This window comes from Elgaria multicarinata, chromosome 2 (assembly GCF_023053635.1).
Source record: "Elgaria multicarinata webbii isolate HBS135686 ecotype San Diego chromosome 2, rElgMul1.1.pri, whole genome shotgun sequence".
Classification (NCBI taxonomy): domain Eukaryota; kingdom Metazoa; phylum Chordata; class Lepidosauria; order Squamata; family Anguidae; genus Elgaria; species Elgaria multicarinata.
Genome location: NC_086172.1, coordinates 61396030 through 61655415, shown reverse-complemented (window position 1 = coordinate 61655415; position 259386 = coordinate 61396030). Strand labels below are relative to the sequence as shown.

Here is a 259386-nt window from a genome sequence, read left to right as displayed (position 1 = left end):
TATGCTGGGAGTTGTAGGCATAAGCCCTGGTTTTTATTATATTTAAAAAAACCAAATTCTGTGTTTTTAGGTTTTTCTGTTACATTGTACAGCCAGACCTATCAACGTGCCAAATTTCAAGTTTCTAACTCATCTAGAAGTGGGTAAGCATTGCCAGACATACACCGCACACACATACTTTCCACTTTATAGGTAGAGATATTCAGATTTATATACCGTTTTCCACAAAACTATCAAAACAACATAAAATACAATGGCATAAAAACAGCAATAAATATAACAATTAAAACAACACACTATAATGGGCAATAAAAATGTGTGCTACAAACCTCAGCTGTGATATAGCAGGATTCTAAAAATTCACCAACAGTTGGAGCGCTTCAATGCGATGAAATTTTATTGCTGCGTTTTCACCATTAAGAAAAAAGCTGTGAGAAATATAAAGCATGGGAGAGGCTCTGGAGATTGATAACAATGTGCAAAGGACCTACAAACTTCTGAGAGTGACCATTCCTGAGCACATGGATGAAAGCCTCACCTCTGGAAGATGTGGCGTCCTCAGTGATGCTCCCTTTAATGATTATAGAGATCAGGCAGGGACATAAGTGAGGTGGTATATGCCTCCACTACATTGAATTGGCAGGTTACAACTGAAAGATCATGTCTCTTTAATGGTTTCACAGCAGTGGATGAAGATACATGTACACATCTCACCCCGCTCTTCCCAGGGTCTCTTGTCCCACTTGCTGGGGTCTTGCTTTGCCTCAGACAAGCAGGATGCAAGAATGGATAGTGGGACCACTGGAGGAGAGGGGCTTTAGAAGCTAGGCCTGGATCCTCTTTGATTGCTGCAGAGTATTAAAGAACAAACCTTTCAGGCTATGAATCAGCATCCCAAAGGGCAACTGAGGAGCTGTTTTGAAGAGCCACCCATTCAGTTCAACTTCATTTATCTTAACAGCCACTGGGAAATCAGTAATTTGGATAAATGTGAGCTCCGTTAGCTGTGTAGGGAACTGGATTAATATTATACTGCTGTCTCAATTAAATACCAAGCATGGCATAATTGAAAAGACTTGACATGTCAGGCCTCAGCAAAATGGGCTGTTATTGAAAAATATCTGTGAGATGAAACATTTCACAGTGCACACACAGGACTTCAGCTAATCATTCGGAGCTCTTCATGATCATCCAGAACGAGCTTGCCTCAAAACAAGCTAACTTGGACTTGATTCGACTTGGCTTCAAATTAAGCTCATTTAAACTTTGCTCCATTCCATGCAAATGCTCCATTGTGTAACATCAGGAGTCCTGCCAACCCCAGCATCCTCATTGCATGAAGTTCTCATGGTGCCCTAGTAGGGACACCACTTGAATACAACCCATGGCTAAGTAACAACTCGGCTTTGGGAATGTCATAGCCTAGGAGGATTACCAGGCCCCATGAGAACTACGCACATCTCTCATGGATCCCTATAAGCAGGACATTGGCATTAGCATGCAGGGCAGGCAGTGTACCACCAGCAAGGACCTATGGAAAATTTAGTCGCCGTGGAATCTAATTATGGTTATGGGCATCAGGATCCCTATCCTATGGATCCTTGCACCTGTGATGCTGCTGTGGCAGAGCAGATGTCTAATGGAGGCCTCACAGAAAAGTCTCCCTGCCATAGTTGCAGCCAATTGGTAATGTACATTGATGGTGCTATATAAATAAATAAAGAAGAAGAAGAAGAAGAAGAAGAAGAAGAAGAAGAAGAAGAAGAAGAAGAAGAAGAAGAAGAAGAAGTTTGGATGGGAAGTGGGCAGCTGCATTGGGGAGTGCTGGTCTGAGTCTATTATGAGCTGGGTCCAGTCTTCAGGAGGTGTTTGATTTTGGCTCATAAGTGGTCTTAGGTTTCTGAATTGGAGAATTTTGTTTCCACCCATTGGTGAAGTCCTCAACTCCCATGGAACTGCATAACCATGCTAACAGACATAGGAAGGGAAAACTGTTTTGAAAACCCTTGAGAGGAAAGAATATGCAAACTTTCATGCACACACAGCTGTTTTGGTAGGAAATGGGGGAAAGGCCATTACAGGAGAAGGGTGCAGCTCATGGTAGAGCACATGCGTTGCATACAGAATATCCCAGGTTCAATCCCTGGCATCTTCAAGTAGGACTGGAAAATACCCCAGAGAACTGCTCGCAATCAGTGTACACAATTCTGCACTAGATGGACCAATGGCTTGTCTTAGTGTAAGTCAGCTTGCTGTGCACCTACATTCAATTACAAAGTAGTCCAGTTCACCACAGACTATTCCATTCCTGAAGCTTAGTTGTTAGTTAACCATGGTTCTATCCAAGTGGCATTCTTTTGCTGCCAGAAGGCTCTTCTATCAGTGGAAAGAAGTGACTTCCAGCAATTCACCCTCCTCTCTGTTGCTCCCCTGTCCTCCCCATCTGCTTGTGAAAGTTGGCGCAACACTTCAAAACCATATGGGAGACAGTGCAAGGGGCGTTAGGGGAAATCATCGAAAATCCCCTTCCCATTTGCTGTTGGAAGCCTCCACTGGATCAATGGGCCTTCCATCAGTGGAGGAGCACTAGTTGGATACAAGCCAATATTTATTTCTAAACCTTTAAGCTCTCTGATCTAATGCTTTCTCCCACTGGACTTAAGTTTTAATGGTGCATCATGACCTACCTGATGTAATGAAATGATTTCGACTTTGAAAACAGAACTAGGATATCTTCCACATACGTCCTTAAATATGTGACTTCCTATCGATTCATCGTATTATTCTAGATTCTGTATTTCTTGATTCATCAAGCTGCTTGTTCTTTCCTTCCTTCCTCTTGGCATCACACTTGTTAAAATCTGGAAAAAAAATAACAGCAGAAGTGCCACAAACACTGAGGGTGTGACTTGTTCAGGCAACACTCACCCACAGCACCTAATTTGAAATGGATTAGCTTACACTTAATTTTCATTTCATTTAATGTGAAAATATCATGTGATGTGTACTTGTGAGGAGTGTTGTTATTTTTTTATATAAATGAACAAGCTTTTAAAAATATAAACTGGCAAAAAAAATGTCTAAAAGTAGATAGGCTGAGCTAAAATAAAGACTTAGAAAATGTTTTTTTTTCTGAATACATAGCAGAAGTTATGCAATTTTTATTTTATTTTTTAATGAACCATATTGCTCTACCTTTTTGTGCTCAGCTCTTGTCTTCCTTTCACTGCTACCTTGTTGTACATATCTTGAGATAATGTGAATTTGATTCATACCTTAACCCAGCCTTCCTGAACCAGATGTTTTGGATTACAACTCCCAGCATTGGTAATGCTGGCTGGGACTGATGTGATTTATTTATTTACAATATTTATATAACAGTCCCCATTCAAAATTTTGTAGTGGTGTACAAGATAAAATAAAATAAAAACAGAATGACTTTAAAATAGATTTTAAAAGAAGCAAAATATACAGTGAACCATGGCTGGTCATTAAGGAAAGGCTTCCTGGAATAATGCCATTTTCAGAAGGTGACGAAAGGAATACAAAGTTGGCGCCTGCCTGGCCTCCAGAGGCAGGGAATTCCATAGGAGGGGGCTACCACGCTGAAGGTTCTTCTCCTGGTGGACTCCAATCGGAGGATAAGTCTACGTGGAACCACCAGGAGCATACCCTCTGATGACTTCAGGTATCCTGGTCTCAAGATGAATCCAAAACATCTGGAGGGGACCAGTTTGGGGAAGTCTACATTATCCTGTAGCATGTGGTGATACAGTTGCCTCCCCCAAGTTATTGCACTTAAATTAACCTGGATAGAGGAAGAATCACATTGTACCACTTATTCTGTGTAATATTTACTTTAAAATCAATCAATCACTGTCCATTTTATAGGCTTTTTAACCTTAAAGTTACAACAAAACTAGTAACCTCAACATAATGATTTTCTTTCACATCACATTAATTTGTAACTAGTACAAGTGTTATGGGTTTCCAATCAGAGTTCTGTGAGAAGTGCTATCAATGTGGGCTCCCCTGAGGGAATAGCTCTTGGACTTGACAGAAGGGTGTTGAAATAGCCAGCAATATTCAGGTAGTGTATCTCCATGGGAGCTAAGATAGTCCAAGAAGGATAGATAATGGTCGAAAGAGATGAATCCTCCTTATTATCCTGCCCCAGCCAGAGGGAGGAGGCAAGCTAGGTCTGTGTGTGAAGGAAACAGGACTGATTGCAGTGAGGAAGAGGAGAAAGGGGAATAATAACTGAGTTTGTGTTCTGTAATCTTAGGGGGCTGTCTCCCAATAGGTCTAATGTGGGAGTTCTTAAGTTTTGTCTCCACCCATGCCCAGCCTCTACACTGCAAATACACACACATATTCCAGAATGCCAAAAGCCTCCAGTGACTTCCTTCAAGAGGGAACCAAACCGGGATACTTGCTGCACCCCTGAAATCTCATAAAAATGGGGTGAACATAACATAAATCGACTGAGATTCTAGTTTGTTAGTAGGTACCAAAGGTCAAAATACCAAAGGTCAGAAACGCCAGAATCCTTTTTAAAGGGTTTCATAAAGTGGAAACAATGGGAAGGAAAGGGGAATATTTTTCCCTTGTTTATTTCTACTCAATTTATCTGTTAGAGCCAACTAACTAATCAGAGTATTGGTAGCATTTCCAAATGACTGCTTTCCCTAGCACTTTAGTAAGTCACAGCTACACAAATCAACATAACTGACAACTGCCAAAAATAAAATGGTTGTGTTATTCCAAACAGGTAGTACAGTGACAGCAGTACCTAACCAACCATCTTCATTCCAACCACTTTCTACAATAGGGGTGGACAACTTGTGGTCCTCCAGACATTTTGGCCTACAACTCCCATCAACCTTCACATTGTCTATGCTGGCTAGGGCTGATGAGAGTTGTAGGCCCAAACAGCTGGAGGGCCACAAGTTGCCCATCCATGTTCTACAGGGAAGCATTTCTTCTTTGAGGTACTTCCTGTGTTAGCACTTCATTCGCTGGATGAACTGCCACTTGGAGCTGTCCTGATTTAATCTAAATGTCAAGATGGTCTCGTGTGTTTCTTTACAGATCTTGCCACTAGATGGCATTATCCATTAACTGTAAAGATTAAAGATCTTTTTACCATGATCACAAACCTGACAGAAGTGTAAGTGAAATGCTGGGGGTTATAATAAAAATATCACAGTGTTCTTCATGGTATCCTGATTCAAGGTTCTCTGTATAGATATAAGATAGCAAACGAACTCACGTGAACCACTTCAATCCCTGTCAAGAGCTTGAAATTCTGCCCACCCCTCCAAAATACCTTTTCCAATGAAATAATCTGTTGGCCGCCTAAAAAAATGTGTTCAGTAGTGTTGCCCCTGCCCTCTGGAATACTTTGCCTCTGGAATTAAGGCATGGGCCAACAATTATTTATTTATTCAATTTATATCCCACCCATATACCAAATACTCTAAGCGGCATATAAAATTAAAATCAATTTAAATAAGATAAAACAATCAATAAAATAACACAGCATAAAACAATATTTAACAGTCAGCAATAAGATTATGAGCTTTAGGCACATGCTGAAGACATTTCTTTTCACCCAAATTAATCCAGTTGAATTTTTGTGTATCAAGTACCTTGCTGGTTACTCTGTTAGATATGCATGTTAAAATGGACATTCTACTAGTTTTATATTGCATTTTGTTGTTTGTAATTGTGTTTTTGTATTGTACACCACTTTGGTAAATTCCTTTGTTACGCAACTGGCAGATATGTCAGCATCTCTGCTAATCATGACTGCTGCATCTTCACAGGCGCGCTTGGAGGGAACATGGGAGAGGGCCTTCTTGGTGGCTGCTCCAGTGCTCTGGAACTCTCTTCCCGGGGAAGCTAGGCTGGCTCCCTCCTTGATTGGCTTTCGGAAGCAGGCTAAAACTTTTTTGTTCCAGCAGGCCTTTGGAGAATAATCTGGCCCTCCATCTATGTTAATGTCTTATCATTTTGTTGTGTATTTTAAACTATGTTTCCCCTGCCCCCAATGTATGTTTTAAACTTTGTAAGGCCGCCTTGAGGCCCAGCATTGTGCAAAAGGCGGGATACTAATAATAATAATAATAATAATAATAATAATAATAATAAATAACTGCTGGGGCCTGTCTATACACGGGGAAAGCCCCCTGGCGGCTGTGCATCTGCGCTGCGTCCGTTATATGATGCAGCTGCAGATTTGCAGCCACTGCGGGGCTTTCCTGTGAAGCTACACATTGAAAAAGCCAAGGGACTTACACATTGAATGTGAAAGCTACACAATGAAATAGTCACGGACTTTTTCAGTCGGAATGAGGTCAGTACAGCTCTTCTGCTGTCTGACCTTGCTCCAGGGCCGATAAGGGGGTAGGATGGGAGGTGGTCCTAGTGGAAGGTGATCAGCGATTGGTCACTTTCCACCATGAAGAAGGCGGTGGGTGGCTCTGATACCCACATGACTGCTGGAAACCCCACGCTTCATCTTTGGTGTCAGGATTACCCAATGCCACCCCAGGTAAGAAAAAATGCAGGGTTTGTGGGGAGGAGGCACCAACTCAGCACTGTCAGTAGGGCTGTTCAGCACTCACAAGTCTAGAACATTATTATTATGCGCACTATTTGTTTTAACTTACTAAAGATTGCAAGGACAAAATGGCAAATGCCTTTTCCAGTGAAATCAGTGGCTCTTCCATTAAGGTCCAAATTACATGACAAGTAATTGGTGTCATTGCCTTAACAATGCCAGCTTCATAAACAAATCAATAATTCCTGGGCTAATGCCATTTTCAGTCAATGCCACTCTTTTTCCCCACAAGGTGAACCAATACAGACTTGATTATACTTTGCTGAAGTCTAAACTGTCCTCAGGTAGCATGAAAATGTCTTGAACATGTAATATTATGTTCCTTGGCTTTTTCACCATAGCAACAATATTTACATAGTTTCTTCTCCATCAAGAGATTCTTTTGTGCCTCTTTTAATTGCTTTATCTTTCTCCATGACAAGCTTGAGCTAGTATCACTGAAAAGTTTCCAGTAATTCTATCCATTTAAAAAAAAATATTCACAATTCTTTTTTAGATTTGTCCTCTTTAAAGCAAACTAAAAGAGCCAAACTAGAGAAGACATGACATTAAGTATGTGTTTGGCTCTGGCAGCACAGAGATCAATCTGGCTGGGTATCACAGCTTGGGCAGAGAGGAGATTTAGGACACAATCCTATGCATATTGGAAAAGGGGCAATTAAAATGATCAAGGGACTGGAGTTGGGATTGTTTACCTTGCAAAAAAGGGGAATCTTGATAGAGATGTACAAAATTATGCTTGGTGTGGAGAATGTGGACAGGGAGACATTTTTTCCTTCTCTCATACTACCTGGGGTCATCCCATGAAGCTGATTGGTGGGAGATTCAGGACAAATAAAAGGAAGCACTTCACATAGTGCATAGTAAAACTATGGAATTCACTACCACAAGATGTGGTGATGGCCATAAATTTGGATGGCTTTAAAAGGGGTTGGATAAATTCCAGGAGGAGAAGGCTATCAATGGCTACTCCTGATGGGTATGTGCAATCTCCAGTATCAGAGGCAGTAAGCCCATATGCACCAGTTGCTGGGGAACATGGGTGGGAGGGTGCTTTTGCACCATGTCCTGCTTTGTTGGTTCCTGGTCACAGCTGGTTAGCCACTGCGTGAACAGAGTGCTGGACTAGATGGACCCTTATGTTCTTATGAGACATTTAAAAAAAACCTACTGGGGCATGCTGGGAGTTGTAGGACTATTTTCTGTTTAAACTTGCATAGGATTGTGCCCTTAACTATTTCTCCCTGCCACAGCCCCAATTTGGATTCCCTCCCACCTTCAGGTAGCTATTGGCCTAGGAGCAGAGCTGCCACTGGGAAGTATATTTTATTATTTCTGAAAATATTAATTACTAGCAAAGATGCCTTATTTGAAGACTAATTCAAATTGATACACAATGCCTTGTAGGGTTCATTGGACAATAGTGTAACTAAACCTACTTTTCCATTATGTGAAAATCTCTCACTGCTGGTTGTTCATGCATCATAAGTAGAATGGATAGAAATATTTAGAGTTCCATCACACCAATTTCCCCCCCTGCTTTGAGTCCATGGTTTCCCCCTCCATTTCCTTAGCAAGTCTAGCACTGGGCACTTCCACGTCTGGGCGTTGTTGTGCTATTTCGGCTCATGTCTCGCTACTGTGCTGCTGCAATCTCCCGCCCCACCCCCTATGTTTTCATTTCCCCTGCAGAGATAGATAGATAGATCTCCTGTGCAAATACAATAGTATGGCAGCCTGAAAGTGTGCAATTATGGTAAAACAACACACTATGCTTTCCTCTAAGATCATATTAAACAACATAAGTGAAGAGAAAGTATTACAATTAGTTTTTGGAAAAGTTTGTGGTCAATGTTGGCATGGCAACAGGAAGCCAACATTGGTCTGGTCAGGAAAGCTAGACATGCCTTCTCAGGAGTAAGAACCATAGAACAGTTATATTCCCAAAATACGGCGGTAGTGGTGGTAAATGACGGACTTACTGAAAAGATACGACTAGCCAGAGGAACAAGACAAGGATGTCCGCTCTCGCCGGTCCTTTTTGTAATGGTTATGGAAGTTTTGGCGAAGGCACTAAGGGAGGATAAAGAATTAGAAGGAATTGGAGAGGTAAGGGAGATAAAGCTAAACATGTTTGCGGATGATACTTTATTGACCATTAAGAATCCATTAAGAAAATTAGAAAGAATTAAATATCAGTTGAGGGAATTTGAGGAAATTACAGGGTTAAAAATAAATTGGTCTAAATCAGAGATGATGTTGTTTAACTATACTAAGAAGGAAGAAAAGGATTGGGAATTTAAGGGGATGGAATTGAAAGTTAAGAATGAGATTAAATACTTGGGAATTAAAATTACAAAAAATCTAGAGAATTTAGAAAGGGAAAATTTAACGAGGTTAAAGAAGGAGGTATTAGAGAAATTGGAGAAATATAAGAGATTAAATTTATCTTGGTTTGGGAGAATAGCTTTGATAAAAATGAAGATATTAGCTAAAATTAATTTCGTATTTAGGATGCTACCTATAAAAATATCAGAAACCGAGATAAAAAGTTGGCAAAATATTATTAATAAATATTGTAATGGAGAAAAGAGAGCAAGAGTGAATAAAAATAATTGGTACCTAAGCCAAAAAAAGGGGGGAATGGGTCTCCCAAACATAAAATTATACTACGTAGCAAATAGATTAAGACATGTTGTAGAAGCAATTATGGGAGTAGGAGATTTATACTGGATGGAAGAAAAAATCATAAGTAAGGTAGAGATGAATCTGGAGAATGTTTTTTTTAAAGATGGAGGAAGAAAATGGGTTGGAAGTATAGATAATCCACTCCTGAGGACTCAATGGGAAATTTGGAGCAAATTTAAAGGGAAGCTGCTTCCGAGCAACTCTCCCTTAGCACCGATAATAATGTTAAAGAATTTCCCAGAGGATCTAAAGGGTAGATTATGTAAAATATTAAAAGAGAAAAATAAAATAAAATTAAAGGATTGGGTAAGAGATATTAAAACAAGAGAAGATATGGAAAATTTGTTAAAGGAGAAGAAGCTATCTTGGCTAGAATATGGTCAATTAGAACAATGGAATAAAAAGTGGATTAAAGATAATAGAATGTGCAGAAAGATGACGAGGTTTGAAGAATTAGTAGTAAGTAAGGAGAAAGGAAAAGGAGGTAGTATAGTTTCAAAAGGATTAATGAGTGAAATATATAAAATATTGTTAGAGAAGGAGTTTAGAGAGAATACAGAGAAAGTGATTTGGGAATCAGATTTGAAGATACAAATAGGGCGACAGAGCTGGGAGGGACTATGGAAACAAAGAGTGTTGAGAAGTTTATCAGTAAGAATAAAGGAGAATTATTTTAAAATTTTATGGAGGTGGTACCTAACCCCGGTTAGATTGAACAAGATAAGTGATCAACATTCAGCAAATTGTTGGAGAGGATGTGGGGAAAAAGGAACGTATTTACATATGTGGTGGCAATGCAAATATGTACAAAGATTATGGAAGATGGTGTTCTCAGAAATTGAAGAAATAGTGGGAATGAAAATAGAACAAACACCAAAAATAGCATTGCTGTCACTATTTGAAGATATAAAGTGTGGAAAAGGAACTATAGAGCTGATATCGAGTTTGTTGGTTGCAGCACGATTGATGATAGCTAGGAACTGGAAGATCCAAGGGGAATATTCTATTGAGGAGTGGTATAAAGTAGTATGGGATATAGCCATTAATGATAAACTGACATGTAATATTAAGTGGAGAAAAGGCGTAACTAAAATAAATGAGTTCGAAGGAATGTGGAAACAGTTCCTAGTGTTCGTGTTTACTAAGGGAAATGGGAAACCACCATCAGAAGAAACGATTAGATTTTGGACTCAAGAATGATCCCGAGGTGGGGGGTGCACTTTTATGTTAAGAATGAAAATGTTGTAGTGTGATAAGGCATATGTAATAGTTTTTGATATTTGTACTCAACAATTATTCAATATGTATGAAGCAGATATTTGATGTATTTCTTTTTCTTATTGTGTTTGTTTCAATTATATTTTGGAAATGTTCATTTATGTTTATATAGTGTTGAAAATGAATAAAAATTATTAAAAAAAAAAAAAAAAAAGGAGTAAGAACCATAGAGTTGAATGAGTCTGAGTCCTGGGCATGGGCGCCGGGGGGCCTTGCTTGCCTTCTCCATGGGGTGTTCAGGCGCCCTTTCTCTCCCCACTTCACGGTTGAGCAGTTCAGCTGGGAACCACCTTCTTTTGTCAGCGAGACTGCCCTTCAACACACATGCCCCCAACAAAAAATGGAATGGTCTGATGTAGTGCAAGGACAGCAATACACGGGACAGCGGACCAGCTTTATTGCACACAAAGGAAAAAAATAGACCTTCCCCACTCCAAAATAAGACAGAAAAGGGAGGGGAAGAGGAGAGATGAGTGCATGACAGGGACAACATCATGTGAGTACTGTGCTGCAAAAACACATACCAGGCAGGGTGAGAGTGTGATTTAAATCACTGGTGTGATGGAGCTCTTAATCTGTTTTGTAAAATTAAACCAATGTTTTGGGTAGTGTTTTTAATCCAAGTGTAGACAAGGGACCTCATCTTAAGGAAGGACAACTGCTAATAGATTAGCAGTCAAGACCCCTCAATCAAATTCCTCTGGAATTGGAATGTATAATTCCATTGTTCCCCGGTTCTGTATGAAAGCTACATGGCTTGTTGATATGCATGCCATTTAGTTTTGCATAGTGCAGCTCTTCTGAAATACTGGGTCTCTGATTGGCTACTGTAAACAGACATCCTGATAGGACGATGGGAGGACATGAACAGCAGTTTAAGTTAATGAAAAGCTACCACTCCAAGGACAGACAATACATAGACACAATTAAAGTTTAAAGCAGGGAAGGCTTTATTAAAACTAATCTTCGTGTGAACCTCCAGAGATGAAAATTGACATTCATAGTCACATTTTGCCTAAGGAGTGGCCTGATCTAAAACAGGTAACAGCAGCATGGGATATTTGGTACAAAGACAGTAGAAAGCAATATAGTTCCTGAATTCTATTTAGTGTTCCCAGTTGAGCTTTATCTTTGAAGTTTCCGGACTTAGGTAATTCTCTACTGATTCCCCCCACCAACAGGTCTCCCACTGAATAAAAGCCAAAAGATTAATTTCATTTCAAAATGCTTCTGGCGCCTTAAAGTTGTGTGTGTGCCAGAGGGCAATTTGAACTACGCTGTTAATTTGAATTTTTAAACAAGGGTGTTCTGATAGTTGCTTAGTGAAGCAGGTAATTTGGATGTACTTTTTCTATTTTCCTTACTTACTTCCATAAAAAGGTCCTCTCTGTTGTCTTTTAAAGTTTATAATTGCGGGGGGGGGGGCGGGGGGAGAGAAGTTTTCAGTTTCATAACTGACAGGATGAAAATTAACTGAGGGTAGGGTTATGTGGTGTTAAAGACACTTCCCTCTCATTGTAACTTTGAAAGTATCTTTTCACTGCTCACTTAACATGAATAAAATGGTCTTTATCAGCTTTATTCTGCATCAGTTGAAGGCAATGATCACATTAAGTTATAGGTGTGCAGTGCCGTCCTAAGCATATTTATTCAGTGCCACCATTTACTGGGACATACTAAGGAATAAGTGTATTAGCATTGTGTAGCAGAGAAATAATTGAAATAGATGTAGCAGGTCAATTTGTCTGAATGATTCTAATACTTCAATAATACTGATTTTGTTTAAATTTAATAATTTTAATATGTTGTTTTAATCCTTTTATCGTTTTATTCCTATGTTCACCCTCCGGAATCTATTTTAGATATGGAGCATTATATAGATATTGTAAATAAATAATATCAGGAGAAACAAATGAGCATTTGTGAGTGCTATTTACAGGGGTTATGATGCAAGCATGCCTGGGATGCATAAATAAAATTGCAGGGAATGACATTTCCCTTAAATATATATAATACACACACACACACACACACACACACACACACACACACAGAGAGAGAGAGAGAGAGAGCCTTTTTTCCTCCAAGGAATTCAAGGCAGTGTACATAATCCTCCACCTCCTCTCCATTTCATCCTCACAACAACCCTGTGAGGTAGGTTGGGCTGAGAGTCTGCAACTGTGTGTCATGTATAGCCCCACTGCTCCTGTATTGGGAGTAGGTGAGGCAGGTAATCAATCAGAAACAGATTCAGACTCAGAAGACTCCGAACCAGACACCAGGCAGTTAGAGCCAGTGGGGGAGAAGGTTCACACGGGTGAGACTCCAGCTGAGAATCTGCCCCCTCCAGAGTCTATCTCTTCAAGACCAAATTCTATGCTTTCAGAAGACAGGGAGTCAACTTCCGGGGGTGAGCATTCAAAGACGTTACTTGATGCTAGGAATTGCCAGAAACTAAAATGTTCAGCGAGGTTAGCCGCAAAGAGACAGGCAGACAGATTGCATGAGAAATTGTCCACGCTTCAACCACCTTGAAGTTATGAACTTTTGAAAAGCCTTTTCTTTGAATGGACAATTGTCTTGCTTAGTTTGCATAGTTGTTGCCTAAGGGGGAGTTTCATAGAAGGCACCTAGTTTGTGTTACAGAAGTGTTTATTGCTTGCAATATAAGCTTTGTAAATTGCCCAGCACTTTGTCTCATTCGTCTCCCAGAGAAAGCTGGAGCAGCTATAGTACACGACACTGTGTGACTCTCAGCCCAAAATCACTCAGTGAGCTTCCATGGCCGAGTGGGGACAAGAACCCAGATCTCCTGACTTCCAATCCAACACTCTAACCACTACTCCACACTTAGTTGGGAATCTACCATATTTTATTAGTCCTTCTCATAAAATCTCACCATATGGTAGATTTGAAGGGGGAAATGATAATTTCATTAGAACAAATTACATTTCTGCTTCAAAATAATTGATATATAAACCTAGCCCTATGCTGAAATTTTAAACCAATTTGCATTATTGTAACATATTGTAGCACTATGTTCTGATTTTTTTTTTTTAACTTTATTTGGATTTTTGGCCAGCTCAGTGTCATGTCTAGCCCTGCTCCCCCTGGGTTGGAAGAAGGTGTTTCAGGTGATCAATCAGAATCAGACTCTGAAGTAGAGGAGTTGGCACCAGAAACAGGCCAGCCTGTACCAGTGGGGGAGAAAGCTCTCATGGGCTCTTCACCAGCTGGGAGTGAAGCTTCTCCAGAGCTTATCTCCTCAAGGACAAACAATACACAGTCAGTGGGAAACCAATATTCTTCCGAAGGGGAGAGCACAGAGAGAAAAAGTCAGCCCAGCTGGCATCCCATCAGAAGCTGCATCACAACTAGTCTCTCTGAAGTTAACGCATCTTGGGAAAGGGGTTTCCATTCTTCTTGAAAGGACAATTGTCTCGCTTAGTTTGCATAGTTTTGCCTAGGGGAAAGTTCCAAGAGATTAGATTCTCTTCAGGTGGGAAGAGATGTTTATTGCTTAAATAAAGCTTTGTGGATTACTTAGCAGGCCTCCTTATTGTCTCCCAAGAAGGCGGGAGGTTTTGAGAACATGACAGCTTGTCCTTTTATAAACAAGCCAGGAATGCCCCATTGCTGGGTTCATCATGACATGTGAACCTGGAATTCTGGGTTACTGAGGGATAAATAACCCAGAGTTTTAACCCAACAACAAACCATGGTTTGTCCATGGGTTGTTTGCAAAAATGGAAATGAAGTGGAAGTAGTGAGCAGGCAAGAAGCAGCATGCTCACTTGCTCTCAACAACACATGGATTGTCATTACATATAAACTGAGTCTATGGGAACTAATGTTATTATAAATATATCTATATATACAATTCAGAGTATTTTTTCAGTCTATCATGAGAAACTCAAGAATCTTTGAAATTGTAGAAAGCTGATCTTATTCCTTTGGTGATTCCCTGTGCCTTCCCCTTGCCGTCCCACTTAATGAACCTCTCAGGGAGAATCAATGCACACATCAGAGCCTTTCTCTCCTCTTTAAATATTAATAGAAGAAGGTGACCTTCAGCCCTGCTACTGAATCATAGAGGCTGAAACAGAGAATCAATACATGGCTATATTAATGATTAACTAATTACAGCTCAGCAGAAATATTTGTTTATTTTAATTTAACAACAATTTTTTAACACTTACTTCTGGTTGCACAGTAAAGGCTTGGAAATCTATGCACACCTATTTGGGAGTACATCCTATTTGGCATAGGATTGCTTAGTAAAAGTCTGTTCTAGTGGAAACTTCAATATATCATGGGAGGTGATAGACCTTACCCTAAAGAAGCCAAAAAACAAAAGAAATCATCTATTTAGGCTATGAGGCTAGACCTCATGTCTAGTTTGGCTCTTAGAGAGGTCAGCTATACATGATTTCAATAAGTGGGTAAGAACATAAGAATAGTCCTGCAGGATGCAGTCTAGCTGATCTGTTCTGATGTTCAACTGGTCCAGCACTCTTGTTTCGAACAGGCATGGCCAGCTACATATTGGATCTCATAAGCAGAACACAAAGGGAATAGATTTAAATGTGGAGTTGCTCTGGATTACTTATTTGGCTATGGACTCCAAATTTTTAAAGGGATTTTCAGTTTTCCCTGACTACAAGTGTAGTCCTAATCAAACTAGTTCTTCACATCATTACCTTAATTCCTGTTTCCATGGCTATTTAATTAACCATTATATGTTTTTCTCTAATCATAGAGATATGGCTATGGAGGATGGATCCAGCTGGAGCAACACTGTAAGGTAAGCTGTATTTCTGACCTATATGATCCACAAATAATTATTGAGATGTATTTTTGAATTAGGTAAAAGAACATACGAAGAACCTTGGTGGATCAGACCAAAGTTCATCTAGTTCAGCAAATGTGAAGTATTTTAGAGCTGAAGGGAAGTTAATTCTTTTGCTACACCTATCTTTTCAAATATACTGTAAATTTGAAAGAAGCATACCTCATGCATGCACACATACACACGTGCACGTATGTGTATGTATGTGTGCATTTTCTTTGTTTTGATCCTAGATTCTGCGTTGTTAGATTTCTATTGTGTATTTTTATTGGATTTTATGGATTTGATATTTTAACTGTTTTAAATTGTTCAGCTATACATTGGCCAGAGAGCCTAGGTTACTGGGAGATTAAGAAATATAATTAATACAATAAAGCAATTATATTGATTGATTTCAGGGCCAGCCTAAGGGGTGGACAAGGTGGGCTTTCATCCGGGTCTTGATTGGAAGGGGCCTTCTTCAGCCTGAACTCTGGCTGGCTACTCGCTTGCCTTCTTATGTTCTTAAGAGAGAAACCTCCCAAATGGGTGGGAGAGAGTTAATAATTATGAGTTGAGGAGATGGATGAACAGAGATAATTTTGCAAAAGATAAAATTGGGGAAATTGAACCCAATTATGGCAAGAACCCTCTGGAGTCCAGTCCTCCCAACCCTGCCCTTTCAGTCAAGCACACATGATACATCAAGCTATTTCTCTGACAAACGCAGTGGAGGGGAACACCTTGTGGCACCTTAAAACTTACACCATAATCCTACATGGGCCTACTCAGCAGTAAATCTAACCAAGTTCAGTTGGACTTAATCCCAGGTCAATGTGCATAGGAATGACAGGAGGAATAGATTGGAGACATAAGAGTTGCAAGATGCTGCAGGGATGTTTTATCATGTTTGACAGCTACAAAATGTGAAATAATAAGATCAGTGGCTACGGGCATGGACGCATAACAAATAATGCCATGATCACCACCATCTGTACATAGTTACAGATGCTCATTTTATATTTATTTTAAAAAATATATTATCATGGTTACCAAACAATTGTTGCTGTTTTTACTCTAATATATTGGGAATGTAGCAGCAGTTACAAAGGTTGGAATAGTGGGAAGGGTGGTGGTGGTGAAATATAGCGCCCGTTTCGCTGCTAGCTTTTGCAATCCTGCACCAGCCACACAACTTGGCAACACTGCAAAACTGACCAGGCAGTGGTGGAGGGGGGGTGTGCACTGAAGACATTCCTTGCCTTGGACATTGTTCTAGGGCTGGCCCTGAATGATATAGAACATATTAATCAATCTATAAATAGATAGATAGAACCCATAGAATATATCTATAAATAAATAACTAGATAGAATCTATGAAATGTATAGATAGAAGATGTCTATCATCTATCTATCTATCTATCTATCTATCTATCTATCTGTATATATAATAACACAAACACTTTAAATAATTTCAAATTCAAGTGATGTCATGGGCAATATTTTTCAGAACTTGCACAACGACAGAAAATTAATACATATGTGTTTTGAGGGGTGTGAAGTAATTTAAAAGGTTACTGTGCCTTATTGATTGACTTCATAGAAGTAATCATAGCAGCAGTGGTTGCGAGTTCTGAAACCTGCTCAACTTTCTGTCCATGCAAACATTTTCCTGTATGTCAGCCAGCTGAATTGATCCTTTACAAAATATGAACTGTCAGTCAAAGTTCCAATCTCAGTCTACCGCTTGCTCATCTTTACCCTTAAGTGAAATGAATCTACAGCCTTTCCACATGAGGCATTTATTGTGTACTCGTGATTCTTCTCTTATGGTAGTTTGTAGGTGCTCTACATGACACTGTCATCCTCCAAGGGCTCTCCTGTTCTTTGCTACCATTTTAGCATGTTTTTTTTTCCTACTGAGGAAAGCCTGATATTTCCATGAATGGTGGCATGAAACCCTTGTGTATTTGCCCAATCCTGCTATACCACAGTGACATTTAGTGGTTGTGTAGAGGAAGGCAGAGAAAGAATAGCCCCGGGGTGGGGGAAGAGCTGGTCTTAATCACACAAAGAATCGGAAGCAGAGTGTAGAAAAGCCTATAGTCTCAGACAACCTCACAGCCTAATTAGTTGATTTCTGTTTCCCAGTAGTATGTAATTACCAAATGGCAAATCCTAGAGCATTTAAACTGAAGCCTGTAGAGAGAAATGCTGATTAAATAACTTGCACAAGGGGAAAAGCACACAGCTCATAGCTAAAAATTAATGAAGAGGGGAGCAATTAACTAAATAACTCATGGAGGGAGTATGTCATGTAGAGGAGCAGTCTTCTGGTGCCCATTTTAGTTTCCCATAGACATTAATCTCTACAAAAAAAATAAGAACCAATGTATATATTTGAGCAAATACAATATCCCACACTCTGAAAAGCTCCAAGAATCTTGTTGTCCTGGCTTTTGTCCCTTGCATTGTTATCTGGACCTTTTTCTACATAGGTCTCCATAACAACCGCTGTCTGAAGCTCATTTGCCCTTAAAAGCAGCTTTAACAAGCTCAAGAATTACATCTTAAATTTGCTGTCTTCTCAGCAGAATAATAAATGTTAAAATATGACCCAAAACTGACCTAGAGTCATCCTTATTTGAGGAGGGGTAGGGATGCAATTGTCCCATAACACATGGCATTTTAACTAAGCCTTTGATGGCTAATATTCATCAAGCCTATACATAGTTTTAACTGTTTAAATTGGTTTTACTGTTTTTAAATTTTGTACTGATTTTAGCTTATTAATGGTTTAATTTGTTTTTAGTTGTGTTTATTTGTTGTTTTATATTGATTGTATGATTTTATCTGTACGCCACCCTGAGATCCTTGTGATATTGGGCGGGATACAAATGTAATAATAATAATAACAACAACAATAATAATAATAATAAAGCCTTTGAACAACAACCAAAATTTCAAGTGAAAATATAGTTAATTTGTACCATATATATTAAGAACAGTGAGTTAGATTTGTTGATTTCCAGAATAAATACATTTGTTAAATGTAACATAGATTACTAAACTGTATATTATTTTTGGCTTGGTAAAGTCATCACAAGATGCTTATTTAATTTAATAATTATTAATTATTTGAATCCACTGTTATGAGTGGAGAAATACAGCTTAGTACATCAGTGAAAGTTTGTTTTCCCTAAAGTAGTAAATATCAGGTCTTACCCTACAATATTCAAATGGAAACAAGAAAAGGAAAGAAGCACCTTTCTGTGATTTTACTACCTCAAAGCTTATTAGCTTGAAATATATGCTGCTAAAAACAAGGCTTATTATGAAGTTCAGTTACACATCTTCTGACTCTGAAACTTCCTTTTCTTATTTTCTTCTAGGATTTATTAAAGTGAATAACATCCATAAATGTTGGAACATGCTGCAATAGAGGCCACTGTTTGTGTTATAAAGTAAATTGATTTAGCCTCCAGAAGGGAAGCCGGAAATTAACTTTATGAAGAGTTCAGAATGGCAGTCATAGCTTGTGATGGAAAACTAATTTTCTCCCGGACCATGTGTTTAGCAATTACTGCAAAGCCTATGAGAATCAGCTCCAAATTAACTTTTAAGTACAGAGCTGGCAAATAAGCATTTTTTTAAAATGTCTCTGGATCATGTTTAGGGTGACCATATGGAAAAGAGGACAGGGATCCTATAACTTTAACAATTGTATATAAAAGGGAATTTCAGAAGGTGGCATTTGTATATATGGAGAACCTGGTAAAATTCCCTCTTCATCACAACAGTTAAAGCTGCAGGAGCTATACTAGAGTGACCAGATACAAGAGAGGGCAGTGCTCCTGCAGCTCTAACTGTTGTGATGAACATACAAATGACACCTGCTGAAATACCCTTTTCTATGCAATTGTTAAAGATACAGGAGCTGTGTCCTCCTTTCCATATGGTCATCCTATGTTCATTCATATGGATAATATAATGCTGATTCCAAATGAGGCTTTTACAGTGATTTCTCCGTGCCTCATTCACAGAAGTTTAGGGGGTGGGGCATGTCCAGATTTCTTATCACTTCTTCCTTCTTTTCCCTTAAAACAGAAAATCCATTAAGGAGAAAAAGATGGAACAGGTGCACATTACCTCCTGATTGCTACCACTAGGTGCCCTCCTTAAGGAAGCACCCAATATGAATATGAAATTTCAGCCCAAGCCTTTTACAATGAGCAAAGGCCTGTCTCAGCCTATCTAATGGATCTAAGCAGTTTTCCTTGTGTTCTGCCCTGGACCTGTCATGGTGTGCATGTCATTAATGCAGATGGAGAGGAGAAGCCGCTGTTCTTTAATTAGGACATTGCTCATTGCTCATAGCATAGCCCCTTAGGCCATTAGAAAGGGTATTATTTATCTTGCTACAGTCTGCAATTATTTATGAGGGTTTAAGGAGATCCCGTAGAGAAATTACAGTCATTTTAGTACTACTTTCAGTACTGCAATGATTCCATATAACAATCTGCCAGAAAAAGAACCACGTGACCTACCATGCATACCAAAATATTCCCGCTGAACATAACAAAATGAATCCCCACCATCTATTTTTATTCAAAAACATGCTCAATTCCGTCAGGTCTTTTCCATCTCCTCTAAACTGTTTGATGCCTAGTATGTAATAGCCAACGGAGGACTCATATTCATACTCTGCAGGAATATATGGCTACATTCTTCCCTCCTGGCACTTTGGACAATCAATTCCCAAAAGGTATTTGCCAGAGGAATCAGATGGTAGCATTGTAATTATAGCTTGTGATATTTGGAACGATTTTCTTGAATTGTGACATAGCTGCCAAGCCATTCTGAGAGCCTGCCAAAATATTGTCTAGGGTATGGGGGTGGGGAAGACTGAGGTTTCTAATGTTTATCACTTATGAATAATGCATGAGGCTAATAACACAACTCAAGGTTAAATATGACCTTAGTATGATTTTATTAAGAATATGTAAGTAATCCCATGGATCAAAACAAAAAGTGCAAACAATCATTTAGTCCAAACCCCTTTTCCTGGCACAGAAGCCCATGTAGCTCAAGCATCATTGACAAGTAATTATTGACTTTGTTTCAAGAAATATACAACCCCAAGCCTGCATAGAAGCCACATTTTCAGACTTGCAAATCATGCCTCCTAGTTCCAAATGTAAAGGCTGTAGCCACAAGGTGTGTGTGTGTGCAGGTCTAGACTCCTTATAGATATACACCAGACCCCACTCCCTTAATTAAAATAATTTATATTAACAAGCAACTTTAAATATAAGGGAGGAAGTGAGGGAGGAAGCAGCAGCCAGGCACCTCTCCACCGTGCCTGGGTTCAGCTCCAGCTGAGAGCCCCCTTCCTCCTGCTACCAATTATCTCTGCAGAGGCCACCAGTGAGGGAGGAAGCACCAGCCAGGCACCTCTCCACTGTGCCTGGGTCCAGCTCCAGCTGAGAGCCCCCTCCCTCCTGCTGTCAACTGTAACTGCTGAACTTTGCAACTAAGATTGTAGTGCCTGAATTTGCTTTCCTTTCCCCCCCCCTCCTCCTCCTCCTCCTCCTCCTCCTCCCTCCCAATCCCTTTTCCTTTTGTGTCATGTCTTTTAGATTGTAAGCCTGTGGGCAGGGACTGTCAAGAAATACTTTTGTAAGCCACCATGAGAGCCTATTTTGGCTGAATGGCGGCATAAAAATCCTTAAATAAATAAATAAATAAATAAATCAGATATTGGGGTTTTCTCCAGTTCCTCTTACCATGGACCCTGCAGTGCATCAATAGGCACTGCATCATAACACTCTAGCTCTGGTTATTCATGCTCCAGTAATCTTCTGTTTAAATTACTATACTGAATCATACATAGGGCTGCCCTTGAAGATGGCTTAGAAACAACAGATGATGTAGAATGCAGCAAGCAGAATTTTAACTGGAACAGCATGGTGGGAACATATCTCACTGGTTTTAAATGAACTTCATTGGTTTCCAGTCTGTTTCTGAGCTCAGTTCAAGGTGGTGATCATCTATAAAGCCCTTAATGGCTTAGGATCCAGGTATCTAAAGAAACACCTGCTTATTACAAACCAACCTTCGTAGAAACAAGCCATCTGCTGAGGCCCTCAGGAGCACCAGGAGGGTGCTCCCATCCGCTGAAGCGAGAGAGGTTGCAATGAAAGAGAGGACATTCTCAGTGAAACTCCCTCCCCAAGGAAATTCACCTCACCTGGCACCAACTTTGTTATAATTTCAGTGGGAAAGAAAGCAGCAGCCAGGCGCTTCTCCATCGTGCCTGGATCCATCTCCAGCTGACAGCCCCCCTTCTTCTTGTTACCAACTGTCACTGGTGAGGCCATCAGTGGGAAAGGAATCAGCAGCTGAGTGCCTCCACATTATGCCTGGATCCAGCTCCAGCTGAGAGCCCCCTCCCTCCAGCTCTCCTAGCTGAGAGCCCCCTCCCTCCTCTCCATCATGCTTTGATATGTATGAGGCTATTAGAGGGAGAGGAAGCGGCTGCTGGACTTGGCAATTAAGAATTTAGTGCCTTCTTCCCCTCCCCTCCATCCCAATCCCCTTTCCTTTTGTGTCATGTCTTTTAGATTGTAAACCTGTGGGCAAGGACTATCTTCAGAAAGATTTTTGTAAGCCGCCTTGAGAGCCTTTTTTGGCTAAAGGGCAGAATAAAAGTGCTATAATAAATAAAATAAATAAATTTTGGTACATTTTTATTCTCCCAGACCTTTTAGCTACATGTGTTCCTACCTGAAGTATTTTAATGCTTGTTTGCTTATTTATTTAAAATATTTATGCATCACCTTTCCTCACACTTTAATGGAGCTTACAAAAAATAGTAAAATACAACACAATAACATTAGCAATGCAACATCAAAGCCAGAAATAAAGCCTCTGCAATCAAACACATAATTTTTATTGTTTTGACTATTGTAAAGTGCCCTTATATTTGGAAGAAGGGGAGTATACAAATCATATAAAGGAATAAATAAATACAAGCGATTGACCAGCTCAGGTGTGAGTGGCCAACAGTGAAGAAATACATTCCACATATATTCAGAGATGTGTTCTCTTCATTATTCCTGCACATGCTCAATAATGCAGGCTGACATGGAAAAGCAAGAATCAGTGCTGAAGCCTAGAAAGCCCTTGCTCTGATTAATCATATTTGGGAGAAGCTGCCTCTGTATTCAGGGTTTAATTTGAGCCAAGGCAAGACCCATCCATTTTTAATGACAGGGCTCAGAGCCAATACATATGAAATGAGATCGTAATGAATTTGCACATTGTTAGATAGTATTTCCAGTACAACTCTTTCCTGCAGTGCAATGGTGACATCAGAAGACCCATGTCACATGGGAGGAGACTGTAGACACTGGAACATCACTACCACAGGAATGAGACATAGGGTGGGCTCCTGTTGTATAGCTCCAGGCTTCTGACATTACCAGAATGTCATGGGGAGAAGCTGTAGTGCGAGAGCTCCCAGTTTTCTGAGGTAATGTCAGCCAAAAGCCCATTACAATGGTACTATATTAAAAAAATAATACAAATATAGTGAATTTATAATATTTGTTTGAATAAAAAGGCAACATTTGTATTAATAAATGTTCATCATTTTGCAGGGGGAAGCCAAAATGATGAAAGATGGAAACATTTTCAGAGTTATCCAGGAGAACTGTTGGGATCCAGAGGTTCGGATTAAAGAGATGGATCAATCAGGTACCATCAATGTGGAGATATTGTATATGATTCAGATATTCAGAATGACAACAGCAGTTTCTAAGGAAGACTTTAGCAAAATATTCATCATTAATTTTCAGAATTCATTCATATCAGTTAGGAAGCTGGCTTATACAGGGTAAGACCATTGGTCTATCTAGCCTAGCATTGTCAACACTGACTGGCAGCAATGGCTCTCCAGGGTTTTAGACAGGATTCCTTCCTAGCTCTCTATGGAGATGTTGGGGATTGAATCTGAGACATAATGCATGCAAAGCAGGTTCTTTACCACTGAGCCAAAGGGCTCATCTACACCAAGCAGGATATTCCACTATGAAAGCGGTATGAAAGTGGTATATAAAAGGCAGGAGCCACACTACTGCTTTATAGTGTTAATGAAGTGCACTGACAACTGTTGGGGCCCATGACACATCTACACCAAGCAGGATATAACACTATGAAAGTATATGGTATGTGTCTTATCAGCCCCAACAGTTGTCAGTGCACTTCAATACCACTATAAAGCAGTAGTGTGGCTCTTGCCTTTTATATACTGCTTTCATACCACTTTCATAGTGGAATATCTGCTTGGTGTAGATGAGCCCCCAAAGTCTGTTAAAATTGAATGGTTGTGGGGGGTGTGTGGGAGATTTCAGAGCAGCTCCCCCAACCTAGTGCTCTCCAAATGTGCTGCTTGGGGATGATGGAGTTTGTAGTCCAACATATCTGGGGGGCACCAGCTGGGGAAGACGTTCTTGGGAAGCAACAAGGAGGCTGAGAAAACCATGGGTGTGTGCATGTTCATGGTACACACTGCAGGATGCACCAAGTTAATAAGAGCACAGGAATGCAGGACGCAACCTGAGTGTTGGAGTGCTACAGATTAATATGTTGTTTTCCATTTTGATTGTCTAATGGTCACTCAACATTCCATGGCTACTGAATATGCTCGGTCTATGCAAGCTGCTTGCGGGGGAAGGGTGGCCCCCTTAGGGTTTTGTTTTTCATTGTACTTCTCCAAACCTCGTGGTTTCCCTGAGAGCGTGTTGATACCTCCCTCTTCTTTCTCATTGCTCTCACTTTGACTCGATTCCTGTTGGCATTCACAACTTAAGCTCTCTATTAAAGGAAATAATAATAAAGAAAGAATTCAACACATACAGAACCTAGAGATAATGGGTTCCATCACATCTTTTTTTTATCCAGTTTTCATCCGCGGTTTCCCCCTCCATTTCCTTAGTGAGTGAACAGAGAGAGACTTACTTCTGAGTAAAGAAAACCAAGACCTCAGAAGAAAGCATAGGGTTGCTCAGCACTTCTTTCCAGTTTGCTCTTTTAGACTTTTAAAAAAAAGCTTCTGATTGACCACTCTATGAAAAGTCAGTTCTATATGTGTTTACTCAGAAGACAGCAATACACAGGAGGGAGAAGTGCATTTATTTCTCAGGGAAGGAAAATAATCCAGACTTTCCCTGCTCCAAAAAGAAACCAAACATGAAGGGGAAGAGGGGAAATGAGTGCAGGACATGGTCGACATCATGTGAGTACTGGGCTGCAAAACCACATACAAGGCATGGCGAGTGTGCGATAAATCACTGGTGTGATGGAGCTTGATATCCATTGTCTCCTATGGAACCTCAGTCAATTTAAAGTGACTCCCTGTACCTTGAGGCAATACAAGTTGGCTTTTGAAATGATTCAAGTTTGGGTAAATGTATGAACATTTTGTACAAAGGAGTTGTGTATTGATTCAGCTATACAATTGCATGAGCCAAAGCTTTCTCTGAACAAAGACATTACATCAGTCTGTGAGCCAGGCATGATGTATCTGTATTTGTTTAAAATCCATAGCCCTACATCTGCAAGAACCTCACGTATTGTATACCTACCACACAAATGTCAAATGTTACATCAGATCTTACCTATCATAATTCACAGAAACATCCTAGTATCAGCTGCATCATCTTAAAAAATTGTACTTATTCTGTCCCATAGGAGTCACTGCCCAGGTCCTTTCTACAGTTCCCGTCATGTTTAGCTATTGGGTAAGTCAGTGATGAAAACAATTATTTCCGTTTGTGTTGCAAAATTCAAAAGCAGTAAATGCAAAAATTAATCTTAATGAATGTGGAGAAAAGCTTGAAGCCAGATAGACACTGTTAGGACAGAGCAGGGCAATTCTAAACATATATCAGGTTTGATATCCATATGGATATCAAAACTGATTGATATATGGATATCAAAACTGATAATATATAATGTATTATCATTGATAATATATAATGTATTATCATTGATAATAATACTGAGAAGTGCCCTACAAATTGAGAGACAGTCAGCCACTGAGAGATGTAAAGAGAGAATGGTTAGTCATTCTTTATTCTTATTGACTCTTCATATTTCAGGTTAAGAAGCTCTCTCCATAATAAATAGAACAAATGTTATGGACAGAGCTTGTCCATATAGTTTGCCTGAACAAATTTCATCCAGGGCTGCATTCAAGCTGGAAAATGTGAATTTGTTGGAAAGGTCTTCTGAATGCAAGCAGTGAACAACAATAAGGATGCAACCCTGTACTCAAATTATGGTGGTTGGAGAGCTTTAAGATCTGGAGCTGCATCTAGTGGGAGATTACGTCCAGGGTTTCATCTGTTGACCTTGTGCATGTGAAAGCTGTGCTTTTCCACAGGTCTGGGGCTCAAATGGCCTTGAATTCTTCTCCCAAGGATACCTACATGTTTGTAATACATGTCTCTTTCCAAGTGAACTGCCTAGGCAGTGTACTATACCACTTCTACCATTAAACGTTCCTGTGTGTAAATGGTATAAGGAAGCTGAAGCCCTCCCCTATGTATAGGAATCTTTGTTCACTTCTCATTTCCTGGACTCTCACTGCCTGCACCACAGTGGTTGCTGCAGTGCAGGGCACCGTAGTGTCTTGCAATTGGCAGGTTGTCATTTGGGAAAGGGTGATGTTGTAGGGTGTTTTTCTGTCACCATGTATGGATTAGCTCCTGGATGAGGTAGACTGTCGTTACTACACTGTTCCATGATTGATGACAGTCAGCAGTGTTCCCATGGATGCTGGGGGAGTGGCTGACAGGTTGTTACATCTTCTCGGTTTTGTATTGCTGTCATTTTCTTCTCAACATTTCTGCTGTGTTTGCATAGGATCCTGACTATGCTACACAGTAGGGCAGGACCATATGCTAAAAAATAATCCCTTTCCCTGTTTCCTCCCCTGCCTCCACCTGTTGCAGAATAAATTGTTATGTAGAAATATATTGCCTGATGTTATTATTTTGCTTGGCATTCCCCTTCTGAAAACTGAAGTTAACAGGGGGGAGGGGGTAATGACCTTCTAGCAGCAGTAAGTAGTTTTCAGTCTTTGTAAGTTAATAATTAAAAAAAAAATACGTTACTTATTACATACCCATGATTATACTAAATGGCTTAAAAAAAAAACACCCAACCCTTGATATCCTCCACATTTTGCCCTATTGACATGATAGTCAACTGGACTGTCAATGATTTGTCACATTCAAAGGTATAAAATCTAGCAAAGACAAATGGAGATGCCAAAGGCCTTCAGTTAGAAATATATATTATGTTATATATTATCCTATTAGTTAGAGGACTCCTACGAGTGTGTGGAGCATCCAGGTGGGAGGATTTGAGGTCTGAAAAACATGCTGATTTATCCTGGCTCAAGGGCTATTTAGTTATTTTGTTAGCCAAAAGGAACTTAATGCATAGGTATTGTTTTCGGTACCTTTCCACTTAAAGGTTATTTATACAACCAACATTTATGTTCCTGCGACTTTAAAACATCTGAATTCATTCTTCCTCTAATATTTTTACCAGGCAAAACCACATGATACTCTAGACCTGTGCCAGTTATTAAACAATGACTTAGCCACTACAGTCAAGAAGTACCCAAAGAGATTCGTTGGCCTTGGTACACTCCCCATGCAAGCTCCAGACCTGGCGGTGAAGGAAATACATCGCTGTGTGAATGAGCTTGGATTTCCTGGTGTGCAGATAGGATCGCATATCAATGACTGGGACCTGAATGCCCCAGAACTCTTTCCAGTCTATGCTGTGAGTAGACATTGCCTTGTTTCTAATAAGGAGATGTGTAAGTCTCCATGGTGACAGTAGAATTGTAAACCATAGATATCTTTCACCAAGAAAAAGTCAAGAGAATAGGTCTGGGATCTTAAATGGAAGTAGAAGTAGTCTCTTACATATGCCATGGCTCAAGTCAGTTGGAGCTTGAAATGTGATAACGAGCACTGTGAACTGAATCTGATATGTGATAACGAGCACTGTGAACTGAATCTGGAATACAACAGAGATCCAGTGCAGATACTAGTGGACTTCTTAAGCTTCTTAATGATGAACAATAGGCACTCCAAAATAATCAATCAATCAATCATGATGATGATGCACTAGGTGTTCTTAATTCTAATCTAACACACTTCACTACAATCACATTCAGTGCCTTTGTAGCAGCGAACATGATTTTATGCACAATGCATGTTTTGTTTCAAGGAGTAGTCCTACTTAGAGTAGACCCATTGAAATGAATGGGACTTAAATTAGTCATGACCAACTTGTCTCATTCATTTTAATAGTTCTACTCGAAGTAAGACCAATGATGGATAACACCCAAGTTAAATAACTATGTTAATAGAGTTAATGAATAAATTAAGTAGTAATAATATTAAATAACTATGTTAATAGAGTTAATGAATAAATTAAGTAGTAATAATAATAATAACCCTTGCCTGTTAGATTCAAATGTGAAAGAAAAGACTCCATCGTTCTTGCCAATTAGAAAGCAAACTATCCATCTTCCATCCTTCTTACCAAGTAGAGTTCATAGAAAGCATTCTTGCCTATCATTGTGCAAAGTGGTGCAGCAGAAACCTCAATTTGTAAGAAACCAGTTTGAGCAGAAGAGCCTCTTAGCTTAGGCAACCCACACATCTTATAGGGGTGGGAAACCTCAGGCCCATGGGCCAAAAAGTCTGGGTTCCCCAGATAGCCTTGCCCCTTTCTCTGGCCACACTCCCTTCTCCCACCCCCAACTGCTGGACAGTTGGGGGTTTCATGGCTTTTCTGCAGTCCCCCACCCACCCCCATATTCTAAAAGGTTGAAATAGCTTAGTCACTGGCAATAAGAGCTTTAAGCTACAATATGCTGGTGTTTTTTAGCTCTCCTCCACACCATTGCGTTTGTCCACATCTACCACTGGAATGTGGCCCTGATATCTTCTCTAAAATTGAATACATCCCTCAGGGTGAGAGAGCTTCTCCACCCCTGTTTGCCCCTTGATCCCTGCAATAGCACCCTGGCTGAACCTGTTTTGCGTGGTCAGGCTGCTGCCTGTTCAGGATAGAACTTCATATCATCCGTTTCCCATCTACTGGCTCTGCCCAGCAGGGGATACAATGAATTACAGCTTCAGCCCATGAAGTGGCTATATCAGACTGTCAAGAAGGAGACAGCAAAAGAAACTACTATAGTATACACAAACATCTGAGAGGAACAATAATGGAGGGCTGGGTAGGAAATAGCATAGAATTATGAAAGTATTTCTGCTCAGACATATTTTTTTAATTTTTTTTTACAGATACTCAATGCCTTCTGAGTCTTAACTATATTGGAAAACTTGTGTTGCTTATGTAACTATTGCAGCATTTTAGAACTGCTTTGTTTGCATCTGTCTAGAGAAATTTAGTTCTCCCTAGGGAGCTGTAGTTCTGTTTATCCATGTACTGTTAATCAGCAGCTCAGCAACATTCTCTCTGAACAACAAACATAGTTCCAGGCAGAGATAAAATAGAGACACTAATATTAGGATCTTACTTCAACAACATAGCTATATTCCTATCTACTCAATGAATAAGACCTATAAGACCCCATTTCATGTAAAAGGCAGGGTGCATACCTACTAGTCACCCTGTGGACCCTCCAGGGCCATTTTGGAAGGACAGAAATGAAAATATAATTAGACTAATTAAAGTCCCATTCATTTCAATGGGTCTACTCTAAGTAGGACTAAGATGGGATACTACTCCTTGAAGAAGAACATGCATTCTGCATAAAGTCATATTTGCTGCTCCAAAGGCACTGAACAGGAATGTAGTGAAGCAGTACAAGTTATGTGTAAACAAGCAATATAATCAGGATTACTGTGTAATTGTGACTCTTACATGATTTACTCTTGTGTTATACAAACATTGATTACAATTCTATGTTTAAAACTGGCGACGTAATTGACTAAAATGTCATATATTTCAGATATATTTCAGAGAGCTCCGGCTATTGGGCGGTATAGAAACGTAATAAATAAATAAATAAATATATATATTTTGTCATCTATTTAACAATCACTTCTTAATTCTCCCTTGTTAATTTAAGGCTGCTGAACAATTAAACTGCTGTCTGTTCGTGCATCCCTGGGACATGCAGACAAATGGAAGGATGTCTAAGTATTGGCTTCCCTGGCTTGTAGGTCAGTTGTTAAAATGCTTAATCTCCATTTATTAATTCAGTCAGTAGCAGCAATGTGTTATGCAGAAGACATGACTAGAAATGTACAAGGAAGATTTATACAGTTCCTCTGACAATCTCTTAAAATCAACCACAGCCATGAAATTTACAGACACAAACTAGTTATTTGTATTTAACGTACAGGTAAAAGTATTCATTACTTGAATTTTAATTTCAAAAGCCCGCTGTTGATTGTTCTTATAATAGCCCTCTTAAAGTTGCTTTACCCATTACCTGGAAGCACTGAAATGGGGATATATAAATGGCTATATTTCTGGATGGCAGCAAAAAGTAACAATTCACGCACCTCAACCATGCACACACCCACACACTTTGAGATCTAGCAGTTGTATTTAGTTTGTACATTTATCCATGAGGAAGATAACAGAAGTCACAACAATGGATGCTACTTGGAAGCTGAAATAAAAGTGTGAAACTCACCTGTACTTCCCATTTTACGGCACTTTTGAGTAATGTCAAAAGAAGTTCAGATTGCCTCTGCATCTGTAATAAAAAACAGACCAGCCCAAGGTATTTTGCAGCTTGAAGTGGAGCAGCAAATGCCCTCCCCGCTTCTAGTGAATTATACCTAAAGCTTGCCAAGTTATTTTGGCACCTGAGGCAGAAAATCCTTTAAGTTCCTTTCCCAATTCCTGGGAGTGAAAATAGAATAATACATTTGAGAACCAACAATTTACTGCCCTTTCATGACACCTCAAACCAGCTGCCTGAAGCAGTCACCTCACTCTGCCTAATGGTAGGGCTGGCCTAATAAGCTATCTGCAGTTAGCAAGTGATGGACAATTGTTAGCTTTGTCAGATCTCAAGGTTCACTCTCAATGGACCACCAATAGATAGCACCGGACTGCCTCCTTCCTTATATTCCATAGAGGCCTTTTACATTTTGTATTTAAGTTCCATAGGACTAAATGTCTCTTATCACATATTCCTAATTTTCTATGAAGTCTATGCATCTCTTGAGCATCTCTACTTTTCCTCTTATGACTGCGTGTTTATATCAGATTGGTCATTCTTCTCACACAGAAATGAAATGTCTTTCTATAACATAAATAGCGATTACAAGAATATTCTGGAGGCTAAATTGTTCTGGAGGCTAAACTGACATATCTTTCTTCTTGGCCATGGGGATTATTTGCAACCTGTCAGTAAATTCTGATATGGCAATCAGTACTTCCTGTGCATGAAAGTAGTTGATTCAGGGTTTGATTTATAGCTTCAGCCAAGTGATTTGCTGAAAAAGGTCTGGGCAGAAAATAGAGGGGGTAGAAACCCTGAAAACATACTTGCTGAAATTATGTCAGTAGTTTGGTTCAGACAGGAATGAGCAATGAACTCTTAGACCATCTGCAGTAGCCATGGGAACCTGAGAACTTTCAGGGGGAGAGAAGTGACTGTAAACTGCCCAGATACCTTGTCCTTCTCAGCCTGTATGAGAGCGAAAGGGGGAGATCCTGGAAACCAAGAGTGCCTTTAGATGTTTTTTTTTATTATTACATGCTCATGACGGGCCACTCTCACAGATGTCTGTGGGTCATTTTGATGAGGCAGCAGTTCTCCTGCTCCTATCAGAAAATCAGATACTTCTCGGCTATAATGATAATTGGCGCTATTTCCTGCCATGTACAGGAGAGGTTGTGCTATAAAAGCACCCACTGAGTGGGCCACGTGGTTACTGCTTGCTTCTTCTTCCCTGTGTGATTCTGCCCTTCCCTACTGTGGAAGAGAAGCAGGAAGCAAAATGATAGTAAGGAAATGTGATTCTCCCCCCCACCCCACCTGCCCATCTGAAAACACTCCAAAGCAACTGGAAAGTGATATAAAGGGAATATTGGAACCTATATTTGAGTTAGGAAAGAACAGCACCTCTGAAGGGCCTAAAAACTGTGAATTTATTCACAGTGTAGAAAAGGCTTTGAGCAAGTCCCAGCAGCTGTAGGGAGATGTTGTTTTCTTCATGTGGCTGGAAGGAGGGGGCTAAGATGCTAACTAGCTAGGATGGTGGAAGACCTGTGAGTTAAATTATGGACTGCTATTGAATTCCTATAAAGGGGGTAGGGTTGTGCCTAAATTTCTCCAGTAACAATGCGTATCCCCAAACTGATTGAGCACCACTCAATTTAGGCAGACAAACCACCAACAGTACCTCCATCTTGTTCGGATTGAATCTCTTTATTGGCCTTCACCCAGTTCATTACTTAGGGTGACCATATGAAAAGGAGGACAGGGCTCCTGTATCTTTAACAGTTGTATGGAAAAGGAAATTTCAGCAGGTGTCATTTGTATATATGGGGACCTGGTGAAATTTCCTCTTCATCACAACAGTTAAAGCTGCAGGTGCCTTGCCCTCTTTTAAATCTGGTCACTCTAGTATAGCTCCTGCAGCGTTGACTGTTGTGATGAAGAAGGAATTTCACCAGGTTCTCCATATATACAAATGACATCTGCTGAAATTTTCTTTTCTATGCAACTGTTAAAGATACAGGAGCCCTGTCCTCCTTTTCATATGGTCACCCTAAATCATTACTCCTTCCAAGCATTGAGTCAAAGCATCAGTTGCCTGTCCTGGATTTGATGAAAGAGAATCCAGCAGTGACATGGACCCTGAGGCAGAAGAACCAGTGGTGCCAAGAGAGCAAACTGCAGGTCGGAGCACCTCTGAGCCCAGGCTGCCAGAGACCCACAACCCTGAGACTGTAAAGTCTAGCTCCAGCACCGGACTAGCACCCCCTTCTACAAAAGCCTCTGTTCCATGAAGCCAGTGCACCAATGCTAGCAGTGTGCCAGAGCTCTTGGAGAGATGAAGGAATGGCAGAGGTCTGTCCCTTTAAGGCTGCTATTTTGTAGGAAAGGGTGGAGTCTGGGACTGTAACATAAAAGGTTTCAGTTTGGTCTCAGACCTTGTAGGAGCAAGTTGTTCACGAGGAGTTCTCTTGGGTGCTGCAGCTTCTGGTTGGCCTTGTACTAAGCTCTGTGAGCTTTTGTGTAGTCCAAAACAGAGCATCTGAGGGATGTGTGTTTTGTAACTGTTCCTGTCTACCTTGGAAGAGAGTGTAGTAAAGTTTGAAAGGGTGCTCTTGAGAAAGAGTTTTTTATAACTCCAAACATGTTGGACTTGGAAAAAACATCACAATCTTTTAACTTGCAGTGCTTTTGTATTTAGGCACTTGGAGGATTCCTTTTTCTAGTCTGCACAGTGTTTTGGTGCGTCCCTCCTTGTTTGGTCTTCTTCGAGCTCTGCCTCTGAACTTGACTCAGAATCTGAAACCAAACCAGGAAGGCTGGGCCCATCCTGATAGGGGTTGAGCAGGAATCCCCCAGTAACGTCTTCTGAAATGGTCAAGCACTTGCTTGGTGCTTGACCATCCAAGCATCAAGTGGGAGTAGAACCATTGCAAAGCAGTGCCTCGAATTAACTATGAGCTGTGCTCATAGTTAATGCTTTCTGGAAAAATATGAAAAAGAGACCAAATAATGTCAAGCTTGAAACTCTGTTTCTCATTCATACAATTAATCAGATTTCACAATATTTGTGATGGAACCTGAGTGAGGGAAGTAGAAAAATATGCATACAAGTGCTGTAGAAATAATTCTTCCTTTTCTTGTTATTAGGCATGCCCTCAGAAACAACCATCGCTATTTGCTCCATGATTATGGGAGGGTTTTTTGAAATTTTCCCCAAGTTGAGAGTTTGCTTTGCCCATGGAGGTAAGTATCAAAGAACTGTATGGCCGGAAGAAACCTCAATGATTAAAATACTTTTTGCCCCAAGGTTACATGGAACCTCTAAGTTTAGATGTTATATGCTACTAAAAAACAGTTGCTGGGAAGCAGAGTGGGAGATGACCAGCTGGCTGGCTATTCTGGGAAACAGAATACTGGCCTTGATGGACTTTTGGTCAGATTGAGCCAGGGCTCCCTTAAGCAGGATATTCATATTCATTGTAAAATTTATAGACAGTTCCACATCAAGAAATAGTGGAGTGGTATACAACAAATTAAAACAGAAGTAAACAGAAGTAAAACCTCAGAAGTAAGCATACAGTTGCAGAGCACATCTTTCCAGTTTGCTATTTTAGACTTTAAAAAAAAGCTGAGTGACCACACTATTAAAAGTCAGTTCTATATGGTGGTTACTGTAACAATATAGAAACCCTGTTTTTAAAGGGAATAACATTAAAACTTTGTTCTTAAAATAAAAGCAATCATAAATAGGCTTTCTTGTTTTATTCCTTTTTAATAAAATATTCCTCATATTTGGTTATTATAACTGTACCTCTGATCTGTTTGTCTTATACTTCGTGACCAGATACCTTAGAGAAAAGGTGTATATTAAATAAAGGGGTGTAGGTTTATCATGGCAGCAGAGGTGAAGGGGGGATAGCCCAGTGGTGAGAGTTGATCCTCCACAGTTAGTAACTATAGGATTAGGAATGTTCTAATGAGAAAGGAGCATACCTCCACAAGGCACAAGTCCATCTTAGCTTAGACAGTCTAAATAGATTTTATTTTCCTAATGCATATTTTTAAATCTCCAGTTACACTAAGATAAGCAAGATGAAATAGTTTTATACATCTGTATATGAGAAGAAGAAAAATAGAAGGCCAAATGTTAGTGATTTAACTATCAAGAAGATTTTCCGTCACTATTTTTTCCTGTATTACTGTTTGCTGAGGGCAAATAGCAAAGTATCAGAAACAGATGCCAACTCAATGACATCCAGGAACATATGTATTTCTCTAAGACAGGGACGCACAACCTTTTCAGCTTTGAGGACCTTATCTAGTGTCTGCTAGGGACCACACATGCATCGGTAGGTGTAGTTTCTCCTCCACCAGTAGTGGGGTGGGGAACCTTTTCCCACTCATAAGTAAGCAGGACTGAAGCCCACAGCAGCACTTTCAAATAGCATCCCAAATACCAACACCAAACCTCTTAATGTCTACTCTGATGGAAGCATGATATGCCTCTGCATGTGTACTCAGAACTAAGCAGGACAAGTCTCTGCTCTTAGGAATGGACATGGGAAGGTGGGGTTCAGTGATAGAGTACATCCATTGCATGCAGAGGGCCCCAAGTTCAATCTCCAGTATTACAATGTCAATAATGCCTACATAACGTCAAAATATTGAAAGGTGTTTCCATGTTATTACATATATTCATTCAGGCTAAGGAATTTACAATGTATGTTTCTTTTTAGGTGGTTCTTTTCCTTACACACTGGGGCGTATTTCTCATGGATTCAATGTGCGACCGGACCTGTGTGCAGTTGATAATGACACTGATCCAAAGAAATACCTTGGTTCATTCTACACGGATTCACTTGTCCATGATGCACGTGCACTGAAGCTACTGACAGATATAGTAGGAAAGGTGAGCAAGTTAAGATATTGCATGATAAGTCCCTAGGCTGGAAGCACCCTCTCTCCCATCCTGGAGTTTTTGAGACTGAAGGCCAAACTAGACAAAATACCATTTGTGCAATTAGCAAGTGTGGATGATTTTTAAAAATGTAAATAGCAGCAACCGGGTCTCTAATATTTATTATTACATGTATATGCCAGGTTTTTGTTCCTCTTGCAAGGAACCTAGGGTGCCTTACATGGTTTTACTCCTCTGCATTTTATCCTCACAGCAATTCTGTGAGGTAGGTTAGGCTGACAAACAGTGACTGCCCCAAAGTCACCCTAGTGAGCTTCCTGACCTAGTGGGGATTAGAACTCGAACCTTCAGAGGCCAACACGTAGTACTATTTGCAAACATATTAATGCATGCTGACTTTAATCCTTGATTACATTAAAAGCAAGTTACTCCTTTCAACAAATGGAGAAAGAAAGAAAAATTTCTCCTCCCCCTCCCACATGCACAAGAGAACACACATTCAATGTTAAATTATGATAGCAGAACCTCCATTATCCAAATGCCTCACATCATGGAACAGGTGAGAAAGCTTTATGGTAATGTATGACAATCATGTAGAAATAATCAGATATGCAAAACCTGCATTCACCCTGTTAGACAACATTCACCCTGCCAGACAAGATCTTCATCCATACTTTACATGTCAGACAAGTTTGCTCTATTCACAAATGTTTGCCCTGTCAAACGCTGTAAAATGGGGAGAGGAGTCATGTGGCTGTTGTATAAATACTGCAGTCACATGTGTGGAGTCTCCACCACAGTTGTCCAGCATCTTTACACCAGATATTCCCCATCTTTTGTGGCATGCATGCATCTTCAATTCATTTTTTACTACTTCCTCCAAAAGGCACACGGCAGACTGAATTTGGACTATGCTTAAAAGATTGGAACATTTATTTCAGAAACCCCATGGTGACACCTACTGGAGATAATATTAATGAAGTACTATTTGACAGGGAGCAAAGGGGAAAATGTCCTAATAGTGCTCCCTTTACTTTGGACTTTTCTTCTGATTTCTAATGTAACAGGATTTGTGTGTGTGATTGTCTATATTTTAATGTGTACACAACTTCAGAAACAATTAAATGTGATATATCTAAAAGCAGCTGTTTATCATTTTAAACACATCCAAATGTCATTTTGTATCCTTTTCCCACTTAGTAAGAAATAAACCAATGTATATGACATTCCTGTCACGATTTTACTATTCCTTCCCTCCCCTTCCATGCAGGATGCAACTTTATGAATAATGTATATAGCCATCAGAAAAGGTAGGGTATTGCAGGCTGACTCCCCCAGCTATCTCTCCCCATTAACAAGGGGAGAACAGCCTGGCCATAGAGAAAGGGGGTGGGGAAAGGAATTACCTTCTTTAAGTACCAAATCCTCCCTTTTTTCTTCCTTCTTGGTGGATAATGTTCATTAATAGGATATCCTAAAATCACCTATCCATCTGTGGTAGAAATGTAAATGCGGTAAAGAAAACAAATGCTACTCTGTACAAATCTCAACTCCCTTTCTTTATGGGCCCAGTAATTTCCTGATACGTTTTAACTGTTATACCACAAGCCAGTAATTTGCACCTCTCTCTGCCCTCACCACAAAGAAAAAAGAAACAGTTTAACATATACATGTGAAAATATGTCACATTAGCTGTAGAAAACCATCTAATTATGGTGGTGACAAGGGGATCACATTGCACAAAGAACTTAGTTTATTTAATAAAAGATTATCAAATCTGAAGTTCCAAAAAAAGGGGGAATTATTATTATTATTTATTTATATAGCACCATCAATGTACATGGTGCTGTACAGCGTAAAACAGTAAATAGCAAGACCCTGCCGCATAGGCTTACATTGCCTACAAAGACTAAAATGTTTGCAGCAATTGGGCAGAGAAAGAAAAAGAGGTTATTACAGAGTTTGTTCCTGCTGATGCAAATTTTGAGGAGGTAATATGTAAAATTGCAGCCTTTGCTCATGACAAATATGTCATAAGATCAATTTCTTTGCTGTAAGTGAACAAAAACAGTGGCCCCAACAAGCAGGATGGTGATGGGACTGGCTGGATGAAACCATCTGCCAGATTAGCTAGAATAATGCCAATAATGTGTAATTCTCACCGTTGAGCTGGTATTGCCCCCAAATGATGGTGGCAGTGAAAGCCAAATATCCTGTTTGGATTGTGGACATATCAGCCCTGATCAGTATTGTGAATTGCATACTATAACCATTTATGTGCTTATCTGTTCCATTTCATGCTTTCCATAAAGACAATGAAGATAAATTGGAAAATGTGCATCCATTAAGTGCTAATAGTGACATTCACCTGCTTATTTCTGTTTTCAGGACAAGGTGATGTTGGGAACAGATTATCCATTTCCACTTGGGGAACATGAACCTGGGAAACTGATTGAATCCATGGAGGAATTTGATGATGAACTAAAGGTACAATTATTGCATTCTTTAATTGTTTCAGGGTTTTTTTATTTTAGAATTTGCTTTAAAAGCTACTGATGCCTGTAGAGTGATTTTTATCCTATTAGATTCTGATTCAAACCTGGGGGTTATCTAAATGGTATCTTTGCCCTGTGGTGGCTGCAAATCAGCGCTGTGTTGGTTATATTACAAAGAGACGAAGATGCACATTGGAAAAGTTGGGGACTTAACTTTTCCAGCCAGAGTGAGGTCACCATGGCTCTTCAGTGGTCTGTCCTTGCTCCAGCATTGGGACATTCCTGGGTGGAAAGCGACCTCCCATTGGTCATTGTAAGTTGGGCGAGGGGGTGGTCCCAGTGAGCCGAATGGCTGCTGGAAACCCCACACTGCTTCCTATGTCGGGATTACTTGACACCATCCCGCAGCTGCAAAAGAGCAGGTTTTTTTCTAAAGCGGAGGCAAATCAGCACCATCAAGGCAGCCCCCTGGTAAACTCTGCTTTATCACTGCACCCCAAATAACATACTTAAGCACCTATGTAGCCACCTCAGTGAAACTATAGGTTCGGCTATATTCTTACTTAAATTGACATATTCAGGCTGATAGCATGTAGTCAGATATATTTCATAGGGAATCACAAGATGAGGGAGTAATAAATAGAGTCTCAATATTAATTTTTGTGAACCGCCCAGAGAGCTTCGGCTATTGGGCGGTATAAAAATGTAATAAATAAATAAATAAATAAATAAATAAAATTCAAGCTCCTCCTGAAACCAATCTCTGTAACAGCTGTCTGGTCTTACATTGAGAAGTTCTGGACAGGATCTACACTATTGCTTTATAACAGTTTATACTGGTTTTGACAACTGTTTGGGCCCAGGACATATTATATATACTGTTTTCAAAGTGTTATATCCAGCTTGGTGTAGATCTGGCCCTGGTAGCAGGACAGATGTGTATCAATGTGAAGGGACAGAGCTTTGTGCGCAAAGAGGCAGTAAAGCTCAGAATATCAGGGCCAAAACTAATTGTGATGCAGGAAATCTATGAACAGGATCTTCCTCAGTTTTATTTTTGAGTTTAAAAGCAACCACGAGAGGAAGATTGGGGATGCTCCCTGGGGAAGAACACATTTAATGTATTCCCCTGCACTGCTTTCCCAGTTTAAATTCTCCTAGTCCAAAACTATTTGCTACACAGGGGAAAACATACAGGTACCATATAACTAGGTATCTAGATGTTTCTTCCTGCACAAGTAATTGAAGTTTGGTGAGGGATTTAGGGTGGGGAAATAGAAAGGGTTACACACCCTCTACCCAGTGACATTGCCCAATCCTTGAAGTGGCCAGGTGTGGCTGCTAATTAGTTTTAAAAAGCCGTTGGATTTATAGATAAACTAGGAGGAAAGATCATTATGCCTTTCTTGTAAGTTGCCATCAACAACCATGAATTATTTCCTGTTGACCAACTACCCAGTCCCAGGACAACCTGAAACATTGCTGAAAACTCTGAGAGGGGAAGGATCTCTTACTTTATGCCAGGCAAGAGAGGCTGATCTCTAAGTCTTCTGGCATAAGGAGAGGAGTATCCCCTTCACTTCTTGTGGGCATTTACAAAGCCCAGTGAGAAACAGAAGACTGTCCCCTCTCCTCCCCTGCATCCTCAGCATCTGTTGAGAGATTCAAGGGAAGGAGAAACCACCAATAATTATAGAATATGATTATATAATTTAGAAGGGACCTTGGAGATCATCTAGAGCACCCCCTTTTCACTGGAGGCTCTGCCATGCAAGATGAAGCTACAGCATCCCTGACAGATGGCCATCCATAATCACCGGCTAATAATGCCCTGGTTGTTTGTTCTATTTCACAATTAACTTGAATTCATCTTTAGGCATGACTCACTAGGCATTTTGTTTGGAAAGAATCCTGAAGCAGAAATATTAATTTCTTTCTCCAGCCATTGTATACATTCAACATTTGTTAAGACTCTCAAAAACATCATTATTTTTTATTACAGGATAAGCTCAAGTTTGACAATGCTCTTGCATTTTTGAATCTTAACAGAAGGCAGTTTGAATAACATTAGAACGACTAGAAATATTTATCAACACTGTTAGGTGATGTATAATCACACAGCTACATCATTATGTATGAATTCCCATATCAGTTCCAAATAAAATCTATGTATAAAATGTATTGGTTTTCATCAAAGTGAGTCCATCTTAATAAACTTATGTATTCAAGCTTTTATACTGGCTGCACAGAGATATTTCACCTCTTCCATGCTATAGATGGTCTGATTCCATATGCTTAATGCTAATAGAACAACTATGGCCCTTCTTCACACATAGTTGAAAGCTAATGTTAATTCTTGAAATACAGGATATGGTCTTTTCCATGGGATGCTTGTGCTGAGTCTCTGCCATGAGGTTCACACGGCAGAGACTCCATCCATGTTCATGCACACAAGGCAGGGCAGCTGAATACATTTCTCTAATCCAATTCTGAAGTAAGGGGAATCATGGAGCCTTCCTGAATTTTCAACATGTTACCACTTAATCAGTTAAGTTAAATATTATGCCCCTCCTCCACTTGTTTAAGCATTACAATGTGACACAAAGATCTGCATATATATATATATATATATATATATATATATATATATGCACATAACAAAGTAAATTTGCATAACAGTAACAACATTAATTTCATATTAGCACCTCTTTAACCCAGCAGCTATCACCCCCACCCCTCTCTCTCTCTCTGCCACACCAGAAGCCACTGGGATTAAATATTTCTGTCCTGGACGTTCTGTCCTTCTAGTTTTATTTTTCAGGGTTTCTCCCAGTGAAAGGCCTCTCCCATACAAGTTCCCCTAGCTCTGTCAGGACTCAGGAATCAAGACCTTTCGCATCCACTTTCTTTGATTATTTCATTTAAGAATCCTGTATCTTTCCATCTCTGCCACAAGTGGAAACCTTCTTCTTCAGAATCCCTGCTTTCCATTCCCTAAGCTCCAGTTAACAATTACTTCCTCAGATTGTTGCTTAGCAACTTGATAGGTGCAGAGATAATATCTTCTGAAAGGTGATAATGGCAACCTACTTTAGCACTGTTCATGTTTACTTGGAAGTAAGCCCTATTATGTTCAGTCAGACTTACTCCCAGGTAAGTGTGCATAGATTTCTGCCATAGAATGGTACCACATGTCTGCATAAAAGAGAATGGAGTACAGCAAGTGTCTACATTCAATTGAGTTCTATCATGGGGAGGGACTGAGGAAAGAGAGCTATGGAGGTGGCAATTAAATATATTTTTCTGGCCATCTAAAGTATGATTTGTATGGTTATTTTATTCTATCCTATGGTCTGTTTTCAACGTTATGTTATTATTTCAAGTGATTTAAGTTTATACTGGATTAGAAATTAACTTGAAATATTTGTATATCCAGTGTATGTTGTTCTGTCATCCGTCTACATCTTGATAATGTGTATACTCTATAGTATATATCTGAAACATATTTCTTTCACCAATGAGAGTTGAGTAAGCAACAGATCTTGATACTGGGAGTGTGGGGGGGGGGCGTTGTGGCTCAGTGGTGGAGCACATGCCTTGCATAAAGACGATCCCAAGTTCAATCCCCAGCATCTCCAGATAGGGCTGGAAAAAATCCTGCCTGAAACCCTCAATAACCGCTGCCAGTCATGGTTGACAATACTGGGCTAGATGGACCCATAGTCTGTGTCAAGAAATCCATTCCCCTTTTGAGATTGAGCTGCTTGTAGAAATTCCATTTCATAAAGATGGGACTGGACGCATCCATTAAGCCCCCTGCACATGTTCAGGCCCGAGCTGAACTCTTGCCAAAATTAGACTGGCTGATTTCAACTAGGCTAAAGTGAGAGTTTTTCACCTCACCTCCTTTCTGAAAGCCAAGATGCTATTCAGCCTCCCAGTGATTGGCTAAGGCGGCTTGTCTCTGAAAAAACTATTCAGCCAGCTAGCAATTGGCTCAGGGAGTTACCTCTGATGAAATTGTCCAGACTGCTAGGGATTGGTGATGGAGATTTGCTTTACATTTGTCGAGGCCTTGGGCGCAGAGTATAAAGCAAAGTTGGGCAGTGGGGGGCAGGTATTGTTGCCCTTTCACTTCATCTTGATCTTCATATTTTTCTGTGCCAACTTGCCTCTGGGCTTGTGGAGTCCTTGGAACCTGGATTGGGTCATGCCCCTTTGGAAGACCCTTACTTAGATATAGGATAGGGTTAGGTATTGCTTTAAGTTTGACTGCAACATTGTTCTGAAGGGTTTCTCTGGTTTCGATGATTTCTGTACACCTTTTTATCTTTTTCCCCTTTGCTATGTAAATAAACTTAATCTCTACCTTTAGAGCTGTGTGTGTTTTCTTCCAGATAAAACCGCAGTACTAATTCCAGAGCCTTTTTTTTTGGTCTTGCTACTGTTTAAAGTTTTAGGCCTAGAAGCTTCAAATAGAGGGTGCTGGCATGGCCTCTTATTTCTGAAGCTCTCTAGGAGGCTCAGGTTGTGGTGGATGCTAAGAAGTGATGGCAGTCTACCAGGTAATTGTTAGCCAACTGCCTACCCAGCAGGGAGATGGGACCCCACCTCACCCTCCTTCCACTGACTGACTTAGTGGGCCTGTTCAGACAGCACGCTAAGCCACGGTTAGGCCACTAACTCTTTTGCAGCAAATGATTAGTGAGCGTGTTTAAACTGTGGTTATGCAGCCATCATGGTTAGGAATGGTTCACATGACATGCTAAGCAATAATGTTTAGCTCAAAAATGCTTAACCACCATGGCTTAGCGTGTCATCTGAAAAGGGTCACTATAAGGCAGCTTCCTAAATCCTTAAAAGTTGTTTTAAACCACTGTTAATCAACTTAATCTCCCATATGAAATCTAATCATAGTACAAGGAGGTCGTAACTCCTCCTCAATCTGCAATATGGGAATCATAACATTGGTCTATATTATAGGATTGTCGTAAATCACTATGGGTGCTTCCATCTACAGAGGATTCCTAGCACTATAAATCAAAAGGCGCTGTGCATTTATTCAGTTTTTTGCTCCTCAAGTGATTTTTATTTTCTGCTAAGAAAAAAGGCAGAAGTGGTCACAAATCATTTAGACCCCCTGTAAAATTCCATGTTTGGAGCAGCAATTGCAAGATAAAAGCCTCATCTAAAAATAGCCTCTCGTGGTATCCTATTCAAACCTGCACTATTATAACGTTAGACTATTTTTAAAAGCTAAACACACACACACACACACACACACACACATATTTTCCATGCATGCTAAGACCTAAGAGGTTTGAAATCGTATTACAGTCTTTGCTCTCATTTTGAGGGGAAAGAAGATAGTATTTCCATTTTATGTCAATGGAAAAGCCCTGGATTATTTCATTATCTCCTATTGTAAACACTATGAGTAACTATCACCTTTACTCTCTAATAAGAAAAAAATGCCATCAAAAGTAACCAACAAGTCCAAGGAGCGGGGAGGGAGATTTTTTTGAATTTCCTAGACAAAGAAGTTTTTTATGGCTACAACTCCTCTGCATTCTCCTAACATTGTTTGCTTATTGATTTACTATCCACAGCGGCTAACAATAACAAAACAAAACAAATATAATTCTATTACACACCTGATTAGAATGTAATGTTTTGACCGGTGTCTCTCATTTTGAATGCAATCACCATTGAGATGCATATGATGGAGAGAGGCTACCCTAAGCCTATAAATCATCACTTTGGCAACACCTGAAAAAGATAATTTCAGAGTTTCATCCTTAGCGCTAGCATAGAAATTATATCAAACACATGCAGCTCAGCGTAAAACATATGATATGGTCTTTTTTTCTCCTGCCCCCAGTCTTTCCTTTCCTTCCTATAGATTCTTCCAACCAATCAGGCAAACTACTTCTATGCAGATTCATGTAGGTTGCTGATTGCAGGTTCCCTGGAGCTTTTTTTCCCTTTTTTCTCTCCCTCTCCCCACTCCCTCACAGCAGAAGTATCCCTAGAAAACAATAGAGAAATCCAGGATTTTAGTCTACCTGTGACTGAGCAGCAGTTTATCCACTTTTTGTTAGAAACAAAATGCATCACCAAAGAAAAAATGCTTTTTCTAAACCAGGTCTTTTTCATGTGAACATAAAGTGATTTTGGAGTGGGATTTTTAAACAGTTAAAACCCAAAACGTGTACATGTTAATCTATGTATAATAGGCTGCATGCAATTGGGCAATGAATTGGAAGTGTGAGAGCATGACTGAGAGAGTAACTTAAGTAGACTGGCTTTTGCTACAACCTAAGGATGTTTTGTATGGAGAATTTTTTGGCTGGAAATCCAAATTAGCCTGAGACTAACTCTGACATGCAATAGTAATCCTGAACTACATTGTAGGACTGCTGTAAACTACTCTTATTCAGTATGGGAATACGTGGCATTATTGGTATTTCCAGGGCATTTTTTTTAGATGTTGAAAAACTAATAACAAAACATTTCCTCCACAAAATATGTTAGATCTGGCCACAGTGATACGTGCCACAGTTACATCCCGATTGGATTATGTAATAAGATCTATGTGGAGCTGCCTTTAAAGAATGTTCAGAAACTTCAGCTGGTTCAAAGAGCTACTGCCAGAATGTTGACAGGGTTACAGGGAACATACAACTCCCTTGTTAAAACAGCTCCACTGGCTTCCAGTCTGTTTCTGGACACAATTCAAAGTGCTGGTTATGACCTATAAAGCCCTATACAGCTTGGGTCCAGGTTATCTGAAAGATCATGTTCTCCCTTATGAGCCTGCTCGTCCTCCAAAATCTTCAGGGGAAGCCCTTCTCTCAGTCTCACCACCATCACAGGCATGCCTCGTGGGAATGTGGCAGAGGGCCTTCTCGGTGGCTGCTCCAGTGCTCTGGAATTCTTTTACCAGGGAAAATAGACTGGCTCCCTCCTTGATGTGCTTTCGGAAGCAGGCAAAAATGTTTTTGTTCCAGCAAGCCTTTGGCGAATAATCTGGACCTCCGTCTATGCCTAGGACTCTTAAAATTGTTACGCATTTTAAATGTTTTAATATTAAAACTTATTTAATTATATTTTTAACTTTCGTAGATTACTATTTATATGTTTTAACTGTATATGTTTTAATTTTGTAAAGCCACCTTGAGGCTCAGCATTGGGCAAAAGGTGGGGTACAAATATAATAATAAGGCTGGTGTTAAAAAAAAAAAAAACCACCTACAAATACCTCTCTATTTCCTGTTGTCTGGTTCTTTTGGGTGGACCCATGGCTGCCCACTCATAACTATGCTAAAATTCTGGATTTCTCTATTGTCTTGTATGGACGACTGTTTCTTTTTCCCTGGGAGAATATGAAGAGGTGAGGAGAAACAGTTTAAGTTGTGTAGCTATACCTCAGCTTTCCCCAACCTGGAGCCTTCCAGATGTGTTGGACTACAACTCCAGCTTCCCCAACCAACCATGCTGGCTGGGGGGATACTGAGACTTGTAGTCCACATCTGGAAAGCACCAGGTTGGGGAGGGGTGCTATGCCCATTTACCTGGGAGTAAGACTTACTTCCGAGTAGATATGTATAGGATTGCACTGTAAAGGAACCAGAAAGTTTGGTCACCAGATAATAGGCAGTTGTGACTTTAAATTATTTGTTTCGCAACGGATGAGGCGGCCTAACGTAGACCTTTACCAGAGACACCATAGCGGGAATATCCTAGAATAGACACCCTGACTTCCTGTTTGATTAGGGATCTCCATTTTAGAGTCTTTGCAACTCTATGGTTTATTAAAGCCGGAGCGTAGCGGAAGCGACCGGCTTTGCCGCGTGGCTTTGAGTTCGCGCGAGACAAGCCGCGATGGAGGAGGAGCCGGGCGCGCCGGTGGCGGGCGCTGCTGCGGGGGGAGGAGGAGGAGGTGGTGGTGGTGGTGGTGGTGTCATGGCGGCGGCTGTGGCGGGTTCCGGACCTGGCGCGAGTTCAGCGTCGCGCGGAGCGGGCGGAGGCGGCCTGGGAAGTTCGCGCTGGTTCTTCAGCCGGGAGCAGCTGGAGAGCACGCCGTCGCGGCGCTGTGGCGTCGAGGCCGACAAGGAACTCTCGTACCGGCAGCAGGCGGCCAACCTCATCCAGGACATGGGCCAGCGCCTCAACGTGTATCCTTACTGGCATCAGCCGGGGTAGCGGGGAGGAGGAGAAGACGGGGAGGGATACCAGGCGGCGGGGAGAACTCGGCGCGACGCCCCCTTTGTGGCCTCGGTGGGCAGGGGAGGCTCATCCCGGCTTTTTCTGGAGGCATGCCCGTTCGGGAACCGCGGAGGCCTCTCCTGCTGTGGCTCCTCCCCTCGGCTGCTTCTCTGAGGTTGAGCCCGGGAAGGCGCCGCAGGCTCCCCCGGGGTTGGGGAGAAAGCAGGATTTAGTTTGGCGCCTGCGTTGCGGCCCTGCGTGGCTTATCGCTTCCCCGTAGGCGCACCGGCACCCGCACGCGGGAGTGTCCTGTGCTGCCCTTTCCTCGTGTGGGTTTGTGTGGGGGGTTTCGTGGGGCTAAAAGGCGGACTTCGCGGAGCCCTTGGCGCAGAGAAACTTAACTGGCGTCGCTGCAACCGTCCTGTTGTAACTAGTCACTAGTTTCATAATACTTTATGGAACGCAGGATTGGGTTTTTCTAATCCCAGCGTTACTCCATCAATGTTTTGTTTTGTTTATAGACTTGTGTTGTTTGTAATTGAGATAGGAAAGAAACCCCTATCATTTTGGAAGAGTGTCCAACAGAAGCTTGGGGTTTTGGTGCGCATAGAGCTTTGATGCTTCTTCAGCGTGTAGGTGGTGGGACTGGATGCAGTTGAGTAGGTAACGCAGGCTCGTGCCTTCCACATTCTGGCAAATACCATTTTTGGGTGAAATAAGTCTTACAACTCACATGGCTGCCTGGGGAGTGCTGGCTTATAGGACTTATTTCTGTCTAAACATCTTACAGGATAAAAAAAAATGGCCAGCTGATTCAGTATTTCAAAACAAAGACAATATTACAACTACATTGCGAGTTCTGTGCAACAGTTCCCGTATTTGAAATTGAGGAACAACTTTCATGTTTTATGTAGCTGTGTTGATATACAATGTGGAACAGTCCTTTAGAAATATTTTATTTTATTTTTTATTTATTGCATTTATATACCGCCCCATAGCTGAAGCTCTCTGGGCAGTTTACAAAAGTTAAAAACAGTAAACATTAAAGACAAATATACAAAGTTTAAAAACATAAAAAGCATAAAAAACAACAGCATCGTTATAAAAACAGGCCTGTCTTTTTAAAACTACAACAACAAATGCAAAGAACTTTTACATAACCAGTTTCAGGCCTACAGTTCCCAACATGCCCCAACCAGGCTAGCGCATGCTGGGAGTTGTAGGCCTTTTCCCCCCTGTCTAAACATGCATAGAATTGCAGTTTTAATGTGATTTTAATGTTCTATCATGTGGATACTTTTATTAGAATACGTGTAAAAATGTAAGGACAGTGGATCCGGAATCTGCCTTCTGCCAAAGGAAGGGCTCTGCTTGTGGAAGGTCCCTCTGCCCAGTTTGGGGGGATGACCCCACCCCCACAGCTCACCCCACTCAGCAATATCTCATGACTTATCTGTGTAGTATTTTCAGGGGCCTGGACTGGCTGTTGTGGAAAGGGGGCAGGGTAGTCTACTTCTGCCAGCACAGCTCGGATCCAATGGATCCAAACCATTGTCAGTAGTTCCCTTACATTATTTAAATTAAGCAAAAAAAAAAGCTGTATGTATTTCGGTGACATATTCTCTCACATACTCCTTAGAGATAATCACCTGAAAAATATTAATTGCAACATTGAAATGGTCATGCCTGCCTAATATTGTATCAATGGACAGCATCCATGCATTGTTACTTATGGAGTTGTGAAATGGAAACTTTTCCATGAAAAGTTTCCATAGAAAATGTTCTTTCCCATGCCACTGTCCTCATGTGAGCTAAAGCCTACTCATTCAACAGGACTTCCAGTTGTCTCCCTCCCCCTGCAGCCGCCTGTGCAGGCTCCAAATCCTCTTTGGAGGGTCCCCAACCACCTGGAGCATATTTGGGGGGTGTAGGTTGGAGGGGAAAATCATTCCACGAGGCTTCGCCGCTGGCAAAACCACATTACTAGATGCAACCAAATTAGTTTTTCAGCGTTCAATTGAGTGAGCATGTCTGATCTAACAATCTTTTAAAATTATATTTGGATCTCATAAACTGAAAGAGGTCCTGTCATCTGCATGTCTCATATTATTTCCTTTGTTATAATTTTATTTTTGATTTGACCAAAGCAACTTAAGACAAGTTTGAGAAGTACTGTTTAACTTGGGTTGTTAAACTTATGTAAAACTTCCTTGACTCCCTTTTCAGATCTCAACTTACAATTAATACTGCAATTGTTTACATGCACAGATTTTATATGCATCATTCGTTTACAAAATTTAATAGAAATGTAAGTATATTTAAGCTAGTTATTTTTGAATTGGCACTCTTGTGGTATACTATATTTTTTATCAGTTAGCTACAGCCTTGTAGCTTAAGCTGTTTATTATTTCAGCTCGTAAATAGCCACTTCCCTGTGATAAGAGATAATCTTCTCCAGGCACCCTCCCAAAGAAGCTTTACCAAAGTTAGTCTTTTTTTAGGCCACAGATTGCCCATTGACATAAAAGTATGTGCACTAGTAGCATTGTAAGTTACTTTGGAAAGGCAGTTTTAACTTATTGCTAAATTGCATGCCCTGTTTTGCTCTGGATGTTGTAAATGGAGAGCTGCGGACTGTTGATAATTGCCATATGCTTGGTGTGAGCAAACAACCCCCAAGATGTTAGTTGTAAATCATGATCTCCGGTAGATGAAGGAGTCATTCAGAGATTTTAGTTCAGATATGTTTATTATCTGCACTCTGGGCAAGTCTGGTGTCCTAGCTGTGGAATGGCAGAAATTCTGGTAATACAGAAAGAAGCTTCACATTTCTAGGAGCTAAAAGTGACTTAAATTCACTTTTGAACAAAGGTGTTTCAGTATAGAACTGCATATGGAGAACAATGTTTTGTTTATACTACATCTTGCGCTAATAATCCTGTGCTGATTTGATTAAAGTGAGCACAGGTGTTGTAGAACAGCGTGAGAGAGCTTTGAATCTCAAAGGAATGGATGACTATACTTAGAGAGGTCCTTACTCATCTTTATTAGTTAAGAGGGCTTTGATAGTTTTCTCTTGGGAAACCTCCAAGCACAGGCAGCCAATGCTTTGAGCCATTAATGGCCAATTGAATATCTCATAGCAGCATCTCCTAGAAGCTATGTGCTTATGAATACCAGGATGGAAGTTGTGCTTCAAATTGGAACCAGACAGACCTGGCCTATTGTGCCCTGACACACCACAATCTGGCAGGTCCCTCAAAACTTAACAAGAGCCAGTTACACCTTACCTTAATTGTATTTGTTTAAAAAATCCAACACAATCTAGGAAAAAACATATTGAAAGTTCCTTTAACACAAACCCAATGAGACTTCATCACAACTATGTTTTGCTGGATTATATCAGTTGGTAAACAATTGGTAATCTTAGTAATAAAAATAAATCTGCATTTTAATAGTTCTGTATGGCAGTCATACTTCCTGAAACTGGTTTATGTGAAATCAGAAGTATTGACTCTTGCACTTCCAAAGACCCTACGCTTAACAAATGGTGGTCTGTTTAATCATGCAGACCAGGTCATTGTGGTGGAAAGCTAGTTACGCACAGCCACACAGCTTTAGGAACCATGGAACTGTCTAGATACCATTCGAATAAAACCTTATGCAAAGTCTAGATGTAACACATCTTCATGGATTCAGGAAAGCTGTGGAATGTGTCTGATGGGACTCTTAATTATTTATTACATTTTTATACCGCTCAATAACTGAAGCTTTCTAGGGGGGGAGTTGTACAATTCAAGCACTACCAGTACAAACACCTATTCCAGGATGAAGATCATCTTATTTCTTATAATGGTGGCATTTGGGACTAGGTCTTCTGCTCATTTCAACTTATGGAGGAGGAAGGTTCTTACAAAGAACATTCTTACAAGCGCACCACAGGTTGCACATGTTTAAATACCTTCCTTAGCCTGAAAAGAAACTTGCAAGCAGTGGAGCTCATGAATAACTTGTGTCACTTGCTCCCAGCAGGGAGCACCTGATCAGTTTGTGCTTCTGTGCTTTAGACCAGCTAAGGTTACTGGTCTGTTTTCAGGGGAAGCCCCATATAAAGTACATTATAGTAGTTGAGAGGCATTACCATAAAATATTCATGATGGTGACAAAAGGCTCAAGGAAAGGGTAGAGCTGGTCTATCTACCTAAAACTGATAGACACACTCCTGGCCACACAGACATCTAAAAGCTGTATTGGATGTAAGAGGACTCCCAAATATGAACTGACTCTCAACTGTGAACCTACTCCTTAAAAAGAGTGTGACTTCATGAAGAGCTGGTGTTATCCTAAGCCGTGGTCAATAAAACTGCCTATTTTTCATACTTATGACTTTTCTGGGTTGAATTCGAGTTTATTCACCATGATCTAGGTTGTCACTGAGCCTAAGCAGCTAGCTATTCAAGGAGATCGCAGGCATACCTGTGCAAATGGGAGAGAGCTAGGTGTCATCAGTTTACTTGATGGTATCATGCCACAAATCTGAGGTTTATTTAATAGTTTCGTGGAGACATTAAAGATCATGGTAGATGAGAGAGAACTCCACAACATGGCTTATATGGACAGACCAGACTAAAATAGTCTCCTGCACCACCTTTTGGAACCCCCTTGTGAGGTAGGCATGGAATCGCTCCCACCCAGTGCTGCCCCATAACCTCCAAAAGTGATCCACATATATGGGCAATGACATTGAAAACCTTGAGAAAAATCAGCAGATTCATGCTCCCTCATTTCTTGGTATAGATCATCTGCAGTTCTATTGGCTGTCTTGAGTCAAATTACACCACTTCTTTAAAAGGAACTCACATAATCAAGAGAATGGGTTGAATCACTGACAACTTTCAAGTGACTAATATAGTCCTTTCCCAAACTCAAAGCACTTTCTGTAGCTGCCAGTTGCTAGCAGGCAGACAGAAACAATTGGATGCAAGATTCAAGGAGGCAGTAGTGCTGCAATCTTACAGATTGGTCAGCAATAATGTATTGGACAATAGACACTTTCAGTAAACCTTGTCTTTTCCTTGCTTCTGCAGAGGCTATTTAGCGGAATGTATAATTGCTCTAAAAATTTAAAGAAATTCATGCTTAAGTAACTTTCAACTTTTTCAAGGCTGTATTATCCTTGTTCTCATTGTTCACTAGAGGTAGATGCTTTGCAGGATTGTTTCTAATTGAAGGCATTTCTTCTCTAACAGATTATATCTCCTACTGCATTATTTTTGGCTGCAAAAGTGGAAGAACAGCCACGAAAACTCGAACATGTTATCAAAGTAGCACATGCTTGCCTTCATCATCAAGAGCCACTGCTGGACACAAAGAGTGATGTATGTTCACATAGGTCTAATCTTACTTTCAGTTTACACTAATGCCACATAAAAACGAGTTATTTAGCTATGGTGAGATCAGGAGTCTGTACAGCTGCCTCTCAATTACCCCTTACCACGCTTGGAAGATAATACCTGAACTTGGAGATTTGTATTTATTTGAACACTTTGGAGATTCAATATCCACAGTTAACATAGATCCAAATTCCGGTAAAGGATATGTTGTTCAAGCCTTCCGGTTTCATACGGTGAGGGGAGCAGAAGAAAGTGGGGGAGGAAATCTGTGAGCTCCAGAACCACTTCTAATCTCACTGTACCTTAAGAGATAAAGTTAGGAAGTAATGTCTGAACAACAACCCTAATAGTGATTTGTATGCTAGTGACAGCAGCTGGATTGAGAGACTAATGCAAATGTGTGCCCAGGACTAATCTTCCCATGAGGCAGACTGAATCCCTCACCTCAGACAGCAGAGTGAGAGGAGCAGCGAATTGAGCATTCCCTCCGCCTTGCTCCAGCAAGGCAGCACTATAATGGATCCTCCAGAGAGCCACATCAGCCACTCCCCATCTGTGGCATTTCCTGGACATCCATCCCATAATGCCTTGTTCTGAGGAAGGAACCCCTCAAAGCCAGGCATTTGGGTGGGCAGGCTTTTTGAAGAGCCACACCGGCCACTTTCTCCAGCCAGTGTGGCTTGCAGTGGGGGGATGATGTGGCAGCTAGTCTGTGCGCTCTCACCTCAGGCAATGAAAGAGCTTCCTGCAGCAATGGCTATAGATTTTAAGTAGAAGTTTCAAAATTCTAAAGTTTGAGTAAAAGGTGGATAGCTGAATAATATCTATCTTGTTTTCTGTCTTTGAGATTTCTATATTCCTTGGGTGGTTGTAATAAGTGTTGGTAGCCCATCAGTTAATCTGAAATAGCTTTTGGTATTATTCACTTGTTTCAGCTTTTTCTCTCTCCATTCTTAGGCATACCTTCAGCAGGCCCAAGAGCTGGTTATACTTGAAACAATAATGCTTCAAACTTTAGGTACGTATAGTAAATCTGCATGTGGTTGTATTTAAGCTTTTTCATAAGCAGTTCTAGTTCCAGTAATGGAAAACCAATGACATGATAAACAAATTTTGGGAGAATCTTGGGGTAGTATCTAGCATGTGTCCTACAAAGAGTAGACCCATTGAAATGAACGGGACCTAAGTTAGTCATGACATAAGTCTCATTCATTTCAATGGGTCTATTCTATGCAAAACTGTGGATACTATCTTTAGAAATGTAGACCACCTTAATTCTGACTACATTTACGATGTATTAATGCCTCTTTTTTATACTCGTTATTCTAGTATAATCACACTTAACTACAATAATTGTATATTTATTATAGAAACTAAGCATTATGATACCTTAGGTAAATTGGATGATACCTTAAACTTATTGAAGTAGCCTGTAATGAGATTACTAAACTAGACATCTGAAGAAAACACAAGAAACTAGGTGCTTGTAAAGTTATAGATATACATAGTATAGCTTGTGAAATAACACATTTCATTTTTCAGGCTTTGAGATTACCATTGAGCATCCACACACAGATGTTGTGAAATGTACGCAGTTAGTGAGAGGTCAGTAACAATTTAACTGATTCTTTCCCTACATCTTTGTAGGAAGGTGGTGGTATGACTTACTAAATCTATTTCTGGAATAATACTTCTACTGTGAGTAAATCACTAGTGTAATCTAGGTTTGGTTTTTACCTGATACTATAAAAGGTATACTTAAAACTGAAGAACTGCAGGTCATGTGTGTGTTTCTCAATTGAGAGTTGAAATTGACCATCTAGGTACTTTGTAGAGTGGCTGCATAACATCTCAACATAGAAATAGTTAGTGCTGATTTAGGTAAACTTGCTGTAAGATGGTGGTTGGAGAATAGGGTAGATGTGTATACTGTGCTCATGTCCTCCTTGTTTGTAGGCTTCTCATAGGCATCTGGTTGGCCACTGTGGGAGCAGAATGATGGACCAGATAGCCCTTTGGTCTGATCTGCCAGGGCTACTTTTATGTTATGTCCATATCAAATCAGTGGAATAAATAAGTTTACTTTGTGAAGCTCTTTTTTAAAAAAGTATTTCTGCCTAAGTGTATAGAGCTGGGGTTTGTGAACAATTTTCACAGTGTTAAATATTTGGGCTTTCCCCTTTCTATATCTCTAATTACCTTTCTCCTGGGTGTCTCTGCTATTTGGTTTGGTCTATCCTTAAACAATTTTGAGATTACTGAATAATTTCTGCTCTGTATATGGCTCAAGTGGTAGGTCATGTGCCAGACTCTTAGTGCGAACCAGGCTGAACTTCTCTGCGCTTAAGAGCCATCATACTTGCCTCCAAGTTAAGGTAATGAATTGAGAGCACTTCTAGGAAAAAAATTATATGGTGACATCCTATAGGTTCTTTTTGAAGTTACTCTGAATATTCTGAATTAGGAAAAAAATTAGCAAGACAGCATAATCTATAATGGCTTTTGCATCTTTGCATTTTCAAGCTTCCTGAACTGTCATAGTTTACCTGTTTGAATCTTAATTTTTTTTTGAGGAAAAAGCAATATTGATGTGAAATGCTACATCCTTTTAATGACAAGCATATTCATGTGTGCTTAAGTCATAGCAAGTCAGTGGATTGTAATCTTGCATAAATGCATGATGGATTTTGGCCTCTACTTGTAATTGTGGTACAGGAGGTGTTTCTAGCTGTAAATGTTTCTGAAGAAGAGCGAGCCTCTCAAGCAGCCACTGTATTTTGGTCTTCTTGACTTACAAGTACAGTCTTAGTGATGTGGACAAACAGCTAAATGTGTTCATAACTAGACTGCAAACTTAATTATCAGTATTCAGTAACATCATTCAATTTGGATGAAATTGATAGCATAAGTAAGTGGCAGGAAAGCAGTCCTATTATAGTGATTCTTCAAGTACCTGGATATGCTAATAAAGAACTGCTTCCCTTTTCTTTAACATGACTTGTCTCAGTCTTATAAAGAAGTCTACAAATGACTTCAAAAAGAAATTGCCCATAAGAAAGCTTTTACCTACTTTCACATATTTGGGTTTAAAAAAGCATTAAAATTCTCTCATCATAGTTCTTAAAAAAGCCCAGGTGAAGGAAACCGCTGTTCTGGGATTGCAGGATTATGTTTTATTTAAGGGGGAGGAGTTGGGCTTTTTATTTCTATTTTGACCCTTCTACAAAAAGAGGAAGGGGAGAACGTGATTAGAAGGCTTGTGTTGAACATGTTCAAATTGTCCAAAAACACAATTTTGGGCCAATTTTCATGCTACTATTTGGAAGTAAGTCTCCTTAATTCAATAGGATTTACTTCCAAGTAAGCGAATGTAGGATTGCCACTAAGGCTGTTCACAGCCTCACTGCTTCCCATTTCCTCTTAAGATACAAAAACCGGAAGCTGTGGATTCAAATGCAGTTGATGACACAGCTACTGTGTTCAGCATTAAATGCTCCCTAATGACAGTGTTTGAACAAGCAGAAGAAAGTAAATGTAAGAAATGAGCTCTTTGCTGAGGCAGTTTTGCTGATTCTACTTTGTTGTTATTGTAGTTATTTAGCCTTAATTACTAGGTGGCGATTAACTTTATAGGCTAGAAATGCAGCGTTGATTGTAGACTAAAACAAAAAGTCACTGGTTTGATGATTTTCATCATCTCTAATGTCTTTTAAGATTTTGAAAAGCTAGGTTGATATCAGAGAAATGCTATATATCTGGGGGTTTGGGGTCAGCGCCTGGTCATTTGGAGGCAATTTATATTTTTTCGTAGTTAATTTTTTTTGGTAAGTTTAGAAGACTTGGAAACATAGCACTTTTCTTTCAATTCTGGCTTGTAGCAAATGAGCTTTTTAAGATAATATGGGGGAAGAATAATCACACCCGTTGTGAACTCATTTCAGCTTCTATCAGTGATTTCAGGGGACTGTTGCATCTAAAAACTCTTGAGATTACTTTTTTGTGTTAAATGTATTTTGCTCTTATCTTATGCTTGTTATATTTATATATGGTATATACATAGCGATTTGTTTTCAAGCTCCTCTGTGGGTCATGGTTATTGGGCACTGCAGCAACAACTCCTGATCCATTTCCCGAGTCCTGTTCAATGTATTAGTTATTACCGTTAAAGCCCTAAAAAAGGCCTGAGAAATGTATTCCATTTTGGTGAAGCTCAGGGATTGCATTCCAGTGGTGGGTGGTCCCTCAGGAAAAAGTATAGTCTGTAGCTGAAAAATCCCCCCCCATTCCATTGTTACGAATTGATAGTAGCAAGCATGTCTATTCAGAAGTAAACATGAGCAGCATGTCTACTCATAAATAAGCAGGGCAAGGCTCTGAAGGAAGCAGGAGTAATTCACTCAGTAGCTTCGCCAGACCTCCTCTTTCTCCCAGGAAAAAGCATGCATGACTGTGTGTGTATTACCTCTGATCAATAGGTGATCTGATAAAGCGAATGTTTTTCAGTGCTAAGCAGGGGAAAGCTCTTACCTTTAATCAGTGGCTGATCAGAGCTTCTCCTTCTCTGACAGGGATTGGGACCAAGGGAAGTTTATGAAGATATTTTTTGGCAGACATTTTGCCTGTTTGATCACTATGAAAGTTTCTTTAGAAACAGAAAGGAGGGATATACAGAAAGGAGGGATATAATTCCTTCTAATATACACTTGTATTATTTATTTATACACAGAATAGATGAGAACCAAAAGGATTTGCAATCAAGAGCCCTGCGCAGAGCGTTATCAGCTGTTGCCCCATCCTACCTGCTTTGCCGCTCTGCTTTCACAAACCATCAATAAGATAATTAGCCTATTAGAAATTAATGTGGTGCAACATGGTCTAAGTTGCTGCTGTGCCATAAATTTCAGTATAGCTACCTAGCTAGAAATTAGCTGTGAGTCTTGTGAGGATTTTACCACCACTCTACTGAATCTGGGTTCGTCTATCTGATTTTTTATGGGGCTACTACAAGTCAACTTGGTTCCTTATTATGTCCTGTTTTTACTCATAACTAACTATTTCCAAAAGTTAGTCTTTTATACTAACTCTGCTTCTTTTTGCTCACCTTCTTCTTTCATACCATGAGAAATGGGTTATTCTTTGAACCATTAAGCACCATTTTAGTGGCAATCTTTTCAGCTAGGAATATGGAAATGCCTTTCTTCAATGGGGACATAAGCATCTGTATAGACTAATATGATTTCTGTGATAGTCCTATTTAGGATTCAGTTACAAGGTATTAGTGGACAGTTTGTTGGAATTGTTCCTTTATAGAGCTTGAGATTTATATCCCTTAACTATAGGAGCGATGGATAGATGGAGCTAGTCATTCTGTATTTTGGAATGGTGATATCCAACTAGTGTTCTTCTGCTGATGGATGCCATTCTGTCAGTGGAATGGATTCCTTTCCCTGCTGCAGCCTCCCCCAAATCTGCTTTATTTACAACAGTTGTATGCCATCCTGTAACAAAATTTGCTGGAAGTCTTACAATTAATATTAAAAAGATTTACATACAAAATAAAGCATAATCATCAAATCAAAAGCTCCCACCTTTCTTATTGGCAAGGCTGCACTTATCTATGGCTTACATAATACAAATAAGTTCATAGTTATTATTATTATTATTATTATTATTATTATTATTATTATTATTATTATATTTATTTGTATCCTGCCTTTTGCCCAATACTGGGCCTCAAGGTGGCCTTACAAAATTTAAGTTGACTTGATAGGCTCAGGCTATGCAGACGATTCCCTGTAATTGAATTGCCAGAAACAGATGTAATCACAATTTACCAGAATTTGTGGATTGAGGTACTGGATAGCTTCATCAGTAGCGTTAATTTGATTAAAGGAATTAATGGACACATGAAACTGTAATTTGGCTTGAAAAGTAACTGAGTTTCTTGGTGACAAGAGTAAATAGCTTGCACCCTTACCTGATGATCTTCACATAAACAGCATTTTAATCTGGGAAAGTAACTATTACTGGTGCTAACTTCCTTGTTTCTCTTTCTTACAGCAAGCAAGGATTTGGCACAGACATCCTATTTCATGGCTACCAACAGGTTGTTATCCTGAACCTCTTTGTTGCACTGTTGTAGCACACTATAGCTTCCTTTACTGCAGGGCCCCCTACCTGTGTCTAACCCTTGTTGCAACAGGCGACTGGGCTGTCTACTGTGGTGGTACCTTCCTGTTTGCAGTGCGGTGTATTGTACAAGGGCCTCATGGCACAAAGGGGTTAAATGCACAATGTGAAGTGTAGTGGTGCTTTCTGGTGACATTTTCTCGATTGTGAGTGCATAAGTCTAAAATTGGTAGCCTGAATAGCAGCTAAAGATTACAGAGAGATAAACTTAACCTAGAAATCCGAGCATCTTGGTAAGTACAAAGCTGTTTTTAGTTTATCCTTGTAGTTAATGGCAATTTTTTCTTAATTAAAATAAAATATTAGCATTGGTTTTTTAATGAATTAAAAACATTAGTTAAGAGATTATGTTAGAAAAAATCTACACAATATTTAATCTTGCAGAACCTGACTGGTTCTGTAATGTGTTTGTTCTTTTTTTAAAAAAAAATGGCCTGTGGGGTTTGTAGTTTTAAGAAAGATGAGCAATTGAAGAGAGACATAAGAATTTGGTAAATAAGTTGCAAATATGGGGGTGGTTACTGATGAGAAGTATAACAGAAAAATGTGGCCATAGTGACTGAGTAACTTCGTGGATAAAAGTAGGTTTTGTGAAAAGCGGATTGGGTTAATGGATATTCCACCCTTGGGGGAGAACATTAAAGCAGAAGGCAGAAGAGGGGGCAACAGTGGATTAGCTTGTGTGAAGCAGATATTGAAATGGGATGGTGACGGAGGAGAGGCTTTCAAATAAACTCTATGAGCTCAATTTGGTCCAGAAAATAATAAGGAAAAACTTAAACTGAAGGAATATTAGGAGATTAGAGAGGAACTAGGGATACCACACATGCATTAAACTGATAGGGTTAAAGGAAAAGATGGAACAGAAGGCTACAATAGATTAGGTGGGATGACTGAGGGCATAGAGGAGGCTTTAGAAATAGATGGTGAAGGGAGGGAGGACATATCTTGGAGATACTAAGGTGAAGTGATCTGAAGGAATTGAGAAGAGGTAGACATTATGCGGCAAAAAGATAAAAAAGTAACACTATGTCCCTCAGTCATATTGCTGTAGGATTTGGGGTGGATAAATTAGGAGCTAAATACCTACATTCTTATTTTCTGGTTGATTCAATTAACAGCTTATGGTGTGGAGAAAACTGAGAAGAGCAGATGATTTTAAGCTCGTACTTAATGTAGATATATACATTATTATTATTATTATTATTATTTATTTATTTATATAGCACCATCAATGTACATGGTGCTGTACAGAGTAAAACAGTAAATAGCAAGACTCTGCCGCATAGGCTTACAATCTAATAAAATCATAGTAAAACAATAAGGAGGGGAAGAGATACATAAATATTTGTGCAAGACATGCTTTCTGGGGTGAACTTGTAGTTGCTGTTGCCACAAAAATCTTTCAGAAGAGAAGTCAAAGTTTCAAAACAGCACTTGAACATGAAATTGGCATAGTTGTGTTCCTTCCAGCTAGGAATTCATACATGACCGTAACTAATATGAAGTATGTTGCAGGTTGGGCTGGAGGAGCCGAAATTTGTTTTCTTCTCACTTATTATCTTACACATTATGTAAATATCATTGAAAGTGTAACATGTATGACAAGACAGGAAAATCTGTAATAAAGAATTCATTTTTGTTGAAATCTTGTTATCTGTAAATACTAATGCTTTAGCTTTCTTAAATATTGAGTTACATGTACTAAAGATGGAACAGCATACTGTGATTCTTCAGATTTGCAAATCTAAATTCTTCTTGTTCTTTTAGCATAAAGTCCAAACATTGTACATTTAAAAAACTTCTACAACGTACTAATACTTACTTAGAATAGTGCGGTGATGAGTTTTTTCTCCTTTTTTTTTGTTCTTTTCCATGTTTGGCGTTTCTTCTTCCGTTATGAAACATTTCTGACCACAGTCTGCACCTTACTACGTTTTGTCTTCAGTACAAGCCAACTGTGATAGCATGTGTTTGTATACATTTGGCTTGCAAGTGGTCCAACTGGGAGATCCCTGTTTCAACTGATGGAAAACATTGGTGGGAATATGTAGATCCTTCTGTTACTTTAGAATTACTTGATGGTAAGTAGTATCAAGTTTGTTTCATTCCTCCATTTAAAACTCTTTAGTTGTTTTGCTTATGGCCTTGCTGTTAACATTATTAAAAGTTGACTAAAATGATGCTAGTCGAGCAATAGTTAGCTACACCATGTGGAAGGTTTTACTGAAGGACTCCATAGAAATTTTATTTTTTAAACAATCTGATATCTTGAGAGCAAGCATATTGCAGTAAAAATAAAGAATCTTTAAGCAAACAAAAATGCAGTGCTATCAAATGAATATAAAGACTTAACGTGAAGCTCATGTACATATAGTGGCTGTATTAGTGCATCTTTACATCTAGAATTTATGATAAGTTCAGATGTTTTTCTCTCTGCATTTGTGAATACTATGGGAATTTTACTGGGGGACCAAGGCTCTGATTGAGTAGATAGTCAGGCCTGGGCATCAAATACGGTTGAATGTGGCTTAATATGTTTTCATATTAATATGTGTTCATCTTAATTTCATTTTCATTCACAGAGTTAACACATGAGTTTCTTCAGATATTGGAGAAAACTCCTAGTAGGCTAAAGAGGATTCGAAATTGGAGGGTAAGAATTTCTCCTGGTAAAGAAAATTGCTACTGTGCTATTATAGAAGCATCTGCTGTTTATTTGAAAGTGAACATCCAAATGTAGATCACTTGTTGAATGAATGTTTATGTTGTGGTAACTTATCTGGCTTACCTTTTAAAAAAATTCTTCATTAGATCTGCATGAAATCTAATGGTGTGGATCCAGAGTTGCCTTCTGCAGAGGCTGCCACTGGTAAAAAGGGGGGGAGGGAATTTTGGCAGTTCCTCCTGTACCTCCCACTGTGGGAGCAGAATTTTCAAGAAAAGTAGGAATCAGTGAAAATCTCCTCCTTCCTCCTCCAGCAGAAGTGTTCCATGAGTGAGTTACTCTCTTGGAAACTCTGAATCCAAGCTAAAAAATGTATTGAACAAGCAGGTCTTCAAAAATTCTCAGCATTTCAAGCTATGTGTTCTTTGTCAAGATTCAGTGAGTTGGATTCTGAGTTGTGCTCAGTAGAGGTCACTGGAAGAAGGGGTCAAAGAAGCAGTTTTTGCCAATTACTCCATCTCCTCCAGTTCCCTGTGCCTCCTGAAAAGCTGCTTTGTCCTCCAGAGCACGATGAAAGGGAGTGGGGGGCTGAAGGGGGAATCAGCGGAGATGAACTTCCCCTTCTTTCGGTGTTCCTGCTCCACTGGATCTTAATTCCTTCTATCAAGAGAAGCATCCCTTCGATTCTGGATCTAAGCCAGTGTTCAGAGCAAAGCCATTTATTACACTTGTATTCCTTGTTCTTCTCTTGGAACTAAGTGACTTCCATAGGGCTTCAAATGTACTTGTAGACTGTACACTAAGAATGTATCCTAAGTGTAACTTATTTGTTCTTGTGTAGGCTAATCAGGCTGCTAAGAAACCTAAAGGAGATGGTCAGACATCTGAGAATTCTCTTCTTGGCTCATCTTTGGTTCAGAATTCCATTTTGGTAGATGCTGTTGCTGGTGTATCTGCAAATGCAAGTTTCCAAAAACCATCAACATCCACATTTCCTGCCCCAGTTCCTCTGAACTCAGGAAGTATTTCTGTTCAAGACAGTCAAGAAAATCTGGCAATACTAGCTGCAGGAATACCAAGTACCTCATATACTTTGTCAACACACCAAGAATGGCCTCAACACCAAGAACAAACAAGGACAGAACAAATATATTCTCAGAAACAGGAAACTTCGCTGCCTGGTGGTCAGTTCAACATAAACTTTCAACCAGGCACTTCGTTGCAGTTACATTCGGGGTTACATCACAGAGCTGACAAACTCTCTGAGCATCCGATTGCACACAAACCAGGAAACAAACATCATGGGCAGGTTGCTGCCACACCTGTAATAATGCCTCAGAAAATGTCATTAGATAAATACAGAGAGAAACGCAAACTAGAAACACTTGAACTGGATGTAAGAGAACATTATATGGGAACAGAACAACAATACAAAAAGCACATGCAATCCCAAGCAACAAGTAGCAGTTCTGTAACTTCCCCTCTTAAAATGAAAATTCCCATTACAAATGCAGAGAAGCCTGAAAAACACATCCCTGACAAAAAAGAAAAGGGTGGGTCACTCAAATTGCGTATACCAATTCCGCCCACAGAAAAGAACTCAAGTAAAGAAGATTTGAAAATGAAAATCAAGGTCTCTTCCTCAGAGAGGCATAGCTCATCAGATGAGGGCAATGGGAAAAGCAAGCACTCTAGTCCCCATGTTAGCAAGGAAAAGCACAAAGAACATTCCACAAACCGCCATCATGGTAGCAGTCATAAGCATTCCCATTCCCACACTGGTGGCGGTAGTAGTGGCGGCAGTAAACATAGTAGTGATGGATTAACACCAGCTGTTCTGAGGAGTCCCGTTGGCTTGAGCAGTGATGGCAATTCCTCTAGTTCCGGCTCTTCAAGAAAGAAGCTGTACAGCAATGATGCTTCTCACAACCATCACTCCAAAATGAGCAAAAGTTCCAAAAGTTCAGGTAGTTCATCTAGTTCTTCCTCTGTTAAGCAGTATGTATCCTCTCTCAACTCTGTTTTTAACCTTCCCTTACCCCCTCCTCCCCCTGTCACATACCAGGTGGGCTACGGACATCTCAGCACCCTCGTGAAACTGGACAAGAACCCAGTGGAGAACGGTCCTGATGCCAGTCACGAGTACAGTACAAACAGCCAGCATATGGACTACAAAGACACATTCGACATGCTGGATTCACTGTTAAGTGCCCAAGGAATGAATATGTAATCGATTGTTTAGGTCCCTTTTTTATTTAAGAATATTAGAATGGAAACCTTCATAATCTAAGAAGAGCAACCCCTGCAGTTGCTGCCCCACTTTATATAGATATAGATATATAATATATGTAAGTGCTGCTTTATCCTTCACTCTGAAAAGAAGAGGTATAGTAAATGAGCCTATCTCCACATATGATAGTGTTATAAATACTGTAATGACATGGAAGGTGCAAAAATCACAGTATTTCCACATCCACAGTTAAGAACAGTAGATTGAATGGCTGCTTCTAGCTGTATGGAATGCCTCACGCATTGATTATTTATAACAATATGCCAGCCACAATTTTTGTTGCTTAGTTTATGAATGAGTGTATTTTTTTGTGTATTTATACTGTATGTATGATTTGCATGTTTCAAATAAGGGATATGTAAAGTATACTGACAATGTTTACAACAAAAAGTGGAGAGAAATGTACATACATTTTTGTATGTTTAGATATACCATAAATACTCAGGATTGGAGCTGCTTGTAAGTATAACCAATATACCTAACTTTTTTCCCTTGTCAGAATCCATCAGAAATAGAAACAAAAGTGGCACTTCATGTTAAACTGTTGGCCTTATTTGGGAGCCACTTCCTGAGAGCAGTTCACAGACTGGGGGGGTGGGTTCATGTACCCGCTGTGGGAGGATGGTCAACCACGGCACAGCATCCCCCAGTGACGCAGTGTGAAAATTGCTCAGGCCTCCATTTGTGATTTATTTTTTATTTTTATTTTTTTGTAAACCCAGTTGACTGCTGAAATGTCAGTAGCTTTCAGAAGGGGGAATGAAAATAAAGTTTATATAATCTTTTTGATGTGAAAGTGCATTTAAATGTTGGCTTGATGCAGTAATAGAGACACAGAGCTGTTAATAATGGTTATATAGATTAACGTGATTTAAGAACTGAACTACGTAAACTTATATAGTGAAATTAGTAAGATTTTTCTTTTTTAACTTAAGTTATTAGTGAACAGGGATCACTGTTTTCCATTAGCATTTCATACAGACAGCCACGTTTTGAATTTTTTTAAAAAGTGTGTTATGTGAGTGAAATGCCATTTCTTTTACAGGTGAAATACTATCTTTGCAATAAATAAGTACAATTGTTGGTATCCCAACTTCTCCCTTAACTCAGACAATAAAATAAGTGTCACGTATGCTACGTGAATTGTACTTGTGATTGTAGTAACAAAACTGGAGGTTGTTTTTCAGCTCTGAATAATCACTCTCCAATTAAACCACTAGTATACATTTTTATGGCTGTAAGTGTCATATTACTGTTTTCAATCACCTGCCTTTTTTGAACAAATAATGACCGTCGTGAATGTTGGTGGGTTTTTGTTAAAAGCCAATGTCTCATTTTTACCAGCTGTGACCCTAAGTGCATGGAAATTACCTCAGCATAAATTCAGTACAGTAGCAAGTGTTACTTACTGAGTACTTAAATGTAAAAAGATTTTATTAAGTTATCCTCATGTCTGAGAGGGATTCACTACTTGGTAACATCTGTTCTTGCACAGTTCTATGCTCTAATTGGTTCTAAACATTTCAGAAGTGAGTCTGAAGTTTTAAGCCCTTTAGCTACACTAAAAGTGCTTTAGATAATTGTTGAGCGTGTATCCAGTTTGTAGTTACAATATAATGTAACTACTTGTGCATCAATTACTATGTAATATTCAGTTGCCAGTAATGCAAAACTTGTACTACATACTTGAATACGTTTATTTGAACTTTGGGTGTCTTTTTTTTAACACTTTGAACATGGACACTATGAATAATGTATCTTCAGATTTTAATCTAGTCCTTAGCCCTTCAGTCTGCTTCATCCAAAACTGTTACTATTTCACCCTTGTAACTTTCTACATTGAAAGAATATTTCTTAAACCCTGTATTGTGAAACCTGATCCTGCGTTGTTGCATTTTTTTTTAGCTTTTTTAGACTTTCTTCGCTACCTCATCCATGCTTTGAAATCCTGAAGAGCTTTTGCCATACAGTGTAAGCAAGATGTCTTAAATTGTGATTCCCAGTAGGAAGAAGACAAACCAGTAAATGTTTACTTTAAATAAAATTTATTTACAAAGCCTCATAGTATTTGCTTACAAACCTGTAGCTTTGCCTTGAAATGGATTTTACCCATTACTATATGAAGTTATAATGGACACATCGTCTAAACTTATAGAACCTAATACAAATACAGCCCTTTTATATTTGCAAAAATAACAAGTTCAGTGAAGTTCTGTTCAGGTACTTATAACCTAGCTCTGTTCAACAAATGACCATAAGACAGCATCAGGCTTCTGGTCTGTCTTATTCCCTTTGCTATAAATGTAAAAGTTACTGTTGGAAATTGTTTACTGCTGAAGTTTGAGTGCTTCCTCTCAAATCCATTTTCTTGCAGAGAATCTGTTAAAAAGAGGAGAGCCTAATTGAGCTGCCATGAACACATGTCTGTAAGATGACAACTGCAGGTGTACCACAGAACTCTAAAGTGCTGATCAAACACAATAGAAGTGGCTGGACACTTATCAAAGTTAATTTAGAGAGCAATCCTATACATGTCTACTCAGAAGTAAGACCAATTGAATTCAGTGGGGCTTATTTGCAGTAAGTGGGTACAGGATTGCAACCATAATATGTTAATTTAAGACTTAAATACAGTGGGGTGGCTTCAGACCTGCTGTTCCTTGTACGAAAGGTCTGTTTGGAAGTGACTTTGATCCGGTGGAGGCTCCTGCTGTGGGGAGGAGAAAGACTCTTTTAGGCGATTTCCCCTTCCCGCTGCAGTCACCAGCGTGCTGCTCCTATGCTCTTCCAGAAGTCCCCCCCCCAACCCTCTAGAGCAGCTTTTTCAGCAGGAAAGGGCTGTAAGAGGAGAATCAACAAAACGTAATCTTCCCCTCTTCAACCCACAGGAGTGTTCAGTTAGCAGAGTTCTGCTCAGTGTAACTCTGGATTCAACCGATAACTTGAGGTCCCTTAAGAAAATACCATGGTTTGACGTCACAACCATTTCCAATTTTTGTAGGTCATTAGGTTGCTGGGGGTGGTGGTTATTTTTGCTAAATAGCTACATTTAATCTGCTTTCAAATTATAAATAGCCTGATATGGAATTGTATATCCTAATTCAAATCATATATCACACCCCTAATAGATCATGCAATATATTTGACAGCAGTGGGTTTAAAAAAAACCCAGTTGAATTCTAGAAGTGCTACATCAAACACTTTTAAGACCAACATATATGATAAAGCAGGGATTGGAAATGTGAGGCTCTCCAGATGTTGCAACTCCTATAGCCCTAGCCAGCACAGCAGGAAGGTTTTTATTTGTGCTGTGGGGGTGGGGAGATGATTCTGATTGTGCGAGAGAGAAAAAATTACCATTGTTGGAGTGTAAAAGGGAAAGGAAATATTTTGGCTGATAACATGTTCAATTGTGCTATACTTCGTAGTAAACACTGCTTGTATTATAGTTTGTAGTATTATCTGTAGTAAACAAATCATCACAGGATGTGTTTGGGGCAATTTAAATGCCCAAAGTGAAAGAAATTAGGCAATTTTGGCTTAGTGACTTATATTTTGTGTTGCAAGATAAGATCGTGTAAGGAATTGTGAAATCTCTATGAAATAAGGTATTTCAGTTAAGTCCATTAAACTGGCATTTGGTGAGGAGGAAGTATAAAAAGTTCTATCCATTTTTTAGTCGAATTTAAGTCCCATTCATTTCAGTCAGTATACTTTTAAGTAGGACTAATGTTGGAAACAACCCCATGGAAGAAACTTAATGTTTCCATATAATGTGGTACTTTATACTATAGACGTCTTCCTTTTTGCTATGTCATGTTGATAGGGCTACTTGGTGTTGCATTACTTGCAATGCTGGCATTTAGGTCAACCTGTGTTTATGTCTACCTTAAGCCTTAATGGATGTTTGGTGGTTTAATATCTTATGTAATATTCTTATGAACTATGGCAAACTGAAGTAGATTGTGTATGAGCTTTAAAAAGAATGTGAAGGCTAGGGATTTTCGTGGTCTAATGTCTGGTATGCCATATAAATGGAGAACATTAAACTTTCTGTGTCCCAAATACCTTTATGGACAAAAACTTGAGTTCCCTTGGAGTTGACTTGAAGTGGCTTCTATTTATGCTTGGGCAAATGGGTAGAAGTTCTTTTCCACATCCTCTAGACAGTTTCTGCTTCTTTTCCCCATGTCGGTTCCTAGGAAGGAGGCTAATCCCTTGGATAAGAAAACTCTCAAGTTTGGGGTTGCCCAAGAGAGTATACTCATGTCGTAGTTGTGGGCTTCCCACAGGCAGCTGGTTGGCCACTGAACGGAATGCTAAGCCTTTGGTCTGATGCAGCATAGCTCTTATGTTCTTAGGATAACCATATCTGTGTAGTAAGCTTGAGGTTCGAAGTGCTGGCCACAAGTTTTGGTAGGACTTCCCCAGGGAAAAGAACTGTCCAGCCCCACATGCAAATGTCCATCATGCAAGATTGGTTTAAAGAGCTGGACCAACTGCATGTAATCAGGGGGAAAATTGCATGTACCTATCTGCACAGTTAAGCCAATGACATGATGCCCATCATTATTATTGCAGAGACCCCTTGCACTCCATTTGGAGTTCATCTGTGTGTACTGTGCACAGAAATGCAAGCCACCCCACCTGTAGGTTAATGTCTCATTTACAAGTGTATTTAAGCTATTAAATTCTGTGACTGGAATCAAAAATAGATTATGTAGCAAAATGGCTTACAGCATCTTCTGTAAATTATGAGTGGTTATTTTTTTTAATGTGTATACATTTAGGAATCTTGTAATTCAAGGCTGTAAAGTGGTATGGTTATTGGTACCTCTCTGTTATAATATATAGAGGGGTTACTCCATTTTATCTTAATACACTATGAGAGACCGACTAGCCCAAAGTTAGCCAGTGAACTTTTACGGCTGAAAAATTATTCAAACCACCCAGTTCACAAAATATCCCAGTCATTACAATGCCATAGATCTCTGGATGAAATTTTAAAATGAAAATTATAAACACTGCCTATTTTTATGAGAGAAATTGGCATGTTGGCACTGAACTATATGCTAAGTGTTAAGGAAGCATATATGTTGGACCATAACTCTTGAGGTTTTGTGTCCTTAATTATGCAAATTGATTAAATATGTATAAATATACTTTGTATGTTAGCTTGCCTACTTTCTTTTGGTTGAGTTCTACTAGAATTTTATAGCTGTTTTATTCCCATAGTGATGTGGTTATAAGAGAGGGATGGGTGAACAATGACCAATTGGAGCCCCACAGTGTGGAGAAATTGGCTTGAAGAGGTTTGCCTTGCAGGACATAGAAGCTCTCTCTCTGATGCATGAATCTTGCACATTATGTGCATGTCTTTAAAGATACAATTGCAAGGGCTGGAAATTGAGTGTTTTTTATTTAAAGAAGAGTGAAATGAAACACAAGAATGTAAATATCCACAAGTTCTGGATAAAATTCATCTTAAGCAAATTTATAGGAGACTGCCAATTCCCTGCAATGTCCAAGCAATGGAATAACTCAAGAGCTGCCATATTTGCTTTTTCTAGGATCTGCACATCAAAACAACTTTTTGAATGAAATCTTCAAAATACTTTGCCTTGCAAGCCTGTTGGTGTGGTTGATTTTTGGCATACACTTAATAATACATGGCTGTTTTTTAAATTAGACCTAGTATATCATTCAGCAGGGTTGGGAGGAGATTCAAAAGGCAATTAGTTACCAATATGTTAGAGCTGCTTTGCATAGAATGAATTATGCACCATACACTAATGTGGTTCAGTTTTAAAAAGGACATTGGTGAAGTAGCTAGTCCTAGAAACATTTTCTTTTGAGTGAGAATTGGATAGTTTTTGGCTGTGTTCTTGGACTCCAAACATTGTATTTGTGGCTGGGACCTTAATCTCTCACCCACTCCCCCCTTCCTGATTAGCTGAACACCCTAGGGTTTATTGTGGGTGGCTTTTTTAATTAGGCATATCTTCTAGAACTGGTGCATCTAGCCCTTTTTAATGTACTTTTTAATGCATCTGGTTCTCCTAGTCAGGATTACGTGGATAATTCTGTAGGGAGTTGATGTATGTAAGATCCTTCATTGCGGGGAGGGGCTTTGGACCTGACTTTTTCTACTACTTTAACAGTTTGTATGGGTTTGTGGGAACTGGTATGTGGCCTCAGAGCCACTGACTCAGATACCATCAACATCACCTCTATATTTGATGAAAAGTAGCAAATTCCAAGTAAATAGCCTAGAGTGAGAAATTAAAGTGCAACATTCCCTGGAAACAGGCTTTTTTAAAATTCTAAGATGTAAATTTACTCTATATAGCTCCACTCTAGTTTCAGCACAGTCCATTCTTTAGAAATAAAAGTGAGCTATCTAGACCTTCTGTAGAGAACATCAATGCCCAGTGTTACTTCCTTTCATGCCCATAGCCCAGGCTTATTCCATGGACTGAGGAGCCCACTGCCTTTCTGAAAGCATTGGAAAATTAAGGATCTATTAATGACCATACATATACCAGTATGAATTGATACTTTATTTGAAGTCAAATCTATACAGTGATAAATCTGTTACACAAATGAGATCGAACACCAGGTTACATGAAACATGACATAGGACATAATTCATGCAGAATATGCAAAACTTAACATACATCCAAGACAATCATCTGAATGCTTAAATTAATCAAACTTTTAAAAAAGCTGCCCTTCTAATAATATGCTTGTCTTATTTTATACAAAATTTAAACAAAGTAGTTATTGATCTACCAGATAAATCCTTTAAGTGTGTGTGTGTGGGGGGGATCAAATACTTTCTAACTCCATAATATTTACAAAGAAACATTGTGACAAAGGGTTTCCTAACAGCCCTCATCTCAAGGGCATTTTTATTCCCTGTGGGATCCCATTATATCAACCATCCATTAATGCTTCTAGCATAGAATTGCAATGAGAATTGCATGCTGGGCAGTTGTAGGACTTTCCCCCATCTAAATATGCGTAGGATTGTGCCTTATGTTTGCTAAAATTTCTAATGCAATCCCAATGGTCTTGGGGAGCAAGTTTTGGCAAAAGTGGCCTTCAGCTCTTTGAAATCCATGTGTTCAGAATTTTGTTTGACACAGACATTCTTGCTTATATTCAAAAGCAATAAGATTATCTACAGAAAATCATAAAAGATGTATTTTACACAAAATACTCCCCTCAAGGACTTCTGAAGTAATTTGTGTATAACAAATCAATTCAGCAGATTTTCCAAAGGAGATCTATAACCAATAATTGAGGGTTATACCCTAGTTGGGAGGAAGGTAAAACCTGCCTCAAGATTCAAAGTTGCTCTCCTTACACAATTAGGAGCAAACAAAAAAATAATCTCAGAAATTTTCTTTGTATCTCACTCAAAAGGACTGTCAGTGTCCTCTCTTCAGTCAGCAATCTTAAACTATAGTTATGCTAGAATCATGGCCCTATCAACCTGAAGAATAGCTGGAACAAAGGCCTGCCTTTGGTGTAGAAAACGTGAATTACAGCTTTGTGTGTATGAACCTTATCCTGTTTTATATGGAATTTCCAAATTAAAGAAATTGAAAAGTGTTCCCAAAAATTTCACCTGCTCAAGCAAGTGGACGTCCATACACCACCTAAAAACAGTTCTACATCTGGAAAACACTAAAATCATAGGCTTATTTTATGTGATGACCAGAACTTTGTAGCTACAAAAAGAAAAGAAAAAAACTTTTAAGCTCTTCTAAAACTCACCTTTGATAGAAATAATACAGTGTCATCTGCATACAATAAAATACTAGCTGGCATACTTCTCAATTTGGGAGCATGATTCTCAGGTAAATTATGGAGCTGTATATTGAACAAATATGGAGCCAAAATACATCTTTGGCAATCTTGGCTCCCTAGATGTAATAATGATCTTTGACAGCCGGTCTTTTGCTCTGCATCTAATTTTAAGGTCTCTGAATACAGACATCTGGAGAAAAATAGCAAACGTTTATTCATTGATTCCCCTCCAATTTCATCCATAAACGGTCATGTGGAACCAAGTCAAATGCTGACTGTAAATCAACAAAAATTGTATAGAGTTTACCTCTGGGGGAGCTTGGAGTATTTCTTAGCCAAATTGGATCAAACAAGATAATGATCCAAAGTAGTACATCCTACTCAATCCCATCTTTTTAATTTATAACTAAAATATGTGGCATACAATTTACAGATGCCTAAAAGTAAAGAGATTGGCCTGTAATTACTAGGTTCCTCTCTATTTCCTTCCTTGGATAAAGGAATTCTATTTCTACTCAGTTTACTGGAATTCAACTCAATTGGAATTGAGTTGTTTATAGTTGTAAACATGGCCAACAGGAGAGGGCCCACCATTCTTGATTAGCCTTTAACATTTTTGATGGTGCACCATCCAGTCCCAGTGCTTTACCTGACAAAGGGCACAATCCTGTGCATGTTTAGACTGGAAAAAGTTCTACAACCCCAGCATTCATTAGGCAGCATAGCTGGCCAGGGAATGCTTGAAGAGGTAGGGCTTGTTTCTGGCCTAAGATTGGGCCCTAAGTGTTCTATGAAGTTTTTAATTTCGAAAGGACATCGGTCCATGCTGCTAAACAATTTAAATTAGTCAGCACTATAGTGTGAGAAAAATCTTGTGATGTCCTCCCATACACAACCAGTGATACAAGATTCTATTTTCTTGAAATTAAGAGCCATTGCTCCTGTTACTATTCCCCAAAATTCGGACAGAACTGCATTTGCAACATAGCCCAGAGTTCTTTTTCATTCTATCTTTTAAATTTCAATTATCTTTTTATAAAGTTTTTCAATACAATATGAATCGAATGTCATGTTTAGGGACTTTGGTGGTACTGCAAATAAAGGAAATATAAATGATCTTTTAGCTCTTTGCATCCCTGATCTAACCAAGTATTTCCTAATGAGGTTGGTTCTTCCAGTAGTATCGAAACTTAAAGGATTTTTGCTTAAATATAAAGGTAAAGTAAGCACAGCTCAATACTCTAAATCACAGCTTCCCCAGTTCACAGTGAATTCCATAAAAATCAACCCACAATATAGACTTCTTGACGTGGTGCACAATGACAGTTTTTCTAACACAGTCACATTGTGTAAGGCAGGAGTGTTGAACTTCTTTCAGCCCAAAAGCTGAATTCCGGCTGTCAGGAGGCACATTTCAGAGACATGCAAGGCCAAAGGGGCAGGCCAAAAATAGCATATTTTAGGTTAAAGTTCTTACAATAACTTTAAGAGAGGCATTTCATCTTTATATAATGGGAAATAGGGGAGAAGGTGGTTGCAGGGAGAGACCCCAAGTGGGTGGGATTTGGTCTCTGGGCCTTGAGGTTCTGCCCCCCTGTTGTAAGACTTCTTCCATAGACCATGGCAAGCCATTGACATGATATCAAAAGTCCCGGCTTTCATTATTTTGTATTAGAGCAGCTAGTGTGGCCACAACAGTGGGAATGGGAACAGGAGAGGCAGCGGACAGGTGAAGGTCCAGGGCTTACAATAGTTGCATAGAGCTATGAGGGAATTCAGTGGCAAACATGGGGGTGGAAATAATACATCACTGTATTTTTGATATGGTGGATGGGCAAAAGGGGGAAAGCCACTTTCTAGTTGTCTGTTCTTTTGTGGTTGCAGATTTCTTACTGTAGAGAGCTTGGATCTGTGGGCTCAGTCTAATGTTCTAGTCACGTAGTACACCAATGGACTGGAAGGTGCAGGTCAGTATCAGCTAGTGGGCCAAAATTTGTTGGTTCACCTCTCAAGAACTGAGATGACTGTTGTTATTGTCCTACCTAAAAATGACACTGGTGCAGCTTCCTCAATTTATTTTAAGTAATCTTGGCAAAAAACAATATTTGCCAAAAGTATTCAGCCTTGAATTGAGCAGCAAGGTTTTGACAGCTCTTAAGCCCATTAAGAATCTATTTGTTGGTGTTATGACTGCATCAGCTGAGATGGTTTTTAGGAGGATATGTGAAAGCCCCTGTGGGGAGGTTTTTGAAAGGATTTAGGGGGAAGGAAGAGACCAAACCAAGCTGACATTTTCCTGTGGCAGAAGACCTATTGTGGACATGACAAGCATCAGGACATGGGAAAGTATCCAAGTAGATCATCTTGAGTGAGATGAGGAATGGCAGGACTTGAATGGCCCAATAGCGGGAATGCTTGTGGTAGAAGAGGTATGATGCACTAAGGAATTGCAGGTAGTTCCAATGGGGAAGCATCTTCTTCTATTAGGGCAATGGTATGCATGAGAATGCTATACAATCGATCTGTTATAGAACTGTGCATCTTTTGCCCAAGACTACTGTCTAATATTCCTTTAATTCTTGGTTCTTTGGATCCTACCTCATGGTTAATTGACTGAAGTGTCAAGTTTTGCCTAATCTTATATTGCAATCACCCTGTGAATTTGCAATCACCCAACTTATGTGAATTTGGAAAATAATTATAGTTTTTTTCTGTAATTGGGAACGGTATCATTTTATGCAGAGTATGAGAATAATCTTTGAGCTTTGCTCAGCCAGCCAACCTTAATAATCTACATTGTTGTCACATACAAACAAGGTAAGTGTGAATTTAGGAAAGTCTTGATAGCACTAAGTAGTCAACCATGTTAATAACAATTAGATAAAATAAAAACCAACTGTTCCTCCCCCGCTTTGAAGTATGGAGTGCAAAGTGCTACTGTATCTATTCTTGGCACTGGATCTTGTTCTGGAAAATAAAAGCAGTTGCCTAACAATGAGTGAGAGCAACATGGTGTATTCCAGCAGCTGATAACCAATAATGACCAAACAACTGTAGCAGAAAGCAGCAACGTTTCAAATATAAGGTGGAGAGTTAAATGCTGACAAAGTTCCAAATTCACAAAGGGAATTTAAATATGTGAGAAAGCAATATTCTAAGCAGAGGAGGCCCCCAAGTACTGTAATGCACATATTCTGTTCAAATGAAAAAATGTTTGGCATAGGATAAAATCTTTCTAAATGCAAACATCTCGCCTTTTATTTGAAATGTTTAACATGGTGAAATGTTAGCTAGGATTTCATGCACACTTAGCACTAGGTTCGCTTAACACTAACCCATGGTATGGTCTGAATTCTGGGTTGTCATGAACCCATGGTATGTTGTGAGGTTGTAAATTGGGTTGTTTGAATATTGCTTTCTCACATATTATGTTATGTATGAACCCAGAACTGTGGATTGTTCATAGGTTCATTTCGCCAGGCTACAGTGGTGGAGGGCAAGAGTGGCAAAGAAACCTCATCTCCTCTACAGGCCAGTACTTCAGAGCTGCCAAATTTTGGAACATAGGGAGGGAGTGGGCAAAGAGATGGGAAACAACCAGGGTTGATTGAAAAAAATGCATGGTTTATTTGATTGTCTACCAGACAAACCATAGGTAGGGAAACAAACCATGAATTAGAGTTATGTGCTAACGAGGCCAATGGACTTACTTCTGAATCATTACGCATAGGACTGTGCTACAGAACTCTGCCATTTACATATAACTAGTGATCAATTCTTAGACATTATCAGGAATACCTTCTGTGTTGGTGATAAACTTTTGTTTGCTCACTTTAAGCCATGATCCAAACAGCTCCATCCATGTGTCCACATTGTCCTTTTCTATTGCCATGGCTCATATAGTGTGGGAATCTGCTCCAAAGGGTACTCAGACTTTGTGTGGCTCAGGGTGTATATGTGTGTGTAAATGTGAATTGCTGGGTGGAGAAGCCCAAAAAGTCCTGATAAGTCATATTTTAATTTTAAAATGAGATTAATGGAATAATTATACTTTTTTTTCTTTGAAACAAAGTAAGCTTTCCTTAAATTGAAACAGTTAAATACATCAATCATTAAAAACTAAAAGCAAGGATTTACAAATTATATCTTTTTCAATTCTTATACCAACCATCCTTTAGCCTAGATGCTCTCAAATTGAAAGTTAAGCGCTGACGTTGTTGTATTCATTTAATAATCTCTTCCATAAGTAGAGAAAGATTTGAAATCCATTTTATAGAGGCTTTGCGAAGTTCATGAGTTTCTTGTTATGAAGGGATGCTGCAGCAATTGTAGAGCAGAAGGCCGCTCACATTGATCCCTGTGCAGGGTTATGATAAAATAATGGAAGGAGAAAAAAGATGCTTTTACAGCCAGATGGTTAACAATCCTTGACACTACTTCATACTACTTATGTTCCACTTTTCTGTCTGTTGAATTATTTCTATGCAGAGAAGTGTTTCCATCTCATAATGCGTTAAGTGTGCAGAATGCTTTACCTGATGAGGGAACACAGGATGCTCAATATGTACTCAAGGCAGAGTGAAAATTGTGATATTGCAACACTACACTACACATATGAAAAGTACTGCACTGCCATTGCACCCTAAGATGCCGTTTTATCAACATTCTGTCTAAAATCTAAAATCACCACTTTACATTTCATGCATTTGCCTCTTATTCATCCCATTCCTTCTTCCACCTGCAGCAGTACCATGACTGCCCATGCTGTTCTGGACAATCCTCTGGCCCTCTAGAGCAGCTGTGTGTGGTGGTGGTGGGCATACAGGAAAAAGGAGGAAGAGAGAAGTGGGAGAAGTCTTTTCTCCCCACCTTTCCTGCAGTGAAAGCCTCTGCTGGTGCAGAGTCATTTCTTCAAATGGAAGGAGACCTTCCAGTGGAGGCTGGTAATATAATATAATATAATATAATATAATATAATATAATATATTTATTTGTTACCCGCCTCTCCCTCTGGATCGAGGGAGGGTACAACGCAAATAAAAAATACCATAAAATACAACTAATTCAAATGTTTTAAAACAGTGCATCATTACAAGCAGCACACCATTAAAAAAAGGCATCACCCAACACCAGTGGGGGCCGTGAATCCACTCCAGGTTTCAGTCAGAACCTAAAGGAGCTAAGGTTGGATAGCTCCTTTAGAGTTCTGACTGAAACCCAGAGAAACCCACTGTCATCAAAGCCACCAGCCTCCACGTCTGTAAACAATCTGTAATTTAGACCACCGGAAACGGTATCTACAACTCCATGGAGTGAGAAGTTCAAGACACATATTACTGGGTTTAGTTTAGTTCTGATGAGAAGAGCTCCAAAGAGTTTATTTTCCAAATATGCAAGTAGCTAGACATTGCCAGTAAAGAAATGGTCCAGGTAAATTCACAGCTCAAAAACACCCTGCTCTCTGCCTCAAAATTCAAAGTTTCAACTTCTTTCCTCATGTGCTTTTCAGATCAGTGCTGTTAAAACACCACCACCCCTGTGGGTAAGTTCACATTGATGAGAATAATCTTTGGGCGTTGTCCAAAATATATTTATGTTCAGGAAGGGTTTACCATTACTTAAGATGAAGCTAGCAACAGCTTTTCTAACACTGCCCTTTTAACAAGAAGAACAAAAGCTTTGCTATTCAGAGTGGCTGGGTGATCCTATTGATTGCAAAATGGCCCAGTGGGAACAATGCTCTTTCGTGGTTGACTATTCTGTGGCAACTGGGAATGTTGCTGCTTGAAACAGTGGTAAACTTGTACTCTTCTTAAAGAGAAAAAGAAACAAATTAAACCCTCTGCAGCATCATTATTAACTAATGTTTTTTGAATAACCTTCCTGAAATGCCCCCTCCACTTATATAGGAAAGAAAACATCCTTGTGAATATGGGGATAGGGGATATTAGGTCCTGCACTATTTCAGACAGGACTCCTCCCTCCCTGGAGATGCCAGAAAATGAACTATTGAATCACAGAGCTTCCCTTATTTATTTTTAGGAACTTGTTGAACTAAATCTAATTATTTATGGAGGAAAAAATACAACTAAAAGTTGTGTCTCTTTTTTGTTCGTAACCACTTACCTGGTTAAACACAAATGGACAAAATCATCTGCTTTTTTGGAACAATGCTTGGGTAGTGAAGGCATAAGTCCTCTGTGAGCACCAATATAAAACATGGCTGCTATCCTGTCCATGGAAGCCAATGGTGGCTTTCCTGTGGCCATCTCAAAAATGGTGCAGCCAGTGCTCCAGATATCTGATTTTCTTCCATAGCCAGATTCATTTATCACTTCAGGTGCCATCCAATAGGGAGTGCCATGAACTGATTTGATTGGTTCACTGTGTGTATTAGTCAGACTTACACAAGCTAAACGCTTTGCACATCCAAAGTCTATGAGCTTGATAACACCATTGGGCATAAGCATAATATTGTTGCCTTTAATATCTCTGTGGACCACACAATTTTCATGCAAGTATGCAACCCCTTCTAGAATCTGTTTAGTGTATTTACAAAAGACGATTTCAGACAATGGCCCAAAACGACGGATAATACTGGAAAGGGAGCCGCCAGGAACAAACTCCATGAAGATGCTCACGATGTTATCTTCTAAACCAGTTCCCAGGTACCCTACAATGTTGATGTGCGTTAAATTTTTCAAAATCTCAACTTCTTCTTGCAGTTTCTGGTATTCCTTTTCATTCCCAGCTTGATCATGGGTATTAAGTGCTACTTGTTTCACAGCTATTAAATGTCCTTGGCTTGTAAGTCCACAATATACCTAAAAAATCAAAATGTCAAATTTGTAAATGGAATTAGAAATAGAGGCATATATTCTTAATATCAAAATGCTTCTGATTTTAATATAGAACAATTCTTGGCACCCAGCTTAAACACTTGACATTGGAATTTAAAGTGGCCCCTAGATTTGGACCAATGAGTTCAAGACCTGTTGAGCACTGGTGCAGCCACGTAATTTTAGACCCTGTGGGAGGGGGGCATTTATATTGCCTTGTGCATTGCTTCATTTGTGAAGCATGGAGCTAACACTCCTCCTTTCCCCACCATGTGTTAAAACTACTTTTACATTCCTAATATATTAGAATGTTTGCTAACCCTGTGATAAAAGAAAAGCTGAGCTTCTGCAGTTTTACATTTTAAGCTGACTTAAATAATAGCACCATCACGACTACAGGAATAAAACTGAATTTGCTTCTGCTACTCTGATGCCCTCATCACCTGCTGCTCTCTAGGTGGTCATTTGGGGTGGGAGGGCTAGACTTTGGCCCCAGGGTCTAGCCTAGCTGCACTACTGTGGTTTGGAATTCAAATTCACAGAATTATGCAGCAATTACTTATATGCTTACTAAGAAGGGCAAAGAGTAACATTTTGTTATGTATTTATTAATCCCCTTTCTCTCTCTGCCTTAAGAAGGCAAGGAATGTACCAGAATGGTAGGATGAATAAGGGGGAGGGAAAGGGAGAGTTGGGTGGGTCTGTTTATTAAGATAATGGGGCAGTATTGAATTCAACCCTAGCGCTAATGTAACTTACAACTCTTAAACTATAACAAAAATAAGTGAGGGCCATAATTAAGTTTCTTTGGGTGTAAAAGGAGCGTTTCAGGTTTATACTCAGATGGATCTAAAAGTGTCATTCTGTTCACGGGAGTTTCTCCATCAGGATAAGAGCCATTTCATGAGCAAAAGAGTGGAGTCCAACTAACTAGTGAATGTCTTAGTCATGCAGTCTTCTTTGTGTGGTAGAAAGATAGGTATACCATCTGAAAGATATGTACATACTTTGAAAGTAAAACCACAAGGATTTGGGTGGTGTATTTATATCCCACCTTTGTTACCATCATAGAACTCAAGGAGGCATATGTAGGCTCCTAGGTGGTCTCCCATGCAGGCCTAGACCAGCTTAGCTTCCACATTTGTTGTTTCATGTGCCTTTAGCCCACATTGCCTGCTATCTCAGTTCTCTGTGTGCTTTGCAAATAGAGGCACATTTCCTCCAACCTATCCCTGCAGACTTTTTCTTGTCATGTCTGCTCCCGTTCACCCGTTGAACTGGATGGCTTCCAGAAATGCAAGGCAATATTTGGAAGACTGTTCAGATGGAGGAAAATCTGCTCTGCACCCCTGCCACCAGCTCACATTGATTCCTCTGGGAGAATGTAAAGTTACTGCAATTGGGAATGTGCAGCTCTAGTGGGTGCAAAACATGTCCTCCACCCACAATCTGCTGACTAGTACATAAGGAAGACATTGGGCTCCCAATTAATGATGCCAGCAATTGTACCGTACAATGCAATCATTTGTAGGGTTGCCAAATGTTCTACTTTAGAGAAGTCAGTCTTCCATTTGAAGACATCCTCTGTTTGAAGGGATACCAGTCCTAGTCCCCTTTAAAGATAAAGAACCATAAGAGGAGTGAGCAGGGGCCTTGAAGTTTCCACCTGGATAGCAGACTGGACAGGCACAAGATAACACTCTTCCCCACTACAGTGAGATACATTGTATTTCTATTTAAATTATAGTAATTCATTCTAGGATTGCATCTATACATATATATTAGCATATGCAAATCTGTCCTTTTTATTATGCACTTTTTCCTTTTTTGGTGATCTGACCAATCACCAATAAGAAAATAAAAACAGATTATACTATTGACAGGAGCTCTGCTTACAGTGATGGCCATAACCCAATGTTTAGATCATGGCTGGAAATGTAAGGTCATATCCACTTGTTCTTTAGAAGTCAGCTGTGGAGATGGAGATGAGAAACTGTGATGTAAGCTTGATATGGCTTTACATTGGATTTTGGTGCTTTATATGAATTGGAAGATAGTTATGGTTGATCAAGGTTTCTTTTGCACCATACCAAAATGTTCTGAGAAATATAATAGGGATGATATGAATATAGTTTGAGATAACAGGAGTATTTTGTGACAATTATTTTGAGGCTGTCTGCATTTGTATTTAAAATGTTTCTGACTTTGTAATTTTATGAATTATTAATGTCGTTTAATTTTATGGCTTATGTTACTGTATACCATCTTGAGATGACTTTGCCCAGAAAGGGAGCCTAAAAATGTTTTTAAAAGATATGTTGTACACACACACACACACACACACTGCAACTTACTGTCCCATAGGCTCCTTTTCCAAGGATTTCACCTTTGGTCCACAGTATAGGATCTTCATCGGTTAAGCTGTTTTCTGAAAATGTAGTCACATTTAAAAACCTATTTTCATTACTGGATTCCAAGAAGTCCATACAGAAATTCTGTAAAAGATGGCAGAAGAACATACAGGACATATTGAAAGATGGAACAGTACAAAACTAAAATGGAACCTTTGTAACTTGCCTTGAGAGTAATCATTTTTATATCATGTGGAATACACAATATAACATTTGAAAAGACATTTTGCTGCCTTATGCAACAGTCTTGAGATTGTGGTTGCTGCTATTTAACTTACATTTTTCTTATTGTTTACTATTTAAATTTGTTTTTGATATATTTGTGTCTATGTGTGTACTGTCTGATCACATGTTTGGATGTAAATAGTTTTTATTACATATTTTTAATGTTTTAGTCTTTGTAAACCACCCAGAGAGCTTTGACTATTGGGCGATATAGAAATGTAATAAATCAATAAATGAAATGTATTAATTTTATAGAATTTGCTGACACAAGGTGTAATGATGGTCACTGGCTTGAAAAAAAAAGATGGATCCATGAATATTTCCTTTCAAATATTATTAGCATGAATGTTTCCTTTCAAATAATATTAGCAAAAAATATCTAAATGGAACCTCCATGTACGTGGTGAGACAGACAACATGGGAAGACAATTACCTTCATGCCCTGCTTGTTAATGCACAGATGCATCTGGTTGTATGTTGGACTAGATGGACATTGGTTGATCCAACAGGGCAATTTTTAATGTTTTTATTACTAGTTACAAATGGAAAGCTGAGGTTGTGGGAAAATGAGCCACCCAAGGCTGCCTGAAGAAACTGGGACTGAGAAGAGACTGAGACCTAGATCAAGTTCAATAGCAGCACATTCAGAATATTAACCCACCCTCCACTATTGACAGTTAGGATACATTAATGCTTACCTTACTATTTCTAACATTTGCTGCACTATCATCTTTATTCTCAGCGTTTCCGTTTCTATGTTGTGTCTCAACATCTGCATTCTTTGTAACTGCTCCTGAACAGTTGCCATCTGCACCATCAAGAGAGAGCTGTTCAGCTACTGAGTAACAAAATATGTCTTCTGTTATTTCCTCAGTGTTCTCATAGCTCATGATGTTTGCATATGTCTGGGAAACTAAATTGACAGGATGGCATGACTGCTTAGTTGATATATTTGCTAAGCTGACATTTTTAATTTGGCGATCTGGCAGAGGTGAGTTGATCCTGTCTAGAAAAGTCAATGCAGAAGGTTTTGCTTGATTCTCCTCAAAGCACAAAACTGGGCTTGCTTCCAATTCCACAAGGCAGGTTGTTGTTTCAGGTTTCCCCTGAATTAAGCCGTTCTTCCCTGGATTTTTAGGTTCATCTTTTTCACAACTTAAGAAAGGAGCATATTTTGCATGAACTTTAACCTCTGGCCAAAGTAATTCATGGACACTAGTGGCAAATGCTTTATGACTAGAAGTGTCATCAACATCTGAAGTATATTCCAGTGATACTTCTTCAATAGGTGACAATTTTGAATTAGGAATGATTTCATATTGTTTAGCAGGTTCAGTGGAAACCAGAAGCTGCTGATCAACAACTTCATGAAATGGTGCTGTGCTTCCATCAGTCTTGATTTGCTGCTGCTCTGTACCAGAGACAGTCACACCTTCGTCCGGTTCTGGACACCTGCCCTCGAACTCAGTTGCCTCTTTTGGCACCAAAACCTTCTGCATGTGTTTAATAGCAAGGGGATTCTTGTGTGATTTAGGGTATATTCTTTTCTGGACATTTCTCATTCTGCTGCTCTTCCCACTGCAATGGTTAGATTTATGTTTTGAAACATTGCGCCTCCTGGCTGGCGCAGAATGCACATTCCTGCAGTATCTATTTTCATGTTCATCAGGCTTACGGGAATATACCGGAGTCCCAAACATCTCATAAATACCAGGCCCTTTATCATTTGAATTTATTTCCTTGAACATGTCACTGTATTTCAGGTCCAAGAAGCCCACAGAGGAATGTACTTGTCTAACAGGAAAAGGAGCTATGGCTTCTCCTGAGCTAGCGGAGTTGTTGGAGATACTGGGAAGTGCCTGCTTTGGGGATTTCTGGTGGCATTTCTCCTGCTGAAGGTGTCTCCTCTGAAACTTTGATGAAACCCCAGCTTCTTCACAAGACAGTCCTAGAGAACGGGAAATGGGATTCTTTATCTTGTTAGTTTGGTGTTGGATGGAACTCTTGCCCAAAATAATAAAGTCTTGAGAAACCGTGGTACATATTTTAGCTTTTAAAGCAGAGTTGGTTCTGTTGCTGTTTACTTTATACCTGTCACTCTCTTTGTGAGCAAATATGTTGAAGCTTTGGCTTAAGTTAGGTGGCATGCTGTTTCTTCGGGCAGAGCGACTGGAAGCTTTGGGAACCTGAGGTGGTCCGTGCCTGGATGTTGTGATATGGATGGGAGATGCTTCAGTAATATTACCTTCAGTAGTTTCAAAATCAGTGACATTTTTTACCATTCTTGAGTCTGCTGTTGCACAAAAACTGCTTTCAGATTGTTCAAGATCCATCAAGGCATTAGGAATGGTATTCGCTAAGGTATGATCTTGTATAGCTTTGCTTTGAAAGCTTGAATCTGCATCAGCGTTTCCAGGCTCAATAACCATAACATTTTTTACATCTACATTGTGATATAGGTTAGGGTCACACCTGGTTGTTAATTTTTTTCTCCAGGTCTTGACTTTGAAACTCTCTGTATGTCTTGAAGGCGGACCTTCACATTCTTCTCGTACTATTTCACTTGGGCTGAAATAACCATCAGGATCAAAAACACAGTCTTTACTTATAATACTTAAATTCTCAGAGGTTACTGAAACTTGATGGGTTTCACCACTACAGACTTCATATTTTATATCTGCTTCAGTTTTGTGCAATTCAGGCTCTTTAGCTTTGGAACATCCAAAGGAAATGCAGTAGTTATCCAGGGTTAATGGGTGTGGATCTCTAGTCACAGAGAAGCTATCAGACATTCCAATGGGAATCTGATTCTTGGACTGCTTAGGGTCTCTTTCCCACTGACTATCTGATTGGGAGTCAATATGCTTTGAAGACACAGAATGAGAGTTCAGAATACTTGGAAGGTCATTTCTGTCACTCTTTTTCTTAGTGTTGTCTTTCAGAAGAGGAAGTTGCACCATTCCGATACAGGCAAATGTCACTGGTGCAGAAAGGCTAAGCTGGAATATCCAGAAAATAACTATGAATTAATCAGTATTTACATTTGAAAGAGAAGTAAGTTTAAGCATGGATACTGTTTGATCATATCAGTGCTAATAATCAATGTAACTGTAAAGGTTTGCAACAAAAACAAGAAAGGCTAGTTTGTCAATTAGAATTGGAACAAATTGTTTCTAATTTTGCTAATAAAAGGACTTTTCCCTTGATAAATATAAGGTTCTTTATATCTGTTCTCTTATTTTGGCAACACATATTATATATATTTGAGAGCTCCATCCGACGAGCGTTTTACTGCACGGTCATTACTGGGCACTCGTGAATTACTCACATGACGTGGTCTGCCTCTCGCCTGTCTTCTGCCCCTTCTGGACATGACTGAGATGCAAAAAAAAAAACCCTCATTAAGTCTGGTTGCTACTCTCTCCTACCAGACTGAATGGGGCTAATTACTTCCTGTTTTCTGGAAGCTACGTGGGAGCAGCAACAGAAGAAGCGACGGGAACCGTGCATTTGACTAGGTGTGATGAAGCTTATATATACACACACTATGTGTTTTGGCATTGTGCAACCACAGATCTAATGATTATTCAAAGCAAGTGTGATGCATGGTTAGTTTCAAACAAAGGAGAAACTTCAAATCTCTACTCAGCCATGAACCTCAGTGGATTACAGTGACTATAAGCTCCACACGCTCCCTACCTTCCCTTATCCGCTGGTGTTTTCATTTCTCAGTTACTTCCTCTTTTCTAAAGAGGAAGTACAGAACAAGCATGAGGCCCAATGAGTCCACTGCTCTAATGGCGCTGCTTCTCCTGCACACAGCAGGAGAGAGCAGCAATTCCAAGTTTAAAAAACATCGGACTTAATGAAGTTTTTTTTTGTTGCGCAAGGAAGGCCAGAAGGGGCGGAAGGGGCGTGGGAGCCAGACAACGTCATGTGAGGGAACTGAGCAAACTCCATGAGTGCCCAGTAATGAGCATGCAATAAAACACTCATTGGATGGAGCTTTATCACAGCCTAACCTACCTTAGAGGATTATTGTGAGGATAAAATGAAGAATAAACTTGTGCACCACTGGTTCTGTCAGAATCTTTAAAGTCTAGTGCAGAATATTCATATATCAATTTGTTTGACAAGAAATTTGTAATACTGAAACAAATAATGCTACTTGCTTTACAATGGTTAACAATAAAATATTTGAAATTCATCTCATACTCCTCTTAAACAAAGCACGCTACCTGCTTCCCCAATTTTGTTTTTGATTGGTCGTGACTTGAAATTATCTGAATTTCTTAGTTTTTGTTTTACAGTTCATTTTTTTCTAGAAAACAATTAGTCTAAACTATGTATTGTGATTTGATCTCTAACTTTTGTCTCCTGTGCTAGCCATCTGTCATTAACCAATATATAAGGTTGCTGTTTTCTGCCATTCTATTTGTGCTTCAACAATAATGCTTGCCTGAAATTGAAGACTTGGATGGTTTAACTTACACCTTACATTACAATAAAAAAAATACACTCACTGTCAAACTGTTTTCAGGCTAACATATGGCAAAAGAATATGCTATTTAACTTAAGATATGGCACTTCAACAACTGCCTGCCGACATTGTGTTGACCATATTGAAAGCATATCTAGATACTTATCCTAGAATTTCAATCAATCTGTGGTATCCCCTTTTTTTTACTCTGTAAGAAAAATGAATGAATCTAGAAGTTCAACTACTGAATATTTCAGAAACAACGTTTTAAATGTTTTAATCAGTTATACGTATTTTATGGTGTTTGCATTTGTGTTGTACCCTGCCCCGATCCAGAGGGAGAGGTGGGTAACAAATATTATTCTATTATTATTATTATTATTATTATTATTATTATTATTATTATTATTATTATGTGAAAGTATGCTAAGCTTTGGTCTGCAATAAATATTTTTGTGAATTTAGAATAGCAGCTTACACACATAATTTAGTTCTTATAAATTCTGGAATATTTCAGAATTTTTTTAAAAAATGTTTGTTTAATGGTTCTGCATTTTTATGTACTCTCTTTTTTCCGTTATACTCTATAGGGGCGATCAGGAGACATGTGAGGGAATGGGTGCCAAACCTATTTGTTCCTCAATGTGCTATGCTAAAACAGTGGTCAAAGAAGTAAGATCCAATCCACATAAACTCTAAGCCCTCTGGGGGCTGGATTGGGAATATTTCAAGGCACCAACTCAGATATCGCTGGGGCTTCCCCTTTCACTTAGTGGTAAGCTGCAAGGGAACCATATACCTGGCCACTACCATTCATGAGGCAGAAACCATATTTTAATTACTACAACTACAAGGGCCACCCAATGAGAACATGCTAGATGAGGAGGAGGAAGAACAGAGCTGCCCAGCGGACAACTCGGGCTGGAAATCTGTGAGCAGGAAGATCACTCACTGACCGTATCCCAACAATCTGGAATAGGAGACCTATTACCTGATGGAAGATGTCTGTGCTCAGGCTCAGTCAGTTGGAAGATGTAGCTATTAATAGAAATCACAATGAGAGGACCCTTGATGATCTACCATTGCTGATAACAGTGGGTGAGATGAATGGGAGATTGTGAGTTCAGATTGAAACCTTGACTGCATATTTATTTATTTAATGCACTTATATGCTGCTCCCATAGCAAGGGCTCTCTGGGCGGTTTACAGAAATTCTAAAATTAAGATAAAAATGAGTATACAAAATTTAAAATTCTAAAACACAGAACATACACACATAAAGCATTAAAACCGTTAAAAAAAACTAAACGTGGGTGATTAAGATGTGCCGCCATATGCCTGGGCAAAGAGGAAAGTCTTAACCTGGCGCCGGAAAGATAGCGTTGGTGCCAGGTGAGCCTCGTCAGGGAGATCACTCCATAGTCTGGGGGCCACCACCTAAAAGGCCCTGTCCCTCGTTGCCACACTCCGAGCCTCTCTTGGAGTAGGCACCAGGAGGAGGACCTTAGATGTTGAATGTAGTGACCGGGTATATTCACGTCGGGAGAGGCGTTCCATTAGGTATTGTGGTTCCAAGCCGTGTAAGGCTTTATAGGTCAAAACCAGCACCTTGAATTGGGCTCGGAAACATACAGGCAGCCAGTGGAAGCGGACCAGAGCAGGTGTTATATGGTCGAACCTTCTGGTTCCTGAAATCAATCTGGCCGCTGCATTTTGCATGAGCTGCAGCTTCTGAACCGTCTTCAAAGGCAGCCCTACGTAGAGCGCATTGCAGTAATCTAACTTGGAGGTTACCAGAGCATGGACAACTGAAGCCTGGTTATCCCTGTCTAGATAGGGGCATAGCTGGGCCACCAACCGGAGTTTGTAGAAGGCACTCCGTGCCACTGAGGTCACCTGAGCCACAAGTGACAATGATGGATCTAAAAGAACTCCCAAGCTATGAACCTGCTACTTCAGGGTGAGTGCAATCCCATCCAGAACTGGTAGAACACCCCCCCCATCCTGTCAGCGGAGTCACCTACTAACAGCATCTCAGTCTTGACTGGATTGAGTTTCAATTTATTAGCATACCAACTGACATACAGGTCCCAAGCTATGCTTACATATCCTAAGGTTCATGTGGTGGTAATCTTGTAAAGATTGATGTGCATGCAGAGGTATTATCAGTGCATAGCAGTTTTTACAGAAGTGACATCTATTTAAAATCTGAAAGCAACCCTTACATATTAGCAATTGGATGAGGCCTAGTTGTTATGTTTAATGACTACCTCTGCTTATACCAAGCATGGGCAGACAATTCTCTAGGTTGCTGTGGGAAGGAATCTAACCGGAATCCCCTGCATATGCTGACAGCATTTTGCCAATGTGGATAATTTTTGTGAACTGCCCAGGGAGCTTCGGCTATTGGGTGGTATAAAAATGTAATAAATAAATAAAAATAAATAAATAACAAGCAGACAATGTGGATACACATTCCAATGACAACTCAGGTAGTGACACTTGCACACCTTGTGACTAAATAACATGGGGGAGCTTAAAATACTAACCCTAATGTATACAACCTGGACAATTTGGTAAAAGGACTAAGTGCTTCAAATTTCATTCTTGAAGTGTTCATACCTGTGTGGAAATAGTGGTGTACAAAACTAGTGTTTTATATGTCTCAGCTGTTACCACTCCTGGACTCCTATTCTTCTATAGCCAAGGTAAAAGTGCCCATTTTTTAAAAAACTGAGAAGTGAAAGACTTATATCACATAGCTAATTTCTATGTAGATGGATCACAGATCAAATGAAAGATAAGCTGCAGGAAGTACTAGCTGATTGGCTACAACTACACCAGGTTGCTTACTATTTTTTTTAGCAAACAAAAGCATTAAACATCAGGTAACCCAGAGGCTCACCCCCTTTGAAGAGCACAGTATAACTTAGTGTCAAATATTTATAAAATTTTAACTGACTACACAACAACCAATATTGAAGGCCTTAAAACAAAAGGGAAGAAGTCATCAATGAGCAAATCTCAGAGGAAAAATGGGTGACAGTATAGATCGGAAACTATTACGATCACTCTCTGCACATGTAAGTGCTTAAATTAATTCATACATGGTATATTTCACCATTATAATTTTCACAAATAGCAGGCACACATTCACTAGAATGCTGGAGAGGATGTGACTGTAAACGTATGCATTGGTTGTTGTGCCTCTTAGTGGACACCTTTTGGGATAACGGTTTGAAAGAAATTCCGGCAGTTACTGAATAACTAATCCCCAAAGGTTCCAAAATAATCTTGCTGGGCATTTTGGGGAAAGAGCATAAAGCAAGATGGCATAGGGCCTAATTTTGTTCCTATTCATAGCAGCAAGGTTGGTTTTCACAAGACCGTGGGAAATAATACTGTCATTACAGTTGAAGTTTGGTACATACCTATTGATAAGAAGATAACATACCAACTTAGACTTCTAAAAGAACAAACAAGCCCAGATGCATTTTACATGATTTAGTACCCTTTTATTCATTTCTTTATTTCATGAATGCATCAGACAGCTGGTGTACACCACTTGCCATTTATGCACAAATCTGGAAAACATAATAATTGGTTTGATTCTCATTAGTAATCTAACTATACTTGTACAGCTGTGTTTTGGTTCTGTTGTAGTTATTTCATTGCAGAAATCTGAAACCAAAAATTGAGAACTATAATTGGTCGTTGTGTAAGCTACTTCCCGTTCTTTTGTACATTCAAACATTTACAATAAAGTGTTTAAAATAAAAACCACTATTTTTCTTGTCAAGAAATATCAGTAAACCTATTTAAGATAGAAGTAACTTTAAGAATGAATTTATATTTATGTCTGCTCAATTAATACACACACACACACTTATTTGCTCTATTTCATATTGCTTTAAATTGGTAATTGCTAAACTTTTTAGAGTACTGCACCTCTGACAATAGTAGCTTGGGGAGGTGTGATTTTCATCAGGACTACAGCAGGTCACCATCTCCCTCCCACAGCTGCTAAAAGAAAACATGTTAATTGTATTCACACAATCCCATGTAGTTCATCTTTCAGCTGTTGCGGTCCCAAAATGCCAGCAACAATTCTTCTGCTATTATCGTTGTACTGTGTCACTTATTTCATGGGCATGAGTTTGAAGTCACTTCTTAAGTCCCTTTACATCAGCTTGGTCCCCCCACCCCCACTCTTGGTGTTTGAGCTGAGCTTACTGAGAAACAAGAAGGTGATATATCAGCATGTTCCTTCCATTTTCCCAGTAGACTTCTAAGGAGAGAGGAAATTAGGCAGCCAGTGTTACCTTCAAAGTCTCTCTTCTGCTGAAACTACTGCCTTTTCTTAACATTGCAACAAATCTCTTGAGAAAACAGTATCTGAAACTTTTCTTTCCTATCATACCTTAAGTCACAGTTTAACTACAAACAGAAAAATAGAACAAAATATCTCTGTACTTACAAGAGTATTCAAAGTCATCTGCCTGGGTTAATGGCATCAATACTTCTGTCTTGGAAATCATCCACCCTCTGTTTACAGACGACAGCCGTTTCCCCTACATATGGGGCTCAGCTACACAAAGAGTTTTCTAATTACTATGGTTACACAGAATGGTCTATCCTCCCCTTTCCCAAGCAAAGCCAATAACATACAGTACCATTTATAAAGGAGGATACAAAGTACAGGTGCTTCCAGTGATTGTGAATTTCCTTACATTATTATTATTTTGAAAATGATCTGTAAACATTAGGCTGGGGTGGGGAAAGGGTATAATAGTAAGAACAAAACAAAACACCAAAAACACAACTCCTTTGTTGCTGCCAGTATATCTGCAATGTGCTATCTATTGCAGTTTTTCCAGATTGTTAATGGCTTTGGTATTTATTCATTTATTTAAACTATTTTGGGGGGGCTGCCTTTCAGGGCAGGGGGCCTCCAAAGGTGGCGTACAGCAATAAAAACAATGAAGCAGCAACAACAGCAAACATATCAGAAGGCCAGAGTAAAATAGTATGTTTTCAGAGCCTTCTTAAAAGCTTCCAATGGGGGGGGGGGGGGCTGGTGGAACTCTGATGGCAACACATTCCAGAAGTGCGGGGACACTGTGGAAAAGGCCCTCTCTCACATTGATGTTCATTTAATTGCTCTCGCAAGTGGGAAAATGAGAAGTGACTATATTGCTGATCTTAAAGTGCAGGTGGTCTGATATGGGTGAAGGCAGTCCTTCATGTAATTTGGTCCCAAACTGTTTTAAGGCTTTAAAAGTCAAAACCACCCCTTTAAATTGGGATTGGAAACACACCGGTAACCAATGGAGCTGGGTACAGTATAGGCGTTATATGTTAAAATAATCTCCCCACCAACAAACACTTAGGCAGCCACATTCTGCACTAGCTGAAGTTCCTGAACAGTCTTCAAAGGCAGCTCCACATACCACATTTCCTGTCCATACATGAGGGATGGGATGGGGGCTGCATATGGACAAACTATTTGAAATTGAACAATGCAATCCAGAAGTATTGATAGTTGGAAGGCCATGCAGCCCATGGTGCTGAAGCTCCCATTGTAGATGGGATTTGACCCTCACATTTGCAGCCTTGAGATGCTTAGAGATTTAAAGGTTGCACAATTTCAGTCTTTCTGAAGCCAAATTGCAAATGAAGGGTCCAGCTTCGGTTCTGGTAACTTTGGGTCTGTTTTGCCTCAGGAAGCACCACTGCATCAGAAATGGTCTGAAGGCATCTGATTCAGCTTGGGTTTTGGTCAGGTCTGATGCACATCTTTACTAGTTATAATCTAAAACTGTTTTAGGTCCAACATGTTTTATATACCTCCCTCTGCTAGGAGGACACTTCACCCATCTGCAATATCATTAACCCATCTGACATTGTTATCAGGTTTGGATAGATAAGATAGGAAGAGAGGTGACCTCTGCTCTTGCCTAGCTGTTCTCCCACCATAGACCTGTCGAAGTCCAAGCCTGAGCACTAGTTGCAAATATAGTAAAACCTACCAACTTTGGCTGCCTTTAAAGCTCACTGTAAAGTCAGGAAAGGTTGAGGAAATGTCATTCTCTTTTGCTGATATTTGGCTTCTGAAACCTTCCCTTATTGGTGGAGGGGAAAATTTATATATTTACAATAAATTAAGAGAGGACATTTTTAATTGTCTAAAAAGAGCAGGATTAGGAAAACTCATGGTGTACCTTGTGCTTTTGAACAGGGGTGTTGTAGGCACTTAAAAGATTTGAGGCCCAGCCCATAAGATTGAAATTTACATAAAATGTACTTATCCTCCCAGAACTCTCCTCTCCAACTGGAAATTAATATTTTTTTAAACCACCCCATTGATACCAATGGAAGCATTTTCTTCTAAACATAATTGCCATGCAGGGGGTGATTGGGCATGGGGGTGGAGTTGCAGCATATGGGAAGGAAAGAGTTAACCTTTCCTTGCCAAGCTACAATCATCTTTGAAAATTACGCCCAAATGGCAATTAAGCTGGAAGTGTACTTCCATTGACACCAATGGACACTCGCATCTCTAGGGTCTCATCTTGACCAGCATGGGAGAAGAGCACATTGCTCTTCTCCATCAATGTTACCCGGTGGAGCCATCCCTCCCTAAAACCCAGTTTTTCAGTGTTGGGAAAAACATACTTCCAGGTGGGTGGAGGCAGGGCAGGGTAGAACCAACGTCATCAATGAGAGACGCTTGTTACCTTCTCCATGCTTCCCCTGCTACTGGTAGTATGGATAGGACTGGGAAGGAACTATTTTTTTTATAAACTGGAGATGCACAGCTGTACATCAGCAAAGTAAAGAATAAAAGCGCCTTTCAGAAATGCGTAGTTTCAGATATAGACTGTGGTGAGCCAAAGCAGCATCAGAGAAGCGAATTAATGCAGCAATAAGGAAGCGCCTAATTAAGGCTCGCAATGGAACGGGCTAGGAAAAGAAGTGATGGGGTAAAAAGGCAGCCCCATCCCTTGGCAATGTTACAGCAGGTCAAAGGCATGTCCAGAATTTAATGCTGAGGAAAGGGGGCACTTTGCAGAGCAAGCACATGGAAGCCGCTTCAACTAAAAAGAACACAGTAAATCGACTGTGATACTGCAAATTTTTTGAGGTGGAAATGGTTGGTTAAATGTGTGCTGACCATGACATCATCTGTTGCAAAGCACCTGACAACGTACCCAACCCACAGGAAAAAACCCTATGAAGACAGCCCCAAGGGAATATATCTGGTACCCTAAGGAATAGATTTGGGCCTATCAATGCCCCTACTTTCAAATATAAAATATTTATCCACCTATCATCTAAAGCAGTACTTAACTTGTCAAGAACAGGGACCCACATGGAATCCCAGCCTGCAACACTTTTTCCCTAGTCCCCTGCCACCAAGCAAACATGATACCAACATGATACTAACTCAGCCAACACAGATTGTTCTAACACACTCTGTACTCCAGTTGTGACACACAAAGGAAGGACTAAAAGTAAAAAACTAAATTACTTGAGTGCAGCTCCTGCCTATGTTAAAGCAGCAACACATTCCTCAATTTTTCATCAATTGTCTACTGAGCGTCATATATGGAGAACAGAAAACAAAAATCAAAGATGAGGTCCCACCAATGTTTTGACTTACCTAGAATTTGCTTCTCCTGACAGTACCCGTCCAAGAAGTGAAGAAACCCCATGTTCGTTGTTCTGAAATTTATTTTAGAACCTACTTTATTATTTCCTTTTAAGACTCCCCTCCCCCTCTAACATAAAGCTTTCTGGTGTCTACAGCTACATTCAGACTGTTTAGTTTACAAGCTGTTGCCAAGGCAACTCTCCTTGGGGCATTTTGTATGCTGAATTACGAATCATGCAGACTCAGATGGCTGGGAAAACAAATAAGAAACCCATACCTTGAACTGCTTTGCTGTAGCAATGTAAACATGTTTGTGAATTGGAGCCAAAGTAAATCGTATTAAACGTATACGCACTTCAAAAGTGCACTGTGCTTATCTTATTTGTTCTCTCAGTAACCCTGTGAAGTAGTCCCCCCCCCCAAAAAAAACTCTGTGTTAGCCTGTTGCATCAAAACAACAAAGAGTACCATAAAGGCTAATTTGTTATGGCATAAGTTTTTCTTCATTGTAGTGGACTGCAGTTTACAAAAAGCTTATGCCGTAATAAATTCATTAGTAATTTAAATGCCAGAAGTCTACTTGTTGTTTTTCCTGTAAAGTAGGTGCTGGTTCTTCCCGTAGTGCAAATGGAAAACAAATGCTGAAAGATAACAACAAAGAAAACCTTTATGCATCTGGCTGAACTGGGATTGTAACTACATCTTGACAAAGGGTTTGCCCCGGGTGGATCCGGAGTGGCGGCAGGTCGTCTATATGATGCAGCTGCCATCCTAAAGCTGTCCAGGGGCAAACCCCCAAAACTCTGCTTAAAAAAAGTCAGGCACTTACCCTGGCTCCCCCACCCCCCCAGAGACCTCTCCACTACCTCACCATTCAGGACTTTTCACTCTGCAGGCCAAATGAGAGCGGTCTGTACTTTGAGAATACACATCAAACAGGGAGGACTTCTGGGTAGGGTGTGTGCACACATGACAGGACTTGGCTTAGGGTGAAAAGTGGATGTGACCTGGATCCAGTGGATATGCTCATATCGGTTTCCTCATCCAGTGTGGCTTTCCTTGTATTCAGACTGCTCTTTATTTTGTTTATTTATTTATTATTGCATTTATATTCCACCTTTTTTGATCCAAGGAACCCAAGGCAGCATACATAATCCTCCTCCTCTCCATTTAATCCTCACAACCACCCTGTGAGGTAGGTTGGGCTGAGAGTCTGTGACTGGCCCAAAGTCACCCAGTGGGTTTCCATGGCTGAGTTGGGACTAGAACCCAGATCTGCCGACTCCCAGTCCAACACTTTAGCCACTATACCACACTGGCTCTCTTTAGGACTGATAGTTGTTGCTGCTTGTATTAAAAACTGGGGTCGAGATGTTGGTGATATCAAGCTCCATCACACCAGTGATTTATTGCACACTTCCCATGCCTGGTATGTGGTTTTGCAGCCTGGTACTCACATGACATCATCCCTGTCCTGCACTCATTTGGCCTCTTCCCCTCTATTTTTCATTCCTTTTTGGAGTGGGAAAAGTCTGGATTATTTTCCCCAAGTGATTTTAATGTGCTCTTAAGCCTCCGTGTAGTGCTGTCCCCTTGGGGTGGGTGGGTTTGCTTTGAATGGAATCTTGCTGATGAAAGGGGAGGGTGGGGCAGTTCTCATCCTCCAGCACTCCCTGTGGAATGTTGGAATGAATGGACTTTTTACTGCTCCAACCCCACCCTCCTTGCCCGCAGCTCCCTTATTTTTAAAGATAATGAGATGAAACTTGGGACCTTGACAGCTCTTAAGTAGAGCTTCAGCATGCCAAGTTTGAATCAGATTGGTTAATCCCTTGTTTTTTTAAGGAATTCTTAAATCCCCCCTTAAACCCTTTTCCTAATAGTACACCAATGCGAAAGTCCACGTCTTTGCATTTGTGAAGGATCTATTTTCCTTTACTTTGATCCTTTACTGTGCATCTCCAATTCATAAAAAGAGATCTGCTGGTTCCCATTGATTTCAACTGAATTTACATCCGAGTCATACAAAAATCCAGTGCATGCTTACCTTTGAGTAAACATTGAACAGAGAGATTTACTTCTGAGTAAACACATATAGAACTGACTTTTAATAGTGTGGTCACTCAGAAGCTTTTTTAATGTCTAAAACAGCAAACTGGAAAGAAGTGCTCTGCAACCCTATGCTTACTTCTGAGGTCTTACCTCTGTTTACTCAGAAGTAAGTAGGTGTGATGGAGCTCATCGTCTGTGCAGGTGGTTTATTTTCCCAATGTACTCATTCCTGGTTTTCCAAAGATGAGACAGAGTAGCAGCTTTTTCTGGTTCTTGTTATATTTCAGTTATAAATTGCAACTGAAGCCCGATGCCCCTTTCTATGTTGCCTGAATTTGGAATCATATTATTTACAGCAGCAATTCTCAAACTGTTTTGTGTGAGTGTGGACCACTTGAAAACCACTGGGTGTCTTGGTAGATCATGTAACCTTTTTTTTTTGTTGTTTATAGATCAAAGCATACAGAAAACTAATCTTTTAATAACATTTTTCTTCAGCACTGGCATTATTGTCAAAATTGTGCCCCCCCCCCGTTCCACAAACGAAAACACACTTATAGGACAAAGAAAATGGTTCAGTGTTGACTGAGGACAAAACTTGTCTCTACTGCAGACCTTCGGTACTATCCAATGTTAGTTCTACATAGAGTAGATCCATTGAAGTGAATGGGACATAAGTTAGTCACAACTAATTTAATTCCCATTCACTTCAATAGGTCTACTCTACATAGGACTAACTTTAGTTACCATCCCTTGACACATAGGATTGAGTGCAATTTGAGGTGTAGATCGCACAATTCTGGTGAAACTGTGGCTGAGTTCGGATGACATGCTAATCAACCTGCGGTGGGTGGTAAATAGGAACAAAATGGAAAACAACCTTTGATTAGCGTGTCGTCCAAACTCAGCCATTGTCAGATGATGCCAAGGTGCATTTTCCATTTGCAAAAAGGCTATGGTGCAACTTCTGCTCACCTGAGTGAATGTCAGAAACAAATATATACACAATGAGTCTTGTAGCCAAGGCCAGTCTTAGGGGTGGGTGAGCTGGGCGGTCGCCTGAGTCGCGGAGCTGAATGGTGCCACCAAGCATTGCTGAGGGGAGGCGCCAACATCATACCTGCACCAGGCCCCATAAATTCTCTGGATGGCCCTGCAAAAGTGACCACGGGCGGGTGGGGGACCACCAGAGGCACTCCTCGCCCTAGGTGCTATTTAGCCTATATGACATAAGCTTGTACGCTAGAGCATACTTCACTAGATGCACAGAGTGTACTCATATCAGTTGATAAATACGTGGGTAGCAGAGAGAAAACACAAAGAGCTTCGGTTATTGGGCGGTATAGAAATGAAATGAATAAATAAATAAAATAGAAGAGGTGTCCTCATTGATATTTCTACGCCAAAGTACAATCTATACACACACAGAGACACACACAGCGGCCGTTCACAACAAGTAAAGCGCAATGCCTTCTTCTTGACAGAAATCCTGCCTTAAATACTCCGTTTGCTGCTGGGCTTTGCCACAACCGGGAGAAGGAGGATGCGAAGTCACCAGCACCTCTTGATGGAGGGTGCGCGCGCGTCTCACTCCCACAATGCCTTTCGGGAGCTGCGCTGTCCTGCTGGCCAGGGGCTGCTCAAGATGGCGGCTGACAGTGAGGTGAGTCCGGCTTTGGGGCGCTTCTCTCCAAGGGCTGGGCAAAGGGGTGCCTTCTCCCCTCGCGTCTGTTTCCCGTTGCATACTACGCAGGGCCTCACTTTCCGCCTCCCCACCTTTTTCTTTCTTTCCGCAGCCTGAGTCCGAAGTGTTCGAAATCACAGATTTCACCACCGCCTCCGAGTGGGAGAGGTAGGTAAACCTTCCTTTCATGGGGCTGCCACCTTTCCTTTGCAGCCTCCCCTCGCCCCGTCCTCTTTCTGTTACTGACCCATGGTTGCCCCCACTCGCCTTTGGCCTGCCCGGCCGTCTCTTCTTCGCCTCCCCAGTTACCTTTCGTCTAGTCTCTATTTGTCATTTTCACAGCTGTACTTGAGCTATGTGCTTAGAATAAGGAAGGGCATCCGCCTCCTGCCCCACAGATAACCTGCAAAAGCTGCCTGCTGGGACTGCAGGATTGCTAACAACATTTGGAGAATTGAGGACGGGGGGGGGCGGGGAAGGGGGATTCCTAATAGGCAAACTTGTTAAAAGCTCCTCCTTCCGTTTAGGAGGGGCTCTGGTTTGTTGTTGTTATTGGTGTTTAGAATCGGAGAGAATGAACTTATAATGTAATTTTGTACAGTTGTCAGGTTGGTGAACCCCAATGTTGTGGCAGAGTAAATACATTTCTGCCTTGGGTTCATAACATTGGGTATTACCGGTAAGGTCTTATCTCTCTGGTTTTTAAACAATGTTGTTAAATCTGCCTCCTAGGTAGATTGTTGTTTTTTAAAACACCTTGATCATAGGAAAAAGAAAATCAGTCTCCTTCTGTATGTGGCGAGTTAGCTATAACAGAGAATTTTTTGATGTTGAGTGAATGGTTAATTTCAAAACTTTTTTTATTTTAAGGGGCGGGTGAAGAAAGGTGGATAGTCCACAGACTAATAAGCGAAAAGATATAGACCAAAATGTATACAATACATGCTAATGAGAAATATATAATGAAGTAGGGTTTGGCATAAATTATCTATATTAACTCCAAAACCATTCTGAGGGAAGGTTTTGCTGCTTACTTGTTTGATGAGTGATTCTCTGGCATCATTTTATTTTAAAATGCCATTTGACATTTATTTAGGAAATCTCTGTAATAAATTAGTGTTAAAGCAAATATTGGATGACCTTAAGTAGCTATGACCAATATATCTTGTATATATTACAGGTATGTGCAAATTCCTATTATAGTGTGTTATATTAAATTCAAAAGAGAAGAACTGAAACTTAGCATATGATATTCAATGGATTGTAATCTTAAAAACCAACACCATTTAATGGCCATTAATTGGTAAGTGAGGATGTGTTTTTTTGACAAGTATCAGTACTCACATGCTTAGAAAAAAAATACATTAAGAGAACAATCCTGTGCATTTACTCAGTAAGTTCCATTGTGTCCACTGGAGCTTATTAAGGTTCAGAGGGCTAGTAAGTGAAAGTGTGTTTAGGGCTGCAGCCGAAATCCATCAAATGGCTTCTCAAGGCTATCATATTTCCTGTAGCCATACTGCCAACCATATATTGTTTATTTCAGGAATGGATGGTCCAGAATATATATTTTGATTTAAGGCTATCTTAGTAGCTAGGAAAGTTGTATTTTTCCATATCTTAAAAAAGGGTGGGGATCGCAAAGCTAACACACTTGACCACACTTGTTTTTTCTCCATTTTAAGGTCAGGCGTGACTGAGTGGAGAAGCGGCCAGCTGGGTAGCTGCTGTGACTGTCCTCTCCTTTTCCTCAAATGCTTGTGGGCTTCCAATGTAGCATCTTGGAGGGATGCTATTTTGGGCATGGGGGCCCAGAGGTACTTGAGGGAGAGGAAAGGCTAGTTGCTGCAACCCTCTTGGCCCTTAGAGAGAGTAAGCTAATGGGAGGAGCAAAAGTTAGCTCGTCCAGGGCCTTCTCAAGCCAGGCACTGGACCTGAACAGAAAATATACAAACAGACATGTCCAATCAAATAGCATTAATTTGCTAAGGCATAAAGTACTTGAATGATTAATAGGACAATCCTATGCGTGTCTACTTAGAAGTAAGTCTTATTTATTTATTTATTACATTTCTATACCGCCCAATACCCGGAGCTCTCTGGGCGGTTCACAAAAGTTAAAACCATTCAAAGTATAAAACAACAGTATAAAACCATAATATAAAATACAATATAAAAGCTCAACCAGATAAAAACAGCAGCAATGCAAAATTACAAATTTAAAACACCAAGTTAAAATTTATTTATAGACTGTTAAAATGCTGGGAGAATAAAAAGGTCTTCACCTGGTGTCTAAAAGCATATAATGTAGGTGCCAAGCGAACCTCCTTAGGGAGCTCATTCCACAGCCGGGGTGCCACAGCAGAGAAGGCCCTCCTCCTGGTAGCCACCTGCCTCACTTCCTTTGGTAGGGGCTCACGGAGAAGGACCCCTGAGGATGACCTTAGGGTCCGGGCAGGTACATATGGGAGGAGGCGTTCCTTCAGATAGCCTGGCCCCAAGCCATTTAGGGCTTAAAATGCCAGCACTTTGAATCGGGCCTGGACCTGGACTGGCAGCCAATGAAGCTGGAAAAGGACTGGCGTGATGTGGTCTCGTCGGCCAGTCCCTGTTAGTAACCGTGCTGCCCTGTTTTGTACCAGTTGAAGTTTCCGGACCATTTTCAAAGGCAGCCCCACGTATAACGCATTACAGTAATCCAAACGAGAGGTTATCAGAATATGGATAACTGTAGCTAGGCCATCTCCATCCAGATAAGGGCGCAGTTGGTATATCAGCCTAAGCTGATAAAAGGTGCTCTTTGCCACTGAGTTCACCTGTGCCTCAAGTGACAGTTCTGGATCCAAGAGCACTCCCAAACTACAGACCTGATCCTTTAGGGAGAGTGCAACCCCGTTGAGGACAGGGCAAACATCACCTCGCCGGACAGATGAACCACCTGGATCCAAGAGCACCCCCAAACTAGTCTTATTGACTTCACCAGATAAGAGTGCATAGGGTTGCAGCTTCAGATATCTCTAGTTTGATTTATATATGAACGATAGATCCTGAACTTAAGTAACTATAAATTCTGGTTTGAAGCCTAGTTCAGAATGAAAATAATGTTGGTTATCCTGATGCATAATCTGCATCAGGGCAAGGACAAGAGGGAGAGAATTCTTCTAATTCTAATTAATGTTTCAACAGCTTTCAATAGTGTTGAACTTGATATCCTTCAGGTTTACCTACAATGCAAGTTGAGGGTTCTACTTCGTAACGATTATGCTCCAGGTAGATTCGAGTGAGTTTGTGCTGGGAAACTATTGTTCCTCCCCATGGGAATTATTTTATAGGGTTTTCAGGGGTCAGTACTGTTTTCTAAGCTTTTAACACCTTCTAAGTTTTGGAGTGGTATGCCATCAGCATGTTGATGACATTGGCTGCATTTGGACAACCCTTTAGTCAATGTTGGGTGGTGCAGTCAACTCACAGTTGTGTTTTTTTGGGATACCCACACAACATGTTCCTACACAACTGTGGGTGGTAGAGGCTCGCATGGAGCCAGCATTTAATTGACACAGCCTCCACCCCTCTCCCTGCCCTCCCTCCTTCCGTAGTCCTCCAGGTGCCATCCCAGTAGCCTCTGCGAGTTCTGGTGGCTGTAAGAGAGCAGCCAACTTGGTTTTGCCCACTCTTGCGAGAGGACTCTGTAGCCAGACAAAAAAAAAAAAATCAACTCAACGGATCGGAAACACCACTGGCTCAGTTCGGACGACACAAAAAACACTGTTTGTGTGAGAAGTCAATTCTGCAGCTGGTTGTATTTTTCCATTTGTTTTTCTGTCTAAAAAGTTAAATGTGGGGTGGAAATTGCCTGACAGATGACACAAAAAGCAATTGTTGCCCATTCTACTGATGTTTGAAATTGGTGGTTTCCATTGGTGGTTTTTGTGTTGTCCGAACACAGTCATTCAGTTCTTTTTCTCCTTTTTATAAGAGCAAGTGGAGCTGAATTTTCACTTAACCAGTGCCAGAAGTCAGGAATGGACTTTTCAATGAGGTCCTGGTTAGGTTTACAGTTGTGTTTTCAGAGTACTCCTGGGCCTAATTTTGCTTCTGGATTTCCAGTTGATGAATGCATGTTGATAGGCTAGCTGTGCCTGCTACTAGCAGCAAGGATCTGACTACTGTTAATGCTTTCGTTAAATTTGGATTGTATTACTATAATGTGCTTTCTATTTTGATGCCCTTAAAGATGGTCTAGACCTTTCAACTAGTTCAGAATTTGCTGATGGGTGTAAACTGTTATAACTGTATAACATCCAGCTTAAATTTCTTCGATAGCTGTCAGTCACTTTCTGTGCCCAGTTCAAAGACATGCTTTAAGGTGGATTCCTGCATTGAGCAGGGGGTTGGACTGGATGGCCTTATAGGACCCTCCAACTCTATTCTATTCAACTCTACTATTCTATTCTTGATCTTTAAAACCCTGTGCCAGCCTCCCTCTACCTGGTGTCCTCCAGTTGTTTTTGACTTCAAATCCCATCAGCATAGCCTATTGTCAATGAAGCCCTTCTCTGTGCTCCATTGCGGATGCTAAGTTTTTTTCATTAGGGAGTAGGGCTTGCTTCTGTGGTGATCCCTATTCTTTGGAACCCTTCTCATTGAAGATTCAGTAGGCATAATGTCACCTTCTTTTCAGTGCAGAGTGGAAGCAACATTTTCATTCTGCATTCATCATAGATTCAGCAGGATATTTTTGCACCTGTTTTGCTTATTGTTGTGGTGTTTTGTTGACCTGCTGTTGCCAGTTAGTTACATTTCTTGCTTTGGTATTTTTGTTCTTGTTTTTAGACTTAAATTGTTTTAATTGTGAATTGTTCAAAACATGTTTTTATTGTTAACTGCCTTGGGAACCGTTATGGCTGAAAGATGGTAACTAAACAGTAAGTTTACACCAGTGTATGAACTAATAATGCTGTCATAAAACCATTGTCATGATTTTGGGGTGATACTTTCCTGGGTACATGTTGATTTGTGTTAAAATTGAGCTAGAAGTATAAAATCTAATTAGCAACAAAATATTGCAGACCTTCAGTTATTTTTATTTTATGATCAGTTATAATGCAGGCATTGCATGTTGATAATTTCAAAACATAACTTTTTCTCATTAGATTTATTTCCAAAGTTGAAGAGGTTTTGAATGACTGGAAGCTTATTGGCATTTCTTCAGGAAAACCTTTGGAAAAGGTAAGAACACCTGCCTCCAAACTACGTAGAAGCCAATACAAACATAATATCCTAATCCATTAACCATGTATAGGAAAATGCAAGGTGAATCAGTAGATAACCATTTACATTTAAATGAATAAGGACACTAATCAGTAGATGAATTAGAAACTATGGGAATTTATCTCAATAGGTTGGAAACAATGAACCTATGAAGAGATGGGAAGCTATTTCTATACTGTTAGATCTGATAGACTTGGTTAATATGAAACTTCTGTAAAATACTTTATAGTAGTACCAGTGGAATTGTAAAGCAGCTGTTCATGTGAGATGTGCATTAAAATTATATTTGATTATTTTAATGATCTGTAATTAATGTGTCTGCCTTAACTGATATGCAGGGCGTATATACCACTGAAACATGGGAGGAGAAGTCAGATGAAATCGCTTTTGCTGATTTTCGATTCTCGGTGTCACATCATTATCTTGTACAAGAATCAAGTGACAAAGATGCAAAAGAGGAACCAATAGAAGGTATTCTGTTGCCCAAATATTGGATGGCATTTACATATTTTTTATGCAGTTCAGTAGCTTATGAAGTTACTTACCTGGAAATACTGTGATATGCGATAATTAATTTATACATTTTGTAATTCCCCTTTTCAGTAAAAGGATTTGTAAGTATCAGTGGTCTGATTTTCACTGTGTGTGTTTTTAAGAGACTTGATAGATTAATGGGATTTGAATTTGGGCATTTAATCCTCCTTTCTAGTTTGTTAATGGGGTTGAAAAGAATTTGCCTTCAATAAAGATTAGAATATTTTATACAAAATCATGACCTTTCAATGATGATGCTTCCACTATGATCTTTTCTGCAAACATAGCTTTGGGGTAAAGTGTTCAAATAGCATGGTGGCTAATGTTAAATGTTTAAATAGTGAATGGTTCCTGTTTTCATGTCTCATAGCTGTGGTGAAATAAAATTTCTCCTAGGAATTTTAGTGCTGTATTGTATGGCACACAGAAAAACGTTATGTAGAAAAATATATGTACAATCACGTTTGCCATATCTAAGACTTCAAAGCTGAAATCTTATATTTGCATAGACTTTCATAGAATTGTGCTGTAAGTCCTACTGAGTTCAGTGGGATTTTGTGTTAGGTAAATGAGTATAGGAGTGCAGCCTTAGCCTGGTGTCATATGCACATTTACTTGAGTCAGTCCCACTGAACTCAGTAGGGATTCTTAGTAAATGTGGATAGGATCAGACTGCTATAATCTATTTGGTAACTTGGTTCCTCTCTTATTGTTTTGTCTTTTCTTCTTCTTCTGGTGCTTCTCCTTTTTTGCTTCACTCTTTGCCTTCATCACCAAAAACTAAACATGAAATGTGCATTGTTGATGGGTCAGAGCAAGGACTGATTGTTATTGGGCACATTTGAGCAATTTATTTTCATGAGGTGAAAATGAAATGCTTATGTCTGGTAGGTAGAGTGTAAATATTAACATATAAGAAATGATCAAATTTACATAGAAAATCTCCTTTAACTCAGTGTAGCTAGAAGCTTTGATTCAGTTTAGAGATTGGTCAAACTGATCTTTCTTGAACTGGTGCTCGCCAGATGATTTGGACTACAATTCCCATCATGCCCCATGCTGGCTGGGGCTGATGGGAGTTGTCGCACCACGTGGAGGACACCACATTGGGAAAGACTGGTCTAGACCTTAATTTAGTGTAACATGGGTGGACTTTGTTCTTATGTGCACCCTGTCTTCTAGTGTGGGTGCAAAGAGATCGGAAGCATTTGTTTCTATTTTCAACAAACTGTGATTTGTCATTATGTAAGCATTGGGAGAAACTGGTTAGTTTTTAATTATGGATTTTCCACACATGTCAGGATCATTAACCTTGGTTTGAAATTGGCTTGTTTGGACAAACCATAGCTAAAAACACAGTTAATTGAAAATGGAAGCAGATACTTCTGATCTCCTCACAACCACACTGGAGGAATAGAGGAGATGGGGGAGCCCATGCATCGTGAGTCTCTTGGACGTAATGTTAAACTATGGTGTAATGTTGTGTATGACTCTGCTTATTAACTATAGGCCTAACATGCTTATTTTCAGTTTATTTAATATTCACCAAGTTATAATTTAAGGGAAACATACTACTTACATTTTTAAAATAAAAATACAATTTACAGAAAACCTATTATCTTTTGTAAAATCATACATTTTTATGCACTCTCCTTACATGTAAATGTTTTTTCACGTTTGAAAATATGTAGACCTAATACTTTCACCTTTTTTAATGGTTTTACAGATGCCCTTCCAGTTGCCATGCAAGATCTTCTGTGTATGAACAATGATTTTCCACCTAGAGCTCATTGTCTAGTAAGATGGTATGTCTGTTATTTAAAATATTAATTTTGTTTCTAACAGCTAAATTTATAATTAGTATATACAAGTGTATGACCTGTAGTGGTAGGCATACAAAATACCAAAAGATTGATAATTCCTAAGAGCTTCATCAGATGAGTGTTTTATTGCATGCTCATTACTGGGTACTCACGGATTTTTGTGGGTCCCTCTCACAATGTTGTCTGCCTCCTGCCCTTCTAGCCTTCTTCGTGCGACAAAAACCCACCCCAGTAAGTCCAACTTTTTTTAAAGACAGAAGTTGCCGCTTTCTCCTGCTGAGTGCAGGAAAAGCAGTGGGATCAAAATGGCCCACTGAATGGGCCATGTGCAAGTTGTTTACTTCCTCTTTCAAAAGAGGAAGTAATGAGAGACAAACACGCAGGCGGAGAAGCGATGGTAAGCAAACCCATTTTTCCCTTGTGTGATGATGCTCTAAGATAATGGCCTTGTTCAGATATTATGTGAACAAGACTTGGGTTTGTGCAGTTCCCCCCTCCTCCAGCACAACCATAAGAATTAGAATTTTTTTTGCTTCCATGTTTAATTAATCACAGTTTAGTGTTATGTCCAAAGCCACACAAATAGTGGTTAGTCTTAACTATTGTTTACTGAAACAAGTCAAGTTCAGACTGGTTTACACTACCTTAAGAGGGTTCCATGCTTAAAGGCAGCCTAAAAGCCATTTTAAATAAAATAAATGAATACAACTGGCTTGTTCCAGTAAACCATAGTTAATATAACCACAGTTTAGTGTTTGGACATAATGCTAATATGTAGTTAATTGAAAATGGATGTGAAAATCTTTGTTCTCCTTGTGGCTGCACTGGAGTAGGTGAAGGGAGGGGGCAGTATGTGAGCCCAAGGCTTGCTCTGGTTCATAAACTTAGTTTAACATTGTGTCTGAGGCTAATGTTTATGAAAATATACTTGGTGGTGGCATTATTATTATTATTATTATTATTATTGAGCTACCAAGAAAATAGCATTGGTGCGTGGTCTCCTACAAATATAGAGTTGGATTCAGAGGGGTGTGCTCAGAGGAATTCTGCTAGCACTGGAGGAAGGAAGCTGGTAGCGACTTTTGCCAATTCCTTCTTCCTCCTGTGCTCAATGAAAACTGCTCCAGGGGTTAGGAGGGAGCTTTGGAGACTGTAGCAGGAAGATGAGATCTGTGAAAGTCATTGCCATGCTCTTTTCCTCCAGCAAAGAGCCTCTGTTGGATCCTGGTTCCTTCTGTGAACCATATTAAAGGGGGAAATGTATGTAACTTCAAATGTTCAAATTTTTTTTAGTGGAAGTAGACTAGCCAATTTGAGAGAGACCATATTTGAATAATAATGAGAAACATAGATTTGCATTGTAGACTTCAATCTGTGTAATCTATTAATTGAAAATATTCTTGCTTTTGTTCTAGGTATGGTTTGCGTGAATTTCTAGTCATTGCACCTGCAGCAAATAATGATGCAGTTCTTAGTGAATCCAAATGTAATCTCCTTTTGAGTTCAGTTTCTATTGCATTGGGGAACACAGGCTGGTAAGTAAAGTTCCACAGCGATTTATATATTTAGCTGTGGTAATGCATAAACAGGAAAAAGCAGAAATGCATATAAAGATATATGTTCCCTACAGAATACTTCTGCAGCACTAATAACCCGCCCCCTGCATATCTAGGTTACTGATCCAAATCCTTCTCTTCCACCAAGATAGCAGATGTTTGCTATGTGGTAAAACAGAGTTTAAAATGCTGATTTTATTTCAGATAGTTTGTTCAGAAAATAATTTTACCAAATTTTCTTACGTTGCCATAAAATGTCTTTAAAGTTGAAAAGATTTGAAAAGTAAGTAAAGTTACCACTGTGTAGTGTGTGCATCTGAATTTTATTATGTATGCATGTTTTGGAAGCCACAATTGGCTATGGCTTTCCAGCACACTTACACAATTGGTTAAATTCAACTGGGTCATATTTGGAGTAGACATATTGAAATCAATGGGACTAAAGTTGCATTGGTTTTAAAGGGTCTACTTGAAGTTTGACTACTTGACAAAATGGGCATATGGGTGATTGTCACACATGGCAATCTATATGTATTTCTAATGCTTCTGTTGTATTACTTGACATAGCTGTCTGTTTTAAAATAAAATACTAAATCTCAAGCATCACTTGAGTTCCTGGTTAACAGGTTTAGGATGGCTGTTTGCACTCTGTTTCCTAGTTCATAGTCCAATTAAAATACTTTAATAAGCCTTCTAAATATTTTGCAGCCAAGTACCTGTATTTGTGCAAATTCATCACAAATGGCGAAGAATGTATGTTGGAGAATGTCAAGGGCCTGGAGTCAGAACAGACTTTGAAATGGTTCATCTTCGCAAAGTGCCCAGTCAGTATACCCATGTATCAGGACTGTTGGACATCTTCAAATCTAAGATTGTAAGTATAGTTCATATGTCCACATCCAAGCATACAGTATGCATGTGCTGACAATAATTTTCTTCACAATGTAGGCAAGTGCTGTAACTTACATTCATACCTACATTTTGTACAGGACAAAACAGGTTGAATATGCAGCTTCTAGTAACACATGCAGTCCAGCTACTTATAGGAACTGTGCAAATTCACAGATACTTGTACATCTATCGCATAGTTCACATCGTATATCATGTGAATACAGTATAACTCTTGGATTTTAAAAGAAAACTACTGTACATGAGACTAGCTTCAAATATATGCTGCGGGGCAATTCTGGGAGGTGAAAATGGGTCCCGGACCTCCCAGAGTTGCCTACCCCTGGTTGGAAGTTCTGTCCTTTCTATATGACAGGTATATAGAACAGTTACAATGGGCTCCAGACTTGCATTGTTCTCCATGTGGGGAGTGGATCACCACATATCTATCACCACTGAGAGTACTCTTACGACACCAGGTATCGTTTGATGACATTTCAAATATGGTACTGTTGAACAGAGTCAGATGGCACATTCAGCTAGCAGCCCTCAAAGGAACGTACGTACATGTATGAGCCAAACTTAATCAGCTGTCACGTTTGAGTGCAGTACACTTAGCCCGTGCTCCTGAGGAATCTGAGGCGACATCTACAAGTACAATAGGCCTTTTATTTCCTTGTTGGAACAACAGCCACCTCTCTTCGTAATTACAAGCCACTTTGGGAACTTGGGTAAGCTTCAGAAGTAAGTTGAAGTGCCAGTAGAAGGAGATAGCTATTTATAGTATTTGTGTGTCTATTTATAGTATCTGTGTGTCTGAAGACAAACGTTTTTGAGCTTTCAGTTACAATCAATAGATCAGCTTTCTGTTGTGCCAGTTTATTATCGCTGACCCACTTTAATAGTAAACGAATTAGTTTGAACTTAAAAATGGTTCAGGAGGACAGCGATAAATGATATTTATGGAATTTTATCTGATGCAAAGAGTATTTACATAAGAAGATTAAATATATCCTTTATGGATACTTTTTGACACATTACTTTGACTAACTTTGTATGTATTTCTTTACATATGCTTTCTAGGGTTGCCCATTAATCCCATTACCTCCAATTAATATAAGTATTAGACTTACTTATGTACTTCAGGACTGGCAGCAATATTTCTGGCCTCAACAACCACCAGGTAGGATACTAATTTGTGCATATTATAATGATCTTATCTGGAATTTAATTCAGATCCAAACTAATGGGGTTTTTTTCTTGGACAGCAATACACTTACAAACTCACCTCCCTTAGCAATCTGTTTTTTTTAAAAAAAATTAAGAGGTTTAAAATAATTTTGGATATAACATGGCAGCTGTTCAATGGAAAAAAATTAAAAAGAGTAAATGCCTGGTTTTGCTTCCTAGTGATGCATGTGTTATACTATAGAACACTTTACAGATGAATGACATTACTGTCCTTCATTTTGCCTTGCAGAAAGATTGTTAGAAAGATAAATTTCCTCTTGTTAGAAAGATGAAGCTTAAAAAATACAATAGAAGTTAATTTTGGTATGGTCATTTTGAAAGCTGTTAAACTAGAAGCGTCGAGGGTGATCCTCAGGGTTAAGTGGGGTGGTTGTCCAGCTGTAGAACTGAGGGGAGAAAGCGGGAACAACCAAAACACTGTGGGTGGTGCACCGGATTGTTGAGCAAGCACATCAACCACACAACCCACAGTCCGTGGCTAGTCACTCAGAATAGATTGCTGTGTCATGTGAACAGGGCTAATGTCTTTTATTTCTTAGTGAATATCAGTTTAATGCTAGTATAATGCATGGACATATTTTCCCCAATAGATATAGATGCTTTAGTTGGCGGAGAAGTTGGAGGCCTAGAATTCGGAAAGTTGCCATTTGGTGCCTGTGAAGATCCTATCACGTAAGATCTGTGGTGATCAAATATTCAGGTTGTATAGTTGAATAGAGTTGTTCTTTGGTTTGGGAAGCCCCACTTGTAAGTCTTTCCTTACAGAAATCTTGCTTATGTAAACTGATAGGGCATACAACAGATGAATAAGGCTTTGCAAATGTACTTTACTCATAGTATTTTAGCTCTTAGTACTTACCATATTTTCCGGCGTATAAGACGACTTTTTAACCCAGGAAAATCTTCTCAAAAGTCGGGGGTCGTCTTATAGGGCGGGTGCTGTAACTTCCGAGCCGGACTGGAGAATCTGCGGTCGCCGCATATGGTTCAAACCCCATCCTTCTGTTTAAGGCTTGCCTATATATATACACGCACACCGTTGCCCCCCTCCGCCTCTTTCTTTTTCTCCTCCCCCCCTTTTTACTTTTTGGGTTCTGAGGGTGTCGGTGGTTGAGGCAGGCAAAGGGAGCGCGAGCCGCTCGCCTTCAACCGAAGCCACGAGCTCCTGAGTTCTGTGTGTGTGTGAGAGAGAGAGAGAGAGAAAGCGAGAGAGCGAGAGAGAGCAGGAGGGAAGGAAGGAAGGAGGAGAGCGAGGGGGGGGAGGAGAGCGAACGAGCGAGGGAGAGAGGAGAAGCGGCTCAGCGAGCAACTCCTGACGGAGTCTAGCCCGGCAGCGCGCCACAGACACAGACTCGTAAACCGGGAGAGAATGAGAGCGCGAAAGCAGCACCAGCCTTCCTCAGCTCAGGCAGCCGCTTCTCGCCAGCTGCAGGCGCACAACTAGAGCAGGGGGAGGGGAGGCTGAAGGGGGGCCACAGAGGCACATTCCCCGCACCCTCGCCCGCTCTCCTACCTAACCCCAAACTCTATATTTTAACTGGAAAAGTCAGGGGTCGTCTTATACGCCCAGTCGTCTTATACGCCGGAAAATACGGTACCTATGAGCTAAAGTACTGCTTATGTGGTGCGGCACATTATCAGGTTTATTTCTTCCAATAAATGTTATGCTGACATGCAAATACGCAACTAGAAGACACGGATGTAGAATCTGTTGTGGATCGTGCATGTGTATGTAAATTGCTGGTTCTCTTTAAAATGTATGCAATCAGTGACCAGGAAAAGACTGGGTCTGGCTTGCATGTATTTTAAAGGGGGGGGGGGAATAGTCACATGTGCTATTTGTAACTGACATAAGTATTTGAACTATACTTGTATGTCTGTAGGACTGTACAACACTTGCTACAAGCAGTAGCCAGAGGCTTGGTTTTCAACTTTGCTACTGCCAGCAGGGGTTTCCCCCTGACTAGAACCCTGCTTAGGATGCTTGCATTGGCAGAAATGGAGAAGGGATTTTGGCTGATTCCCCTCTCCCCTCCCTCCCCCCGGCAGCCCCTTGTGCCCTCTGGGAAACTGTTCTAGAGGGTTTGGACGACCCTCCGGAACAGGGTGTATTTGTGTAACAGCTTAAAGTTATCTTCCCCTCCCCTTCCGTGGGGATCCTCCACTGAATCAAAAGCCTTCCTTGGATGTAAGGAGCCCTTTCATTCACAGAAGGCTAAGTTTGGATCCAGTCCGTTTTCTGTGGTTCGTGTGTTGGTTTCAGAGTTCTGTTTACAAGTGTACTACTTTTGTTTTCAGTGAACTCCATTTAGCAACTACGTGGCCTCATCTAACGGAGGGTATAATTGTAGACAATGATGTTTATTCGTAAGTACATTCTCTTAAATGGTTATTGTATATCTGAGCTGCATGTTTAAGAACTCTGCCTTATCTGATAATTCATTCTAGCTTAGTTCTCAGTCTTCCTCTTTAATGAATATTTTGGTAACTATTTGTAGTAGCATTAAAGTTGACTTTATTCAGATGCCTGATATATCTATGGTTTAAGACGCAATTGAAGACAATTCTTGGTTGGAATGTCTTTCATACATGAGCTTCTGTGTGTCGTGGAATGTCATGGAATAATAAGAGTTGGAAGGGACCTTCGTGGTCGTCAGCAAGTCCCAGTGCAAGCTCTCCTGCCATCAGAGGCGAGAGAGCATATGCCATACCGTCTGTTTCCTTCCCTTTGCCAAGTTGTACCCCCACCCTCTTACTGCTGCCATATTGCACTCCCACCTCCTTCTCCTTACTACATTGCACCCCCTTCCTCTTACTGCTGTTGTGTCTCGCCTCCTTCCCTTTCCAGTATTGTGCCTCACACCCCCTTCCCCTTACTGCACTATGCTTCTTCCTTTTACCACATTGTGCCCTGTTCCCTTCCTGCATTCTGTCCCCCCTTCCACTTACTGCTGCTGCGTTGTGCCCCCTTCCTGCATCCCACCACCTCCACCCATTCCACTTATCATGTCATAACCCCATTTCCCTTATTGCTAAACCATGTGACTGGAGGAAATGGCTGACATGGCTGTTCAGAGTACTGGCCAGGCCAAAATGCCTGGCTTGGAGGGGGTCCTTCCACAGAGTGAAGGATGGGAGGAGTCTCCCAGGATATTGACTGTTTTCTAGTTTGGCCAATGCGGATCTCCAAAGGGCAGCTGCTCCAGAGAGCCCTACCGGCTGCTGCCTTGCTGTGCTAAATGCCATGATGGAAGAGCAGTTGGCTGGGCTCACTTGCTGCCCCTCCCATTCCATCCTGCCTAATGGGAGGATTGGCCCTGATCAGTTCCGTATTGATGCATCCCTGATAGGTGGTCATTCAACCTCTGCTTAAAACCTCTAAAGAGTCCACCACCTTCTAAGGCAGTCTGTTCCACTGTTGAACAGCTCGTACCATCAGGAATTTCTTCCTAATGACTGGTCTAAATCCTTTTGCTTGTAATTTGGATCCATTGATTCAGGTCCAGACCTCTGGAGCTACAGTAAACAAACTTGTTTCATTTATGTGACAACCCTTAAAATATTTGAAAATGGCTATTGTACTGTTTCTTATTATCTCTTTTCCATGCTGACATTTTAATGAAAAAGCCAGTGTATCAGCTTTCATCATTCTGAAATTCTAAAGATCTATTTTTTTAATACCTACCCTCTTTCTAGACCATATGGTTATGAGTCAAGTAAATCTAGTGGACACCATTAATACCCTTTTTATTAATACCTTGTATTTCTTTTTCTTTATTTGTGATGCATTTTCTTTCTTAAGCACCTGATTTGCAACACTTGATGAAAATTAGGAAGGGATAGATGGACTTGGATCTGGAGCAGCGGTTCTCAACCTGTGGGTCGGGATCCCTTTGGGGGTCGAACGACCCTTTCACAGGGGTCGCCTAAGACCATTGGAAAACACATATTTCCGATGGTCTTAGGAAACTGTATTGACTGAACTATGTCATGTATCATCTTTTGTATTATTAAAGCTATTGTTATGTATTATTTTCATTAGCAAACCATCCCATGACAATGAATCGTGTAGAGAAGAACGAAAATAATTTTATGGTTGGGGGTCACCACAACATGAGGAACTGTATTAAAGGGTCGCGGCATTAGGAAGGTTGAGAACCACTGATCTAGAGCATGTTTTTCTTCCAGGAGTGCAATATGGTGATAAACAAAAGGAAGACACTAAAGACCCTTGATAGCCCAAACGTGTAAAAAACCCACTACACAGTAAATTTAGATATGAGGAAGGAATGCTCAGGGTTGCTGAGAAAGCATAGAGTGGACTTGATTTTGCTACCACAGAATGGAGTTAAGACAAAGTAAGAAATACAGAGCGAGGACTGAATAAGAGAAGAAGAATTGGGTTAAATTTATTCTGTAACATTGCAGTATTCTGTAATATAGAAGCTTTGAGTTTTCTTTCTTTAAATGGATACTGTTGGTTTTATACTGTTGTTTTTATGTTTCTGATGGTTTTAAAATTTTGTATACTTTTTTTTAACGTTTACTGTTTTTAACTTTTGTAAACTGCCCAGAGAGCTTCGGCTATGGGGCGGTATATAAATGCAATAAATAAACAAATAAATAAATATTTTTTCAGCAATATTTTTGATTTGATGAAGCAGTCAATAGTAAAAGCAGTTATCCTTCTTTGTTTTTTAAAAAGAGACTTGGATCCTGTACAAGCACCTCAGTGGTCCGTGAGAGTCAGAAAAGCCGATAATCCACAGTGCTTATTGAGTAAGCAATCCAGAGTTTATATATTTTTTCTTTTCTTCTTTTAAAATTACTTCTGTAAGAAATGACATAGTTTTGACTAAGTACCCATGGAAAGCATTATGGCACAATGAATAATCAAATGTGGATTTTGTACAAAAGACTTCAGTAAGAATCACAGACTATATAATACATGATTCGTGTGTGTGTATCTATTTATCTAATATACACTATTCTGATGCATTGCTTTCTGTGTATATTCTCCTTAAACAATTGTTACAAAACATTCCTGTTACAGAAAAACATTGAATTAGAACCTTTTTTAAAATGAAATTGGAAGATTTCACTGTTAGCTTTCTTAAAACTTCAACTTACCTTTCAAAAAGCAGCTTCATGTGTGGATTTCCACATTTATTTGCTTTCAGTTTCATTGACTGGTTGATCTTAATGGTACATATTCGATGTATAAAGTATAAATTTAAAAGATGACATCTTTTGTGTCTTAACATTATATGCCTTAAAGTAGATTGAAGAGTTCTAGCCGCAAGTCTCATGACATCGAGTATTTAGTTATCGCAATTGGGAACTCTCAGTTTTGAATGTTTATTATCCAACAGACACAGAATTGTTTAATCTTAAGAGTCTGTGCAAGAAAATTGTCAATTTGCTGTATTTAATGACTGATAGTGCTGTTGCTTTTTTGTGTGTGAAAACGTTATTTGAATTTGGTCCACTGGGTGGTGCTTAGTTTGCATGTGGGAAATGTAAGTTCAAATTTCTACTTGGCCATGAAGCTCATTGAAGGGCCTTAGGCAAGTCTATGTCAGTTTTTGGGTGTCACATGCTAAACCATAGTTTAGTGCTATATGAACAAGCTGTGGTGAACCTCAGGTTTGAATGCTCCTCCCCTCTCTTTACTTCCTTATGCACATCTAGGTTGAGGAATTCAGAAACTTCTGCTTCAGCGTTTTCTTAAACATAGCATGCTGTATCATCCGGACTCAGAACTGTGGTTAACATTATCAACAAGCCAGCTTTCAGTCACTATGTTTTAATGTTGGCTTATTTGAAATTAACCATAGTTAATGTTAACCACAGTTTGCTGGCCTGGTCAATGCAACAAGCCACAGGAAAGTAAAAGTGTAAATGAATGCCTCCAAAGTACTCTTTCTGGCCTAGGACTAGGAGAGGAGTATGTCAGCCTTAGGCTCTCTGTGGTTTGCTCATGTTTCATGCTACCTTTTAGCTTAATTTAGTGTGCTATGAGAATGTGTTGCTTTTCTTCCATGATGGTACATTGCCTTGAGTTCATGGGGTTTCTAGGTGGTCTCCCATTCCGACACTGACCAGACCAAGTAACACTGCTGCGTTGCATGCCTTCAGACTCCTTGTGTTATCAGTGCTTATATGCACTGAAAGTACTATAGGAATAAAAGATAACCCCCTCCCAAAATACTAAAATAATTTATATGAAGATTATCTTCCCTTAAATGTGTTGAATAAACCATAGTGGAAAATGAATCTAACTGCATGTTTGAATTGTTTCCTTTTCTAGGTGATTTTGTAACTGAATTTTTCAAACTCTGTCGTCGGAAAGAATCAACTGATGAGATTCTTGGAAGATCCACATTTGAAGAAGAGGGGAAAGGTAGAAATTAATCATTGGGCGGTGGCCTCAGCCTGCTCAACTTTTTGGCAGGGTATTCCCAATTACTTGATGCCAGTATAGCTTTGTTCGGGATTAGGCAGCAGGTGGCACACTCGGAATTAGCAAAGCAGCAAGGACAGATAAGGAAAGATACTGGGCACATAAGTACAGATTACATGTAAGATGATGATTTGAACTGTGGCCTTGTTTTGAAACACCTTTTATATTTTATAGATGCTGATATAAGCCATGCTTTGTCAAAGCTCACAGAACCAGCACCAGTCCCAATCCATAAACTCTCAGTGACAAATATGGTTCACTCTGCAAAGAAAAAGATTCGTAAACACAGAGGTATAGATGAATCACCATTAAATAACGAAGTCCTCAATACTATTCTCTTGGTAAGTTACTATGTTACATTTCATGATTATGCTTTATAATAATTGAACTTGAATTGTTCCGTAGTCAGGAGTGCCTTAGCCCAGTGTTGACTGGTATGTCTGCTGTAGTCTTTTCTGGACAATGTGATCTTACAATACTTATACAGTAGTTTGGGAGGCTGCCCTTAAAATATTTGGAAGCTTCAATTTGTAAAAAATGCAGAAGTGAGGCTGCTGACAGGAGTTCAGGTCTTCAATATCACATTTGCATTCTATCAATTTGAACTAATTTACTTTTGGGGTCAAGTTCAAAGTGTTGCTACTTACTTTTGAAGATCTAAAAGGTGAGGAACTGGGAGAAATGAAGCATATCTCCTCTTGCCTGGACATGCTCATGCTGGTGTCGAAAGGAGAGGCTGTGCTGCATGTCTCTCTGTTCAGTGAGGTGTGGAGGGCTGGCATTTGTGAAGAGAACTTTTCTATGGCAGTGTTATACTTTGATACTTAATGCCAAGGGAGGTTCAGTTTTTCACTTCATTGAATGCCTTTAGAAGGCAATTAAAAACAGTATTGCTTGCTTTTTATGGAGTCGGTCATGGGTTTGTTTATTTGCTGCAATATTGAAATGCTTTATTTGTTATTTTGTTATGCTTATGTATAGCATATTTTATTATGCTATTATGAGGTATTGTAAATTATTTTTATAAAATTCCTGGTCTCCTGCATAGCAGAGTAAGCAACTATATACATACTTTTAATAATTCTGCTTTAATAGAATGTGATTGGATTGCCTAATGCTTGGGGGAAATTATGAGAATAGCAAGTTCATTTGAAAGCTAAGCTAACTGTATATCTTTTCCCATTAAGTACTTATTTCCTGATGCTGCTGATAAATCAACAGATGGATCTGAAGCCAGATCTAGTACTTCAGCAGGAAGCCTTCCTCCCCCAGACAATGAAGACTATGTAAGTTTAAACTGAATATGTGAAAAACATGAACTGGGTTTTAATGGCTTTTAATCAAAGAGAAAATCTACTGATCTGCTTGGGAGCTTTAAATATATGGCTATTTTGGTTATGAGTTTTTAAAATAAAAGGATGATTTTTTTCATACACAACCCCTTTCTCCTATTAGCTTTGTTTTTTAAATATACTTTTAACATCATAGCCTTAAGACTGTGCTCTGGATTGAATCCAATTGTGCCATTCTGCTGATGAAAGCAGTTCTGTCAGCAGAACTGGGGGTTGTAGTAACTCCTCCCCACCCCACCCTGCATGCCCTTAGAATCTGCACTGGAAGACTGAGAATCCCTCCATAGCCGAATTTCAGGTGGTGTAGAGGGCTGCACGGACGAGTAGAGAGGGAGATGGTCTCATGGCATAAATGGAAGACTGCTAGTGCAACATTGGATCTTATCTTCTGTGCTTAAAGAAAAAAAATCAAAATTCTGTCAAGGCAACCCAAATACTCTACTAAAGTTGAATTCTGCAGTGTTTATAAATTAAATACATTTGCATATATACTTTTATTATTGCTTCATTAATTGTTTTTGTCTTCGTTCCACCTGTCCCATGTGTATAGAATCTCTACATCCAATTCAAATCTGCTCCTTCAGTCAGTCTAACATATAAACTGGCCCTTTGCCTTTGTATGATCAACTTTTACCATGGTGGGGTCAAAGGAGTTGCACATCTCTGGCAGGAATTTGTCCTGGAAATGCGTTACAGATGGGAGAACAACTTCTTCATCCCAGGGTACGTTTTATTAGTATAATTTAGTTTATTACCAATAGTAAATAGGCTGTGATTGATCCTCAGTCTTTTGATTAAGAGAGCCAAATTTTTCTGCCACCTCAAAGGCCTTTCTGTTTTCAGCCCATTAACTAGGTCTGGTATAAGACAGTGGGAGCTACCTATGTGTTTGGTACATTTGTATTGTTCTTCCTCCAAAGAACTCTGAATGGCATTTCAAATTATCAGTAACTCTCTAAGGGAGGTGAGGTTGATAAACTGTGACAGACCCAACTGCACCTAGTTTGCAGTTCCGCACTATGAGCAGTTGTTTGACCAAGGCAAAGGGGAGTGCAAACAGATCTTAAAGGGCCTGATAGATTTAATTTAATTTATTTATTTACCTGCCTACTTACCTACCTACCTTCTGGAGCCAACCAAGGCAGTTCACAAAAAGTTCAGAAAATAATAATCAAATAAAATTATAGTAAAACATTTAAAAACAAACTTAAACCCATAACAACAGTGTAAAAAGCCAAGTTAAAAAGATGTCTCTTGACTCCCTGCCTGAATGTAGAGAGACTTGGGACCAGACTCTAAAGGAAGTGCATGCCAGAGCTTGGGAGCAGCACGGGAGAAAGTTCTTTCCCACATGCCTGACAAGTGGGTCTTTTGCTGATCTTAATAACTGAGCATCTTCATAGCAAGGGAGGGTGTCCCTCAGATAGCCAGGTCCAAAGTGCTTTAGAGCCTTCAAGTTTAAAACCAGCTCCTTGAATTGATCCCAGAAAACGATTGGCAGCTAGTGCAAACCTTTCAGTAGTGGGGTGATGTGATTATGATACCATGCACTGATTAGTAGCCTAGCTACTGCATTTGGCACCAGTTGAAGCTTTCGGATGCTCTACAGACTGACTCAGGAACAGTTGCAGTTGGCATACTAGGACCATTTCTACACCTGCCTTTTCCCCCGGGATCATCCCTGTGCATGCAAATGACACACAGGGGATCCCAGGAGCAGGCAGGGCCGATCCCTCAATTTCCCTGGGATAATCCTTAGGTGTAGAAAGGTCCTGTATGTAGTTATACAAACATATTCATTGCCACTGCTGCCACCTGAAAATCCAAAGACAGCATAGGATCCAGGAGTACTCCCAAGCAACGAACTTGAACTTTCAGGTGGACCAGAACAGGATTGTGGCCAAAGACCTTAATTGAAGGGTTTTTTAAAAAAACAGATTTTTACCTAGGTGCTGCTCCTTCTGAAAACTGCATTGAGTGTATATATCTTTCAGCAAGTAGTAGCTTAAAGGGTTTTTTCTCTAATAATAATATAAATGTAACTTCTTACTAGGTTAACCAGCGGTGCTCCAGACCTGAGATGTTGCTTACTGCACCAGAAACTCCAGGTAAATATTACAAACTAAATAATATGTAATAGATAAAACAATGATTTCATTATTATTATTATTTTTAAAAAGTAAAATAAATTCTGTTGCTCTTTCTATCATTTTAGAAATTGTAAAAATTATCCAAAAATTACTATATTCCTTGGATAAAAGACCTGTTAGAGAGGTAATGGATTTTTTAAAAAATAAGTTAAAAATAGTGATGTGTTTAAAACTAAACAAAACAGAACAGCTTTTCTATGTTGTTACATGCAGTAATATTAGTGCCAATACTAAGGACATTTGGGATCAGTCCAAAGAAATGTGAGCAGAACTATCCTTGCACTCTTGCTTCTGCATCCACCCTTCAAAGAGTTGAGGGATGCTGTAGAGCATTGCAGGATATTATTATTATTATTATTTATTTATATAGCACCATGGGACGGTGGGTAGGTTTGCAGAAGCAGGTTTGGATCAAAGCTATAGTCTCCTAGGAGTGGTTCATATACAAGTCGCAATAAGCATTACTGTAGAAGTGTATGTTACTACCATTAGCATAACAGGTTTCCAATGTGCTTTTATTTCCAGATGTTAAACTGTTGCATTGAAAGAAAGAAAGCAAGAGATGAGGGGAGGAAAGTGAATAATTCCAATCGCTGTTCTGGTGACACTGGGAAAACGATTGACCTGACAGGTAGAGACTATCCAAAAGACAGTGATAAGGAAAAAGGAGAAGTAGGAAAATCTTGGGAATCCTGGAGTGACAGCGAAGACGAGTTTTTTGAATGCTTAAGTGACACAGAGGAACTTAAAGGAAATGGACAAGAAAGTGGGAAGAAAGGTGCTACAAAAGAAGGCAGCAAGGAAACCCTGGCATTAAAGCCAGAAGGTCGTCTGCATCAGCATGGCAACTTGACTTTGCTTCATCCTGGAGACCCTCTCTATGTTCCAATAACACAGGTTAGATCAGGAATTGTAATACTTCCAAAATTATAAAGTGAACCACAGAGACTGAATTATAAGGAACAAACTTAACAGCACACTGCTACTAAACTATATACAAAACTGCAAGTAGTCATTCCTCAGCTTCCTTTCCCTGTCATCCAGAACTGATTCCCCTCATAGAAACATTTCCAAATCACTTTAGTTCCTACTCACATTAAAGCAATCTCCAACCTTTTTTTGAGCACATTTGGATTTTTGATCAGTTTTGGTCACTGTTAAAGAATGGCTACGGTAGGGGGCAATAGTCACAGAAAGGCTGGCATGAGGTGTAGGCAGCCACACGGGTAGTTGTTTTGTTGAATGTTACTCCATCTTTTGTTTATTACCAAGCATGAAGCCTCATGTAAGCTCTTTCGCTCTTTGTATTTTTTCAGGAACCAGCTCCTATGACTGAAGATCTACTAGAAGAACAATCTGAAGTGTTGGCTAAACTGGGAACATCAGCAGAAGGGGCCCATCTTAGGGCTCGCATGCAGAGTGCCTGCTTGCTCTCAGATATGGAATCTTTCAAGGTAGGCGCAATTTTTAATCTCACAGAAAAGATGTCTCAGTACAAAATTTAAGAGCATAGGAGCAACCCTCTTCGGATTATAAAGTTTTTATTCCTATCCATTTGTCTGAGAAGTCAACAAGATGCATTATTTCACCCTCATTTCAATCTTGCACTTTGTGTTGCAAGCCTGGAACTTTTAGAGGTCATGGGAAAAGATAGCCCAAAATACTCTCAAAACCAAAGGAAAACATGTTCCAAAAGAAAAAAGAGAACTCTTCTTCTCGAAAAACGGAGACAAGAACCAGGCTGAGTCTGTTTCTCAGAAAGCCAGGGCTGCTCAATCTCATTCAATTCCATAGCTTCCTTGTGGTAGGGTCTGAAACCAGGCTGCTTAGTGGTTAAAACAAAACCCAACTATCATAAGGAATAACTAAAAGAATCCATATGAACAAAAAGGTAAATGAAACATGAGCAAAAGTGTAGTACTTATTTAAATATTTTTGCCTGACTTTCAGGGTATGTAAAACCAATGTTTCTTTCTGGCACATGTAAATTTCAGGAAGATTCGTGAAACCTTTTCCATTTTATGAATGGTAGAATGACCCTCCCATTACCCCTTTATAATGGTGAAATATTTTTTTTACTGTCCAACGTTATCAAAAGGGACACTACTGTGTCCCTTTAAATCTAGTTTCTGTACCTGATTATCAGATATACATGAGATGCTGCGCTCAATTCTACAGTGTAGGATGTAGAGTACCTAGTTTGTAGGGTCACCTAAAGCATTACATTTCTGTACACATACCTTAAAAATAGTGTGTGAAAATGTCTACAAATGTACCAGAGAGCAGAATCCTCTCACTCAAAAAGCCACACACACACACACACACACACACACACACACACACACACATATCTTGTAGAGCTGCTTTGGGAATTCTTAACAAGAAAACACAATGTCTGACTCTTGCGTCAAATTGACAACTTTCATCTCAGGCAGCCTAGTTCTATGTATGTATCAAAATGCAGTGCTGTAGGCAGCACTAAATGACCTATTCGTCAATATCCTGCTAAAAGGATTTTGCTTTGGGAAGTATATGGAGAAATATACATGTTCTGTGTCTGCTTTTTCCCTCTTGGTCATAGGCTGCTAACCCTGGTTGTTGTCTGGAGGACTTTGTAAGATGGTATTCACCTCGGGATTACATAGAAGAGGAAACTGTGGATGAAAAAGGGGATGTAGTCATCAAGGGTGAGCTGAGTGCCCGAATGAAGATTCCAAGTAATATGTGGGTTGAAGCATGGGAGACAGCAAAGCCGATTCCAGCAAGGAGGCAAAGACGACTCTTTGATGACACTCGTGAGGCAGAGAAGGTAAAAAGACTAAGACATTGTGATCTTTAAGAGGTATTACACTAATAATGACACAACCCACATCCAAATATATTTTGTTTACTTTACTAAATTTCTCAAGTGTTGTTCATAATATTAACATCTATAGAGGTGGCTTTTAATATTGGACTGAGACTGAGGATTACAGAGGGAGGACGGGCAAGGGGGGAAAATAAACTAAGCACAGTAGCTTATTTTTACAATCATGTGACAAGCACAGTGGGCTATTACTCAAAATAAGCTACTGTTCATAGGTTATATAAGCCACCATGGCTTAAAATGACATGCAAAGCTGAATTTTGTCTCCTGCCCTTTATCAGTTCTGAACAGCATCCATTTTTCCTTCCAGTATTCACTGCTTTATTTCCAACTCTAGCTCTCATAAAAAAATAGATGCTGACTTGTTGACAAGCACCTCTTCATAGCCTCACTCTTGGAGGGAGGTGTTCTTCTAATAGCTTCCAAAAGATGTTCACTGATTAAATAGCTCTTGAGTTTGTGTTTCTACTATTTCACTCTTAAATACTCATTTCTTTATGATAGATTCAGAGCCTTAATGTCACAAAGCACAGATACTTCTTTAGTCCAGAGTCCCTGAAGTAGCTCTGAAAAAATATTTTCTCCTGTGCGTTTGGATAATTTTTATGAAGGCTGTGAATTATAAATGTAAAAGACTTATAATTGGGGCTTATTCTAGTACCTTAGCTGTATAACATGTGTACTTAAAATACTAAAGAGGGGGTGTCTATTGTGCAGAATCAATGTGATCAGATATTAATGACAGAATTACTGTGATGTAATCCTTTTACCATATCTTCAGGTATTGCACTATTTAGCGGTTCAGAAACCAGCAGATCTTGCAAGGCATCTTCTGCCTTGCGTCATCCATGCAGCTGTACTCAAGGTAAAAGAAGAAGGTAAATAACGCTTGTTAAGCAATGATGTATCTTTGGAGTAAAGACAGAACTATTACTACAATATACTTCATTTATGTTTTTCCAACAGAATCACTGGAAGACATTTCTTCAGTAAAGAAGATAATTAAGCAGACAATCACGCATTCCAGTAAAGTTCTCCGGTTTCCAAACCCAGAAGACAAAAAATTAGAAGTATGGTGTTTTCCTCCTAATGATAATCTAGGAAAGTAACTTTCTAAAAAGTGTGGCATGTAATAGCATGCAAAATGTTTTCACTTCTTACACAGGAAATCATCGGCCAGATTATGAGTGTGGAAGCCACCATTGCCCGGGCAAGATCACTGAAAGCAAAATTTGGGATAGAGAAATGTGAGAAAGAAGAAGAACGCAAAGACCTAGAAAGGTGAATGTTCTCAGACTCTTTATGTTTCACAAGCTTGTGCGGATGAGATTTATTCGCAGACTACTTTTCTTACTTGAATGCATGCCATGTCAGGCTTGTATGGTACATTTTTCTCACACCCTGCCATTTGGTAGCTATTAATATGCATTAGCCAATAAATTACATATAGCTCTGTAACCCAAGTAAGGAAACATGCTACACAGAACAGTCCTGAATATATACAGTTGTACTTATATCTTCAAGCTGGTTTCAAAGGGTGATCTGGTTAGCATGAACCATGGTTGAGCTTGGTGCTGACATAACCAATGATCATGGGTAAGGGTGGTAAAAGTATGTTAGGGAAGATTTGTGCATGAGAGAGCAGAGACACTGGAGGGAGTGCTCAATCCCATGGCCAGTACCCACTCCCACTATTGGTAAGGGATTGAGAATGTTAGAGCTTCGGCTATTGGGCGGTATAAAAATGTAATAAATAAATAAACAAAACGTTGGCATCAGTCCTTGTGAGGCAGCAGGCGTATATGCATTTGTTCAGTTTTTAAAACATACACTTAAAGAGAAATGAGGGATGAGAAAACTAAAGAAATTAAACAAGTCTGATTGCTGAGTATTGACAAGCTCAAACTGGCAGCCAGTTTGTCACATGCACATTCCACAGTTAATGACTGCATTGTCGAGTGCTTTCAGTGGAATTGGTTTGTAGAACTGGCAGCTGCATTAGTTCTGCAGAGCCATCAAGATATGAAAAGGCAAGTGATGTACACCCATGTGAGAACCAGCCCTAGGTTAGATAGTTAGAATTATATATGTGAATGTCTGTTGAGTACCTTCAGTGTTTTGGTACCACGTTTTTGAAGAAGCAACTCCTGCTTAAAAACAGGAAAAAATGTGCCTTTTGTGCTAACTTTTTCCTTTCTCCCTTTTCTTCTGTAATATCAGATTTGTGAACTCTTTTCTGGAACAGCCAGAAGTATCGGTCATTGGTGCTGGGAGAGGGCCTGCTGGTACTATTATTCACAAGCTTTTTGTGAGTGCACAGAGGGTAAGCTGGAGCTTTTTAGCATCTCTGATGTAGGTTATGTAAAATGATTAGGGATGATACTGTTATTAAGGATGATTGCTTTGCAAGTATTTTTCTGTATAAGGATACTCTGGCTATATTTTCCATGGGGTAACCCAGATAGTCTATTGGAGAAATAAGAACAAAGTCTTGTGGCAGCTTCGACTAATAAATCTATTATAGCATAAGCTTTCATGGAACAGAGCTCACTTCATCACATGCATGAAGTATATTTCTATATTAAATAGAAAATGGCAGTACTTATATAAAAAAAAGCACATATAGATCAGTGTGTTCTTTCCAGGGCAGTACTTTTATGAAATGATTGTAGAAATTCTGCAGCTTGCTGCACATTAATATATGTAAGGTATGTTTTGTACTACACTGAATTGATTCAAATGTAGTGGTAGTTTCTATGCTGTCAGAACAAAACCATGTTTTATATAAAAGCTAGCACTGAATTATTTTCAAGTTTAATGCTTCACCACATGATCTAGCAACTTCTGGAATGTTGTAGTATATGCATTAATTTCACAATTGTTTGCTATTGATTTGGCTGCTGAGGACTCAGAAAGAAGCTGAGTAGGCAGAAGACCTTAGGGAGGGGTGATGGTCCTAGCAGCAGACAGAGTACCTAAGAAGTTAGTATCCCCAGATAGCCTAGGAGAGGGAGGTTGGACTAAGAGGAGTATTGCACACAGGCATGAGCTGCAGAGTTGAAAGAGGTTGACATTTACTAAACAATATGGAAAACTAGCCAAATGTGTGGCTGCAGACCTCCACTGATACTACCATAACTTGTGCTATGGCTTGGATCCAAAGTGCTCCTTGCATGAATTCTGGTGGTGCATGGGGGAGATGTTGACTGCATGTGCTGGACTGCATGTTTTTCTAGGCAGTTTTCGTAACTTGTGGGAGAAGCTTTTCAGGGCTTCAAGTATCTCTAGCAGAAAGGGCACAGTTGTGCACACATCTCTTTGGATAAACGACCATCTTTTCTGTAAAGGGAGTAGTCCGGGGAAGCAGTTCCACATGGGATGTAGCTCTCAGTGGACTGAAATTTAGTTTGTAGGAAAATCTAAAGCTGAGCGAAATGTTTTTGGAGTAGAAAGCATACAGTCTTTCCATATATTTTTCTAAAAATGCAATTCTCCATTCAGAATGAAGACACAATGAAGTGGCACAAATTTAAATTATCACTTAATTACATTTGGGTTATATCCAGTGCTGCCCCAGTGAAAATCTGGTGCAGAGACTGCAATATAGAGGAAGGGGCAGGAAAGTCTACTTCCATGAATGGGAACATTGGATAAAAATTATAGTGAACGATGACTTCCTTGAAGTTGCTCAGAGCACAATTCATGGTTTTTCTCACATCCGATTTATCCCGAGAAACCTGCTAGTTAGGTTAGGCTGAGAGATAGTGACCGGCAGAAAGTCACCCAGTAAGTGACTGTGGGAAGGATTTGAATCTGGTTATTCTCGGTCTTAATCTAATGCTCTAAACATTGCACCAAACTATCTCATTTCAGCTTATGTTAAATCAGGGAGATGTGGCCATGGTTCTTCTCAGATAGTTGGTTGTCTTCATTTATTTTGTTTTCAAGTTGCCCAATAACAAACATTCTTAAAAATAATAAAATAATAAATGACAATAAAACAATAAAAGTAATTCCAATAAAACAGCAGCTGAACACGATAAAACCAGAATAAAACCAGCAACAGGGTCCAGCCATTTCCTTATTGCCTAGAGAAGTGCTCAATAGTTTGGCTTTTTCCAAATGTATTTTTGTAGCCATTATCCAATAGGAACTCCTTATGCCAAATGCTCCTCACCAATTAAAATTTACCATCTGAAATTGACTAATTCTTTTGAGAGCCTAACAGCTCTAAGTTATGTGCGGTTCTGTTGGGCAGCAGATAAACAGGGCACCATTAAAAGGGGGTGGCTTTTCACTGAGGAAGCAGCATTAATGTCTGTATTGGTAATAGTAAAGCATCTTTTGCCAGGTAAATTTCCAGTAGGCCAGAAGGTCACATGATACCATGGTACCCTGTCAGTATTATTTGCCATAATGGAAAGCTGATGCTAATTCTACTAAGAGAATTCTGGTTTGTTAGCAGCGTGTATAAGAATCTCAGGCCCTTTTTGCTTTATGCAGTTGATTTATGCAGTCACAACAAATATAATAGAATTATTGTCCTTCACATGTAAAAATAGCTTTTAGAAACCATTTTCTTGGAAAATACTATTGTTTTACAGAAATGTGGCAGTGGTTAACCATCTTAAAGAACACTTTATCTTTCGGAATAGATCTCAGTAAAAACAATGCATGTGATGTTAATTTCTACGAGAACATTAAACGGCAAAATTGAATCCTAGATAGTCTTTGATTTTAAGTAAGGTGGGCTGACAGTTCTTTGCATTAAATTACATTAAAATGTGATTGTAAAAAAAAAAAGGCAAGGTCCCCAATTCAAACCCCTGCGTGTACACAAAAACAGCTGATGCAAATATGGCTGTCCTGTCCTGTCCTTCCCAGTGGCAGCAGTAGTTCCATTGCAGAGAATACATGTGTGTGTAGTGACTGCCTCTGTTGGAATGAATGGGGCAGCAGCTTGTGTCCATCAGTTGCTGGATTAGAACATGCAGAAAGTTACATCTATGGAATGGTTAAAAATCCAATAATTTGTAGTATGTGAATAAAATTGACAATATTCTCTGTACCAATTGTGTATCAGTCTGTTTACATCTGTTTTGTGTTCTAAGTGTTTATCATAGTTCTTCTTGACAGCAACATATACCTGAATGCAGGGCACGCTCCTTTTAAAGCAGAGTTCTGAAACCTCTCTCTAACCCCACGTGAGTCACCTCTGACTTGCCTTTCTTTCTATCTTTCATCACTGATTCTCTTCCTTATCCAGCTGACTGAATCTTCTGAGGAGGTAACTAGATTTTCCCTAATTTTCCAGTCATCTGCCTAACTTCATGTAGGTACATAAAAATGAATGCTGTAGCAGCATGGAATGACTTGATTTGATTACTACTGATCATTTGCATATTCAAACCATTAAAATAATTCCATTTTTCCAGCTTTAAAGGAGGTTTTTTTAAATCATATATTTTGAAACCAGTAAAATAGGTTGTACATAAACTTGTGATTGAAGAACTGGAAATTCATATTCATTGGAGAAAATGTTTCCATTTTGCTACTTTAGTGATACTTTCTGAACTGGTTTACCTTGGTGAGTTATATAATTGTAAACTAAGTCCAATTACTTTTTTAATTTGGAGTTATTTTTCTAAAAGTAATTAAAAGTGTTCAGCACTCTGGGGGGGAAAACAGTGGAATCCCCCCCCCCCAGAGTGCTCTACAAGTCTTCAACCTGTTGGTAGTGGCAGGACAGTTTAATTTGAAACAATTAGGTAGGGGTCATATGTCAGTGGTAAAGTACATGTTCTGCATGTAATAGGTTCCTATACCAATCCACAGCATCTCTATGAAATCTCATGTATGTGGGTGGTATGTGTGAGAAGAATCACTGCCAGTTTGACTAATGGTCTTGTTAGCTCACGGCCTATGCTGGAAGAAGTATACAAGTCCTGATTAATGTTGGTTTATTTGACTACCATCCAAAATAGCAAACAATTCAAGACAAATTTTGTAGTCAATTTTGCTTGTCATTTCATGGAAACTCAGTATTACAGTGCTTGATATTTCACAACATAAAACAAAAAGTGTGTTCTTAAGTCTGAAGCAGTTGAGGCCCACTTTTGGTACTCAACTGAGACATAGTGGCCCGTGGTGTGCTTTATTCTGTCTCTCTGGGCTCTGTATTTAATGCCTTTATGCAAGCATTAGTCTGTGTTGTAGAAGCACAAACGTCAAAATGAAGTAATGTGTGTACCTCAATTTTAGAAACCCAGTGAACATAGCGCTATCATTGTCACGCTCATTTGTTAGTCTCTTACATGTCTGTTTGTGAAGTGCTACTTTTAAATACCTGAATCTCACTCCATTTACTTCATGTAGTCCTTATGTCTCAAATGATCTGATTTAGTTCTTCTGTCTAAAAGTATTTATGAAGCATGCAAAATTTATTTCTCATAGGTTGCTACAATGATGCCCCTTGATGAAGATCTAAAGAGATCTGGCTCTATGGATGAGAAACGGTTGAATTCTGGAACAGTTGCAGATTTCCCACCCCCAGCAGGGCGTGAAGTTATTTTACGCACAACTATTCCCCGACCTGCACCTTACTCTAAATCTCTGCCTCAGCGAATGTACAGTGTTCTTACAAAAGAGGATTTCCGGCTTGCTGGTGCCTTTTCATCTGACACAACGTTCTTCTGAAGTCACCATCTGGTCTGCTGATCTTGCATCTTACGTTGGTGGAAGTGTTTTTCCATGGAAATATATACCCTGACAGGGTTGCTCTGCCCAATCCTCTAGAGCTGCGAATAATCCTTTTGTGAGCTAGTAAAACAATAATAATTCTCACAGACTAGTCATTTAAGAGCAATGCCTATGCCAAACAATTTCCTTAGAGATGTTTGTATAATTTTAGAGTAATTCTTTCTGGTCAGAGCCACTTTCTATGGACTCCCCTGTCTACCTGCAGGTGTTAGGAGGGCTTTTGTGGGGTGCTGGGAACAGGATTACTGGCTTTCAGATAGAAATCCATTCCTAGTAAGTAAATCTGCTTGCAGTAATAATGGAACTCTTAAAAGACCTGTATATTACTATCATGTAAAAGCTAAATATGATACTTGTAGAATTCCACGATGTTGTGTGAAAGCTTACTGTGTTCAGTTTTATGCTCATCTAAAATCAGAATTAGGTATGTAACTACCACCATAAGTGAGTTCACACTATTTAAACCTATACATATTTTGGCCTAATAAAATGCAACTCACTTGTGGGTCTATTTTGTTGTGTGCCTTACTGAAAAGGTGACCCAATATGTAAGTTATTCTATAACATTGTGTGATCCAGAAAAATGTGTGATAAATGGTTTACTATAATATATATACCACACCATACAACCAGCATCCTTTGCATGGTATGAAGTGTATTAAACCATGTGGCCCACTGGCTTTAAACTCTGAATACTATCATGCTGTTTATATATGCATTGAAAGAAGTAAAGGGTTATTTTAATGCATTGGTTCTAATTGCTCGGTACTTGTAAAGAGGATCTGTCTATTGAATGTTGGTATGTCAAGGTATAGATCAGGTGTCCTTAATCTTTTTGGGCTGAAGGCAGACTCGTGAGGCTTAAAAAAACAACCACCTTTATTCAAGAAGCTGCGAACAAGGCATATGTGGATGTTTGAGCTCCAAAACACAAGACCAGTCTTCTCAGCCCACAGCTTTCTGCTGCTCCAACACCCATTTCATTGGAGGAAAACTGATGAGGCCCAGAGATAAGTAACATATTCAAGAAGCTGATTACAATGTAGAGGTGGGGTCATACACACACAGCACACAGGCAACAACCTGTGCCTCTCCATAACCCTCCCAAGATGTTCCTGCCCCACACCCAGCTTCCCTTTCCCCTTTTTTCCTGGTTAACTGGATGCACTTCAAAATGAAGTGCTAAGCTACATCCACCCACCATTTTAATTTTATATTAACATGCTTTAGGAATATTTTCTTCTTTTAAAAAAAGGCCTTCAGGCTTCACCTATCTCACAATAGGGAACACCCTGCTATATAACCTAACTTCTATTGCTCCTTCTCAGTTACCAATCAGAAATGTGTGTATGTTGAATACAGCAGCTGTTGAGAGCATGTATTTAAAAATGCTACTTCTGTTAGTCCAATAGTGCAAAAGTTGTCAAAGTAACAAACTTCACTTTGAATACAGATACGGCTTTCAGGTTCTTCTGGCTTATTCACGGAAGAGCTCAAAATAGTGAAACAGGTATACTTCACATATTTCTGAGCTGGTATTTTTAGAATTCAAAGTTGTATAGCTTCATAAGATAGGATAGAGGCTAAAGAGTCATCTGTAAATAAATACTAAGGAAAAATGCAGAAGGTAGAGAAATAAATGTCATAAGAGCCTTTTGGGAAGAATGTTTGCTATTACCTATAATTGTAAATCTTTAACTGAGAAAGTACAAAACATTTAAAATTGAGAACCTACAAAACAATGTAGGTGGGTTGTTATTAATCTGCTTTTCTAACATTTATCTGATAAAATCCAGTATGGATTATTAGTAAACAAAACCAAACTGGGTAAACTGATTGACACCCAAGCTTGGATGATCCACGCTTGTCAGAGGAGGATCTTTCAGAGATTTCAAGAGCACATGGGAGGTGGCAGGGGGAGTAGAGGAAATGGTTTCCTTTTGCTAGTGGAACAGTTATTCTGGATCCAACCCAAGGAATTGCTAAACGCTATTTAGCTATTATTTAAATCCCATAATAATGGAATTTTCAAACAAGTTACCTATTAAAAGTACATGATCAATATCAATTTGTTCAAGCTATGCACAAACTTCTAATAATACTTTCATTGTTTCACAAAAAATTTGGTAATGTCAGATCCATATTTTGAAGCTACAGATTGCCTCTTCATTTGGCTTCTTTCCTTTGCTTGTTTTGCTGTTCTCTGAAAAGAAAAAAGTAGTACAAATAAGATAAAAATACATTTCAGAACATTGCCTACAGAGAAATTGGGATCAGGGACTACTGGGCTGGCCAAGAGTCTTATGAGTAAAGATTTTAAGCTTATCCATCAACATATGCTGGTCTAACAGATACTACCTGAAGCACAAGAAATGGCATTACATTTAAAAGCAAATAATCTGAGAAAGAAATGGAGACTAGTAATCAGATCAGCGGATAGTTATTTGCTGGGCAAACAGAGAATCTTCTTAACTTTCCACTGGACTGGAGTTAACATGGTAAAGTAATTGGGTGCAAAGGAAAGAAGAGGTGGGCTTTTGTGAACCTTAACAGTGTTGTGCTGCTGTGTTCTATACTCACCTCCTTGTGACAAACTGTACATAGTGTTTGGAGATTTTCTAGAGAACACTGTCCTCCCCCACTGTAAACTGGCTTGATATGATCCACTTGCCAGAAGTTACCTTCAGTTGGGTTCAGTATAATATCATTTAACTGAAATTAGATAGAATATGAAGATAAGCTACTAAAGAGTTACCATTCATCCCATCAGCTGTATTCAAACATCATGTTTTCCAAGTCGGAATGAGCTGTGTACACACTTCCTTCCCCTGTGCACTTGGCTTAATAAAGCACTTTCTGGTTAGTCAAGCCAATTTGCTAAGATATCCAAAATGGAAAACTGTAGTTTGAGCAATCCGCCCAAACCATTGTTAGAAGAGATGATCCAAATCCATGACAGTTAAGATGTTAATGGAAAACTGATTATATTATTATTATTGTTGTTGTTGTTGTTGCATTTTTATACTGCCCAACAGCTGAAGCTCCCTGGGCCGAAGCTCCCTGGGCAGTTCACAAAAACTAAAACCATTCAAAGTATAAAACAAACAGTATAAAAACATGAAATAAAATACACATTAAAATTGATTAAAAACATACCATACATGATTAAAACATCTTTAAAACATTCTAAAATTTCACTGGATAGGCCTGCTGGAATAGATCAGTCTTTATTGCTTTTTTAAATTCTAAAAGACCATCAAGTTGATGAATTTCCTCTAGCAGGCCATTCCACAGTCTGGGAGCAGCAGAAGAAAAGGTCCTCTGGGTAACAGTTGTTAATCTAGTTTGTACTAGCTGAAGTAGATTCTTCCCAGAGGACCTGAGTGTGTGGGCCGGATTGTATGGGAGAAGGCGATCCCGCAGGTAGCCTGGACCCAAACCATGTAGGACTTTAAAGGTAATGACCAACACTTTGTACTTCGCCCGGAAACTAATCGGCAGCCAGTGAAGAGATTTTAAAACTGGTGTAATGTGGTCACCTCTAGGTGTACCAGTGACCAGCCTGGCTGCCATATTTTGGACTAATTGAAGTTTCCGGACTAGGCACAGAGGTAGGCCCATGTAGAGCGCATTGCAGAAGTCAAGCCTCGAAGTTACCAGCGTGTGCACTACCATCTTTAGGTCTTCCAACTCTAGGAAGGGGCACAGCTGGCATATCAGTCGAAGCTGATAGTAGGCACTCCTGGCCGTCGCATCTATCTGGGCTGTCATTTGGAGCGACGGATCCAGAAGCACCCCCAAGCTGCGAACGCAGTCTTTCAGGGGGAGTGTAACCCCATCCAGAACCGGTTGACACACCTACAAACCCAGGTTGCGGATATTAAGCTGGATCTGTGAGGGAAAGCAAGGATGGAAATTGGGTTCAAGCAGCTTGTTCCTAATCCTCCAAACCATGGTTTGAAAGACCGAAGAGCCTGATGTCTGAATCTGACTGCAGTTGGTTCATGGATCTTAACTGCCTGATTGTTAGCACACTTTGAAAAAAAAAGCCAAACACCAACTCTTTCTACAAGGATGAAAGAAAAGGGTCCATCCGCCCAAGTATATGCAGGGTTGAGATACAATAATCAAAGTACAGCACATGAAAAAAGACTAATGAGTAGGTAGATAAGATGATTGTCAATAGGCAATCTGTGTTTACCTGTGTTAAAGGAAGCTTGGACATCCAAGAGCTCTCCAGAAGACACTTACGTTGATTCTTTGGGGCATCTCTGACACACAGGTAGAGTTCCTGGGCCTTCAGACCACACATCTGACAAACCCCATGTTCTATTTCAAAAACTTTAGTTCTGAGGTAGCTTTGGCTAGTGCGGAATAAGAAGTCATCCTGGCACTTATGAGAACAAAATCGTGTATCCCAAGCAATAGAAATGGACGTTTGTTCATTCTGGATTGCTGGTTTTTGGCAGCTGAGGCACAGTGGCTTCCCTTCATTGTCTACAGCCTGCAAGTAGCCTTTACCCAAGAAAGGATCTTCAAAAGCGTTAAACTGACTGGAATCTGGGCAAGTCCCATCTTCTGAAGCCAGCCTAAGATGAAAATAAACCAGCAGCAATTCCTTGACAGTTCCATTGGAGTAAAAATACATTTTATTTATTTTATGCATTCAATTTCCAGGGCAGCTTACATAATGCCAATCAAACAATGCAAGAGCTAAGACAACGAACTAAAATTGCAAGAAGCTCGCCAACATAAGACATCAATAAGTTAGTATTCTTAGAAAGCTCAAAACGTAATCAGAGCCTGGAAAAAATAAAAGCTTCATGACATTATAAAGACATAAGAGTAGGTACCAGATTAACCTGGAGAAAATATTACCAAAGCAAGGTCCTAGAAGTAAGGAGGCCCTTTTCCCAGTCACTATCTGCTTTAGCATTGATTGTGGGGCACTCAGAGGACCTCTGAAGATGACCTATGTGTATGGGCATGTTGAGGTGAAAGTAGGTGTTCAGCTACTTAGGTCCCAAGTCATGTAGGGCTTTCAAAGTAAGCACCAGTGGTCTTCCAGCACACGGGAACATATGTTCCCAATAGCCAGTCCAAGTTGATAACCTGGAAACTATTCTCCATCTGCAATTTCTTTGCTGTCTTTCAAAGGCAGCCTCACATACAATACACTGCAGTTGTCTAGTGTGGAGGATACCAGAGCATGGATAGCCATAGCAAGGCTTCCTGTCAAGGTGGGAAGCGCACAACCCTAAACTGTTGGACTCTGTGCCACAGGTATCATCTGAGCTTTCAGAGAAAGAGCGAGCGAGCGAGCATTCTATCAATAAGCAGCCACAAATGCCAGGTGTAATGAGAGTGCAACCCGATCCAGAACACCACCATCCTAAAGAGATGAACCACCCACCAAAAATACTTGTCTAAACCCCATTTTTTAAAAATCTTAACACTTTTTCAATGCTATTTTTTTTATAACAAACTACATTTCAAAGCCCTGGGCCAAACACCTCATTTGATGTGTGGAACACCTAACTGGAGGAATGGGATGATAGAAGCCACACACCTGAACCAAGTTAAGACACTCTTTTTCAATTTAGTTTGATGCTAACTATTTGTATGCATTGCTTAAGGGCCTCTGGTGTCTTTTCAAGGGAGGAGGATGGGGAGAAAAGTCGATTTGGTTGTCTCTGGTGACCCATGGGTCTGCATACCACTAGTTGCTTTGCCCTCCACCACTGGAGATATCTCACTGTTAAATGATGACCAATAGTCTGAAAATGAGGGTCTCAAAAGACAGAGTAACTTTTGTATTTAGAATTTCAATAATTTTATCATTAACAAGTCATCATTGCAAAGATCTAAACAGCAAAAATTCAAAGCCTGGGAGAATAAAAAGGTCTTCACCTGGGCCAAAACAAGCACAATGTAGGTGCAAGGCAAGTCTCTTACAGGACGGCATTCCGTAAGTGGGGCACCACTACTTAAAAAGGCCCTGTTCTCTAGTAGCTACATGCTTCTCATTTGTGGGGGCATCTGGAAAAGGGCCTCAGAAGACCTTAGTGTCTGGGTAGGTATACATCCAGGAGACACACCTTCACAGTCAACTTGGCCCCAAGCTGTTCAGGGCTTTAAAAGTCATAGTTATTAATATTTTTTCTTTCCACTTACTCTGTAGAATGTCTGTCCTTTTCTCCAGCAGAGGCAGTGTTGATTTTTATGGCAACCGTGGATTTTCTGGTGACTAGGTGAACACTGCCCCCACTGCTGTCAGCTTTCCCTAGTGAAGCTTTGGCGATGTCCTCTTTTGTCATGTACCTAGAATCACATTAAACACTCCTTTTAGTCTGTAGCTCAACCCAAAATCTTTCATATGCAATCTGGAAAATTAGATAACTTTCAGCAGCTACCTTTATTTTAAATAAGATATATTAGTCTTGTATTACAATGGTGTGTAAACTATCAGTAGGGTGATGAGTTACTGATTTCTTTCTCTTAAAAACAGAAATTCAAGAGTTTTGAATCCTTTTAGTACTGTTCTTGCTAAGGCTATTTCTATCACTGTTCCTCCACCTGCGCTACAGGTGGAGAGAATTGTATGCTTGGGAAAATACTCAATTGTTTCATACAGGCTTCTCAAGAACCATGATGTGAAAGAATAACATCTGTGACTTTGTAATGTATTAGACAAACACAAAAGGACCTATGAATAAATTACTGTAAGTTCCCCAGCTAGTTAGAATTAAAGCGTTGTGCATTGAAAGCTACATACACTGTATTATTTAATAAATGCACCCTGTGGATTGCACAATATGTAAAATACTTGAATAAATGAAATAATGACCACTATGTACACAAGGAGCATTTATTAAATAATACAGTTTATGTAGCTTTCAGTGTACAATGCTTTAATTCTAACTAGTTGGGGAACTTTCTCACAGTGACTTACTCATAGGTCTTTTTGTGTTTGTCTGCTTTAACCCATTTAACTCCTCTTTGCTTTTCTGCTTTGTAATGTATTGGCCAAATATATTAGGTAGGGCATCAACTGCATGATTGTTACGGCAACTTAATGGCAACCCATGTTGGTGAAAGATGTTAGATGCTGGGTAGTATCCAATGGGGCTCTGTGCTCTTGCAAATGGAAACACTTGTTTCTGGATTGGGACAGTTTGGTGTAGTTGCCCCATTTAGGGAACAAGTGTTTACACTTGTTTCCGGTTCCTATCCAAAACACTAGATCGCTATTGTGTGGTGAGAGTCCTGCTGATGCTTGGACAGTGTTGGACACTGCCCCTTATCACCTGCAGGGGATCAATTACAAGTACAGCTACAACTGCACATCTAGAATGAGCTTGAGTTTCCGATTTAGGGCCAGGAAGGAATTTCTCCACCAGATAAGTCTGGTTAATGAATCTGGAATGGGGGTTCCCCTTTATTTAGGGGAAGCAAACATCCCCACTCCTGGACAGAGCTGCTGTGCTTTTCACAGTCCCATGATGAGCAGGAATTCAGCAGGTAAAGCTTTTGTAGTCATTGTGTCTGCATGCCAAGAAGCAGCTTCACCATCTCAGTTTCTGTTTTTCACATGTTAAATGCATAGGAGGTCTCCCAGAATAAAAGTAACCTTTACCTGTGGCACCTGGCTTGACTCAGATAGCTTCATTGTGCACCTTTGCACCTACTTTCTACATTAAATTAGTTACTCTGTAATGGATTAGGTTGGAGCATGGAAGATTGTTCTTTAAGACAAGGAATAGCACTGATCTTTTGATTTCACACCCCCTCCCCAAACTTTGCCGTTTGAAGCACTCTGCTTTAAGAGCCTCAGACAGCTAGAATGAGTTTGTCACTAGATAAATCATTATAACGATGAAAATATGATTTAACTGATTTTGATGTAATACATTTTACCATCACTCTACAAGAGTAAAGAAACTGTAAGCACACACCGTTTGGTACTGCTAAGCTTGGCTTGTTGTTTAGATAACATCTCTTCAGCAGCAAGAATGGGGCTAGAAAATATCTGGCTACTTTTCCTGATAATTCTCTGCTTCATGGCTGTTAGACCACTCCATTCTCTTACAAACCTCAGTATCTAGAGGGAAAAATACAAAATGTTATGCTGAATTGGTACAGAATTTACTTGGAAACATACAAAAGCATTGGATTTGGATACAGAGTTGACGTTTCAGCTAAAAACAAAACAGTAGTATAAAGCAAATCTATACCTAAAACTACTACTAAAAAAAGCAAACCCACCAATTTCAGGCACTGAAGTTCTTCAACAGTTGAAAACAAAGTTTATTACCTATAAATATATAAATAGAAGAAAGAATTTCTCGCTCACATACAATTACTTCCAGCAAATTTCCTAAGTGCTCTAGAACAAAACAGTTTGGTTCAGTGGTGGAGGTTGGAAATGCTAACACAAGCAGGGCAGAATACTTATAGGGGGAAAATCTCTTTGCTCAAGACTCACTATTCCAGAAACTTCACTGCCTACATGAATCTAGGATTAACCTATGGGAATCCTATTGCCCAGCAATGTTGCTGAACTCCAACTCCCATCAGCCCCAAGCAGCATGGCTAATAGGGAAGATGGGAGCTGGAGTCCAACAACATCTAAAGGGCCACAGTTTCATCACACATTTACATGTACACATACATGTAAATTGAGAGGTGTAGAATAGTGGCTAAGAAACTAAGCTACAATTCAGGAAATGCCTGGTTCAAATCTCACCTCACTAGGTTACCTTAAGTAAGCCACTTTGTCAAAGCCTCAGTCCCTCCAATCTGCAATATGTGTGATGTTGTTTACAATTAGATTACACATGCTAAGTACTTTGAACACTTATATTTGTAAGAACTGAAGATATTACTAGCCTCCGTATCAATATTAAAGAAATTTTTGGAAATGGCTTTTGGAATTCTGTCTATCTACAATATTGGCACATATATTCATGTGATCTATATATTATATATTACAAATGTTAATATTTGTATGTGTTCCCACTATATACAGCATTGTCTGTATTTACCAGTTTTAAAACTACAAAAAGCAGGAACACAAAACATGTGAATGCACCCTTTCAAATTCTACCTGTTTGGATTTTATTCTTTTTAGATGCTGCTGTCCGTTGCTGCTAAGGTACAATTTTTCTTAAAAATTGATGCTCTCAACAGAATTCAGTTACTAATTCTACGGACGGGAACTTTAATTATACAGCTGAGTGTAGGTACAGACAAGGGAAGTGTGATTTCCCCCCACAAAGAAACAGATTCCACTTAAAAAAGCAATTAAGATCTGTATATGTTTAGCTAATAATTAAAAACCTGAGATCAAGGCAGAACATTTTGTTAATTACATGGAAAAGCACAAGCACATGCTCCAGGCATTATTTATAGCTGCACCCAGAATTACTAAATTGATCTTACCAATGAACGGTTCTGTTTTTGTTGAAAACACTCTGGTAAATCTTCCCAGTTATCTAGTTTTATATCCAATGGAATGAAGTTACAATTCAGGGGCTCTCCATCCTGAATGAATCAAAGAAATGTTCTTTAAATTTCTTAAGTCAAGAAGGCAATCGATTCTCTGAAGTTTGGATTTTTCTCCCTACCGCTCATGGATCTTCAATGACTCATCAGTGCCGCTTCTTACAACCAACCCAAATATGAATGCACCTCTCATTTTTAGCCAATTGCATGATATACAATGTTTCATTTTTAGCAAAAAGCAATCTACTTCAAATAACTTTTTAAAAAATACAAAATAAACCATGGAAATTTAAAACAAGACTATAAAACGTCACAAACATACTGTAAATTCCAAGATTACTTCAAATAACTTCAAATAACAGTGTCCCCTCTTAGTGCTTCCTGGATTTCTGCAAATTCTCCCCTCTCGGTGCAGTCCCTCACACCACATCCCACACTGTTCCAAAGGAGCATTCAGGAATGACTTTTCAGACAGCGAAAGTAGCTCTAGTAAGGAAAGGGGGCAGAAATGTTGCACAAATGGAGCTCTACTTGCACTTCTTTAGGTCCAAGCCAATAAGAAATTGCCTACCTTTGTGTAGACATGAATTCTGTCAGTGTTCCTACTTGCACAGAACTTCAGGCCATGATATGATGGAAAGGATTCGGAATCCTGTAAATGGTCTAGAAATAAAAGTTAAGCAATTTGAGCTTTACTTCAAACTATTTTACTTTTATCCCTTTATAACAGATAGGACAATACACATACCATGCTCTACTCCACTTACCAAGGAATCTCTATAGCCTCCGTTACTATGAGTCTGGGTCAAGCTTCATAGCTTCTGTAGGACAATAAGGTGATCCTTTGCCTTCTTGAGGGGCGTAATGCCACATGCCCAGGACAGCAGTACTCACAGGAGTGGGACGTGAAACACTAGCAGAGCAAGGCCAAGCCTCAGCAATGGCATTTGGGAATGGGTTATGTGAGCATAGTATCCCTTTGCACTATTGTTAGGAGCCTTAAGCCGACTCTTTCAAGTCATTGTTAAAGCCCATCAGTTCACAGAACAAGGCTGTGAGTGAAAAGTTCCGTTTCAAATCAGAGATTTATCATTGCAAGTATAATCAAGCAACAATAGTACTCTAAACATTATTAAAGAGATCTAGGTTCAAATTTCTGCTCAGCTAGGATAGTTTGGGGCCTCAGGTAAACCATAGTCCATCTGTACAACATGGCTGCAATCCTATACGCACCCGCCTGGGAGTGAGCCTCTTTGAACTCAATGGGACTTACTTCTGAGTAGACATGTAACTCACAAGAATTGTTCTGAGGACGAATGAGGTAACAATTGGAAGCACACTAACAAAAAAATCGACTACCAAAGTTACCAATCAAAACGTTAATATACAAGATCCTTTTATTCAGGGGCAAATTTATGCACCTGGGCTCCATCCAACGTCGCACTACCAGACTTTGTCTCGTGCAATGAAACTTCCCCTTCCTCTCTTCCTCACTACAGACCCAAACTCCCCCTCCAAATCTGTTCCCAATTCTCCAAATCTGCGTAGCACATGGGGGGGGGGGGGGCTGCTGGAGGGAAGGGAAATATAATCCACCAGCAACGGCTATTCTGCTGATAAAGGGCACAGTTGGACAAAGTCCCTGCCCACTATTTGAGCTTTTGCAAATATTATACTTGCATTGATCCCTTGAGAGTGGGAATACATGATAAAATAGTATTTCATTCACAGAAATGATGAGTTACTTTTGTATTCACAACTAATACAATCATGTGCTCCAGCTAATCATGTGCTCCAAAAGGAAATCCTTTCTCCTTACCTTCTCTGAGCTCTTGCTCGCAACAATTGGATTGCTTATTTGCAGCAATGGCAGCTTCTTCCTCAGTTTCACCAGATGTCCCAGGCGATGGTTGCCCTAAGGTTTTCCTCTGGCTCTCTTTATTGGTTTTCTCTGCACCATTAGGATTTATACTAACTCGGACGTCATTTTCTTCTACACTCTCAGTAGAAACAGAGTCATCGATCAGACTTTTATTCTGTATAACTACGGATGCTCAAAAAAGGAAAGGAAGAAGAACAGTTACATCTCCTTTGTATCTAGGTAGAAACTGCATTTTTATAACAAATCTTAGAAGATATCTTTAGTATAAAGTATCTTAAGAGAAAGAGCTGTTAACACAATCAATTCTCAAAGTGGAAGCACACCCATGCCTTCTCTCTAGTGTACAGAGTTGCTTTGGACACGACATTGGCCCCATTCAGAAGACACCTTAAACCACACCTTTAACCATGGCGGTTATGCCAGAAAGCCAGGCCTTGTTCAGAAGACACCTTAAACTATGGCTTTAACAATGGTGAATAAGGTTAAAGCCATGGTTTAAGGTGTCTTCCGAATGGGGCCATTGTCATGCAGCTGCCAAATGTACAGTGCTGAAGTAAGCCTAATTCTCCTTTAAAGAGGCTAGTGCCACCCCCTCCCTTAAGGAAGAATTTGCAACCTCCTAGGCCCAGTTGGACATCCACTCTCCATTAGATGTAATAAAACACGAAGGGCAAAGGTCAGGTATACAGGTGGTCGACCAGACATCGTCAAGCACCTGGCCCACAGCCTTCACTGAAATTCATCCAATAAAACTGAACCAGATGATGTTTTGGACACCTCTACTAATGGAACTGCATTAACTGTGGTGCCTAGGTTGAGACAGATTAGAGCAACTTTATCTTCAAAACGTCGTGCAAACTGGTCACAGCATGCTATTGAATTTCTATTATGAAGCACTAAATTTTCTTCAGGGATCTACTGGGACTAAAATTATGGCATACTGCATTTTTTGGCCAAAGTAAAGATATTCAGGTACATGTCCACCAGATTTCCCTTCAAATACTCCTCGTGTTATTTTGGGCCATTCTAACAACAAAAGCTTTTTTAAAAAACAAACGAAGAAAGAAGATTTTAACTGGAGCACAGATGTTTACTTACTGTTCTTTCTCCGAGGAGATTCACACATTTCACAATAAGGCAGCAATGAATTATTACTGTAAGTGCAACAACTGCAATGCCAGGTTGCTTCAGAAGCAGATGCTTTGCTTGAATTAGATAGTGGCGTACCAAATTCTTCTTGGGCAGTGTCTTCTGTAAGTGAATGGTTTGTATCTCCAAACAAAGATTGCTTCCCTTTCTTAGGAGAACTCTTAGGAGTAGATGGCTCTAAACCTCTTGGTTTTTTTGCTTCTCTTTGAAGAACATCCATATCATTTAGTCCCTTTGAGTCCAAATATTCTCCATTCTCCATGTCCTTTCCCTCTAGCAATTGAGAAGAATCTCCACTTAAGCCTGATGATCTCTCACAAGAAGCCATTTTTCGCTTTTTCCCAGTATCTGGCTTTGGTGAAAGGAAGGCCCGGATATCATGCTGCTTTTCCTTTTCAAACTAACGCAGAGAATGAATGAGTATTACTTAACACAGAAAATGCTTCCATTCATTAATATGGTTTAATCTTTTCCAATTGCAGGATTTTACCGTTATTTATTTATTTATTACATTTTTATACTGCCCAATAGCCTAAGCTCTCTGGGCGGTTGGAAATGTATTTTAAGAGACAACTTTTTTTTTTAAATCAAGAAACAAATGGGTTTATGGCTCATAAACCAGAATGGTATGTATATGTGTAGACAATCTGAACACTGTTAATGACCAATGGCAGTATCCAATGCCAGTATTCTGCCAGCACTAAGCACATTGCACTAGCAGAAATAAACACTCTCGCAACGAGGAGCTGTAATCCAAATTCACACTTCCTGAAAGGGACAAGTCAGCAGAGCTCATGGAAGAGAGCTGCACTGACTTCGGTTAGCTAGCGGCGTAGTGCTGGTATGGGATACTGCCCCAAAGTTTAAATAATATTTTTTTAAAGATGTTTTCATCAAATTATGAAACAACCCAGATTTAGACAACTGTAGATAATACAGAAATTTATAGTATTTTATGAGTCTCAGGTGCTTTCATGCCTGTAAGCCAAAACAGGAAGCATATGAAAACATTGCACAAGATCATTATCATGACAGGCTTACATGGGTGAATAAAACCTCATTCTTTATCTCATTTAAACTTTCATTTGGGATCCAAGCTTCAGCAAAATTCAGGAAAGACCACTTCTCTCTGTCGCCTTCTTCCGCCTGCAGTTTTTCCTTTTTGCCATTTAGTGTGGTCCCTGTAACTTTGGCCTGTAGGTAGGTAGAATGAAGAAACATTTCACTCTAAGGAATATTGAGTTTAAAAAAAAAAACTTTGTACATCATCTAATTTTTTCCCTAGTTTTATTAATAAAAACTTGTCTAATTTCTCTCTACTTTGGTTTTCCACTCGCCATGGAATTTGTGTGTTCTGTCCCTAAGGATGGAGACAGACCTAGGCAACAGCTTCTTAGGCAAGTAAAAAAGTGACCTCTACCAAGCTGGGTGGTGGGGGAAGGATGGGGTCACTTTGTGTCTCCCTCTGCAAGTCTACTCTGCACTGGAAATGAAAGAAGATACTTTCTTTCCCCCATGGCTAACATGGAATCTAGTGATCAATAAAAACAAGCAATCCCTGCCAGCAGTTTACCATCTTAAAAGACATGACACAAAAGAAAAAAAAGGGATGAAGAGGGAAAACAAGCAAGCTCAGGCATATCCCTGTTTACAAACATACACACAAGCGTTAGCTAATCCTGTAGCAAATAGAATGTTAAGGGCTACCCTTTCTTAGCTTTTTCTTCAGATGCACGATACGTTTCTGCCTAAGAATCAAAAGACAGATGCTTAGAGAGAAAAAACAAAAATTAATCAGTAATTGATTGGAGAAGGAAGTAAGAGAGTAGGGAACAGACAGCACTCTAAAAATAAGGTGGCATCTCAGAGCTCAGCCTTTGGTGGGGGGTGGGGGGGCTGCCAACATTTAAGTGTGTCATCATACCTTGCGGTTCAACATCGCCCACATAAGAGGGTCCAATGTTCCATTTGCAATGAGGTAATGTATATTCACGGAATTGCACTGTCCAATCCGATGTGCTCTGTCTTCTGCTTGTTTGATATGTCCAGGGTCCCAGTATAGTTCAGCAAAAACAACATGTGTTGCAGCAGTAAATGTTAAGCCCTAAACGTTGGAAAGAAGTGAAGATTTACCTGTTTATTTCTCGAAAAGGCATTTGCGAATCGCAACTAAGCCTTCACACAACCTCCGCTGCCTGGGTTTGCACAACATGACAAGCTGCAGCCGGGGGAGGGGGATATATTCAAATCCTGACTGGCACACAACGCAGGGCTATTTTGATTGCATGAAATGGGTCACTATAACGCCATCATTGTAAGACATAACAATAGGGCTGTGTTCCTATTTCAAGCCATGGCAGAAGCTGCTTGATGTATTTCTTAGAGCTCGACGGACTTGGCAAGATCAAGCTGTCCCAAAACTTTGCAAACTAATGACCAGGAATGCCACCATCTTCTAGCTTTGCTCAGTGATTAATTCAGCTTCTCTAAACATTTATCTGTCCTCCCCGCAAACACAAAATGACCCCTACAACACCTGTTAATTCACAGAAACAAGTTTTACCCTTCTGTGTCCCATAAGGTTAAAAAAAGGCAATGGGAATACAGGTAACTGTTTGTTTATTTATTTATTAAATTTATATACTGCCCCATAGCCGAAGCTCTCTGGGCGGTTTACGTGACACAAGCACGAACATGAACTCAGAACTAACCGAGAATCCTCTGTATTTTTAGTCTTACCTGACCAGCAGCCTGAATGCTCAAAATGGCCACTCTAATATCTGGATCCTTCTGGAACTGATTGACAAGGTTTATTCTTTCTGCTGAAGGTACGCTTCCATCTATCCGAATGTAACGAGCCTGTAACATAAAAAAAAACAGGGCAAACAAATTATCACCTGAAGGGAATCCTCAGGTTTAGACAAGCATAAGCTAAATGACTAGGCAACAAGAAATGCTGGTGCAATGACTAGCTTTGTCGCCCTGATCACAAACCAAAATATTATGGGGCTGTTCCAAGAGTTCCCCACCCCCCTTCGCCACCAGGAGAGACTGGAAGCAGGCCTTGGGTTTACCATCCCTGCTTGCCTCCCTCTAGGCCAGCCTTCCTCAACCTGGGGCGCTCCAGATGTGTTGGACTACAACTCCCAGAATGCCCCAGCCAGCTGGCTGGGGCATTCTGGGAGGTGCAGTCCAACACATCTGGAGCGCCCCAGGTTGAGGAAGGCTGCTCTAGGCAGTCAGTCCTGACTGAAATGCCATTGACATACATTGAGTTATTTAAAGCATTTATACTCTGCTCTTTTACCAGAAAAGCTGCCAGAGCGGCTTAGAGGTAAACAAAAAGACAGTTCCTGTCCTCAGACTTGCAATCTAAAAAAGACACAACACAAAAAGAAAAAGAGATGGAAAGGGGAAAGGGAAACGTGGAACCTCGGGGACCAATTCTTAATAGGACGTGGCTCTTGCCAGCTGCAATTCACCTCATCGTGACCAGCTGAACTACATCCAGGTCAAAGTGAGGAGCCTCTAAAAATTGCTTCTCCCTCCACTGAGCTGAGGGGAGTAGCCCCACATCTTCTCTCTCCTTTTCCTAGAGCCTGATAAAATGTGTGCTGGGTGACAGTTGTGGGAGGGGCTAAGCCTGATGAAGCTGGCCTCATGGGAGGGCTGAGGGTGGCCCTGCTTTCCTTCTTGCCCCTGCTGCAGCCTGATGGTGGTTGACATAGTACAGGTCCCTGCCCTGAAGAGCTTACAATCTATAGTTCAATGCGGAAGAAGTGGAAGCAGCAATAAACAGGGAAAGAACATGCATTATTTGAGTTCCACACACCTAGGCTTCGCTACAGTAGTGTATGGGAAATAGAGGGTTGTGCCAAAGGCTTTGCAGAAGCGGTGGGTTTTGAGGATACAAATGTGGTCAAACTCTGCATAAGCAGAAGCCATTATACGTACAGTGTTAACACACTGCCAAGATGCTACAGACACAAATGTGCAAATGTACTTTTAACACTTCCTTTTTTTGACATCAACACTGAAAAAAAATGTATGTACAGGTTTATGGCTTAATAATAAATATCCTTGAAGAGCCCTCTAACTAAATAAGGCACACACTGACCTTGCTTTCTATCACTGCCTCTGTACATGCCTGCAGCATGCTTAAGTGATGGGCGAAGACTAGAAACTTCAGTTTGTCATTCTCCAGCAGCATTTTGATATAATCCTTTACTGCTCCTGCCTAAAAGGTACAAGGCATATTGGAATTTAATAATAATAATAATAATAATAATAATAATAATAATAATAATAATAATATTTCTTACCCGCCTCTCCATTTTGATTGAGGCGGGGAACAACAATAAAATACATAAAACTGAATTAAAACATAAAATACATTGTTAAAAACATCCTAAAAACATTCTAAAAACATCTTAAAATTCCACTGGATAGGCCTGCTGGAAGAGATGAGTCTTTAATAATAATACATTTATTAAACAACTAGGAAAAGTTTTAAGGATAAAACAAAACAATTTTTTGTGTTGAAAAATAGAACTGCATTACTACAAAATGTAAGATACTGGCTGGGTTCAGACAATCACAGGGATAAAAGAAGCCATTGTGGCTCCCCTCTCAGCCTCCATGTGTGGCCGCATGTTGCATAATTACCCGCGATGCAGTGTGGGTTGGCATGTCATTCGAACCTGGCATGATGAACGGCGGGGGTGGCTTCTTACCCATGCCACAACCCCAACTATAAACCATGGATAAGAAACCATCCTTGCCATACACTGCGTCAGGTTCAGATGACATGGCAACTCACAATGAATCGTGAGCAATTCTGCAAATCACGGTCACATCCATAGGGGAGAAGCTACAATGGCTTCTCTCCACCCCCACCCCCACCCCAGCGATCACTCAAACCCAGTCACTATTTATTTTCTAAAGTACACCAAGCTAATCTAAAACAATCCAGGGGATCATATTCTCTTACAGGTATATCTTATTGGTTCAACAGTTCTTCTAAAGCACTTTGCATTCCTTTAAAGTCAAGGCAACGAAGCAGGGAAAATTATTTACACACGGAATTGAACGTGAAAGTGCCTTGTGCAAATGAAAAGTCACTTCTGCTTGTGCAAAAGCGAGTGTGATTTCCGCTAACTCGCTCCTTTAATGGCATCCAGGTATCCCATATACCACACTATTCCTGAGGATTCCTGACCCTCGCTCTATATTGTACAGTTACAATACTCAGGAAACACCTCTGGACTGGCAAGGTATTGTAAGTACAGGAAGAAGTAGTACGATTCTTTAAAATCAGAAGACATTAAAGATTACCTTAGCAATGGCAGTCTGTTTAAACATGCGTGTGATTAGGCCCATCACCTGGAAAAAGTCACTTTCAGTCGAATCTAAATGTGAAGCCCTCATTAATTTCTCCCAGTCTTCAAAGCTAGCATTTAATTCCTGCATGGGAGAGAACAACAATATTTAGAGAAAAAAATGTTAAAGGGCAAAACAATTACTGGTTCTCTGAATCATGCCCTAGTTTTGCTACAGAGAAGAAAAGAGAGAACAATAGTCCCTAAAGATAAAATATCTTCCTCAATGCAGAGGTAGTTCAGTCAAGTTCCTACCAAGTAGAGAAACCTAAGGAAAGCCAGGGTTAAAAATAACAAAAGAAAATGTATTATAATTCATTCTGCTGCGATCATAAATCAATAGTTAAAAGCATCCTTTAAGTCTCAACAAGTATGGAAAAACTGCTTAAGAAAAACGCAATGCAATTTAGCCTTAGTGCTATACTTTATAGTGTAGTGCTCAATTACTTCTGCATGTATAATAATCATAGTACATTATTACATATATCAGATACTTTAGACCACAAAGTATGCCATTTCAGGTATGCTATGAGTCCAGTGGCTTTCCCTAGTGAATATAATAGTTTTCAGTGGGACTCTTGGTACATAAAATATGTTAAAAAGATCACTGAACGTGCAGCATTAGTTACATGGTTATCTAGATTGTGGTCATTGTTACTAAATCTTACACAGGCAATGTTCATTCTGAAATTCTGCTAGACATAAATACTTCTTTTTCTATTCTTTTAAGTATTCAAAAGTCCCAGAGAAGAAGAAAACACTAGAATTATGTCATTCAACGCAAAATTAGACTCCTGCATTCTATTTCTAATTGAATGCCACAGTTAATAAAATATGATAGTGGGTTGGATCCAGAAAGGATGGGCTCTGCAGAGGGAACTGGGATCCAGTGGAGATTTCCTGCTGAAGGAAAAGGGGCAGGACAATTTCCACTTTCTCCTGTAGACCCAGCACCACATCCCACGCTGCTCAGAAAGGTTGGGGGATCATCTGGAACATCATGGGAAGTGGCACTAGGAGCTGTGGGAGGAAGAGGGAATCGGAGGAAACTCAAGTGAAGCAACGGAACTTCAACAAATGCAAATCTAGATCCAACCCAATGTTTACAAGAGAGATGGGTAAATGCTGCCAACCTGCCATAAAGTGCAAATAACTATGTAGAGAGATTAAAGGCACTGTCAAGTTCCTGAATAGTTCAGCCATACCAAGTTGCCATGGAAATGCTGTAATCATACAGACATATTTGTGTGGGGGGGGCCAGGAGCTCATGAAAGAAGAGTATTGCTTGGGACACCTGGATGCAACTCAGAAACAACCCAGAGAGTCCTCCCCTTTTTCTAAGACGGTAGTATGCTAAATACAAAAGTACATTGCCCATTGCAAGCACAAAGCTTGGTCTCCTGCAGGAAAGGGCAAAATCAGTGCCAGTCTTAGCTGCCCCTGCTAAATCAGAATGACATCCCCCTCTGCATTGTAGGGAATATTTTAATCACACAAACTGAGGTTCATGACAGGGGCAGCACTGAATAGAACTGAACACATACTGCCCAGTCACACCATGAAAGCTCTCAGAGCATGGCAGTTCTGGGTCTGTATACTATTAACATTCCTATACCCATGAAAATGAATCTTCCTCCTCCTCCTCCCAGAAGCAGAATGGTTGTGACTAGCCCATTACTTTACCATAGCAGTACTTTTGGGAAGATCGAAAGCAATTCGTTGTCTGATTTTAGGTGGCAACTGTGTTAAAACTTCATTCTTCATTCGCCTAATCATCACATTGCTTAGTAACTGGTGCAGTTCGTCTAAATTGGAAGCTCCTCTGCAGTCCCATTGACGTCTTTTGCCAAAAAATCTGGAGATATCGCAGAGTGGTGAAAATAAGACAGCAAATTTAAATTGGCATCAATGAACATTTGACTTAAAGAGGAAGCACCCAAGTATACTAGATCAGAATTTCACCCCTCTGCAAAAAAGGCAAACACAGAAAGAAAATTCTCAATGGTCTGCTGTAGTCATAGCACTGCTAATCTCTGAAATCCTATTGCATAAGCACCAACACAAAATACGGCTAAGCCATAGTTTCCTCATAAACTAGAGGAAGTGGGAAACAAATAATGTGTTCATTTCTCTGTCTGTCTTGGGGTTTTTGCTTTTGCTTTAATTTTAGCAGAAAACCCAAGACTGGTTCAGGAAGACACACATGAGTTCAGTTCCACTGACATTTTATTCTATGGCTCAAGTCAGCTTGCAAGAAGTAGGGCATGTGATCAAGTGCATTGCCACCATACACTGCTTTATAACATACACATTGACCCTGTTCAGACGACACTCTAAGCCACAGTGGTTAAGCATTTTGAGCTAAACATTATGGCTTAGCGTATTGTGTGAACCATGACTTAGTATGTCATGTGAACCATTCCTAACTATAACTACGGTTTAAACATGCTCACTAACCATTTACTGCAAAAGGGTTTGCGGTCTAAGCATGGCTTAGCGTGTTGTCTGAACAGGCCCACTGTAATATACGCACGCCTGGAGTTGCTAAATCTTGTCATGGACAGAATATTCCTCAAAATGCCTCCTGGTGGGCTTCCAAAATAAGGCTCAGTGTGAGTAAAGAAATATGGGGGAAGATTTGGCGTGCATGAAAAAGCACCTGGGCATTTTTGCATTGCGACCCAGAAAATTATGCCCTGAACAAATTAAAATGATTTATATTACTTCTCTTGATGTAATAGAAATATATTTTCTTAGTCTGGGCTTACAAGAACACAATCCTTGCACAGGGAACAACAAGAGTAGTATCTAGTGTGCACTGGTAGGCAACTTGGTGCCCTCCAGATGTTTTGGACTACAACTCCCAGAATTCCTAACCATTAGCCATATTGGCACAGGCATATGAGAGTTGTGGTCCAAAACATCTGAAGAGCATCAGGTTGCCTAACCCTGGTCCAATAAAATTAACTGCAATATCGCTCTTTCCTTGCAATCACTGAGTAAAGCTAGAACTGGTTTGTTTTTTGCAAGTTTATGCCAATCAATAGGTGCGTGTGAAAAGGGTGAAGAAATAACCACACTACCTGACACGTGCATTACAGTACTTCTTTGCATATTCAGACCATGTCCCAAATTTTCTTGGACAAAGTGCTTCAAGCTGCATGAAAAGCTGTAACAAAAAGGTGTGTTTAATTGTTATTCAAAGTGCCCATAAACTGAAGAGATAACCAGCTACAAACTGAAGCAAAGCCCATCTATTTCTAGGATTGTAGCCAGCACCATTCTAAAAGGTGCAGGTACATTTCAGTCACAGTCAAGCACACTTCCCAAAAAGTGCCTGCAACATCACTAATATCTACATTGAGATGTCCTGGCTATGCCCACTTAGTCTGGGAATTGTTTTCAACAGTTTAGACCCAACATTTTCTTTTAAATCTCCAAAAGGGCATATGGCTTTATCACCTTATTGCTTGAGTATTCAACAAAAATAACAGTGTAAGGCTATCCCTTCTGCCACCCCCCACCATTTCTCTAATCTCTTTCCTTGATGGGAACGGGGACTCTTCAACTCTAACATGCATCCCTCCCACATGCAAACACAATGTCATTCCCATAGTTCCAAAAATACTGTTGGCTAACAAAAGGTATTCAAATATCAAACTATCAGAATTCTACAGTACATGGCAGAATGCTTTATGAAGGGAAAAACCTTTGCATTGCTTCATTTATGCACAGTGCACATGTAATGGCAAGCCAGGAATATGCTTCAGGCATCCGTGTTTCCTCCTCTCCCATGCTTTCACGCCCTCCCTCAATTCCTGGTTTCCAGCAACTACAGTTTGCCAAGACGTCCAAATCACCTGCCTTGAGTGACATTTTCTTGGTAAAAAGGTGGGGGTACAAATCAACAAACGATGGTTGCCACAAACCATATCTAGTTGGAAATCAGACATCATAGCAGGCAACCTATAATTACCAATAACAAAGGAGTGAGGGAGAGATTCTGAGCATGCAAGGGGAGCAAGATGCCGCATGCACATCCGGAGCACATTTTTCAGTGACCCATTATGGCTTGGATGTAATGTGTCAAATAAGCCTTGGAAAGAGAAAATGTTTTCCGTAACCTCTTCAGGCCTTCCCAAAGCAGGGGTTCCAGTGAGCAGAATGGCCCGAACAGCATTCTGTACGATCGGCAACAAAATTTTGCTACGAGCCGCATTTCTGGATTTCATGTAATGAGACTCATCAACTACTACAACTTTAAAGTTCTGTTTGTGTAGAGCATCCATTAACGTCTGTGCATCTGAAGTTAGCAGGCCATAACCCAGCACGGTCACTTTGCTTGTAGGTATCTTCCTAGAAAAAGGAAAGAGCAGTGACCAAGTTATGAATGCAATCTTCTATGGGCAACTAGTCATTACTTAAATTAATATGACTTAAGTGCACAGGGTGCCGAGGTCTCTAACACATTGTTTCCAATTGGAGACTCAAGATCTTGAATCGTTTTTAGGACAGCGAAATTTAAGCTGTAGATTGAAGCAATCAAATCTTTAATTGCTTCATTAGCAGGAGTCATTTTTAAACAAGCAGTGTACTTTTTTAGCTAGTGAGGCTGTAAGGTGACAACATGGTGCCTGAGGGATGCATGGGGCAGGGGAAGGCCTTCCCTGGCCATGGATGCCAAAGCTACACTGCCAAATATTTCCCTGCTGCTTATCTGAACGGCACGCTCTGTGGGGCAGGATTTAAATGTGGAGGGCAGCACACTGAATCATCCCCACATGCTCATTTAAACTGTGAACTTCTGCCCTGTCCAGTGACTGACAATGGGAAGAGCTGTTTCCAGCACCAAAATGCTAGAGGAGGTGTGATAAGAATGAGGCCTCCCCATCCCTGCATGCTGAGATATGGAAGGTGTGTGTGTGTGGGGGGGGGTGTCCCAACCCAACACTGGATGTGGATTTCAGGGGCAAAATGTTGCTCACCCTTGCTCTAGGTCCTTGCAAATTACTGCAATAAGGACTGAAAGCAAATATTTTTTAAAAAATGTCTTTCTATTACACAATGAGATGAAACATAACACTAAACCATATAAAGAAAGATTTCTCCTCCCTCTTCCCATTACTGTTTCCTGGCCAACCGGTTTGCGATTACACCCAAATGGGCGAACAATGGTTTGTATTTGCCCTCTAAAACAGGATCTCAAGCCATGATCAAACTGTGGTTTGCAATTTTGGTCTGAAGGTCAAAGACAAACTACTTTTGATAGTTCAGATTTGCTACGATAAAATGGAGAAGAGGGGGACGGTGTAAGCTGCCTTGGGTCCTTCGAGGGAAAAAGGCAAGTTATAAATGTAATAAAATAAATAAATAAATAAATAAATATGCAGTTTGCCAAGAAACAATTAGTGTAGGAGGATACAAGGAAACAGGGAGGTGGCAGCATGCAGACCTGAGAATCTTTCATATGATGTCAAACCATGGTTACATGACATTTGTGAATAGAACAATCCAGAGAAATAATAGTTTTCATGCATTAAATCATAATTTAATCTCAAAGACACAACTAACCTAAGGTTTTACTAATATTGATGGTGCTATATAAATAATAATAATGAACTGCAATTCTTTATTTCATATTTATCTAACTTATGTTAGATATTAGACATAAAATTAATGTAACTTTTTTTTAGGTCCTCAAAAGAAGACTGGCAACTTGTCTAATAGAGTTTAATACTAATTGATGTTTGGGTTTTCCATTAACCCACCACGCTTTGCCTTTATAGATGTTAAAACACTTGAAAGTTGTTCATTTATATTATTTCATTCAGCAAAACAATCAGAAGAGATTCTCCACTCATTCAATAAAAGATAAAAAGAGTGTATTGGACCAAACTCTTTTCTGAGATTTTTGAAGGATCACAGAAGTAAAAGTAGTGCTTAGTAAACTCACAACACAGCACATCCCTGCCAAGCGGCAAGGTTTGCAATAAGGTGATTAGCCATTTCACGCCCTCTTTCACAGCTATAGTTGGAGCCAGCAAAGCACTGTTACTCACCAAACATCAGTTTTATTCTGAACGATAATTATATCCTCAGGACAGAGGTCTGGGATCCATTTCTCCATCTCATCCACCCAAGGGTACCTCAATGATGAGGGCACCACTATTAACAGAGGCCATTCATTTTTGTAATAGTAAGATGCAGCTATTGCTTGGATAGTCTTCCCCAAGCCCATCTAAGATACAATAAATTGAAAGGAGAGAGAAAAAAGTTTAGAACGCTTTATAAGAAAGTGGAAAAGATGCACTGCCTATACTAGTTGTTTCCTTGAAATCTTAACTAGAGTTCAACATACTAGTTTTGTAATACGTTTCACAGAACCTGAATAACCTATCGATAAAAGACAGTGTAGCAGTAATAGTACATTCTAGTTATAAATATGCTGAATAAAAGACTTTGGACCCACGGCCAATCACCTCCATCTCCCAAAGTAAGATGTATTTATTTAAAGGATTTATATTTCATAAAATACACATCCATCATGGGTTAACTCCTCCCATTGCTCAAGACAGGCAAGGAACATGTGACCAGGCTTTTTGCCTTGCTGCTGGCATATGTGGTTCCTCCCAATCAGTTCTTTTCTAGCTGAGTTTTTAGACTCTGGTGATTAAAACGCCAAAAACAAAGGCCGTTTCCACACCTGTCTCTCTCCCCCCCCCCCCCGGGATCATCCCTGTACATGCAAATGACACACAGGGGATCATTTTCATGTACAGGGGGGCCACAATTCTGAAGGCTCTTACCCTGGTGGACTTCAATCGCACGATAGGTCTATGTGGAACCACCAGGACCATGCCCTCGGACGACCTCAGTGACCGGGCGGGTTGATAGGGGAGAAGGCGATCTCTCAGGTATCTTGGTTCCAAGTTGTTTAGGGCTTTGTACACAAGTACAAGAACCTTAAACCTGGCCCGGTAGCAAATAGGTAGCCAGTGCAGTTCCCTCAGCAAAGTTACATGCTGAAAAGGGGCAGCTCCCGGCAACAGCCGAGTTGCAGCATTCTGCACTATCTCCAGTTTCTGGAACAGCTTTAAGGGCAGCCCCACAGAGGCCGCATTACAGTAATCCAATCTTGAGGTTACTAATGCCTGTACCACTGCGGCCAAGCTGTCCCTGTTCAGCAGAGGTGAACCTGGAAAAGCTGGTAAAAGGCATTCCGAGACGCAGCAGCCACTTGAGCCTCCAGCGACAAGAGAAACCTGAACTTTCAGATGGAGTGTGACCCCACCCAGAACAGGCAATGAGCCTATCTCCTGGACTCGGGAACTACTCCCCACAGGGCTTCTGTCTTGCCATGATTCAGTTTCAGTTTATTGGCCCTCATCCAGCCAATTACTGAGTCTAGGCACCGGTCCAAGACCTGCACAGCCTCACCTGATTCAGTTGTCACAGGGAGATAGAGCTTTGTGTCATCAACATATTGATGGCGTTTAGCTCCAAATCCCCTAATGACCACTCCCAGTGGCTTCATATAAATAACATTGGGGACAAAATGGTACCCCATAGCTCAATTGCCAAGGGACCGAGGAATGGTCACTCAATGTTACTCTCTGAAAATGACTCCATAAGTAGAACTGGAACCACTATAGCACAGCACAGTGCCTCTCATACCCATCCCACAGAGTCAATCCAGGAGGATACCATGGTTGAGAAGAATTAACAATCCAGGAGGATACCATGAGAGATCGAGAAGAACTAACAGAGTTGCACACTCCCTGTTCCTCTCTCGATAAAGGTCATCCATCAGGGTGACCTTTTATAGAGCAAGTACATAGTGGAATGTCTCAGTTTTCTATAGGACATCTGCAATTGAACTTCAAACAATGCACCTGGTCTGAAAGGCTTCTTTATGCCCTGTTTCATTTATTAAAGTTCTTCATCCTATTCCATCTCACAAAAGCTATCAAAGTCTACTTCCACCTGTTGGAAGCAAATAACTGATAACGAAGGATTTATTTTAAACCTTGTAATAAACCTTATTTTAAACCAGGGAAATGAAAACTACTAATGAAAGTAGCACATGATTGAATAGCAGCAAGGTAATTACTTGCCACTTTGAATCTCAATTATCTTCTTAAATACTTTGTTCTGTCATTAAAAGCAAAAGCAAAACATTATATATTAAAGAAGGTGAAGCCCTGTACAAGCATGTTCTTCTGTAATTGAGGGAGGGTGGCATACGTAGGTTTAATTACTATGGATAGTCAGCACTAAACATTTACACTTACTTCAAACACTGGGCCATTGAATTCTAAGTAAAATACATATTTCTCCCAGGGTGACACACTCAAGTTGTTGCAATTAAGAACTGTATGAAGATCCAAGAATAGCGGCAGAAAGGCAGAATTTTCTGCACAACTCATTCTCATTCTGTAGCCTGTCCCACCCTCTTCTTAGAAATTTTTATCTTACAAGCTAGTTCAAAGTTTATCTGACTCTGTCTTCATCAATCCATCTCTTATCTTAGAAATTCTATCATTAAAAAAACACACCAAAGGACAGTTTGAGTGAGGAACTGTAGATTTGAACTGCTTCTCATAATCTGAAGAAGGATTATTTGGAAGTCTTACAACACAACTAATACATTGTGTTACATTCATAGTGTTTCAACAAATGTACATTACCTTTTGTTCCCTTCAACTCTTATTTATATTATGTATTGTCTTCCAAATCTATAATAAATATATTGCCTACAACAATTCACAAAATAATAAACTTGTTGATTTCTGCAATCCACATCCTGAACACACCCTAATTGTATCCACGTTTACTCAGGGGGCAAGTTCAATTGTGACCAGGTAAGTGTGCAGAGGACTGCAGTTTACCTCACAAAGAAAACCTACTGATTTTGAGGAAACTCACTTTCCTGACTTCAGTTCTTAAGGCTGTAGTCTTAAATAGCGCAGTCTTTTGTCATCTTGCTGCTTCACACTAAGACAGCTGCTTCTCTCCAATTCAACTTCCATGTAATTGTGAAGGTGGTAATTGACTGATAATGAATGTATTCATGAGCATTTCTCCATTCATTTGGAGCTTTCAATTAAAGGGACAGTTACCTTGAAAAATGTGCATCAGTAATTAAAATCAGGAGATAAAGTATGCATCCAAATTGACAGGTCCAAGGTTATTAAGAAATCTAAAACAGATTATGCTACGAATATGGCTATTTAGGTAGCATAGTAGAACATAGGCTAGCTTTCAGAAGTCCCTTGTAGAAGTTGAAGGCAATTGTGCTTATGCAAGATGGCCCAATTCTTCCTGTCCCCTATAGCCACCCTTGGGACAAGATTGGGAGGGAGGATGCAAGGGAAGAATGGTAGTGAGCAAGAACAATTCTACGACAATTCTCTGGATCCAAGCCATAAAAAAACTGTATAGTTGTAGAATATTTCAAATTTAAGCACACATAAAACTCACCTCCAAAACTGAGAGGTACATCACTCTCTGAAAATACATTACCTGCAGTTATGTTCTTTGTTCTATATTTTCAAAAGCGTTTTATTTTGATTGTCAAAAATCAAAACACATCTATGCCAAATATTTGTTTGGGGGAGGATCCTTTTATTTAATATTTTATTCACACACAGTAGATGTAAATAGGTTCGGGGGGGGGGGAGCCCTTGTGCACTTGCTTAAAATATTCCAAAAGAAGTGGTTATAGCAGAATAGATGAAACAGACAGAAAAACACTTACCTCATCTGCAATCATACACCTAGGAGGGAAAAAGTAGAAGTTAGGAAATAACCAACATTGTAAAGAAATAAAGCATGCATCCTATAGCAACTGAGATTTTTCTCCATAGCATTGCTGAATGTTGACAACGTCCTGCATCCAACAATCTAATCAAGTATTAGAATGGTGAACGTGCAAATAAAGATTTTTTTAAAAAGTTTAAAACAGCAAATTAAAATTGATCAATTTAAAAGGAAGTACCAATAACAACAACAACAACAACAACAACAACAACAGGTGGCTGGTCAGTTGAGGAATGTTTCCTTGAAAAGAGTTGTTTTCAGGAGGCACCGGAAGCAGCATAGTGTAGGCGCCTGCCTGACCTCCAGGAGCAGGGAGTTCCAAAGAGAAGGGGCCACCACACTAAAGGCTCTTCTCCTGGTGGACTCCAATGGGGCCATAGGTCCATGTGGAACCACCAGGAGCATGCCCTCTGATGACCTCAGTGACTTGAAATCCAATGGGAACTTCCTAAATAACTCAAATCCTGATCACAGCACCTCTATTATGGAGAAACAGTGTTTCAGTACTGATTAAAGTGTTAGAAAAGAATCCGGGAAATCTGGCTTCCTATCCTCACTCAGCCACAAAGTTCACTTAGTAACCCTGGGCCATTCCCTCTCTTTTTAGCCTAATCCCACTCAATAATGTTGTTGTGAGGATACAATAGGGGAGGGGGCCATGTATGTTTCCCCAGGTTCCTTGGAGAAAGGGTGGGTGGGCTAAAATATAATAAATAATATATTTTACCTCATTCTACTTGTAGTGTTTACTACAGTTACAGTTCTAACATTATATATGTTCTAGTATGCAGAAGTAACTAAAGTACTCATTGAAGCAGGGAGATCAAATAGGCTCTGTTTATTTAGAAAGCATGTTTATGTGTTCACACTTTTAGATATGATTTATAAAGGGCAAATGCAGTTCCACTGAACAGTAGGAGTTAAGCACTTTAAGAATAGTCAATAGTCCAATTAAAAATACAGAGGAGCAGGTTAACCTCAGGTATGCAGTGCTGACCTCTACATCTAGGCTTCTTTTTTCAACCATTAGACGCCATGCAGGTGATTCTTGCCAAGGCCAACTGATTGCAGTATAAGTTTTCTCTTTAAGGATAGCTGTGGCATAGAGATGATTTCCCCACCACCACTGCTGTAGAGTCAGTGAAATGTCATCCTGTCAAACTGTTCTGGATGATCTATGACCAGCTAATTCCAGATTGCTTTTGAAGAAAACAAATAAATTCTGCCTGAGGCGATGACGGGTTTGCAGACAATGACTGTCTTTCTTCAAGATGATTTGGGGATTGCCAATTGAACCATAGATGGGGATACAGAGTGTCAGCTTTGCCATGAGCTCATTGTTTGGAGAAAGATCCGGAGGTTAGTAGTGGATGATGGCTTATAGAGTTTATACATTTTTATTCACCCTCTGTCAAGCATGTGGCCATACTACTAGGTCAAATGGAGGAGAAATTTGGAGAGAAGCACCACTGTTAGTTGGCAACACGGGTTATCTCTACGTTTTCATCAGATCCTAGTCTGGCAGTTAGGATGCTTAGATTTGTCCAGTTCTTGCTATATATGACAATTTAAAGTTTCCAGTTTTCTTCTTTATAAAAGATGAGAAAGGATGGACATCAAAGGCCTCTACTTGAGCAAATGGAAAGAAGGACCTTCCACCCATGGTAAGAACTCTTTGGCTCCAAGCCACGTTTATTTATTTATTTATTGTAGTATTTTATATTCCGCCCTAGGTGGTTATTTAACAGTATTCCCTGATGAAAAGAGCGTATCCTCAAAATGTGAAACTGGCTTTTTACATTTATTAAACTGCTATCATCCCCGCTATTAAAACCTATCTAGTAATTTGCATGTAGGAGAGCTGACTGTAGTAATAATTATTATGAGACCCCTAACTAGCAGGAATTCTAACCTAAGATATACGTCTCCTCAGGTAACCATTTCCAGAAAGCAGCCATGTTAGTCCATTCCAGAAAAAAAAAAAACTTCTGGCACCTTGAAGACTAACAAATTTATTCTGGTATGAACTTTTGTGGATTATAGCCCACTTTATCAGATGTATGGATTATTATGGAGTTTAGTTAAGAACCCTTGTCCATGTCTTAAAAGTCTGGCAGTGCTGAATAGGGGGACATGGCTGGCTGCCCCACAGACCATCTTACACACTGTGTGAACTGGAACAATCACCTCAGCTTAAACAAACTATGGTAGCTTATTTAAGTCACAGTGTGTGCTGGGTGCCATTTACTTAATTACCCACCAGGCGTAGCTTGTCCAAACCTATGCAGCATGGCTTGTTTGAGGGGGAAACAACCCAAGGCCTGTTGTTGGGTTATTTGAGGTTGTTTCCCACTCAAAGCCATATCACCTAGGTTCAGATGACACAATAAGATGTATTCAGGCAGGTAATTAAGCAAATGGCACCTGGCACATACCATGGCTTTTTTAAGCTGTGGAGATCATGCAAATCAGGTCACAGTTAGGCAAATGGAGAATAAGCTTTAAATAAAACCTGTGAGCTACACAAAATTTATGGTTTGCATGATATAAACTTATTAAAATATTTAAGTCCCACCTTTCTACAAAAATGCTCAATGCAAAAAACAATATATAAAATCAGAAAATATCAGTAATAATTTTTAGAAAAATAATCACAACTTCCAAAGTTAAATTCCTTAATCTGAAAAATCCCAACAACTTTCTTGAAAACCCAGGCCTTGGACAGACTCCAGAAGGCCATTAGTGAGGTGGATACAAGAACATATTTCAGTCCATTAGAGACTTTGGGGGAAAAGGTGGTGTCCCATGCTGTGAAAGTGACATCGAAAAAGGTAACTACCAAGTACTAAGTACAGCAGCATCTAATTACCAGATAACTGATAGTATTATGTCTAGTTACCCATTCCATTTATCTTTGTGGGCAGAATAAAAAGATTATATAGGCCACATAAGAAATATCCTTAGGATAAAGATACAGTAATTTAATGTTATATTCTTTATCCTTGTAAAAAATAAAACAAATTTCAAGCCTTGTGTTGGCAGGTTCTTTGTTATTATGCACCGTCACTTAAGAAGTTTAGCCTGGCACTCTGCATACAGATAAAACTGGAGGGTTTGTATCTGCAACTGGAATGGTTGAAAAGTGATTGTGCCATGAGGTCAGGAATTTCTAGTCATGTACTCAGGTCAAGACTCAGAAATATGACTAAATTAACCATAGTAAAATTGAGTGCCTCACAAGTAAATTACATGCATTAATCAGGAGGTAAGTATGACTAAACCCCAGGCAAAAAGTCACATACTGCCCTCAGTGTTGCATAATTTGTGATAAGTATGGTGGTCAGGCAGAGGTTCCCACTATTAAGTACAGCAATCTTAGGAGAATTCCTGGCTTGATTATATTTGTGATAAAGGACCTCAGAGGTGTGAAAAGAAGTATTCTTTCAGCATTCATTTTGCCCAGCGATATGGTTTCTTTTGCTCAATTGCTATAAAAAGCTTGTGCTTCAATGCCCAGTGTCCCTGGCCTTCCCAAAAGGTTTGATACCACATGTTTGGTGCATGACGAACTCAGTATTGTTGGCAGAGTTCATCGGCTCTCACTCCCATGCTGAAATTATTCCTAAACCACAGAACCTGAGACTCTGACAGAAAGCTTCATCAATCCTTTTCTCCAAAACACCCGGTTCTGGCTACCCAAATCTCTCCTGCTGAAGTGGAGACCTGCATACAGCCTTTTCCAAGATTCCTTTACCTCAGCAACCACAGAAGTTTCTTCTCACCCCAGCCCTGTCTTCAGGAAGGATCCAATGCGATTCATAGATAGGTATGGTTCAAGTCCTACTCTATCTTTTGGAGGTCCTTTTCCTACAAACTGTAACCTCCGCTCCTTTATCCGCTTCTTCTATTGAGTGACTGTATCTGCTGCAATCATTCAGCCTCCCATTTTGCCATGATGACTTTACACATAGAGTAGCCATTGTGCTTCGTGTTTAGGGACAAACTGCTGTAAGTTCCTTCTATTCACCATCCTCTTCTCCCGTGCCTCCTTCCTTATCTATCCCTCCCAAGAAAGCCCTAAAAAGTCCCCAGAACCACAGTCCAGACCATTCAGGTCCAGAAGCATTGTGCATCCAACAACCCTCAATTTAGTAGTCATTTGAGATAATTTCTCCACCTTTTCAATCTTGTTCATGTCCTTGGTATTCATTTTGTGTTTGGTCTCATATGGTTAGAATTGTTCATGGTATTCTAATATGAATTTTTGTATATGAATTAGTTCTCAGAATTCATATAGTGCCTTTTAACAATCAGCAAATTCCCAATATGATAATTATGTACATGTCTTGATCCTTGTATGTTAACTAAATTAACCCGATTTGGAATAGACATGTGTGCGCACACATAATTGGGGAAAAACCTGCAGAGATGCGCTACAGCCAACATTAAAAGATCCCTTAGACTTGGAATGCGTGTATGCCCATGCGTGTGTTTAGAGAGGATATTTGTTAACAGCTGTTCGTTCTAAGATTTTTCTCATCGCATCTTATATTAATGAAATCAGAGCAAGCTGCCTACGCCAACAGAAAGGTTATGTGCTGCTGAAGCAGAAGAAACAGACCGTCAGATAAAAAAATTGAGGCACAAACCTAAATTCTGTCACATATTTTGACTGCTACAAGACATCTTGTTCTTTGAAGTTCAATTAGTCATTTCCTTTTAACTGGTAGATACCCAATTGAGACTAGATCATTCAAATACCATCTGCTCATGACAACTATATGAAGATTATATCCAAGAAAACTCAATTTGAGCTTGAGGCTTTGCATTTCATTTCAGTCTATAACATTTTTAACATATGGACAAATGTATAACATTTTTGAGAAGTGGACAAATGTATCAGAAAGAGAATATGAATAATAACTCAAGTGTCCTAGACTTTCGCCCTCTTGGATGAGAGAACACCATATTTGATCTTTTACTTTGAAGCTAAACAATTAAACAGAACTGGACCAAATACAATGCTCATTCCAAAAGAACCATAAAGAGGAAGGAAGTTAGATATCTTTTGCTTTTTTGACAGTTTTTACAATACATTCATAAGATATCTATGTATAAAGGTACTAAATATAATGGAGTGCTGAAGCTTATGACCACGAACCTCCTTTAAAATGCTTATGACATTTACCCTTACAAAATAATTTAAAAAAATAAAGATGAGCTGTTTACTTGTCTAAGGCTACTCAGTCAATTATGGCTGCACAGATCTGAAAACAAATCTCTCAGATTCAAGACCATTATTATAGCTACTGAACTATATAAATTTGCCTTAGTGACACAGTTACAAAGGAAAATTAAAAACAAAACCCAGCTTCTGAGTAAAACGTTATTCCAGAGTTTTTAAAACCCAGCTTGCAATACAGTACAGGGAAGGAATACAGCTGCTCTTTTACAAAGTAGTAAGTCCTGTTGAACTCAGGACATGCATATGTGTAAAGGGGTTTTCTGGATATGGGCATAATCCTAATTTTAGCATTCTGAATTGGGCTTCTGATTGTAGTTTAGAAGCAACCAAAGGCTCATGGTAACCACAGTATATGCTTCATTCTGACATCATGGCAAACTCTAGTTATTTTACTTTAAACATTTCTTGACCACCTTTTAGGGCAGAAGTCCTCACAAGGGTGGCTTACAACAATAAAACACATAAAACCAGGCAAGGAGAATGATTGCATAAGTCCATGTTGGTTTGGCATCATAAACATAATAGTAATAGCACTTCTGCAAAGGTTTGCTATCCTTGATTCATCATCATTTTTCTATAGGTGATAGCAGATGCACAGAATTGTGCTAGTTTGTAAGTAACCTGGGGGTTACGGTCTGATAATAAATATTCTAAGTAAAATGTTTCAGATCTCCCTGTTTTTTTAAAAAAGGAATATTGGGGTAATGAGATCTTTGCAGAGGTCACAGTAAAAACAATAATTGAATTGTACTTGGGCTTCAGTTACCACATTTCTCATGCCACATGGGCATAATCGCTCTTGAAAGGGATCTTGTTATATCTGCCTTCCAAGAGTGCACAGGGTAGAACATTTAATCTGGCTAACATAAAAGCTTTCCTATATTTTGGGACTGATAAATTTGACATATAATTTGGCATTATAAATGCTTCCCTTAGCATCTCCAGGACCTCCACACCAGAAGTCACAGAGGCCTGGTGGATATCCATCCTTCTGCTAGGAGTTCTGGTAGGTGTTTGTGCCTCATTAACCCCTTCTTTGCCCCCGATGAACCTTCAACTCCAGCTTCCAGATTTTGTGTCTGTCTTTGATGGGAAACTTACGTTTCCCATTATAAATGCTCCTACATAGTCCCGATAGTTGGGATAGCATGCAGTCAGGTGGTTTTGGAGTTCAGTGTCTCTGATTCGCTGTGTGATAGCCGCTCTAGCTTTAATGTATCCCAAAACCCGTATGGCATCAGCCAAGAAACTCAAATATTGCAATTTTGCTAGCAGTGTCATTTTCCATTTGGATTAAAATGGGTCAGTCAAAGTCAGTGGGGCAAAGCCCACAGGAGAGAACATCAGCTTTAGCCAGAAATTCATCTTATATATCAGCATTTGTGCTTCCATAGTGATTCGACCTGCCTCTAGTCATAAGATTAATTTAAGCATACAGGAGGGGGTTCTTAATATTGCTCTTAGAAATTTTGTTTGTGTAACCTCAAAAGGGGCATAGCCATCAATAACACATATCTGACAGTCATACAACATCTGTGAAATTACTTTAGCAGTGAAAACTTGCATGGCTGCAGCAATATATTGACCATCTTTAGCATAGAAAAAGGAAAGGAGTGCTCTGGTGCTCCTTTGAGAATTTGTAATGGCATGCTTTGTTTGGGACTTCCACGAGCCTGATGACTGAAAGGTTACACCTAGGTATTTGTAAGAGGTAACCTGCTTAATTTGATGTCCATTGATCTGCCATCGATACTTGGTCCTCTTTGTATTAAAGATCAGGACCTTAATTTTGGTGTAATTTATTGTCAGCAGTTCATCTTTACAATAGGAAGCTAAAGCACTTAGAAGATGCCTCAAGTCTATGTTTGACAGTGATAGGAGCACTGCATCATCCGCATATAGGAGGACTGACAGAGGTCTATTTGCCAGTTTGGGAGGATGTAAGTTTGTCTTTTTCAAGGACTGGCATCTGAACCAGGCCTATGAAGCCAACCAACCATCCTTTATTGGGGCTCATATAAACTAATGTAAAAGGACTGAAGGTTACAGTGTACAAAATTTGTAAGTACAATTTAAAACCCACCTGTAGATCTTTTGCTTATGATACCCATTTTAAAATGCATTTATTTAAAATATTTGTTCCACTTTGCCACACTTTCTCAAGGCAGCTTCCACTGATTGAGGACAATTTAAAGATACATAATGAAAGCAAACACAATAGATGGATAAAAGCAAACTAGTTTTGTACCAAATTAACAGGCCTCTCACATTCTAACAGAACATACTGTATAGAGGAAGAGTGCTGTTTCCCCTCAATGTGGAGTTCCAGATTTTTCTAGGATTTTTCACCCACTCATGTGAATCAGTTTTATATAACACTCCAGCATATAATTTGCATCCTACTCACAAGCCAACACTTTAGCATTAGCATCTCTCTCATACTGGGGTTATTTAAGGAACTGGTACATTTTATAAAATGCGAAAGCAACCATTTCATTTGTATGCCATTAATCACACTATGCAGTCCTAAATCTGTAACTAAGATGACTTGTCTTGCAAGAATTAGGGTACTTGACCAAAAATAGAGCCTCAAATGACATGCACATGGAATGTTAAAACTGAATCTGGTGCGAATGAGATATCAGATTGACAGCAATACAAAGTAGTTTTCTATTCACAGGAAAGCTACAGGAATGATTGTGTCAAATGGCCATCAAAAGGTAAAAATGCCAAATAGTGGGGGAAAAAGACCATTGAGTCTTTAGAGCCATTCATAATTTTCAATCTCAGAATTAAAGTTCTGCTATTACGGTAAAGTAGGCCAAAGCTCATCTAAACAAACACCAACTTGTTACATGTTAATTTGTGAAAAGTTAGTTATCACTTACTACTGTAAGAAATGCTAGCCAACTGAGAGTCAAGTCACCAAACAGTTTCTGGACTGTACCATTTCAAACTGCAGGGGTATGTGTGTATGCATAGAGGGGAAGTGCATGTTTGAATAGACCCACACCTGTGGTGTTTCTGGGGTGTTAACTGAAAGCTGAAACAATGAGTGCAGAGGAGAGAGCACGCCAGCTTTGCTCATCCTAGCCAATTCCTAGGTTGAACAGGCCCATTGTGAATGGGAACACTGAGAATTTCAGTACAACCCACGTTTAAGACAATTTTACCTGCCATCTCTTTCCAATGCAAACACAATTCCTTTCTTCTGAAAAGGAAGCAGCCGCTGTTTTAGCTTTTCAGGTAGGTAGGACAGTTTTTCACCAAAATCCAAATCCGAACACGTTATTCCAAATGTAGGTGTCCCTTGGATAGTACTTGCCATATTCAGCCTAACAAAAAACAAGGGGGGAAAGGATCTTATTTAAAGATGCCTCACTCAACATCCTCAAATACTTTCTAATAATATTGAATTCTGAAAACATCGTTGATGTCAAAACAGTATCAAAATGGCCATTACTTCAGTTAAACGAGTTTGATAATTAAATGTTTAAAAACATAAGTATGTCATTTAATTGAGTGCCTGTCACAGCATTGTAGGAACTGCTTCTTTATTAGGCAAACACATTTGCTTACTAGTTCTGAACAACATAGGGATTGCAGAAGCCTGCTTGAGACTTGACATAGAATATACACAGCAAGGAATTCCCTTTGAACAAGCATCTGAGCCTGAGTGCTGCACTGGATAGAGCCCAATACATTTCTCTTTAGTTGGCATTGGAACAATAGTGGCTTTACCTTATGCTAAAGGAATTTACATGTCCGAATTTCTTTGCACTCACTGATTTTTTCCACACCTCCTTTCAGGGAATAGAGGCCACAGTGGGCTTGAGGTGCTGCATACTAGTTTGAGGGTCAACATTTTTCTACCTCGCCCACTATTGTATGAACCCAGGCCCCATAGTTTCCACCCCGCTACTACATTGCTGGTAGAGAAAGTGGAGCTGTATTCATTTTATTTAATACTTTTCTATACAGGAACCATTTGGATCTATTCTCATCCTAATATGGGGTGTTCAGATCTATTATCACCTTCATTTGATAAGAAGCAGAAGGCTTAGACAACATAAGCAACTTATAGTTCACATCAATTACAACTAAGTAAAACTGCAAAATGACCCAGTTTGCAGGTCACTCATGGTTTGTTGTTGGGTTAACTCATTAGTCCAGCAAGGAGTAAACTGGCCCAGAACGTCCTTCAAGCATTTGTTTGCAAGTAAGTGGAAGCATCCAGACGTGGGATCCCTAGGGAAGCCACTACCTTAAGACTGCACGCGTAGATGAGGCGCCAACCCCCTTCCGTAAACAGCCCCAGAAGAGAAATCCACCCTTGACCGTGAGCATGACACGGGGCGGCGCTGGGGTTATTAGCCACCACCGGTAACCCTGCAATCCTATACATCTCTTAATCAGAAGTAAATCCCACTGCGCTCATTGAATCCTACTGCTAAGTAAATGTGACGAAGATTTGTAGCCAAAGAGATCTCGATTTTAAATCTCAAGCACGTCGCCCCAGGAGTGGGGCTGTGGTCATTAGCCTGCATTAAAACGAGGTTATCGTATGTGCAACCCTGCTTGGCCCCACGGTGGGGACGAGTTTATCACGGAACAGCACAACGCTCCTCACCCGTCTTGCTCTCTCGCCCTTGTAGCAATCGCCACCGCAGAAACAAATCAGCAGCTCCGCCTCTTCCACCAACTCCCGCCACCAGCGTTTTGGCGCTCAAACACGCCGGAAGTGACTTCGCTAAGAGTAGGCAGACTGAAAACAGTGCTGCCTACTTAGGTAAAAAACCCACAAATAAATAGAAAAAGAGAAATGGTGTGGGCTCCCCACGCGTCGAAACGCATTCGCCTTCCGCCGCCCTCTCCACTGCTGTTATGAAGACTCTCTCGGCCAGTGAGAAAGAGACATTCGAATTCCTTCCCCCGAAACCGCTTTCTAACAGGAAGGCAGGACAGCAATTCGCACGAACCTTAATGCACAATCTTCCCCCGAAACACACAAACTTCCTCTCTCCCCCTCTCTCGCCTGCCTGCTACTGTGCTACTGCCGCTCGAGCTCGTAGAAGTGCGGGACAGTCTGTCCTTATGCGGTTATGTAAAAGGAAACAGCAATGTAACAATCTGTGATCACCGCGGATATTTTACGCTGGGCAATGAGACAGAGGGTCTATTGCAAGGGTCTCCAATCTTTTTGGACCTGGGGACGCATTTGACAATTTGAGACCATGCTGTGTGGGCTCCACCACAAAATGCCTAATCGGTGGATTGTCACTTTGGCATCCACTTGTCACATCTGCGTCTTATTCAGCAAAGACTTTTGTTTCGTGACTATTGGACACCCCAAGGTCTCTTTAATAAGAGATTGTCTAATTTCGCTATTTGCTGGTGATGCAATACAGCTCATGCTTTTTTATTCATATGTTTTGGCAATGTCCAGTAGTTGCTTCTTTTTGCTGGGAGGTTATTACACAGATAAATTTTGTACTGGAAGAATCTTTAAGATTCATGTACATGCTCCATTAAATTATTTACTTGTTTCATGGAAATTAACAATTGGTCAGCCTAAATGAATTCTTTGCACCCTTTTAGACAGCTAAAAGGCTGATATTAAATCACTGGAAATATCAATATTGGAACGCTATCAATATTTAAACAGGTGGCATATAGACACCGCCTAATATTTACTTGGATATTGGGTCCACTTTTGTTGACCTTCATGTATAGTTGCTAGAAAGGTGTAGCATTTCATACAAATCCATGTACGTGTATTAAAACCTGGAAAAAATAAAACAATTTTTAAATTATTATTTTTGTGTGTGTGCCCTTGGGTACCGTATTGGGAACTCATTCACTGGTGCCCTTGGAGATGCCTACGAGCACTGCATTGTGGACCTCTGGGCTAGTGGCAGTGAGCATAGTAGTTGGATGTTGAGATGGGGAGCTGCAGAGTGGAGGCACAGACTAGTTTGGCAGGACTGAGAACAGAGATGAGGTGCGGGGTCATGCAGGAAGATACTCAATGTCAGTGCTAGCTGTTGCTCCTTATCCTCTTTCTCATCATTCCTGCCACATGCATGCTTGACAGGCAGAAAGTCAGTAGCATCTACTGCTCCTCATTCTCATCATCATCTGGGCAAGGGCAGGTTGCAATGGTGAAGAGGAGGAGAAACTCCTGGTGTCTCTTGTCAGTGGGCCCCTGGCACGTGCCCCCACCCCATGCTTACCTTTCACACTAGCCCTCCTCAGTGTAATTATTTAGTCAGCAATCATACCATACACACTGGAATAAGTCAATGGTGCTTTCGCCTTCTGAGGTGATATGTATGGGACCGCATTATTAAAGCAGATTATTTGCCTCTTCAAACACTTTAAACAGCATAATCCCGTGCATGTTTACTCTGAAGTAATCTAAACAGGACTTATTAACAGGTAATTGTGTATAGGATTGCAATCTAACAAAATGTTATATGAGGTTACAACAGGTGAGGAGGCTCATTTGGTCACCTTTTCAAGTGCACATTTATAGGTGAATTGGCTATTCAAATCCTTGTGAGTGACTGTGAGCAGCGGTACCATTAATTTTAGATATTGTAGTTATGGGTCTCAGCAGGCCTCTCTTTAGATAATAATAAGTAGTGCTCCAAAATGTGCTAAGGCATCCCTACTGTGTTTCAGGGCAGTCTTACTCATTCTGCTGAGTGGGACTAAGGACTTTTGCCTCAAATTCCTGCCCTGATTGCACCATTCATTACGAGTACTAAACCCCAGGGGTGATAATAAATCAAGAATAATGCAGAGGAGGTGGGAACGATTGTGTTGTTGTGTATATGGCCTGTAAAAAGTGACAGATTAGGGGTTCCTCCATGTCTCACTTGAGGTTCCAGTGGTGGTATGTGCATAGAGCGGTGGATAATGAGGCTAATTTTGGCAGCATAGAATAAACACATTTTTAAAAAGACTTAAAATTGCAGACATTGTAGCATAATCATTTGTGGACTAATTACAAGACATCTGATGAGGTTGGTGCTTCTGTCTTAAAAATTCATTGCAGTGGCTGCATGACAGGCCTACAGAATGGTGACACATTAACTTGCCCCAGCCTAATGACAGAGTAGCTCAAATTTAAGAAATATTGCACTGGAAAAGTGCAAGAGCGAGCAACAGACTAGCAAAAGGCATCTCTTGAAGCTAGTGCTGTGCAAAGGTCCTACAGAAAGGACTACACTTCCCAGCATGCCTTGCTTCACTCACCACTAGCTGGAGTTGAGGTGTTTTTCTGAGGATTTGTGATCCGGCGTCCATTATCTAACATAATTTTTGTCATGAATACCTATTATGGAGCATCTCTAGTGGAATCGCTCACGGTTTATTCCTCATAAGCGACCGCAGAAGCGAAGCTAAAGGTGAATCCATGCTATTTCGGAGCACACCCGTAAGCCTATCTACATTAGCGCTTAGCGCCGTCAGTCACCTCAAAGCGAGGACACCGCTGGTCACAGGCACGTCAATAGGTGGGGCTATCGCAAGCCGGTCTTTTAAGTCTCAGTCGCCTTTCCAATTGGTAGTTTCGAGCCGTCGCTCAGCTAATAGACGGCTTCTCATTGGCCAGCAGTGCCTCACCGGGGCGTTTTCTGCGTGGGCCGAATATTACACCACTCAGCGGACGACTTCAGGGGAGAGAAGGGCCGGGGAAGAGTGCTTTAGACGCTGAATGGCTAGGCGGGGCGTCAGTCACCGGTATGGCGCGTTGCGGTTGGCTGACGGTACCCGTAGAGGGCGGTTCCTTATGGCACCCGCGGCAGCAGCAGGAGGAGCCGGAGCCGCTGTTGGGGGCTGGTGATGGGGTTAATTCCCCCTCGTGTGTGAAGCCCCCTTAGCGAGCCGGCCTTGCCGTCGTCTCCTTCCCCCCCTCCCCAAACCCCCGTCCGCCCGTTCGTCAGGCTCCCGCCACTGCGGTAAGTCCCCCCTTCCCATTATAAATAGCCCCCTTTTCTTTCCTCGCCTTCCTTTTCCCTCCCTCCCTGCCTCGCTCTGCAAAAGGCTTGGAACCCGGAGCGGACGGGCCGGCGGGTGCTTGGCCCGTGCCAGGCGAGGGCTGGGGCTGAGCTTTCCAGCACCGCCGCCACGCCAGCCTCCCCCGGGCCTGCATTGGACGGAAGTGCGCGCCAGCCTCGTGGATGCAATTGGTGCAGTTACGCCCCCGGGCCTTGCGGTGATGGGGGAAGTGACCGCCCCCGGGGCAGGAGATGCGGCCGCTTATTAGCCCCGGCCTTGCCATGTGTTGGTTTCCTACCCCAGGCAAGAACCTTACGTGTAAATGCATACGTGTGTGATTGTGCCTGTGTGAAGAGTGTTTGTGCATATGTGTCTGCATCATGTTTATACATACGTGTACGTGTGTGTAACATACATGCACACATACATACAGTGTGGGTGTATTTTAAGTATAATGGCTGGTGACTCCTTGTGGTGATGGGAAGCACTTGTAATATACCGAAACAGGAATGATAATCTCAGGGCCTGTAATGGGAGAAATGTCTTCCTAGCAGCCCACCCCTTATGGTTACAGTTATCTCCGTTCTGCCTCTTAAGGTTATCTGTCTTACCAGAATCTGTCAGAAAGAAAGGAATACTTTCCTGCTTATACACAGCAGTATATGCAGTGGCATATACTCTGGGGACCTGCAATGACTGACCAGCCTTCTTTCCCTAGGAGGTGTTGCTTCCTCTGAAATAAGTAAAAGAAGTGGCTGCATGTAGTCTCCATTCCAAGTTTTATGATGAAGCCCATGATCCTGGTCTATGGATGCAGCTACATTTGCAGATTCCCGCCTGTTCCAAAGGACATTGTGTGGTGTAATTGTACACTTGACAACCAAAGTGAAAGTATCCCCAAGATACATAGGGAGGGGGGTGTTTGTATGACTCATGTGGTACTTGCCTCGGAGTATGTCTGCAGGATGTTTCCATCTGCAAAGTTTTTATGTGATATCTATGAGCGGGCTGTAGCTGTGTGGCGGAATAGCGGGTTGTATGCACATTAGGAAAGATTGGTAGACCTACAAGTCCAAAGACTGCAATGAGAGACAATACTTGCTCTCAGTTTGCTCTCCTTCTAACCACTTACATGGCCTGATGGGTGGTAAGGCAATGAGGTTCTGTCTGCTTTAACTAAGCCTTACAGTATGAGTTTGTCCGTGCTAGGCAGTGTTACTTTCCTCTGATCTACTCAAAGACATATTCCTTCCATTTTCAAGGACCTTAAGTACAGCTGGGCAACCAGAGCTGAAGTAATGCACAATGGTTGTCTCATACAAAGGAGTATACATTCGAATAATTAGTGTGTATCATGATAGAAATACTTTATTTATCTCTGAATGGTACTTAGGAACCTGTTACTCCCCAAGAGCTTGAAGTATATTATTGGCTCTAAATAAGAAATACCCTCACACTGTCTACTTTACCATTTGTTTTTGTTTTTTCTCTGTGCATTTTTAAAAATAAAAACTGAAAAAACATTGTAGTTGGATTGGCTGGTCCAGAAGACTATATTGCCCTTCTTTTTTTTTGTATCTACAATATGTTTAGTTTTTATAGATAAATAGGAAATGTTGGTTCAGTTCATGCTGCAATGCAGAATGGAAAAATTTCCACTACTGCACTTTTTTGGGGGGAAATATTCCACTTCTAAAAATGCATGTTTCATTAAAATGAATTAATAACATAAACATTGATACATTGCTAGCCAAATTAGGTAATTTCAAAGTTGTAATTAACTTTGTTTTATTATGTTTGTGAGCAGCTTTAAGGGATCATTAGAAAGCCATAACATTACATATCAGTATTTATATACACCTTTTCAGCTGACTAGGAAGTATATATTATCCATATCTTATTTTCTGGTTCAGAATTTTCCGGAAAATACACATCACTGTCTTCATGAACCAGCAGTCAATATTCCTTTTCCTCTAGAGCAGCAATTGTCACTTTTGTGCCTGTTTTTATGAGTCAAGTTCTGTGAAATCAGATATAATTTTTGTTAGTTTTAACCTCCAGTCAGATTTAGCATTAATCTTGTTTCTGTATTTGGAAGTATGGTGGCTGTCAACCTTTCCACAGACTGCCTGAGCCGTGCTTCCATACCACAGTTCGAGAACCTCTGCTGTAGGTTCAATCCTATGCATGTTTAGACAGAAATAAGTCCTACAACTCCCAGCATGCTCTAGGAGCATTGCTGGTTGGGGAATACTGGGAGTTGTAGGATTGCGCCCTAGGTGGAAGAAGTGTCTGTACTGACCATGGAGTATGTCAGGAATCTCAGTATTGTGAGCATGTTGGAGGTTTGCAAGGAGATTTAAATGTTGATGTATTTTAGAATGCTTAGATAGTTTGAGGAGTGAGGTGGGATGGGTAGGGAAGAGTATCTGGTGATGATGTCTCTCCTTGGAGGGTTTGCTCAAAAGCAAGAGGGGGGAATGACCAAAAATGTTCAAATATTCACATACATTCTTCCATCTTAGTTATTACGGTGATAGTGTTAGGGATTTATCAATTTAAATTTTTATGGCATAAGCATTTTAAAGTGATTTAGGGCACAACCATAGGATTGTGAATGTTTAGACAAAAAAAGTCCTGTAATTCCCATGATGTTGGCTGGAGAATGCTAGGAATTATAGGACTTTTTTCTGTCTAAACATACATAGGATTTAATACTCTTGTAATCCTAAAGGTTTAAAAAAACTGAATGGTGATTATAGACTTGAGTTACTCTTCTTCAAAATTACATTAAAGTGTGTGTGCGTGTAAACGTAACTGCTGTAAGCACCATTACTAGTTCCAACAGTGATTCTATTCAGCTGGAGTCATGTTAAAAAAAAATCTCAAAGGTAATGTGCTAGTTCAGTTTTGTTTGTGCCTTTTTTTTCTTCATTCGGATGGTAATTGTGACATTCCTGTCAGTTGTGGCATTATTGCAAAATAGCTGGCCAGTATGGTTTTGCCCTTGCCGGAATGTTACTCTTCCTGTTCATGGTTGTATCTGGCACTGTGTGAGTTGAAGTCCAGATGGAACAGGACATGAGCTACATCACTGTCTGCTTTTAGCAGACCTTCCAGTTGACATTTAACTTAAAAATGGAGCGAAGTGTAATAGCTAGCAATGAAGAACTCTTTAATTTTGTTTAGAAAAAAAAGCACAGAACTGTTTAGATATGCTAACGACTTGAGGGTTGTGGGTTTTATTTTTTAGCGGGAGGGAAGGTTTTGACTTCATTGTGGTGGAGCCATTTGAAGCTAGTAAGTGTGTTCTGTGGGTTTTCTTGTCCATAGTTCTAATTACGTGTATTTGCCTGGTAGGCAGATCCATGTGATGTATTCAGTCTGCTTCAAGTATTTTATGAAGCAGTCATAATTGAGAGAATGTGCATTACAAAGTGTAGTTCATTTTGTTTTTTTGGAGAATGTAGGGTGAGGGGCAAAGATGAAAAATCTACACAGATCCAAATAAAATGATGCTAGTAGTTAGTAAATTCAAATGAGCAATCTGTGACTACCTTTCCTCCTGCACACGCTGCAGTGGCACCAAGCAGCTTCCATTGGGTTATAGGAAATAGAGGACGTAGTGTATGGGTGAGAGGATAGTCCCTCTTTGTGTATATGTGCCTTCCCTATCTGCTCTTACCACCAACGAGGGGGGAAAGGGAAGAGCAGCACTTGGACTTTCCATTGGATCCTTAGCACAGGGATGGAAATATGCCAAATTTAATTTGTTTAGTGTATTTGACCATGCTGAAGATGCCTGCCACTTGCCCTTAGGGAAACTTATTTATGTGTACAAATTTATATTTGCTGTTGGAAACCTTGCTTGGGGCACTGTTAGGACTGGTTTTCAGTTCAATTATTTGATTTAATCAGATGGACAGGAGCGAGCCAACTGTCACATGGTATATGTACGGGTAACTTTGGCTGTAAGATTGGGGGGAAATTTCTAAAAATGGACTGCTGAGAGACTTCTCATAATTTTAAACTTGTGTTTCAAGGCAACTATGTTACGGGAAATGTGAACGCTCAATTAGAACATGTTGGTCTCCCCAAATCAAGCTGTATCTATCTACTGACTCATCAGTGAGAGCCAGAGTATGTTTAAGCCTTGTTCCTTCACCAATATGGAGGCTTGCCTAGAACAGGACTAAGGCCGTAATTAGACTCCTAGTTATAATATTGAATGTCCTGGTAAGTGACAATCATTCCTGGCTTCTTAAACTACATTTTATGAAGCCAGGAATGAGTGTTGGGACCAGGTGCTGCTACTTCATAGAATCATAGAATAGCAGAGTTGGAAGGGGCCTACAAGGCCATTGAGTCCAATCCCCTGTTCAATGCAGGAATCCACCCTAAAGCATCCCTGATAGATGCTTGTCCAGCTGCCTCTAGTGTGGGAGAGCCCACAACCTTCCTAGGTAACTGATTCCATTGTCGTACTGCTCTAACAGGAAGTTTTTCCTGATGTCCAGCTGGAATCTGGCTTCCTTTAACTTGAGCCCGTTATTCCATGTCCTGCACTCTGGGAGAATCGAGAAGAGATCCTGACCCTCCTCTGTGTGACAACCTTTTAAGTATTTGAAGAGTGCTATCACGTCTCTCCTCAATCTTCTCTTCTCCAGGCTAAACATGCCCAGTTCTTTCAGTCTCTCTTCATAGGGCTTTGTTTCCAGACCCCTGATCATCCTGGTTGCCCTCCTCTGAACACGCTCCAGTGTGTTCTTGCCACTCCCCTTCTCTTGTGCTTTCCACCCATTGTGCATGCTGTTTTGAGCTTGTATTAAGCCAGGTTTCTCTATTGCATCCAAACCAGGAAATTCTATTTAAAAACAACAACAACAACAAGCCAGGGTCAAGGAGTGCTTGTCTCAGCTCTTGTTCCCGACTTCATGAACTGTCAAATGATCATCCAAACTGGGCTAATCTGAATTCCTTGAATATTTTTGGCTTATGTTCACTTCAAACAAGAATTAGGTGCTCCTGTAGGAATTGTTAAGAGTTGTGCTGTCACTCTTGTCCTTTTAATACACTGTGATTTCTTCCCTTTCTCTGAAGGATTCTGTTCAGTAAAGTTATGCAGTGTGTTCAGTGTTGTGTTCTGCTTTTAAAGATGGAGTACTCCTTTATGTGTGTCTGCCATTCAAATTATCAAAGTTTATGAATGTGGCTTATGTTCCACTGCTTGTAACTTGTCCCTCACAGCTTGTATGTTGCGTACATAGCATGAGAAACTATTGAATTCTAGAGATATGCCTGCCATGGAGACATTAAGTGGCTTGATCCTATTGCATACAGAGAATTATGGTGGGTGGTAATGGACATCGCTTCAGTGGACATAACACTTAAACATGGTTTGTTTTCCTTAACCATGGATAAGCATCATATCTGAGTACCTAAACCATGGTAAAGGCATGGCCACAAACCAGGATCTAAAACCATGGTTTCAAATCAGTTTGTACATTATGGTTTGTGTTGTCTAAGCATTGTATATGCACCCACCAAATCAGGGTTAAGGCAGTTTCTATGACATTCTGGTTGTAAGGTGACAAGCATATCTTGTCTTTCTATGGGATAAGTAAGGTACCATGGCTTCCTTGTATGAAGCTATTCAGAAGCAAAATGAAAACATAGTTTAGCATTATAAACATGAGCCTTATCATAACCCTTCTGCTTTCCTCCCTTCTTCCCTTGTACACAAAAGTTGAATACGTCTATTCCTGATGTAACAACAAACAATAATGGAAGAGCAATGAAGACTAGTTAAGCTCTGCCCTATCTTCTCCCTTCCTGCCTCCTTCTCGCAATGGGAAAGGAGTTGGGGCTCATGAAGGAGAAGTGACTGAATCCCCTTCACCTCTCCGATGGAGGAACAAAGGGGATTCAGCAGCTTTGCCCACCCCACCGGGGCAGACTAAGCAGAAGGAGACTTGCCCGCAAAGAGACTAGATGAGTTCCAACACCCACTGTCCCTCACCTCCGCTACTTTTGCCAATTTTGGAGATAGTAATGGGGATGAGGAGCAGTGGGCATCACCTGCACACAGGAGAGCAGCCACTTTCCCCGGTGTGGGCAAAACCCTAGTGTCTGCTGTCCCTCATTCTACTGCTTCTGTCTCTGATCTTAGACCAGGGATAACTGCGGAGGTTCTGCTGCTGATGCTTACTAGAGATAAATCCCCACTGTTAATCTCTAACTTCAAATAGCTGTAGGGGGTTCCCCTCTGAGGGGATTCCTCCATGGGATGGGGCTTGGAGCCTAAGCTCCCCCCCCTCGGAGGAACCCAAAGAGGCTACATGGGCTGGAGAGGTTGTTCACCGCTGTCCTAAGCTATATAGGAATTTAACGATAAACACTAGCACTTTATATTGAGCCCAGAAATTAATTGGTAGCAAGCTGGTATGATATGCGTAAGAGAGGAGAGGAGAGGAGAGGAGTAGAGTTCAATCAATTCCTTATATCTTGTTTGAGTTTTTAGTGCTAAATGTTATTTCACGCTTCTTATTGAAAGCACTAATAAAAGTCACTTGTAGTCTGTGTGCATAAGGATTTTATGGTTTTGCCCAGGACTCAAAATTATTTTTTCCTGCCATGCTACTTGCATATTCTTACAGAAACTACCATAACTACCGTATTTCTTCGATTCTAAGACACACTTTTCCCCCCATATAAACATCTCTAAAAGTGTATCTTAGAATCGCGGGTGTGTCTTAGGGTTTTTTCCCCCTGTTGGTGGTACTGAAATTAGTGTGCGTCTTACAATCGAAGAAATACGGTATTTGTGCTTCTGCTGGCAGTAAGCCAGGCTAACTCCTGCCAGTACCTGCATATTATAAATAAAAAAGAGGTCTCTGTAGACATAGGAAACAAGAAGATTAATCTTAGGTGTAATTAAATTAATGTCTTGCACCAGAGCTTAGATGCATTCGAAATACACCCTCAGTCAGACCACAAGAGTGAATTCTAATTCTCAATCTACTTTAGCAGATATGTTTTTCAGAAATCAAAAGCTTGACTTTGACAACTTAGTTTATGGTTGTACAGGCATACATCCAATATCCACAAAAGATGTGGACAGATACCACTGGTAAGAAGGATGAGTTGCCAACAAGGAAGGTTGGGTGCTTGGGTCTCTGAAGATGACAGCACCCAGCTGGCCTTTTCCGATTGGGAAAGGCTGGGAGGGGAGGGTTCATTCCATGAATGTTGGTCACAGGTGCTTGGGGTGCCTCTGACCAGCATTGCCCAACCTGGCATGCTCTTCCCGCCAGCCTTTTTGTGGAGAAATGGTAATGGTAGACAATATGCCCAGCGATGAGAGGGACTGGCGAATATAGTTTTTGCTTTGGCTAGCAATGCCAGCCAAAAACTGTAGATACCTGCTTTTAACAATGTTCTTTTCTTTACAAATATGGAGGGGATATACATTGCATTTGTTTGCTGATATTTTAAAGAACAAAAGCTGATTTACATGATTAAATCAATCAAATGTTTATCCCCTGTTTTTTTTTAAGTGCAACACCTAACTCTTACACCTGACATCCACAAACTAGTGACAAGAGAGCTTACTAGGTTCAAAAAGCTAGGTGAATGTTGGGTTACTGGTTTTAAAAGAAGCATGCTGTCTTCTATGCAAGTGGTTGGTTGCATATTCAGAAAAATGTAATTGTGCATTGAATAAACAGCTGCCAAAATGCATCTTAGATTAGAGATCTGTCTAAACCAAAACAGTTTGATTAAAATATGGGTGTTGGTGATAAGATAAAATATTGTCCCAGATTAAGGGATATTTGGACACTTCCCTCAACCCCTATTGGTAAGTGGATACTGCCTTAGAAATGTGGATCTTGTTTATTATTGTTAAAACTAGAAATAAAGCTTACAGTAGGGCCACATGTGTTCAAATCAATCTTTGTTTCTTTTGTTTTTAGAAATTGAGTATGGTTAATACATTGTAGACAATTGACTGATACCTCTGCTATTTTTTATATTTGTGTTTTTGGTAAATTGTTGTACTACTGAAAACATCATTTTAAAAAAAACAGACAATTTGTCTTCTGCACTGGAAAAGTAGGTTAATTTATCTCAAATTGCATAACTTTGAGAAGAAGGAAGCAAATACTTTAAAACAAAGGCTGTGTGTGTATATTGTGTGATTTATTCCTCCCAGCTTGTTTTCCTCAGTCTTGTATAATTGAAGGAATACTATTTTTTTTAAAAAAATATTGTAACTTGAAGCTTGTTGCAAATCTTGGCCATGAATACCTTTACATCAATTTTCAAGTTTGCTGTTTCTAAATTTAAACTGGAGCTTCGAAGTACATATTCTCTTGGGAAGCTCTTGTCCACATCGTCATGCATATCTTGCTGTGCAGTTTTGAGGGACAAGCACACTGGCATATAGTAAATGATGGGTGATACCTAACATTCTGCGAGTGTACCTCTGCTCACAGAATGGGACTTCTTTTCCACCACCCAAATCTGTTCTGGAGGGTCCCTCATCTCTGTGGAGTAGATTTGAGGGGCATGCAAGTGGGGAGGGGGGGGAATCCATTTTGCCAGCAATATCTGTTCTGGTAGTGGGCTGACACAGTTGGTTACAGTCCTGTGCATAAGAGGGAAGAGAATAAATTTGAGGTTGTTCAGAATAAACCATATCACGAATTGTCTACTAATATAACTAATTGAGATATTGAGATACTAAGCATTCAACAACTGGTTGTGCACTGTTGCCTTCCTGGCTACTTACTTGTTATCTCCATGCACTTTAGAATGGTTGGAAATAGCAAGACATAGGTAAGAGGAGAAGAGCTTCAGATCTGTATGTGTAACTTTTTTAAATTTTAATTTTCTTCCTCCATCCTGCTATGCACTTCCATCAGTCAAGGAGCAAAATTAAGCTTAAGAACCCGGAGCAACTCACATAAAAAAACATAACCTGTTGTAATTTTGTACACCCCAGAGAAGGGTGAGGATAACCATAGTAACTCAAGACTTCTAATATCTTACCAAAAAACCCAACTTGTCTGTGAGTTGTGCCTGAAGGGTGCCTTTGTGGAGAGGCAGTTTTGCATGTACGGCTCAGAAATTCTTTGTTACTCTCATGTTCAGAGCTGAACCTTGGCATTGACAATCGGTTCCAAGGCTGGTCTGGTTTCATGGTTCTTTGGATCATAATTTCTTTGAATGCTTAAATGTAAACATCTGTTTTGAATGTGTTTTTCTAAGATATAGATGGAAAAGTTCTTAATTCTCTCCAACAAGTGATTCTTTTGTTTTTCTACATCTAGTATATTCTGCAGCTCTGATAGACGAATGTAGTGTGCTTGATACTGCAAAAATAAAATCTTTTCACTGCCAGTTTCATAGGATCACCGGAGCAATTGTTAGCTGATTAATCAAACTGACTGCTTGGGTTTTAAGACTGGCTACGGTATTTTTCAAGTCTTGTGCTTTTACAAAAGTAAGAAACTGCATTGATGGCATGCAACAAAGATAGCTGTTTTTGTCAATGTATATTCGGGTGAAAAAACAATAAATATTTATTCAAAAATAAAATAACTATGCTATACTCCTTGGCTTTAAGGTTAGGAGACAGAAAAACAGATCCTATGCAGCAGAGGTGGGGGAATGGGGAGGAAAAGGAGACGAATGGAATGCTATTGGAACGTCCCAAATTTCTACTAGCCAAGACTCACAAGCGTATGTCCTATTGTAGTGATGTGTATTAAGAAAAAAGCTGACAGAACCTAGCATAAGAGATTCCTGTTTTTAATACCTAAAATTTTCAAAATACAAAATGAAGTACTGTTTTCTAACAGTTTAAGGCAGTTGTTGGCATGAAGAGGGATTTTATAAATGCTTACCTTTTACATCACTGTATGACTTTAATAGAAAAAAGGTAAAATAGCATTATTTTTAGACCTTAAATTTAATGCATTTTCTTGTCAGTTTCAATTATTTTGGGTGTGATTAGAAGGGGATAAAGAATGCTGTAGTTTTATTGGTGTGTGTGTGTGTTGAATCTGAAGTGGAGAGTGATATAAAAAAAATCCCTACAGCCTTTTAATAGCATGCTTACAGTTTTATAGGACATTTGCATTGCTTGCTGCTGAATTGCTAATGAAGAGCCCAATATAGCTTCTGATGCATTTCACTTTTTCTCTGTTGAGACTGGTTAAGGTGTTGCTGACATCACAACATACTGCTGTTGATTTTCTATTGTGGCTGAGGCTTCAGCAAGTGCCTTAACTAACTGCCTCAGCATCTACCTGCCAAATGTCTGAATAATCAACAGTACATCTGTTTAAGAACAAGGCTCTTCTTCAAAGGAGCCCTACAGAATCTTAGAAAACAGGTATTATGGAAACAATACTTCCAGCAACTTTATTCCATGTCACTACATACCAGCAGGATGAAGGTATGTTAATTCTTCAGTACCTAGTTCAGTTGGAGAAAGATCACATCTATTTAGAGTAGTGTCAGTGTTTTGGCAAATTTCTTCGTAGTGTGGGAAACACCTTGCTGGAATATATTGGTTATGGATATGCATAGTTTCGTTATTCCTGTCCATATACACTCTTATCATGTTGGAGGACATTCTAATGGATTATTGTTAATACATTATGCCTGAATAGAGCCAGAGGTTGTTTGGTTTTTTAATTGTTCCTTTCCTCTGGGAAGAAGACATAGTAAATGAACTGTAAAAAGCTGTTCATTTGGCTTATTTCTTTTTATGAAATTCTCAAGGTAGTCAGTTTGATTTGAAAATCTACGCATTGTTGAAAATTATTTTTTTAAATGGTGTGCATTTGAATAGGTCCTGTCTTGACATGCTGTGTTACGCTATAAAGAAATTATAAGATGACATTTTATACATGTTTATTTGGAAGTAATTCATATTGAGTTCACGGACTTTATATTCAAAGTGTGTGTAAGATTGCAAGCTAAGATTGCAGTCTTATGCACACTTACCTTGGTACAAGCTGCATTGAAAACTATGAGATCTGCTTCTGAGTAGAGATGTCTAGGGCTGCATTGTAAGTCTGTTCATGCTAGGCATTAGTCTCATTTTTGTGATAGTGCAACAAAATCGAAGTAGGAAAATGTTCTGGGGAAAACTAGGAACTGTTGATCTACTAACAATAAATTGTGCAGTTTTCATTTTTTAATTAGTACAAAGCTCAGAAATATTATTGTTGTCATTCAGGGCAAGAAACAGCAGAAAAAATGTTTGGTAATCCTTTAAACATTTTGACTGTTTTAAATTATGCACCTTTATTCCATAAAATTGTCCAATGCAGGTCTAAAGAATATGATGCTGATGTAAAGGAACTTTGCAACTGTCTAGGTCATATCCAGTTCCAAAATATTTTTGCCCTATAGTGCAGCCAGTTCCCAATGTAATCAATTTTGGGAAGACCAAACCCATCAGTATTACTATGTGCTTAGATGTACATGCTGTTTCCCTTTTGATTTCTTACAACTCATACAGATTTAGTTGCTGATGGCTAGGAACAGATTAATGGGTTTAAGTTACAATTAGATTCAAAGATGTGTTTTAAAAAATATCTTGGATATTTTATTAAATGTATGTGTATATTAATGGGGGGAAATCTAATTATACCCCCATAAAGAGAGTGTCCATTTTCCTGAATGAAAATGTTGTATTGATCAGTCATAAATGAGATGGTTAAATATTGATAATAGAAAGAAAGGATGATGTTGGCATATGTGATAAAATAGTGATTCGTCTGTCATAAGCTACAAAAATTCTAACCCAAGTTTCAAGTCTCTTGAAGTGTTCTACATTTAAATTGCAAAGTCATTTTGCTAATAGGTATCCTCTCTCTTTTAGATCCCTATACTATCTAAATTAAATGTTTTTTAATATATGAAAGTGGTATGTTTTTGTGTCAGTCTTAGCAACTGAAATTGATACATGGAGGAGGGGGGAACATGATAAATATTTAAGAACATATCTTGTACGTAACTATAGTAATATCCAAAAGTATGTTCAAAACAGTGTTACAATACTAAAATGTGAGACAAATACTTATATATGGGAAACCATCTAGTTGAACAACTAATCCAGGTGTTAAGTCTACGATGTCACCTTGCACTTGTCTTTCTTTAATCTTAGAATATTAGCTGAGGCAACTCATCCTTTTCCCTGAATTGTTTTAATTGTTCTGTTGTTCGATAAGAACATAAGTGCCACGCTAGATCAGACCGAGGGTCCATCTAGTCCAGCACTCTGTTCACACAGTGGCCAACCAGCCATCGGCCGGGGACCAACGAAGCATGACATGGTGCAACAGCACCCTCCCACCCCTGTTCCCAAGCAACTGGTTCACACAGGCTTACTGTCTCGGATGCTGGAGGTAGCACAAAGCCATCAGGGCTAGTAGCCATTGATAGCCTTCTCCTCCAGGAATTTAAACAACCGCCTTTTAAATTGGTGGCCATCATTACATCTTGTGGTAGTGAATTCCATAATAAAGATGTTGATGTTAAAATATTGATGTTAAAAATTACGTTATTGGGTTGTACTTTTGATATATGGGTTTTAATACTTGAATAAGCAAAGTGGAAGGAAAGGTTGTTCCTGTTCTAACTTGGGAGGATAGATTAGGGTTGGCTGTGTTTTAGCCCAAAATATGTTTTGCAGGGGAGGGGGAAGAATGGGTGGAATCCAACTAGTTATCCTCCACTGTCATAAGGGTTCTGTCAGTGGAACGGGGAGAGGGACCATTCTTCCTCTCACCTGCAGACCCCCATGCCTATGAAGGGGATTTCTACTGATGGAAGCCTGCTGTTGGTGGAGAGACATTAGTTGGCTTTCACCTAAAATGTCAATAACACCTTCAGGCGGCTTTAGATTTTCTTACTAATAGAAGGTATCAGAAGACTCTGTATAAGCATCTTTAAGAATTTCGTCTCATGAATCCCAGCTGAGTGCCATTAGACGCTCATAAATCTGAACATTGGTATACCTTAGAATTCCTGTTAAAAAACCTTGGGCATTCTCTTATATGTGTCTCTTGTAAACTAGGCTTTCTCTTGTTTTATGGCACTAAGAATTAAAAGATATATTAAATATTGGAAAAAAATATAGTAGCTGCCATTCATGAATCAATGTTTTTAATTCTACACAAGAAAAACAAGATTTGGGAGAAAATCTCCATCCTTGCCCAGCCATGGACTTAAAAGGTGATATTGAGCAAACCTCTTTTTAAGCTTTGTTCCTAAATAATTAAAATCGAGATTACAATGAACAATATAAAATTTGTGAAACGCTTAGATATGGTGGTGGCAGTGATGGTGACAATAAAGAAAAAATAATGGAAACAGCAGGCAGACCTTTAGAATAAGTGCCATTTCATCCATTAGAGAGAGAAAGACCTGTCTTTGCTGTTCCACCATGGGTTGGCTAAGCTTTTCTGTTCAGAGACCATTAACATATATGGAGACCCACATATTTGGAAACTTGGCCAATTGCAGTACCTCTGGACATGTGTAACACATGTTTTCAGATGCACAAATGGTCTTCAAATATTATAGAAAAAGATGCTGATGCTATATTGTGTGAAGAAGTCTTTATAGTAAGCAGTTCAGAAACATGTGGCTTCATGAAGCACACTGGAAGTTCTGTGCAATACTGTGCTGACAGTTTTGTAAGAACTGCAGGTAAAATATTATGAAACTGTAAGAGCAGTATTATTATATTATCACATTTATTTATATTCCGACATTTTCCCAATACTGGGCCTCAGTATTGCTTAGAATAAAATAGAACAAGGACATGTGTGGTTCCCCTGCTGCTCGCCCCTTCTCCCCTGGATAGTAAAGCAGATACCATACTTACTGTCATAATGTGGAGCTAAGAAATTGTTAAAAGCAGCTGTAGAAATTCCTTTTACCTGCATAACTACAGCTACAATGGATGGTAAATGGCATCTCATTTGTTCTTGTTCCCTGTGTAAAAGACACTGAGGAGTTGTTGTTTTTAAACACACACACACACACACACACACACACAACCTTAGGCTTGTGAGGGTGACACATGTCCTCCTAGGCCTAATTTGCACTACTTTCGAGCAGACTAATTCATACTTTTCTCTTCTAACCCCCTTCAAAATTCTGTATATCTGAGTCTTTTAAGGCTGTTATTTAAAAACATATTTCTTTTAATTTACAAACACATATATTTCTGTGTACCTATAGAGTTCCTATGGCAGGTAGAATTTATTTATTTATTTATTAAATTTTTATGCCGCCCAATAGCCAAAGCTCTCCGGGTGGTTCACAAAAATTAAAACCATAATAAAACAACAAACAGGTTAAAAACACAAATACAAAATACAGTATAAAAAGCACAAACAGGATAAAACCACGCAGCAAAATTGATGTATGATTAAAATATAGAGTTAGAACAGTAAAATTTAAATTTAAGTTAAAATTAAGTGTTAAAATATTGAGAGAATAAAAAAGGTCTTCAGCTGGCGACGAAAAGAGTACAGTGTAGGCGCCAGATGGACCTCTCTGGGAGCTCATTCCGCAGCCAGGGTGCCACAGCAGAGAAAGCCCTCCTCCTAGTAGCCACGACTAACTTATTTTTGGGTGGCCCTGTTTCACTTCTAAACAGATAGAGAACTCAGGGGGTTGAATGCCTGTAAGTAACTATGCAAAAGGAAGTAAAAACATTAGATACAAATGTTCCTCTTTGCTTTTTCTAGAAAATGTTATTTATAGTGCAATGAATAATTAGATTTTTAGCATTTTCCTGTTCCTGTTTCCATGGTTACTGCTTTGGACTATGGTGAGGCATTTGGGAGAGTAGCAAACAATCTTACCTAAGCTTTGCAGCTAATTAGGGAATAGATTGGTATTAATGGTACTCAAGGACCTACCAATCAAATGGTAAGTAAAATTAAAGCATCTTTCCTACTCAAAAGAGAGCTGGTTTTGTAGTTAGACTTCATGTACTAAGCCTGCATAAACATGATTGCAGAAATTGCTCTACCAATCATATTAATTGTACCTTTGGTTGACGCATAAGTGTAATAGTAACAACTGCATTTTTGTTGTAAATTATGCAGCAGCATCAACTTGGTTTCTTGATGCATATGGGTATGAAACAGTCAGATATAAAAGATACATGTGTGGGAAACTGAGAGAGCCATTTCAGGCTATTTTGACTCCAAGGCCTCAGAGGAAGGCAACTTGATTTACTTCAAGGCTTCTTCAATACTAGGAATATACTAAGTCAGACCACTGGTCCATCTAGCCCAGTATTGTTGACAATAACTGGCAGCAGTTCTCTACAGTTTCAAGCCAGAATTTTTCCAGCCCTATCTGGAAATTCCAGGTACTTTGCAAACTAGGCAATGACCTCGTTTACGCGTCAAGGAAGCAAATTGTGGATTAATTAACCCAGGATGTGCCGTGGTGAGTGTTTGACGTGTTTCATGCCCATTTTGAATATTTACCAAAATCAGGGGTTGTTACATGACATCTGAATCCGTACACGAGAAGCTAATCATGGCTTAACTATAGGTTAATCAGTAGTTAACCTAACTACTTATTGTAGATTAACTGTGAGTTGTGTAACCTATGGTGTCCGGGTTTGGATATCATGTAGCAATCCCCAGTCAGAGAGGCTGAATATTCAAAAAAGCTGCAGAACCTGCCTTGCACATACTGCAGCAAATTGTGGGTAAATTAACTCATGATTTGCTGGTGTTGTGTGTTAACAGGCCCAATACGACAAATTCTCTGCCCTAAATAAGGCCTTTGATAGATTTGATGACTTTTCTTTTTTCTCTGTAAAAATGTCCAACAACTGGTATTCACACCATAAAAGCACGTTTTACGTATATCCTTTTTCCTAGACTGCAGGTCAGCTTGTTTATTTCATTTAGAGTGCAAAACCTGGTTTCTGTGGCATGTTTTGCTCCAGTAAAAATGAAGGAGTTGTGGATTGAAAAATGTGGATTGAATTAATTAAAGTCTAAAGTCTCCAGACCTTTAAGAGGGTTATATCTCCCTCTCCTCAACCTACGAAGTAGTGATGCTGTTAAATAAGTGTATGTTCAAACAACACACGGTCATCCATAACCCTTCTTAGTCTGACTTGGGAGATAGGGCAATGTTAATTTCCAAAAAGAAAGAAGAGCTTTCTTCCAGGACTTCCAAATATCTTCCGGTACTCCATGTGCCTTCTGTGCCTTTTTTCATTAGGGGGGGGGGGCGTTATTGGAGGAAGCTGGTGTGCTTTTCTGTCTAATGTGTCTAGACGGTTTAATGTTCCCCCATGTAATATATTCTGCTTCTGATGCATTTTAGTACAGGGATAACAATAGTGCAGTATTTTTCTTGGCATGATGACTCATGGATCCTTATACGGCTTTGAAAGATAATTTCTTAAATGCTGTGGTAAACTACAATTATCAAATTGAAAATAGTATGGCACTTAAGGCGATGGATAGTAATTCAGCCTCTTCCAGGTTATGTGGGATTTATTTTGGAAAACATGCACACAGAATGTTACGGTTTGTTATGTAGGCACAGAGGGCGAAGTTAATCATTGCTTTAAAGCAGACACAACCATGGGACTGGGGCATAATTTAAGTCCTCAGCCCTGTGCCTGAGTATTTACAGCCCCCGATGGAATTTTAAGTAGGCACTGGATTGCAGTCAGCCTTTGCCTGGGTTCTTCAGTGTGTTGATGTCTCTTCAAATTTGGAGCACCTAAATACACCAGTGTCACTCCGTACGCTAGTACCCTACCACAGCCTGTTGCCCTCCAGAAGGTTTGGTCTCCCCACATTCCTGTCCATTGACTGTGCTGCCTGGGTCTGATGGAAGTTGTAGTCCAATGCATCTGGACATCACCAGGATGCGGAAGGCTGCTGTATGAGCTCACATTTGAGAATAGACCTGGTGCCATCTTATTAAAGCTGAAGCAGAGAAAGATAGAGCAAGCCAGCCTGCCTGACAAACTTGTTAGTATTACTTATTTATTACATTTATATCTCGCCTTTTTTCCTCCAAGGAACCCAAGGCGGCATACATAATAATCCTCTTCTCCATGTTATTCTCACAACAACAACCATGTGAGGTAGGTTTGGCTGAGAGTCTGACTGGCCCAAAGTCACCCAGTGGGTTTCCATGGCTGAGTAGGAACTAGAACCCGGATCTCCTGACTCCCAGTCCAACACATTAGCCACTACACCACACTGACATTGCAGGGAGAACTTGAAGACTGAGGATTTTGGAGGATGAGGTGGCTTGCTTCTTTGAAGTATTAAATCAGCCTTTCTTTGGGGTAAAAAGAAGCTATGACATTTTTATGATGAAGTTGTTGAATTGCATTTTGGAAAGTACATGTAGAACAGAGGTAGTAGTTTAGTGAGTGAGAGGTGGACTCTGAAAAAATGGGTTACAGTATGCAGCCTGTTTTGAGAGATTACAGTTCTGAGTCACTAAATTAAGTCACTCTGTGAAGTTCTTTGTTTTGTTTATGATGCTGTGAAATTAAAAAGTAAAACTTATGTAATTGACAAATGGATACAGTTGTTTATGTGTATATGGTTGAAATCCTAATCCTGTGCATGTTAGTTCAGAAGTAATACTGTTCAGTGGAATTTATTCCCAAGTAAATGTGCATCAGTTTGGGATTTTAATCATACATACAAACATAATTGTATTAAGCGTACTTGGATTACTAAATAACAAATGCTTTTATGTACTTGAAGCAGCAGTATGGCCCTCTTCAGTTAATAAAGGTAAAAACACCTGTGTTGACTCCCTATTTTGAAAGGAGGTCACACAAACTGGATAGATATTTTAGTGGTTTATAATGATCAGAATTCTGACTTCTTGGACGTTCAGTTGAGCAGGTGCCAATCCATATATTTCAGACGTTGGAAGAATTTTACTGCCCTCTACTGGACTTCTAGTCTTTGCTTCTCTTTGTGTAGCAGTTGTAGTTCTTTGCCTCTGTTTGTACGGATCCTTTAGTACATCTCAATATAACATTGCAACTCAAAAGTTGGTCTTCAATATTTCCAAATATAAAGCCTTCTGCCATTTAGTTGGTCCTATGTTCATCAGACCTAACACATTTTGCTGCTTTCAAGTCTTACTGCAATCCAGCTGTGGAAAGACATCAAAATTCCCAGTGGCCTTGACCTATCATAAGGCATACTGCTTCCTTCTGTGCAGAAAAGTGACGTAGGAAATCCATGCAAGGCATAGTTAAAATGCCACATTACTGTTTTTATGGAAACCGTGTGAAATGGGTCTCTTGCAGTCTGTGATTTAGACTGGATTTGCATATGCATTCGAATGAGATGGCAGAATGGAGGACACCATCTCAGACTACAAACGGGAATCATGTTTTTAAATGCTCTCTCACTCCTACCCTGCTGACATAAACTAGAATTCTAAAGGGAGAGGGTCTAGTCCCCAGTCCTTTGTCTGTTGTTGCCTATTCAGTTTTTCACTTGAAAAAAACATTAATATATGCAATTCCTTCCTGTCCTTTGAACTGATGCAAACTGTTCTATTATCTCATTGTGCTATGTGTATAGATGAGGCTGCTCTGAAATGCCAGACGTCCCTTATCGTGATTTAATAGTGGATGTGGTGTCAGATCTGGCATGCATAACAGATCTGGATGGGTGAGCAGGGAGGAGTTAGTTTCTCCCAGCTGTGCCCACTGGGGTACTTGGTCCAGCATCAGAGTACATTTGAGGTCTGGGGAGAGGGGGTTGTTGTGGTCAATGACAAGGTGCTTGGACAGGTTCGTGTAACTGCTTTTGCATTGAATCCTTTCCTCTCTTGGCCTATAAAAACTGGCAGGAAGGGAACAGCAAGCTGGGCCAGGGAGCTAATCAATGCCTCCTTGCAATGAGGGAGTAGTCCTAGACTGCCGGAAAGGGGTGGTGGTGAGACTACTCCTGAGGAAACCCTCCCTGAAACCAGAAAGTCTTAATAACTTTAGGCTGGTGGCAAATGTTCCATTCCTGGGCAAGGTCCTTGAGTGGGTTGTTGCCAGCCAGCTCTTGGATGAGACCGACTACTTGGATCCATTTCAGCTGGGGTTCAGGCTGGGTTTTGGCATAGAAACAGTCTTGGTTGCCCTGTATGATGACTGATGTCAGAAAAGAGACAGGGGGCATGTGATCTTGTTGATTCTCCTTGATCTCTCAGTAGTTTTCACAACTATTGAGCATGGTATCTTTCTGGGATTATTGTCTTGAGATGGGAGTGGGAGGTACTGCATTGCAATGGTTTTGTTCCTACTTGGATGGTCAGCTCCAGAATGTGGTGCTTAGGGAATATTGCTTAGCTCCCTGGATTCTTCAGTGTAGCGTTCTGCAAGTGTCAGTTTTTGTTCCCCATGATATTTAACAACTACATGAAACAGTTGAGTGTGGTCATCCAGAGTTTTGACTGCTTTATCAGCAGCTCAATTTCTCCTTTTCATCTCTACCAGGTGAGGCTGTGTATGTGCTAGATTGGTACCTGTCTGCTGTGGTGGAATCGCTTGGTTTGACTCAGCAATTCCCCGGCCGGAGAAGGGGGGGGTCTGACTCAGCCAGCCCAGGCACACGCCCCTTCACTGCCGCTTGTTAACCCTTTGTAGTCTAGGTTCTCAAGGAAGCAACAGCACACTCCAGAGATAGGGTTCAAACACTTTTATTCTTCACACTACACACTTCCGTAAGGGTCCACACATTAAGGTAAACACGTAAGAGGTTTGGGGAAAAACACGGACAAAGGAATGACACACTTAGGACAGCAGGGACTAATACCTCCCCCTCCCCCTTTACACGCTCAAGCCAATGAAATTCACACTCTCTCCCCACTTTACCACCCACCAGCCGTAACTCCGGCAAGGTCCCTTGCCCACTTGTACCCAAACCTAGACTAAAACATAACAAACATTTAACTCTGTGACTCAAGCTCTTTGTTGCTCACTCCGACTTGGCTTTATGCCACTCAAATTAAGACTCCTTCCCTCAGCGGCCGCGTGGAGCCTCCTCCATCCAGCCGGCCCGGCCTGGATTCTCTGACTCACCATGCACACACTGGACAACCACAGGAAGGAGACTGGACCCTTAGGTGCCTAGGCTTTTTATCCCTTTCTGGGACCCCCTTGTCACCAGACCCACCTTGACCAATAGAAACTCCATAGCAATCCACACCTCTCCCAAAGGGAGGGGGGAATGCTCCCAGACATTGCACAGCTGCAACTTGTTCCTCTCCCTCCGGTACCAGCCTGGGAAGGCGTTATCAGATGCCAGGCACTTCTCGCCCAGCACGGCCTTGGCATTTCACTTGCTACTCCCTTTTCATACACAAAGAAACCCCTTTCCCTCTTCCTTGGATGAAGCAAAAGATGTTCTCTTAAAGGAACCATGGGCTAAGCCCATGACATCTGTGACAATGGATGAGGGCTAATGAACTTAAATGGATGTGGGCTAATGAACTCAAATGGATGAGGGCTAATAAAGCTCAATGCAGACAAGACTGAGATGATGTTCTGACCAAATAGTTGGTGTTCATCTTGTTTTGAATGGGTTTATACTCCCTATGAAGGAGCAGGTTTATAACTTGGGGCTTCTCCTGGAGTCATCTTTGTCATCTGAGGCTCAAGTAGCATTAGTGGCATGGAGTGCCTTCTACCAACTTTGGTTGGTGGCCCAGCTATGCCACTATCTGAACAGGGATAACCTGCATTCCATTGTCTGTGCTCTGATAACCTCCAGGTTAGATTGCTCCAATGTACTCTACAAGGGGCTGTCTTTGAAGATGGTTCAGAAGCTGCAGCTTGTGCAAAATGCAGTGGGCACTTTGATAACATGAACAAGAAGGTTCAAACATATAATACCAATACTAGCCTGCTTGCACTGGATATCTGTATGTTTCCAAGGTGCTGGTTTTGACCTATATAGTTTTACACTGCTCAGGACCGAAATACCTAACAGAGCACCTCTCCCGGCATAAACCTTCCCATATACTATGCTCATCATCTAAGGCCCTCCTCCAAGGGAGGCTTGGAAGGTGCCAACAAGGGAAAGGGCCTTCTCAGTGATGGCCCCCAATTATGGAACAATCTCCCCATTGAGGCCTGCCTGGTGCCAACATTTATTTATTTATTTGTTACATTTATAAACCGCCCCATAGCCTAAGCTCTCTGGGCGGTTTACAAAATTTTAAAACAGTAAACATTAAAAGTATACAAAATTTAAAAACATAAAAACAACATTATCCATTTAAAAACAACAGTTCTGAGGCTCTGTTAAAAAACAAACTTAGCGTTGTTAAATGGTGTTAAATGCCTGGGAGAAGAGAAAAGTCTTGACCTGGCACCTAAAAGATAATAGTGTTGGCTCCAGGCGAGCCTCATCGGGGAGATCATTCCACAGTTGGGGGGCCACCACCGAAAAGGCCCTCTCCCTTGTTGCCATCCTCCAAACTTCCCTTGGAGTAGGCACTCAGAGGAGGATCTTAGTTCAGCGGTCCCCAACCTTTTTGGCACCAGGGACTAGTTTCGTGGAAGACAATTTTTCCACGGACCGGGGGGAGGGGGTTGAGGGGATGGTTTTGGAGAGCCCCCCCCCACTCCAGCAGCCTGGTTTCGCTTCGGTTGGGTGGGCGCCCAGCCGAAGCGAAGCCACGAAGTTGGGGCGGGCAGGCGGCTTCAGGACGGCCCGCCCGGAAGTCACTCTCCCAGAGCGGCTTCAGGCCGGGTGCGCCGTTCCAAAGCCACCCCCACCCCCACCCCAGCATCCTGGTTTCGCTTTGGCTGGGCAGGCGAGATGGCGCCCTACACCCAGGTACGCTGGGGTGGGGGGTGAAAGCAGCTCACCTGCGTGACCCGGTTCTGGTCCGTGGCCTGAGGGTTGGGAAACCCTGCCTTAGATATTGAGTGCAGTGTACGGGTAGGTTCATGTCGGGAGAGGCGTTCCATCAGGTATTGTGGTCCCAAGCCAAGTAGAGCTTTATAGGTTATCCTTTTACCATTGTTATCCATTCGGTGCCAAACACTTTCCTCTAATCTTAGATATTTTGCAGTGTATGATAAGGTTTTTAATTCAGGTCCTGGATTTTTTAATTGTTGATTATTAAAATTACTTCTGTATATTTGTATATAAAAGTTTTTTATATTATATACACTATTGTATTTTAAAGTTTTTAATCTTTGTAAATTGCCTAGAAACTTTGGCTATTGGGTGGTATAGAAACGTAATATGTAATGAAATGAACCTCTAGATTAATAGGTGCTAAAATGCATTTTTTTTCATTCATCAGAAAGTATGTACTGAAAATTATAAGGATAAAGGCCATTTTTCTGAGATGCTTGGAAGTAGTACACGACAGCCAGGATAGGAGTGCTATGTCTGTGTGACTATCTTATTCTTCAACATGGAAGAGCTTTTTTTAAATGTACTTAATAAAGGAGTCCTTGGGTTAGGGGCAGACATCTTAAGCTATGTCTCATGTTGAATGCAAACTAATTAGCTTGCCTCAACAACTGTGTACTTTGTAGAATTGCTATCTTCATGTTTTCCCAGGAAGTGTTCAAAGACTCCTCAGCAAACTTAGCAGTCATGAAATAAGAGAGGTGGTTTTATGAATTGATAACTGGTGAAAGAACAGAAAGCAGAGTGTAGGAATAAATGGTCAATTCTTGCAATGGAGGGGTGTAGACAAAAGGGACCTACATGGATCTGTATTGGGACCAGTGCTTTTTAACTTGTTTATAAATGATCTACAATTAGGACAGTGAGGTTGCTCAGTTTGCTTGACAACACCAGATTATTTAGGGTAATTTAAAAAGAAGGGGGGATTGGGAAGAGCTCCTGAACTGGGAGAATGGGCATTAAATTGGTAAATGCAGTTCAATGTAAGGAAGTGTAGTGATGCACATTGGAGCAAATAAATCCCAAAAAACAAAAACGTCAACTTCACGTATATGCTGATGGGAACCAACCTGGCAGTGTCTGTTTAAGAAACAAATCATGGGGTTGTTGCAGATAACTTGATGAAAATTGTCGACTCAGTGTGATGTAGTTATGGAAACAGCAAATTTCATGTTCGGCATAATTCGAAAAGGAATTGAAAAGAAAACTGCCAATGTTATTCTGCCCTCATATAAATCTATAGTATGACCACACATGGAACGCTGTGTACTGTTCTGGCATTGCACTTCAAAAATAGTAATGTACAGTTGGAAAAGGCACAGAAAAGGGCAGCTAAAATGATGAAGGGGCTAGAGTAACTCTTCTGTGAGGAAAGGTTACAAGATCTGGGATTGTTCAGCTTAGAGTAAAGGTAGGTACAGGGAGACATGATAAAGGTGTAGATGTGGATAAAAGTGGGAAACACTTTCTGTCATCCCATAAAACTGAATGGTGAGAGATTCAGGACAGATAAAAGCAAGTACTATAGAACTGGCTACCACAAGATGTTGTTAAGTCCACCGACTTAGATGGATTTCATCAAATTCATGGAGGATAATGCTGTCACTGGCTACTAATCATGATGGCAATGTTATCTCCAGTATTGGAGGCAGTATCTGAAGAAAGTTACTATCCATTTCTCAAAGACTCTAGGAGCAGATGTGAAATGATTTTTATATGAGAGGCTGGTGTGATGGCCGTAGATGTAGGAACCTAGATTCAAATCCTCATGCATCTAGAGAGCTCATTGTGTTGCCTTGGATGAGTTGTCTCTGGGTATATCTAGTTTACATAGTTGTTGGGTACCTGAAACACCACTCTGAACTTATTGGAAGAAAGTGGGATACCAACATAACAAATAAAGACTAGAAGAACGCCCATGAGATCACCATGTGTGTTACTTTGAGGGATTGCAGATTTATCTTGCTCACGACAAGTTAATTGGGATCTTTGTACTAGGCAATTGTTCAGAATCCATGTTCTTGTGGGATTATTTTTCCTTATTTTACCATATTGAGTTTCCAAGGGTGGATTTGTTCCAGGAATGCTTAAACATACGTTCACCCTTGTGTGTTATTTATAGTTTCATTGTTATCTACCCAGTAGTTGAATATACCAGCCTTCCAGTCCTCTAGCTGTGTCAAATTAATTCATTATATTGACCTTTCTCAATTGAATTCCAATCTGTAAACTGAAGATTTTCCTAAGAAATGTAGTCAACATACCAACATTCTCCCCCTAAAGTTCTCCAATAGTAACTACCACTTCTTTGCACTGTGCTTTGCAATTCATCTATACAGGATGGTGAAGAACCAATTTAGAGATCCTGTAGAAGGGTAATGATGTACATTACAATGTACAAGTCTTTGTAGAAGAGAGAATTTTGAAGAACGATGATGCGGTTGAATTAACCTATACAGCATCAAAAATTGTGTTACTAGCCTAGCTTAATTTCAACCATAAGAATCCCAATAATAGTTGAAATTTTAATAAGTAACTTCTTGCAGACCAGTTTTGTTTTGCTTTCTGGTAGTTTTGTTATAGTTCATAATTAACAATAGCTAGCTATTGAAAAATTGGAGGGAAACATACAACCTAATGGGATGAGGAAAGTGGATCTAATAATGTCATGTGTTGTTCTTGTTTTTTTAAAAACACACACACCACTTTCCAAACTCTTGATGATTTCTTAAATACTTATTTTAGGTGTCTAAAAGGGATGGTATTGCTGATGCCACACAGTATAATACAGTCCAGGGATTTCCAATGGTGATAAGGACATGGGACTCCTTCCAGATTCCAGATGGTTCATCACAACTGACATCTTGGTTGACGACTGTGAAAAAGATCCTTGGATTATTTTATTTCATTTTCGTGGGAGACCACAGTCACAGATCTACAGGATACAACAGGCAAGTAATACTGAACATTTATTGCTTATGTGGTTCTTTTTAAAGAAGACAAATATGTAATGTTAACAAGTCTTCTATTTACAGTCCAGTCCTATGCCTATTTGTGCAGGAACCCCACTGTGTTTACTAGGTCTTACTCCCTATTAAGTGTATTTAGGATAGCCACCTTAAAGACTGAAATATGCAGAACTAGTCCTATCCCCTCAGTTGTCAATCCATTGTTCTGTATTTTAGCAACATATAAGGATTTATTTGCAGTACCTACAGCACTAATTATCAAGATATTGCTGTACCAGAGAGGATGCTTGCTCTAAATACTAAGGTTTGCAGCCCAATCATATCACATTGGCTGTAAATTTTGTCTTAGAAGTGAGAATAATGATTGTTCCTCCTTGCTTTGAGAGTTGCTACAATCTGTGTTTCTATCATTACTCATTTCTTAAAATCCCTTTTCCCCAGTGATTTCTCTTTGGGCCTTTACCACCACCACCCTTTTTTTTAACATGTGGCCAATTAACTTCAGTAAACAAGTACATTCTATGACACAGGGCAAAGGCCATCATAACCTTTCTGATTTTGGGTACCATAGAATCACATGATTCCAATCCCTGCTTGACTTCTCCTGCTGGTCTTTACTGTAATTAATTGACTATGTTCATTCTGAAGTAAGTCCCACTGTGTTCATAGGGAGTTATTCCTAGGTTAGTATGCAGAACACCACAGTGTTACATTGGAACCAGTGTTAACTGAAGTTATTATGTAGAAATCTTTGTAACCAGGATTTGAAACCAACTTTTGAAGCTGGCTAACAAACCCTGATTAATGTTTGTTAATGCTTAATATTAATTACATTAATATTAGTATTGCTGAGACCATGGTACATTAGGGGAAATTATTTTACAGGATGGAGGGGGACCCATGATTCTACAAGCTCGTTCATAGTACTTGAACCATGAGGTTCAATAAGTTAAAAATTCCTTAGTAACCTATAGTCTCTCTTGATCTGACAATTATACCACTATTTTGCTTTCTTTCATTTGAAATTGTTTAGTGGTTCGTTTGATTTTAAATACTTGGATCCAGAGTTCTGCTTCTGCTGGAGGAAGGAGCTGGGTCAACCCCTCTCTTATATAGCCCCTGTGTCCTCTGAAAAGCTCCTTCAGAGAGTTGGACACTTTATGGAACAGTATGGGAAGTGGCGCTGGATGCTGCAAAGGCAAGAGAAATTCTTACAGGTGGGAGCTTTTGCTGAGTCCCAGTTCTTTGGATCCAACCCCATGTTATAGAGGATATTTAAAGCAAATCACATTTTCTTGTATGAAACTCAAAGTTCTGTTTGGAAGATCACATTGGAATTTTAATCAGTGAAGTTTTATTATTAAATATAGTTAATACATTTCCCCTAGTTTTCATCCTTAGTTTTGATCTTACAAAGGTTTTGGAGTCTGGTCATTCATGATGTGTGACTCAATGAAGAAAGGACGTTCATGGAGAAAAGTCTTTTGAAACTGTTTTTTTAAATATATATACTGTTTAACTTCGGATGACATGGATAATTATAATGCCTTTCTTCTTCTCCTATTCTTCTAAAGGCTCCGTATTTTCTTTAGATTTTTAAAATAACCCTTTCTAATGAGGATGACTGATACTGTTACTGTAAAGGAGGAAAGTGATACAATGAAAGGTTCAGAAGCAGAAGTAAAAGACAATACTGCAGTGGAACACTTCATGAAATCAGAAAGCCATGAGCAAATTCAAGCAGAAAAAGATGAAAGGTGTACTGATAATAAAAACGATGTGCAGGTAAGAGATTTCTTCCATCTTATTTTGATCTTAGTACATTGAATTTCTTAGTACTGCTGCACTTTTTAAAAGTTAATTTCTTTGTACTTCCTAGTGTTAGGTGTGAGTCAATTTCAACAGTATTTTAAAAAACAAACTATATAATTTCTTCCTTCACCTTTCCCTTCTCTCATCCTTTCCTTGTTGTTGTGTCTAGTTGTTTTTGAATAGACCTGAAGGTAGGCCAGTTTTTCGTATAGGATGGAAATGTTGCATTTTGATAGCAATGCGTCTCTTGTATCACTCACATTTGATAAGAGAGTTACCAGATTAACATAATGCAGAGGAAAGGATGATTATTCAGTTAATTTTGTGGATGGATACTACTTGTTAAAAACATATAGGGCCTAAATTGATATCATTGTTTTCACATGTTAGAAAAGTCAAATAATTTGTTTCACAATTTAATAGCCAGAATATCAAATCCCTTTAGAGAATACAAAATGCTACAAAGCTCTTATGAATTATGTCCACTATGAATGTGATAACCCTACTTACTTTGTATTTTTGGGGGTATGGTTCCACCTCTTCCCACGTTTGTGTGATAACCTATATTTTAAATATGCAAGTTGGTTAACTTCAGTGAGTGTTTTAGGTTTTTTGCAGACTTGATTTTTGATTATGTTGCTTTCATACTTGTTTAACTTCAGAAAAGCAGTTGGATTTCACTAGTCTGCTCTTTTTTTTCTTTTTCTTTTTTTAAAAAGGATTTGGTTTTGTACATCTGTCTGTCTAAAATGGCTGAATGCTTTTGCCTAAATGAAGACATTTGTTGTAAAAGCCTCTAGCTGAATATTTCTGGTCATCTTAATTCCTACTACTTTCTTCAGTTGCAGGACTCTGTCCCACATTGTCAACAGGAGTCCACAAATATTGGCTTCGTTTACTAGCCAAACTTCTTATTTTCTCCTTGCTGCCAACCAGCCTCTACATACCCCTGCCCCCCCAGCCACAACTCTGCATGGTTTTATGTTGGATTTCATGCAGAGGGTTTTGGGAAAGGCAGGGATTTATCTTATTTGTGGCAGAATGTAAAGAAGTTAAGAGGGAGCAGGAGATATGCTTGGTGTTTATAACCTTCTCAAAACCGCTGCCCAACTTAGAGGAAACATCAGACTAAGGGTTGGGGGAGGGGGCAGTTTGCTTCTCTTGTATGGAGATTTAGATAACAAACCACATAAATATTTCCCATTGTTCAAACCTCAAAGTATGTGAGTCAAGAGTACACCCATTTCTCCCTCCCTCCTGCTTTCTGATGAGCTCTAAGAACTCTGAAGAAAAACAGGGTTTCCTCTCACTTGAAATACAGTTTTTATTTATTTTAAATATTTCTGAACTGTCCTTCATTAAAAAGATTCTAGGGTTGTGCTCACTATTTTTGGAGAAGGGAAGAAATTCTGGCTGGTGCATTCACTGCCCGAACTGCACTTCAGAGGGAGTACTTTGGAGTTCTCAGAGGGCCAAGGGCAGTTGCCTCTAGCAAATAGAACTGTGGATCCCTTATTGCCAGTGACTGCAGGCAACAGTTAAAAGGCACATTCTTCCTTCCTGACCTCTTGAGACCCTTCCTATGTACTAATTATCATAAGCACTACATTCACCTTTTTAATTACTTTCCACTTGGCAATAAGGAATTGACACCTGCTCTTCAGTTTAGGGCTGAGATTATCAGGTTTTATGTTGGATTTCATGCTGAAAACGAAATACTGAAATTTTGTTGCATGACCACGATCAAACCACAAACTTCATTCTGCTAATAGAAAGTCACTTTCCACCCCTGGTAATGTATCTGGATTCAAGGAGCAGAAGAGAGAAAATTGGCTCCCTTTTAAAGGGTAGTGTTAAGAGAAACATGGGTGTAGCATGAAGAGAAATATGTAGAATAAAATAAATAAAACTAGGAATAATGAAAGTGCAATCTTATGCATGTCCACTCAGAAGTAGGTCCTATTGTGTTCAGTGGCACTTACTTCCAGTTAAGTGTGTATTCAATTGCGCCCAAATCTGTCTTTGTTCAAATTGTTTTCTGAAACTTTTTCTTATAACTCAATTTTATCAATAAGTGATGTAAGCATCATAGGTAGATACAATGTGCAGTGAAATCATTATGCTACAAAAATTCCATTAGGTTGTATTTGCCAGCCCTCTAACTCTTCTGTACGTATCAGAGGACCCAAGAAAGGGGCAGGATGATTTAACCACAAGCTTTGAAGGCACAAGGGTGGGAATCTTCCGGCCCTCCAGATGATTTAGCTTTTAACCCCTGTCAGCTGCAGCCAGCATAGCTAATGGCAAGGGATGATGTAGGAGGGCCACAGGATGCCCATCCCTGTTCTAAAGTATAGTGCGAAGTCAGAGATTGACCCAGCCTCTCCCCATAACTTTCAGGGAAAGGTTAGGACCTCACCTTATTACTTGGCTCTGTGTTTTTGAGGTCCTGAGTGTGTTTGGAGCTTAGTATGAGGGCAGGGAAAAGTTGTTCACCATGGCAACCAAATTTGTGGACCACACTACGAAAATGTAGTAGGTCTGCCTGCTGCCTTAATATGTAATTACCCAAGATTGGCAAACCTTTTGATAATTGGTACTACATTAGTTTTGCTTTTGAGATGGTAATTTTTTAAATCTAGTTTTTTTGAAATTCTAGGTTACTTCACATTATTTGATATTACAAATTTCTTAGATTCTGTTTTACTTAAGGTAATAGTATTTGGAACTGATTGTAAAGGATACATGGGTTGATCACATAGTTGTAACGTCCTCAAGATTATTGATTATGCTTTACTCATTCACCAGTGAGTGGGATAGACTATGATATGGTTGTCTTAACCATTAAGAACAGTTAAATAAATGTTAGTGGAAACCACTGCTATGCAGGAACTGTTTAAGATGCCTTCCACATGACATTCATGGAAATTGGCAATTAGCTTGTTTGGCTCTTCTGTACCTGTTACTATGGCATCCTAGCAACTGTATTCCTCTAATCATAGTTTTGGGAAAATGTGATCATACTGCATATTCTTATTCAGGAAAAAAGTGATTTATAAGCAATTCTTACATTAGCTGAAGGTACGCTGAAAGAAGCAAGTTGCATCTGGTTAGATTGCTGCTGAAAGGTGTATCCATCTATTTGCAAAATATATGAGAAATACAAATCCTTCTTCAAAATACCACCTATTCTTTAATGTAAGTTGTATTTGTTGATATATTCGTTTATTAATTACCTTGGGCATGGAGGTAAGTCTGTTATGTGCAAGGTTCTCTTGAATAAGTTTTCATTGTAACAATTTCAACCATTTTAAGCAAAGAAGGAATGTATTTAACTTTTTTAAAAAAAAACATAAGAGCAACTATGTGTAGTCATCTTATCTCTGTATCCGGCTTCCAGCAATGCTGTGCTACTAAGGACCTCACAAAGCATTAGTTTTTTCATGTAGGTAAAAGATGTCTTGTGAATTTTTCTGGTTATAATACTTCTGTGATTTTTCAGAAGTTGAACTCGTGTTTCCTGAACCTAATTTTGATCGTCTTCAAATCCTCTATTTCAATACATGATGCCTGTCATTGTTCACTGAATTGTAATAGACTTTCTTGCATGCATGTACTATAATGAATCACCATGCATGTTTTACAAGCCATGCATATTAGATGCAGAATTTTAATTTTGTTGGAGATGTTATGAGCTTGGAAATACTCAAGGGCAGTTTGTCAGGAAAAAAATCATTTGCTTAAGTTCAGAAAAACAGATTAAGCATCCAAGCAATTATTCCTTCATAGTTTTCTACATAGTATTTAAAAAATATCAGCAAGAGTGCTGTTCTGAAGATTGTGGAAACCTTTAAAGTTGACAGCTTCCTTATGTACTGGCTGCATCAGCAAGACACATGTACATGACTTCAGTTCTTGGCTGCCAGTCCTTTTGCACAGTTATTTCATGGTGAGACAACATGTTCAAAAGAGCTGGTAGTGCTAAATAGGCAAGATCATAGCATAAACCACATTTTATCAAGTCAGCGTTGAAGATTTATACATAAAAACACCTAGTGTTTTATGCACACTGTTGTGAAGAACTCAATTTCAGGGCTGCATCAGTTATTGAACTTCCTGCTGTGACTAAAGGACTAAATGTAGAAGTAAGGCTCTAGTCTTGTCTCCACCAAAGTCAGTAAATCACACTGATGCTTATTGATCAGGACTGCATCCCAAAGAAGGATCCCTTTTGCCTTACCTACTTAAATTTTGTTGCAGTGGACTTGTTACAGTGGCCAAAAAAAGACACAATGGTCAATTACAATGTACTGTTTAAATGCTTACCTCTGTTATATCGTTTGAAAGTACATTTATGGGGATGTATCCAATGTTAGTCTAACATAAGTCTCATTCAGTTTACTGTGTCTACTCTAAGTAACACTAACATTGGATATAATCCTTGCGCTTCCATTCTATCCAACTGCTGGAAATTCATGTGTAAATGCAATTTTAGATAGTGTTGCAACAATTTTTGAGCCTTTATTCACAGAGCTTTACTAGCTATCTCAAACAGTGATCGAAAGAAAGAAAAAAGTACCTGCCATGTGTACCTCCTATTTAGTTCAGGAGTGGGGCTACTCATGGAAAGCAAGTTCTTAGGACAGAGAACTTTTTGGTTTAACAGCTTTCATTGATTCTGAAGATATTGCAGAAACTGAACTGCATTAACATACTCGATGATTGTTCTATTCTGGTTGTGCTGGCCTTGGTTTATACAGTTAGTCTAGTTATTTTGGGAAGAGGTGCCATCCTGGTTGGGGAGCTTAGACTTCTTAGAGCAAGGATAGGCGGTCTGGTGCCCTCCAGATGTTTTGGGAATACAATTACCATAAGCCCCAGCCAGTGGTCAGCGATTATGGAAACTGTAGTGGAAAACATCTGAAGGACACCTACTTCTGTCTTAGAGTAAGGCAGACCTGCACCTGGTCAGCCTAGGATCTCTCTTCAGATGACCCTCCACTTTTTCCCTTGGTTTGAATGGGCTACATCCACCCCAGTTCTAAAAAAGCATCTATCAAAAGTTCATATATCTAAAAGTGGAGCGGGTTGTAACACTAGCCAGCAGAAATGATTCAGCCCTAGCTCTGTCTGTTCACATTCACTTTGAAAGGCTACTAAATATACAAATCTTTAAACGTCTAGCTCAGTGCACTCTCAGCTAAACATGCTTATAAATACATTTTCTGTGTCTGTTTATCCTTTAACAAAGAGGTGCTTTAGCTGTATCCATCAATAAGGCTTTGGTGTTGCAACGGAATCCCTCCCTTGTGTGGTCTAGGCTGACCTTTTGAGCAAAAGCAACTTGTGATCTTCATCCTGAGTAAAAACAGCCAAAATTCCTGGGAGCACGGGGCTAGTAAATCTTTGGCTTTATCTCAGAATTTACAAAGAGAGATTGAGGCTGATTCCTGTGCTCATGCTTTACAATCCATTGATCTTGGACTACCATGTCAACTAGGATATTGTTTGCCTGTTTGTTTTTCTCTAATTTGACAGGGTATCAAACAGTTATTTGTTTTATTTCTTTAGGTTTTATGTTATTTTTGTGAACCATCTCAAAGGAGGAAACTGTTTGCTATGATCCTTCCAGGCTGAATGCCTTACCTCTGCCCAGTGATTATAATTGTAAAAATAATTTGTTGGTGCTGTGAGACTACTAGACTCCTTAGTTTGTTGGCACCCTGAGTCCATTGAGTAGGAGGCCAACTGTGTAGGAGTGTGGCCTGTCTTGGAGGTGTGCATAGCAGTGTTCTGTTCATTCAGCTTGGTCTTAGGGCTTCACAAACTGCTTTGATGTGCAAGACTAGAACAGAGGCTGTAGTGGGATAAGTGGTTCTCCAGAATCTGCTTCAGTAACAAGAGCCTACATATAAGGCTGCTAGTACATCTCTGGAAGCTGGGACTGCTCTGGGGACTTGGCCTGTGGTCGAGCTAAGATGGCTGCATAAAATCTTCACGCTTGCTCCTACCTGATTTGTAACTATTCTTGGTGCCCCACCTTTATTGTACAGGGAGTCCCGATACTTTAACTCAGTGTGTATCTGGATGCACCTCAGAACATACTGAACTATGAAGCTCCAACTTCTTTCTTGAATAAAGTGGTGAATCTGTTTTATGGGCTAAAGTGTTAATATCTCCTCACACTACTCGATCCCTTTTTGAACCATCCCCTCTTGAGGTCAGACAAATATCTACAGTACCATTTTTGCCTCAAAGACCTGTTTGTGAGAGGCAGACCAGTTATGATTGAGACACTGGCCCTTTCATTCCAAGATGGAAAATTTGCCTGGTTGCAAAAGCCCCAAAGCAGTTCCTTCATGACAGCATTAATCACTAAAGAGGAATCCCTTACACTTTTTGTGAACTTGTGTAGTGAACCACATAATAATCTAAAAGGATCAGTTCCCCTGATCTTTAGCTGTTTAATAAATAAGACTTATGGGAAAACTGTTGATCTCAGGATGCAATGGGTAACAGATTTGGATGAGAGGTTTAAGTGTCTCAGTGGACTAAATTCCTCCACTTAAAACTATTTGGTCCTGGATTAGAGGGGGCTCTATGAAATTTTTACATAAGTGCCACTTTTCCCCTATTAAACTTTCTAACACCAATCCCTCTGTACCTGCTTTTTTAGTGAAGATGTGGCACTAGAGGTTCACTATTGCACATGTGGCTTTTGTGTCATACAGTGGCAGAAAAGCTGGCATTACTGAGACTTCTGCTTGCTGCTGCATGCTTAGAAGTTGTGGCTTACTGGGAAGCTGGAGCAAATTTGTCCAATTGCTCTGTCTGAGAAACTGACACACAGTATACGAGTCCTAAGAGAAACAGTATCACTCTATGTTTTCAAGGCTATCTGGTCTCCTTTTCATCACTCATACCATTGAGAATAATCAAAGGGGGACTCCACCAGCTGCCCAACTCAAGTTTTGTATAGAGCCATTCTGAACACCTGTCAGCTGCAATATGTTCTCAAATATATATTTGTCTTGGCTTCATACTTACCTTTATTGTAATTCCTCAGTGTCTGTATCTATTATTGGTTTATTAATGAATTAAAAAATGGAACTGCTCCTAGAGGCAGTAGAAAAAATAGTTTCTTACCAGTAATTATTCACAGTGCCTACTGTCCAGTATTCCATCCCAGCTGCCTGTTTTGCTATGGAGAAATTGGATTTTCTGTTGTCCACTATGGACAGCATGCAATAAATGAGCAGGATGACATTTGGCCTGCTTTCCAAATTGAGCAGGGATGAAGAGGGAAAGGCAACAAAAGTGGTGGCAAGCTCTGGTGCTCAAAAAAAGAGAAGAGAAACTTATTATGCTCAACTCATTTTGGAGATGTCTTCTTCAGGAGCTATAAATCAAACAAATTGAAACTAAGAATAGTTAGCATTTTGTAGACAACACCCTCATCCTTTTTACAAAGTTCAAGCAGCTTTTCTGCGTTAGAATTTCCTATACTTAGTCTTTAAAAGTAAATTCCCGCTTTAACATAACATACAATATTCCCGTGGTTTTACTTCTAACTGATTAAGACAGAAGTAAAAACAATGTCATTTTACATTTGCATAGTCTTTAACAAATTCACTACTTACACTAATCATTGTCCTCCCAGTCTCCACAAACATGAACCAACCTGTATATTTTTTATTTAATTCTTTGATTCCAAGACCGGCAATAATACCTTCTTTAAGGTGCTTGTACATGCTGTTTTTCAGAGCATTTAACTCTCATACCAGATGCAAACCTAAATGCATCTTATATATCCCAGGTGGTTTTTAACTAGACTACTCCAGCTCAGGCACTGGTCCTTCTATTACTTTCAGTCAGCATTTGATATATGTGTTATCAGTTGTTGTTGAATACACATTGCATTCTATGTTAGCCCAGAGAAGTCTTAAGTTCTCATTAAGCCCATTTGTCCGCATATATTTTAAAGAGATAATCCAAAATAATTCTCTTTTGCTCAGTAATTTATCATTCCCATTTACCTTTTCAGTAGCTCAAAAGATAAAGTCATTGGATTTTTGTTGTTTCTTGCTAAAGTGCTTGACCATTGGAGCTTCCACTCTATGATGTCTTAAGTTGCATAGGTGCTCCCCTATTCTAAGTTTTAAAGGTCTCAAAGTCTTGCCAGTGTAGATCTTCTTGCAGGGGCATGAGATGGCATAAATTACTCTTGAAGAGTTACGATTTAGAAAATCAGTGATTTGGATATGATTTTTGGTGCTTGGGTTGACAAAGGATGTTTTCTTTTTAGTATACTTACAATATGGATGATGTCCTTTTGGCTTTGATGTATTAAAAACTGTTGGTTGTCCATTCTTGTTTGTGTTCCATGTGTGGTCCGGGTGCACTAACCAGTCCTTGAGTATTTTTGTTCTTTTAAACATTATTTTGGGTCTTGTTGTTAAATCTGGCAAATCCTAAATGAGATGCCAATTGGAACAGATGTATGTTTGTAGTCTTTTTGTAACAGGGTTTATAGTATGTTTGTTGGTGGTTGTAAGGGACTTGTTTCCACTTTCATAATACTGAATTGCAATTTCAAAACAATGCTTTTATTAATTCTGGAAAGGAGATTTCTGATAGGGGGAGAAAAGCAAAACAACTGCTGATAGGCTTAAAACATAGCACAATAGTCTTGAGATACTTCTCAAAATTGAGATATGAGGGGGAACTGCTTTATGGATATCTATATCCTCTCTCCTTCTGGAGCTACCCCAAGTAGAAAATGTTGTTACAGTAAGCTGGTCTGTAAGTGTAGATCTCTCTCTCTCTCTCTCTCTCTCTCTCAAAGGCTATCCATGCCTCCCTGCAAACATGACTTCAGCAAGGTGTTAGGAAAGAAGTGCACACATCATAATATTGATATTATGCCATCTGATCAGCAAAGAGAAGATGGCAGCTCCTCACAGAAGCCCCAGCTGAGGTAGAAAGACAGCACCTCAACAAACACAGTCAGAGGGCTCATCTACACTAAGCAGGATATTGCACTGTGAAAGCAGTATGAAAGCGGTATATAAAAGGCAGGAGCCACACTACTGCTTTATAGCAGTATTGAAGTGCACTGCCAACAGTTGGGGCCCATTGACACATACCATATACCGCTTTTATACTGCTTTCATAGTGTTATATCCTGCTTGGTGTAGATGTGTCATGGGCCCCAACACTTGTCAGTGAACTTCAGTACCACTCTAAAGCAGTAGCATACCGCTATAAAGCAGTAGTGTGGCTCCTGCCTTTTATATACCGCTTTCATAGTGAAATATCCTGCTAGTGTAGATGAGCTCTTAGTTCCCCCTCTCTTAGTTGTTTTCCCCAGTCTTTTCTCTGTGTATCCTTGAGGGGGAGCTGGCCAAGTTTACTACTCCTTTGTTGCTAGACTCTATACAAAAACACAACACCTTTCCTCACTCCACCCTACTCCCATGTCAGGTTACTTAAACCTGTCACTTCTTAAAGACTTACAAGTGCTTTGCAAATTTTAAAATACTGAAGTGTTGTATAGTTGAATGGCAGCAGCAGTAGATGCTTTTGCTATTCTACTTTTGTGCACAAAGTGACTTATCAGATAATAAATAGTGAATAAAGCAATCACAAGCACTACTTAGAGATATTGTTGTTGTGGTTATCTGCCCAGACAACTTATGTTATTGGGTGGATTAAAAATAAATAGATAAATAAAATTTCCTTGCCACCTTCATACTGAAAACCTGTCTACCCCAGCACCGCAAATGCCATTGCATAAAGCAAAAGCCATGGTTGTTTGCATATAACCAATATAGTTATATTAAACTTAATCTTGAATGAGGTCTGCACTGTGGAAAAACTTGAAAGCAAGTATCTTTCTCTGGAAGAGAAATGGACTGGAATTCAGATGAGGGAGTACACATATTGGAGTATCAAATTCCATGCTAGAAAATATATATTTGACTGAAATGTCAAAATAAAAGCAGGGCACACCAAAAATATGAAACTATTTTCTTTATCTAACAGAGTAAAAGTTATATAAGAAGAGTTCCTCTGTGCTGTTAAAAGATTTAGCTTGTTGGCTTATTAGATATAATTCCTTCTTTTTAAAAAAGTGCCATACTTTGTTTAAGAAGGCTGTAAGCATATAAGCTTTTTTCCCTTTTTGGGTGGTAATATTTATATACTGCTGAATATAATAAAATTCTCTCAGCAGTTCACTTGGCAAATATAGTGTGCTACAATGTTGTAAGCAAGCTGTAGAAAAGTGTTTTATAATTCTTTGTAACAACTTGGCCTACTTCATGGCTGAGTTGGAGATTTGAATAGATCTCACACATTTATTATGAATACATTTCCAATTGCCCTGCTATTAACACTCAAGTATAAATGGAGCAATAGTGTTTGAAGGAGAACCAGCGTTTATGTTTATCTTATTGCAGAGACACAGAAACTCATGCGTAGTTATACTCTTCTGGCTGGGTCATGTGCATTTGTAGTATACAGGGCCTGAATGCATATTGTGACAATGGAAATGGATGGATCAACACATTTTCCCATGTTGATCCATCCATGCCTAGTCTGCAGCACTAGCCAGTATTTACTATGTGGTGCTCCTCCATCATGTTGCAAGTTTCCACACTGCTACTGCTGGCGTGAACATTATTATTTTATGTTGGGTTACTGTCATTTTACCTTCTGTGGAATTCAGAGCAGTGTACATGAAGTTCTGAGGTGGTTTCCCACTCAGGTACTTATGGGGAGTTGCATAGCAAGTATTTACAACCTTCATGGGGTGAGCTGGAATTTCTTTCCAATGAGAGGCAGTTTTGATCAGCTTCTCCATAGTGACAGTGACACCTTGTAGCAGAGCTGTACTAAATCTCTAACTGGATATGCCTAATGAGATAACCCTAGTGATTTATCAGATGTCCTTTGATATCAAGGTGAATTGCTACCTATAGGATGTTTTTTCTTATAAGTGTAGCAACACTCTCTCAAGATGGACCTCTCACCGAGTAGTACAATGAAAAGTTTAAAGAGCAGCAGATATTTCCCAGAATATACATTATAAGAAGAGTGATAGCTAAATGGCAGCATTAATGTTTAGAAATGGGACTTGATCTAAGATGGTTGAAGGGAATATTTAAAAATAAGCTTAGTTTCTGGATGCCATACAATACCCTCATCAATCTTAGATGAAGGGGCAGAGAAGGCAAGGACTTCCTCAGCACTTGTCTTTAGTGTTAATTCTCCCAAACCATTAGCAGTTTCCAAAGTTGGGTGACTTCTCTATGTTCAAGCAAATATTATTAAGGAACAGAAGCTTGTGATTCCTTCAGTAAGAAACCTAACAGCACAGTCTGGAAGCCATGCCTTTTGCATTTGTGCTCATGGGATCATCCTATAACTAATGGTCACCATGAAATTGCTTTCTCTCTGCTGTGCACACTGGTGAATTGACTAATGCCTTATACAGACAGTACATAAAGTTTAATACAAACTTTCTTTTGTTATGCTCACCATTCAGCGGCCAGCGCAGTCTTTTGGACAGACAGGAAAAAGGTCAAAGGTACAGTAGACTTGTGTGCTGGCATGCTAAGGAAGTCTTCATGCTTGATGAAGCCTTGCTATTTTGTGAAAAATATGTATTGACTTTAGTTTTGTTCTTCATTTCTTTGGCAATAAAATGTTTTTGTTTTAGGTTTTTTTATTTGCCTAATTGTTTGCTTTTGCTTTGCCTTTATATTTCTGGTGGCTTCTTGTCACTAGACAGAGGAAATAGTGCTGCTCTTCGCTTAAACCTTTTTTTTTTCATTAACTGAAGTTGCTTTCTGCTGATATCATGATGTCTTAAAAGCTTTAACTGCTTGTTCTTTTGGCCTCCAATAATGAATGATTCTGTATTGAAAGTAGTTGGCATTCAAACATGAACAGTTTTGTTATGCGCTTGACAGTAAGTTAAATTGAGGAGAAACATCTGTGAACTGTAGACTTTTAATTATAAAATACTTTTCTTTAGTCAAGTACAAAGTTAAAGCTAGTTCGGAGCCTTGCTGTGTGTGAAGAATCTCCTCCACCTCCCACAGCTGAAATTTCACAGGACATCCAGGTAAAAATAAAATTGAGTATGGGACCTCAAACCTGGTTGTTTTTTGTTGTTGTTTAAAGAATGATTGAAAGAGAAGGGGGAACAGGAGTACAGTCAACTCTTTTGGGAAATATGCAAGAAAGTTGCAAAAGTGTATTTGCGTTTGGATTCATGTTGGTGAACCTATGTGTGTGAGTAGACAAGCAATTATGATAGCACCATACAATTTTCTCTTGAGCAATAAAATCATATTTCTTAAGCTGAATTAATTTTGTCTACGGTCATGTTCTGTATCTGATGTGGCTTACACAGCTGATGAGCAGAAGGAAATGTCTTCTTGGCCAGCTTTCTGACTAAGTATAAACTATATCACTTGATTTTAAAATATATATGTCTCATTTGGAGTATTTATGTATGTGATTAATATCAAAGGATTAGTACTGCAGCCAAGAAAATGATATGCGGTATAAATTCCAGTAATTTTAGAGACTCGTTCCTGACAATGAACCAATATTATTCATGAGTCTGAATTTCAACTATGCTGTAGAAGAGCTTTTTTGACACAAGTGTGGCCTTAATTAGTCCACCTTTTCATATCCCTGGGTCAGTATACCAGGATCCTATTTGTAAGTTTGTTAAGATTGTGTCCGTGTCTGAGGACACCCGAGCAAATGCAATTGTACCAGTTTCTTGTCACTGAGTGGTATGTGTGACTGAGTGCATTTGTTCATCTTTTCTTTTCTTTTGGTCAAGTAGCACCAACATATAAACTATGGATTAATTACCTCAGTTCATACAGGCTTCTAGAAAGCCAAATTGCATGTTCACACACACTTTTCCTTCAGATAATTGCCATGTCAGATCATGTTCAGTGACTATGGAAGTGCCACATCAATTAATCTCTTCTGTTTTTTCTGACACAACTTGAAATGGCCCTATTGGTTGATGCTGAAGGCAGCTTGGCATGCCTGATGATGGAGATTAGTTGGCTAAACAGCATGAGGGACAGTTGAAACTCTTTTGCCTTTAGGATGGTGCTTAATTCATTTTAATTCTGTGATTTTGAAAAATATCCACTTTCCATTTTCAAAGAACAGCAGTATTTCTAGCTTTATTTAAGTGTTGTGTCAAACATGTAGTTCATAGTAGTTTACAATTGATATAAAATTTCTAGAACAGTAGTAATGGAAGAAAGGATCACATCAATATTCTGGTATTTAAGTTTTATTAGTCATGAGGAGATTTATTATGACTATTTAGCAATGGTTAATTTAGACAGCTTAAGATATTTTAAAGCAGCCTTCCCCAACTTGGCACCCTCCAGATGTGTTGGAGTACAACTCCCATAATTCCCAGCCAGCATATTGCCTTTTATAAAGTATGTCTCTGCCGTTTTCATCTTCTGAGACAGGGTTTGTGTTTTCCTGGTGAAGAATCCGAACTGTCTGTGCCAAGACTAGATAAACAATAGTCTAACATGGAAGCTCCGGTTCTAAATCTTCTTACGCTTACCTGTTCACCACAATCACATACAAGTTCTGATCCAGATAACAATATCACTGTACAGTTGCAGGTATCTATAGAAATAACCCACTTCTGCATTCAGTCAAAGGAAAAGTTGATTTAGATACGGAAGGGAGAATTCAATATTGAATTTACCTTTGTGAGATTTGACAAGCATAAAAAGTGCATCTAATTGTAACTTGTCTAAGTCCTTTATATTTTAAAACATAAATGGATATTTCTCTTTCCTTTATATAACTTATTTTCATGGTGGATATAGTGCCTTTGCTAGATGCAGGACCAGGAGTTGGATATTTGAGAGCGGGAACAAGGAGGAGAGATTTGAATTTAAAGGAGGATTTGGCAAATTTGGCAGATTTGCTTATACAGTCAGAAGGGAGGGATTTATAATAGCTGTGCAAAGATACCATTGAAAAAGGTGCCAAATGACAAGAGGCTGGGGTCAGGGAAGAGGAACTAAGAGGAGGAGCTGGTGCTTGGTATTCTGATGGTAGGTGGCGGGAGTTAAAAGGAAAACTCTTTTTTCACTTCTACAAGATCTCGGACAGGAATGCAGTTTTTCTACTCTTGGCCAACATAAGACTACATTTAGTTCAGTGTCCAAGTCACAAACTAGTACAACATAATTTACATTCAAGCTAGTGTCAACTTGCATATAGCCCTTGGAGCTAGTTTTCATTCTTTGGAGGCAATAGATCTGAAAGCAGTAGTGTGCAGTCTCTGGCGTCTGGTGTCTGCCCTTTTGCCAATTTAAGAGTCCTAATATAATTTTCTCTTTCATAGTCAGGGGATGCCTTCTGCTGTTTCCGTACAACCTATGCTAAAATACTTAATAAACTCAGATTCCTCTCAGGGAAAACAGCTAATTTGCGGGGGTGGGGACCCATACTTGCAGCATTGCATTATAGCATAAAGTTTTTGAGCATCCTGCTTATATTTCTTTCGGAGATCCAGGTTCGGAGTCTTTTGGTTGGGTATATACAGGACAACTGCTTATCCCTTCTTGATATCTATGGTATAATGGAGGAAAGAGTTTGAACAGATCACACTCAAATCTAAGGAACCTATCTCTTGTGTATTTTTAAGTTTATACAGTAAGCCATAGCAGCTCCTGTAAATCAAGAGCAGCTATATAACATGGTGTTGTGATATCCTGTGAAATGTATGGATTCTCACCATGGGGTAAACATAAGCTGTGAGGAAGTCACGTTTCCATCAAAGCAGAGGCATTTGTTAGTCATCCTCTAAAACAGTTTGGACAGGTTGGTTTTCAAACATTGGAGTATGACTGTATCTTAACTGTTTGCTAAATTGCAGGATGTATTGTAGGTTGAGAGGAAGTTGAATGGATGTTCGATGAATCCTAAGTGCTGGGGTACATGACAGTTGAAAGGAGAAAAGGGATATGAAGTAAAATGTCTGGTCACAAAGCAGGACCCTCAAGAGCTGTCATCGCCTCTAATTACTTACGCCATCAAACTGCAGCTAAAATATTCTATGTTTCTGTGATTCAGTAAAACAGGGAGTGATGTGTCCAAGATGTATGACATTTTCTGGCTTTCTTGGGAAGAGGTCTCCCTCCTCCCCAAGATGCTTTGTGGTTAGTTTATATATTGTAATATTTGTGATACTGTTATGATGATACTTTGTATGTCACCTTCTGTTCTACCCTTTAAAGCAGAATAAAACTATTTAATGAAACAATTTATGCAGATGATAGCACAACTCCTTATTAATGGTGGTGTGTGTGTGTTTGTGATCCTTACAATTGTATTCTCTGGTAAGATGCTCAACTTGAATTCCTTGGCATTTCTCAGAGATCGTATTGAATGTCAAAGTGAGTGTCAATGAGAAGTGGAACAGATATTTTATTTATTCTGATGCTGTTTTGTTTTGGTCAATATAAATCAGGATTGTTCCATTAGCTGCAGTGATTAGGTATTGTAACATTCCTTTCTTAAGCCAGATCTGTCATGGCTAAGATCTGCATCGTTGATTCCACTGTGACAAAAGCCATCTTGGAAAGACTCTTAGATAAATGAAAAAAGACTGAAATGCTGTCTCTGAGGTATTCTCCACATACCTGTAGATGTTAATTCTGTCTAATTCCATCCGCCAAAGAAGGATTTGGATGTAGATTCTTGCTTGCACAAGTTTTTACTTTATTTTGTTTTTAAAATCCAATGGGGAAGTCTAAAAAAGGGGAGGAAAAGAAAGGTCTGGGCAAGGGAAAGGCTAGTTCCATAGAATATACCTTCATTATTTCCCCCCCAGGTCAGTTCATTTTGTGAATGTGGATCTTCACAGTCTACTCTGCTCTTCCACATAGGTCTTCGCCATTGCACTGTGCAAATTCATTTCCATTAGAACTTATCAGTTTTATCAAGACTCCTATCTACTTCAATTTTTAAGGCTGCTTCAGTTATCAGAGTCTCAGAGAATTGAAGGACATTCCTAGAAAGCTATTAAGCATGTGTTTAGAAATAATTTTTAAGTAGAAAGAATCTTCACTATCTTGAGAATTCAAAACTAAATTGCTTTCCCCCTTTTAAATAGAGACTTTTTGCAGTGCAATCCTGTATGTCTACTTAGAAATAAATCCTGTTGAGTTCAGTGGGGCTTACTCCCAGATAAGTAGGTGTAGGATTCTAATGTATGACAAGCCAGATTTCTTGGGAAATGAATCTACGCTTTTCAAAGTCTCCTTGGCTGCATGGAAGGAGAGGGAAGCAGGGAACATGCAAGCCTGACACTATCCTTGGTCTTCTTCAGCTCGTCAACCTAGTGCAAAACTGCACTCTAGCATTACATTCAAACTGGCCCTTCTAGTTAGTCTTGGCTTCAGGGTTGTTTTGTTGGAAATTAGTTTACCATCAGTCTCAAAAGACTTCAATGAAAATATTGAAAGGGATTATTCTTTTTGTTTAATTCACCTTCATATTATTTGTCGGCAGCATTTTGAGACTAGTGGTAAGTAATCCCATTTCCCATGTATATGAATTGGGTAATTACCACGATTCTGATTGATTACTTCTTGTTTGCAACTGACATGTTATGTTCTTTGGCACAGTTGTTGATTGCTTAAAATGACACCATTTTCATTATGGGTTGTATTTCTTTGGGGAAAATTGTTAATTTTACTTCTCAACAGGAGAAAGTTCAGATCCAGCTTATACAATCTTTTGAAAAGGAAGAGAAGCCCTTGAAAGATGAAACTGAAAAAGAAAAAACCACTGATAAATTACCCAGGAAAATGTTATCGAGAGGTTTGTTATTCATCATTCTGTTCTTAAGTTACATAAATCTAGTTCTGTATTGGGAAACCTTTGTTAATAATGTTTACTTTAATGCTTCTGCTGTCTAATATTTACAATTCAATTTTTCTGAAAGTTTGGAAATATTTCCCAGGAGTTACCTAAATGTTACCTGAGCTACGTGGCCCCTTACCTCTGTGGTTATCCTCATGTATAACGCTTCCTGCCCATGTGGTTATATACCACAATGGCTTTTCCACTGACACACTTCCTTAATAATACAGAATAGAGAGTCGATTAAGCTGGACAGTTCTGTTTATGGCTTTTAAAAGGACATAGAGGCAGGATCATGATGCCCAGAAGGGGAGATCCCATTAACTGTTAGGTTCTATTTTTCCTTCTGGCCTGGCTTCCTTACCCTTTCTACAGAAAGAGAGAACTAGAAATAGGTGAGTGCTTTTCCTGAACCTGAACTGAAAACATTTTTCTTCTCCCATTCAGAATTTGGAGGCTGAGGTAAAACATACAACACAAACCTATGCAAGCTTACTCAGAAGTAAATTCCACTGAATTCAGTGGGGCTTACTCCCAGGTAAGCATGCATAGGGTTGTAGCCCAAGGGACAGGAGTATCTCTGAGCTAAGTTCCCATGAGTGTGTGCGATGCACCCGCAATGGACAGCAACACACTTCATTGTTGCTGTGATCTGTGTTAATAAGATACCTTTGTCCTTACTGTAAATAGCATTTTGACAACTCTACCAAGATGTTCTCAAATTAGTTAGATTTGGCCAAGGCTAATTTATTTATTTATTTAAAGCATTTTTATAGCGCCGCCTCACCATTTCTGGCATCGAGGCGCTTTACAATAACATATAAAACAATTCCATTAAAACCCTCAACCCACATTAAGACAATTCCATTAAAACCCTCACCCTCAAACCATTTCCTTTATAAGACTGGGCTCAAAATCTGGGATTTCTATAGCATATGTACATATGTGAAAGTGAGGTATTTTCCTCCCCGCCAAAAAGTATTAGAGTTAGAGAAGTCAAAGTTCTGGAAATTTTGAAGCCAAGGGAGATGAGGGGGTGAATTTCCAAGGGGTTTTGAAAAAGCCAAATTATGGGGAAACATTGAAAAATAAATGCCATTTTTTTATTGCTCTACTCACATCTTGTGAAACTGAGCATGACTTGGAGCACCCCTAAATTTTTAACAGTAAAAGATACATTAAATCTATAATTTAATGAGAAATGGAAGGAATAACTATGCCTTAATTTGCTTTCTACTCTTCTATAAAAGTCTTCTCATTACATAGTTGTTAGAAATCATTTTGGAGGAATAAAGGCTGGGCAACAATATATAAATACCTTGTCTTAAATTCCAAAAGGAAAACAAATCATAATTGAAGGATGTTCAATTTTTTCCATTGTGTGTGCGTAAACAAAAACAAAAAACATTCCTTGGAGAAAAAATAGAAAAGTCTCCCCCACCCAATGTTTCCATTTTTTTCCCAGGCCCCTAGAACGAAAAAGGAAGAAAATAAATAACTGTAGCTGCATGTATGAGTTATTTCTTTATTTTATTTAGGCTTATAGTGTGAACTTTGTTTTTGAATTGCAAAACATTTGGTGAATACTAATTAACAAGTGAACACAGTGACTGGAATCCTAACTTTCCTTCCATGAACAGAATAGAGTTCATGTCCATGGAACAAGGCTTTCTCACCTGCCCCTTTCTTCTGTTCGCCCCAGAAAACCTACTCCTCTCTCATTGGAAGGTCCTTAGCTTGGGAATGGTGTGGGATACTGGGGATGGAGGGGGAGTTGGTGGAAATCACACACACTCCAATTTGTGTAGAGGAGCAGTTTAGTATTCAAATCAGTGTGAAAATCAATGTGCACGTTTGGTAACTAGTTATTAATATGTAAAACAGACAGCTCTTAAAACGTAAGGGTATCGTTCTATTGAAAAGAATGCATGAATGCTCTATGACCCTGGTTTATTTGTTTGTATGTTTATTTATTTTTAGATTCTAGCCAAGAATATACAGATTCAACTGGTATAGATCTACATGAATTTTTAGTAAATACGTTGAAAAACAATCCCAGGTAAAAAAAAAAAAAAAAGTGGTGGTGGATTTTTTTTTTAAAAAAAAATATCTTAACTTTTCATTTTCTTATTCATTTTAATTTGTTAAACTTACAAGTGCCTCAAATATCGCCCAAGAGCATCTTGTGTAAAACCGTTAAAGTTTTTAAATGGTGGTTTAGGATGATGTCTGAATGTGGCTAATGTCTGCATTTCCCTTGAGTGCATTTTTGGTTTAGAAAAAATGGTTTCTTGATGTAGTCAGAAGCTGCTCAGTATTCCTTTTCTTGCTTTTTATATATGGACCCAACTTTTCTTAGCCACAGAGGGATCTATCTCCATAAGACCTTGGAAGGAATTTTGTGTGTTTGCATGAGTACTAAGATGCAATTTATTATTTCACAGTACCCAAGCAACACATTTCCTTGAGTATTGTGAAATAATAAATTTATTCTCAGACAATAGGTTTTGTGGATTTCAAACACAATCTAGTATACTTCGACACAAGCAGCTTATTTTATTCACTTGCCGGCATTTAAGAATCTTTTTGGTTGAGCTGAACAGACCATGTGCTCTATTTTTCTCTCTCATCAAGGGAGCTCATTTGCCATAGTCTTCATGGCATGGCTGTGCTACCACTTCATAACTGTGTAGGGTTCATGGTCTACTATTAAATCATAATCTGGGCATGTATCTGAGAAAAAGATCCAACAATATTCATAGTTGGTAACAACTAAAAAAATTGACTATTTACACTGTAAGGCTATCTTAAATATACTGTAAACTAAGTAATTTGTTTGCTTTAACATTCATCCTCTTGCACACGTAGTGCAAAGCATTGGATTTGTCTGTTTTCTTAAATATGTTAATTACCTTTCCACAATAAGGCACCTAAGGAATATGCCTTAAAATGATAATATTGAGAGGAATGCAACAGCATTCTGCTTATTTTCGTATTCATTTTAATCACACTGGCATCCTCCTCTCCTCAAATGAGCTGAAGGTGGTTTCATGGATGCTTATGCTTCACAGCAACCTCTGGTGAAGTAGGTTAGGTTGTGTTTAACTGGTCCTAGGCCACCAAGTGAGTTTCGTGGCTGAGCAGTCATCAGAACCAATAGAAATACATCTTTATTGTTGCTGTCCAAACCTGTACAAGAGGAACCAGTTAGAGCAACTCCTATCAGCTAGCTAAATTTTCTGAAGGTGGGGGGAAGGTGGTGATACCTCCAAGTAACGACAGCTAAATTTCCTTCTCTTATTAATGTTGTAATATCTTTTCAAAGACTTGAGATTTGGGAAATCCTTTTAGAATGAATAATATGCTTGCTTAATATGTTGACTATTTTGGATGTATTTCCTACATGACTACCTCTTTCTCCCCTACCCTTGTATATTTTTGGCTTCCAGGGACAGAATGATGCTGCTGAAATTAGAACAGGAAATCTTAGATTTCATTGGTAATAACGAGTAAGTGCTTCGGGGTTTGAAGAAATGCATTTATATGTACTGTAGGAGCTTTTACGTAAAACTAAAGCTTGCTGCTTCTTTTCAGAATCCCACGAAAGAAATTCCCACCCATGACCTCTTACCATAGAATGTTATTGCACAGAGTGGCTGCTTACTTTGGACTGGAGCACAATGTGGACCAGAGTGGGAAGTCAGTTATAGTAAATAAAACCAGCAATACAAGAATGTAAGTTAGGCTTCTCTTTTTGATTCATTAATCAAGTAGTCCAGTTGTCTGGATGATGGGAAGTTTTAGCCTACAGATCAAGGTAGAATCTAGAGGGTATCTATTTGTTTTCTTCTTTTCTTTCCTTCATTGGTTAGAAGTGATTCCTAAAATTCTGATTCTTCTATCTCACCATCTTCAAAGATACCACTAATTCTGTGGGAATCTTAAGCAACTAAGGGTCCCTTTCTGCTTCTGGAAGAAAACACACACCAATATCCTGCCATTATTTCTCTATCTAGAAATCTCTCCTTGCTGCTCCTTCATCTTGTGAAAATAATCATTATTTCTGAATAATGTAGGGTCCAGGAAATAGAAGGCATTGGGCTAGTTCACATGATAAAACAAATCATGGTGGCTTAAAGAAGCCACCATGGCTTGTTTAAATTGATGGCACATGCCAGTTGCCATTAGCCGACTCAGCCCGGGTGTGGCTTGTTGTGTTGTCCGAACCCAGGCGGCATGGTTTGTTTGAGGGGGAAACAACCCTCATATAACCCAACAAAAGGCCATGGGTAATTTGAGGGTTGTTCCTCCCTCAAGCAAGCCATACTGCTTGGGTTCAGATGACATAATAAGCTGCGCTGAGGCTGGTGATTAGGCTAATGGCACCCGGCACATGCCACCGGGCTTACATCACTGTTTTGATTATGCAAAATGGATCATTTTCTTCTAAAAAGTACTAGCACCAGAGGAGTTGCAAGAGGCAAGATGATTAAAATGAATAACTTGGTTAGAACTATTTTTTTTCTTGATAACTTCTTATTTTTCTTTTGTGTGTCCCCCCCCCCCAATAACTATTCAAAACAGCATTTAAATTGCTTAAATGCTTAATGATATTGGGAATGGAGTGTGGCAGCCAAAGTGAAAAGTATCATCGTGCACCATTTTTGCATAACCAGGGAAGTTCAACAAGAATACTGGACAAACTGTTTTGTATCTTCAGAATTCATATCAAATATATTGATTTCATCTGAAAATGTAGCCTGCCTCTGTGTTTTCCTCTAGCAACATATGAAGCCATTGCATTTAACACAGAGATGATTCTTGCATCATTGCTCCTTTGTAGGAGGCCCCTAGAAACATTTCCACTGTATGGGGTCTGGATACAGGTGTACTTAACCTAGACCTGCCATATAAAAGTCTGATCATTCAGACAGTCATAGGTTAAGAGCCGTAAATATTCATGTAATTAAAGGAGCCGTGGGTGCAGCTGAATGTTTATTCAAGGGGTTCTTTATAGCATCTTCAATTCCAGAAGAGGCAAGCCACTGTCTAGGTTAAAAATATATATAGCTTACCTCTTTGGGAAGGGAGTGGTTGGAGAAAAATCTCCGAAGAAAGCTCTAGCTGCACATAGAGTGTCATCTACAATATCTATTTAATCATAGTACAGTGATGATCACTTAGTTGTCTCCAATGTTATATACCATACATTTGGCCTATGTTTTTAGTTGTATTTGCAAACGTGTCTTGCAGAAAAGCAGAATCTGGTAGTTACTAAGTGCTAGGAATAGTTTCATTTCACTTGTGTCATTCTTATTTTTGTGCTTCAAAATTATGTAATCTACGTATTTCCATTTTCTGTAAAATGGAAGAGCTACTTCATCAAAATCTTTATTGAAAGACAAGCTGTATTTAAGATTAAGATGTGCTTATAAGATGCAATAGAAAATATTTATTTGCTTGCTAAACCCTTTCCCTGAGGTTGTCTGTCCTATTCTTAAATAGATAACTTTGATATCTGATTGATGAAGATTTTTTGGAGTTGGAGAATGTGCTACATTAACGGATGAGTCCTTCAGTATGAAAAGGATTTTTGATGTTATTAAGAATCTAGACTGGTATCTGGAAGCCCCAATAATAATTAGCAGGCATTTCATATAACCAATAGACTATGTCAATTCTTATTAAAGGTTTTCAGTGTTCTTATTTTATATCTCAAGAGATTTAAAATAAGAATTTAGAAAGAAAACCTTGGAGATCTGCTCCATATTGAATAAAACCCAACTTACCTTTTCCTCATAGGCAGATTCCCCGCTCCAGTGCCGATCAGTGCTGTTAATGACATCATCAACCCAGTGCACACTGGGACGACTCAGTGGAGTGGTGATTGCAGGGCAGTAAATTCAGGGACCTTTAAGAGAAAAGAGGTAAGACAGTCTAAAGGTTCTCTGAAGTGCCTGCTAATTATATTTGGGCATCCAGTAACTCTTAGGTAGAATTTGGGAGGTTTTTATAATAATAATAATAATAATAATAATAATAATAATAATAATAATAATGCAGTGCAGGAATTTAGAAATAACCTGATCCTGCTTTTACGCAAGTCTCTTGAATAACAAATAGGGGAAGACAAGCATAGAATGTTTGTGCGTTCATGCAACACAATGCGTAGTTAGCTTTCAACTCCTTAGAAAGGGTTCGTGTTATTAGTCCTGTTTGGCTCCAAAAGTTGGTTGGGGCAAGGATCTCATGATTCCATCAACAAATAAGTTTCCCCCCTCTCTGAAATGCAGGGTTTTTTTTCTTGTACTATTCTTTGTTTTAAAAATGTACGCACTTATGATATTTTCCTACTTCCATGTCTTTCAGTAGTAACTTTTAGTAAAGTAGTGCTTTGTGTTAGCAAGGGGTCAAACATTTGGGTACTCAAGTTACTCATGGAAACCCAAGCTACTCATGGAAGTTCAGAATGGGATGTCGCTGTGTTCTGGCTCTGTTACTACAATCAGCAAGTGAGGCAAATGCAAGGGGCCCCCAAGTAACAAATATCTGTTTGTGATGGGCTCAGTTTTCTCATTATTCACAAATTAATGCTTCTTTTGGCTCTTAGAATTACTCAGTATCTGTATTCCCCAAGATTATTTAATTCAGATTCATATAGGAATGAAAGGACACACCAGATCCCAAAGACGACTGCAGACCCTCTTCAGAATTTGCAAATATGGGTCAAGGAAAAGGAATTCCTACAAGGTGTTCTGATATATTTTATATGATAGAAGCAATGGTCTAGTACAATAGCCTTCTACTGGTCCAGACCCAAGACCCCCCGACCCGCAACATAGGATCCACTTTCACAATTGCACTACATGGTGGCAACACCTACCCATCTGTACTGATCTTATGATCCACTTTTGGGTCATAACCCACCAGTTAACCACTGGCCTAGTATCCAAGTTCAAAGTTGTCTCTTGTCATTCTTAGTTGGGAGGGGGGCATTGTTCCTCAAATCTAAAGGTCCACCTTAAGGTCCAAAAATAAACAATGCTAAATATGATTTATTTAATATCAATCTTTTTTAAAGACCTGACCAGAAGTTTTGTGAACATATAAGAGATGATAAAGGTGAAGATTTTCAAAAGCGGTACATCCTTAAAAGAGAGAACTCTAGTCTAGACAAAGATGACAACCAGGTAAGTGTTGAACTTGCATAGTTGTCTTGATTACACAGTTGTACATACAGTGGACAATGGCAATTAACAGTTTATTTAATTTAGATGCGAATACGATTAAAAGATGACAGAAGAAGCAAATCTATAGAAGAGCGAGAAGAAGAGTACCAGAGAGCTCGAGAACGAATATTTGCACAAGATGTAGGTATTTAAATTACAAGAAATTTTCATAGCATCTTTGATTATATATGACAACTGTGAAACTAGAATGTATACTTACTTGCTTCATAATACTTGAAACAGTTACTTCTGCTATTTAATTTATCTCTATTTCAATATACTGGGTAAATTAATAACAATGCTGTTACAGCACTATTATTAACAGTAACACTCAACAGTGTACTGAGAGAGTGTTAAGGAGATAGTGGATGAATTCCCAAGTTACTTGGAAATCTGGGTTGGAAAGAACAAACAATAGTACACAGACTTGTCTGTATAATTTGTTGCTTGCTTTGGGAGATAGCTCTCCTAGGATCAGGTTAAAATCTGAAAAAACAGAATGTGGTGAAGCCTGCTTTTCTACTTAATCTACCTGTCTACCCATGAATATAAAAGCTCCTTGTAAATGGTGAAAGGAAAAGATCATACAATGTGCAAACCATGCTTTGTAGCAGATACATTTCATTTCCTTCCTCCCTACTTGTTATATTAGTTAAATATGTACCAAACGTTTCACACTGTTTGACACAGGGATTGCTTTAATTTAATTGTGGGATAGTGTTTCCTGTTTGTTACAGCTGGCCAGAGGATATTTAAGGGGGGGGTGTTTCTGCATTTTCTTCATATCTGACACATTTAGATTAATAATACAAATGGTTAATATTTTAAAAAAATTATTTTACACTGTTTCTTCCCCAGTCGCTGTGTTCCCAAGAGAATTACATTATTGACAAAAGGTAAGAGGGAATGATATTTAAACAAGTTCTTATTTGCTTTTTATAATAAAGTATTAAGCTACTATTTTATTGACCATGCCTACAGAATCCAAGAGGAAGAAGCCAATAGTACCCAGCAAAGGCGGCAGATATTTAGGTATTGAATGAATTGGTTTTTAAATCCCAAAAGCATTCTGCATATATTTCAGTTTTCCTTGGATTTTTGCAAACAACCCCTGTATCTTAAAAGCGTAAGTGTGTGAATTTCAGGGTCAATAAGGATGCTTCAGGGAGGTCAACCAACAGCCTTCAAAGCAGTACAGACAACGAGCTAAAGTATTCCGAACCCCGTCCATGGAGCAGCACTGACTCTGACAGCTCCCTTCGCAATTTGAAGCCAGCTGTGACCAAAGCCAGCAGTTTCAGCGGGATCTCTGTTCTGACAAGAGGTGATAGCACTGGGAGCAGTAAAAGCACTGGCAGGCTGTCTAAGACAGGTATGACTGAAAAGCAAATTGCTAATGTATACATGTCAAATACATAAGCAGAAAATAGAGCTCTTCTTGCAAATCCCCCAATTTCAGTCCCCTCACCCTGATATAAAATAGTTCACTAAAAGGTAAGACTTTAGTGCAGGGATAGAGTGTGTGTGTGTGTCCCTCCCTGTGTGTTGGTGGACTGCAACTCTGATCCTCCCCCATCATTGGCTATGGTGACTAAGGATGATGGGAATTGCAGTCCACCGACTTCTGGAGGGCCACGTGTTCACTACCCTTGCTTTAGTGGATAAACTTGCATTTTCTAGAAAAACCAGCAAGGCCTACTGTTTAATGCAGCTGGCCTAAAGGGCAATGGTTAGCCCAGTTTGTCACTGTTAAATGTTCTAATTGTTCGCAAACAAAACTTTGGTTTCTGGATTAGACCATGACTTTGTGACCGAGGGTCTTGCACATGTGGAGAACAGCCTGATTACACAAGGCATCTAGACCAGCATTAACCCAGCTGCTCCTAATGGGATATCTCTGAACAGAATCAGCCCAGTATCAGAAGATGAGATAGAACTACTGATTACAGACAAAGGAATGCCTGACAATACAGTATATATGGTGCCTGCCTCGTGTTTACCAGTCAAGGAATTGAAAATTCTACTACATTATTTGCTATTGTAACATCAGAGCAGCTATCCTTGGCATAGTTAGATTGAAGTGTTTTATTAAATATTATTGAGGGTTCCTAGACGTACTGATTCGGTTCGCATGTGATGGCGGCAAATTGTGGGGTAATTAATTAACCCGTAATTTCCCAGTTAAAGTGCCTTGGTCTCTTTAAATATGGAGATTGCTCAATGACATCTGAATCTGGATACTTTGAGTTACTTGTGGGTTAAACAACCCTAAGTTAACCTGCAATTAGTTGTTAGATTAAATTTGTGTTGCTTAGCCCATGATTAAGCCATAATGTTCAGGGTTGGATGTCATGCCTATGCGGCAGAGTCTTGCTATTTACTGTTTTACTCTGTACAGCACCATGTACATTGATGGTGCTATATAAATAAATAATAATAATAATAATGGAGCAACCGCCAGTTGGGGCTTGCTTATTCAAAATGGTGGGGGCATGTGCTGTGGCAAATCGTGGATTAATTAAATTGTCAATTAACCCATGACTTGCTGTTATGTGCAAACAGGCTGAATAATTTTTGGGATGACTACAAAAGCCAGTTCCTTAAGATTAGTTGACGTTTCCTTGGTCTGTAGGTCAACTACATGCTATTTTCAGTTGATAACTGGACTCGCTGTGCAAGGAGGTGGAATGTGTATTGATTTTTATGTATACAGAGTGCTATACAACTTCATATCTTGTGCATCTTCAAACAGATAATAAGCAGATTGAGACAATTATGGCCTTAGTGTTTTGGTTCAGTGTGTTTCATAGTTGAGTAGGGATTTGAGGCCGGGGTTACCCATGAACAAATCCACCACTATCATCTGCCCATTAGCCACCATTTGCAGCCACATCTTCTTTCCTATTAATAGTAGTATCCTTGGTTGTTTGGGCAAATATTTTTGAGAAAAATGCAAGAAAGATATATGTATTTGTTCGATGTCCTAATGACACATGTGCCATGTTTCTTTAAGAAAATATACCATGCTGATTGGCAGCAATCTACCAAACCTTTTCCCTCACCCTCTGTGGTCATATCCCCTGCAAAGCACCATCCAACACATCTTTCCAGGAGTTAAACAGTTTAGTAAATATGTGGGTTCACAGCTCAGAACTTAGGGCACATGCTTTTCATGTATAAAGTCCCAGATTCAATTTTTGACATCTCAGTTAAAAGTTTGCAGGGTTGGCCTAAATTTCAGGAAATCTGCTGCCAGTCAGAGTAGACAGTACTTGGCTACATGAACCATGTTCTGACTCCGCAAAAGCAACTTCTTATTTCTTATGGTTATCTCCCCTTGAAGGCAATTACCTTCTGGTGCTTTGTCACATTTTTGCTTTACTAAGTATAATTTACTTTATTTGGCATGCTTTTATGAGTTTAATTTATTGGACAAAACATGAGATATCTGAGGCTCAATCCTTTTAATGTTAACCAATGTTGAAATAACACTTTGTATGGATGCAGAAGAGATACTTGGGATAGTGACCCACCCTTCCTAGTTTGTGAAATTTATTTGGGGGCTATGTTCTTCAATGGGCTAGGGAGTGATTGATTTTTTGTCTTGGGAGTATAAATGATTTTAAATATACAATTAGATCTTTCTCCAAACAAAATGTGCCAATCTTTAAAGTCAATTTCCTTAATTTTAATTAGCCTTCTGGTTTTAACAAAATCTGTTGATCCCTAGCACTTCTAGCATTCCCAAACTCTTGGCTTCTTTAACACATGGAACCCAAGAACATGCCAATGAAACACTGTTTGTGGCTTTACCTGTCAAGGGAAACCATAATTTGCTTCTAGTGTGTCAGGGTCCCGGGCGTGGGCAGCAAGGCCTCAGCGCAGGAATGCCAGGGCCGGGATATACAGCGGTGGAACTGATAACATAGCCCAGTCAGGGCCAGAAGGCAAGGTCCAGAAGCAGGCAGAGTTCAGAGTCCAAGCAGGACAAAAGGCATGGTCATGCACAGTCCAGGATCACAGACACAGGAGACCATGTTGCTGTGGCAAAGGCTAGAGTGGAAATGCCGTTCTTATATAGCCCTTTCCTGGCTGCTCCCAGCTGGTCTGCATCAGCTTTTCTAGGAGTGCTGCTGATATGGGCCTGGGTCCTGCAACTACTCTGCAGCCAGCAAGGTGCACTGCAGCCACCAGGTGGTGCTGCAGGGCAGATCCTGACATAGTGTCAGTATGGGGTGGGGTGGCATTAGGTATTCCCAGGGTTACTTTCAAATGGTCTTCTTCAAGATTTACTTACCCTCTTCTTGGGGCCTTTCCTTAAGAATTGCACAGGGTTCCATCTCATATCTACTCCAAAGTTTAGTAACTAGATGAGACTATTAATTTGTATTACACCTAGCTTTTGTGATGTTAGGGTTTTACTCTTAATAATTGGTTAGAGGCTAGATATGAGTGAACTGATTGACATGGAATTGTATATGGCTTGATGTAACGATGACCAGCAGTTCATGTGTCGAGGGAGGAATAGAAATGTATGCAATTGTTGTTCAGTCTCCTGTGGCCTCTTGTGACGTTTGAAGCGCCTTGGGCACATTTCTTTACCTAGATTCTTGATCCTTGAACTATAATGTTATAGGGCACAGCAATGTACAATAGCTCTTCCCGTCATCACCATCTCATGAAAAGACTGCCAGTATTTCGTTCTTAGATTTGACAACAATCCTGCTTTCATAGTATTGAAGCGACAGCACTGTCTCCAACCTCAGATTTTGGAATACGAACTATCCTATGGCCCTTCAAATGTTATCTAGGGACCATAGGATAGTTTCCTAATTAATCTAATACATGATGATCAAACTAAATCTTGGATTAATAGGAGATACCTAGGGACCAGAAAGAAGTATTTAGGGATATACCATTTCAATATAAATATTTAAAATCAAAGTCAAAAATAGATGAAACCTTAAACAGTATGATGTGTACTTTGCAAAGATGGAATAGACATTTGATGGCTTCTCTATCCCCTATGATTACTTTTTTATGCTATCCACTTTTTTATTGTGAAGACAAATTTAAACAAAAAGGTTTAAATAGATTCACTGACCTATATAACAGGTTGCAGCTAAGAGCTGGCATACAGGTAAGAAAACAATTATCAGAAGAAATACAGTGTTTTCAGATGTACCAAATTCTTCATCTCACATCTAAAGGAACTTTCAAAAGGTTGGAAGTTTAGCAGCTTGGACAAAATCTGAAGCAAAGGGCTTAGCTACATAAATTTACGAGTTTTTAAATTTAGTAGTTGTTATTGGTAAGGCAGAGGATGCAAAATTGACATGAGGAAAAGACCTGAAAAGACCTGAATTGTACTATCAGATTAGAGCAGTGGGTAGCACTATGTTCTAAGCCCCCATGAAGTCTGTGTAAAACCAAGTGAAAGAAAATACATTCAAGATGAGGCACGGATGGTATGTTACGCCAGCCAAACAGAGCTATTTTAATTGCAATGTGAACCTTAGTTATTGGTGGTGTGGGGCCACCAGAGGCACCTACCCGCATGTGGAAAGAGTCCAGATTTTTGCCTTCACCAGTGAAGTTACACAAGAGGATATAACATTATCTGCAAAACTGGGACTACTATCTCTAGGATTACTACTAGCTTCTGACTACAGCAGCCATGTTGGTCATAGCTGCTCACTGTGAATCAGCAAATGAACTTCCTCTTACCATTTGGAAACAGAAAACATGGGACTCACTAAACATCTTCAGCTACAAAGAGGCCAAGTAGAATTTGATGGGGTCTTTATTTTAACAGAATATGGTATCCATTTATTGAATACTAAGAAGAGTACACAACAACTTCCTAAGACACATGGAACTCTATGGCATGATCTATTAGACTGATGAATGCTAATTTTATGAAATCACCTTATTTGTTCCAAATAGAGATCCTGAGTGATCTGAAAGACTGTAAAGAAGTTGATTCACATGTGGCGTACTTAAAATTAGTTACTGTTTATTGTTACTTTGAAAAATTCAATTAAAACAAACAAAAATAATTACTTCCTGGAGCTGAGAATTAAGGGGAAATGGCTGTATTTTTCATGTCAGATGCTCCTTGTGGAATTAGGGGGGAATATAGTGTCTACGTGGTGGTGTGCTTTGGGAATTGTGACTGAAGAGGGTCTTTTGGGTAGACAAGGGGGGGGATTCTGTTCCAGGATGTGATGGGAAACTATGGGTTAATCTAAGTACAACCAGGATATAAAACCAGGATCTGATCTTGCTTTGGAGTCAGACATTACATCTGTTTCTCATTCACAGGCAGTGGGAAGTTTTGGTTTAGCAAACTCTGGAAATGGCAGGGAGTGATGGGGCTTCTAGTTCAACACATCTGAAGGACACCAGGCCAAGGAAGGCAATAATAAACCATGGTTTATTAGACTGAAATGGTGGTTAAGTTTAAACTAGCCAGAACTGTTGCTATGCAGATTTCATAGAGCAGTTTTAAATAGCAACGTAACAATTGCACCTGGACTTTAGCCTTAGTTATGCTGATACCAATCAAAATACAACTTCACATAATCTTGAATATTCTACTATTTGTAAACAAATAGTCAAATTGTTTTATAGCAAGTGGCTATAAAGTGCTATTTGATCAGAGTGCTATTAAAGCTAACACAAGTTCTTTCCACAGCTTAATCAATGCTACAACATGTTGCAAGATGCACTTATAGTTTACTGAGTCAGCTACAACTGAAAAGCAAAATTAGTGCCTGCTATTTGATCTGCAGTATGAAGAAGAAAAATGCAATCCAAGTGAGAACTTTTTCTCAGAAAAGAACAATTGCTTAAAAATAACCCAAATATTCGTTCAACTGGGCAATTTAAAATTAAAGATAAAACTTCATCGTAGATACGTATTATATAGAACTTGTTGAGTTATGTGCCCATTTGTTTTTAAAAATGAATTATTCAGGCCATAGTGAGCCTGCTTTAAGTTCCGTTCTGCGAACGAGTTAAGCATATTTTTTAATATTCCCATTTAAATCAATGTGGCTTAACTTTGGCTTGATCATGCCCATTATGATTAGCTTTGTGTTGACAAAACTATTGTGTGAGGACTCTGTAGAATAAGCTCCTCATAGGCTATGAATTTCAGGGTCTTTGGGACTTCTTTTGGATGGGGAGGTTCTTCCTTGAAGACTGCTTCTTCACACTTTGGTTGCCTCAGATTTCTCAGCCTGCTTTCCATTGTCTAGGAATTCTTGTGATTTATGAAAAGATAGGCTGTTCTTTGTTGCCATTCTGCTTCGTCCTCATATTTGCATCACATGAGGGCAAAGGTCTGCGCAAGGTTCAAGGCAGATTAAGATAAACTCATTCTTAAAGTATGGCACTTACAGTAGATACAGTTCTCAGCGGGAGAAGCTGCATTTGGGGGTGGGAGAGGGAAACTGCTGTAGTTCAGGCTGTGCATTAAAAGGATAAGGCTTTAATAACAGCTTGCATATTTTAAATGTGCATGATATTATTCTGTCTCTAGGTAAAACCCGTTTCTCGTTACTCCTTTCCTAGGTTCAGAGTCTTCTAGTAGTGTAGGGTCATCCACAGGTTCTCTTTCTCACACCCAGCAGCCTCTTCCAGTCACAGCTCCCAACCAGCCTTCTCATGGCACATCTGCCGTCTATCCAACTGTCAGCACTAGTAGTTCTCTTTCCTTTGACGGTGGCATAAGTGGGCAAGTGGCGCCTTCTAGCAGTAGCTTCTTTTTGCTTCCCTTGGAAGCGGCAGGCATACCACCTGGAAGTATTCTGATCAACCCTCAAACAGGTTGGTATCCAGTTGTGGATGTCTGTCTGTCTGTCTGTCTCTCTCTCTCTCTCTCTTTTTGTATTAATAACTTTGCAATAATGTGTTAAATGTATTGAAATCACAATGGTCTTTCACCTCCTTCTTCTAAATTTTTTAGCAACATTTATTTTAACACCTCCTCAGAGGACTTTATACGATTGTACTGATATCTGATGTTGTAAAAATGATTTAGAATACTGAAGATGTGTGTTTAAATAACGTTTCCCTGTCTTATGGAGAATCCTTGTTCATATAGTGTATTTTAGCAACACATTAGTACCGTTGGCAAGTATAGTGGATACAATTGGCTTACCATTCAAGACTAGGATCCAGATTAAATCATACTTGGAGTAGATCCATTGGAATCAGTGGGATTTAAATGAGTCGTGATTAACTTAAACTCTGTTGATTTCAGTTGGTTTACTCTAATTATGACTAGATCTAGATCCACCCCCCCAAATGATTTGTTGTTGCTGCTGTTTTTGTTACAGTGCCCAGATCGGTCCATGGATAGAAGATAAATATTCTGATTCTTTATTGGACCATCTTCTGTTCAGAGTGGTCAAAAGGCATAAGATATAGTTCAACTGCTACAGTTAGGCAAAGTCTGGCCCTGAGCATTGCCTGAATGGGAGACCCTCTGGGAAGCCTTCACTCTTATTTGATATTCCCACAATTGTGCAAAAAACACCAAACACTTCAAATAACGAGTTAAACTCTTATACCTATTTTAATATCAGCCATTAAATGTGTTGATTCTCTTGAACTGTAATCTGTAATACAATATTGGCTTTTGAAAGTAGACAGTGATCTAAAGCAAATGTTGCATTCTGCTAGGAATTTGCATTTTGCTACATAATTTGTATTTTTCACCTGTGGCCCTCTAGGTCAGCCATTCATTAATCCAGATGGCACTCCAGTTGTGTATAATCCTCCTATGCCTCAGCAACCTGTTAGAAACCAAGTGCCTGGACCTCCTCAGCAGCCTCCTCCTCCTCCCATACCACCTCAGCAACAGCCAGCAACCAATCACATCCTAACACAGGTACATGTATCAAATATGCAATGCTTCTCTGAGCATTCTCATCATCGGGTGAGAAGAAAATTGCAGACTATTGTGGAAATATGATGTTTGCCTATTCTTTACGGCCTGGTTCACATGTAATGACAACCCAGAGTATAGGTTGAGTATGGGTTGTTGTTACATGCAAAGCCTGCACTATGGTTTAAGTGTGGGCTGTTAACCACAAACAACTCAGAAAGACAACCCATGGTTTGTTGTTGGGTTGAGCACTCTGGGCTATTCGTGGTTAACCCATAATTAAACCATAGTGCAGAGTTCACATATAACGACAACCCACAATTCAACGACAACCCATACTCAACCTGTACTCTGGGTTGTCATTATGTTGAACCAGGTCTATGAATTGTGGGACAAATTTTTATCAAGGAAGCCATGTTTTTGTAAAGCAATGAGACAACCTGTCATAATTGTGTTTGCGCGCCCTGTGCATGTGTGTGTTTTCTTATATAACATAGTAAATAGGTTGTTTAAAACCTTGTTGTCTGGAGTGTCATTTACACCATGCCTAAGGCCTAACCCCACATTACTGAGACGGGAAGGTAAAAGATAGAAACTTGACATCTGATGGAAGAAGGGCTCTTAAAGAGGCAAAATATCTTTAAAGAGCTGATCAAGGGGTCCAGGTTAAGGTGTAACCTTGACACCTTGTTTATGGTGTGTGATGTTAAAGTTATGAAGCAAATCATGCCTCTTGATAGATGGAGGGATGGAGGTGACCTGAGCCTTGTCTTTTAAGCTTAAATTTAGTTGCACATATTGAGGATGTTCTCTCTCTCTCTCTCTCTCTTCTTTTTTTAAAGAAAGGATTATTTTACGCAAAAGAAATATTCCCACTTTCTTTTCTTCTTACTCTGTTGTTAACGTGTGTGTTCAACTGTTACTTCTTCAGCCTATCCGACCTCTTCAGCCTTCTTCACAGCCTGTTCAATTCTCCACAGTCACTTATCCACCCCCGCTCCTGCCAGTCTCATCTACCCAGCAATATACTGTGGTATATTATCTTCTACTCATCTTTTCTATGCATGACAGAATCTTTGCTAGATTAGTTGTACGTGTGCGGTATGCATGTTTAATATAAATATTGACTGGCTACAGTATCCACAGGTAGTTCAACATTGGCATGTGCACAAAAGAGTGTCAAAGGGGAAAAGTAATTATGTCTTAAGTTCATGGAAAGTATACCTGAAAGTTAAAATAAGCTGTCTATTCCAAAAGAATTGCCTCTTTGGTTAAAATATTTTTTTGCTAGTCAGTATTCATTATACCCCTTGAAAATGTGTGTGTGTGTGTGTGTGTGTGTGTGTGTGTGTGTGTGTGTGTGTATTTCTTGCCCTTCCTCCTTTTCCCTTTCTGTTTCTTTGTCTTACCTCCCCTCCACGCGGTGTTCTACTTTATCTCATCCCCCACGTCGGTAAAAAGCTGTCTGCTGTGCTTTAATGTTTGATGGCTGCCACAGTTTGTCAGGGTTTTGTGCTTGTTTCTTGAGCTTTGCAGCTTAGCTGCATTCCTCAGACTTATAGACATCAAACCCCCAACTTAAAGGTAAGGTTCTCCATGCATCAGCGTCCTTGATTACAGTTTCTTAAATTGGGTCGGAACAAAATGCCTTAATACTAAGTCAGGTGGGCAAGTATAGCTTTTTAACAGATGGCTTTTAGGATAGATTAGACAAATTCATAGAGGATGGGAGTATCAATGGCTATCAATCATGATCTCCATATGGCAGGTATAGGAAACCTCCCATACAGCCTCCCCATCCGATCTGCCAGCCTCTTCCCCAGACACGGCCCTGATCAGATCAGCTAATAGCTTTCCAGTGACGTGTGTGGTGAGGAAGGCGGTCCTTTTGTCACTGCAGAACAGAAAAGCAACAAATGTCTCGTGGAGCAGTACTGCTCCAGTGTCTTTCTGGGCTGAGCAATGCTTTTTTGCCTCACAGTACAAAAAGGCAGCAATGGCAAACAGCTCATTGAAAGAGAGAGCGATCCCTTCCTCTATAGGCAGTTCACTGCTTTTCCTTGCTGTGTGGGACAAAGGAAGCCCTCTTGTAACCTCACAGCATAGGAAGGCTATTATCTTCAACCTCTGCTGATTGGAGATGGCAGCTTTTCAGTGCGGCATGTGGTGAGAGTACTGAAAGCATGCACAGTATTGAAAAGTTGTTATCTCCGACCAGTAGAGCTAATTGGAGATAACAGCCTTTTCATGTTGCACAGTGACAAAAGGGCTCCCTGTATCACCACGTAGCACAGAAAGGCAGCGGTCCCCATGGAGGAAGGGAGAACACTCTCCCTCCTTAAGCAGTTCATTGCCTTTGTTGCGCAAAGGTTTAAAGACAGAAGACATGATAATAATAAATGGGTCTATGAGGTATGCACAATTCTTTCAATACTTCATGATACCCAATGCCTCTTTGCAGAGTAGTTTTCCTTTTTCCAATATAAGATCTCACTGAGATATTCCCCCCGACCCCCCAGAAAAAGAAAGATGTCTTTACTAACAGGTAACATGGGGCAGTCACGATACCAAAACCAGGTCTGCTGGTCTGTGACTGTAATAAATTTGATTGATTGATTAATTGATTGCCTTTGTTGTGCAGTGCTTTGTCAGCCCACAGCATGGAAAGGCAGTAGTTATAAACTACCCATAGGGCAGTGTGTGTGTGTGAGAGAGAGAGAGGGGGTGGAGTGAGGGTGACTAGAGTATGTGTATGTATCTGCCTGCCTGGGCAAGCCAGTAATGGAGGTGGCCCTGCCCACTGCTGGCATGTGGTCCCCAGCATCCTTGCCTAGAGCCAATTTGTCCCTTGTCCCTGCTGTAGGCTTTCTCCAAGCTCAGAGGCAATATGGTTATGAACAACAAGAAGTCTGAACTGTAGGGCACAGTTACAGAGGTAAGAAGATAAGAAAAGCTGTGGAAAAGCAGTGGGAGAGGGCTGTTGCCCTTAACGTCCTGCTTGTGACCTTCCCAAAGCTATCTGGTTGCCCTCTGTAGGAAACAGGATGGTGGACTAGATATGTGTTTAATGGATACAACAGGGCTCTTACCTCTGTCCCTACAGTTCAATAACAGACTTCTTAGCATGGTCTACTTTGGGAGTCCTCTTTTTCTTCCTAATTAAAGTATATGTGGTATTTTATTTTGTCTCGTAGAAAATGTTATCTTAGAATTGTAATATATTATAGGATGCTTTTTACCTTAGTTCTTAACCAATGCTCGCCGTTAACATCCATACCATTTAAAATGAGTAAACGTGCTTCTGATGAAATGCATATTTGAGAAGGGAGGGCGGGTTAGGAAACCAAGAGGAACTGAAAAATTCCTCTCCCTTTTGATTTCCCCCCTTAAAGTGCTAAATTAGCTTCTTATGCTCATCTGCATGATTGATCAGAACCTGCGGGATGAAACAGCAGTTACTCCACAGGATGCAATCCTTTGCAAACTTTCCTGGGACTAAATTGCATCTAACACAGTGGGACTCCTGAGTAAACATCCATAGGATTGCATTATGTGTTTAGTTCAAAGGTTTAGAAAAAATATTGGGATGCATAGTACAGAATGAAGAATCGAGGTTGTCACTGATCAGCAGTACTACCTAGCCCACTGGAACCATCAGGTTTTGAGGATTGCAAATGCTGCTACACATGTATATATGCACACCCACTCCAATTTATTTAAAACGAAGTCTAGAAGATGGACATATCTCTCTGTTCTGTGTGCTAACATTCCATCTTGGTAACAAGTGCAAATACTCTGTTCCTTCTTCTCTTGTTAATTAAACTATTGCATTTTTTTCTTAATATTCCCCAACATTTTCTGCCTCTTAGTTGGCAAATAACATCAGAAAATACTGTGAAATGCAACTGACAGCAGCTTTTTTATTTTAACCTCAACCAGTCAATCAGGCTTGCATTTTTAGCTACAGGGTAAAATACATGTATCATTTCTCACAAATCTCACTATTGTTACTGAGATGTTACCTTTGCCTTCAACTTTTATTGCTGTGATTAGATAGGGGGATAGTTCGCTGCTTCATGATTAATAGTGAATAGTGTATCGAGCAACTCTTCTTGAATGCTTTCAAAAGTGGAATAACGGTTACTGTTTGTTTGTTTTTTAAACTTATTTCAGCAAGACAACCTTGGATCCCAATTTAGCCATATGAGTCTCTCCCGACAGCCATCTGGGGAAGCTGCTGATCCTCATGCCACCATGTTCCAGTCCACGGTTGTCCTTCAGCCCCCGCAGCAATCTGGTTTCATCATAGCAACTGCCCCACCTCCTCCCCCACCCCCTCCCCCACCCCCTGGTCAACCTGTTCCTACTCCTAATTATAGTTCGTCCAGCCACCCTGTCAACCAGCAAGTTCTTCAGCAACAGGGATATATGCAGCAACCAATGCCACAGGTATAGAGGTCTTTTCAATGTTGCCAAGCTATCTCGAAGATAGTTCAGACTAAACATGCATTTACAAATCCACAGATTTGGCTTTTGTGTGAGGTTTCCCTTTTGTTATTGGTCTATTGCTGGTATAGAGGGGGCATAATCTAGCCTTCATGCTTCAATCACAGAATAAGCTAGCAGCCTTCCCCAACCCGGTGCCATTCAAATATTTTGGACTTCAACTCCCATTAGCCTCTGCCAGCATGCCCAAAGGTCAGGAATGCTTAGAGTTGTAGCCCAAAACACCTGGAAAGCACCAGGCTGGCCTACAGAGGCTGTGATCTTGTCAATAAATACTTCTTTGCTTTGCTTAAGAGTACAACCCTGTGGATGATTAGAAAGAGAGAGAGAAAAAGAGTCCTACAACTCCCAGCATTCCCTAGCCAACTGGCTGGGGAATGTTGGGAGCTGTAGGACTTTTTCTGACTAAACAGGCATAGGATTACACCCTAATTCTAGCAACATTAGAAGTTGTTGCATATTCGTGGTGTAAGCACGCTTCTTTGGTTCTTAAAAGGACTTTGTGCACATTACAGTGGTTAAGTAATGGCTCATAAGAGTCTCACTGTCATGTTTGGTTTTGCTTGAAATATTTTGGTCTAAATCTAAACAATTCTGATTTCTTTTAAAGTACAAAAACAAGCTATTGTTGAATGACATTGAAGATAATATTTCTGTTACCTCATTGGCAAACTAAACATGGATCTGATTTGTGCTTTTCTTTTGTGATGCATATAAAGCTGCATACAATTAACATATGTTAAAATTTCAGAGAGGAGGAAATTCAGAGAGCAGCTAAATACGTAAATGACCCCACTCTTCTTGTTTTCACTAGACTTGCTTTTTTAATGGGCTCCTGTGCTATTTTGATCTGCCATCATTCAGTGGCTTGTAGGACATGTCAGATTTAGAAATATATAAATAAATCTCCTGCATGTTGCTCCTTTTTAGATGCCAGCCTGTTACTGTGCTCCAGGCCAGTATCCACACTCCAGTCAACAGTATCGGCCAGTTACTTCTGTTCATTACAACACACAGCAAAACCAGCCACTGCCACAGCCTGCACAGCAGACAGGTTTGTGGTCTGTCCCTCCCTCCCTCCCCTCCCCCATTTATGTACTTTGGAAGTTTCAGTAATGTGAAATGCTGAAACCCTGTTAAGTCCGTAATGAAGAAAGCAGTGCATTTTGGTTTTGAATACTCCCATCTGGTAGGAATGCATTCTTCTTTTACATTTGCGCAATATGATAAATCCTAAGGGACGGGACAAGAAAAAAAAGGTTATTTAGTTAGAACAGAAAATATTGGATACGTATTATCTTTAATCCAATCTTGGTGATGTGAAGAATTTCTAACAAAAGGCCAAATTGGCAAATTGTTCTCATTAGTGGACTTAAGTTAAGTACATTCATATCTAAAGTTTGTTTTTAATTACACTGTTATTGTAGCATTCTGCCATAGGGTTTTATGTTACTTTAATTGAAGAACTTCTGAACCAGCACATCTGAGTTAGACAGACTGAAATGCAGTATATTTCTTATTGCTCCTGGTTGTTAATGTTGTTCCTTTGTGTCTAAGAACTAAAAAAATGACTCCTGTATTTTCTGTGTGTTTTCTGCTTGTATTTGAATGATATTTACTTGTAGCTAGTAGCTTGCTTGAATGACGCATTAACTTTACATACTGAGTTTTGTTTCTAAGGAGCTTTGTACTCCAGCATAGTTCAGTTTTTCTGTGTACATTAATTATTCACAAATATGAAGGGAATTCTACTTTTGAGAAGTATGCAGTGAATTTAGGTGACCTCTCAGACAATTGTTTTCAAATGTTTTGTTTCACTTCTGAAATCTAGCTTTATTTTATAGCCTCTTATAACTCCTGCCTAGGAAGTGTTGTGGTTGATTGTGCCACTGGCAATTCCTGTGTCCTCCATGAGCATGTTTTATTTCCCTAGACAAATAAATTAAAATAAATGTGGATTGGCCGCTCTTGCTCTTTGATAAATGCTGTAGATGCTCAGAGACAAGGACTGGACTATAAGACCAAAATGCCAAAAATGAGATTGTGGCCTTGATTTAGTCATACTTCTTTGAATCAGGCCTTGCACCTGTTATTTTTCTCAAGTATGGGTAAGAGTCAGGCTGGATATTGGAATACCAAGAGTGTTTGGTTCTCTTCCAGTGCCACACAAAGGCTCCGGAAGGATCAATTTTGAAGTCTGTGTTGCTTATATTGATACAGCCGTAGCAGCAGTTATCTTGGCAGAATGTGAAGGCACTCAGGGGGACCAGGAAAAACTGTAAAGTCAAATGTGTTGCCCAGTCCACGCATCAATTATTTTTAGCCACATTGAGAATGTCTTTGGGACATTCTAAATGAGGTTGTTAATGTTGCTTTCTGAGTAAAAATGAATCTAAAATGATGTCAAGAATTCTTTGTTTAAAAATAATTTGTTTAGAGTATCACAATATTACAAGGGAAAGAATATAAAATCTAATTTAAAAAATATGCCTTTCATTTTGACACGAATAAATTAATTCTATTTTGAGCTACTGACAAAGAGATAGACGTGTGTGTGTGTGTGTGTGTGTGTGTGTGTGTGTGATTGTCTACATTCTTGCCACTGTAGAGTGGCAGATTTTCCTCACCTCAGAATGATTTACTTAGAATGAAAATTTCTTTCTTTTTGTGTGGGTGTGTTATTGTTCCAATCTTTATTTTTGATTTGAATAAATTGGGATGAATCCAGTTGTATTTAGACATGACTAACTTTTCACATAGATTTCAATGGCCCTGTTCAGACAACATGCTAAGCATGGTGGTTAAGTATTTTGAGCTAACCATGAGGGCTTAGTTTGTTGTGTGAACAGCATTTTTCCTAACCACGGTAGCTATGTAACAGCAGTTTAACCATGTTCGCTAATCATTTGCTGCAGAACAGTTAGCAGCCCTAACCATGGCTTAGTGTTGTCTGAACAGGCCCAATGTGAACTAAGTGCAACTAAGTAAGTCTGGATCCAACCCAATGGCTTGAATTCTAATTTTTCCTTCCACCAGAAGCCCCACACACCCTATTCCTCATTGCTCAGGAGGTCTCTTCAACCTTCCCAAGAGGTTTTTCAGAGTAGTAGAAAGGGAAACTTTCCTTCTGTGAATTTCCTTAAGGCTGCAGTCCTACATCCACTTCATTGATAGGAAGACCCATTACTTCTGAGTGGGCATGTATAATATTATACTGTAAGTTGGGATCCATAGAGATACTTCAAGCATCCCTAAGGGCTTGTAAGCATCCCTAAGGTCTTGGGTGTGACCAGTAGCCAACCATCTCGCACAGATTTTTTGAAAATCCTGTCTGTTTTCCAATACAATTTGCTATGCAGTATTGAGGCCTGCTGTTGATAAAATGCAAACACAAATTCCTTTGGTAGTACAGAACGAGTTGTGAAATGCTTTGAATACTGGCCTAAATCTTTGGCACTTTGATCAATATTCCTTACTACCTTTTACACACATCATGGTGAGCAGGATTCCCATGGAAATATTTTCTGGACCTACTTTCATTACTCATCCATGTCATCCTGTGGAAAGTGTTGGTGCAAGTTAGCCTAAGGACCAGAGCAGGTTTGTTTCTAAGGAGATGAGGCTGAAACAAAGGCAGGATTTGGTGCAAGATTGTCCCAGTGTTGTGTGTTGTATACACAAATTTACAAGCTTCTGGACCCATCAATACTCTGCCAGTAAGTTAGGCCCTAGCTGCTGAAGTTTTGAGAAACAGTTCAAGTTAAGCACACATCTGGACCATGTGTTAGTTTCAGGTTGTTTCAATCATGGTGTGGGAGAGATTTCCAGGGCACTCTGAAATTATAAACATAAGTACAAAATATGCACAAGTGCCTGGTAAAATGTGACAGGCTTGAAGTGTGTGAACCCATTTTTAAAGAGGAAAATGAGGATAAAGAAATTTGAATGCTACATGTTGAACATAGTGATAAACAATGATCCGAGGGATTAACAGATTTAAATATTTTATAATTGGGCAAAACAATTATCAGTTTATCTCTGTGGTGGTAGTATACGTAAACAAGTGTGATTTTATGTGTGTCTCTGTGACAAACCAGACCATCTATAATATATCGAATGTGTTATATTTTGTAGAATAGATTGGCTTTATTCATGAGCTGTTGGATTCGGGGCCGTAACACTGTCTGAGAGGGTGACATTTCTCACAGTGAACCGGTCTCTTTTTCAGCTGCTTCTTGGCTTCCTTTTTAAAGGGCTTTTAGGTCTATCTGCTTTGGATGGTTGCTTTCTGATCAAGGAGCATATGCTGTTCTTGCCTTAAAAACAACAACAAAAATCCAGCAGCCTCTATCCTTACATAGATGGCACTAGAAGTATCAGGAAGGTGATGTTCAGAAGCAGATGCTGGGCATGAATATCTTTGGCAGTCTACCTTTGTGGTCTATTTCATGTGTCCTGTGCTTTGTGTTTGTTTTTAATAATCTGTGCTTGAGATATGCATTTCATTAGCGAAAGCTATGTCCCTTTCTAATTGATGTGTCTATGAGATGCAGATCCTTGTACCATAAGCAACTTAATTATTTAAGAAATATAACACTGCAGAATTCCTGTTCATTCTTTGCAGTCTCCAAGTTTTGAGAAGCATGATTTTCTAACTATGCTTTGATAGCACTGTTGAAAAATGAAACCATCTGTTTCAGCAGGTGCTTCTTCTTCTCTTTCTTCTTTTCCTGCTGAGTGCTATATTTCTTTCAAACCAATTGGTATTCTGAGGTGGAATAGGGCAGCTAAAAATAGAAATGTGCTTTGGAACCCCGTGGGGCAACATGTTAGCAGTCAATTTATATTGTCCTAGTTCCTCTCTCAGCATGGAAAATTGATTTTTTGCTTCGTCTGTGTGAAAGTGCCAGAAGACGCTGAATACTTTTTACAACTACACTGCAGTCCCTAACCTGAGAGATGAACCTATTGAAATGGCAGCGCTTTGTAGATTCTTTGTATGCATTCATCCTACACGGTAGCTTGGGTTCTATTAGATTGCTAGCAAGTTTTCAGCTGCAGTCCTAAGCCCACTTGCTATAGAGTAAATCCCAACCCATTCAGTTCCTTCCGATTATAATTGATCTAGCCTTTTAAAGATATTGCACATTTTATTTCCTTGTTGCATACATATGATGTTAAAAAGGAAATAAACATACTGACTGGGTTCGGACAACACGCCATAGCTCCAAAAACAAGCCGCAGTAGCAACAGGTGCTACGTTGCAGTTCCAACCTCCACTCAGGCTTGTCACGTCATGCAAAACCAGCAACCATGGGTTATGCAAGGGGTAAACAACTCTTGCACATCTCTAAAACAGACCATGGGTTATACGAGGGTTATCACCCACGCTTGCTAGGTTCAGAAGAGATGACAACCCTCGAGGAGGGGTTGCATATTCAAAATGGTGGCTGCATACACCCTGCAAGTGCCACAGTCTTACCATGGGTTAAATAACGCATGTTGGGCTGTCTTGTCATGTGAACAGCCCCATTGCTATATAGAATATGGTGGTGCATAAAATATGAAATCATACACTTCACTAATTTCCATAGAAGTAGCCTTAACTCTTGTTGGGACACATATATTTATAGTAAACATTTTCCTGATAAGAGGTAGAATATATAGATAATATAAGATCCATTTCCACTGTGGAATTCTCTTCATCAGAGGTTTTCCATGCACTATATCACTCATTGAATCTGTATTTTTAGATTGCTAATCTATCTATCTATCTATCTATCTATCTATCTATCTATCTATCTATCCTAACTGGTGTCCTGATAGCGAAAACCCTTGCTATTAATCAGTTATAGCCCAATCATTTTCAAACTTTATCCTATGGCTAATGAAATCTATATAGTGCCATATACTTTCCTGACAAAATAAATGGGCAGAAAAACTAAACTAAGAACTTCATTATTTAGGGAGAGCCTAAAGTCTGGATTCTATATCTCTTGGGTTGTTGGCAGGCATATGTAAATAAGGTGGCATGGCTATCCAAATGAAATTCTTCTATAGAATTAGGCAAAGCTCATTAATATTTAACAGCAAGTTACTGTCAGAGGTAGTACCTCTGCTTTAAAACAGCAGGGAGCAAAGAGTGATAGAATGTGCTGTTTGCTTTGAAAGTACAAGCTTAGGAATGAAAATCAGTGCATGCAAATTCAGGACAGCTTTTTTGCATTTTCAAGTATGAATACCAGTTTGACCCCTGCACCGTGTTTCAAAGAAAGAATAATTCAAAATTGATTTTAATGGTTTGGCTCCAGTATCGCACAAGGGGACTTCTGTTTACACAGTGGGATTTCTCAATCCTCTCCTTCCCTCCTGCAGAGTCCCGTCCCCCCCCATCGCATCCACCAAATCTGCTCTGGGGGGTGTCCCCCAACCCTCTAGAACAGATTTAGGGGTTGTGGGAGGAGGGGAAACCCTTTCCATCAGCAGTTTCCCTTTTGCTGGCAGAATGACACTACAGGATCCAAATCCCTGTCACATCCAAAATGAGGCCTTTCAGGCATTGTGCTTATATTTACATGATCTCCCGAGGAGTTAAAAAGTATAATTTGTATCGGGATGTGAGAAGAAATAGCAAAAAGAAGTGATTACTTGGCTAGAAAACAGAAAAGAAAAGGGAACTGCAGAGTAGATTGTGGTGTATGTGTGATGCCTGTATTCTATCAGCACTGAAATGGAGGATTTATCTGAGAGCTCCACAAAACTTTATTGAAACATGCTTCAGCATTACAGATACAATGCTGGACTTTGACTGGAGAAATGTCCTGTGCCGTCAAAACCAGTGTAACAAGCAGAAATTCTGTAGCTGCAGATTTAACTGGTGCTGGATCCCTATGCTGCTGGAAGCCTGCATCTGTTTGAGATTATGCTTGTTAAAGGCATGGGAAGCCCCCCCCCCCCAAAAAAAATGTTTTTTTCCTTTTTACATTAGAGAAAATGGGTGAGCTCAGAAAAGGAAAACTTAACTCTTCTTGTTGCTTTTGCTCTGTTCGTAGATAATTCTGTCAAGTGTGCACAAGAACCAGAAATTCCTGGCTAAGAACCTTTTACGAGTGTAGCCTTTTCCAATAGGTGTAGATTTAGACTACTCTCTCAACAAGGGAGAGGGAGAATAAGCACGCTACTCTGCCCCCCCCCCCGGGTTGCTGTCCTCCTCCTCATCTATGAGTTGGATGCAAACATTTGCATTGGGGATCATTTTCTATTCGCCGAATCTCCCAACATGATTTAGTACCCTGATTTTTCATGATGCTAAATCACATGGGGAGACTTCATGCATAGAAAAGGCTTGTCATTGCAAATATTTGCCACCAGAACATGGAAGATAATGGAGGGAAGTTAGAATGCTCCTCCTTACTTCTCATTGTGTGAGTAATTCGAACATCTGAATACAGCTTTCAGTTCTTCAGTTTACACCACTCCTTCTCTGAAAAATTTTATGAAGTGAGATAAAAGATGTATCTCCCTAAATCCCCACCCTGCCTCACACACCACCTGAATCCTTTGGAAGGTTTGATCTTTCATTAACATGTTTTCAGTAACAGGTTATGCTCATTTGAAAGGTAGTCTGTTCTAGAGATCCACTACGTAAGTGTGTGTGCGTGCGCGCCCTTACACAACACACATACACACACATATATTACATGCAAATTATTTTCAAGTCACTGCATAGAAAAAGAGAACCCCTTTCTCTGAAATTCTCATTCCATTCACCAGCAAAAGAGCAGTGTTGACTTTTGCCAGTTTCATGTATTCTTTTGCTAGGACCAAACACCTTATTCTCAAAATGAAAAAAGTAGGCACTTAGAGTTGAACATCTTATGCTCAATCTTCATTGCTTAAGAAGTTTAGAAACTTGGATCCAGTCCATCATTCTGCTTGAAGAAATTTGGTGCATTTCTATACTTGTCAGATGATCTGATGCCATTGAACTCTGAGCTAGGAGGTAACACTTTAGGTAAGGCCAGTGAGAATTTAGGCCTTGAACCTGCCTTTTAAGACCTATTGAGGAGACTTCCCACTCCCAGACTATCAGCCTGGCATTGAATGGAAAAGATGACGGGTGAGGGGGAAATCCTATGCTCCAAAATACTTCCACATTTTATTTATACTTCCCACTCATGAAAAAAGCCAAATATGTGACCAGTTAAACAAATAAATGCACACACATGTACACACACAAACTTACACTTCAGTCACTCATCTTCAAAATTTAGATGGGTAGTCTGCCTTGCATGGTTGTTTTGCTGCACTTGCTGAACTTGGTATGCAGGTGATATTGTTCAAATTAATACACAGATTGATGATTTGCATTAAGTTTTTTCTTCAATTTTGTTTCTGCTCATGGCTGCAAAGTTTTTTGCATGAGAGAAGGAAAACAAAAGGAATCAAAGTTATTGGATTCATACTATCATGATTGTTACGTTAATAGTCTTTTGTATTTGAAGGTCATAGTTTGAAAAAATAAAGTTGTAGTTTGAGGGTAAAATTATAATTTACTTTAGTTTTGAATCTGACTTTTAAAAAATGAAATACTACTTGTTGCTTTTAACTGAAGTATGCAAATAGTGCCCTTATGCCGACTAATGCGTGTTAGTTGGAGGGAACTTGTCTTTCTCAACAAAATTATCCAAAGCATCTGTGATGCCCTTTAGATAATATAAACATTTAATATTATACTATATGCATATAATACTATATACTAATATATTATATTATATACATTTAGTGGTATGGGGTCTTTCTGTGTGTCCATTGAATGCTGCTGCTATGACATTTAAAAAGGCCCACCACTACATGTTGAATCCTTACAACACAGTTGTTTGCAGGACCTTCACCTGCTGATGCTGGGGTGGATCTTTAAACATTACAGCAGCATTATGTTATGATCCTACTGAAAAAATGGCTTCCACACTGTAACTATAATACCTAAAAGGCGTGTGGGTATAAATTTTCTTTTATAGTAACTGGTCAAAATGAATTTAAATATTTGTATATTTGCAGGTTACCAAGTTATGCCTAACCAGCAGCAAAACTACCAGGGTTTAGTTGGCGTCCAGCAATCTCAAAACCAAAACCTAGTCGGGGGTCAACCCAATAATATTGGAAACCAGATCCAAGGTGTACTTGTCCCATATCCTCCTGTGCCATCTTATCAAGTAAGCTATTTTCTATCTTTATACCACTGCAAGTATTAAAACATAAGTAATTTTTCTAAACGCTGAAAATCTGCCTAGTCAGAAATGAGGATTATGAAAGGGGAGTACTACAAACGTACCCAGCCCTCTTTCTTAACTGACTCAATACACACTGGTTGTTTGTTTGTTTGAAGGTAATGTTTGGATGTAATAATAATAATTTGAAAACCACAGTTATTAATTTAGAATTTAAATACTGGTGAAATTTTGCTCACTCGGTTTCCAGAGATCAAATAAACTATTACAAGAAGCTATTGTGCTTTACTGTTTTCAGAAAGGTCAAGGTACTGGGATGCTATTTAATTTTGTTCTTTATATATTAGTATCTTTTAGCTCGCATAGTCCTACCACTACTCTATGTAGTTATCTAAACAATCTGTATCACAGTGAGAGAGCAACTCCTCTTCTTCTTCCAGTGAAATACCACATTTTGTATATTGACGACAGAAAAATTGTTTTGTCTGCGATCTTCCCAAGGCCCTTGAGACAAGCGTTAAGCCATGGTCCTTTGAAGCAGTCTCATCAGTAGGGAAAGAATGGGAGATGGGTTGGGGACAGCAGCTCTTAATAGACTCAGCTTAGGAAGAGAAGGGGAAACATCATCATGGGCTTTTCTTAGGTGCCCTGGAGAATCCTCTCTGCCTCCTCACAGGCTCTGATCAAAACTAATTCTCACTGATTTGGAGTAAACCGCCCTCTGGGCTGGACCACTTCAAATTCTTGGTGTATTCTGGACAGTACAATAATTTGCATGGTTAAACAGAAAAAAATGACTTTTTTCTTTCTAAATATGCATTCGATTGTGACCTGAATCACTTAGCAGCTTCCTCCTCTCTGCGCTTCCAGGGATAAATTCTCTCTGATAAGCAGTTTCCCCCAATTAAGAAAGTGAGCCATTTTCATTACTAAACAGAAAGTGAACCATTTTCATTATTAACAGGGAAAGCATTTCTCTTCTATCGGCTGCTGATCAGACAGAAGAGTTTTCTTCTTCATGGCAGCGGGGGCGGGTCCAGGGATAGATGGGGAATCCCTGTGGGCCTGTATCCTCATCCTTGCTTTACAGCCCATGCTGCCTCAATGTATGAGTCATTACTAGCATTCTTAATGTACTTCCCATCCTTAGGTTTCAATGGCTCAAGGTTCCCAAGGAATGTCCCAGCAGACATATCAGCAGCCAGTCGTTATTCCCAGTCAGTCTAACCAAGGACTACCCACATCAGGAATGCCAGTTTACTACAGTGTCATTCCATCTGGACAGCAAAATAATTTAAGGTGAGTTTAGCTTGGTTTTTAGATCAGAGTAGATTTTAACTAACAGACCGCTTTTCCGTTAAAGGTTGTGCTCAATCAAAGCAACCACAGCACAGAAGGAAAAACAACAGCAATAACAATACCATTCAAAAACTTGTTTGAGTTGATCTTTAGTAACCTGGCCTGGTTTATTTACGAGGATAGTATAGATGAAGGCTGAGTTATATTTTATGTGTCTGGTTTTATGACAATATGGTGAAGAAATGTTGTAATTGTGCAGATTATGTCTGCTTAAGCTTCAGAACCCAAAGTCTGGCTGGACATAGATTTCTTTTACCTAGCTCAAATTCCATATTTTGCTCTGAGGTTCCTTGTTCCAGTTCTTCCACCCGTTATATCCTTACTGCTTCATGCTTATTCTCCATCCTTTTTGCATGAAACACAATTTCTATTTCTTCAAAAGCAATTATTGCACTTTGAACAAATTGTTAACAGTAAACTTGCATTGCAGCCCCCCATGGATTATTTAAGCCAGGTGGGCTGTGGTGCATGTTAGTTGTTTTCTCCAAACCCGGGGACTGTGGGTTATTCAAGAGTTTGTTGTTGGGTAATGTCCGAATCAAGAAGCGTGGATTATGCATGGGTTAAAACCCTCGCATAACCCATGGTCCCTAGGTTTGGATGACACAAGCTATGGCTGCAGCTTGAATATTCCAGAAACGCATGGCACATGCTGTGGCTCACCGCTTAGGCAGCGGTGTTTGTGCAAACTGGGCCATTGTGTGTGAACTGCCTTCATGCACATGTGACTTAGCTAGGAACTGGTGATCTCTTACGTTTTGGAGATTTTTTAAAAAGTCTTATTGACTTACTTGGTATTGAGCATAAGTATCATTCCTGAGCGTTCTCTTGTATCACAACTAAGAGCTGAACAGTAGTACTCTCTGCAGTGTTCCGAAAACAACAGCTAGATTTCCTTAGTAAAATCAATGTTTTTTATAGAGCTGCATTGCTAAACAATAAATAGCAGACTTTGTGCTAAGGAAACGTGCACCTTTATCTTCATTCAGGGAAATCAAATAAGCATAATTTTAATCTGAGACATTATTTTTAAAGAATTAGAAGCTTGCAAGGGTAGTTAGATGAAAGAGAAGGAAGTAGATATATAGTAGAAAGAATGGAATTAGGAGGTTTTAGAAGAGGAAAGTAGCTGTGAAAGACAACAGGACCAAGCTTAATTCTAGGAGAAAGAAATTTGCATATCACTTAACAAAAGAATTTACCAAACATTGGATTTTGTTGGCTGGTAGAGTCTGCAGTAGGCTTCTGTTTCTATGCTACGTAGCTCAGACATAGGCATTTTTGTTCCCTGGGAATTGTGAATAATGCTTACTAAGGGTGCAAACTGATGTACTTTTTAAAGCAGGTTACTCCACAACTCTGCCTTAACAATGCATTTGGTAGCCATACACCAACGTTTTAAATGTTGATCTTGATTTTTTATCGCTTCCCCTCCTCATCCCCCCAAATTCTTAACGTGGGCTGTCCACATACTTTTAAAAGAATGAGAGAGAGCGAGAAGTGGGGAGGAGAATCTGCAGCATGAAAAAAGAAAACCTATTTTAAGAAGAGCTGCAAAACCTCTCTAGAGATATGAGTCTGAGACATAACAAGTGCAAGCTGGTCAGCCCTGTGCACAGCCAGCTTCTTTTGCAAAACTGACAGAATTAGTTTTCTCAGAACGAGATTCCAGACAAGGAATTGTATGTCTAGATACAACCCACTTGAGTGCATTTCTACAGCAGCTTGACAGCTCAAACACGGTAGGTCTGTATGCAACCCTAATTTCCTGGAAGGAGCAATTTGGCAGTAGTCCCAGAGCAAGAAGGCGAATTACCTAATCTAGCTGTTTCGTTTATGTAAGTCTGTAGGTGGCCTGTATTAGCTTGTGTAATTTTCAGTGTGTTCCAATGATCCCTTATAAGCAACAAAAATGACGGCTCTCAGGGAAGAGAGATCCAAAAACAACACAACACCAGGAGAGAAAAATTAATCTGTGCAAAAGAGCCCCTGGTATCACTGTCAAAACATTCTTGTCAGATTTCATTTCACTTGCATGACAGCTTTCTAAAGATCCCATTGGCATTTACAGTACAATGAGTTATAACTAACTGATCCTTAATTATAAATCTAAATATGAAGAAATAAATGTGTAAAATCAATTTTTGTGTTTGAGCAGAACTGTGGAAATATTGATGGATTTATAACAGCATAGCCCATGCTGATGGTGTGTGGGGAAATTACACTGAAGTCATTTTAAGGAATTCAATTATTTGGGGAAAACACATTTTAAATTAAATATATACACAAGCTGCCCTCTTGGAAGTTCTTAATTGCAAGGTTTAATTAATGCAATGTATAGCAAATGTAAACTGTGATTAAGTGAAACAAATGGAATTCTTTGTGTCAAGCTCAAATTTTACTGTTAATCAGTGAGACCTCACAGCAAGCTTCTAGTGTCACAGTCAGATTTATTCAGGCTTTTAAAAAAAGGCAGATGTTGCTAACAGTACAAAGTTGTAAGTCAGTCTTGATGGATGCTTTAATAAGCGGTGTTTTGATTACTTTCTGTGTGGCAAGAGAGACAAAACTTAAGTGTCTCTAAAAGTGCAATCCTATGCATGCCTGCTCAAGTGTACGTTGAGTTCAAAGGGACTTACTCCCACGTAAGTATAGGAGTACAGTCCACATTTAAAGTTTAGGGCGCAATCCTATGTATATCTAGACAGAAAAAGTCCTAAAATTAACAGCAAATACAGAGAGAAGAAAGATTTTTTTCTGTCTAAACATGTATAGGATTGTGCCCTTAGTTACTAGCTGACCCAAGTCTAAGGTACACCTTAGCTTGTTACTGCTTATGCTCATGGAATCCCACTGTACACTTCATTTCCTCTAGGGAGGAAAGACATAGTACAGAGCCCCTTTCTACAGATCATACCATACATTTCCACATTAGGTTTAATTAATCTGTTTTGTCAGGGATATGAAAATACGTAATAACTCTGTAAAGACAAAACCGGATAACAAATAAAGTGTTGGATCCAGACTTGTGTTCACTGGAGTTTCACTGGTGCTGGAGGAAATGGGCAGAATGGTGATTTTTGCCAATTTCTCCTTCTCGCTGAAGCCCCCTTGTACCCTCTGAAACCGTTCTCTGGACGTAACACTTGGAACAGCATGGGAAGTGGTGCCGGGGGATACAGGAGGAATATAGAATCTGTGAAAAATCACCCCCACCTCCAGCTTGTTGTATTGTACAGATATGGATGTGGCATTGGACACTGAAAAATAGGTTTGAATATGCAATGCCCAGAGAAATATCTGAAGCTAGAGGGATGAGGGGGTGCTCTGAGCAAGGTTTCTGGGGCAATAACTCTTTGGCCCACCCCACTTATTCTGCAGAAGCAGACGTAAAATGGAATTTGAGGTCACCTTGATACAGCGTTCTGACTTTTTGTTTAATATATTCTTGCCTGCAGGTTATCTTTGTATCGCTTTTTTTTATATTTAAGGTTCCTTTGATCTTTGTGTGTCTTGCTTTGAAAGCTGCTTTTTTTTCAAGTCAGCAATTTGCTATTAACGCAACACATTATTGCAATCTTCAAAGCCTGGTCACCTTTCCAAAAGTCATTCCGTGAATAATTCACAAGCAGATTAGAGAGAGGAGAATAGCATTTGCGTAACTAATTTTTTTGCCCTTAAGGAAAATGTTTCACTCTTGTTTTAAACTTCTTAATTTAAATTGTAAATAGCATTCATTTCTCCTATAACAAGAGCATATAAATCTCTTGTTTAATTATAAAATGACAAATTACCAAACATGACAGCTAAGGTGAGAAACAAGAATACGTCCAAAAGACATGAGCTAAAGCAGTAGTGTCAACCTACAATCCAAAACTGGTTTGGCTAGTTTCTTCATCTTGCAGAAGGTGGTGAGGAAAGCTGAAGTTAGCCAATCCTGTATCACGTCTAACTATTTTGCCAGGATTTATTTATTTATTTATTTATTACATTTTTGTACCGCCCAATAGCTGAAGCTCTCTGGCAAGGTTGGAAAACAGTATGGCTGCCTAGTCCCAATTTCTGGACCAAATAAATCCGTTGGTATTGTTTGCAGTAAATGGCTTTCCTGAAATTAGAACATCATGGCTGAGGTGTACAGTTTACATTTAATACCCTTAATACCTTTCTGTTTTTGTCTCTTTTCTCTCCACCCCCCGCCGCACTCCCCAATTCCCTGCAGCTCTTCAGTAGCATATCTTCAGCCTCCAGGATCAGAGCAGATACAGTTTCCTAGAACAACATCGCCCTGCAACTCACAGCAGCTCCAAGGACAACAGTGTGCAGGTCTGAGCAGAAAATCTTGACACATTTATCCTTTCTTCCTCTAATAATTTGATCAGTTTTAAAAAGCAGTATTTGCATAGCAGTGCGATTATTAGTTCACCATAGTCCAGTTTTATTGGCTAGCATAGTGCACGTAGGATTAGATACTAAGATAACTTAATTTAAGGGAGTTCATGGAAGGACAATTTATTTTATGGCATCTTCATTTTGCACTGTCAACCAACTGATTTGATGTTATATGAAAATATTGAATATAAATATATAAAATATAGATATTACTATTAAAGAGGACTGGATCCAGACATTCCCCTTTTGCAAACAGAAGGCCTTCTTCCATTTGAAGTAGGGTTTGAGATCCAGCAAAGGCGATTTTGCCTATTTCCCCCTCTCAGCCCCTGCTCCCATGCTATTCTGGAAGGTTCCCCCAACCCTTCAGAGCAGCTTTTCAGGGGGCACAGAAAGCAGGGATAAGCAGGAATTGGTGAAAAAAATGCCTGCCCTATTCCTCCAGTGGGAGTGGACTTCTTCTCACAGCCAGCTTGGATCCAACCCATTGAATCTAATTGTCAAAAGCCAAGCCAGAAGCAACAAAATAACATCAAAACAGGACAAAAATAGTTATTCTAAACTAAAGACATAATGACCATGTCCAGATGACATGCTAAGCCATGGTGGTTAAGCATTTTGAGCTAAACATGGCTTAGCGTGTTGTGTGAACCATGCTGGCTATAATAACCACAGTTTAAACACTCTCACTAATCATTTGCTGCAGAAGAATTAGTGGCCTAACTATGCCTTTGCGTGTTGTCTGAACAGGCCCAATGAAACAATTTTTTAACTCATCATCAAAGTGCCAATAATGTGGGGTCCTTGTGGGTCTTCCAGGGCAGGGAGTTCCAAAGTCTTGGCACAGCAATTGAAAGACCCTATCCTGTGTCCCAACCCAACTTCACCTCTAACATTGGCGGAACATGGATCAAGGCGTCTGCTGATGACCTCACCAGGCAGGCAGGTTCAAGTGGCAGGAGGCAATATTTAGGGAGTGGTAAACTAGAAAATTAAATATCATTCTTTGCTAATCTTTTTTTTTTTTTTTTTTTGTAGCAGTAGCACCACCACCAGGTGGAGGAATGGTAATGATGCAGCTCAATATACCCAACAATCCTCAGCCTCGACCCCATTCCCCTCCCCAATGGAAACAAAATAAATACTATTGTGACCATCAGAGAGGACAGAAATCAACAGATTTTGGCACTTTGGACGGCTGTACGCAGGTATGACATATTCCAAGCTTTGTAAAATTGGTATTTTTATAAGGGAAACTTTTTTTTCTTAATTCCTCATATGTAGCAACTATTTAAATGTTTGCATCCATGTTTGAACATTGTATATTGTGGAAACAGCTGGGAAAGCTAACACAGATAGCTGGTAGGACATTGTCTTCTTTCGTGTATATTCCATAGTTCCAGTTCCTTCACTCATACCCAAGACAAAATTGGTTAGCCCAGCAGACCACATTGAAGGCCCAATCCTACAGGAAAAGGAATAGGAGGGAAGGTGGACTCCCTGCAACAAGAGAATGAAAGGACACTAATGTGCTACCTTGTATGTGTAGAAAGAGGGGGCAGCGTGGTGGTGGTGGTGTTTCCTTTTTGAGTTTAGTTTTTGCCAATCATGGAGGGAATGAGAGCTTTATGTGTCATAAAGTCACAAAGCAGAGAATCCTCACTTTGTAAGAAATGTTAAGTGTGGGAATTCAACAGATTTTAGAACATACAAATCCACAGTTCACTTGCAGTCTATGAAACCGATTTCAGCAAGGCTCCCAAATAAACTGAAAAAGGCTGATTTTCCCCTACTCTGACAAACTCATGTAAGGTGTGTATCTCTCTTTTTTTCTTTTCTTTTTTAAAATAAAAGTTGCAGCATAGTCCACAAATAGGTAGCCCTGTCACCTCACCAGCCCAGTCGCCAGCACCAACTCAGCTGTCAAACATGAAGAACATCCGTCCCACATTAACATCTCTTCCTCTTGTGCCCCCATTCTCTAGACCTTTTGTCCCCGGACAAGGTAAGAACTCCATTTAGTTAAGAAATGAATAGCTGCTTACATTGGCTGACTTCATTTTGTGTTGAATTGGAAAGTCAAATGTAATGTTTCCCTCAAGGAAAGTAAAAATCCCTCCCCCACCTTGATATTCTCATTTGACTTCCTTGAAGGTGGGAAAGACTCCATCCTAATTAACTTGCTAGCAGTTCAGGTTTTATGAATTTTGGATTTTGATGCCATTGCACAGAAACTCTTAATTGCATTGCCACAAGGTATGCATTAAAGTCAGAACACTAAACCCTGTTTATTTCATATATCTTATTCATTGCTTCATCAAATGTCAATTTCAAACTTCAATTTCATATTAACTATCCCCTTGTGTGCGCCCACCCCCCTTAATTAATCAACAGTACTGCCGATAAGCAAAGACTAGGTTGCCTTGGAAGCCACACTGCAGTGCAAGTGCTTCTCTGGTGCACTGTCTTCATCTGCCAAATTTGGTGAAAAATTAACTTCAAAATGGCTTCTCCACATTTGTCCCCAAAGTTGGCAGATGGCTGGCTGGAGAATGCTGAGAGGTGTAGCACTTCTTCTGTTTTATCATGCGTAGGATTCTGCCCTAAATGTTTAAATGTAGCATTTTCTTGTAACTGAGTAGCTTTGCTTGGGTTTGATTCTAACCTCCATGAGTAGGCTTTCATTTTTCCACCTTCCCTTTTCTCAGTGCACCCCATTGGTCTTCAGGTGTCAGGATTGGGCCCAGCATCTCAACAGAGGCCATAGGAACAGAGTCAGAGTCACATGAACAGTGCAAAGGGGTGTGGGAAAGACCAAAGCTTCAGGGAGACAGAGAAGAATCTGCCCAGGTGCGGGCTAATCAGTTGGATCAAAGCCCAGAGAGCTTTAGCTATTGGGCAGTATAGATATGCAATAAATAAATAATCCTGACCATAACCTCTCCCTCTGTGGGAACACAGCAACTCACCATGGGAGGGGGGGCATGATGCAAGGATCAGACATCAGGTCAAGAGGGAGGAGGAGTTTTGGGAAGTAGAGCGTCCTACAAAGTTGGCCCATCACAAGAGGTCTCCTAGGGGAAGATGCTTTCTGACTGCGGGACTGGGAAAGCTTTTCAGGTTCTGTATTGCAGGCTGGCACCAGAGGTGCAGCAACAGCTCTCTTAACAGTAGTGCATCCCTCGAAGGGATCTTTAGGTAGTCCATTTAGTATTGTCCTTGTTTAGCGTTGGGTTCCTGTCTGATGACAAAGTCTGTAACCTGAACCACTGTTGGACTGATTGAGTCACATAATAAAGTCTATTTAGTTGGAGATTGACTTCTTTGTTTGACTACAAGGCAGTATGTAGAGATATTTAAACTTGATTGAATAATTTCATTAAAAGCCAAATTTATCTAAGATTACAAAATCTTTAGTTGACAGCTTCCAGTACTGGAGAAAGAGACAAAGAGTATTTTAATCTGAAATTAAGTTTTTTTTCTTTCTGTGTCTTCAGGAGATGCCAGATATCCCTTACTGGGACAGCCGTTGCAGTACAATCCTCCATCTCTGCTACATGGCCACGTAGCAGGTCCACAGGTAAGGGATGTCCCCTCTTCACAGGATATAAGATAGCCTAATAACCAGGATTTATTTGTAACTTGGATAGATAATTTTATGAAAGGAAAAATGAATGTCTTGCATTAGAAATTAGCTGCTTTCCTATTATTATTTTCCTAGGTTGGTCCTTTAAAAATGCTGATGAACCTGTCATTCATATGCGGTGCTCAGACTGGGAGTGGGGGAGGATTAAGATGTTTTCATTGACAAGGTTGGGATGATTTTCCACCTGAAAAGTGGGATGGTATTACGGACCACTTCAAGCATTATTCATTTGGATGTACTTTAAAGACATTAACTACAGAGTCCAATATCTAGTTAATGCTGCAAACCCGACATTGTTTTGGACCTTGAAATAACATAGTGCTGCTTCAAAACAATGGTATTTGTTTTCCCTCTGTGATTCAAATTAAGGTTTGGGGACAACAATAATGGCTTTTCGCCACCACCTTGCCCAGGGAAGAGGCATCAGCCATTGTGCCACTTGGATCACAAAGGGGTTCATTGACCACATTCCCATGCAATGAATGAATTCCTTTGTAATATAAGTCATGCGCTTCCACTCATCCTATTCACTGAATTTTTGTGAGAGCACAAAAATGCACATCTTCATGAATTTAAGCGGCACGATGATGCAACTTTTCCCAAGAAAATTTATTCAAGAAAAGAAAGCAGTAGTGCATCATATTTAGAGATACGAAGGATTGGTTTGCTCATAAAATTATGTTTAGTGTATTAAATTTAAAAGTAGTTTATTCAGACAATTACGATTTCCTGAGTTTACTTTTAAAGGTTTTTAAGTATATTGATAATTTTATGAGCAAACTAAGTTATACATAATATAACTTTAAGAGCTTAAAGTAGCTTTCATGGTCCTAAAGCAGCCCTCACCAACCCGGTGGCTCCAGACGTTTTTGACTACAATACCCAGCATTCCTAACTATTGGTCATGCTGCCTGAGGCTGATGGGAGCTGAAGTCCAAAATATCTGGAGGCCACCTTAAGCAACAAAATGACTTCAGATCTGTAAAAGAGCACTAAAGAAAAGGTATTGCTTATTTTTCAATTTTTCCCAACGTTTCGTGTTTCCTCCAAAAAAACAAATGAACAAAAATGTTTTTTCCCCTCATGGCTTCAAAGTTTCCACAAATTTTACATCTCTAGTAATATTAAATTACTCCAGTGGGATGGATAGTATGGCACCCTCCATCCCTTGTGGGTGGAAAGTGTGAGGAGGGCGGGGAGACTCAACCAATGATCATTCTTTGTATCTGAATCTTCGCCAGTGTCAGCCTGGAAGCAGACATGGGAACAGAGGAAGAAAACCAGCCAAGAAGGCTGCTTCAACAGACCTTGGTGCAGGAGAACCAGGTATGTGACTCATAGCGTGGCATTTCTTCATGATGCAACTAAAGTACTAGGAAAATATATTTATGCTTATTTCTATTTTACCACAACTCTGTAGATCCAATATGGTGCAGCAATAGGCTGTGTGAATAGTGTCAGCATTGTTCCATATACAGCAGAGCACAGATAAGCACTTCCAGCTGAAGAGACAAACATGATTTCTTGCAGTAATCAGCAGCTTTCAATTAGCAACATTTATAGGCATCACTGAGGCCTTTACATCCTCTCAGTTTGTGTTGAACTTCCAAAGCCAAGTCAAGACACAAGGCCTTGGGATTCTGATTTCACAGTGGTTATTTACTCAAGGGATCCGACCTGTTTCTCAAGAGCTATGTATCTGCTTCAGATTTTGCAGCTGCTATCTTCCCTATCTCCCACCATATAGAGCAGCACACATATTTTTTATCACACTTCCATGTATACTCATCTTCAGCTAGCATTACGTTGTATTATTTGTATATGTGCTCTCTTTAGTGTGTTGTTTTGAAAGGGCCGCTGCCACATCTATAACATGTATGGAATGTCTCCTTAGACTAGTTTTGAATGTATTTATAATGGACATTTAATTTATGAAAGACACTTGGAAGCATCACAAAGTGGAATTGAGCTGACAGTGTGTGTGTGTGTGTGCTGGAAATTGTGTATGGTTTCTACCATGAGAGAATTTATTTATTTATTTATTTATTTATTACATTTTTATACCGCCCAATAGCCGAAGCTCTCTGGGCGGTTCACAAAAAGGCCAAATAAGGCCAAATAACATCTCATTTTGTTTTTTTCAGGAAAACCTGGTCCTCACATATTGTACATAGTTTAAAAACACCCATTTGAATAGTTTTAAAAGTTGGGTACAGAAATTCATGGAGGATAAGGCTATCAATGGCTACCTCCATTATCAGAGACAGTACCAAGGGATACCAGTTGCTGGAAAACATGACCAGGACGGTGCTGTTCTACTCATGTCCTACTTGGGGTTTCTAACAGACAGCTGGTTGCCCACTGTGTCAGTACAATACTGGACAAGATGGACCCTTTATCCGATCCAGCTATTCTTAAGAATTTAGAATTAACAAATTAATTTACAAAATGGCAGTTTTACTAATGACATTAATAGCCACTTAAAGTTACTGCTTCAGCCAGGTACGCAGCGGAAGGTTAATAGATTTCCTTCTTCCAAGCTATTGAAGTGTGGTAACACTCCTCTTAATTCCTGGCTGTACTCCATTCAGTATGTTTGTAAAGTGGCTGCCACATGGTTATTGGTGTCTGTTCGCCCCTGCTGCCTACTAATTGATATTATTGAATGGGAAGTCAAGAAAAGAGTCCATAATTAATTGCCAAGCTAGCAGAAAATGTTGTAGGTATGTGTCTCAACTACCATAGGCCTCATGCAATGCCATTTTTAATCTTACATTTTTCTTCAGTCGTAGGAAAAGTCTTAGAAATTACTGAATTGCCAGAAGGAATAACTCGTGCAGAAGCTGAAAAGTTATTTGTGGAACTTCTTAAAGTTGGTGCCAAGATTCGGTGGCTACGGGATCCCCAGTCTCTACAGGTGCAACAGCAACACCACCATCACTACTGTGGTAGTGGAGATAGTAATGTGAACGCTGAAGCTTCCAAACTTAATGACTTGGCATCTACATACACGGTTCTAGCGACATTTCCATCCATGTCAGCAGCCCAAAATGCATTGAAGAAACAAAGTAACTCACTGAACAAGTTTAGGCTGAGAACAAGCAAGAAGCACTATGACTTTCACATTCTGGAAAGGGCTAGTTCTCAGTAACAGCTACGCCATTGAACATTCAGCCTTTATTACTTCCATGTCCTTATCTCCTCTACTTGATTGGCTTGATGTTTATGGGTTTTTTGTTGTCTTCATAAAGACTCCTTGGATGTCATACAACAGTAAAGCCTTTGAAGAATAAACCCAGTGATCCTGGCAGAAGATGCAGAAAAAAACATGCAGTTAAATAATCAACTTAAAACAAAACAAAATACTGCTGTGATGTGAAACGGACAGGCTGCCTTCTCTGAAGAATGCTGTTAAAATGCCCCTTTTGTAGTAGTTTCGTTTTATATTTCTGAATTCTTGTATCAGATCCAAAGCTCTGTTGTACAGCAAACTTTTGTTCATAAGGAATATCCATATTCTTACCTGTATTTTGTAATCCCTTTGCACACAGCCAGCACACTTCTGTCAGTTTAAGGGCAGTTCTGGGGTTGGGAGGGAAAAAGAGAAGAGTACCTAAGGAATTACACTGTGTTTCTAGCCCAATATGTAAAGGGCAAGGAAGGTAGCATATTTCTCTTCCCTTCTCTTCCTCTTCCAAGATAACAGAGTCCAACAATAACTACTGAAGACCTTCTCCAGTCCTTCCCTTTCTAGATTTACTTAAGCGAACAGTAACTGCCATTAAATTATATTCTTCAGCAGCTTGTTTCTGTTCCAATAGGATAAATATTAAAAAGGAAGAAACGAACACTGCAGATAATTTTAACTGGAGCCCATTGGTTTTCCATAAACAGTGAGGAAATTAAATGTGACTCCCCAAATGGCAAAAAGTTTGCACTTTAATTGTGTTCCCATCAAGATGTTTTTTTTTCCTTTACTTTTTTTCTTTTCTTTTTTTACTGTAAGAGTAATCGCATTTGATAAGTGCTGGAAACTTCTTAAGTGGTTTAAATATGTTTTTTCATCATTTGTAGAGGATCACTGGACATCAAATGATTCATTGCACATATAAAGGAGACACCTTTTTCAATTTCTGTATAATTTGCAAGGCTGTACAATGTGTGCTGATGCAAGCCTTTCTTCAGTTTGAAAAAAAATAAATGTTTACAAGTATACATTTTCTAGCGTACTCTTTTAAAAGGAGGGGAATGGCTTGAAAGAGAATTTGATATATTTAATATATTTTGATATATTCAACTGCCATCTTCACCCTGTGGGGAAGAAGATGCGAGGGAGACCGGAGCAGGCAGGCACCATCGGAGCCTGCTTCAGTTGGACACCCCCCCCCCCCCCAGGGCTAACTGCCATCTTCACCCTGTGGGGAAGAAGATGCGAGGGAGACTGGAGCAGGCAGGCACCATCGGAGCCTGCTTCAGTTGGAAACCCGCCCCCCAGGGCTAACATCTTCACCTTGTGGGGAAGAAGGAGCTGTTGGTTTGCCCCTCCATTGGGAGATGAGAGGACGGAGCAGGGCCTTCCCACCAGCCTAAGCAGTCTCCTTAATTTCTTTTTATTTTCTCCCTCTTCCCTCCATACACTTTTCCTTGTGTGTCATGTCTTTTTTTTAGAATGTAAGCCTGAGGGTAGGGACTGTCTTCTTTATTGATACATTGTAAGCCGCTCCGAGAGCCTTTTGGCTGAGGTGCGGGATAAAAATACTCTAAATAAATAAAATAAATATATATATATTTAATGATGCAGATCCTCACGTAAGGCAGTTGAGTAAACAGTCACAATTATCTATAATTAAACTATGGGCATTTGGTCAGAAATTTCAATAGGGGCTCAATCGTTAATCTGTTAAGATTTTCAAAATGAGGCAGCAGTGTATGCTTCTTTCTGAGATAAGACTTCAGAAAAGGCTACTTAAATTGAAGTTGTTCTGTTCACGCATTCAAAAAGTGATCTGTTAATATTGTTAATATGCATCTTTACTCAGAAGAAAAACACACTAAATTCAATGAAATTTACTCTCTAGTAAATGAGACTAGAATTGCAGATTATGGGTTGATCAAACAGGCTGATCACCAGTTAAACAGAAACTGCTGGGAGAATGGTTTTCTTCTCCTACAGCTCCCTGTGCATCCTCCAAATCTGTTCCAGAGGATTGAGGAACCCTCTAGAGAAGATTTCAGGATGGGAAGGTGCAGGGGAGAGAAGAAAAATGGAAAATTCTATTGCATGAACAGAAGTCCACATGCTCTGTTGGATTTATCCCATAACACAGAGCTTTCCAAACTTTTCATGTTGGTGACACACTTTTTAGACAAGCATCATTTCGCGACACAGTAATTCAGTTTTACTAGCAAACCCAAGGTTAAACTAACCCCTTCTAAGAGATACACATACATAAATTGTAATAACGAAATTTATGGGGACGCAACATATCTCATGAAAACCTTTCATTTATATTTTAAAAAATATATGATTTGCAAGATAATAACATACATTTCCAAGATTTTTCACATTGAACCAATTTTGTCGAGCTGCGATCGAGGGGCGGTTGAGACGGTGTTCTATCAAAAAACTGGACCCATGGAATTTCTCGAATGCGTCACTTCAGGTGCAGCTGTGTCACCGGAAGTGACACAGAATCAGCTGTTTCGACCTGATTATGCATACTGTGCATGCGCAGTACCTGTATGATCCCTCGACCGTGGTGTGCATACTCGGATACGACGGAAGGGGAATATACTAGTGCACCATACTAATCGGCACCTTTGCTGCATAAAAATGCATGCAAGTTGGTATTGCTTATTTCACATAGACTCAGAGGTTTCTCGTTACGTTCACGTGACACACCTACACACTGCAGCCGACACACTAACGTGTCGCGACACACAGTTCGGAAAGCTCTGTTGTAACATCAAAGCCATTATAGTCTGTTTCTCTTCTACTAATTCCTCTGTCCCATATTTCCTCCTCTTGAAATCACAGTGACATTGAATGAATTAAGAATAGGATGGAATATGCTGCTGAACAAAACTTAACATTTTTGGAAGGGGGTAAATCATTTATTTTTTAAATTAAAAGATGTAACAGCAGAAGCTCAGCTGCAGTTAATAACAGATTAGGCCCTGCAAGGTACTTGGATTAGAGGCTGTTAAAAGGAAAGCAGGATATAGAAGTAACAAATAAATAAAAATACAAACTATTAAATCAAACAAATGCCATCATTGAGTATCACTTAATTGTGTGATTCTGTATCAGATTAGCCTATATAAAGATTATAGTATAAACCCCAGCTGATGAAGCGTCTCAATGCCAGCGACAAAGGATCAAGGTAATTAGAAGTTAAGCAGGCAGGAGAATTAAGTTGTGCGAGTTTTACTAACAGGACGAGGAGTCCAGGGCAGCCAACCCTTCCCCCTACTGATTGTAAGTAACTTTGTGAACTGCCCAGAGAGCTCCGGCTATTGGGCGGTATAGAAATGTAATAAATAAATAAATAAATAGCTTTCCCGGTAAACAAACTCAATAAAGAAAAATGTCTATGAAGGCAGCCTGCCAGTAGGGCTTAGAGGCTATTCAATGTACAACTCTGCTTTCTGGACAGAAACTGTAGGTGTGTGCTCGATCCAATGAATTTGACATATGATCCAATGACTTTGAAACCAGTAACTGACGTGGAATAGCTGAGTATCAGGTTGGTGGATGGGGCCTTGAGGAACATGATAGTGGCATCCTACTCCCAGGGTGACAACTCCTCTGCTACACGGACAGTGAGGGACTTGGGAAAGGGTGATGCAACTCTGAGGAAGAGAACAGAACCCTTATGGGGACCCATTTCTTGTGGAATAAAAATATATCCCTTCAGGCAAGGATGTACCTCAGAGGAGTGGGGATTCTTGGTAGTGGGAGATTCAATCATTAGAGATGCAGCTGCATTTATGACAGGCTGCCTGGTGGAAAGGTTGAAAATGTCACACATCATGTGATAGTCTGGCACATAGTGCAGGGGCAGATGCTGTGGTGCACGTTGGCACCAATGACATAAGGAAAAGTCATGTCTTGAAAGCAAAGTTTAGGGTGCTAGGAAGGAAGTTAAAAGCCAAGGCATACAAGTTAATTTCTATGAAATACTACCCATTCCATGTATAAGGCCAACTACTGAGGCAAAGCTAAGGGGTTTCAAGGCATGATGAAACAGTGGTGTAGGGTTACTTAAGTAGAAGATAAATGCAAGATTCAGATGGTTTTAAAAAGTACTACCACACAGCACATAGTCAAACTATGAAACTCGCTACCTCAAGATGTCATGAAGGCCGCCAACTTCAGTAGCTTTAAAGGGGATTAAGTAAATCAATGGATAAGGTTTTCAATGGATACTAGTCAGGATGATTATGTATTATCTCGAGTACTATGCCTCTAAACATCAGTTCCTGAGCAGCAAGACGAGGAGATGCTATTGCATTCATGTCCGTCTTGTGGTCATCTTTGGGAACATAATGCAAGACAAGATAGGCCTTTGGTCTGATACAGAAGGCTTCTCTTATGTTCTTGTTATTATTGGGTACAATTATATCTCACTTTCTTCCATCATGGAACTCAACAAGGAGCTCTTAAGCACTGACCAGACCCAGACATTGCTACAGCAAGGTGGCTGGGGAATTCTTTCAGCCTGTCCATTCAGATCATGGATTGGCATACATTCCACAGATGACTGAACCTTGATATGTAGGTATGGCAAATTTTAAGTGATATATGTCTTTTTTCTCCAGGCTTTGTGTTACTGTATTATTTTATTTATTTATTTTATTACATTTTTATACCACCCAATAGCTGAAGCTCTCTGGGCGGTTCACAAAAATATTAGGCATATAAGTACTTAGGGTGCTGAGAAACCTCAATAGGAAAGAGAAGAAATTTCAGTATCCTCATGAGATATTCTTGACCTTAAACTCACATTAAGAACAATTAGCACAATTAGTACACATTATTTATGTGATTTTTATTTATTTATTGGTTATAGTTCATTTGCAAATATAGCAGTGAGCCAGAAATAAGTTACTGCCACCTACTGCAGAGAATTGGACATTTGATATAAGGATAATAAATTTGCTTGGTGGCATGAGTTTTTATTTTATTTACATAGAACATTTTTATACTATCCTGGCATCATTGAGATAAATATATTTAAATAAAAATTACAAATACAAACAACGTTAAACAATATATAATGAAAACAGCAGATAGATCTCATGCACAATCTTATGTAGTTACTCACAGGTAAGTGTGTATAGAATTGCAGCGTGAAACACCTGGAACACATCAAACAAACTTTTTTTTGCTGACTCACTATAGAATGGCGGGGAATTCATAAGAAATTATTAAAGTGGTAGACGCATTTATTATTATTATTATTATTATTATTATTATTATTATTATTATTATTATTATCCCACCTTTCCCCCCCTCAAGGAACCCAAGGCAGCGTACGTAATCCTCCTCTCCATTGATATTTTGAGAGTTAAAAACTGTGAAGAATTTATTTATTTATTACATTTTTATACCACCCAATAGCAGAAGCTCTCTGTTTAGAAACCTAAACAAAGGCGACAAGGAGCAACCCAAGGCATTTTGCTGCCTGAGGTGGAGCAGCAGATGATGCTCTTTCCCAACATCAGTCAAGCTGCATACCTGAATACGCTTTAAAGGAATGGTTTTTGCTTTTTTTCCAGAGGAAATGTAATATCACCTATTTGCTGTTCCCTTAGCAGTGAAGATATGGGTGGGACTCCTAAACCCAGAGAATTGAGGTGGGGCCAAACATATATGTTAGAAGGTCCGACCTGATGCTATTAATTTTTCTCGGGCTGGGGGTTGTTGCTGCTACTGCCCCCCCACCCCAAATCTGCTGCCTGAGGTAACTATTTCACTTTGCCTAAT

At 39.7% G+C, this 259386-nt stretch overlaps 6 protein-coding genes across 13 annotated transcripts; 4 read left to right on the top strand and 2 right to left on the bottom strand.

Moving 5' to 3' along the window:
• The first annotated feature begins 11504 nt into the window (after positions 1–11504).
• On the top strand, positions 11505–40254 carry ACMSD (aminocarboxymuconate semialdehyde decarboxylase). 2 transcript variants are annotated; one of them, XM_063116604.1, is made up of 10 exons: positions 11505–11632; positions 15351–15395; positions 23081–23177; positions 25173–25222; positions 27042–27278; positions 29608–29701; positions 33370–33465; positions 34959–35131; positions 37529–37627; positions 39638–40254. In XM_063116604.1, the coding sequence occupies exons 1-10, from the start codon at positions 11576–11578 to the stop codon at positions 39698–39700; spliced, it is 1011 nt and encodes a 336-aa protein (XP_062972674.1). In that variant the 5' UTR covers positions 11505–11575; the 3' UTR covers positions 39701–40254. The 2 variants fall into 2 exon arrangements, with proteins under 2 accessions (XP_062972674.1, XP_062972675.1); XM_063116605.1 differs by lacking the exon at positions 11505–11632 and adding an exon at positions 20053–20184.
• Positions 40255–45590: 5336 nt separating this feature from the next.
• On the top strand, positions 45591–64440 carry CCNT2 (cyclin T2). 2 transcript variants are annotated; one of them, XM_063116603.1, is made up of 10 exons: positions 45612–45812; positions 48070–48151; positions 51093–51221; positions 52194–52254; positions 52779–52841; positions 57297–57342; positions 59346–59509; positions 60011–60081; positions 60935–62060; positions 62159–62319. In XM_063116603.1, the coding sequence occupies exons 1-10, from the start codon at positions 45793–45795 to the stop codon at positions 62221–62223; spliced, it is 1827 nt and encodes a 608-aa protein (XP_062972673.1). In that variant the 5' UTR covers positions 45612–45792; the 3' UTR covers positions 62224–62319. The 2 variants fall into 2 exon arrangements, with proteins under 2 accessions (XP_062972672.1, XP_062972673.1); XM_063116602.1 differs by having other exon boundaries at positions 45591–45812; positions 60935–64440.
• A 10029-nt stretch (positions 64441–74469) lies between these two features.
• MAP3K19 (mitogen-activated protein kinase kinase kinase 19) lies at positions 74470–82633 on the bottom strand. Its single transcript, XM_063118638.1, has 4 exons — positions 80372–82633; positions 79392–79532; positions 76325–77022; positions 74470–74555 (listed from the first exon to the last, which is right to left on the bottom strand). Exons 1-4 carry the CDS (start codon positions 82631–82633, stop codon positions 74489–74491), a joined length of 3168 nt encoding a protein of 1055 aa, XP_062974708.1. The 3' UTR covers positions 74470–74488.
• A 12813-nt stretch (positions 82634–95446) lies between these two features.
• Positions 95447–127142, top strand: RAB3GAP1 (RAB3 GTPase activating protein catalytic subunit 1). Of its 2 annotated transcripts, XM_063116600.1 has the most exons (25): positions 95447–95522; positions 95656–95711; positions 100697–100772; positions 101153–101285; positions 103075–103153; positions 104587–104706; positions 105436–105601; positions 106699–106798; positions 107457–107538; positions 109165–109233; positions 111572–111645; positions 113177–113269; positions 113504–113670; positions 114517–114615; positions 115232–115404; positions 116735–116789; positions 117357–117728; positions 118148–118285; positions 119413–119640; positions 120479–120575; positions 120664–120767; positions 120863–120978; positions 121918–122020; positions 124964–124984; positions 126151–127142. In XM_063116600.1, the coding sequence occupies exons 1-25, from the start codon at positions 95505–95507 to the stop codon at positions 126391–126393; spliced, it is 2982 nt and encodes a 993-aa protein (XP_062972670.1). In that variant the 5' UTR covers positions 95447–95504; the 3' UTR covers positions 126394–127142. The 2 variants fall into 2 exon arrangements, with proteins under 2 accessions (XP_062972670.1, XP_062972671.1); XM_063116601.1 differs by lacking the exon at positions 124964–124984.
• A 194-nt stretch (positions 127143–127336) lies between these two features.
• Positions 127337–164083, bottom strand: ZRANB3 (zinc finger RANBP2-type containing 3). 2 transcript variants are annotated; one of them, XM_063116598.1, is made up of 21 exons: positions 164064–164083; positions 162607–162768; positions 154127–154145; positions 150429–150607; positions 148494–148725; positions 147453–147538; positions 146053–146224; positions 144326–144454; positions 143109–143228; positions 141731–141850; positions 140916–141095; positions 140033–140185; positions 138941–139391; positions 137780–138013; positions 136532–136623; positions 135898–135999; positions 134412–134557; positions 132631–132777; positions 130658–131045; positions 129037–129168; positions 127337–128659 (listed from the first exon to the last, which is right to left on the bottom strand). In XM_063116598.1, exons 2-21 carry the CDS (start codon positions 162759–162761, stop codon positions 128561–128563), a joined length of 3336 nt encoding a protein of 1111 aa, XP_062972668.1. In that variant the 5' UTR covers positions 162762–162768; positions 164064–164083; the 3' UTR covers positions 127337–128560. The 2 variants fall into 2 exon arrangements, with proteins under 2 accessions (XP_062972668.1, XP_062972669.1); XM_063116599.1 differs by lacking the exons at positions 154127–154145; positions 162607–162768; positions 164064–164083 and adding an exon at positions 153295–153438.
• A 3264-nt stretch (positions 164084–167347) lies between these two features.
• Positions 167348–254614, top strand: R3HDM1 (R3H domain containing 1). 4 transcript variants are annotated; one of them, XM_063116595.1, is made up of 27 exons: positions 167348–167397; positions 192163–192368; positions 193961–194171; positions 205747–205788; positions 206239–206328; positions 210983–211097; positions 213120–213198; positions 214589–214648; positions 214734–214874; positions 218221–218329; positions 218414–218509; positions 219227–219264; positions 219350–219400; positions 219514–219740; positions 225947–226201; positions 227110–227267; positions 228196–228297; positions 231438–231713; positions 232701–232824; positions 240831–240985; positions 242151–242299; positions 246582–246685; positions 247790–247959; positions 248606–248756; positions 250249–250331; positions 251639–251723; positions 253184–254614. In XM_063116595.1, the coding sequence occupies exons 3-27, from the start codon at positions 194001–194003 to the stop codon at positions 253546–253548; spliced, it is 3396 nt and encodes a 1131-aa protein (XP_062972665.1). In that variant the 5' UTR covers positions 167348–167397; positions 192163–192368; positions 193961–194000; the 3' UTR covers positions 253549–254614. The 4 variants fall into 4 exon arrangements, with proteins under 4 accessions (XP_062972665.1, XP_062972666.1, XP_062972664.1 ...); XM_063116596.1 differs by lacking the exon at positions 167348–167397 and adding an exon at positions 170486–170737 and having other exon boundaries at positions 193979–194171; XM_063116594.1 differs by lacking the exon at positions 167348–167397 and adding an exon at positions 170486–170737.
• The last annotated feature ends 4772 nt before the right edge of the window (positions 254615–259386 follow it).

Bases quoted from the DNA above. Each gene is read 5' to 3' on its own strand.
- R3HDM1 (XM_063116595.1), top strand. From the start codon at position 194,001: ATGAGGATGACTGATACTGTTACTGTAAAGGAGGAAAGTGATACAATG. The intron at 214,875-218,220 runs GTAAGTTAGGCT...TCTTTTTTAAAG, and splicing joins AAAACCAGCAATACAAGAAT to ACCTGACCAGAAGTTTTGTG. The intron at 219,265-219,349 runs GTAAGAGGGAAT...CCATGCCTACAG, and splicing joins AATTACATTATTGACAAAAG to AATCCAAGAGGAAGAAGCCA.
- MAP3K19 (XM_063118638.1), bottom strand. From the start codon at position 82,633: ATGGTGCAACTTCCTCTTCTGAAAGACAACACTAAGAAAAAGAGTGAC. The intron at 79,533-80,371 runs GTAAGCATTAAT...CATCTTTTACAG, and splicing joins CAAATGTTAGAAATAGTAAG to AATTTCTGTATGGACTTCTT. The intron at 77,023-79,391 runs GTAAGTTGCAGT...TTGATTTTTTAG, and splicing joins GAAAAGGAGCCTATGGGACA to GTATATTGTGGACTTACAAG.
- ZRANB3 (XM_063116598.1), bottom strand. From the start codon at position 162,761: ATGGCAAGTACTATCCAAGGGACACCTACATTTGGAATAACGTGTTCG. The intron at 147,539-148,493 runs GTTACGGAAAAC...TTTTTGTTACAG, and splicing joins CTTTGGGAAGGCCTGAAGAG to CTTTTCATGCAGCTTGAAGC. The intron at 141,096-141,730 runs GTAAGACTAAAA...TCCAACGTTTAG, and splicing joins GCATTCAGGCTGCTGGTCAG to GGCTTAACATTTACTGCTGC.
- CCNT2 (XM_063116602.1), top strand. From the start codon at position 45,601: ATGGCGGCGGCTGTGGCGGGTTCCGGACCTGGCGCGAGTTCAGCGTCG. The intron at 51,222-52,193 runs GTATGTTCACAT...CTCCATTCTTAG, and splicing joins TGCTGGACACAAAGAGTGAT to GCATACCTTCAGCAGGCCCA. The intron at 59,510-60,010 runs GTAAGTAGTATC...TTTCATTCACAG, and splicing joins TACTTTAGAATTACTTGATG to AGTTAACACATGAGTTTCTT.
- RAB3GAP1 (XM_063116600.1), top strand. The intron at 109,234-111,571 runs GTAAGTACATTC...TTTTTTAAAAAG, and splicing joins GTAGACAATGATGTTTATTC to AGACTTGGATCCTGTACAAG. The intron at 114,616-115,231 runs GTAAGTTTAAAC...CCATGTGTATAG, and splicing joins CCCCAGACAATGAAGACTAT to AATCTCTACATCCAATTCAA.
- ACMSD (XM_063116604.1), top strand. From the start codon at position 11,576: ATGAAAATTGACATTCATAGTCACATTTTGCCTAAGGAGTGGCCTGAT. The intron at 27,279-29,607 runs GTGAGTAGACAT...TGTTAATTTAAG, and splicing joins AACTCTTTCCAGTCTATGCT to GCTGCTGAACAATTAAACTG. The intron at 29,702-33,369 runs GTCAGTTGTTAA...TCTTGTTATTAG, and splicing joins TTGGCTTCCCTGGCTTGTAG to GCATGCCCTCAGAAACAACC.